Raw genomic sequence first — 288,358 nt, 5'->3', positions numbered from 1 at the left:
ATATATATATATATATATATATAATGTCACCGAAGTTCGCTAAGGTATGCTTCGCATTTAAAAAATTCAAGAGGTACTGGCGAAATTCGAACTTACGATCTCCTGTTTACTACACAGGCGCTTCAACCAACTAAGCCAAGGCGTCGAGGGCACTTCATAATAACAGCCCCGTCTTTGCTCGACTATATCTTAGCTGCCTACCACAAAGATCACAGAAACGCCAGAGGACGACGTGTGGTGTTCGAACTAGCTGTTGTGGCTTTGCAAGGGCATGAACTCCGATATGCGAGTATCACCATGAGACATTTAGTTCAAGAAGTAGGGTCACATCCAGAATATTTTTTAGGAGCGAAGCTCCTTGAAGGGGTACTGACACAAAATTTCGTGGCCGAGATAGCCTGTGGGATCAATTATCGTGAACATCCGAATATCATCTGCAAGATATCAACAGCGAATGTAGCTTGGAAAGTATTTAAAATTAATTTTGAAGTTTGCGTGAGCGACCGACTCCATAGCGCTAAAGACACCCTAGGAGGTGACGCCGAGGTGATCCGCTACTTCGTTCACATCACCACGCTGCGGTCAACAAAACAAGTTATGATGACGTCATAGCCGCCATTTTTGTTTTGTCGCATTAGTTCCCGAAGTCTATATTTTTCGGCGGCCGGTTGCGAGAACGTGGCCGTGGCACACGCTTGAAAGTTTTGTTTGGCGACACTCCAGCGCCATTTTCCATTCGAAAGTAATACTTGATGAAGATCGTGCGGAAGTGCTTCACAGTCCTGTGTACTGATGTGGCCAATAGTTGCACACGCTAAGTGGTGACAGTTGCAGCCAGTTTTTGAAACTCTCTCAAACCGAAACTGAAACTGATCGATAATGAGGGGCCAGTATTTAATTATCTATTGCGTGCTGCAGCAAAAAAAAGTGTCGTGTCATGACTAACAGCCCTACAGCAACGCATTGCAGCAGAAAAACGCGAGGCCAAATTTTTTGTGTCAGTACCCCTTTAAGGCTAGAGTTACTGTATATGCTACCAGCATATACAGTAACTCTGTATGATGCGTGGGTTAGGCGTCCTCCGTGTATGAAGTAGGTAACCACCTCTCGTTTAGTTCTTTAAATGTCCACTAAATGGCGGTACTTGCGTATGTTGAATATATGATGAAAAGATGCGAGATGACAGTACTTGGAGTGTTCACTTGATCAATTGGCAAACAGACAGACACACGGATGGACAGACAGGCAGATGGACGGCTGAACAGACAGCCAGAAGGACGGATGGACATAGGGACGGACCAACAGAACAACAGGCAGAGATACAGAGATACAGAGAGACGGACACATGGACAGACATACAAACAGACTGACAGACATACGGAGAGATGGACAGACGGACAGGCATACATACAGACAGACGGGCAGCAGACGGGCACATAGACGGACGGGAAGACAGATAGATATGCGGAGAGACAGAAAGACGGAAGGACGGACGGTCAGACAGACAGACAGACAGACAGACAGACAGACAGACAGACAGACAGACAGACAGACAGACAGACAGACAGACAGACAGACAGACAGACAGACAGACGTATTGAAGGACGTGCAGGTGGACGGATGCACGCAAGGATTGGCGGACCAATGGATAGACGGATGGACGTTCCGCTTCACTCATCATCAATCTCTCTGTAGATATGGTGCGATTTTTTTCATACTGACAGCATTCAAATGCAACCGTCGACACAGGCATAGAACCCGCGAATCGCAGCTCAGCAGCGTAGCGACATAAGCAGCATGCAGACGAGAGGGTAACATTATAAGGGCGAAGCTCCTGAGGCCGGGGGAGTCATTCCCTCCTCCGTGTGTAGCCACCTCTAGTTAATGAGTTGCTGGATAGATTGCGCTGTGTGTATATGTCCTTGGCTGTGTGTATATGTCTTCGAAGAACGTCGATACAAAATGGAGGAAGCGAAACAGAAAATTGACTAGTAAATACTTAGAAAACAGCAAGGGGCCAAACCAAAAAGAATTATCGGTTAAGAAGAAGGTGAAGGAAGCTGAGACCAATATGTAGAGAATTGGCATGATTAAGAAGTCTGCACTACAGATCTATCGAACTGTTAAGCAGGAAATTTCGAAGAAAAGGATCTATGATAATACTCGGGGTAGTTCTCTACTGTTTGAGGCTAGGATAGGAGTATTGCGAACCAAGACATATCGGGCCAAATACAAAGTGGTAGACACGGTATGCAGTGCGTGTGAAGAGGAAGAAGAAACTGCCGAACACTTGATAATGTTCTGTAAAGGGCTTCACCCTATAGTTCAGGATGATGGTGCAGAGTTTTTCAAAGCACTGGGGTTTAGGGACAGGGAGGGCAAAAAAGACCTTAAGTGGGTACACTCTAAAAAAATATCGAGTAAAAAGGGTGCCTTTTTGTCCCACAACAATAATCGTCATCAGGCTTGCGTGCGCTTCCTTTCTTGAAAACTCGGCGCTGGCCACTTTCCTACCGAGAATGCGATGTAACCCTGATAATGGCATGTCCATCGTGACCGGAATGTACCGGGCGCGGGGCGATAGCGCAAGGATGGAACGCAATATAGATGACGATTATTGTTGTGGGACAAAAAGAAACCCTTTCAACTCGCTCTTTTTTTAGAGTGTAGAATTAACTAGAAGGAGGTTATGTGATTGGTGGCTAAAGTCAAGGCACGAGTGAAAATTAAACCCTTCACTGCAAAGTACGAATACTCAACCTCACTATTTAAATGGAAAAAATAAATCTAGTTTTTTTGGTTCATTAGGTATTATGGCTTGGTGGTGCTACGAATGGCAGCAGCGATACACAGACGGACAGACAGAAGCACTACGCATGGATGAATTGAAGCACGGACGGACGCACTCATGAACGGAAGCACGACAGAGGGACAGACGGATGGACGGATACAACTGCAACGGACCAGTGAAAGCATGGACAGACAGACAGATGAACGCACCTAAGCACGGACGAACGAACAGACGGATGGAATCATGCACAGACAGACAGACGGGCGGACGCACGGACAGACGCATGGACAGATGGACGGGCTGACGCTTCGCTCCACTAATCGTCATTCACTCTGTGGACAAGCAGTAACGTTTTTTTTAAATCCAAGCATGTACTACTTACAAGCTTCGCATAGTTTAGAAAGCTAGTGACAAGTCAGACTGCAAAACCTTGCCTAAAATTTAAAAAGTGGGGTCACACATAATATTGAAAGGCTACTTGGATACTCTGTATGTTGCACATCCTTTCTCTATGTCTTCAATCCTGCCGAAACAGCGGCGTAACAGATAGGATGGCACCCATGTCGAATATATTTCCACGCCTTCATGTGGTGATGAGAGGGACTACTTTTATTATTATATTGTTATTATTGCTAATATTAAAATCATTATTAATATTTATGTGCTAAGAATTACACCATCTCCCGCTAAAGACAAGCATGTCTGGATGCGAAGCAGTGCCGGTGTGGACATAACGGGAAGGATGAAGGGCTAATATCTGGGCATGCGAATGAGCGACCTGTTGATTGGTTGTCCACTACCGTGAACTATAGGCGTCTTGCACGTCCACATATCGTACGACACACCAGAAGACCACAAAGTAAAAAAAAACATGTTAAAGAAAGATCTCTGTGAAAGAAAGAACATGTGAAATAAAGAAAGAAACACGTGAAAAATAGATTTTTGTGGTCACTTGTCTCGTTACCACGACATCAACGAAGTTTGGAAATTACATGGAACCACGCAAAACAGAACGATGAAGTCGGCATGTAAACGCGTTTCTTAATATTTTTGGCGACATCTCCATGAAAAGCATTGTTCCAACTTATTCATGGCGTTCAATAAACCTGGCGCAGGGAATGCACAAAACACAGGCAGTGCACAAAACACCCAAAAGTTTTAAGGGGTGGGGGTGAGGCAGCCGTTTCCTCTTGCACTCTTTTCCGGACGCCTACAACTTTCGCAAATGGCACCTAGGTGTGACGGTGACTTTAACTGCCGAGTGACAACACCTCCTATGTGAAATAATGTCTATATTTATCTTTTGTCCACAGAGACCTCAATTATCATCCGTCACCAGTTTTGCTGCAGTGCTCTTTCGTCAGAATGTTCAGCTTCCGGCTGGTTAATAAATGGGAATTTCGTCATCCAGAAAATGAAAATTGTTGACCACAAATCTACATTGTCGTTTCCAAAAACGACTACTATGGCAGGAATATGAATCGACTCCTTTCTTCTTCGCATGTAAGAGGTCGTATTTATATAACGTGCCATTTTTGTAGACACCAACAAAAAATAAAATCAGGACACTTCATAAAAAGTGGTCATCCATTTACCAGCTTTCCTCAAGGAACACATTAGTCAAAAACTAGACCATGACAAAAGGAAGAAACTTCAGACGCGAAAAAAAAATCACAGCATATCCACTTACTGAATGATGATGAGTGGGGCGAAGCATCCGTTCGTCCGTCCAACCATGGGTTGATCTGTCCGTCCTCACGTCTGTCCGTCTGTCTGTATGTCCATTCGTCCAGTCATCACTCCAAGTACGAGAATCTTGCATCTTTTCATCACATATTTATTATGTACAAGTACCGCCGCCTAGTGGACCTTCCAAGAACTAAACTACCCTGTGCATGGCCGGGCTATACTGCACCTGTGCGCTACCTTCTTACGGCCTTCGCAATGGGTGTTTTATATGCCTCTCACCACTCCTTTGAGGGGGGGGGGGGTGCTGCAACCCTGCCATCATCCGCCACTCCGTACAGCGCGCGAACACGTGACTTCGACCGTGCTTCTCCACTCACCAGGCGTTGAAAACAAGTTGTCTAATTGTTAAAGGCACAGAAACGGTTCGTTTTGACTTTTTATTTGCGCTAGGTGCATCGAGCTTAAGTTTATTGAAAAACGTGTAAATATAAGAGCACGAAGTACAGCTGTCCGTCATCAAACGTGTAGACATTCTCAGGTCTGAAAATAAATATTTATTGGTCATAAGAACTGGCAACAGTTGAACATTTTCAAGTGATAAACTTTGCCGGACTTCACAAATGTCTTTTTCACAGCCTGAAATGCTTCTTAGACGGCTTGTGTATTAGGTGGAAGGCTTGTCGTTTGTGTCAGTCAGTTGGTTTGTGTGGTTGACGAGGAGAATTCTTAGAAATTTTTCGGCTATGAGATCTGCAGATCGTCGAAAGTGGCTGTCGCCAACGCTTTCAGGGCAGCTTAAGATGGGAGTGCGTTGCAAGTAGGGCTGAACTGCTGTTTGCAAAACTTCTAGCGTGTTTCTGCGTGGCAGGTGTTCAGAGGCCCTATCGAAAAAACTATTATCTTGTCCAAAAGAGGTAGAAACTGAGGCCTCGGATAGTGTAGTTCTCCCCTCTATATTGCTCGCAGCAGCTTGTGCAGCTGATGCTGCTTGTTGTTGGTCGTCAGCAGCGCAGCGCAAGAGTCACATCCGAGGTCTGTAATAAGCTTGGCGATGTAACCGCCAAGGTATGCTAAGCCGGAGAAGGTGACAGATAGATACGGACAAGCTTCGTACTCCAACAAAGACCTGAGGTCCTTATCAAGTATATTCGATATCATCGCAGCGTCTTCCTCAACTTTCACATTTGATGACTTGATTTATTTCGGTATTAACGACCCAGAGCAGCGGTGACGGCTCTAGCATCTAGCATGTCATTCACGCCGCTTATTGACTGCACCCTTCTGAAGCTTGCTTTGATAGGGTCATGGTTCAATTTTTTTTGTCAGGACATAACTTACACCTTGCTCCAGAAGGAATTCTGTTGTTTCTACCGTCAACCTTGCCGAAAAAAGCAATTCTTCGTCGTCTCGTTGGCGAAGCCAGCACTCACTGATCCGATCGAACTCTTCTGCATTTTTTTCCACATATAAGATAAACTCATCCTTCAGCCACAGTAGGCGATTTTCATCACTCCATAAAATGGGAGCTTTGTGGCCGCTTCCATTGAATGAAGTGAAATTGATGTAAACCATTTATTCGTGGACTCCATGAAGAAAACGGTTGAACTTGCTGCCTTGAAATGTCTGCCAGCACCCGCAGAATTTTGCTGAAGGTGCTCTACGGTGGCAGACACTTTAGGGACGAAAACTTTAACTGCTCGCAGCACATTCATTTTTGCCTAACTAAAAGGGTAGATACGTTTCCTCGTCAAATTTTGGGTCAGTTTCTCAATCTTGAGTTTTTGATGATCGTATAATTTCTGCACAAACGCACTACTAATCACTCCTGTGCCATCTGCAAGTTCACGATCGAGGAACTTGTTTTTGACGTTTTTAAGCGCGTGGCACGGGTAAAAACTGAGAAAGATAACGTTGTCGGCGTCGTGTGGATGAAGTACAACTGTGTTGAGGTTGCTGTTACCACTGTGCTTAGACATCGTCACGTATGCTGAATAAATATCCGCGACAATGCGAATGAATAAAGCCACATAATACCACAAAAGCAATGGCCTCCTTTGTCCATACAAAGAGGTCTCTACCGCTCAGTTGCTTCGTGAAGTAGTACAAACATGAAATATTGTACCGACTAGTAGTACCATGCAACACACTACGCTGAAATGCCCCAAATTCCATGCTGCTCACAGTGCCTCCTTCAAGGACTGTTCTCAGATTGAAGTGATTTTTATTCTAAGGCAAATGATGCGAGACAACTCAACTCTCAGAGAAGCTGCACAAAAATTAAGGCGAAGGCTCCATCATCCTCGAATGTCCTCACGAAGGACAATGCTAAATCTAACCATCCAGAAGTCAGAATCTCAAGTAAAATTGACAGGCGCGGCTTCTAGCACGCCAAACATCTGCGCCGGAAGAGAAGAGACTGGGAGAGCTCTCTCCCCAAAGGAACGGCCACCCCTTCAGCCTACACGACCTTTGAGCCTCAACAGAAGCCGCCTCAAGAACAAGCACAAGATGCTGCAACGGCGGGGAAGCCAGACGAACGCGTGATGGTGATGCTGCGATCATTAGTGGACACCACTCCCGTGTTGTTAAGCAATATGAATATACCGTTAGCCAAAAGTGCCCTTCAAATACTGGGGGCACTGAGTCCAGTGCTAGCAGCCCTAGAGTAGATCATGGCTAATCCACCACCGTCTTTCAGAGATGAGGTTCGTAAGGCAGCAATATTTCAGTGGAATGCCAGGGGACTAAGATTGCGCATTGCTGATTTTCGTCGATTTGTGTACGTCAATATGTTTCCCGTAATCGTCATCTGTGAGCCGAACATATCGAGTGCAATAAGACTCTCGAGATACGAACCTTTTATGTCGTCTACTGTTACTGAAAGCAGCAATATTCTGGCGTCCATTCGCCGAGACCTCACTTACATCCTTCAACCTGTACCACCTCATGACGAAAATCAATACTTATACTTAACTGTGAAAAAGAGGAGGCTCAACATCACTGTGGTTAGCGCATACCTGTCCCCATCAAGTCGGTTCGATCACAAAAAACTACGAGACATCATAACATTAACTCGTAACCCGTGTGTCATAATCGGGGATTTTAACGCTCATCATAGACCATGGGGAAGTCAGAAGACCAACATGAAAGGCAGACACTTGGTGCCCTTTGCCTCCAACAACAAACTCTGGTTACTGAACGATGACAGTAGTACATTTTTATGTGCCTCCACATACAGCAGTTGTCTCGACTTGGGCTTTTTTCGCGATGCCTAGTGAAGCATACTGAATGATTTACGAATATACAAATGTATGGCAGTAATTATATTTCAACATACGTCAAGATTAGAGCATTTTCGCCTCCTTAAGTTCGCGACACGGTTAAAAGTGAGATCAAGATTGGAAAAAATTTAAGTCTTGTATATAATAGCAATGCCGAGAACACATATCTGATTTACAAGAGGCCATTAAGAGCACTGTACAAGAGACTGTGTGTACAATCCCATGTTCTGTAAAAGTCATCGACATCAACATAGAGCTGGAGTGGCTTCGAGCCTTACGACGACGTGCTGAAAGAAGCTAACGGCACATGAAGGACATAGAAGATTTACGGACTGCTAGACGTGTGCAGAAGAAGATCCAACGTCGGTTGGACAAGCCAGCATTCCAACGCTGGATTACTTTGTGCGAGTCACTCGACCCTCGTAAGCCTTTAGCGCAGTTATAGAAGACGGCACGAGGTTTGTGGTCATCCCCCATTTAGAGGTCACTATTCAAAGCCTTAGCCTTTTACCATAGTCGACCAGAGGTTGACGTTGCTGAAGAATTCTGCACCGGATTATAAGGGCAAACTACCGAACATAACAGCTCACCACTTTCAAGCAGTTGTACGCCACCACGTGATTTATGTATGGACCTCCTGTTGACCATTCAGGAGCTTAAGGCAGCACTCGCTTCGTGCAAACGTACCTCCACACTAGGACCTGACGGAATCTCCTACAGAGCCCTGTGTCATCTGCGTGAGCGCGCGAGAACATCTCTGCTTGAACTATATAATGATTCTTGACTAGAGGGCACTGTCCTCTTAAGTTGGAATACGAGTCATCTAGTACCGCTGATGAAACCTCTAATAAAGTTCTCAGCGCAAAAACTTCCGAAAACTAACACAAGAGAGGAGGACCAGCGCAGACTTGCAAATAATTTATTACTACTACGACGCGCGTGTATATGTTAAAGAAGACGATAGGATCACTTGGTTAAGCAGAAACCAGAAATACAAAAATAAAAAAACAAAAAAAACATACAGCCAAAAAGTCAAAAGAGACTGCAAGAAACCACGTGTTCAGCCCGGACCCTCAAGTGCCTAATTTGCAAAAAACGCCAATTCCTTTTCAGGTAACGCTATTGATGGTTCGCTGATGCAGCTGCCTCGAGCGATTGCTGCAGCTTCGATAACAATTCTTGTGCCTTCGTTAAGGTTGGACGTGCGAACCCTTGTCTTTTCGAACAATGGCTAGCACCCACATTCGGAATAATGAGCGGCCAAAAAACCGTCCCATCCTGCACTTCTTACTTTCTGGCAATGTTACTGAAGTCTTAAATTAAGGCATTTACATTCCATTTGTTCTAATAACTTACCCTATACATTCCTTGGCATTATTGTCTGTTAGATCTCATATATGTTACCTTTCATGCTCTAATTGATGCTCTAAGGGTCAACACCGACATTTGTCTTGATGTTGTCATGTTAAAATTACCAATAATATTTCTTGCCATTCTTGGGTAGACGAACTGTCAAACACCTGTGGCACATAACCGCATACCGGCAATATTTACGTGTGCCACACATGTAGAAGAAAGGGTTCGACGACATACGCGATGGGATCGCACAAATGTTTATGACTTGGCGGGCAATCATATTCGTCAAACTATCTTACCCTCCCATACTAATTTGGTTTACCCAAACCCAAGGGAGGGATCACGAGAGCAACCAGACGTAGGCGGCTTGAAAGATAGATAGACAGACCATTCAGGTCAATTTTTCCTTCTTAGTGATTGGAATGTTTAGTCAGTTGAATTGTTTATAACATTATCTACTCACTGTCCAGTCCTGCTAAGCTATAGATGTACATATAAATAATAAAACGGCAGTCATAATTTAGGCGCTGAAATGTGCATGCAACGCAAAATATCTCCTAATTCAAATTCAAAATAAACTTTCCTTATCGAGATAGAAAACGGAGCTGGAGCTACATATATTATCACAATCATAGAATAACACCGTGGTCATTACACACATAGATATCCACACATGAGGAAGGATCTATCGTATAAACGTTCGAAGACAACGTAGCATTTGTTTGGCTTCACTGCAGCACAAAAATGTCACACAGTAAAGCATTATTACTGTGAACATACCGAAATCGGCACTTCTTGACGTATGCAACTTGTAGGAGCTTCTTGCGCAAGCTCCCAATAAGTTTGAACAGCGCGATTGAATGCGGACAGAAGCGATCAAGCACATACACTCAGACAGAATAAACATCCTTGCTGCTCGATCATTGATCGAAGGTGTGCCTGTCAAAAATCTAGCTATATATGTAACGAAAGGTATTGGACTTCTCGGGTTGTTCATGGTAAGCAGACTAATAAGAGTTAACATCTCTTGCGCATCAAACTGATATCTCCATGCGCTTTTATATTTGTGAATGCGCACACAAATGCACGAATTGTAACATGACAATTCAGGGCTAAGTAACGCACATGTTTTAGTTAGCACCTTTTTCAACTCTAGTCACAACGGCGGAATTTTGACTCGAACGAGTAGATCAAAGTCAACATTATCTCTAGAGACCAGATAAGGGATGACATGCCGTGAATATCTCAAGCTATCACGCATACAAGTATGATAAAGAAACTAGCTCACCAACGCACTTTCGCTAGTTCACATGCTTTATATATAGTTTGATGTACATGTACATCATTCGTCAGACATTCAGAACCGCTTCTCATCTGACGATCTAATTCGTGCAGTATCGATTGTCATGTGTGTTTATGGCGATATGCCATTTTATGAGAAAGGTGGCCATATCAGCTGTAGAAAGAAGAAACGAGCGTTATCGCTGAGGCTCACATTGGGAGCACATTTATGAAAGCTGTGTTAGTAACCTGACTCCTGGTACGTGTTATACACGCAATTAGTCTAAAACAATCTGGAAGTTTCTCAATCATTTTGGCGCTGCCTGCACCGATCAATTTTTCATGGGTATATTAATCATATAAAAAGAAATGAGCAAGCGTGGAATATCACCACTACTGTATACATACAACCAAATCTCTTTCAACGACTCACTCACAATTTTCTACACGTAGTCACCGAGATATAAACCATGAAAATTAACTCATACAGTAAACTCGGCTGTTATAACTAATACAGTTGTGATAGTCACATTGGTTTTACAACATCATGCTGTTAATTATCGCCTGTACGTATTTCTTGCACAACTTGTGTCATTTGCAGTAGAAGTTCGTTTTGCAGCAGTATGTCCGGGTACAAAGTGCATCTTGGGTTCTCTCGAGAAAACCCAATATGTACTAAGCATGCAGTTTATGTAGCTGCCATTAATATAAAAAAAAACTTGGTTCCTTGATTCATCAAGTGCAATAACTTTTTTGTGCAGTAACGATGCACATGTATGTGCACAGTACACGTCAAGAGATATGTGACCATACTTGAAGTCATCTGCAGTATTACCTAAACAGTACTACTGCAGTTCTTTGCAAATCTGATTCTTTCTGAAAAGAACATTGAAAGTTTTTTACCAACAAAATACCTAGCATATAAAAGACTTTTACTTTCGGTCCAGTTTTATGTATATATATATATATATATATATATATATATATATATATATATATATATATATATATATATATGTGACGTATGAACCGATGGTTGGTAGAGGTAGATGAGGAAGAAGTGCAGAATGGAAAAAACATGAAGTATGAGCCAGGCCACGTGTCCGATTCATCATAGCGTCACACAAGTCGACAGGATGGAGACCTGCCTGCCCCTTCATCAGTCGCTCAGCATCGACGCAGTTCTACAGAAGACACCCTGTCCATACATTGACTACTGAATCATCGCCTAGAAGGACAACGACCAGCACCATGACAGAACCATCGGCTGACCTCGACATCCCCAAGTACACCGGATCAGCGGACGACGGACCCGTACAGGACTGGTTCAACCTATTCGAGGTCCACGCCGCCGCTGCATCCTGGTCGGAACGGGAGATGGTTACGAACTTCAGCGACTACGTCACTGGTGAGGCATTCAAATTTTACCTGATTCACATTTTCGTGAAGGACGAGTCATGGCAAAAAATCAAAGAGGAGATGATTACCCGTTTTAATGATTATGACCAAGACTTACTCATTGGCAACCATCTACAGACAACTGCACACTATCGTCAATTTCCTAAGCAGTCCTCATGCATTCGAAAGTCCAGCGCGAATCGACAAGTGCCTCAAGACGAAGTGGCACATGCGTTTACTTACAGAAGGCCATGCGTATATTCGGAAAAACCTAACCGTCAAGCGCGCATCCCTTCTGCGCGAAAGTCAGCATTTCCGAAGTCATCGCTTCAACATACGACACGAGACGTCGCTCACCCTACTGATGCCTTTCATGCTTCGTCTGGCATACATGGTCCACCACCTGGTTTTCTACGACGCAGCTCTTCAAAGGCTCCTAACGGTCACTATTCGTGTCATAAGGACGCGAAGGACGCCTTGTTCATGGTAGACCAGCTGACACATGAGGAAAATGCCGAACAACGCCATGACGACTCAAAGAGTGAAAATCAGTCTTCACACATTGGATCAGCTTATTTTTCATCCAGCACAATTGGGCTACCTCCTGGTTTTCCGCCACTTGGCTCTTTCGTCGCTCACAACGCCCACCTCACATCTAGCACGCTCACAATGGTCGGGATAGAGCTGTGGAGCTCGGAGAATACTCAGCCAAGCCCTGAACCTACCATCCAGATTCATACGCAAGAACCACTCGCAGCGAACAGTGAAGAAGCCGCTGATGATGTATCTATCAACTCTGAAGCATTACCTTCATTACCCGAAATGCAGCACAACAGCCTAGAGACTACTACCTGCCCACTCGACACCACATTCAATTGCCCAGAAAGTCAGTGTCATGGTAAAAAAGGGCTGCCACCTCAAGTCTTTTCGCAGCAACATCATCAATTCCAGCAAGTCCAAGAACAACAGAGATTCCAAGGGCTATACCAACAAGGACGACGACGAATGGAATCATCTTCGGAAGAACACACGCGGTTATCTTCTCCAGAACGCCACAGTCAGCCTCGACCACCATAACTCCTGCGTAAACCGGACTGCTGCACTATCTCCTGAAGTCTTTGAAAGTTTACGGAACTCCCCTGAAGCATAGAACCAATTGTGACTTTTGACATTCGTGACTTTTCAACCTCTCCTTGTTTAATTTTTCTTGTTCATAATTCATGCCTTCTTTCGGGGGAGGGGGAATCGTGTGATGTATGAACCGATGGTTGGTAGAGGTAGATGAGGAGGAAGTGCAGAATGGAAAAAACATGAAGTATGAGCCAGGCCACGTCTCCGATTCATCATAGCGTCACATATATATATTTAATTGCAGGCATATGGTTTCATAACAGTTTGGTAAAACTGGCATACTTCTTACATACCAGATGTATTTAGCTTTGAAAGGAATGACTTCCATTCCAGAGTTTTTGTGAAGTACTTGTTTGTTTGGAATATTCTTGGTGGCACATGCACAGTGCATGCAGGTGTAGTATTGAATAATACTTTTTTAGGAGGGAATAACAGCGCTGTTGATAAAATAAAGAGAAGAAAATAAGACACACATGCTGTGTCTGTAGTATTCACCACATCTTTTCTTTATATAGTGCTGATCAGAAATTCATGGCTAAATTAGGTCTATGTAAATGCAGCCTTATAATTGAGACACTTGAATAATGTGACTCAGCAAACATTGCTCTAACTTGATGCACCATATTTTGGCTCTATTATGAGCCATAGGAATGCTTGGCATAGACACACGCTAAATAATAACTGGTATATAGATAATAACAAAAAAATAGCTACATTGAGGACAGCATAGGTGCAACATTGCTTGTAACTTTGGTCGCAGGTTTTATCTCTTTCTCTGTTGAAAGAACGACATATGTATACTCTGTTCTTTGTCCAAATAACTCAATTAGCAATTAGTCACTAAATCCATACTCATTCTTAGGACGTGCTTATACTCTAGAGAAGAAAGTATTTCTTTGCTGTGTTTTATAGATGGCTATAGCAGTACAGGGGCAACGCATACACCCCTGGCATCAACAAAGCCATAAAGGAAGCCAGAGTATGAATATTGGTTTATTATAAATGCAGAAGATTGTGAGATTCTATTACATATGAGTGCTACATCTTTGGAATGAATTGTCCTTTATTCTTCAGCTTTAGAATTTTGACATCTTTTTTAACTTCCTGCAAGAGTGTTATACTCATTTTCTGTTTTTTTTGTTACAGAACCTAAGCATACCAAAGTCGAGCTCCTGCTCCTATACTAGACTCTGAAATGAATAACTCCCTCATTTATTGTGTGAAGCACTTTTCACAATGTGCTTAGTAGCACACACTGAGGGTGTACTACTGAATACATCTATATTAGGGGAAAACCGTGCAGCACGGTGGATAAATCAGAGAGAAGGCAACAGACACACCAAGGGTCTGCCATTTTCACCTTATCTTTAAATTATGTTGCTGTTTGATTTCTTTCTCATAAACAAACTGCATGGCATACTTCAGTCTTGGCGAATGCAGCACAGTCCCATCCTAAAGCAGGCTACTGTACAAAAGTTTTGTAGAGCGGGCAGTGCTGTAAAAAAAGAGCTAGATTGAAGCTGAAGACGCAGGATGTTTTTGCCCCAGTGTGTATCAGAAGATGCTCAGCATAGCCATAATAAATATGACCGGAAAAATTAGTTATACCAATAGAAAATAATTATACTCAGCAGGACAATAATGCAGTATTGTGTTACTTTGGAACTGGTTTTTATCTGTTTCTTCGTTGATGCAACCACATAATTCTGTATAACGTGGAAAAAGCACCGCTAGCAGTTTGTCACCTGTGTTGTAATTCGCACAGAGATTGCTTCATGGAACATTGACCGTACAGCAGAAATCTTATTTTTATTTGCTGCATTGCATAAAACATGGCTAGAACTGTACATGGACTATGCATGCATGTGTGGCATACATAAAAACCACACAGGAGACAGAATTAAGAACATAAGTTTATTTTAAGGCACACAAAAATGTCACATTCTACTTTGACACTAACAGGTAAGAGATCAACGAATCCAACTTTTTTTCACACATGCTGTGAACAAATTACAAAATTCTTCGTTGCTGCAAACTCGTTCAGCAAGAAGGCAAGAGCCAGTGATTTGTGCAACATCGTAATCATATGAAATAAGTCACACTGATTAGAGGCTCGTTACAAGCCACTTCATGGTTGTTTTCCAGGAACACGTGCTTTCTTAGCCCCTTTGCCATAGCAAGAATGCAGTTCTAGACAAGGCACCCAAAATGTGAGGCTTTAAATGTATGAGTGTTTTTTGGGTGCATTGGAGACAACTTCATAGACAAGAGAACAATAAATCCATCTGCGGTAAAATACAGTGTATACCTAGTATAAATGACAATGCACCTTCTCCTGCTCCCTGCAGCAATGTGAAGCACGATAAAAATAAGGCACATCTATCTTTTAAAGGGTTAAGGATATCATAGCTGAAATCAAGAAGAAGAAATGGACATGGGCAGGGCATGTAGCGCGTAGACAGGATAACCGCTGGTCATTAAGGGTAACTGACTGGGTTCCCAGAGAAGGGAAGCGGGTTAGGGGGAGACAGAAGGTTAGGTGGGCAGATGAGATTAAGAAGTTTGCGGGTATAAATTGGCAGCAGCAAGCACAGGACCGGGTTAACTGGCGGAACATGGGAGAGGCCTTTGTCCTGCAGTGGACGTAGTCAGGCTGATGATGATCTTTTAAAAGTGAATACACGTGGTTATCAAGCTTTCAGAATTGAGACGTTGTGAGACACTGATTTAATAAATTAAGCACTCTCTTGCAAAGCAAATAGTATGAACTGGAGCAAAGTGGTGCCAGCTATGTGCCAGCGTGAAAGAAGACGATGTTTATGTGGTTCGTGCTTGCCGGGATTCCGCCTGAACCAGCTCGTTGTGGCTAACACTTTGTCAATAATAACAACTCTTCGTAGGCGTACTCGCTTGTTGCATTGTAACAAGTTGTAGAGATGTGACTGCCGTGAGCGGGAGCAAATTCCCGAACTTCGCGTTGGCAAGTGAGCACCTCAGCCGCTGATCCACCGTGATGCATGCAACTTAGGCAGTCGTGTGGCTCTGGTAGTTGGTACACTGTCCACGTGTCTGTCATGAACGCTGACCTTAAAACACAACTCAAGAAAGTCCTTACTCCTGGCCCAACTACTGTGGTCTGAACTGCCGATGGTGTAATAGTCGCAGTGATTGGTGTGTGCTCAGCTCGCATCAGCGTTGCCGCACGCATACATCAGTTCTGTTTTATGATTTAGAACACAGCCCTCATGACAAAAATTTGGGCTATGACTGTTTGTCGTAACATTCGGCCTTGATAGATTGTTCTGATGGTATAGTGTAACTCATTCTACCTATTGTTGTTGATCCTCTCAGTTGCCCACCAAGTCTGCTCTGTTTCACAGAACACCTGCATCTCCCTCAACGAACAGTTGCTTGCATAGGTGTCTCCCCTGTTCCACCTGTCCCAGACGCTGTTTATACTGTGTCACCTAATGTTGACATCCTGCTTTCGCACAACGTTGCGTTTCCTCATAGGATCGTCACTAAAACGGCTAACACATCCTGCCTACCACTAGTGAATTTCGGCTTATGTACACAAGTCTTCCCTCGTGCTGTATCTCTCGCTTAAACATGCCGGCGAGAGACTGCCATATTGCACACCAAGTTACGACAGCATCTCGAGTGCAGAAAAAACTTCGCCCACTCCTCCATCAGACCAACGCGTGATAACAAAGATGATTGCACCTGACTACCGACCGAACACTCCTTGCATCTTTTTGCGACATCTTCGACCTTGGCGACAATCCCCTCGGCCAGACGTCCGTTGTTAAGCATAGGATTGATACAGACGATACGAGTTCCATTCATCGGTGACCTTACCGCGTTTCTCATGCTGAGTGGTGCATCATCCAACAGGAGGTCGACAAAACGCTTTCTTGAAATATCATCGAGCCTTCATATGGGCGGCTCCTGTTGTACTTGTCAAGAAGAAGGACAACAGCTGGAGCTTTTGCGCTGATTATCGGCATTTAAACAAGATCACGAAGAAGGGCGTCAAACCTTTGCCACGCATACAGGATACCCTGAATTGCCTTCACAGCGCAAGATATTTTTACTCCATTGACCTACGCTCCGGCTACTGGCAAATTGCTGTTGATGACACGGACCGTGAAAAGACATCGTTTATTACTCCCGACGCCCTTTACCAGTTTAAAGCGATGCCATTTGGTTTATGCAATGCCCGCGCCGCGCTCGAACGTATGATGGATGCCCTCTTAAATGCCTTAAAGTGGTTCATATTCATGTGCTACGTAGACGATGTCATCGTTTTTTCTCCTTTGTTTTCTACACACCTTGAAAGACTATCAGAAATCTCATCTCTCGTTTGTGTGGCCGCACTGCAACTTAATTCGGCAAAGTGCCACTTCAGCCGTCGTCCAATTTCTCTGCTCATACATATCTTTTTGCAGTCATTTTCAGCAATAACCTAGTTCATAAATTTGCTATACCTAAAATTGTTTGATTGTGTGTTCTTATAATGGCAATGTATAATCTATGATTTTTATGCCATTTTGTAAGTCCGGCAGCTTTTTCTTGTGTGTTCAATCATTCTGTCTGTGTAAATAAATATTCGCTTTCATATGCTCTCCCTGCTATAATCTCTGATGAGAGTGGCAGTATTCTTGAATAAACAAATAATACTGATTCTGTAGGGGTTCACCCGGATCAAGATAAAATACGAGCAGTAAAAGATTTCCTTGTGCCAACCAGTGACAAAGACGTTCGCAGTTTTTTCAGTCTCTGTCCTTACCTTCGTCGTTTTGTTAAAAACTTCGCCGCCAACGCACGCCCTCTCACTCAACTCCTCAAAAAAGGCGCTGGCTTTATCTGGGGGCCTGAAAAAGCAGATGCGTTCTGAAATATAATGTGGCTGCTTAATTCCCTTCCTATCCTTGCTGACTTTGACATCTCAGCTTCAACAGAAGTTCGTACCGACGCAAGTGGCTATGGCATCGGTGCATTTCTAGCCAAGAAAAAAGGACGCAACGGTGTTGTTACCTATGCCAGCTGCCTTATTTTGCCTGCTGAGAGAAAATATTCAACTACTGAATGCGAAAGTTTTGCACTTGTTTGGGCAGTCAGGAAATTTTGTTCCTATTTGTATGGTCGGACATTCACAGTCATCACTCATCACCACGCCTTGTGCTGGCTTTCGTCCCTGAAAAACCCTTCAGGCCGTCTTGGCCGTTGGGTGCTGCGCCTTCAAGGACTTGACTACTCAGTCCTGTACAAAACCGGCCGCTTGCATCAAGATACCGACTACTTGTCGCGATATTAGCTTATCTATTAAAGAAATATCTTTTATAGATACGCTAAAGCAATTAAAAGATATTGCTACGTGCCATTCTTCAAGCTTTGTAATCGCCCCAATACACTACACAATTCTCAGCGCAAACCGCGCCTGCAGTTTTCGAGAAGCTTCAGGACTGTAGTAGATCATTTCGAAAAGATCATGCCCACTCCGCGAACTGTACAGATTATTCTGGAACACTCGTCACCACCAGCGATAACGCTAGGGCAAGAGTATAAATGCCGACGCATTTTGCCGCTTGTCAGTAGTTGATCTACGGCCGACGCTCCGTTCGCCGCCTACCTGGTGCCGGGATTCCCGCGACCAGGCATGCTGCCAGTCGTTGACCCCATCTCATCGAGCATCTAGCAAACCCCTGCACAACCCCCGGCTCTGTCCAGGCCTTCATCGTGAGCCAACGCCCGGGCACCACAGCGCAAGCCGTGGGAGCCAGGACCAGGACGGAAGTGTGATTGCTTTCGCAGCGCCACCGCCGAAAGCTCATTGCTTTAACTTCAGCGCTCCAGAGGGGAGAACCGTCGACGACATCATAGATGCCCTCGAAGCAGTGACCGAGCAAGCCGGTAGCAAATCCCTCCAGCACATGGCAGGTGCAAAGTTCGGCGCCGCAGCCGCAAACGTCCATGCAGCCACCAAGCTGAAGAGCCGGGGCGCCATTCTCTTCAACGGCGAATCAGTTCCACTAGCCAGCATAGGTCCTGAAATAGTCCATGTCACAGTCTTCCGGGTACCACTGTGGGTAGGCGACGCAGCCCTAGTGACTGCTCTCTCCACCTACGGCAACGTGCAACATATCCACGAGCCAGTGTTCAAGCACCGCCCTAGGGTTGGCACAGGTGTCCGTGTGGCGCGAGTGGACATGAAAAGCCAAATACCGAACTTTCTTACAGTTCAAGGCTACAATGTCATGTGTGACTACCGGGGTGTCAAGAAAGTGTGTTCTTAGTGCAGGAATGCTAGCCACATCGCCAAAGATTGTGCCACGCCCCGTTGCACGCGCTGCAACGTGTTTGGACATGCCACAGAAGGATGCGCACAACCGGGCCTCAAGTGCTCAGGCAGCCATGCAACAGCTGACTGCGTACGTCCGAAGTCCTTCGCAGCGGCTGCAGCTGCGACAACCGAAGAACAAGCGTGCACCGACCTCAAGCCCGCATTGCAAGATGATTATCCGGCGCTCGAGCCTGCGAGCGACGCTGACACAAGCGACACTGACGCCCATGCTGAACCACAAGACGCAGGAGACCTGCCTCCCCTGTCTGAGAAAGCCTCGTCAACCCTTCACACCCCGTCCGAGACCAGCGACTTCTCGCCGGACGCCTATGAAGAACACAGCTCATCCAAAGCCGAAGCCCGAGTGTCCGTACTTAGCAGAGACCACGAGAGCTACAGCTCTGACACGGTTGGCACCACCAGTAGCTCCGAGGCGCCGAGAGCTTCGATGGGACGCGGCACCCGAACAACGGAACGTGCAGACGCTCCGGTCATTGGCCCAGACAAGACCACAACGGTGATTATGCCACTGACAACGACGAGCGCCCGCGCCAGCAAGTACTCGGCTCAGACCCGCAAACTGAGCCTGTCAAACCCCATTTACCAGATTACAGGTGCGGCCGCCGGTGCGAGTGTCGGTGCCAGTGCCATGAAAATAGACCGTCCAGCCACCAAACGAGCCCACCCACCGACCACGCACTCTGATAGCTCTACGGACAGTAGTAAGCCCCAAAAATTCGCTAATGCTCTGACGACGTCAGAGCATTTCTCTCTTTAGTCATGTTCACTCATTGAGCTCTCGCCCCACCCTCTGCAAGGGGTTTTTCTGAAGTTTGCGCGCACCCTCCCTTGTTCAAAATGGCTACAGTAAATTTTCTCTCCTTAATCGTTAGGGGTTTCAGACGCCAAGGTAAGCAGAGAGAAGTCATGCACTTCGCAAGGTCACGTCACGTCGACATCCTCTTCTTACAGGAATGTAATTTTAGAACCCCTTTTGATGTGCAATCCTTTTGTTCACATTTTGGAGTAGAAGCCTTTTTTTCGCTGACTGATTCAAAGATGTGCAGAGTCGGAGTTGTTTTCTTGACACCAGCGTTACGTCGAAGAGCACACTGTGTTTATGGTTTTGACGACCGCACACTAGCAGTAGACTTTGACCTCCACGACAGACGAGTAAGGGCGCTCGTAATATATGCCCCAGCTCAACGTGGGGGCACGGTCGATTTTTTCAATTCACTCGACTCATTTATGTTTGACAGCTACCCTACTTTCTTAGTAGGGGATTTTAACAGTGTTGAGGACACCGACATAGATGCGCGCAGACGCAGAGATAGCAGACAATATAGCGGAGTTAGTGCATTGAATCTTCAATGCACTAACAATTTCAATTGTTAGTGCATTGAATTTCAAGCTCAGGGATGCAATTTCAAGCTCAGGGATGCGTGGGTCGACACTCACGGAAATGACTTCGTTGCAACATGGCAACGGGGTCCCAACATGACCCGGCTAGACAGCTTCTATTTTCCAGAAGTGCTAGCCACACATGTCCTTAGTTGCGAGGTCTTGCATTTCCCACCGGACATTCCATGCATTACAGACCACTTTCTAGTGTCTGTAAAACTTTTCTTTGAACAATCCACTGCATTTAGAAACCATTGGAAAATGGGCACCACACTCGTGCACGACCCGGAAAGCGTAGCATTACTGCGCAATGCACTAGAGCAAGCATGCAAAAGGCCACCTGAACCCCGTAACTGGGACGCATTGAAACACAGTTGGCGCACCGAGCTTATCAAAGCGGGGCGCGAAAGGAAAGTGCGCCTGACGACAGAGATAAACGACCCGCTACGAAAAGCGCGCATTGTACGCAGAGTCGAGACGCCGACGTTCGCAATGCACGACTATCTCGATCAGTTAAAGGCGCGGTACGAACTTTTGCTACGTCTTAGTTCGCGCACGGCTGCGCAGTCTTTTATCAACGGACGACCGGTTTCAGATCCAGCTGTTCTTCGAAGTGTTCGCAACGGCTTCTTAGGTGAACAAGTGCATGTCCCTTTCGTTCAGTTGCCGAACAACGGCGAACAGTCTACACGAGCAGAAGCCATAATGAGGGTCTTTGAAACACATTTTTCGAATCTTTTCAGGGCAGAGAACGCAAACGACGTGAACTATACCACCATAGTTAATGAGTTTTGCGAGGGAATTTTCCGCGTACCAGAGGAGCTCCGCGATGGTCTGTGCAGCCCAGTGACGCTGTATGAATCACGCATTGTGCTTCAGCGCATGAACACAACCGCCGCCGCAGGCTTTGACAGGATACCTTTGAGTTTCTACAAAACCTTCCTTGAAACAATACAAGACCACCTTTTGACATTGCTAAATGGGCTTCTTGCTGACAGAATCAGACCGAATACGTTTCGTGAAAGCAGAGTTATACTTTTGCTTAAAAGCGAGGGAGAGTCGTCCGATCCAAGGGCGCGTAGGCCCATTTCCCTACTTAACTCGGACTATAAGATATTGACAGCCATCCTTGCAAACCGCATAACAACCATTCTACCGGAAATAGTAAGCGACATACAAACATGCTGTGTCCCAGGTCGTACGATCTATTCATCGCTTGCGCTGACTCGCGATTTATTCACGTACGCTACAAGAACACAAATATCTGGCATTTTTGTTTCCTTGGATCGGAAAAAGCTTTTGATCGCATAGAATGGAACTATCTCTTCGCTGTGCTTGAGTGTTATGGCTTCCCAGCACATTTAACCGACACCATCCGCTTACTCTACACAGACTTAGAAGCGTCATTAGTAGTGAATGGCTATACATCGGAACCTATTGCAGTAAGTAGGGTGTGGAGACTCCGGGTCCCGCTGGTCTCAGTTTGGTAGCGGGCCCTCGTCCTAAGACCCATCGTCGAACAAGTCAGATGAGGCGCTCGTAGAAACGACAACAATTTATTTATATGATTAGTAACTTAGAGTTAGAAAAGAGGTAGTCAAGTGATCAAGTAGAAGTCAAGAACTGTACATGACAACTGTTGAACGGTAGAACTTGAAAATACACAAGAGTCTTCCGTTTATATAGCGCCGCGTTGCCAACGCTGGGCGCACTGTCCGCGGCTTGAGCCAATACGACACTCCATGGTCTAGGTGCTCCATCCACGAAGGACAGACACCACAAAATTCATGTGGAAAGGGCACAGTCCGCACGATGCCCAAAATATGGTCACCAAAGCACTGCACCGACGTTTTCGCACACGTCACCAAGTTTCGCACATGTTCGATGATTTTGGTTTCCAAGATTTTTCTGGCAGCTGGGTGAGGTTCGAAAAACCGGCTGCCAGTACACGTGTCGAATTTGCCTGACTGTTTGGGTAGGACAATGTAGTGGTGGGCCCGCATATCGTCAAAATATGCCACGCCATTCTGCCGATCCTATGGAGAAAGGGGAAAGGAGGAGTGGTCATCGTGCCTGATCGTCGAGGCGGGCTCCCGCAAGGGCTGCAGCACATAGTGCAGTATCCTTTTTTTCACCCCCACATTCCATTCCTGGTTGTTTGCTAGAAGCTGTGGCTTAAGTGCACATATCCCGGGGCTCCACTTGACCTCGCAAGATGCAGCCACAACCAATTTGGCTTTAGCTTGCAGCCTGAACTGCGAATACCATGCTGGTGCCGAGATTTCCAGATCCTCGGCGACCTCAAAAATGGTCCAGCTGCCTCCTTGTCTGCATCGAAAGCCTTGCTCGCCGCAAACACAATGGCCTTTTTTGAGTCGAGCTCACAATGACCTCTCTTGGCTCGTGCGTTTTTTCTGCGCGAACCAGTCCCGAACCCCTCGTTCAGGTCTTGCCGGGAGGAAATTAATCCGTCTTGACGGCACACCCTTGCTTGGAATGAGTCTAAATATTTTCGGCCCGTTCACAAAGGCCGAAACACTTTAATAATGATGACGGTCGTAACAGTCTCTCGCACGGTGGGTTAAGATCTCGATGGGCTGAGGTTTGCAGCCACAGTTCAGAGAGATCAGCGCTGACGTCTGGTCTGGTGAAGGCAGTCCTTGATGAAGTAGTAACCACCTGCTTCATTTTGGCTCAACAGACATCCCATACACATATGAAACACAACCACTCATCTCGTGAGCGCCAGACAATTCCGTCAAACCCCACCAGGCATATTTACCCTTTTACAACTAATTAAAAGAAGCACACTAGTTGTTCTAAATTCCTCTCCTACGTTTGAGTGAAATAGAATAACAGCACTGGAAGCACACCCAACCTGAAACCTTGAATAGTGGTGTCTTCAATGTACTCAGCATAAGTTTAACGAACTCAAAAACACAACAAAACAACAACAAAGCCTAATCAATGGTTCTCGTCTCGGTCAGGAAAAAAATATTTTGGAACTCTCGAGAATGCTGTTCGCTCCAGGGACAGCGTCTTAAACACTCAGGGTTGCCATGGGGTATCCCTCTCTTTGAAACATATGTCAAACGTATACTGTTGCAAAACGAGGCTTGAACGCAGCAGCGGCCAATCTTAGAGGACAAAGGCCGAAGCTTCGAGAGAGGACAATGCTCCACCTCGATAAACTCAACTCGTAATCTAGTAAGCTAGTTTTCCGTGCTGCCTTCACTAGGCTTTTCCACCACCTAAACAAGACACTTTCAAAACAACGAAAAGCTCAAAATAAAGAATTCTTGCATGAGTTCCGTTTATGCACAAAGAACAACTTAAGCCTTTGTGCAGTTGTCTGCGGACGCTATAACCCAAGCTCAAACGTTACCGTTATTCACGTTTTTAGTAGGACACACCTTGGCAGACTCAAATGTTTCAGATTAGATTCATCTGCATCCTATAACTGTCCGAAATGTTGCTCTAACATCGACTTTCGGTAACGCGTAACGCTCCGCTTAAACTATAGCACAATACCAAAGCATTCTATCAAAAACAAATAGACGGAACTAAACCTTGCGTAATAGTCTTGTTTGGTTAATGTTACATTATCCTTTCCAGCCACTTGGATAAAGAGCGCGCTGTGTTCTTTTGGGTGCTTTAGCTCTATTCGCACTTATAGAGCGCTGTAACATCTCCCGACCAAACGTACGCTTCCGTACCATCTAAAAATCTTCTAACTGCGCGTTTGTTTGTGAATGTTTACAAAAACAACACACCGCGTTTGGCACGAACCTTTGGACACCAGTTTTTGTTTTCTCATCAAACCTTACATACAAACGAAATCTTTACTTCAAAGGTTTAAAACAGGATGAAGATTCAAATGATTTCCTTCCAGAAACTCTGGGTCACATTCTGCGAAAAGCATGCAGCTGACCAGCATGCTTTTAGCCTTGCACGTGGCGGTCGTGTCCTCTGCGGCTATCGCGATCGCCACAGACCACAATGAGCGCGAGCTCCTAGCCCAACTTTGCTATCTCGCCTTAATCGTGATTTTGAGCGGCTTTCTTCTTAACACCGAAGATTCTTGAAGTGCAGTTGAAAGACTTGCCATTGTCCTTTGTCGATTGGTTCCACCCTGAATTTAGGACCAACAACCTTTCTTTTAGGAACCTTTCGACATAGTTGTCGATGCAAACCTGTTCCTTTCAACCGTGCCTTCCTTCTTGGGGACACGTGTCCCTTTCCGCTACTTTTCTCTTGCCAATTTCGCCTAACAGGACGCGTCAAAGGACCTTTTATTGAATTGCCCGGAGGCCAACCTTTCCGTTTTCGCTGCGGCGTGCTTTCTGCCTCCACCTTTTTTGGTACCGCATGTCCCCGCTTCCTTCTTTTGCGGTGACGCTTACGTACAACCTTTCTTTGGTTGTTACAAACTTTCTTGGTTGCGTCATCGGCAACCGTACAGTTAAGGTGTGGTTGCGCATCACCCTTTCTGCAGCCTTTGCCTTTCGGTTTTCCCGCTCCATTGCTCTGACGGGCTAATTTATCTGCCCCACCCTTCACAAAAGCAGACTCTGGGCCCTCCACAGATCTGAACTCTTGGAAAGTAGCGTCCTGCTCGATTCCCGGGTAGTTTTTACCGTCCGGTCGATCGTTTACGTGCCGCTGCACGAGGCATGTCTCTCACAACCCACAATCTCTGTTCATGCTGCTGGGATTGGACTTTTCCTCGAAACAATCCTCCACCGAACTTCTGCCTGTTCGTGCGCCTACGACGGCTTCGCAATGTACCTTCTCACCCTCTGAATAATTTCCCACGCTATCTGTAGGAAATACTTTCAACAGTCGCTCGCCCTCGCTGGCAGTACTGTCGGGTTTCAGTAGCGTTATGTCTTCGCTACATTTAGGACTACCTTCGTTGTCCTCTCTTTCAACATCCGAAAAGTCATTCCCTTGCTGAGGCTCAAGCGTGGTCTCCAGCTCATCCTTCAGTTCAATGACGCCACCAGGGCGACTGGAGCAGCGTCGGTCTCACATGGAACACCTTTTGGACTTGCTACAGTTTGCATGCCAGCCACCGTCCCGCTCTCTACATGCACTACGTTCGCACAACCGGAGAGTCGCGTACCTTCGCTAGGCGCAATTTCACTAACAACGACCTGTTGCTCTTTTCTCTCCACTGAAGGGTCACTTTCCATGTCGCACTCATAGAGACGCGTACCTTTCTTGGGTGGTACCTCGCTAACAGCGGCTTTCTCGGTGACTTCACACTGCACCGTACTCGCCACTTCACCGCACCTTTCAGGCTCTACACATACTGAACATATACACGGCCAAAACCGCTTTTGATACTGTGCCCTAGTTATAAGATTAATCCTTGCAATGTCTCCATGTAATGCTCGCATTTTAGCCTCGTGTATACGTATCCCTTCGGCTTCTTTTGCCTCTTCTCTCTCAGCCTCTGCCTCTTTTCTCTGGGCTTCTGCTTCTTTTCTCTGGGCTTCTGCCTTTTCTTCCTCAATGTTCATGACATAGCCTGAGAGTTCCTCATCATCCAACCCTGTCCTGATGATCCGCTCGATCAGTCCTGTTCTTGTTGGGGAGTCTGACACATCTAGGTTCATCTCCCTTGCGATCGCTAGTAACATAGCTTTTTGCAGTGCTTTAAGACTCATGACTGCTTTCTCTTTTCTCTGAGCTTCTGCCTCTGCCTCTTTTTTCTGCGCTTCTGCATTTGCTTCCTCAATGTCCATGACATAGCCTGAGAGTTCCTCATCGTCTAACCCTGTCCCGACAATCCGCTCGATCACTCCTGTTCTTGTTGGGGAGTCTGACACATCTAGGTTCATCTCCCTTGCGATCGCTAGCAACATAGGTTTTTGCAGGGCTTTCAGATTCATGACTGCTTCCGGTACCGTTCTCTGTTCCACAAATGATTCCCGTCTTGCAGCTAATTAACCCTGACAACAACGACAGCCCTAGTTTTCTGCCTTGCCTCAAGTTACCTGTTAACTTAGTCTGCAAAAGCTTCCTTAAGCTCTTACACGGAATCCTGTTTTGTCACTGTTAACCTTGCCGTCACCCACAGACTATAGCTTAAAAAAGCTATCTCATAATTATCTGCCTGACGCAAGTTATCTGTTAACCCAATGACTAAAACAGCCCTGTCACCGTTAACCTTGCCGTCACCCACAGACTATGGCTTAAACAAGCTATCTCACAATTGTCTGCCTGACACAAGCTATTTGTTAACCTGATGACTGAAATAGCTCTGCCACTGTTAACCTTGCCATCACCCAAAGACTAGGGCTTAATCAAGCTATCTCACAATCTGCCTGACGCCAGTTACACAATGATCAAAAAAAAGCTATGCTCCCTACCAGCTTTTACTCGCACATTAGTAAATGCCTGGTAAAGTTTAACAGGGAAAGTCGGCACTCACCCGGCTCGCAGTCATGCCTCCAGCGTCGTGCATCTCAGCAGTGCCTTCCGGTTGCCTCTCGCAGTCGATGACCTCGTGTCATCCCAGAAGTGCCATTCGGCTGCCTCTCAAGTCGATGAGCTCGGAGCATCCGACCGTTGTCGTCCAACCTCCTCTTGAAGTCGACGGGGTCGTAGCATCTGACTGCTGTCGTCGAGTCGTTGCTACCTGGGTTGACGACATCTCTCTGCTGAATTCAGTGGTTGCACCCTGGGTTGACGCAATCGCACCGCTGCCATCCACTTGTTGCGACTCCAGGTCCCGCGGGTCTCCGTTTGGTAGCGGGCCCCCGTCCTAAGACCCATCGTCGAACAAGTCAGATGAGGCGCTCGTAAAAACGACAATTTATTTACATGGTTAGTAACTTAGAGTTAGAAAAGAGGTGATCAAGTGATCAAGTAGAAGTCAAGAACTGTACATGGCAACTGCTGAACGGTAGAACTTGAAAATACACAAGAGTCTTGCGTTCATATAGCGCCGCGTTGCCAACGCTGGGAGCACTGTCCGCGGCTTCAGCCAATACGGCGCTCCATGGTCTAGGTGCTCCACCCACGAAGGAGAGGAAAGACACCACACAATTCATGTGCAGAGGGCACAGTCCACACGATGCCCAAAATATGGTCACTAAAGCACTTCACCGACGTTTTCGCACACGTCACCAAGTTTCGCACACGTCCGATGATTTTGGTTTCCAAGATTCTTCTAGCAGCTGGGTGAGGTTCGAAAAACCGGCTGCCAGTACACGTGTGAAATTTGCCTGACTGTTTGGGCAGGACAATGTAGTGGTGGGCCCGCATATCGTCAAAATATGCCACCCCATTCAGCCGATCCTATGGAGAAAGGGGAAAGGAGGAGTGGTCGACTAATTCATCGTCGTCGAGGCGGGCTTCCGCAACGGCTGCAGCACATAGTGCATTATCCTTTTTTTCACCCCCACATTCCATTCCTGGTTGTTTGCTAGAAGCTGTGGCTTAGCTGCACATATCCCGGGGCTCCGCTTGACCTCGCAAGATGCAGCCACAACCAATTTGGCTTTAGCTTGCAGCCTGAACTGTGAATACCATGCTGGTTCCGAGATTTCCAGATCCTCGGCGACTTCAAAAATGGTCCAGCTGCCTCCTTGTCTGCATCGAAAGCCTTGCTCGCAGCAAACACAATGGCCTTTCTTGAGTCGAGCTCACAATGAGCTCTCTTAGCTCGTGCGTTTTTTCTGCACGAAGCAGTCCCGAACCCCTCGTTCAGGTCTTGCCGAGAGGAAATTAATCCGTCTTGACGGCACACCCTTGCTTGGAATGCGTCGAAATATTTTCGTCTCGTTCACAAAGGCCGAAAAACTTTAATAATGATGACGGTCATAACAAGGGGCATTCGACAAGGCTGTCCACTCTCCGCAATTCTCTTTGTATTATGCATAGATCCATTATTGAAACAAATTCAGAAATGCACGTTGATACGCGGTTTCCCTCTTCCAGGCTTGGGCGAAGTGAAAGTACAGGCATACGCCGATGACATCTCGTTGTTTATTCGGAACATGAATAGCTACAGAGCCTTTCTGCGAATATTCCACACGTATAGTTACCTGTCAGGAGCACGTCTTAATCCCGGAAAAAGCAAGGCATTGTGCTTCGGGATGCGCATTGAAGAGTTCCCTGATGGCGTCCAAATCGTCCAAGGCGTTAAAGTGTTAGGTGTAACTTTCCTTTGGACTGGTGAGGTAGCCCACCACACATGGAAAGAAATCCAACACAAAGTGGACAGACGCATTGAAGTCGCCAGAACCTTTCAACTACCTTTTACTGAAAGAGCGTATCTAATTAATTCCAGCATAACAGCGCCACTGCTCAATGTAGCCAGAATTGCCCAACCACCTCGACGGGTTTTGCTGAAAGTCGCTAGTGCGTGCGGCTCCTTTCTTTGGGATGGCCACGCCGAAGCTGTTGCCAGAGCCTTGGTCCACCTACCAGTAAAATGGGGAGGGCTCAGTGTACCCAACCTTGATGTAATGTGCCGCATGTTGGCTCTCAAAAACACCTGGACACACTTAAAGAACTCATCGTATCGAGGCAGGCAACTTGTTGTGTATCTGCTAGGAACCTCTAGAAGACTTTTTGTTTTAGCAAACGACACGGGACCAGCTGCTGAGCAGCCACCAGTGTATTACACACATGTTATAAAATCTTTGCAACAATGGCGAAACGATTTTCCAGTTCAAGAACTTGTGGAAATGTCCTCACCGACATGAGCGAATTAATGGCATTTAAAAGCCTATCTGAAGAACAACGCCGTAAATGCCGGGCAGAAGTCATTTAATTCAATTAGTTATATCCTGTTTTATCACTTACATGTATATATTTTGAACTACCATAAGTTTCAATAATAATTTTTATTACGTTCATCTTGTTTTATTCGCTTGCTGTTTTTTGCTTAGTTGCCAATCTCTGTTCAATATTTTTATACATAAATTGACAGGAGGTCCCCTGACAGTTTTTACTATGGGACCTACTTCTCTATTATATCAACTTTTTACTTGCACTGTATTGTACTGAATAAAGAGCTTTATCTATTATTTATCTAAAAGACGCTGGACTCTTACAAACACGCCTCTCCCCTCCGAGGTCCGTGACCTAAACTGGCTCAGGGAATGGGGGGCTTTACCAACGGCTGACCACCTTGCGGCGTGGGACGTGGCGCCCTCCGCCACATGCCCGCAATGCGGTCGCGCCGAAACACTGAACCATGTCTTTCACGAATGTACAGTAGCGCACACCTTTTGGCGCATGGTTACCAGGATGTTCCAAACAAATATGCAGTGGAGGTCTAGCCACAGGGATAACTTTGTCGTACTCTTATTGGCTATCGGAGCCTTCGTTTTATGGAAACGGAGGGGACTGGCCTGCCTGAGGGGACGCCCCCAGAGAGCCATGTTTGCCCTACTACATCGGCTAAGAAATATAATGCTTATGCATCTTAACGCAGAACTAGTCGTGCTGGGAGAGGAGGGTTTCTCCGACGATGGCCTACGCGATTTATTATCGTAAAAAACAACAGTGTCCATGCCTTTCCTCCCCTATTGAGGAGGTGGGCTAAAGCTTGTACCACTGTGACATTACAGTGTGCATTTTTCTTTTCTTGTTTAGAAACATGTCCTTTTGTGCAATATTGTTCTTGAGCGCGAGAGCAAATCGTCCTCACAGGTGAATGCAAAATATCACGCTACACTGTGAATGACCTCCCCTTGTTTGTTCTTAAAGCCTTACTGTTTATTTAAGTTTCATCATCTCGATGTCATGAAGGTCCTGTCTTTGTTGTACAATGTTTGCATTGTACGCCATTCCATACGCTATAAGTTCTTTCGCTGTATATAACAGCTTGCATTGTACATACGCATTGTTCACCATTGTCAATTTTTATGTGTGCACATAAGCTGTGTAATATATACCCGGAAATAAAATTCTCTTAAACGCTATCTGTGCAAGACTGCTACTGTAATCGTACTTTCCGTTTACAGGGCACAGGTTCACCCAAATAAACAGTTCAATCCCAACATAAAGTCTTCTGTCTTCGGCCACGTCACGACCCCGTGAGATCTGGCGGAGGTGTTTTCTTCCATGTACCGCATGCCTCCGCCAAGCCGTGAATGCCCCACCACGGTGGTCAAGTGGCTAAGGTACTCGGCTGCTGACCCGCAGGTCGCGGGATCAAATCCCGACTGTGGTGGCTGCATTTCCGATGAAGGCGGAAATGTTGTAGGCCCGTGTACTCAGATTTGGGTGCACGTTAAAGAACCCCAGGTGGTCAAAATTTCCGGAGTCCTCCACTACGGCGTCTCTCATAATCAAATAATGGTTTTGGGACGTTAAACCCTACAAATCAATCAATCAAATCAAGCCGTGAACCCAGCCCACACCGTGAAGAAACTGACGCCAGCAACGAGCAGCAAGTTAGCTGCAGGCAACAAGGTCTGCCACCAGAGTACGGGCTTTTACTGGACAAGGCTAGACCATGGTGACGATGTCAACGCCGGTTCCACCGAATCCACTCCTGCTCCGGCAACCCAAAGAGCCGCCAACTTTCTGCGGTTCGCCACTAGAAGACCCGTAAAGGTGGATCGAAAGGTTTGACTGCGTCGCCGCCTTTAATGACTAGACAGACGATGACAAGCTCCGGCATGTGTATTTCGCCTCAGAAGATGCTGCTCGGACCTGGTTCGAGAATCAAGAGCGAAGCCATACAACGTTGGACGTCTTTCGCGCCAGGTTCCTCACCACTTTCGAAAGTATGGTGCACAAGGAGAAGGCCGCAGCTCTTCACAAAACCCGCATGCAGATGCCAAATGAAAACGTGGCACTATTCACGGAAGATATGATTAAACTCTTCCGCCACGCTGACTCCGACATGTCCGAGGAGAAGAAGGTCCGTCTGCTCATGCGAGGAGTAAAGCGGGAATTCTTCGCCGGCCAAATCAGAAACCCGCCAAAGACGGTCGCCGAATTCATTTCAGAAGCGTCTACGATAGAAAAGACGCCCAAGATGCGCACGCGGCATTATAACCGTAGCTTCTCGTCTACAAGCTACGCCAGCATTCAAGTGCTAGGAACCACAGACTTGCGTGAGACGGTCCGAGCGATCATGCAAAAGGAGCTGCGAAAATTACTTCCTTCCGCGCAGCCTCACTTGGAATTCATCACAGACGTCGTACGCCAGGAGATCCAGCAATCGCTGGGCGTTCCTCAGCCTCGAAAGCCGCAGCTGCAAGTCATGAGCTATGCTGCTGCAGCCCGCCGCCACGCCCCTCCTCCACGCGCACGCCAAAACGCCGCCCCATCGCCCTTCCGTCGCCAGACACCACCGCCTCCTCCACCCCCACTGACGACCTACTGTTAACCAGCAGACCAGCGCAGTGCGCCGCGGAAAACCGACGTTTGGAGCACCCCTGACCACCGCCTACTCTGCTACCACTGCGGCGAGGCCGCGCACACATACCGCCGTTGCCAGTACCGACAGATAAGACTGCGTGGCTTCGCCGTCAATGCACCACGTCCACAACCAGAGGAACGGCCACGCGACATCGCCAACTACCTGACAGAAACTAACTGGACACCAAGAAGTCCTTTCCCTTCGCCGTCGCCCAGCCGCTCCATGTCACCGCGCCACCGGCAGTACTCTGGCCCAACGCGGGGCCGGTATCCTAGCCCGTATCCGGGAAACTAAGGGCAGCAACTGATGGAGGTCCGGTTGCAATGCGACGGTCTACCGAAGATCCCCCGACGACGCCGACGACGCGATGGAGCTTTCCGAACACCACGCCAACCAGCCAAAGTCTTGACGACAAAACCTCACTCACCGAAGGTGACCTGACGACGCAACATAGAAGCAGCGGAACAAGCCGACGAAGCCGTGACCCGACGCCACGGCCTAACTGCAACGCGAGACGGCGAACTAGCAACCTCGACGTTCTTATCGATGGCCACAGTGTGACCGCTCTTGTCGATACTGGAGCCGACTATTCCGGCATTAGTGGGTCGTTCGCTGCGAAGTTGAAGAAAGTTAGGACAGCTGGAGAATTAAGGCCCCAAAACCCGCACAGCCGGAGGTCATGTAACGCTAGCAGGAATCGGCACAGCGAGAGTCACCATTAACGGCCGTATTTATCCTGCAGACTTCGTAGTCCTACAGCGTTGCTCGAGAGATGTCATCCTTAGCATGGACTTCTTATGCCTCCATGGTGCTGTCATCAACCTAAGAACAAAGTCAATAACGTTATCCACAGAAGAAGCACTACCGCCGCGCATGCCGTCAGGAAACCATGCCTTGAATGTGCTGGAAGAACAAGTTACCATTCCGCCTCGCTCCACCGTCATTACTTCAGTCGGCGTCCCTAAATCACCCGACTTGGAAGGCGTCGTTAAAGGCAGTCAGCATCTGTTGGTCACCCGCAATATTTGCGTCGCAAGAGGAATTGCATAGCTACGGGGAGGAGGGGGGGCAATGCAACGGTTATGCTCACAAATTTCAGCAATGAATGCAAACATGTGAACAAAGGAACGACAGTCGAATACATCGAAGAAATCGTGGAAGCCAGCAGTGCTTTCGCTTTCGCCGATTCTGCGGAACCTGCTCAGAGAAACCAAGCTTGATTTCTGGGGTTTAACGTCCCAAAACCACCATATGGTTATGAGAGACGCAATCAGAGAAACCAAGCCCCTTCCTCAGCTTTCGACGTCAATCCCAGCCTTCTGAACCATAAGCGCGAACAGCTCAAGACCCTGCTGCTGCAATACGAAGATTGCTTTTCATCGTCGTCAAAAATTCGGCAGACGCGAATCGCGAAACATCGCATCATAACCGAGGAAAATGCCAGACCACTCCGTCAGGGTCCGTACAGGGTTACGAGAACAGAACGCGAGGCCGTAAAGACAAAAGTTAATGGAATGCCATGGAACGACATCATCCAGCCGTCCAAGAGTCCATGGGCGTCCCACGTGGTGTAAGTGGAGAAAAAGGATGGGACCCTACGTTTCTGCATAGGTTATCGCCGCTTGAACAAAATCACAAAAAAAGGACGTTTATTCTCTCCCAAGAATAAACGACGCACTGGATCGGCTTCATAACACCAAGTATTTTTTGTCAATGGACCTCAAGACTGGCTATCGGCAAATCGAAGTCGACAAAAGAGACCGAGAGAAGACGGCGTTTATAACACCGGACGGCCTCTTTGAGTTTAAGGTGATGCCCTTCTGTCTTTGCTCAGCGCCTGCAACTTTTCAACGCGTTATGGATACGGTACTGGCAGGATATAAGTGGCAGACTTGCCTTGTGTACTTGGATGACCTCGTCGTGTTTTTCTCGGGTTTAGACAAGCATCTTCGGCGCCTTGAAGCTGTACTTCAAGTCATCGAGACGTCTGGACTATCACTGAAGCCAGAAAAGTGCAGATTTGCGTACGAGGAGCTCGTGTTCCTGGGGCACGTGATTAACAAGTCTGGAGTTCGTCCCAATCTACGGAAAACAGCCGCCATCGCTGACTTCCCGCCGCCCTCTGACAATAAGGCGGTGCGCCGATTTCTGGGCCTGTGCGCCTCCTATAGGCAGTTCGTGAAGTACTTCGCCCGCATCGCCGATCAACTCACTAACCTTACCAAGGCCGACGTAGAGCTCAAGTGGGAAATGCCACAGGAACACGCTTTCCAGGAGCTTAAACATCGCCTTCAGACATCGCCTCCGTTACTTGCCCATTTCGACGAATTTGCCGAGACAGAAATACACACTGACGCAAGCAGCGTAGGTCTCGGCGCCGCTCTTGTGCAGAGGGCTGACGGACTTGAAAGGGTTATTAGTTACGGCAGCCGATTGCTATGCAAAGCAGAAGCCAATTATTCCACAACATAAAAAGAGTGCCTCGCCATCATCTGGGCTACATCAAAATTTCGCCCCTACCTCTAAGGCTGGCCCTTTAAAGTTGTGAGCGACCATCACGCCTTGTGTTGGCTAGCTACCTTGAAGGACCCTTCTGGTCGTCTCGCACGATGGAGCCTGAGACTTCAAGAATATGATATTACCGTCGTTTACAAGTCCGGCAAGAAATACTCCAACGCCGACTGTCTCTCTCGTGCGCCTGTCGACCAACCACTGCTTGACGACCCGGATGACGACTACTTCTTGGGAACTTTAACTGCCGACGACTTCGCTGAACGACAGCGGGCCGACCCGGAACTTAAGGCCCTTATAGAATACCTCGAAGGCAGGACTGCCGAAGTCCCGAAGGTATTCAAGCGCACACTGGGGTCGGTCTTTCTACGAGACGGTCTTCTCCAAAAGAAAAACTTCTCTCCACTCCGAGCCAAGTACCTCCTTGTGGTGCCTTTAGCTCTGCGGCCAGAACTCCTGCAGACCCTGCACGACGATCCTATGGGAGGGCACCTTGGTGTTTCCGGCACGCTCGCGAGGATACAAGAAAGGTACAACTGGCCATGTCTTACCACCGACGTCACTCGTTATGTGAGGACATGCCGGGACTGTCAGCGACGCAAGACACCAGCGACAAAGCCAGAAGGACTTCTGCAGCCAATTGAACCACCTCGCCAACAATTCCAACAGATTGGTATGAACCTACTGGGGCCGTTCCCGACGTCGGCTTTCGGAAACAAGTGGATCGTGGTAGCTAGCGACTACCTCACCCGCTACGCCGAGACAAAAGCCCTGCCCAAAGGCAGTGCATCCGAGGTAGCTAAGTTCTTCGTCGAAAATATCGTCCTATGTCACGGCGCCCCGGAGGTCCTCATCACCGATATAGGAACGGCATTTACTGCTGACCTAACTCAAGCAATCTTTGCATACAACCAGACAAACCACCGCCGGACGACAGCGTACCACCCATAGACCAATGGCCTCACCGAGCGGCTAAACAAGACGATCGCAGACATGCTGTCAATGTACGTCGATGTCGAACACAAGACGTGGGACGCCATTCTTCCGTACGTGACCTTCGCATACAACACAGCGGTGCAGGAGACGACGCAGATATTTCCACACAAATCGGTCTACGGAAGGAGCCCGGCAACGACTCTCGATGCCATGTTACCCATCGTCATCGACGAAGAAAATTTCATGACGTAAATAGACTGCTCTGAAAATAGACTGCAGCGATCTAACCTTCTTTTCTTTGGATTGGACGACGAACCTAAAAAAGACTGCGCGAAATACGAATGAAAAATAAGAAACTTCTGCTCAGAAAAATTAGGCGTCACTCAGTCAGAAGGGCAATTTGAACTTGTGCACCGAAGAAGGAAATATACAAAAGGTAGGCGGAGGCCTAAAGTAGCAAAAATATAATTTTTAAATATATAGAACAAATCCTTTCGTCTGCTCACAATCTAAAAGGTTCCTCATTTTTCATGCAAGAAAATTTTTCACTGGAAATTCAGCTCGCCCGAAAAAAAGTTGGTCTAATTTGTGAAAACACAGAAGAATGCATATAAGCTCTCAGTGGTCAAGCTACGCATTGCTTCCAAGATATACATATGTGACTTTGCGAGGAACGCAGTTTTCGAATCTGTCATATAGCTACAGCGCGTTGACCGCGCATGCAAAATAAACGGCCAAAGCATCATAATACCTCATTATCACTGTCAATAGCAAACACACGCAGCATTGTGTCAAAGCAGCATTTGATATATACTTTTTTTTAGTTGACACTAGTTCTGATATTGTCGCCTTCACAGAAACTTGGCTAAATCCTGTTATCAGTGATGATGAAATCTTCACCTCAGCTACCATGTATCATATCTACAGGTGTGATCGCACTGGTGAAAGAGAAGGCGGCGTTTCGGTGGGCATAAGAAAAACAAAAACTTCATTTTTCGTGAACGCTAATTGACATCAAAATAGTTTCGGTAACCTGTACTGTCCCTTCCTCCGAAATTCTGGTAGGTTGCTGCTATCGAGCGCCAGACATCGTTTCTTCCTTCAATAATATGCTACATAACAATATCAACAAGTCATCTGAAATTTTAAAGCAAACATAATTTACTTATTAGGCGACTTTACCTTTCCGCTCATTGACTGGGCTGCGCTGTCATCACCCTGTCACACGTCAAAGTATTTTCTTAACTCTCGATTTCAACCTCTTTCAAACTGTTCAGAAGCCTACACGCAGTGCGAACATTCTAGACCTTATACTCACTACTGCTCCGGACACAATACGTAAAATGGATTACTCGGACGGATTGAGTGATTATAAGTTGCTCCAAGTAGATATAAACATACCCCGTCTTGTAGCTGGCGTGCACATACAAAAAATTCGGGAATATATTGAAGGCAATAGTTAGGCGATAAATTGTCAACTAGCATTGTTTTTAAATACTCTCTTACCATGTTTTTACAATAAATCTGTCGATGAGAACTGGCTGCTCTTGAAAAAAAGTTTGTGTACGTTTGTTGACAAATATTGACCACTGGTTAAAATTAGCATTGATTAGTCAAATTCGTGGTTCTCTATAATATTCAAAAAATTCAGACTAAGAAAAAGCCGCTATATATTAATGGAAAGAGCTGAGGCAGTTGTTCTTGGCTCCATTATAAAACCTGCATAAAAGCATATGGCACTGCTTTAAGTAAGGGTAAGGAAAAGCATTAATCCATTGATTTTACTCATACTACTGAAAAACAACTCAGCTAAATTTCGGAAGGTCATAAATTCTACCAGCGCAAACCAAGGCACCTCAATACGCGATTGTAACAAAGTCCCTCATCTTGCAAGCCAATGTCCAACCACACTTAAATCGTATTTCACATCTGTTTTCACGAAAAAGAACAGTAGAAACACACCCGTAACTAGCCGAGCTTGACTCTCAATTCATAGAACCAATAGACGTTAAACTAAACGGAATAGTTACGTAGCCATAAAGAATCTTAGGTTATCTTCATCATTCGGTGTGGACGGAAGCAATTCAAAGGTGCTAAAAATACAGTAATGGTCTTATGCAAAATTTTACTTGATATATTCCGGCAGGCTTTCAAAGCTGGCATGATAGCGTCTGACTGGAACTTGGTGAAAATAATACCATTGTTTAAAAGTGCGAATAATTCCTCATGCGAAAATACCGTTTTATTTCGCTTACATGCTTATGTTGTAAAAGGCTAGAACACATCATCGCTGCACATACTTACAGACATCTGGAATTCAGTAATTTCTTTTTCATAGATCAACACGCTTTTTGGAAGGGAATTCCGTGCGAGACTCAGCTGTTTGAATTACCCACAGATATTCATGCAAATATTGACAATATTTCTCAAACTGACTGCGTGTTCCTGGATTATTCGAAGGCTATTGACTGAGTTGCGCACTGTCGCTTGATATTGAAACTTTCCGCCTTGACATTATATTCCCGTACACTATCATGGCTACGCAATGTTCTATATAATCGTCAGCAGTACACAGCAGTTAACAATTTTTCTTCTTACATAACTGATGTTTTTTCAGGTGTACCACAAGGCATCGTACACACACCATTACTTTTCCTCATCTTCATAAATGATCGTTCGAAACATGTCCGTTCTTGCATCAGGGTATTCGCCGACGACTGCATTATTTATTTACGTTCAATCAAGAACCTTAACGATCGCCTGTCGCTCCAGAATGACCTCGACGCAATGAATCGTTGGTGTAGTACATGACTCATGACTCAACATGCCTCAAAATGCAAAGTAATGTCCTTCACACGTAAATCCAGCAGATTCAACTTTCCCTACAGCATAATTCAGTCTATTCTCTTGACTGCAACGCAATATTGGTACTTGAATGTTATACTTACACCTACTCTTCATGGTTCGACCACATTAAAGCAATCTTTGCCAACGCTTCAAAATCACTAGGTTTCCTGAGACGTAACTCGAAAATGGCACCTTCAAGAATTCACTAAATATATTACTTGACTGTGGTTCGCCCTCAACTAGGATGCGCCTGTTCGCTTTGGCCTGCCCATCAAAAATACTTCATTTATACATTGAAGAAAATTCAGAGTAGGGCAAGCCCCTTCATCGCAAATAACTACAGTCCCCATTCCAGTATACTACATATAAAACAGGAAATTTCACTTAAACTCTTGAACATCCGTCACGACATTCCCTTCCTTTCATTCTTTCATAAAATCACCCACCCCTCCCGAATCACCGCTACTGGTATTCACAAACTGTATCTCAGCTCACGTGAATTTTACAACTATCTTAGCTATTCCCGTATATACATACGGCTTCACAAACATGCTCAACAAGTCCGGGTTCCCCCGCGCAAATATTCTCTGGAAGAGTTTGGCAGACCCCATTGCTGCCGAAACAAACCATGATACATTTAGTCTTATGTTATCGAGTTACTTCGCAAACATCAGCGAGTAGATACCTCATCCTAGCGCAAGGTTGAATTTCCAAAACCTTTCACCCTACACTATCATCCTAGTAAATTTGTAAAATGTTACGTCAGAAAGCTGGTTCTCAGTGACAGTTATGCCGCTTCTTGTCTCTTTTTATTCGCGCAGGAAATTCACCCCACTCTATTGCCACTATGAAATGTGTCGTCTTTTTATTTTTAGCTTGCACAGTGTTCGTTTTCATTTTTTGAACATGAACTTGTTTTAAAGTTATCACAGCTAATTATGCGACCTGTGCCTTTTAACCGCTCCGTTTGTTGTGTCCAAGAAACGCATTCTTTCGTTCACTGTTGGCATGCGTGCGTCTTCTTTACATGTGCATATTTAGCTGCAATGCTATCTGTTTATTATATTGCAATTGTATCTTTTCTTATGTTTGTTTGCCTACTCAATATGTATATGCACATATGACTTGTGTATCGCCCCTTTACTCAGTGCCTCCTCCCCCTCCTGAGGCCTATAAGGCACCTTGGAATACCCTGTCGACCCTCTAGACGGCGTATCCTCTACAACCACCCTTCCTGTCGACGTTCTCTCTCTATCCGCTTTTGACGACGTTGGAATCAAGCTACCTTCTTGCAGAGTGTTTTCTGAAGGCTAACATCGGTGACCCCCGACCCTTCTCTTTGAATGTTCAGTTATAAGATGGTGTATTGTACCGTTGAGTATGCGTCCTGACGACCCCGAAAGACTACTCATCGTTCCCCTTCAATTGCGTCTGACTGATCTCGCCCAGCTTCTTGATGCACCGTGTTACGAAAGACGGCGATGCCAAGATGGTTCCGAAGGCGCCACTGCTTCAAACTCCGCCGGGAAGGTCACCAGCCGTTTGGTAGCGTAGGTTTCTCAGCTCGCAACTGCTTCTGCTCAGAGCTGATAGACGAGCGGACGAGACGACGGTGAGTTAAACAAGGTTTATGTACAGCATATATACAGAGGCGTTACAAATTCGGCACTGGCGCCGACAGCTTAGAGGCTCGGACAGCCGAGCTCTCTCCTCTGACACATAGGTCTACTGCTCGCGACGCGCCGCAGGGCCTTTTTTATATGCACTGGGTGGATTCTTTGAGTAACCAAATGTCCAACCAGAAGCGCCGCTGGCCGTGAGGTCAGAATCCTCCAATGGGGTCACCGCTGGGCCGCGTCATTCTCATCGAATCCGGAGCCACTGCGCTGCACGTGGCTGCACAAAGGACGAGTGACGTCGTCACGCATTGCGTCAAACCCGCCAGACAGGAAGGCGCCGATTGCTTCAACAGGCTCGCTGTGCGTGCGCGACAGAGATGCACCGCCGCGTGATGACGCTGTTGAGTTGTACGCGTCAGGCGGGCTCGCGTGCTGGCCTTGACACAGATTGCCTTTTTCAGAGGCATGGACGTTCGGTGTGGACTTGCAGGCATAACAGCACCCCCGCCGCCAGACAATGCGCCGGAAAGACGAGCTGCTTCAACGTGGCTTGGATGTCAGGCGCGCTCGTTCGCAAGGTCCCTCCAGGTTCGCCTCCAGGGCCATGGGGAGAATGCAGCTCCAGATTCTGTTCCGGGAACACATCCCATTCTTGAGGACGGATCTCAGCTCCACTGGCTTGTCGTCACAACTTGCCGACCAGCTTCGCTCGTCTCTTTTGACGATCTTTGGTCTCAGCACTTGTCGATGGTTCTGCAACTTGTCAAGAAGGGTTCGACAACGGACAACACATGACGCAAGCAAGTGCCCTTGGTCACCCGACAGAACACCAGACAAAGGATATTACAATATATACCTAGCTACGTGTCTATCGGAATTTTGTTCCTTCTACATCAAAAGGCAAATGTGGGACGCAAGACTCTTAAAATGAGAACTCAATTTTTACACGTACAACAACGTAACGAAATAGAATAGAACACAAAGTTGGCTCCTTGAGCTCAATCTGGACGAGAGCGCTCAGCTAAGGCCGTGATAAGGACAAAATTTTGCCCCTAATCGCCAGCGTAAACCAAAAGGTGGAGAAGGTACTAACTGAACGCATGGCTCAATGCGTCTGCATTAGCGTTTAGCTTTCCTTTTTTGTAGCGAACGTCAAAGTTGTGCTGTTAGACTATCATACTCCCCCTCAGTAACCGGCCACTTTGAGGCGACATGTTGTTTAACCAGGTTAAAGGACAGTGGTCCGTTTCGACCACTAACCTCGAACCGGAGACATAACAGGCTAGCTTTTAAACTGCCCACACGAGGCAAGCGCATTCTTTTTCAGATGTACTGTATGCCTATTCCCTGCCTCCGAGTTTTCGACTTAAATACAAAACTGGCCTTTCGTTACCAGCACTGTTTTCTGGCACAATACTGCTCCCATGCCGCGATCACTCGCGTCGCATTGAATCCCAAATCTCTTAGAGAAATCAGGTGCCTTGAGAACGGGCTTTTTGCTTAGGGCCTGTTTTAGCTGGCAAAACGCAATCTCCTTTACAGAGTCCCATACTACTTTAACTGTCTCGGATTTTCGAAGTGCGTCAGTTAGAGGGATGGCAATGCTAGAGTAATTTTGCACGTAATGCTGATAGTATCCAGCCAGGCCCAAGAATGCCCTTATCTCAGATTTTTTGGTTGGTCGTGGATAGTTCACGACGGCGGCTACCTTAATTTCTGAAGGTCTACACCGGCCCCGCCCCACAACGTGCCCCAGTTAAGACACCTCGCAGCACCCTAGGTGACATTTAGCAGGTTTCACGGTAAGACCAGCTTCTTTCAACCTGTTCAGCATGACGCGTAAATGCTCGACATGTTCTTCCCAGTTGTTGGAGAAGATGGCGACATCGTCAAGATACGGCAGAGTGAGCTCAGAGAGGCCTCTAAGAACGTGGTTCATTTAGCCTGAAAAACAAAAGGGCGCATTTTTCAATCCAAAGCTCAGCTTAAGTGGACGATACGTTCCAAATGGAGAAACCAATGCGGCATAGCGGCTAGCATGCTCTGTAAGGGGGACTTGCCAATACCCTCGCACGAGGTCTAACGTGGAAATATAGCTAGAGAGTGACACAATTTTCACCCTCTTTTCTAGGTTTGGCATCGGGTAAGTTTGGTCTCGAGTTATGGCGTTAAGACGCCGGTAATCGATGCATGGCCTCGGATCTTTTTCTGGCCCCTGAACCAATATTAGAGGGTATATACAGTCACTCCCGCCCGGTACTATGACTCCCAACTCCAGCATATTATCGATCTCCTCTTTCATGAACTTCTTTTGCACAGGGGAACAACGATACGGCTTGATACGGATTGGCTCCCCACAAGTTAGCTCGATATCGTGTTCGATCACCGTCGTGTTTCCGGGACGGTCCGAAAACACGTCTTCAAACTCGGAAACAATCCTTCTCAGGTCCTCCTTTTGGACTTCACTTAAGCGGTTGAACATAGGCTCTAGGTTCAACTGCTACAAGATTACCTCTGATCTCCTTTCGATTACATCACTAGAACTTAAAATTTCTCCTTCTTCTTCCTCTGAAGCATTCAACAGCAGAGTTACGACCGCTTGACGTTGAACGTATGGTTTCATCAAGTTAATGTGGTAAATTTTGTTTGGCCGCCTTCCTAATTTCACTTTATAATTGGTATCAAAAAGCTTCGATATTACTTTGGCGGGCCCTTCCCAATGAACATCAAGATTGTTCTTTTTGGACGGCCGCAGCAACATTACCTGACTACCAACTTCAAAAGCGCGCTTCTTCGCTGATTTGTCGTAGTACTCCTTCGACAACACTTCTGCAGCTTTCATGAGGCTTTCCACTAGAGCTTTTTTGAGAGGTTCTCACGCTGCTCTTGAATGGGCGTCTCTCGATCAACCCTCGACAGTTCACTCCAACTTCCCGCTACAGGTGAGAGCGTTGCACCCCTCTCGCTCTGACTCATTGGCGCCATGTCGTCTCCTCCTGCTACGGAAACCGCGCCAGTCGCTTCGGCGACGGGCTGCTCGAGTGACTGCTCAGATGTGTCACATGAAGAATTTTCTCTCTGAGGTTTCCTCGACTGGCCGCCAAGGTCACTTGATGGTTCGCCTTATTGAACAAGATCAAGCTCCAGCGAAAGCTTCCGCACTAGCGATCGCGTGAGGGCCATGTACGCTAAGTTGGAGAAGAACGATTTACCCTGCTCTTTGAGAAGCTGCTCTGAGTTGTTAGAGTAAAGATAAGGAAAATGATCGGGAAGCGCGGCAGACACAGCCGCTTCGGTGCGAAGCTTACCGAACGGGCCTTCAAGGACAACCGTAGCGATTGGTAAGCCAGCACTCTGCTCCTCGGCGAGTTGCCTGATCCACGCGCATTCTCCTGTAAAGTCATCCGGAGACACCAATGAAGGATGGACAACGTCCATGGTTGCCGCTGAGTCTCGAAGTGCTCGACACGTTTTCCCATTCACAATAATTTCTTGGAGATACGGCTCCAACAACCGCATGTTTTTTTCCGATTCTCGGATTGTTGCAAAAGCAAACTTTTGCTTACAGTTTATCGCGATGTGCCCTTCCTTTTTGCAGTTGTAATAGATTAGTGGCTTCCGTGATTCAAACGCCCGTGTGGTATCAGTGCGTTGTTCAGGAACCTCACTCGATTTCTCCGCTTCTGTTTGCCCATCCCCTACAGCGTCCTTCGTAAAAGACGGGTCCTTCTTGAAATTACGGTGCGGAGCGGGTTTCCGTTGATCAGGTTTCTTTGAAAAGCCCTCTTTCCTTTCATCCTTTTCAACGCGCACTGCCCTGCTATGCAACTTTCGGCCAGTATAATACTCCTTAGCTAACTCTGCTGCCTTGTTTCGCTGTACTTCACCAAGTTTGTCCTGCAGCCAAAGCTTGACATCCTCCTCGATACAGCGGTAGAATTGCTCCAATGGAATGCATTCTTCCACTTTATCGCGATCGTCATGAACACCTTCACCCTTGAGCCATTCAAATAAATCGGCTTTAAGCCGAAACTTGAAGTCAACGTGTGACTCGTTCCCCTTTATAGCATACCGGAATCTTTGCCTGAGAGCCTCGGGTGACAACTTATAACGTCTCAAGAGCACTTCCTTAACCACGTCATAGCTCTCAAACGCTTCTCTCGACAAACACGTTATCGCGTCGGACACTTCGCCGGGAAGAAGAGCTAACAGTTTCTGCGCCGAAGGAGACCGCTCTAAAGTATTTCGCTCACTGACGTGTTCAAACTTGACGAGATATTTCGCCATGTCCTCGCCTACTACGAACGGTGGCAGTTGGTCCCGAAATCTATAACCGCTGACCTGAAATGTTGGGGAAGCTACGCTAGGTGCCTGCGAACACTGTAGGATTGCCAATTCGATTCGTTTCAACTCGAGGCGCTCCTGTCTCTCGGCCTCCTCACGCTCGCGACGTTCGCGCCTTTCAGCTTCTTCACGTTCGCGAACTTCTCGCCGTTCGGCCTCTTCGCAGCGTGCTTTGATATCCGCCCAGGTGTCATCGACTTTCTCAGCTGACACTCCTTCATCCTTCATGATCTCAAGGATCGCTTGCTTTCATTTCGCACGGCCCAAAATAATGCCGAGTTCCTCACAAATTTCAATGAGTTCCTTCACTATAAGGTTCTCCGTCGTTCCCACTAGCCTCTTGCTGTTTGCCCCTGTTAAGGATGTACTGGCCGTACCCACTATAAGTCTACGAGCAAGACGCGCAAGCAATTTTTAACACTCCCGTGTTTACCCCCTCCGCATTAACGTTGGTTTCGAAGCACTTAGACTTTGCTTGAAATGACCAAAGCTCATTCTAATGCTTCACACAGCCATTCTCTAAACTACTATAACCTGACCTAGAGTAGTCTGGTGAACTGAGGGGAAAACATCAGGCACTCACCGCATCGATGTCGCTGACGCCGGCCGATACCGCAGCTGCCAACCACTGTTACGAAAGATGGCGACGCCAACACGGTCCGAAGGCGCCACTGCTTCAAACTTCGCCGGGAAGGTCACCAGCCATTTGGAAGCGTAGGTTTCTCAGCTCGCGACTGCTTCTGCGCAGAGCTGATAGACGAGCGGACGAGACGACGGTGAGTTAAACAAGGTTTATGTACAGCATATATACAGAGGCGTTACAAATTCGGCACTGGCGCCGACAGCCTAGAGACTCCGACAGCCGAGCTCTCTCCTCTGACACACAGGTCTACTGCTCGCGACGCGCCGCAGGGCTTTTTTTATACGCACCGGGTGGATTCTTTGAGTAACCAAATGTTCAACCAGAAGCGCCGCTGGCCGTGGGGTCAGAATCCTCCAATGGGGTCGCCGCTGGGCCGCGTCATTCTCATAGAATTCGGAGCCGCTACGCTGCACGTGGCTGCACGCAAGGACGAGTGACGTCGCCACGCATTGCGTCAGACTCGCCAGACAGGAAGGCGCCGATTGCTTCGACAGGCTCGCTGTGCGTGCGCGACAGAAAGGCACCGCCGCGTGATGACGCCATTGAGTTGTTCGCATCAGGTGGGCTCGCGTGCTGGCCTTGACACAGATTGCCTTTTTCAGAGGCATGAACGTTCGATGTGGACTTGCAGGCATAACAACCGATAGCTGGTCACCTCGGCGTATCACAGACCTACGACAAAGTTCGCCAGCGCTTCTTCTGGCCTGGCATGTACCGCGACGTCTGCCATTATGTTGCAGCCTGCGACCCTTCTGAACAATGGAAAAAACCAAATACCCTTGCCGCTGGACGCTTTAACCACTGGACATTCCAAGACCCTCATTCTACCATGTTGGCATGTACCTGCTTGGCCCTTTTCCTACGTCAGTGGTGGGTAATCGGTGGATTGCAGTAGCCACCAAATATACTACCCGATACATCATCACACTGGCTCTTCCAACCAGCTGTGCAACTGATGGGGCCAATTTCCTTTTGAAGGAAGTCATTCTACACCACGGCGTCCCTCGGCAACTCCTTACTGACCGAGGCAGCTACTTTTTTTCCTAAGTGGTTGATGACCTCCTACGCCCCTGCGCCACTAAACACACGCTTTTGACTGCATACCATTCACAAACAAATGGTCTAATGGAACGCTTCAATCGCACTCTCACCGACATGCTCTCCATGGATGTCTCCACCGACCACCACGACTGGGGCACTGCATTACCGTTTTTTACATTATAGTACGATTACTATAGACAGCGTTTTCGATGGACGCACAAATTCTGGTGCTCAGATTTGTGTGCACGTTAAAGAACCCCAGGTGGTCATAGGTTCCGGAGCCCTCCACTATGGCGTCCTCATAATTATATGGTTGTTTTGGGACGTTAATCCCCACATATCTATCACTGAATCCGCTAGACACGACACAACTGGGTTCTCTTCTTTTTTCTATTGTTTGGCCGTGACATTGTGCTATGTTCTGACACGCTTCTGCTGACTGTACTAAAAGACACGTCTGAGTACGCTCAGGATGCAATAACAAAGGCCAAAGCGGCGCGCCAAGTGGCTCGACGGTGACTACTGGACTCCCGGGACAATCAGAAGAGCGTATACGACGCCCGCCATGGGGACGTCCACTTCGCACCCGGCAATATCGTTCTGCTTTGGTCCCCCTCACGCCGCGTTGGAATTTTGGAGAAGTTACTTTTACGCTATTCAGGTCCCTACCGCATCTTACGCCAAGTAATTGACGTCACCTATAAAATCACCCCTACGGGCCTCGCCATCATTCACCCTCACATTGACGTAGTACATGTTAAGCAACTCAAGCCATACAAATCTGGTGCCTCTTAAATAGCACCGCGTCGGTGCTCGAGCTGCCAGGAAAATCGTGTAACTGGTGGACGAGAACGACGAAGAGGACAGGGAGGAAGATGAGGTAGACAAACTTTCTGAGCTTGCTGAGCGCCTTCTTCTCCGCCACCTAGTTTATTCTGTTTGTTCGTCCAGTAAATTTATTCGCCACGTAACAATATGTCTTTCGGAATAATATAACTAGATGGCGTTAGTGCTTTTCATGGAATATTCACTGAAGAAGCAATGATAAGTGGGGTGAAGCCTCCGTCCATTTATCCATTCATATATTAGCCCGTCTGCCCATCCATCCATGCTTCCGTCTTTCCGTTTGTCCACCCGTCCGCTCGTGCGTCCATCCGTCCGTCTGCCCATCCGTGCGTCTTCACCTATGTTCATCTGTCCACCTATCCAAACGCATGAATGCACGGGTGGACTGACGAATGCATGCAAGAACACACGGACCAACAGAATCAGAGATGGACAGATTGACGGACAGGAACAAGCCCCGTGGCAGTTCTGAGCAAGCCAATGAGCGACTTCTTGTTCGATTGGCCACTACCGTGAAATAAAGGCGTCTTGCACGTCCACAAATCATACGACACACCAAACTTTCACAAGGTTAAAAAACTGTGAAAGAGAAGTAAAACCTTGGTGGTTTTACGTGGTTTCACGCTCACGCGATCCGCTTGCCTTTCGTGCAGGTAACATGTTCATATTCTCTCTTCACCCGCCGTACCCGATACATGGCATTAGTCATGCTGCCAAGCCCACGGTGTTGCATTGCCATGACTTGTGAGTGTACTCATGTTATTCTTAACCTCTTGCTTCTAGCAGGCGATATTGAGGAAAACCCCGGTCCCAACACTCGATCCGCTTCATCAGAGCCATCTGATGACATAATGTCAGTGCTGAGCGCAATTCGGAGCGGACAAGCAACACTCTTAGATGAAATGAAATCAATCCACTTAAAAATATCAGAAAATGACAAAGCTCTCGACGATATAAAGAAAAGACTAGGGGAAATAGAGGGTGTTTGTTCTCCGATCGCCTTAGTCAAAGAACAAATCCATGAAGTTCGAGGCATGGCAGAGCAGAGCACCAAGATGTTTGCAAATTTGGCTACCAGACTAGACGACTCCGAAGATAGGGCTAGACGCTCAAATCTAGTGTTCTTTGGGCTAAAAGACAATGAACATGAATCATGGGAGCGATCAGAGAAGTTAATATTCGATTTCTGCAGCGCGAGCCTTGAATCTTCTCTGCAACCAAGAGACATAGAGCGCGCTCATAGAATCGGCCGCTTTCGACCAAATAACAATAGACCCATTATTGTCCGATTTTCCCATGTCAAAGATAAGGAGGGCGTATTATCAAGAAGCGCGCGACTCAAGGGCACCAACTACAGGATTACAGCAGATTTCTCGCCAGCTACTCGCCTTGCCCGCAAAAAGCTAGTTGAATTCGGTAGAACTCAACGCAAGCCTTTCAAGCTCCATTATAATAAGCTTATACTCAATAACACTACTTACCTTTTTGATTCTACTGAGCAGAAGGTCATTCGACAGCCACGGTAGCAATCACATGACTCTTCTCAGCGAGAATTTCCACGCACAGCTCTGTCTTTTGTATATACGAACATAAGAAGTATCCTGCCCAAACGCGACTCACGTTCACACATAACAGATACCACTGACTGCAATTTTATAGTTCTAACGGAAACTTGGCTAAATTCATCCATTTCAACACCGAACTACAGTGCTGTTTCCCTGATTTTGTAACTTTTCGGCGCGACCGAGAAAATAAACGTGGTGGTGGTGTCATGATGGCCGCCCATAACAGTGTTCAGTGCTCCATAGTTGATGTACCCTCTCCCTTAGATCGCTTTTTTGTGCATTGCCAAGCGTCTAATCCACCTGTTGTAATCGGAGTGTGTTACCGCCCACCTGAAGCCGATACGTCTTTCACAAAACATTTCCATGATGCCATTTATTCTGTCACAACTGCATTTCCTAACGCCCCACTTATTTTATTTGGTGACTTCAATTTCCCCGGAATAACGTGGTCAAATGTAGCACTAACTGCATCAAAACACAGCGCTGAAAGTGACTTCTTAAACTATTGTTTAACATTCGGCTTATCACAACTTATCTCTAAACCTACTCGACAAACAGAACACTCCTCCAACATTCTAGACCTATTGCTTACGTCTCACCCTGATAATTTTAGTACAGTGTCATATTTATCTGCCATTAGTGATCACTCTGTTCTTCAGACAACCTTTCAGTGCTACTTACCTAATCCCAAGAAAATTAAGAGAACAATCACATTATACGATAAGGGCAACTACAGAGCTATAAACGATGAACTAACAGCTTTCTCTGAATCCTTTTGAACCGATTTTTTATGCGCACTGTCGAAACAAACTGGCACCTATTTAAAACCAAACTACAGCACCTGATAAAAGTTCACGTTCCCACCGTCACCTTAACCATAAGGTCAACATCCCCATGGTTCAACGCCTCACTAAAACGTCTTGAAAATAAAAAGAAGCGCCTGTTCCGCTCCGCTAAGCATTCAGACACCCAGTACGCGTGGGACAAATACAAGGCAACCAAAAAGCTTTTTGATTCTCTCGCAGCTAAAGCCAAGTGTTCTTTCTATTCTTCTACCTTACCTGATATGCTCCGAAAAAATCCTAAGCAATTTTGGAAAACAATTAACCCATCATCTATTACCCCTTCATCGAACATTACACTACGCGACGAACAAGATGTTTCGATTCCTGAACATTACACTTCGCATGTATTAAATGAAACCTTCTGCTCTGTATTCACCATAGAACCTGACGGTGACATTTCCCCATGCCCTTCCTGTATGCCACCCGATCATATCGAAAATCGTATTTCATGCTAATGGTATTTTCAAGATAATCGACTCGTTAAAGCTTACTTCATCATTGGGTATAGATGGCATTAACACAAAAATATTGAAAAACACTAAAATTGTAACAAGTGTGATTTTATCTGACATTTTTCAGCAATCACTCTCATCTGGAGTGGTGCCCCAAAAGTGGAAGGTAGGCAAGGTCATTCCGATCCCAAAGAAAGGTAACTCGTATTCACCCAAAAACTATCGTCCCATTTCGCTCACAAGTGTATGCTCTAAAATAATAGAACACGTAATCTATTCCCACATAGTCAACTTTCTCGCACCTCTTCATTTCTTTGATAAAAACCAACATGGCTTTCAGAAAGGTGTTTCGTGTGACACTCAACTAGCTCTGTTTACTAATGACATTAGCTCTAGCATTGATGTAAATATACCAGTAGACGCGCTCTTTTTAGACTTCGAAAAAGCTTTTGACAAAGTTCCTCATAAACGCTTGTTCTTAAAACTTTCTTGTCTCAACCTTGACCCCTTAGTTTTCAATTGGATTTGCGACTTTTTAAGCAGTTCGCCAGCAGTTCGTTTACGCAAATAATCTTTTTTCGTCTTTACGCCCTGTCATTTCAGGCGTGCCTCAAGGCACGGTTCTAGGACCTTTGCTTTTTCTCATGTATATTAACGACTTGCCGAATAATATTTCTTCTAACATCAGACTTTTCGCCGATGATTGTGTCATTTATCGCCCAATTAACAACACATCAGATGTTCATGAACTTGAATCTGACCTTCATAAAATTGAAATCAGGTGTACAACGTGATTAATGTCCATTAACGCAAACAAAACGTCACTAGTCTCTTTCCATCACTGACAGTGCTACCCATCTCCAGCATACTTCATTAACAACACTCAAATTTCATGCGTAACTACATACAAGTATCTAGGTGTCCATTTTTCTTCAGATTTTTTCTTCTGAACAATACTAAAACACTTGAAACAGTGCAAAGCCGGGCAGCAAGATTCATCTTTTCAGATTATTCATATCAGTCAAGCGTAACCGAACTTAAATCTCGTGCTAACCTCGCTACCCTTTCGTCACGCCGCTGTATAGCTTGTCTGTGCCTGTTTTTCAAGTTTTATCATGGATCGCCTCGTACTCCCAACATCAAGCCAGCCCATCGTCATTCAGACCGCATCAATCACAGGAAAGCTGTTTACCCGCCAAGAGCTCACACAACTGCGCACCTTTCATCCTCCTTTGTCAAGACCGCACAAGATTGCAATGGCCTTCCTCCTCACGTTGCGCACCACTCCAGTATCATCAACTTCAAAGCAGCGATCGAGCATCTACTCCTTTAACCGATTGTAATTGCCCACCCCTCATGTAAAACCCCTTCATTGGGGCCTTTGAGGTACTGTAAATAAATAAATAAATAACGTTTCTTGTCTCGTTTCTACGAAATATACAAAGTTCTCAAGTTACAATAACCACACAAAAGAGAACGACGAACTTGGCATGTAAACGCGTTTCTTATTATTTTCGCTACATCACCATGAAAAATATTGTTCTAACCTATTTATAGCATTCGTAAGATCTCTCCTTTCAGATCTGCTATAGCAGTGCACGAAACACGCAAACTATCTTGAGGAGGGGCCGTTGTTTCTCTCAACCCACCTCTGGACTCCCATGACCTTGGCCAATTGCATCGAGTTATGGCATGATGTGATCGGTACTTCAACCGACAGTGGTGAATACCTCCATGTAAAAATATCTTTATATATAGCTTTTGTCCACTGAGGGTTACTTTATTATCTCCCACCAGTTTTGCTCCGGTGCTGTTTCTTAAGAATACACTACTGTTGGGTGTTAGATAAAAAGGAATTAGCTGTCCAGAAGACGAAAAATAATGATTCGAAAACGACTACTATGGTGGGAATATGTATCGCTTCGTTGTTCTCCGCATATAAGTTGTCGTTTTTATATGAAGCCCTATTTTTGTTGACACATGCATGAAAACAAAAGAAGCCACTTCATAAAAGGTGTGAAAATACTTATTATTTTCTTTCAAGAAACACATTAGTCAAAAGCGAGACTATGACCAAAAAGAAATGTACACATGCAAAATGAATAGAAGACGCGCCGCTGAGACTCAAACAGGCGATCTCCGGTTTACTAGACTGGCGCTTTAACTGGCTCAGCCACGGCGCCACAGGAACTTGTCTCAAAAAGCACCATATTTGCCTTTACTATTCCTTAGGAGCCTACCGCAATGTTCATAGAAACACCAGCGAATGACATGTGCTATTGGGAACAGCTAGCTCTTGTGGTTTCGCAAATGCACGAACAGCCATATACGACTATCCTTACCAGCCATTTATTTCAAGGAGTAGGGTAGCTTACAAAATATTTTTTAGCGGCGAAGTTTGTTCAGTCGTGCGTCATGCGTCCTCGACGTAATAGGTAGCCAACTATCGTTTAGTTCTTGGAATGTCTGTTAGATCTCGTTACTTGCATAAGATGAAAAGATGGGAGATGGCTGTACTTGGAGTGTTCACTAGATGGACTGTCGGATTGATAGACATACATACAGACAGACGTACGGATGACCAGACAGACAGATAGACAGGCGGGCGAACGGACAAACAGACACACGGGTGGACAGATGGACCGACAGACAGAGTGGAAGAGAGATGCACGAACGGACGTGCAGACAGACGTACGGATGAACAGAGAGACAGACAGATTAAAACGAATGGACGGATGGACAAAAATACAGAGGAATTCACAGATGGACGGACGGATAGATGTACGCATAGATGGCTAGACTGACCCACGCAAGGACAGCCGGACGGATGCACGAACAGATGGATGAACGCTTCGCTTCACTGATCACCGTTTACTCGGTGGTTATGTTGTCATCTTTTTCGTATTGCCAGCAGTTGAATTTGACTGCCATCACCGGGATGGAATCCGCGAATCAGAACTCAGCAGTGCAGTGAAAAAGGAATTCTGTTGACAAGAGGGTAACATTTGAAGGGTCAAACTTCTTAAGCCGTGGGTCGTTCCCTCCTCTGTAGGTTTGTAGCCACCTCTAGTTTACGATTTGCTGAATAGATGGCGTTGTGTGTATATGTCCTTGGGAACCATCATCATCATCATCATCATCATCATCATCATCAGCCTGACTACGTCCACTGCAGGACAAAGGCCTCTCCCATGTTCCGCCAGTTAACCCGGTCCTGTGCTTGCTGCTGCCAATTTATACCCGCAAACTTCTTAATCTCATCTGCCCACCTAACCTTCTGTCTCCCCCTAACCCGCTTCCCTTCTCTGGGAATCCAGTCAGTTACCCTTAATGACCAGCGGTTATCCTGTCTACGCGCTACATGCCCTGCCCATGTCCATTTCTTCATCTTGATTTCAGCTATGATATCCTTAACCCCCGTTTGTTCCCTAATCCACTCTGCTCTCTTCTTGTCTCTTAAGGTTACACCTACCATTTTTCTTTCCATTGCTCGCTGCGTCGTCCTCAATTTAAGCTGAACCCTCTTTGTAAGTCTCCAGGTTTCTGCTCCGTAGCTAAGTACCGGCAAGATAGAGCTGTTATATACCTTCCTCTTGAGGGATAGTGGCAATCTACCTGTCATAATTTGAGAGTGCTTGCCGAATGTGCTCCACCCCATTCTTATTCTTCTAGTTACTTCAATCTCGTGGTTCGGCTCTGCGGTTATTACCTGCCCTAAGTAGACATAGTATTTTACAACTTCAAGTGCACTATTACCTATCTCGAAGCGCTGCTCCTTGCCGAGGTTGTTGTACATTACTTTCGTTTTCTGCAGATTAATTTTAAGACCCACCTTTCTGCTCTCCTTGTCTAACTCCGTAATCATGAGTTGCAATTCGTCCCCCGAGTTACTCAGCAATGCAATGTCATCGGCGAAGCGCAGGTTACTAAGGTATTCTCCATTGACTCTTATCCCTAACTGCTCCCATTCTAGGCTTCTGAAAACCTCGTGTAAGCACGCGGTAAATAGCATTGGGGAAATTGTGTCCCCCTGCCTTACACCCTTCTTGATTGGTATTCTGTTGCTTTCTTTATGAAGCACTATGGTAGCAGTTGATCCCCTGTAGATTTCTTCCAGAATGTTTATATATACTTCATCTACGCCCTGATTCCGCAGTGTTTGCATGACGGCTGATATTTCTACTGAATCAAACGCCTTCTCGTAATCTATGAAGGCTATGTATAGTGGTTGGTTATACTCTGAGCATTTCTCTATTACCTGATTGATAGTATGAATGTGGTCAATTGTTGAGTAGCCTGTTCGAAATCCTGCTTGTTCCTTTGGTTGATTGAATTCTAATGTTTTCTTTACTCTGTTAGCAATTACCTTTGTAAATAGCTTGTATACTACAGAGAGCAAGCTGATCGGCCTGTAATTCTTCAAGTCCTTGTCATCTCCTTTCTTATGTATTAAGATGGTGTTAGCGTTCTTCCAAGACTCTGGTACTCTTCCCGTCAGGAGACACCTCGTAAACAGGGTGGCTAGTTTTTCTAACACAATCTGTCCTCCATCTTTCAGCAAATCTGATGTTACCTGATCCTCACCAGCAGCTTTGCCCCTTTGCATGCTCTCCAAAGCTTTTCTGACTTCTTCTATCATTACTGGTGGGGTGTAATCTGGGTTACTGCTTGTTCTTGTAGTATTAAGGTCGTGGTTGTCTCGGCTACTGTACAGATCTCTGTATAACTCCTCCGCTATTTTAACTATCCTATCCATATTGGTAGTTATTTTGCCTTCTTTGTCCCTTAGTGCATACATCCGACTTTTGCCTATCCCAAGTTTCCTCTTCAATGCTTTGACACTTCCTCCGTTTTTCAGAGCGTGTTCAATTCTCTCCATGTTATACCTTCTTACATCGCATACCTTACGTCTATTAATCAACTTCGAAAGCTCTGCCAGTTCTATTTTGTCTGTTGTACTTGACACTTTCATGATTTGACGCTTCTTAATTAGGTTCTTCGTTTCTTGGGAAAACTTGCCAGTGTCCTGTCTAACTACCCGGCCTCCAACTTCCACTGCACACTCCGTAATGATACTCGTCAGATTATCATTCATTGTATCTACGCTAAGGTTGGTTTCCTCACTAAGAGCCGAATACCTGTTCTGCAGCGACACTCAGAATTCCTGTACTTTCCCTCTCAGTGCTAGCTGATTGATTGGCTTCTTGCGTATCAGTTTCTGTCGTTCCTTCTTCAAGTCTAGGCGAATTCGAGACCGTACCATTCTATGGTCACTGCATCGTACCTTGCCAATCACTTCCACATCCTTAACGATTCCAGCGTGTGCACTCATTATAAAGTCTATTTCGTTCTTATTTTCGCCATTAGGGCTCCTCCATGTCCACTTGCGGTTTTCTCGTTTTCGGTAGAAGGTATTCAAAATCCGTAAATTATTGCGTTCTGCGAATTCTACTAGTAGCTCTCCTCTGGCGTTTCTAGTGCCGATGCCATAATCTCCTACTGCCTGGTCTCCAGCCTGCTTCTTCCCTACCTTTGCATTAAAGTCGCCCATCACCATAGTATACTGTGTTTTTACCTTACTCATTGCCGATTCCACGTCTTCATAGAAGCTTTCAACTGAAGCGTCATCATGGCTGGATGTAGGCGCGTAAGCCTGTACTACCTTCATTTTGTATCTTTTATTCAGTTTAATTACGATACCTGCCACCCTTTCATTAATGCTATAGTATTCCTCTATGTTGCCAGCTATGTTTCTGTGAATTAGGAACCCCACTCCCAGTTCTCTTCTGTCTGCCAAGCCCCTGTAGCAAAGGATGTGCACATTCTGTAGCACCGTATAGGCCTCATCTGTCCTCCTAACCTCACTGAGCCCTATTATATCCCATTTAACACCCTCTAGCTCCTCGAATAGTACAGCTAGGCTTCCCTCACTAGATAAGGTTCTAGCGTTAAACGTTGCCAAGTTCAGGTTCCAATGGCGGCCTGTCCGGATCCAGAGATTCTTAGCACCCTCTGCTGCGTTGCAGATCTGACCGCCGCCGTGGTCAGTTGCTTCGCAGCTGCTGGGGACTGAGGGCCGTGAGTTATTTGACGTAAGCATGTGGGAGGTAGTGGCCAGATACTGCACCAGGGTGGCCAATCCTTCTCTGGTGAGGGAGTGCGTTCTCGGCGGTGTTTGCCGGTGAGGCCGCACCCCAGGCCTCCTAATGCAGTTCCATCAACACGCGGATTTTTTTTGTTTTTTTTAATCCGGTAGGGAACTGCGCGGTACCGGGATTTGAACCACGGACCTCTTGCATGCGAGGCGGATGCTCTAACCACTACGCCATCGCTGCTCTCCATAACGGGAGAGCAGCGTTGGGAACCATAGTGTTATGCAGATCAAGGTGTGGTGACCTCGCTACTTACCGTAGCGGAAGGTCACCACGAGTCCAGGCTTAGTGAGCCGCAGGGCTACGTGTCCGTAACCTACTCACGTGTGGCATACCGCTCCGCGCGCGCTCAACTTGCAAAGCGTTAAGCGCTGTGTGGCACAACAGAACGTGTTTGGTTAACAGCAATACACAAACACTTTATTGTCTTTGGCAGCACCCCCAAACAACAGTCTAACGTCCAGTTCGGGGACGAGGGGAGCAAAGGCTCCTACAGGTGGATGTTCACGATAAAAGGGAGAACGCGAGCACGTCGCAGCTGGCGATGGCAAGCTTTGACCCAGCGGTCCGGTAAAGGTCCCTCGCGGCTATGCTGCGCACTCTCACGATGGCCACTGGGCATGGTTACGGGAGTTAGGGCAAACCTCGTATGCGTAGCCCTACGGCAAGTGCGGCTTGACGTGGTGCGACCACTTAAAGCACTCGGCACCACTGTTGGCTTAGCGTATGGTACCAAAGCTCACACTCAGGTAAAATGCTCGTCTCCTTCTTGCCTCTTTGTCGTCGTTCTATTCTTGCGCTATAACTATCGTGATGTCATACTAACTATCCCAAACTGCCACACGAGCGTCGGGGATGCCTAGGCACACAGGCGGGCTGCAGTCCGGTGATTACCAAAGGGGATGCAGACAGAGGAAAACCACGTGCTTACCAGGCACCGGCCAACGAAGGAGAGTTCCTTTCTGGCGCGCACGTGACTTGGCCTCGCTGATTTTTGCAGCCCCGAAGAATACGCGCCGCACCCACGCGTGGCGCCATATATTGCCACGCGCCGTTATAAGAGCACGGGAAAGGAAAAAGAGCGGTTGTACGAGAGAGTGCCCGCGAAATGGTAGTGGGCGCGCCTCAGATCTTCACATCCTCCTCTGTTTAATCCATCCTATATACCGGTCTGCAAAGGCAGCCAGTCATCGCCCATGCATCCAAAGACGTCATGCAATCGGCAACAGCTAGCATCAGCCTAGCCCTACAACTGCTGCTAAAGAAGAAATGAAATAACAAACAATACGCTTGAGAAATACAATGGCGCCGCGGAAGGGGGCAAACGATAGTTCATGATGCTCACGCGGGGGAGCGTCCACGCGTGGTGGGGAAGGGTCACATAATGTTTGGGTTGGGTGACCGGGTGGATCTGAGAGTGCAAAGCGAGAAGACTGATCGAGGCCCTCATGCGAGGAACGGGCTCACCTTCGTCTCGTCGATGTCAATGACAGGCATGCGAGTCTGATGAATGCCGCCTAGGTGGTGGTTTGAATGAACCTCGCTGCGACGGCCAGCCTTTTTACTGGAATCACGGTCGCCAAATAAACTGGCTGCGAGGCGTCCTGACGTGGGTAGAGAGCCGTGCACAGCGTCTGCTACAGCTGGCCTTGGGTAGGAACCGTGATGGAAAGGGCAGCTGAGCTTCTTAACGATGGCCGATAGCAGGCCACAGCCAGGCTGCCTGACGACCAAGGATCTCTGAACACTTCCAGAATTCAAGGCGGTGTAAGGGTCGGTGACTTCCTAAGTTGTCGTCACACCCACGTAAAGAAGCACCACGCGCGTACACAGGCACACACATCTCCGATGATCGGGTCCTTCCAAACGCGCCACGCGAAGGAAGGCACAGTGCGTCCTTTGTCCCTCTTTCTATGCTAAAGCACCAATTCACGGCCCCCTCCGCCAGCTAAGAGAAAAAAGACACACAAAAAAATCAACATCTGGTAAACATGAACATTCAAAGGAAAATCAACAGCAGAAACTCTGCACGATCAACTTCCTTGCAGGCACTGGTTATAAAAAGGTTAGCTAACTGAGACTAGACAGTAATAATAAGGGCATTTGGTTGCGGAAATAAGCCTGCCGTCTGGCGCGAAATCACTAAGTGACGGCTTTCTCGGAGTATACCGGTGCGTGGTCTGAATGCTGTCCGCCGAGCCGGTTGTGCGCCGTTGCATGCGCGAAGTGTCACTGGGCGCTGGCGCATTCTCGTCAGAACTGCAGTCTTGTGATCTAGACACGGCTGAGTTTTCCTGAAAGCGAATGTTTAAAACGTACGCGAGCGGAATCCAAGCTTTCTCCACTTGGTGCAGGCCAAGCTACTTCAGAGCGAGCGAAGCCGAGAAACTTTTCTTCAAGTATCTAATAGTGTTGTTGCGCTTCAGGACAAGATCACCTACCTTAAAAGAAAGGTGGCGATGTTTCCGGTCGTACTGGGTCTTCTGCTCGGTCCTGGCTAATACCAAACTCTGCCTTGCTGTACTGAGAGCTCGACAACACCTTTCCCGAAGTGCTGAAGAGTAAGCAGAACAGTCTGCCGGTTCTTCCTCGTCTCCGAGCTGGCATTGCATTACACTGGTCACCGGATTTGCCAACCTCTTTCCGAAATTAAGGAAGGCGGGAGAGAAACCAGTACAGCGACTCTCGGAGGTTCGGATTGCAAACGCGAGTTTACTCAAATGGTCTGCCCAATCCTTTTGACTTTCGGCAAAGGCCGCTGACATCGGTTCGAGCGTACGATTGGTTCGCTCCATCAAATTGAACCGGGGATGGTAGGGCGAAGTGGTGCAGTGGTCTATTTCTAGGGAATGGCACGTATCACCAAACACCCGAGCGATGAACTATGACGCGTTGTCCGTGATCAATCTTTTCGGAAAGCCGAACCGACAAAACACTTCCTGTAGCCTCTCTAGCACCGCTCGCGCTGTCACTTTCCGCAGCGAAAACAACTCCACCCATTTGGAAAAATGCTCAACGACTACAATCAGATGTATGAACCCCTGCTTACTCCTGGGGAACAGCCCCATTAGATCGCAGGTGGCTACTTGCCACGGACGCTCACTGACAATCGGTTTCATCAAGCCGGGCGGCTTGCCACCCCTTGATTTCACCGCTTGACAGACGTGGCAGGAACGGCAATTGCGAAAACTGTCACGCTTCATGCCAAGCCAAGTCATAACCTTGCTCAGTTTTGCAAAAAAACTTTAGAGCCGCTCAGGTGACAAGCCGTGGGCTCGTCACGAGAGACTCCCAACAAAGTGCCTCTCAGACATTTGGGCATAACCAGCCTAAACGGGTTCATAGACTCTTCATCGGTGGCTATGTATTTCAGCAGGAGTCCATCAGGGCCCAGCAAATGTGTATCCGTAGGGGGGCCTGTGCCCCTGCGCCCGCCGCTCTACCAGCAGCGTTTCGGCGCTCCGTCGCGTTGAGACCATCGCTACACTCACGACAAGACGGATCATCTTGCTGGGTCTTCAGTAAATCTTGTCTGTTAAAAGCCATTCCCGTTCTCCCAAAGGGGACAACCATCGCATCCGCTATCGTCGGCGTCATGGGTTCGCTTCCCGTTCGCTGTCGCTCTCGCCCGCTTCGCGGTGTGCTGCTTGCCAGGCCCGCGGTAAGGGTGTGCTCGTCAGCGTAGTCACCTAACCGATAGTGCTTGTCGCACCGGGGCCCAGGTTCCCCGTAGACACTGGGCCAGGAGATAGCGTGTCAGCTACTAAGGTAGTGCTTCCCTTCTGATACAGCACTCAAAAGCCATAATGCTGTATTATGAAAGCCCAACACGCTAGTCTGCCTGCAGGCTCAAGAAGTCGCATCAGTCAGCTAAGCACACTGTGATCTCTTTGCACCACAAACATCGTCCCATCAAGGTAGACATGAAACTTCCGCAGTGCCAACACGATGGGAATACACTCCCTCTCGATAATGCAATAATTCTTTTCCGCGGGTATCAACGAGTGGCTGGTAAAGGGTAGCGGCTGCCACACACCATCGTATTCTTGCAGGAGAACTGCTCCTAATCCCAGATCGCTTGTGTCAGTCTCGACAACAAACGGTCTGGTCAGGTCGGGGAGCTTGAGCTGCGCTGTCTCCGCAATGGCAGTAGACAGACGGCAAACTGCATCTTGCTGCTCAGGTCCCCATCGCCCCTCAGCTAACTTACTCTAGAGCTTGGTTAAGGGCACCTGCACTCTGGCACAGGACGGAACGAACGATCGGTGAAAATTGGCCATTCCGAGAAAGCGTCGTAGGTGGCGTGCATCCTTGGACGTGGAGAAATCGAGGATTGCTGGAAGTTTCTCCCAGTCTGGCTCAATGGAGCCTTCGCCCAGCGTAAAGACGAGTAACAGAACTCGGGTTAGGCAAGTTGGGTCTTCGCGGGATATAACGTCATTCCGGTCGCTCTCACCCTCTCGAGCTCATCGGCAATGTGAGCCAAGTGTTATTGAAAGGTTCGTGAATAAATCACAATGCCGTCGAGGTAGCGCATGCAGTAAGACAACTTTGCTCTCCCGAGGATGTGATCCATCAGCATCTGAAAAGCCGCAGAAACATCAAGGACCAAGTGGCATACGAGTGAACTCAGATAAGCTTCTATGGGAGGTGAACCCTCAACTCGGGTGTTAAGCTTTGCTAAACACAAACAAACCAATAAATCTTAATGTCTGCTGTTATAATGAGGAGGACAAAGAAGTTACAAAAATCACCACATTCCTTGCTTATCCGCACACATAGAAACATTAGAAAGTTGAACAATCAAAAACTGGTTACAAGAGATATTACTACTATCCTTACCCTGTCTGAAACATTAAGCGGTAGTTTATCAGATCGGCTCTGGGGGGACGATCATACCACAGTCAACTATAGGCCAGATCGAGACTGGGGGACAATGGGCTGATTGGTCCGACGCACTCAGGAGCACTGACCTTTGTTCCGTGGCTCCCACACTTAGACAACCAGGCATACTGACAGTTGCTCTTCCTCTTTGTATGCTTCCCAGCCCAGCGGAATCCCCCTTCGCGAAGCAGGGGGACAGCTTTTGTCATTCCCGAGAACGTGAATCGTTGCTCTGCTCCGCTGTCTATTCTGCACCGAAGGCGATGAGACCAGGCTGCCACTTCGACGTCTCAATTTCTTTGCCTTTGCGACACGCCTCACGCCTAATATAAATTTCAGAGGGACCATCAACTTTTTATTTTCATCCCACTTTTTCGGGACTTCTGACCACTGCTCAAGGCATTTTAACCCTTGGCGTTTCCTCTACGTGTTCGCTGGTGCCTTTTTTTTTCGGAATGGCACCAAATACTCAAAACCTCGGTTTCAATACTAGGATGTACGTTGCTCTTGGTATTACTGCCAAAACAGCCGGACAGCTCAACTACATTCTCTTCGCTGTCATTTTTCGGTGTCTGCGCTTCTTACCCAATGGGGCACTTGACCCGTTATAAGCTAGCCGGCTCACCTTCTGATGTCTCTCCTCGATTAAATTTATCACCTCATGCTAATCTAAGCGCTTCAGCATCTCGCGCTATGCTGAGCACTTCTCCCTCACGTGCTAAGCTAAGCGCTTCATGATCTACACCTTTGCAGTCTACTTGCCTTTCATTATCGCTTTCTGCTTCTGGAAACTTATGAGCAGACTCACAGGCCATTGGATGTGTTAGAGCTGTCGCCGATTCGTCATCAAACTAAAGGCCTTTCAAAAGCATATTCACGTCATTCTGAGAGAGGTAATGCTCGGGCAGGTTTTGGGACACACACAGGTATTGTGGCGAGAAGTCCCAGACGGTCCCTGACTCTCAACGCGGGCTAACGGCAAAGACACACTTATTTTCAGCTCCTTGACGTGCACGCGCACGTTCTCCTGTGGCCACATCATTTTCCCAGGAGTAGGGATGTACAAAATCAAACGTTGCTGCTGGGCGCTGCAGTACGTTATCCTTGATTGACTCCTGAACGAGCAGTTTCAATTGCGCCTGATTACTGCGCTGTTGTCTACCAAAAACAGAACACATTTAGGCTTACGTGCAGCCGATCACTATGTGATCTGGCTCATTTCAATGGCTGCATACGACCAGCTTGCTAGCATTAATCATCATTTGTTTCACTCTATCTGCTGAGCACTCTTCTGTGGATGTGGTTTCCACAGGACAATCTTTAGCTTTCTTATCGGAGGGTGCTTTCCCGTTATATGGGTTGCTTGAGGCCTCATATATTCCTAAAGCCAATTGTCTTCGCTCAATTATCCTGTCTTCCTCAGCCCATCTTAGCTTTCTTTCGGCCTCCTTTTTCTGTTTTTCCACTTCATCCTAACATTTTTCAATTTCGCCGTCTTCTGCACAGTACTCATTAAAGGGGTACGCACACAAAATTTCGGGGCCGAGATAGCCTGTGGGGTCAATTCTTGTGAACATTCGTATATCATCTGCAAGATTGCAACAGCGAATATAGCTAAGAAGGTATTTTAAAATAATTTTGAAGTTTGCGTGAGCGACCGACTCTATAGCGCGATAGACGCCCCCGGAGGTGTCCCCGAAGTGACCCCCTACTTCCCTCACGTCACCACGCTGCGCATAACAAAACAAGCTATGATGACGTCATAGCCGCCATTTTTTGTTGCATTAGTTATCGAAGTCCATTTTTCTCGGTGGCTGGCTGCGAGTGCGTGACCGTGGCGCACGCTTAGAAAATTTTGTGTTTGACGACATCCCAGTGCCGTTTCATATTCGAAAGTAATTCTTGGTGCGGATTGTGCGGAAGTGCGTCACAGTTCTGCGTGCTGACGTGGTCAAGAGTTGCACACGCTAGGTGGCGACAGTTGCACCCACCTTTCGGAGCTCTCTCAAACCGAAACTGAAACTGATTGGTAATGAGCGACCTGTGTATTAATCATCTATCGCGTGCTGCTGCAAACAATGTGTCGTCTCATGACTATCAGTCCTACAGCAACGCATTGCACTACAAAAACCTGAGCCCAAATTTTTTTGTTCACTACCCCTTCAATCGCCCTAATCACCTGTGACTTTCTCTCATTTTTCCCCACCTTAGTTTCCAGCTATTTACACAGTAGTAAGAAGTCTGGTCTTTCTAGATTCTTTACTAACTCCATGGTATTTCAAGAGTGAGGACTTTTCTGCCATAATGTTTGGTAGCGAACCAGCAAAGCCTACACGTACGTTAACATTACTGCCGGTTGAGAATATCAAACTCAAAAATTGGTGAATAGCTGTGACGTATGGTAGTGGTACAACAAAGCCTATATACACAGAACACAGAGTTTTAGAAAACTTCAAAAGCTAAAGCCTAATAAAACTCAAAGACAGTCAAGCACTCACCTTATTGTTGAGGCCCGAGTCAAGCATAGGTCATCCGATTGTCAACTGCGTCACACCGCTACCATCCAGTTGATGTAGGCGAGAGTCTGCCCAGAAGACCGGAGCCAGCCCGAGTCTCGGGGAGATGTCAAGGACAGGAGGCCGGAGCTGTTAACAGTAACATTTCTTTACAATATTTATAGGTAGCGTGTTGTTACATGATGGGGGTTAGCATTATGGAAGCTCTCGATCTTCTGTGAGCTTCTCGGAGCTTGTCGGGAGCGTCTCAGCGCTCGCGTTTTATGTCTTGGCCTTTCCAGAATTTTCTGCACAGGAAAACATTAAAGGCCAGGACAGTCCAGTGAAATCGCCATCTTCACCTCCACACTGCAAAGGGAAGGTGAAACACCGACTTTTTCCCGATCCATGAAAGAGGGAAGGGGAACGACCAGTTCATCCGATGGCGAGGAAAAAAACGCTGCACACCATGCGAGAAACGGCCCAGCACGAAGGCATTGACTCCTACATGGAAATGAACTCTGTAGTCCGTTGCAGTGATGGGTATGTGGTGCCAGACACACCATGCAAAAAGTAGGAAATGCTTCCGCAGATGGTTCTCAGACACTGGGCCCTTTTTCCCGGGGCACCTTGACAAAAAATCAAGCTGCCTCGACTGCCAACAACTCGTCCTAATCTGTCGGTTGGTCAGGCGTGTGCAAATGGATTTACGAGGGGCGCTGATGACCTGGGATAATTAGACGAAAGACTTTTGTGTTGTCGTCGCTCTTGGTGCATCTCTGGAAGCAATGATTTGAAAAAAAAATCAGGATAGGCTCAGCCGCAACGTTTCATCCGTTAAAACGGTGCCAAGCCAGGCAGGCCGATCATAAAAATTGTCTAGGCACAGGTGATGAATGCTATCTTTTTTGGGCACCAACACAATTGGAGACGCCCAGGTGCTGAACGAACGGCGAACACTGCCAGCTGAGAGCATCTGGTTTAGTGAGCCGTCCATTACCTTCGTCTTGGCCAGGCTCACGGGCTTAGGGTTACACTTCAAAGAAAGCGCGTCGCCAGTTTCGATCGAATGGCTCACCAAATCAGTACAGCCTGGGTGATCGGTGAAGAGCTCATCGTATTCGCGTAACAGTGCTGACAGACGAGCCTTCTGTATACCGCCCAGTTGAGTTGCACAGGCAATGAAAGGATGCGGAGCCTCTACGAGTTGTGCCATTCAATCCCGATAGGGATTTTAAGCCGACGAGTGCATAGCGCTGGGGTCTGTCCCCGAAGTTTGCACGTGACACGATTTCCACGCCTCTACTTCACAGGCAACAGAAAACGTCGGTGGGCTGAGGACTGGCTTTAGCTTGAAAAAAGGTCCGTCACGATAGCCTCCATTCCCAATGTGCACTATGATATCAGTTTTTACGAGAAAGTCCCAACCGAAAATCAGAGGAACACTGAGCCCTGCAAGATAAACGAAACGCGTGCGTCTCATTTGGCCTCACCATCTGACAGTCAATTGCTTGGCGCCCGCTGACTGGGCCATGCGTTTCACGAGGGTGAATGTAGTTCGGCTGTCCCGCAAGCGCACCCAATGCTTCTTCTGCAACTGGGAGAACACCTGTTCGCCAAATACCGAAGCGTTTGCGCCCATGTTCAGCAACGCTGAGAATTCGTGACTGGCATTGGTGACTGAAAAAAACGACACCTGCGCACCATCAAGACTGCTTGTCCAGTACGCAGAGAAAAGAAGCAAGGGTTCGGCTTCACGAGGGCCTTCACGAATGGCCCGCGCTGCTGTTTCCCTGCTTCGAAGGAGGCACGAACGTGATACCGTGCTTCGCTATGTGCCCTCGTTTACGGCAGCGGAAGCAGCGCACTCCATTGCGGTCCCTTTCCTGAGACGGAGAAGCTCCGAGCTGCTGGGGTCTGTTCGCCCCATGATCAAACGAACCGCTCTGATGAACGTCACCACCGGTGATGCACTGGGTCGGATTTCGTCCCTTCTCGCGTGTGTCGAGTTGCGATGCAGCATAGGCTGCGCGCCCCACGTACGTATGAGGATCTAAAGCCCAATCGCTTATCTTCCAAGTGCGCCCGCCTGTAACGGTAGCAGCAAAGGCAGCTCCGGCGGGCGTTTGCGGTTGGGGAGGGTCATGACGCCTCCCCACCTACAGCACAGTTCAGGGGCCTCGCTTCCTGGCGGTTGCGGGCGATAGGCACGCGCGGCGATAATTTCGCCTTGCATGCCCTTTGCTTCGACGGCCAACTCCTCCAAATCACAAAGGAGGGACGCTGCTTCGGAACATTTTGCCAAGAACCGCGGAAATTTCAATGTCACCTTTCGGAAAGCGTCGAGAACCATCTCATAACCTCACGAGGAACCTGCTGACGCCGATCCGACGCAGGTGGACCAAAATTTAACCATATTTTGCCCGATTTGTTTTTCGGCCACACCGAGAGGAGCTGACCTCCGCTGAGGTTAGCGTCTGCTCAAGCGGTCCGGGGCCTTCCTTGAAGACTCCGTACGATGGCGACCACTACCGATCGTGGCTACGACCCAGCTTTCATGGCCTGGACTCAAATTTATGTGCAACAGGCTGTTGCCACCGAACATGAACCCACCAAAACTGAAGATGAAGGACTGTTCCACCTCGTGACGCTACGATGAAAAGCTGTTCAGCAGAAGATAATGTTCACACCGACTGCCGAGAAACCCAGTGGTTCCGTCACCAACGGCTGTGCTCGCACCGCACAGCTGAAGAGTAACCTGATTAAGTGGCATCCTCGTGACACTCCCAAGATGAGCGCAGATGATATTGTCACGATGAGTCACAAGTACTGGGGGATTTATTAAACCACCAGGTAGCAATCTCTAAGACGATGAGTCAGTCATGGCTGGCTCTCGAGCAGAGAAGAAGCACGCGATCTTCTTTTTCCTCAAGATTGAGGGCCGCTCTTGCTGTCGACCCACTACGTGCTGGTGGCATTATAACCCCTTCCGAAAAGAAAAAAAAAACAAGTCCTAAAGAGAGGAAAGAAAAGTGCATAGCATCACCGCGATGCTACTACATAGGCACGTGAAAAAGAAATTGGAAATTCGGATAAAGTGAAAGTAAAAATTGAAGAGCGTGCCAATATAAGAAATTTCAATGAACGAGAAAGCAAGTTCACACAAATAAACAAAAAAACACAAAAAATGCTGTACAGTAAAGGAAAAGTTACGAGCAACGCGCAATAAATGGTTTCATGCGCAACACATGAACGACGTCCGGCCTCAGTCGTGTCTTGCTCCGTGCATGGGGTGTTGAGTCCGGAACGACTTCGTAGTTCACGTCACTGACGCGGCGTAACACTTTATATGGGCCAAAGTACCGGCTCAATAACTTTTAACTGAGGCCACGGTGGCGGACGGGCGTCCACACCCAAACTTGATCTCCGGGGTTGTAAAACACTTCTCTGTGGCGGGTGTTATAGCGTCGTGCGTCTGCCTGCTGTTGCTGGCCGATGTGCAGTCGCGCGAGTTGCCGGGCTTCCTCAGCACGCTCTGCGAATTCTTCGGCGTCAGTTGCCAACTCGCCTTCGTCTTGACATGGTAGCATAGAGTCTAGCATGGTCTGCACTTCGCGGCTGTAGAGAAGCCGAAATGGCGTGAATCGCGTGGTCTCTTGCACGGCGGTATTATACGCGAAGGTCACGTAAGGTAAGATCCGGTCCCATGTTTTGTGTTGTACGTCGATGTACATTGAGATCATGTCTGCGAGGGTCTTATTCAGTCGCTCGGTAAGTCCGTTGGTTTGCGGGCGGTACGCAGTTGTCCTTCGGTGTCTGGTGTTGCTCAGTTTGAAAACTTCGTCCGTAAGCTGCGCCGTGAATGCCGTCCCTCTGTCCGTTATTACACTGGAAGGAGCACCATGTCGTAACACGATGTGGCGCATGAAAAATTGTGCTACCTCAGAAGCCGTGGCTCGTGGGATTGCCTGCGTCTCAGCGTAGCGTGCCAAATAGTCGGTCGCGACGATCACCCATTTGTTGCTGTCCGCAGAAAGGGGAATCGGCCCGAGAATGTCCATGCCGACTTGGTCGAACGGCGTGCAGGGTGCTTCGATGGGCTGAAGCAAACCGGCTGGTTTAACAGATGGTTGCTTTCGGCGCTGACATTCTCGACAGCTCTTGACGTACTTCTTGATGCTTGCTGAAAGTCCTGGCTAATAGTACCTTTCGTTCACTCTGGCAAGTGTCCTTAAGTAGCCCAGATGACCGGATGTGGGTTCGTCATGGCAAGCGAAGAGGACGTCGTCTCGCATGTCTCGAGGAACCACCAGGAGGTAAGCACGGCTGTTCGAACGAGCGTTCTTCTTGTACAGCACACCGTCTCGCAGGCAGAACGACGTCAACGAGTGGGATAAATGACGTGGTATGATAGCGCCCTGGCCCTCTAAATGATCAATGATTGGACGAATCTCTGCGTCATCTCGCTGCCGTTTGCTTAAGTCTGATGCGCTAACGGCGCCCAGGAAGCCTTCGTCTTCCTCTGCTTCCTGACTGATGACATGAAGGGGTGCGCGTGACAGTGGGTCAGCGTCTTCATGCTTACGGCCGGACTTATGGACGATGGTGACATCAAACTCCTGCAGCAGCAAGCTCCACCGTTCTAGCCGTCCTGAAGGGCCACGCAGGCTTGCCAACCAACAGAGCGCGTGATGGTTCGTCACTATCTTGAAGGGACGACCATAAAGGTACGGGCGAAAATTTGTGATTGCCCACACGACTGCGAGGCACTCTTTCTCTGTAGTGGAATAATTCACCTCGGCACGGGATAGAGAGCGGCTGGCGTAGGCTATAACTCTTTCGACGTCCTCTTGACGCTGAACGAGCACTGCACCGAGCCCAATGTTACTAGCGTCGGTATGAACCTCCGTGTCAGCATCATCATCGAAATGAGCGAGAATGGGCGCTGATTGCATGCGCTGTCGCAGCTCATCAAAAGCTGCTTGTTGCTCGTTTTCCCAGCCAAACGGCGTGTCGTCCCTTGTGAGACGAGTCAGAGGTTCTGCTATCTGTGAAAAGCCATGAATGAACCGGCGATAGTAGGTGCACAAACCAAGAAAGCGCCGGACGACTTTCTTATCGACAGGAGCTGGTAATTCGGCAATAGCGGCAAGCTTGTCCGGATCGGGCCGGATTCCTTCGGCGCTAACTACATGTCCAAGAACTTTTAGTTCTTCATAGCCGAAGTGGCACTTCTGTGGCTTTAGTGTGAGGTCCGCTGATCGGATAGCCTCCAGCACGCTGCGCAGGCGGTGAACGTGCTGCTCGAACGTGGTAGAGAAGACCACCACATCATCAAGGTAGACAAAACCTGTCTGCCACTTGAGCCTTGTGAGGACAGTGTCCATCATTCGCTGGAAAGCTGCCGGCGCTGAACACAAGCCAAAAGGGAGCACTCGAAATTGGTATAGACCGTCTGGAGTCACGAAGGCTGTTTTCTCACGGTCTCGCTCATCTACCTCGATTTGTCAATACCCACTTTTGAGATCAAGAGAAGTGAAATAGTGGGCACGACGAAGTCTATCCAGCGAATCGTCGATACGTGGCAGCGGATACACATCCTTTTTGGTCACGTTGTTAAGCTTTCGGTAGTCGACACAGAAGCGTAGCGACCCGTCCTTCTTTCTGACAAGTACGACTGGAGATGACCACGGGCTGTTAGATGGTTCAATAACGCCATTGCCAAGCATCTCGCTGACTTGCGTACGTATCGCTTCACGTTCTTTAGCCGACACGCGGTAGGGGTTCTGGTGTATCGGGCGTGCGTCCTCGTACGTGATGATCCTGTGTTGAGTGATAGACGTCTGGCGGATCTTTGAGCAACTTGCGAAGCAAGACCTGAACTCAAACAAGAGCGCTCGTAGCGCAGTCTGGTTATCGGTGGACAGATCAGGATTGATGTCAATATTACTCCTTGACGTGTCGGTGGTATCCACTAGTTCTGACGTGCGACAGTTGGTGACGTTTGCTACTTCGTGGGCAAACGCTATCGAAGTGCCATGGAACCGATGTCGATGCTCGTTGCTAAAGTTGGTTACGAGCAATTGAGATCGACCATCACGAAGGTGTATTACACTTCTAGCTACACAAATGCCTTGCTGCAGGAGGTGTTCTAAATTTGTCTCGGCCACGACATCGCCATCGCCCAAACCAGAGCATGTTACGTTGACTAGAACACCTGCTCGTGGAGGAAGCGTCACGCTCTGTTCAGAAATACGGAGTACGTCGACACGATTTCCGTCATCCTGCACGTTGATTGCTCGGTGGGCTGAGAACGTGACGCGGTGCTCTTGCAGATCAATGATAGCTCCATTTTCCTGTAGAAAGTCAACTCCCAGGATGAAGTCACGGGAACATTCGCGTAGAACGAGGCAGCTTGCTACGAATGTATACCCTTGGATCTGTACTCTAGTTGGGCAGGCACCCAGTGGTAACGACGTGGCCACCAGCTGTCCGAATCTGCGAGTTGTGCCACGACGTGATGACTTTCTTCAGCTGCGTTGTCAGTTTCCCGCTCAGTATGGAATAGTCGGCACCGGTGTCCACTAACGCATTAACTGCACAACCATCAATTGTCACTGCTACGTCGAATGAAAGTCGGCCATCTTTTGCAGCAGTATGTGATGTCGGACTGGTTTCTGTACGGTTCTGCGTTAATAGGAGGTCTTCAGCGCTTCGACGTTCAGCGACCCCGCCCCCAGAGGTCGCTTGGGCTAGTTTTTCCGGCAGGGGCTGGGAAATCGTGTGGTAGAATACCGCTGGGGCATTGATGAAAATCGCCTCGGTGATGGCGAGCACGACTGGCGCCCGGCAGACGGTGGTGCATGCTGCTGGGCGAGGTAGTTTTCGATTTCGCGCGGTCTCTGGCCGTAACGGGGTGGCGGTGAGTACGCAGAGAAGCCGCGAAGCCCAAGACGGCAATATGGGCACTGGCGGTACAAGTGATCACCTTCTCCACAGTAAAAGCACAGAGGCCAGCGATCAGGTGTGCGCCAAATATCAGATTCCGAGGAGACGTGCGCCGATCGTCGATGTACTGAACTGGTGGCACCGAACGATGGGCGACAGGAGCGCCAGGGACAAAGGGCAAAGGCGGTGGCGTGTACGTGCCTTCGTAGTGCGGTATGTGCTGTGCTGACTGGAGTGCAACAGCAGGAACAGGATGGACGAGTAATGGCGGCGATGCAGCAGGGCGTTTCAAGGCTTCCGCGTAGGTTGTCTCACGGCGGTATTCAGCAGGAGCTGGTACAGCTGTATCAGGAGGCAAGGTGTTCCGGAGGGCCTGGTGCAGCTCATCCTTGATCACAGTTGCAATTGAGCTAACCGTAGGATGAGGTGTTACACCAGCCTTTTGCAACTCTTCACGTACTATATCACGGATGAGTTCACGTAGACGGTCGTTGCTGGTTCTAGTGGCGGTGAAAATGTCGGCAGTAGACATGCCACTGACTTGCCTGTCGTATTGGTTGGATCGCTGCTGCAGCATTTTTTTTTTTCATTTTCACAGCCTCGGACAAGTACTCCGCGACCGTCTTCTGAGGGCTGCGCACGAGGCCGGCAAAAAGCTGGTTCTTGACACCGCGCATCAAGTGACGCAACTTCTTGTCCTCCGTCATTCTGGAATCGGCCCGTCGGAAAAGGCGCGTCATGTCTTCGACGTACGTGGTCACAGTTTCTTTTGGCAACTGGACGCGGGCCAGAATAGCTCGTTCAGCTCGTTCTTGGCGATCAGCACTGGCATAGGTCTGCAAAAGTCTACGAGAGAATTCGGGCCACGTCGTCAGCTGCTCCTCTCGGTTTTGATACAACGTACGTGCCCCGTCTTCGAGATAGAATAGACACGACCCAGTTTCGCCACGTCGTCCCACTGATTCAAGGTGGCTACACGCTCGAAGTCCGCCAACCAGTCCTCAACGTCCTCGTGCTCCGTGCCATGGAATGTCGCCGGTGCCCGTGGGCTTTCCAACGTATAGCGGTTCGACGTCGTGCTTCCCGTGCCTGTTGACGAGGTTTGCACCGAAGCGCTGGTCATGTTTGTCGACGTGGTTGGAGCTGTATCGTCGATTTCCGGAGGCAATCCCCTGATTCGGCGGCTGGACCAATGCACGGGAGTATTGATTGGCACTGGACTCGTATCGCGGCTTCCTGGGGGGGGGGGGGGGTCTGCAGCATCCGTGAGACTACCCAGCACCTCCACCAGTTTGTCAAGATGAGTCAAAAGTACTGGGAGATTTATTAAAACACCGGGTAGCAATCTCTAGGACGATGCATCAGTCGTGGCTGGCTCTCGAGCAGAGAAGAAGCACGCGATCTTCTTTTTCCTCCAGATTGATAGCCGCTCTTGCGGTCGACCCACTACGTGCTGGTGGCAATATCATCGTGGTGTTGAAGCCCCGTGAAACTCTGCACCGGAAGATGGCCTTTGAGACTGGAGGTCTGGGCACTGCCATGGCCCAGTAGGTAGTGTTGCGCCTTTGGGTAGCGTGGTGCGGACTCGGGCCATCCGAGTCCCCGGAGAGGACGAGTAGAGAAGCCGGAGAAGGAGAAAAAAATGTTTATATACAGTATTTACATGGTAGCGTGGTACAACATGAAAAGAGAATCACACACGAGCGCCTCTGCGCTAGCGTTTTTATACATCGTCCGCCTTCCCAAGATCCCTTGCAAAGAAAATTTATGCGCAGGATACTCCAATGAGATCGTCGTCTTCCTCTCCGTCCCCGAAGAGGGAAAGCCAAACACCGCCTCCCTCTGAACCTAGGAAAGGGGCAAGACATGCCCAGTTCGCTGTTTGGTGAGGGAGACCCCACGCGCCAGCGTGGCACCACAGTGAGATGACGTGGAATCCCATGCGCAAAGTCGCTCCCTGATGCAGCCAGGTTGACTCAAGCAAGGCAGAATACCCCGTACAGCTGCTGGGTCGACGCTGCTTCGGAGTGTTGCTCTCGGCGGCTGACAAAAGCTTGGCCAACGACTTTTGTGTCAAGAGGAGCCGGCGACGTGGTTTTTCCAGATTGTCCGCGTCCGTCGCCGTCCCGGTGCAGGGTTGACTCATCAACAGCTGCCAGGTGCCAGCAGGCCGCGAAGACCACGTGGAACTTGGGCGAGGCACAACAGCACCCCCGCCGCCAGATGATACATCGGGAGGTCGAGTTGTTCCATGCAGCTCGGCCGGGTCGATGTCGGCGACGTTCCGGCAAGGCTCTTGCTTTCTCGAAGGGCCTGGTCAAACTGGAATGCTCCAAGAGCTGGCCTCTGCGCCCCGCTTCGGTGAAAAGTGGGTGACAAGCTCCAAGAAACGACCTTTGTCAGCCACACACAATGCGACAAGCACCGCGTGCACGCCACTCTCATCGCCAGGCCTCCGATTTTACAAAGCAAACATCTTATCTTAATAACTTAAGCTCAAGGAAACAATGTGCATACCAATCGGGACAAGTGTCCAGTAACTCTTTCATACGTAACTCCATTTGGAATCGAGATAACATTATAATCAAGCTAAACAAGCAAACTGTAGAGCTCGGGACAACGAGGGAGTCAGTGAAAAATTTCTCTACGCCCTCACTGTAACACATTGAAAAAAAAAGTACACATAAACTAGGTAAAGGTAAACAAAAAAATCAAACAAACCTTCCGCGTCTTTTGACGAGTCAAAACGCTCGACTTAGGGCGTCTGCATTTGTATGAAGGCCACCTCTCTTGTAGCGCACCTCGAAATTGTGCTGCTGCAGTGCTATGCTCCATCTGAGCAAACGACCATTCTTAGGTGACATTTGGTGTAACCAGGTTAGTGGAGAGTGATCAGTTTCTATAATAAACTTAGAGCCAGCAACATAGCAGCCTAGTTTTCGTACGGCCCAAACAATGCAAGCACATTCTTTTTCCGAAGTGCTATAAGCCTCTTCCCTGCTGCTCAATTTGCGACTCAAATACAAAACCGGCCGCTCCTCTCCACTCTGGTCCGTCTGACATAGCACTGCTCCTAAACCGCGTTCGCTTGCATCACACTGAATAGTGAAAGGTTTTGCAAAATCCGGTGCCCTCAAGACGGGTTTCTCACTCAATGCGTGCTTCAGCTTCTGAAAAGCGTCTTCCTTTTTAGAGTCCCATTGAATGTTCACAGGTTCGGTCTTGCGTAAACTATCTGTCAAAGGGCTGGCAATCTCGGAGTAATTCGGGACGTAATGCTGATAGTAACCTGTGAGGCCGAGGAATGCTCTCATCTCGGTCTTAGTGCTGGGACGACGATAACCGACCACCGCGGCTACCTTGAGTTCGGACGGTCGACGACGCCCATTTCCTACAATGTGCCCTAAATAGCTTACTTCAGCACAGCCCAAATGACATTTCTCTCTCTTTACCGTAAGACCTGCATTTTTGACCCGTTCCAAAACCATCCGAAGGTGTTCAACATGGTCTTCCCATTTGTCCGAAAATATCGCCACATCGTCTAGGTAAGGCAGCGCAAATTTCTCGAGCCCGTGGAGAACCTTATCCATCAGGCGGCTGAAACAATACGGCGCGTTCTTGAGCCCAAAGCTCATCATCAAAGGACGAAAAGTGCCCAGGGGTGAGATAAAAGCAGCGTATCGACTCGCGCGCTCTGTCAAAGGGACCTGCCAATACCCCCTAACAAGGTCTAACGTAGAAATGTATTTCGCCTTAGACACTGTCTCTACCCTCTCTTCAATGTTAGGAATAGGGTAAGTCTGGTCGACTGTTACAGAGTTCAGGCGGCGATAGTCCACGCATGGCCTTGGATCACGGCCCGGAATCTCAACCAAAATCAAAGGCGAGGTGAAATCACTGTCTGCTTCGATGATAACACCTAGGTCGATCATGCGGCGAATTTCGGCCTCTAGTATCTCTCTCTGTCTAGGTGACACCCGATACGGCTTACAGCTGATCGGCTTGTTAACCGTCAGCTCAATGTCGTGCTTAATCACATCCGTTTTGCCTGGCTTCTCGGAGAAAACGGTAGCGAATTCCTGTACTAAAAGCTCTAAATCTTCCTCTTGAGCCTTACTTAGGGTGTTCCCTGTGTCTACCCTATCGGACAATGTGCTGCTGACCGTGCCATCGGAAAGACAAAGGATTTCCGCGCCCTCATCCTCAGGAACATTGAGTGCAAGGTTTACTACTGCTTTTCGTCGCATGTAGGGTTTCATTAGGTTACTGTGATACACTTTGGGGCATTTCCGGCCCCACTTTACCTCGTAGTTGGTGTCTGAAAGCACTGACAACACTGTCGCTGGTCCCTCCCATTGTACGTCCAGCTTGTTTTTTCTTGAAGGGCACAACAGCATCACCTCATCGCCCACTCTAAAGACTCGCTTTCGAGCTGACTTATCGTAACGGGCCTTGGAAAGCGCCTGTGCTGCGCGCATGTTGCTCTCCACCACTTCGCGTGTAGTCCCCAGTCGCCCCAATAAATCCAGTACATAGGAAACCACATTAGGGTCCTCCCCATATCCAGTCCATGACTCTCGTATTAAGTGCAGCGGACCTCTCAAGTTCCTGCCGTAGACAAGTTCAGCCGGACTAAAACCCGTACTCTCGTGTGGGGCCGACCTCAGAGAAAACATCGCAGCTGGTATACACCCCTCCCAGTCACTTTTATGCTCAAAGCACAAAGCTCGCAAAACGCGTTTCATGACCGAGTGCATGCGTTCCACAGGGTTCGACTGTGGATGGTGAATAGAGCTATGCGCGATTTTTATCCCGCAGCGTTCTAGGAATGTAGTCGTAAGGCAGCTTGTGAACACACTTCCGTTGTCACACTGTATCTCCGAGGGAAAACCCACCCGAGAAAAAATAGACAACAATGCGTCCACCACGCATACTGAACTCAACTCTTTCAGTGCGATTGCCTCCGGGAACTTGGTGGCAACGCACAGCGCGGTCAGGACGTACCGATATCCTGATTTAGATGGAGGCAGAGGCCCCACGATGTCAATCACGAGCCGACGGAAGGGTTCTGTGACTATTGGCACTAGTTTCATTGGTGCCTTCCATTTGTCTGTTGATTTTCCTATCCGCTGACAAGTGTCGCATCCACGGACAAACATCTCTACATCCTTCCAGCACCCGGGCCAGTAGAACTCCTGAGCCAGCTTAGCTTTCGTTTTCTTTATACCTAAGTGGCCCGCCCAGGCGTTGCTGTGGGCCAGGTCGAGAATGTTCCGCCGGTATTTTAGTGGAACTACCACTTGGTTGTAGACCCGCCCTTTAGCGTTCTCATACCTGCGATGCAACACCTCGTTTTGGGTGTAGAACGAAACGTTCTTCCTAGAGTTACCTTCCTTATGTATGGCATCTAGCAGCATAGAGAGTGCGAGATCCGCCTTTTGATCGACCACTAGCGTTGCACGGTCGGTTCTGGCTAGCTGACACCAACTGGTGGACGCGGGTGTTAACACCGAGCCTGTCACCAAGTCCTCGTTTTCGGGCGTTAAAGATATTTCCTCGCTGTTGTCGACCATAGCCCCAGTTTCCGTCTCGACAACTCGCATGGCAGACTCATTTTCCGTCGCAACTACCTCAGGTTTTCCTACACTGCCCTCGGACGTCTGTTCCCCAGAGGGTGAGCTGCTCAGCTGTTGCGTCAGCTCGCGCGCCTTCGAACGGGTAAGGGCCATGCAAGCTATTTCGGTGGCAAATGATTCTCCACGTGTTTTTAACATTTCCTCAGACTTATTTGAAAATAGGTAAGGGAAGTGCTCCGGGAGGTTGGCTGAAATTGCTGCTTCCGTACACAATTGGCCGAAAGGGCCCTCGATTACAACCCTCGCTATCGGTAGGCAGACGCTTTGCTTTTCTGCCACTTGCCGAATCCAGGCACACTCTCCTATATAGTCTTCGGAAGATACGCAACTTGGATGCGCTACATCCATTGTGGCCGCCGAGTCCCTCAATACCCTACACATTCGGCCGTTCACTGAGAGTGTCCTCATGTAAGGCTTCAACAGCTTTAAGCTATCCTCTGACTCCTGAATTGTGGCAAATGCCATGTGCCTCTTACAGCTCCTGGCCATGTGGCCCTTTTCTCCGCAGCTGTAGCAAACAACTGGCTTCCGCGCTTCTAACGCATGCGCTATGTCACCAGGCGCCTTTGAACCTGATGAAGGTGCCGCCTTAGTCCCCTCACTGTCCTTTCCCTGCTGATTGTCTAATAACTTGGAATTTTCGGGTTTCCAGTTATTTCTTGCAAACCTCTTGCGTCCCTGGTTTCCCGACCAGCTTTCTACCTTTTCATTTTTTTCCGAAGTTCGTGGTGTATTGCGGAGACTACGGCGTGAGCAGTAATCTTCGGCGAGTTCTGCTGCCCTGTTCATGTCTACGTCTTTCATCCTATCCTGCACCCAAAGCCTTACCTCCTCGGGAATTCCCCGGTAAAACTGCTCAAGTACCATCAACTCAATGACCTTGTCATGGTTGCCATAGACTTGCGCGCTTTTGAGCCACTCTTCAAAGTTGGCTCTAATTTGGTAGGCATAGTCTGAATGAGATTCGTTGCCCCTCTTAGAGTGCCTGAACCGCAGGCGGAAAGCCTCTGTCGATAGGCGACATTTTCGTAGCAATGCAGCCTTTACCCTGTCATACACCTCGGAGTCCTCTTTATTCATTCTTGCGATAACATCGGACACTTCGCCTGGTAGTACGCATATCAGTTTTTGTGGCCAAGTCTCCCTACTAAACCCTGCATTTTCGCATGCTCGCTCAAAATGCACGAGGTATAATGCAATGTCGTCACCCGCCTTGAAGGTGTGGATTAGATCCTTTATCTTTGATTCTCCACCCCCTGAATTTTGATTTCCCACGGACATACGAAGCTCCAGTTCTTTCAGACGGATTTCATGTTCTTTATCCTCGCGATCCCTCCTTATTTCCTCCTCTCTTTGTTCACGGGCTAAGCGCTCACGCTCCTCTTTCTTTGCCAAAATGGTTTCTCTGGCCTCAATGGCCTCTTCTAAACTCACTTCCTCTTTTCCCAAGTGCTCCAAAATTTGTTGTTTTCTTTTAACCGAGCCGACCGAAATATTCAGCTCCTGACAAATTTCGAGGAGTTCTTGGACCTTAAACTTCTCAATCTTAGATATGCACACCGTTTCTCTTCTAAGGTAATTTTGCCCACGAGCCACCCAATTCTTGGTCTGCGAATCAAAATTTACCAAAATCACCCTACCACGTTACCGACCATCTGCGCTAACGAGTCTGGCGAAAAGAAGAGCAAACACGCGGCACTCACCACTTCGATGCAGCCGACGCAGGCGAATCCCATAAGCTGCCAGCCACTGTTGCGCCTTTGGGTAGCGTGGTGCGGACTCGGGCCATCCGAGTCCCCGGAGAGGACGAGTAGAGAAGCCGGAGAAGGAGAAAAAAATGTTTATATACAGTATTTACATGGTAGCGTGGTACAACATGAAAAGAGAATCACACACGAGCGCCTCTGCGCTAGCGTTTTTATACATCGTCCGCCTTCCCAAGATCCCTTGCAAAGAAAATTTATGCGCAGGATACTCCAATGAGATCGTCGTCTTCCTCTCCGTCCCCGAAGAGGGAAAGCCAAACACCGCCTCCCTCTGAACCTAGGAAAGGGGCAAGACATGCCCAGTTCGCTGTTTGGTGAGGGAGACCCCACGCGCCAGCGTGGCACCACAGTGAGATGACGTGGAATCCCATGCGCAAAGTCGCTCCCTGATGCAGCCAGGTTGACTCAAGCAAGGCAGAATACCCCGTACAGCTGCTGGGTCGACGCTGCTTCGGAGTGTTGCTCTCGGCGGCTGACAAAAGCTTGGCCAACGACTTTTGTGTCAAGAGGAGCCGGCGACGTGGTTTTTCCAGATTGTCCGCGTCCGTCGCCGTCCCGGTGCAGGGTTGACTCATCAACAGCTGCCAGGTGCCAGCAGGCCGCGAAGACCACGTGGAACTTGGGCGAGGCACAACAGTAGGTGGCCGAGCTGCCGCTACCTTCAATGTTTGGCCTGTGTGGACACAAAACCTGATTGTCAGCGGGACGCAACATGTGGAGGCCGCAAACACATTGGCCCGTGATTGGGACCTCAACGTGGGATCGGCCTCCGTTCCTCTGCAGAGATATGTAAAACTCAACGGTGAAGTGTGTCGAGGCGTCATCACTCTGCGGGCCCACGAGACAACTGCATCAATTAAAGGCAAAGTGGTTTGGCGCGAGGACGAGCTGGCGTTCATGCAAAATTCGGAACATCTAACGTGGTGGTGCTCACTTTCATGGGCCGGAGAGTTGATACGTTTGGCCCGGCAGTTTGTCTCAGCAGACGCCATTGTGCGTAAGCCGAACCGCCAGATTGTTTTCAACCCCATCGGTGCCCAGTCGGCTAGACGCTGTACTGTAGAAGTTCCAGGTAGTGGTCGGGTCACAACGAAAGCTTCGCGAGACAACCCTTTTGTTCAACGAATTTGAACACTGTTGAAGTTCTCATAAAGCCAACCTCTTGACTCGGCTGTCGTAGCCGACGTGAAATCGTCACAAAAGCACCGTTAGTCCGGAAGCGTGGGAAGATGTCGAAGAAGCCATTCTCAGGGATCGAGCGTTTGGACTGTCATGATCAAGAGAGTTCTGGAAGCCTGTAGCTGAAAGCAGCCATGGACCGCTGCTGACGTTCGTGCCAACGGCCATCTCCCTAGAGGAGCTCAATTTTCTCTTTCGGGACTCTACCTCCACACCCTGCGGTGCCTACAAGGTGTGGGCCGGGTGTGTCATTGAGTGGTGCGCTTGTGCTACCATTGGATCTTTTCGCCCAGCCGAGTGGTGCAATATCTGCACCTTTTTTGTGGGGTAGACCTCTGAAACTTCGTCACCTGATTTGTGGCAAGAGTGGTCACCGCCTTCTTCGGACCTCTGTGTAAGGGGACTGCGGGCTATAAAGCCGAAGACTTTTTGTTAATAATCGCTGAATCATGAGCTGCACCTCTGTACATAGCGAAACCTGCTGAATTTATGTATACTTCCTATCTTTCAACTATCATGTAAATAAACCTCCGTCCTATCTCTTACAAACGCGTAATCTCAGTGGCGAAGACGGGCTATCTGGACGACAGCGGATCGCCAGTTACCCTAAAGAGAACCCGCCGTAGCTGATATTGACCTCGAGCCTTTTATAGAGTGACCCGCTGCGTTTACTACAACTTTGAATGCACACTTCTTAGGAATATAAGAAGGCCGTTCCAGCCTGCCACCTCTCTGAAACAAAATGGTCACTGAATAAAGAATTGCCCACATCCAGATGTCGCAAGATGAGGCTATTGTAGCCAGCGAGTATTGTGGCCTCCGAGCAGGGACTAGCTGAACACGAGTGCATCCCTTCGTGTATGGTTTGTGGAGAGACCCATCTCACTGGATCCGTAAACACAAGGGAAAATTCCGCCGGCTTCAACGCCCAGGAAAGTAACAAGGGGCTTCAAAAGAAATACGAGCAAGGCTTCCGGCAACAGAGGTGCACCGAAGGGCAAGTCCAGAGAAGCCACTGGGCCTGCTCCCGCAAAAAAGGCATCTGAGGTGGCCAAGAACGGGAACAAATCTGGACAAAGTGTCAAGACGTCATTTTCTCAAGAAGGGGACTTCTCGCCCCTTGATAACAGTAAAGCGGCCACAAACAAGGTAAGCAACAGTGTAGGGGTCACCACCGCCACCTCTCTCTCCCCATGAACTTTAAAATTGGAGCTTAAAAAAAGTTAGCATCTCTACGAACTAAAAATTAGCAACTAGAGCAGAAAATTAATACAGTCCAAAGCGAAAAGGCAAAATCACTTTCACCAGGCACTCAAGATAGCGGTGATAAATAGGCCTCACCGTGCTCGGGCATGGGACCAGTGACGTTGGGCCCTCTCATTAGCACCTTGGGAAGTCGCATGCCGGCTCTCGAAAAAAGTGTCACCGACCAAATGGCACCGCTTCCGACAATAATTGCGCAATTTATAGAAGCCCAAATGCAACAGCTGGTGACTACACTCAGTCAGCAAATCACCGCTATGACCCAAAATGTCAAGGCCTCGATTCAGGCTAGTCCTAAATTGTTTAATCGGGCTAGTCCCGCAAAAAAAGATGGATTGGCCTTCCAAAGTTTACCGCAATATTGAGGAGGAAGGTACTGAAGACGTCTCGCTTGTTCCCGCCCTTTAGGCAGTGGAGAGCCAGCCAGCTTCTTATAGTGGTAATCATGGCACCGTGATTTAGGCAGAAGAGTACTAACTCAAGACAGGAATCACTGGCAGTCGTACAGTGGAATTGTAGGGGCTTCAGTGGTCGCGCTAAGCGCACCCGTTTTCGCCTCTACTTAGAAACGTTCCAATATGTAGCAGCTATCGTGGCTTTACAGAAACCAGGGGCTTCAGCCCAAATTGCCGGGTACAATACATTTCAGCGAGATTCATCTACATGAATACTTGCACAAAAAGCATACACGGCACAAGAGGTGGACCTCGACCTGCAGGCAACATAATCCTACATCATGGTCACAGTGCTACTGCGACGCTTTGACCCATAACTACATATACTTAACATCTATTGTCCCCCTAAGCTAAAACACATCACTTTTGGGGACATCTTCAGCTGGGCCATGAAGATAGGTGGCCGGGATTCCTTACTCATTGTTGGAAACTTCAATGCTCCCAGCAGGGTGTGGGGTTACAATAAAGAGGACGTTCGTGGTAGAAATCTAGTGGAGCTCATTTTCACATTAGGCATAACGCTCCAGGCTGACCCAGCACAACCAACACGTATAGAAAACTCTATGACTTGAGCCACTTGTGCCAATCTCACGCTTTCCAAACACATACAACACATTGAGTAGTACAACGCGTAAGAAACGTTAGGCAGTGATCACTGCATTCTTAACACCAGTATTCGCACCCGGCCCCTTAAACGGCCATCGAATCAAGCTAAACTACCCGACGGCACTGGTTTCCGTAAGTCCCTGCGACGGACCAGTCTTATTGATGACGGATATATTTCATGGGCTCCAAATGTTATGACAACCCTCAAGAAAGAAGAGAAACGCATAGATTTTACAGAGGACCTCCCAGTGGTAGATAATTGTGCACTCCTTCTCTGGGAAGCTCGTCACAGTCTCACAAAAAGATGGAAACGACAAAAGCACAAAATAACGGTAAAAATACATATAAGAAATCTGACCCAACAGGCTGTCGATTATGCCTCCGAGTTAGCTGATTTCATTCGGATCTATCGTTGTGACAAGCGGCCTAACAGAAGTCGGGAAAGAACACATGGAAGCTTTTCCGCAGCCTAATAGATCCCGCTCAATCGCGGGGAGAAGCCCAGAAACACTTTCAACGTGATCTACACAATTTTCAGAGCACAACACAACTGGCTGTGGCGTTAAGGGACAAGTATCTCTGCATAAAACAGGTCCCTCGAGTTCAGGAACATCTCTATGCAGGCAGAGATAACGAAGAGATGGATAAGCCTTTCCACTTCTATGACCTCAAGGCGGCGTTAGCGAAAATGAAGAGAGGCTGCTGTGAAGCTGCTGGCGAAACTCTCTGAACGCGAGTATGAGGCCCTTCTTACCTACATTAATGCGATATTGAAAGAGGAGATGCATTGCCGCTCAATTAGAAAACATCACTTGTCACTTTCATTCCGAAAACAGGAAAGGAAATCAATACGGACAACTTGAGACCTATCTCATTCATATCGTGCGTGGACAAACTAATGGAGACCATTGTGCGAGATAGACTTTCCGATTGTTTGGAAGACTGCAACACATTTGCAGACACGACGTTCGGCTTCCGTCCATCGGCACAAGACTTATTATTACAACTCAGTCACGGCATATTACAACCAACAGAGCACCCTCACAACGACAAGGTTGTCCTAGCATTAAATCTAAAGGGAGCCTTCGACATTATAAAATACAGCCTTACATTAGCACATCTCAGTGAGACTCATTGTGGCACAAACACATTCAATTATATCAAAGATTTCTTGACGGATACAGTCGCACTCATCAGAATCAAAGACAATGAATATGGACCTTACGAAGTGGGTGCTATGGGGACGCCACAAGGTGCTGTGCTTTCTCCTTTACTGTTGAACCTAGCGACGATACACCTTCCGGTCCAGCTAAAAGGGTGTGCAGGTGTGCAGCACGTGCTCTACGCCGACGAAATCAACATATGGGCCACGGAAGGAAACATTGGGCCTACGGAGGAAGGCCTGCAAGCAGCCGCTCACGTATTGTATCGGTAGGCAGAGCGCTGCAGACTCCAGTGTGCACCAAACTAATCAGAATTTGTGCATCTTAGGCCATTGCCTAAGGACGCTACAAAACCGCGTATCTCTTTGACTAGTCGCCCCATACGTGAGATTAAGGAGACTCGAATCCTTGGACTCTTCATCCACAAAGAAGAGTCGACAGCACACTACAAAAGCTTCGCAAGGTTGGGGACCAAGCGGGCCGAACGACCCGACGTGTCTCCAACAAGAGAGGGGGATTACAAAGCAAGCATGCTTTGCAGCTAGCTCATGCCTTCATAATTAGCCGTATTTTAAACGTGGTCCCCTTACTCTACATGTGCAAGCATGATACATAAAAATTGGAGGAAATCATCGACAAAGTGATTAAGAGGGCCCCTGGCCTACCTGTCACAACTTCTAACGCACGAATTCTCGCGCTGGGAGGCAGTGAACACCTTTCAGGAGCTTAGGGAAGCACACGTCACGAACCAATACATACGTCTAACACAGACAAAGTCGGGATGGCACCTGCTGAACCGGCCTCACATGAAACACGACTTTCACACTCAGGAGCGGGTCCGACTGCCCGAACTCTGGAGACGCGCCATTAGAGTTCGACGCCTTCCCACAAAGATGGGTACACAAGACATTAGTGGTCGTCGCTAGACAAGGGCAGACGCCTTGCAACGTTACTATGGCAATAAACAACATGTATTTTACGTAGATGTGGCTGGTCCTGAATGTGGGAGGCGTTAAACGGCAGCGGTAATTCACGAGGAAAAGTGAGTAGATGAAATCAATTTCACAGCTCCTGGCACAACACAAGTGGAAGAGGTAGCTATTGCCCTAGCTGCCTCCGACCATCGATCTCAATGTAACATATGAAATTCTTGTGGTGCATGTCGAAATTATGAATCTGGTTGAATCTCACCACTATCGGAAAAAGTTTTGCATAACTATAGCAACCGCGCAATTGACCCTACCCCTCGTTGCCTATTCTGGACTCCAGGTCACCAGGGCCTAATGGGGAATGAAGCCGCAAACACGGCAGCCCGAGCGCTCGCTCACCGGGAATCTCTCTTAGATCCTGAGTGTCTGCAACCCGAAGGTGGATATCTGCTGACATTTAAAGATATTAAGACCTATTGCAGGGATCAGCATCGTCAATACCCACCTACTGCCAAGGGGCTGGGGAAGGCTAATGAACGCATCTTCCTGAGACTTTTCCCCAATACTTTATTTTGCCTGGCAATCCTGCAACATTTTGATTTACCCTTCACTGGCAAGTGCTAATACTGTGGTCAGGTGGCTGACACCTACCACAACATTTGGACTTGCCAGCTCAATTCAGTTCTTCCCCCTACCCTAACCCAACCAGAAAGGAGTTGGAGGTGACCCTGGTGGGTTTCCCGGTCCTTCAAGCCCAAAGAGCCCTGGTCCAGAGGGATAGGTCAGCAAGTGTGACCAATGAGTGGGTAGATCTGTGACTGGCCTAGCGATGTCAGCGACGTTGTCCATAAAACGACGAAAGTGACAATAAACTGATGAAGTTTTAGATGTCAGAGGTTGAGCGGGCACCGGAAAGCTGCGGGCGGGGCGGATTTTTTCGGGATCTGGATGTAGACAGCTTGCCATCAGCTTGAACATGTATTTCAAGGATGCGGGCATGAGGGACATGTGGTATGGGTATGCCATCCACGTGCACAAAAATTGGGGGAGGAGGGTTACTGCTTCGGGAGCGAATGACGATGAGGTCTGATTTTTAAGGAGCTCATTGCAAGCCTCCTCTTTTAGCGTACTCAAGGACAGTATCCACTGCTTTTTGCAGTCAGTCCTGGATGGCTCCATCAGAGCCCCGTGTCGACCAGATAGTGATGTCATCCGTGTCGACCAGATAGTGATAATAAAAAATGTAGGGGTAAGAACGAAGCCCTGTGGCATCCCACGTCGTGTAAGATGGATAGCACCAGACCGATGCGGTCCCATTAACACAGTGGCCATACGATTCCGAAGAAATTAGCGGATTTAGTTATACATTCGAGTTCCACAATGCGGCTTGGCTAGATTGCGAAAGATGAGGTCGTGTTCAACATGATGGAAGGCCCCCTTCAAATCTAAAGCAATGAGTGCTCTCGTTCGGGCGCGAGATGGAGGCCGTAGGACTTCTTCACGTAGCTCTAACAGTGCATCTTTGGCCGATAGATGAGCTCGTTATCCGAATTGAGAATGCGCGAAGAAGGATGGCTGTTCTAAGATGGGCTACAGATGTCGCGAGAGTACGTGCGCAACAACCTTGCCAATGCAGGAGGTTAGGAATATCGGACGTAGGTTTTGAACCTGAACTGGTTTGCCCAGCTTGGGAATCAACGAAATATCGGCGTGTCGCTACGCTTGAGGAAGCGTACCTTGGCGCCAGTATTGATTGAATATACCGGTGAGGTGGGCGGTATCAGCATCACTTAGGTTGCGGGGTGTGGTGAACCGAATGTGGTCTGCTCCCGGTGCCGTGTTGCGGTGCAGATCTTGTAACACTACCAGTACTTCCTCCAGCGTGATATCTGCACCCAACAATTCATTTGTCTCGTCTACGTGTGGATATTCAGGGTAATGCGGTGTTGGGCCTGTCGGAATGAAATGTTTTTCGAGCTCACTGAGAAGTCTCGAGGGGTCTTCTCGATACTCGTGTATTAGGATGTGTAATTGTTGAAATGTTTTTGTTTTCGTGGTGGTGGGGTCTGTGAGGGATCGAAGAATCGACTATGTTTTTGCGGTGCCTAATATTCCTGAAAGCCGGTTACAGAATCCTCGAAGAAAGACGTCCCGTTTTAATGGGGCTCCGAAGAGGCTTCTGCGTTCTCGACCCTCATCGCTCTTCTCACTACTCCTCCGATTCTGGCACACTTCAACCCTGCTGCTCATACGAAAATCTCTACAGATGCAAGAGGACATGACATTGGCGCAGTGCTGGCTCAGACACATGGCCATGATTGCGTTATTGCACATGCCAGCCGCCTCCTATCTGCACCTTAACGTAACTATTCGATCACAGAGCGTGAGTGCTTGGCTCTTGTATGGGTGGTGGCGAAATTTCAACCTTATCTATACGCCCATTTTCGGTAGTTACCGACAACCACGCGCTCTGCTGACTCTACCCTCTGAAAGATCCATCAGGCCACCTTGGTCGCTGGGCTTTGCGCCTGCAAGAGTTTTCATATTCGGTGGTCTACAAATCGGGCCATCTACACCATGATGCCAATTGCCTCTCCCGGTACCATGTCGACGATCCTGAGTACACTGATGAGCCCGCAGAGAACTCTATCTTGTCAGTGTCTGACTTCCTTAACATTGGGAAAGAACAGAAGCGCGATCCAGTGCTGATTGACATCATCAGCCGCACGGAATCCTCCCCAAATGATGCTTCTGTTCGCTACTTTATCATTCAAAAAGGTGTGCTATATCACCGGAATTTCCGACCAGACAGGCCTGACCTTCTCATTGTTGTGCCTAAGCATTTGCGCCGCTGTGTTCTCACCGTACTTCATGACGCTCCCACGGCAGGACACCTTGGCGTATCCCGCACGTACGAGCGCGTCCGGCGCCGTTTCTTCTGGCCAGGCCTTGCTCGCTCAGTACGCCTATGCGTCGCCACGTGCGACCTGAGTGAGTGAGTTAGAACAACTCTATTATGGTCCAGTGCAGACGCTGAGGTGCCACCCGTCACCCAGCTACTCCCATGTGGGGACCGGCAGGTCTATCCTGACGGCCCTGCCCCGGGCACACTGGACGGCCAGGATTTGGTCCTGAAGTTCTGGGATGTGCAGAAGCGCATCCCACTCGGGTTTGCTATAAGTCAGTCCAAGCGACCTGCACTCCTAGAGCATGTGTGCTTATGTAGCGGTCTGCCCGCAAGCGGCGCAGGCGGCATCGGAAAATTTGTGAGGAAAAATTGCGTTTACGTATGCCAACGACGGGTACGAATGGGTTTGAAGTAAGCGCAACGAGACGGCCTGTGCTCTATTGAGTTTTGAATGTGGCGTTAGGAATGCCCGCCTCGCCATGTAGTAATACTTCGTAATCCCGTTGTGTGTAGTAGGTGTGTCTTTATGTCACACGTCGTCGGTACTGGAGCCGTCGCCCAGGTCGAGAGCAGCGTGGTCAGTGAGCACGCTCGCTGCTGTGTGGGCCGATTCATTCGGGTTCAGTGCAACGCTGTTTACGAAGCCGACATGCGCGGGGAACCAACACATGATGTGAGGGACAATTCTATCGCTGGTGGAGCTGTTCAAGATCCTGGCTGCCTGTGTTGATATGCAGCCCTTTTGAAAGGCTCTGACTGCGGCTTTGGAGTCGCTGTACACCTCTTCACACCGACCATTTAGCAGAGCGAGTGTGATGGCCACATGTTCATCTACCTTGGGGTTCGTGGTGCGTATCGTGGTACAGTTCGTAGTCGAGCCCATTTGGTCCACGACCACCGCAGCGAACTTTTTGCCATCTCGACATGCTGCAGCGTCAACGAAACTTGCATTTACGCCACCTTTTCCCAGTTGCTTCAGCAGAGCCGTCGCCTTTGCCCGACGACGTCCCTCATCGTGTACAGGGTGAGTGTTGCATATTCTGAGCTGACGCCCCCATTGCGCGGCGCGCATGATTACGTGCGCATCTTTCGTTCTGTTCGGCTGCAGCTATTGTTCGGCGGCAGCTATCGCCGCTTCTCTCCCTCGTTTACCTTCCTCTCTTGCGTTCATACTAAATATAAGCGAGCCTGGCTTGACAATAAAGGAAGTTCTGCTCTCTTGCTGACCGGCGTAAGCTCTGTTTGTCGGCGCGCCTTTGCGCGGCCCGTGGGATGCAACAGTGGCGACGAGGATTGGCGACGTATTAGTCGCGAAGAAGGAACCCGAAGACCGCAGCACGCCGTGGGACGACATGGCCCATCTCAAGCTACCAGACTTCAACGAAAGCAACGATAAGTGGAAACCGTACCCTATCAAGGTGGAAGCTTTCCTCGAAGCGAACGCCATTGAGAATTCAGCAACAAAGAGAGCCTTACTTGTGGTGGCATTGAGCAGGCACACGGTAGAGACTTTGGCAGGAAAAATAGCACCACGGACGCCAAATTTATTGACTTACGAAGAAGCAGTGGCGACGTTCAGCGAGTATTATGACCAAAAAAGGAACAAAATTTTTGAAAGATACAAATTTTACAACCGGTGCCAAGCTGAAGGGGAGCCTATGCATACCTTTATGGTGAAAATTCCGCGGATAGCTGATAACTGCAACTTCAGAGGCGCACTGGACTGGATGCTACGGGACCGCATTGTTTGCGGCGTACGTTCTAGTGCGTTGCAGAAAGAGCTATTGTAAAAAAAGGACTTAATGCTTGAAGAAGCAGAAGCTATAGCAATAGCGGCCGAAGTTGCAGAAACAGATCTAAAAAAGATGAATGCGGAGGACACACCACTACTACAAGTATACGCACCTGGAAAAATTTTCCGACAACGGGAGCGGAAGACTTCTCAAGTCGAAAGCTGTGGCAGATGCGGTAGTGGAAAACACGAGGACGATGACTGTTCCTGTGCCAGGTCACGGTGTTATCATTGTAAACGTAAAGGGCTCCTTGCACGAAAGTGCCGCAGCCGTGCGCCACATGCAAACGACTCTAGAACGGGGCGAACCAACACTTTGACGGTCTCAAAAGGCTCGTCTAACGAGGAAATGGAAACGGCTCATGTCTGGACACTGGCGTCTAAAAGGAAGAACGTTCTGGAACCCCCAATCCAGCGAGTAATCACGTGGGGGGCATCGAATTGCCAATGAAGGTAGACACCGGGCCACCGATCTGAGTCATTTCTCGCGACCTTTCTGAGAAGCACCGCAGGCAGTGGCCAAGTCTGAGAGCCTCTGGTATGAAGCTTTCCTGCTACGTAGGCCGCCTACCTGTCCTCGGAGAACATCAGTTACGCGTCCGCTACGAAGGGGTGTCCGTGGAGTGTTTGTTGACTGTGTTGGACTGTGCGGGGCCAAGCCCGTGCGGCGGTGATTTGCTTCGTTTACTCGACAACGCAGGAGCTCCACTATTGCAGGTAGCAGCACGGGACGTCCCTCCGGAAGACAAAGACGGCAACTACCGCATCAACAGCATCTTCGAGGACTATCAGAACGTCTTTTCTGCCAACCTGGGTCTGATCGAGGGAACCCCCGCCAGTCTGCACTTAAAAGAAGGCGCCATTCCAAAATTCTGTAAGGCACGGCCCCTTCCCTACGCTTTGCGCGATAAGGTTACGCAAGAGCTGGACGGGCTGGTTTCAATAGGAGTGTTGTCGCCAGTGAAGCATGCCGATTGGGCAACACCATTTGTAGTGGTCTTAAAGAAAGTTGGCACTGTCAGAATTTGCGGGGATTTTAAAGCCACCCTGAACCCGGCTTGTGCCACCGAGCGATGCCTGTTGTCCGTGATTGAGGACATCTTTGCTCGCTTAAGCGATGGTGAATGCTTTAGCACTCTTGAACTGCGCGATGCGTACAACCAAGTACCACTCGACAAAGCTGCAAGAAAATTCTGCGTCATTAACACTCACAGAGGCCTGTTTTGCTTTAATAGGCTGCCGTTCGGAATAGCATCTGCACCGGCAATCTTTCAAAGAAAGATGGATGAGGTATTGGCAGGTCTGCCGGGCGTGCAAGCTTATCTAGACGACATACTTGTGTCGCAGAGAAAGAATGATAATGGAGAGCGACTAAGGCCCGTATTCACAAACGCTCCTTCACTCAAGGGCTCCCCTCGACTTGACGAAGTCAAGGTGGAGCGTGCTCCTGCACTCAAGGGGCCGCTGCGTTTCATGAACGCTCCTTCACACTTCCTTCGCCAAGGGAGGCCTTGGAAAAACTCCCTTCACTTGAGTGAACTGCACGCGCCGAGAAAAACGCCTGATAACGAGATTATTTGCAATTGTGGTTAAGAATTGCCTATCTCTGTACATTAAAAGTACGCTTTTCTAGTTATTTTTTATGAATTGACATTACAGCAAAATATGTGCATTTAGAGTGGTAGTGTTGTTTCCCTAAGCCTTGTGCTGATAGAGTTAGCGAAACTCTGCTTCAAGTCTGGCAGCAGTCGCACCCAGGCAGCTGAACGAACAGCTGATGGCATTTCGTCTGCTGCTGAACGTGTCTACCTGCTTAGTTTATTTTGTCTTGTATGCGTCTATTAATTGCAGTTTATATTTACGGTAGTGTTTGCGTGTGTGTCGTTTGAGAGCCTACTTTCGCCGGGGTGACTAACGAACTACGTGAGTGATGACAGGAAGCACAATAGATGATTTGTTGCTTTGTTTACTTTCGCTTTACTAGGCATGTTATACTCGTGGCTGAGCGTTCGAATTAGACTGCTACGCAAGTTAAGAAAAGCGATCGTGTGCCTTTCTTTCACTATTGGCGAAAAATACATTTTAAAGTTGTTTTTTTCATTTAGCAACATATATAGTCGGTTAACAGGGACTGGTGTGTGTGTGTGTGTCAACTTTAACATTTTAAACTTCAAAGGAATAAGGTATTGTTTTTGCATTGTTTTCCTATTTATCCTGCATTTGTGGATGCGTATAATTTGACAGATTCGCATAGACGTAACCTTTAAGTTTGTGTAGCTTCCGTCTGCAAGTTCACACAGCGGCAACGTCTTAAATTTTTTTTCCCGTCTCCTTCATCTGCATGCTCAGAAGCACATTCGTTAGTGCATGAATGACCTTCGCACTAATGTTTTGGATTTTATTTGCAATACAACTACTGGAAATACCTGTTGAAAAGGATCGTGGTGTCTGTGCTGCATTTCAAAGCCCCGGCACAACATAAATTATAGGGGATGTTTTATTTTTTTGGAAATCATAAAATTGAAGCCGCGTCTGACTTTTGGCACTGTTATGTTTTAAAAACTATTTTGTGGGTTCTCTCAACCTTCGAGAAATTGTCGTCAAGAGCAGCGTATATTATTCTGCTGATTTATTGAAGACCAGTGCAACAAAGCGGTGAAAAATGCTCAAGAGTATTGCAGTCATTGCGGATACATCTGGTCAGAACCCTGTAAATAAAATATCCGCTATTGCTGCATCATTAGCAAGTCTACCAGTTAGAACCACGCCATCTCAGTTCCGTGGAAGAGGAGTGGTGCTGCTTCATATAAAACAAGTTCAATTTTCCTAGAACTGCTTTCCTGTAGAATCGGAGAAGTGGTTTTTGCAGCCCTGTCTCATCATGAAAAGACAAACACGACGATAATTATGTATTGATAAATGAACAAAACGGAAGTTGTGAATGGCAAGTGGACCTTTAATACATGTGGCTGATGAGGAACAACGAGGCAAACATAAGAATGCAAATGAAAAGTGTTCATCAATCAATCATATGTAACCTACACACTGTAAAGATAAAGTACGAGCTCGGAGGACATCATAAATAAGATTAAGGAAGTAGACACCATAGGGCGCCTATTGCAGTGTAGCTGCACGCAATCACTGCTGTTTTTGTGCTTTTGTATACAATCGTGCAAACTCTGCAATGCATTGATACTACGGCAGATTTTAGGAGGCCTTTTTTCTGTGTTCTTCTGTCGGCAGCTGGTCCCCTGCACAAAAGAGGCAAGAAATAATATTAGAAAAACGTAATAGCTTGAATACAAAAGCCGCATTTTTCTGTAATTCTAGCGGTGCACACATTCATTAGTATGTCTCGCGTTCAAGAACAGACATGGTTGAAGTATTGAGCTTTGACTATTTTGACACATGTTTGGCTCAGGCACTTGGGCAGCTGACCAGGCATATGGGTATATGATTTCAATATCTAATTGCACGAATCAGTGCCATAGCCAGCAATTCTTTTTCGGGGGGGTAGGAATGGGGTTAAATTTAAAAAAAAACAATCTCATTATGTATCTGCTGTATTTATATTTCATATCTTTGCGTTTTCATACGACACTCGACGCACGTTTGCGTACATGCAGGTTTCACAGAGCATGATCATCTGCTTGATCCCCTAAATGTGTACTTGGTTGTTCATTGGTATTGTGAGCTGCATAGACACTGTATAAAAAAGCTATGTTTCACGCGTAGTAGCTACAGCAGCACACTCATTGCGCCCAGTGTATTGTGTTGTGCTTTTCTTAAACTGTCTTTAATAGTAATCTCACCGAAGCAGAAAAAAAAAATAAAAAAACAGAGGAGAACTTAACTTCTCATTGGCACAGATGGTCGTCTAACGAAGGTGTGCTTCGTCGTAAATTTCGGCTAGGGCAGCAAAGGTTCACCGGAGAGGAAGCCACTTTTAAGTACGGTGAGCCCAGTGCATCAAAAGTTTGCTATGCCACTTGCTTGCCAAGCTTTCGCACCACGCTTGAACTGATGCGGTGTGCGAGCTTCATCAAAACACTTCAAAGCACTTGAATCCGCAGTAAGTCATGGAGCACTCGCACGAGAAGTATACGCACACCCGAAGGCAGGTAATCCACTGGCTCATGCACGGAACGCAACACATCACGGCACTGGTGAGTGCTCCTCTTGACACCACGCCCGCTTGTCCCGGCACCACAGTAGCCGTTGCTGAACCATTCGAAGACAGCTCCGTAGTAAACGCGCGCCGTCATTGTCGAAAGAACGCGGCGGTGGCAGCCAAATTAATCGATCAACGCCGTTAAAGCGAGACCGGCTCCGCCATGGACGCAATGCTGGCGCAAATATTTCACTCGAGGGACGATTCAAGGTAGCTCGATCGCTTCCTTGACAATCTCGAAGAAACGCTCAAGATTTCCTCAAGCGAAGGAAGCGTTTCAAGTGAAGGGCGGTTTGTGAATGAGAAAACGCCACTTAAGGAGCGTTTCGAGAGAAGGGTCGAGTGGAGGAGCGTTTGTGAATACGGGCCTAAAAAACATTCTCCAGCGCTTCCGCGAACGGGGAGTAAAGCTCAGATTTGATAAGTGCGAACTGCGCAGACCGTCTGTGACGTATCGTGGGCACCGAATCGACCGAGATCGTCTTCACCCGACAGAAAAGAACGTGGACGCTATTGTTGAGGCACCAAGTTCTCGCAATGTTACCGAGCTGTGTTCGTTTCTTGGAATGCTGACGTTTTACGCGAAGTTTCTGCCTAGCATGTCCACTACGCTTTTCCTTTATATCAGCTGCTAGAAACAATTGCGCACTGGAACTGGAAGGAACAACACGAAGCTGCTTTTGCAGCTGCGAAGTAAAGGCTCAAAGATGCACAAGTGCTAGTGCCTTTCGATCTAAACAAAGAGTTGAAGTAGGAATGTGACGCATCCCCCCACGGTGTCGGAGCAGCTCTGTTTCACACAGTAGGCAATGCTTATGAACCCATTGGGTTCCGTTCCAGAACATCGACACAAGCAGAGCGGAAATATTCTCAACTAAAACGAGAGGCGCTGGCGCTCATTTTTGGAGTAACAAAATTTCGTGACTATCTTCTAGGGCGAGAGTTCACGCTGGTGACCGACCACCAACCACTGCTGGGCCTGCTGAGACCGGACCGCCAGATACTAACGATGGCTGCCGCCCGAATTCAACGGTGGGTGCTTTGCCTCGGGGCCTACCAAAACAAGCTTCCGTACACTCCAGGGAGGCAGATGTTCAACTCCGACGCCCTGAGCCGTCTACCCCGGCGAGCTGCGGAACCTGTCCCGGGTGAAGAACCAGCCGAATACGTTCTGTCCCTGCAAACGCTCGAAGAAGGGGGAGTGACCACGCGTGAGCTGAAGGTTTCGACTGTCACTGACCCTGTCCTGCCCGAGATTAAACATTATACTCTGAACGGGTGGCCTAAAATAAAAAGCTCCTTACACCATTTGGTCCTGCTATACTTCGACCAGAGGTTGGAGTTGTCAGTGGCTCATGAGCTACTCTACTGGGGCAACCGTATAGTGGTACCGGAAGAGGTTCGTACCCGAGTGTTGCGTCTACTGCATGACATGCACCAGGGATCATTGGCTATGAAAGGTGTTGCACGTTCGCTGTTTTGGTGGCCAGGACTGGATAGAGATATCGAGAAAATATTGGCTTCGTGTCAAAGATGCATCCAGAACCTACCGATGCCTACAGCAGCCCCACAAGTCAGCTGGACAGCGACGAATGAGAAGTGGTCTCGCGTTCACGTAGATTTTGGGGGTCCGATCGCAGGAAAAATAAATCTGGTGGTAGTGGACACGCATACAAAATGGATCGAAGCCATACCGCTGGTGCACGCAACCAGTGAAACCACGGTAAACTGCCTGCGTGCTATTTTTAGCAGGTTTGGTGTCCCACGAACCTTAGTTTCTGATAATGGTCCGCAATTTATCAGCCAAGAATTCGAGACATGTGTAAAGAACAACAACATAATACATATAAGGTGCGCCCCCTACCACCCCCAGTCAAACGGAGCGGCCGAAAGAGTAGTGCGAACCATAAAGGAGGGGCTTTGAAAAATGAAAGGAGGCAAGATGGAGGATAATCTAGTGCGACCCTTGTGCAACTACCAGAGAACTCCACAGAAAAATGGAAAGTCACCAGCAAAGATGCTTCTCGGTTATCAAATCCGGTCCCGGCTGAACTAGTGTTTTCCTTCTACTCTTGCAAAGCCGTCACAGGGTCAAGACGACTGGCCCTTACTACCCGAGACCAGTGTTTACGTGTGGAACTATGGTAGCGGTGACAAGTGGATACCGGTACGGGTCAAGACTACGTCCGGATCAAGGATGGCTACCGTGGAAACTTCGGGAGAACTGGCCCAGCTACACGCGGATCAAGTGCACTTGCAACGCAACAGTTCAGTGGAGCACCAGCAGCAGCATGACGGTGTTATCGAGCAACGCCTGGCATCCAGCCCGCCAACAACAGTAAGGGAAGGTGATCTGGCGACCAACACGCCTCGGTGCGCAAACTCTCCGGTACGAGTCCCCGGCGTCGCCTCCCCACCTCAACTTACGACAAGATCAGCCCCCACGAATAACACTGCAAGAAGCCCCCAACAAATCCTGAGGCGTTCTACGAGAACACGCCGACCGGTGGAGCGGTTCCACTTTTAAGGAGAAAGAAGTGCTGCATATTTTGCGCCGATGCTACCATTGCGTGGTGCGCACGATTACGTGCACATCTTACGTTGTGTCGCGGCAGCAGCTATCGCCGCTCCTCTCCCTCGTTTCCCTTCCTCTCTTACGTTCACACTAAATATTAGCGAGCCTGGCTTGACAATAAAGGATCTTCTGCTCTCTTGCTGACCAGCGTAAGCTCCGTTCTTCAACGCGCCTTTGCGCGGCCCGCGGGATGCAACATGCTGGGTATTGGGGCAACAATGACGTTTTCCTGTATATGTTTTGATATACGCACGCTATTTGTTTCCAGCTCCGCAGGGTTAAAACCTAGCTCGCCAAGTATGCGCCCACCAGCCATCGTAGTAGACAAGCGAGCCAGCTGCGAGCGTTACTGCACTTCCGTTATCTCGGCAGCAGGGTTGTGCACACCGAGCGCGAGCAAGTTCTCGGTGTGTGCGTACGGGAAGCCCCAGTGCTTTCTTGACGATCTTTCTAATAATCACGTCGAGCTTGTTCCACTACGACCTAAGCCAGTTGTGCATAGCAACGGTGTAGGTAAAGTGGCAGAGCACAAACGCATTGATGAGCCTTAACAAATTGTCTTCCTTAAGGACTCTATGTCTCCCGGAGACTCTTTTGACGAGCTGAAAAGCGTTGTCAGTCTTGGCGACAATCTTCCGCAGAGCGGTGCCATTGCCACCCTTCGCTTCAATAAACATGCCAAGGATCCAGATGGTGTCTACCCTCAGGATTTCCTCCCCGTCACTCGTGTAAATGTGTATATCGCTTTCTTCGACGGGTTTCCATCCCTTGGGTCGGCCACCTCGTTCTTTTCTATAGAGCAGGAGCTCCGACTTGGCGGGTGAGCATCTGAGTCCCGTTTGGCGCAAGTACGATCCCACCTCGGCGACTGCTTCTTGAAGGGAATCTTGCACCCGGCCTTCGCTGCCGCCAACGCACCGGATTGTGATGTCCTCGGCGTAGATGGTACGCTTGATGCCGTCCAAGCTAGCCAGTCTTTTCGACAGTCCGATCATGCAGAGATCGAACAACACCGGTCAAATCACAGACCCCTGGGGGGTGCCTCGATGTCCGAGTTGTACGTCTTCCGAAAATAGGTTTCCATGCCAACGTCGTAAAACACCGTCGCTGCTACCCGCTGGCCATCTTCAACCAATCGATATAGCCGCGGAACCACTTTGCCGTGTTGGGTTAGACCTGCTTGCTCCTTTGACACCAACATTGACACCAACATTGGGTAACAAATGTATAGCCGTGATTACAGACTACAGTACACGCTACGCTATTACGTGAGCTCTACCGACCAGCTGTGCAACCGATGTCGCTGACTTGTTACGGGACGTTATATTGATTCACGGTGCTCCGAGAAAACTCCTCACAGACCGTGGCCATACATTTTTATGCCAAGTCCTCGCCGCCATTCTGCGTTCTTGTTCCACGCAAAACACACCGACAACCGCTTACCAACCTCAAACAAAGGGCCTCACGGAACGATTTAACCGTACTCTAAGAAATATGCTTGCTATGTACGTGTCGCCCGACCACCGAGACTCGGACCTTGCCTTACCCTACGCAACTTTCGCGTATAATTCATCCCGTCATTACACAGCAGGCTTTTCGCCATTCTACTTATTCTACGGAAGAGAGCCGACTTTACCACTGGACACAGTCATCTCAGCTAACACCTCGTCCACCAGCGAGTATGCCCCCGAAGCGATTGCGCGAGCCGATCATGCCCGTCATCTCGCTCGCGCTCGGTTGATGGCGTCGCAAACCAACCAATGCCGTCGCTACGATGCGGAACATGGAGACGTACATTTCACTCCCGGTACCCTCATTTTACTCTGGTCCCCTCATCGTCGGCTGGGTCTATCAGAAAAACGTTTGTCTCATTATACGGGAACGTACCGTATATTGTGTCAAGTAACACCTGTCTCCTACGAGATCAGCCCCATCGATCCATCATCATCTGCTGTGTGGTCCAGTGATATTGTACCCGTATCGCGCATCAAGCCCTACAAGAATGCGTCAGATAACGACCTTTAAAGCACAGGGACGGTGCCTCCGCCGCCGGGGGTCATGCTACGTGCCAGTGCATGGAGACGAAAAAGACAGGCGTGACAACCTCTGTGGCTGGCGTTGCTCGCTTAACCGGCTGTAAATACATCTCTGACTACCCCCTCCGAGTCGGTCTCCTTCTCGTACCATTATTATTATTATTATTATTATTATTATTATTATTATTATTATGTTCTAAAGTTTTACACCATCATCTGCTAAAGGCAGTTATGTGTGGATGCGAAGCATAGTGGTGTGCATGCAACGGGATAACGGAAGGGAAAATACCTACGGCATCAGCTCTTTCGCATCAGACACCCTCTGCCTGTTTCGGAAAAGCGAATGAGTGACTTCTTGACTGATATTCAGCTACCGTGACATAAAGGTGTCTTACATGTCTAGATATCGAAAGACACACCAGAAGCCCAAAACGATGGCAAGAAATGTGAAAAAGAAGTGAAACGATGGTGGTCACTTCTTTTGTTTTCATCAGATGTAAAAAGTTCGTAAATTGCATTTAACCATACAAAGAGAAAAAAGAAGCCGGCTTATAAGCGCGTTTATGATTTTTTTTCTCTACATCACAAAGGAAAGTATTTTTGTGACCTATTTATGGCGTTTACTAAATCTGCCCTAAGGTATCTCCTAAGGCAATGCACGAAACACCCAAAATATTCAGGAGAAGGGCAGCCGTTCAACCTTGCACCACCTCCTGACACCCATGACCTTGGAAATTTGCAGCGAGTTATGGCGGGGTGTTTTGAAGACTTCCACTGACCAGTCTCAATACCCCCCTTTTAAAAATATCTCTATATTTATCGTTTGTACACTGAGAGCTCCTTTGTCATCTCCCGTCAGGTTTGCTGCAGCACTGTTTTTCAGAACGTCCTGCTGCTGGCTGTTAATAAAGGATACTTTTGACGTCCAGATGATGACAATTGTTGACCCCAGTTTTACATTGCCCTCTAAAAAAGAATACTATTGTGGGAATATGGATAGTCTCTCTTGTTGTTCGCATGTAAGTAGTCGTTGTTATATGAGGCGATAGCTTTGTTGAAAAAAGTATAGAAAATAATCGAAATGGTAGTAAAACCTAGGTGTACTATTATTCTTCATCAAGAAACAGATTAGTCGAAAGAGAGACCATGACCAGAAACAGAAAATTTACACGCGAAAAAAAAAATACACGAGGCACCGGCGAGACTCGAACTCGCGATCTCCTGTTTAAAAGACAGGCGCTTTAACCACCTAAGCCACAGTGCTTTCTTTTCTTTGTTACCGGTGTCGCACTAGGTACACACTTCAATATAAGTCACTGTAAAGAATAACATACACAACAGAAGCGATGACAAAACAGTCGCGGAACTATTAGTAGTTACAGTGCTAAAATTCCTTCAGATTCACCAAGGGTTCAACTCTGGAGAGCCATTCAGAAACAAAATCTTGTTGTTTGAGTATATCAATCTACCGAGCAATGCTCTCACGGAAAAGCACGTGCGCCGGACGCCTGTCAGGGTCACAGTAATAACCGGTCATTCTTGCCCGCCATAGACAATGGAGGCCAAGCAGCATTATAAGATCAAAAGGCAGTCCCTCCTCTTTCCGACCCTTTACCCCACCCCCATACAGGGTAGCAAACCAGTTCGTCTTGGTTAACCTCCCTGTCTCTTCCTTTTATTTATTTCTCTCTCTCTCCCTCCTCTTTTTCTACTGTTAAAAACCTGATACCCAGTGAATGTAAGGGAAGTTCCTTTTTTAGAGTTCTCTGTAAAACATCCCAGAAGTAAACCCCTTCCCAACAATGCAAAAAAACGTGATCTATTGTCTCCGGCTTTCGGCAGATCAAACAGTTCTAACGCCATGGTATACAAACTCCTCTATCTTCTGAAAAAGTCTTAACCGGTAGCTTTCAGGAGTGTAATTTAAAGAAAAAGCTTTTTGCACTAGGCTGAATTTGTATTTTCTTAACACGTTTAAGAACGTCATTGCCTTCTCCCCCGCTATTGATTAACCTATACACAGGAACTGGAAAAATGATGTCGCATATGGCTTTATGCAATTTCTCTCGCCCGACCGAAAAAAGGCATTCATTGGAAAATCGAATTGACTAGAACCGGACACTGTCCGCAACTTCCTTAAAGAAACCTCGGGTAGCCCCGGACATGCTTGCGGTGCTAACTACAAAGTTAGGCAGAACACGACAAAGGCGTAAATGGCATACCGTTCTTAAGAAGTTGTTTTGAACATCTCGAAAGAAAATAAAACGATTAGCTAGTTGTCGCACGAACAGATGCGACAGGCATAATCCTCCTGTTTTACTCTTCGGAACAGATTCGTCCTACTACATTTTTCCCAAGTAGACCCCCATATAAACACAGCAAATATCCTATGCAGCTTTTGCACATGCACCTGTGAGCAACACAAAACCTGCATCACATACCATAATTTGCTCATTAAAAATATGTTGCATACAGTGGCTCTGGCAAACATTGAGAGTCAGTTGCCGTTCCACTGCACTGTGTTTTCGCGCGTTTCTTTTATTTGTTCAGTCCAGTAGTCATTAGTGTCATTGTAGTGCTGGAAAGGCATGCCTAGATATTTTCCTGGAGTATTAAACCAGTGAACGTTAGCTTAGGTATCTGGGGTTGATGCCCAGTCTCCGTGCCACAACCCCAGACACCTTCCCCAATTCACCCGACTTCCTGTAATTTCTCCAAAATTTTTGACAACGGCAACTGTCTCTTGTACACTTTCATTGGTGGTACAACACACTGCTGCATCTGAGCGTATGCCAAAACCTTTACCTCGGCGTCAAGCAGTTTGCAACCACGGATTGTCTCGTTTTCTATTGTGGCCAAGCACAAGCTCTCTATGTACAATGCAAACAAGAGTGGACTTGCCTGACAGCCCTGGCGTACAGACCGTTCCAGCCTAATGGGAGACCCCGGGATCTTGTTAATAATTAGTCGTGTAGTAGAGTTCTTATACGTCAAAACTATGCCCTCTGTAATCACCTATCCGACATTGACATGTTTAAGTAGGGAGAATAGCACTTATTGTGGGACGCAGTCAAAAACCTTTTCTAAATCAAGCCGGAGGATCGCAACATAAGAATTAAAAGCATCGAAACTCTCAAAGACACATCGCATTGTGTATGTGTTCATCAATAATGAGTGCCCCTTAAGGCCACACGTTTGGTGCTCCCCCACTATTCCGGTGATTAAGGACTACAATCTACCTGTCAATACTTTCATGAGTATTTTGTAGTCACTGTTGGTTAGCGAAATGGGCCTTTATGACGAAACTAGTTTTAGTTTGCTTTGTCATCCGTCTTAGGTATTAGAAGAGTGTGCGTCTCGGCTAATGAAGGTGGTAATGCTTTGATTGCGTAGGCTTCCTTGAAGACAGCTTGTAACACTAATGAAACTTCTGTTTTAAAAGCTTTATACCACATTGCACCAAGACCATCAGGCCCCGGTGACTTCCCAACGGCGAGCATATATATTGTATATCCAATTTCAGAAACAGTTATTGGCCTCTCTAACGCTTCTTTCGTTTCGAGGTATAACTGCGGCATCCGGCTCAAGGAAGTGTCCTTGAACTTCGTGACATCTACTAATGCGGCTGCGAAGAGACCCTTTTAATACTGAAAGAAAGCGTCAGCGATAGTGCTGTTAGTATTTAGCAGAGTTTCATTTTCCTCTATTTCGTCGATGTGATTATGATGCGCTCGTGATTTCTCGATTCCAAGCGCGCGTTTGGTAGTAGTCTCCCCATAGCACACGCCTCTGCTCTCGCTCGAATAAGGGTTCCTCTGTAGCGTTTTTGCTCTACTAGCTCAATTTGTCGTTTCACCATTCGAATATCTTCTTTTTATGCACCGGGCTCCTTGGTTTCTAATGCTATCAATTTCTTAAGCGTTATTCTGGGTTCATTTTCTTTCATTATTTCTTGATGTTTTAAAGTACTAGATCTCGATATGGCTTTCATTTTAAAGATTTGCTTCAAAAGCTCCCATTCCTCGCCAACATTATGGGCTCGGATCACTTTATTGTTCTTAATTCTCTCAATCACAAAATTATAAAAAAATGTCATCCCGAAGTAGTTTAGCGTTAAACTTCCATAAATTCCAACTAAATTTGTTTTCTTTTTGTTTAAGTCCCACGTTACATTGAACAAAACAATGGTCAGAGAAAAAGACAGGTAAGACTGTGGAACTATAGCTTTTAGCCAACGTCTCCCCTGCCATGTATACCCTATCAAGACGTGCGTGACTGGTTCCCTGAAAATGCGCAAATCGAACTTCGCGACCTGCTTCGAGGCACTCCGCAACATCATCTAGGTCAGATTCATTCAGCAAGTCATAGAGCACTTCAACATTTCCGTCTCGCACATGGCGGTTTTAGTTCTATCCTTCGCGCTCAATACACAATTGAAATCCCCCAATAAAACAAGCTGTTTTGGTTTCCGTAAATGTTGCTTAATTAACCAGAAGAAAGTGTCTCGGTCTGCCTCCACGTTCGGCGCACAGACATAAATGACGAGCCATTCAATTTCGCTAGTACTAAAATCCCAAGTCACTGTTCCACCAGAGTCACAAGAAAAGTGACTTTCAACAATCATTCCCGGAATCTTTTTAACAAAAAGCACACAACCGGCCGAAGTTCCATTTGCGTGACTTACTATGGCATAATATTTAGACGTAAACCGCAGCATCATGCTTCGGGTCTCTTCCTCACCTTCCAGTTTTGTCTCCTGCACAGCTAAAACGTTAATATCTTGGTCAATTAACAAGCGATACACTTGAGTCTGCTTTTTCCTGGAGGCCAAACCTCGGACATTTAAAAATGCAAAGCTCAGTGCCCAGTGACTAGCCATCGTTACTCACTAAAAAAAGAGGGGGTAGGCCCGGAGCATGGTGCTTACCGTTTACGTCTAGCTCCCTGATAGACGTCTCCGGGGCCATCCGGTGGTCCGGCATCAGTTAGCAGCTGGTCCCTTGGAGTGCCAACCGGTCGGTCCACAGGTAGATTGGACCTCGCTCTAAGGCCCGAGCGCCACGCTGGTGTCGTCTTCACATGTGGTCCCTCAACTTTGCTCTCGTGAGAGTGCCCGCAGATTGCTCCAGCGAACGCTTGACCGCTGAGCTCATGTTGATCCCGCGGGTTATTCCATGCGCTGGCATGTCGCGTCTTGTCGACGCTTGCGTCGACATGTCCACCAGGTGGCTTTGTGCGTCTTCAGTGGAATTCTCTTGGCTGGTGTCCGCCTTAGCCGTTTCTTTCTCCTCGGTTTCCGACGCTGTATCGTAATCTTCAGGCGAAACCGGCCCGCGTTCAACCAGAGAAGTAGCCGCGTCTCCTGCCCCCTTAGCCGCGTCTTCCGCCTCAACGGAGTCCATTGTCTGCTCTTTGATCTCATCGCACGTTGCAGCGCTCATAACTGCTGTGTATGACCGGACGCACTTAGCGTCTCGATGTCCAAATCGCCGACAAATTGAACACCGTGGCACCCTGCAGTCCCGGCCTACATGACCAGTCCCTTTGCACCACAAACATTGCATAGGCCTTCCCAGCGCAAAAAACTAGGGCCGATTCCCCTGCAACGCGCAATTGGTGCGGGAGGTCCTCCACCGTAACTCCAGTTTTTAACTTGAGTAGCATGGTTCTCGTCATCGTCGCTTTGTCGCTGACGCCGTCGACTCTCCAGCACTCTCGATTCACTTCGACAACATTGCCGAAGGCCGCCAACGCCGTCCGCACATCCTCATTGGCGACTCCGTAAAGCAGCCAATCAAGCCGAGATCTGCTGGTCCTGGGGATCAACGATGACACACCGGTGTCCCTTCACCTGAAGTTCCTTGAAGGCCAGCAGTTTCTTCGTCGCGTCTTTTCCGTTCACTGTAACAGCCCAGATGTGATTAATCTGGTACGCTCCGAGTGCTATGACGTCTGTTAGCACTCCAGGGAGGTCTAACACGTCTCTGAAGTCTTCAAACCTGTAGGGTCTCGCTCGAACATCTCCAGGCAAAAACACAGTATGTAAGGCAACGCGTCCTGTTGGAAAATGAGGCAGAATCACTTGGTACTCTTCAGTTTACCTGTTACCACGGTCCTCAATGGCCGCTGAAGCCGCTCCGACGGAGCCCTACATCCTGCGTTCGTTCACTACCATGGCAGAAAGCCAAATGACCTAAGCCACGGTGCCGCTGGCGTTTGGCTTGAAGAACACCATCTTTGGCCAGACTACTTTTTCGACGCCTACCGGAATGTTCACAGAAACGCCAGTAAATGACATGTCCTATTCGAAATTACTAGGTCATGTCGTTTTGCGAATGCACGAACACCGGCATAGGAGTATCACTACCAGGCATTGAACTCAAGAATTTGTGTACCTTACAAAATCATTTAGAGGGGAAGCTCCTAATCCGTGGGTCATGCGTCCTTCAAGTTTGTTGTAGGTCGCCACCTCTCGTTCAGTTATTGGAATGTCCGCTAAATGTCGGTACTTGTGTATGATCAATACATCATGAAAAGATCCGAGATGCTGGTACTTGCAGTGTTCACTAGATGGAGAGGTAAATGGACGGACAGACGGACATATAGACAAAAGACAGATGTACGGACAGCCGGACAGCCACACGGACCAACAGACAGTATAGACACATGGTCACGACCGACAGACAGACATTTAGACAGGCAAATGTACGTGCGTACGGACGTACAGAAAAGACGGACACACGGAGGGACAGATACATAAGGGTACATACGAACAAATGAACGGACAAATAGCCAGACCTACAGACGGACGGATGGACTGACTGGCAGAAGAAATATGCACGAACGGATGCGCATATAGACAGAGACACAGACAGACAGAGAGACGGACGGATTGATGAACAGACGGAGTGATCGAGACAGACGGATGGACAGACAGGCGAATTCATGGATGGACGAACGGATGGAGGCACGCACGGGCAGTTGCAAAGACCCAAGAAAGACGGACTGCCGGGTTGACCGAAAAACAGATGGACGCTTCACTTCACTCATAACTACTCACCCCATGGATATGCAATGAGTTTTCATATTGCCAGCATTTAAATATCACTGCCACAACAGGGATGGAATCCACGAAACAGAACTTAGCAGTGCAGCGACAAAAGGTCTCGTGTTAACGAGGGGGGCAACTGTTTAGAAGTGAAGCTTCTTGGGTCGTGGGTCATTCCCTCCTCCATACGTCCGTAGCCACATCTAGTTTATTACTTGCTGAATAGATGGCGTTTTATGTATATGTCCTTGGGAACAATACAACTAGATAGTATTAGGGGTTTTCACGGCATCACAACAAAGTGAGCATGATAAGTGCAGTCAAGCGTGTATGTGTCCATCCTTGTATCGTTACATCTGTTCGCCTGCCCATCCATTCGTCCATGCATCAGTTCGTCCTCGTCTGTCCATCCCTGCTTCCATGCTTCAATTTGTTTTTTCGGGTGCCAGTTTGTCTGTCCATGAGTTTTGCCTCTGTTCACACATCTGTACGTCCAGACTCACGGACGTACACATGGACAGACGTACGGAGGCAGGAACAGACGGACGGAAAGAAACGCAGACGCACGTAGGATGGCTGGACGGCAGATGGACAAAAGCACGTGCGGATGCACGGACGCAGGAATGGGTGAAATCATGTACGGACAGAAAGGGCTGAGAGAAGCACCGAAGCTTGGGCGGACGAATCAAAGCACGGACAGATGAACTCATTGGCGTACGAACAAACTGATGGTTTGAAGCATGCATGAACAGACGGGCGCACGAACAAACTTACGGATGGATGGAAGGACGTTCGCATAGACGGAAGGACAGAATAATGAACGGATGGACGGATAGACGCTTCAGCTCATTCATCATCATTCAAAAGGTGGATATATTGCGATATTTTGTTTTTGTTTTTGAGCTTATATAAATATATTATATGCTTTGCATAGTTTAGACAAAAAGTGATAATTAAAACTACAAAACCCATTTTAAAATGCAAAATTTTGATCGCACATAAGCTTTAGAGGGACCTGCATACTTTGTATGTTACATGGAATTTTTAGCTAAATATGTTCAATTCGGATCAAGCAGAGGCGTAACCAGATTCAACGGCGCCCTTGCCAAAATATTTCCTTTCCCCTCATGTGGTGACGAGTGTGATTATTGTAACACTATTATTATTATTATTATTATTATTATTATTATTATTATTATTATTATTATTATTATTATTATTATTATTATTATTACACAAGTTTACACCATCTTTTGCTAAAGGCAACCATGTGTGGATGCGAAGCATGGTAGTGTGCATGCAGCGGAATGAAGGAAGAGATAATAACTGCGGCATCAGGTCTTTCGCATCAGGAACTCCCTGGCTGTTCCGGAAAAGCGAATGAGCGACCTCTTGACTGGTATTCCACTACCGTGACATAAAGTTGTCTTACATGTCCAGACATCAAAAGATGCACCAGAAGCCCAAAATGTTGGAAAGAATTGTGAAAAAGAAGTGAAACAGTGGTGGTCACTTTTGTTTCCACAAGATGTATAAAGTTTGTATATTACATTTAACCACACAAAAGAGAAAGACGAAGCCGGCTTATAAACGCGTTTCTCATGATTTTTGTCTACATCACAAAGAAAAGTATTTTGCAACTTATTTATGGCCTTTATTGAATCTGCCCTAAGGTATATCTTAAAGCAATGCACGAAGCACCCAAAATATTTAGGGGAAAGGCAGCCGTTCCCTCTTGCACCATCTTCTTAAACCCATGACCTTAGCAATTTGCAGCAAGTTATGGCGTGGTGTTATGCAGACTTACACTGACCAGTCTCAATACCTCAATTAAAAATATCTCTATATTTAGCGTTTGTCCACTGAGAGCTCCTTTGTCATCTCCCGTTCGGTTTGCTGCAGCGCTGTTTTTCAGAATATCCTGCTGCCGGCTGTCCATAAAGGAGAATTTTACGTCCATTTGATGACAAATATTGACCCCAGTTTTACATTGCCCTTTTCAAAAAAGACTACTATTGTGGGAATATGGATAGACTCTTTTGTTCTTCACATGTAAGTAGTTATTATATGAGGCGCCAGTTTTTGTTGAAAAAAGTATTGAAAAATAATCGACTAGATCATAAAACCTAGGCGTACTGTTATTCTTCATCACGGAGGAAGGAAAGGTAAGGAGAGGGCATGCCCAGCCGGCGCAGGGTGTAAAAAATGTGGCGAAAATGACATCATGGCGGCTATATTCACTAGCCACAATGGCGGCGTTGCTATGGTTACGTGTTGTGCAGTGGAGCTGGTCTAGCAGTCAGCAGCCGCGGCTGGCGGCGGAATGTGTGGCTCCCCAGGTCTCGTGCTGAGCCGTGGCGGACAATATCTGTGCTCTGCGCCGCGTTATTGGTTACGCAGTGTTCTCCTGGCTGTTACATTACTCTTAGCAACGTTTACAAATCCCTTTGTCCATCACGGAGTTTCAACAGTGCGTAGAACAAGTGCATATTCATGTGTCGTGCGGCGGATGACGCGGATGAAGCAGTTAGTGTTCAGCGAAATTGCGTTGGGCACAATGACGAAGCTGAATGACGATGAACGCCTTGCAGGTCAGTGGATGGATGGATGGATGGATGTGGCTGTACCCTTTAGATCGGGCGGCGGCTAACGCCACCTAGCCATAATACTTAGTGAACTAACCATTACATTTATCTTTTTTTTCCTTTAAATAATGAAGTTGAGGATTCATACTTCACAGTGAAGGGTTTAATTTTCACTCGTGCCTTGATTTTAGCCACCAATCAGATCACCTCCTTCTAGTTAAGTCTACCCGCTTAAAGTCTAATTTGCCCTCGCTGTCCCTAAATCCCAGTGCTTTGAAAAACTCTGCGCCATCATCCTGAACTATAGGGTGAAGCCCTTTACAGAACAGTATCAAGTGTTCGGCAGTTTCTTCTTCCTCTCCACACGCACTGCATACTGTGTCGACCCCTTCGTATTTGGCCCGATATGTCTTGGTTCGCAGTACTCCCGTCCTGGCCTCAAACAGTAGAGAACTACCCCGAGTATTATTGTAGATCCTTTCCTTGGCAATTTCCTGCTTAAAAGTTCGATAGATCTCTAGTGCGGACTTCTTAATCATGCCTATTCTCCACATGTCAGTCTCCGTTTCCTTCACTTGTTTCTTAACCGATAGTTCTTTTTGGTTTGGCCACCTGCTGTTTTCTAAGTATTTACCAGTCAACTTCCTGGTTCGCTTCCTCCATTTTGTATCGACATTCTTCATGTACAAGTAGCTGAAAACCTTCCTAGCCCAACGCTCTTCCCCCATTTCTCTCAATCGCTTCTCAAATTTTATCTTGCTGCTAGCTTCCCTGCCCTCAAATGATGTCCATCCCATATCACCTTGTACTCCCTGATTTGGTGTATTCCCGTGAGCTCCTAAAGCAAGCCTACCTATTCCACGTTGCTTGATTTCTAATCTTGCTTGAACTTCTAATCTCATGCACAAGACCGCATTGCTGAACGTCAGCCCAGGAACCATGACCCCTTTCCATATTCCTCTCACAACATCATACCTATTGTAATTCCACAGTGCCCTATTTTTCATGACTGCTGCATTCCTGTTACCTTTAGTCGTCACGTATATTTCGTGTTCCCTCAGATACTCGGTCCCATTGCTTATCCATACGCCCAGATATCAGTGACGGTTGAGCAGTGCTCCTCCTTGTGACAACGGACGGCGCTGTTGAGCCCAGAAAGACACCGTGAGGACCATGTGCACATACGTAGTTTCGTGTTGTGTGTGTACAGTAACAACTTGCATGTGCGTAGTAAAACACCTTTTCTGTTCTGCTTGGTACACTCTCCACCAGCATTGCATGTAATCTCAACGTAACAGCAACCACGTTCATATGTCACTAGCACCATGCTCAAAGTCCCCACGGTCGCAGAATGCTGACGCCGGTGAATTTCACGCGGAACACGGACACAGTGGCAGAACGCTGCGTCGGCCGCGTGGCGGAATGCAACCTTAGAAGGCGCACGACCGATCGTGTTGTCTGTACAGTTGCTGAATTAATGACGTGAAAGCACTCACCGTTGTCAGTGCATCTAGCGCGCGTTCTCTCGTATTTGCTTCGTTGTAGGCGAGCTGTTACTCCCTGTTTTTACTCGGACGAAGTGATTTCGGTGAAGGTGTCCCGCTGGCTCAGAGTGATGAGCCCAGTTCCATTAGTTTCAGATCGTCACGACACACGCGCAGCGCAGCCCACGTGCTTTCCGAGCCAGAGAGGGAGTCGCGCCTTCTGCTTCGCATTCATATGTAAACAAGAGAGGAGAATTTGCCTAGTCAATATGGCCGACTTCCGGCTTCATCGCGGCTTCACAACGAGTGACGTCAGGGCCTCTCCTTACCTTTCCTTCCTCCGTGTTCTTCATCAAGAAACACATCAGTCCAAAGTGAGACCATGACCAGAAAGAGAACATCCACACGCGAAAAAAAAAGTACACGAAGCACCGGTGAGACTCGAACTCGCGATCTCCTGTTTACAAGAAAGGCGCTTTAACCACCTTAGCCACGGCGCCGCTGGCGTTTGGCTTGAAGAACACCATCTTTGGCCTAACTACTTTTTCGCAGCCTACCGTAATGTTCAAAGAAACGCTAGTAAATGACATATCCTATTCGAAATAACAAGCTCTTGTCGTTTTCCAAACGCACGAACACTGGCATGCGAGTATCACTACCAGGCAATAAATTCAAGGGTTTGGGTCACTTACATAATAGTTTTAGGGGTGACGGTCCTAGTCCGTAGGTCATGCGTCCTCCAAGTATGTAGTGGGTAGCCACCTCACGTTCAGTTATTGGAATGTCCGCTAGCTTTTGCTACTTGTATATGATGTATATATCATGAAAAGTTCCGAGATGCTGGTACTTGGAGTGTTCACTAGATGGAGGTGTAAATGAACGGACGGACGGACAGACATACAGACAAAAGACAGACGTACCGACAGCTGGACTGCCGTACGGACCGACAGACAGTGTGGACACATGGTCGCGACAGACAGTCAGACAGACATTCAGACAAGCGGAGGTACGGGCGTACGGACGGACAGAAAGGACGGACGCATGGATGGACAGATACACAGGTGTACATACGAACGAGTAGTCGGACAAATAGGCAGACCTACACACGCGCGGATGGACTCACTGGCAGAAAGAGAGATGCACGAACGGATGGACATACGGACAGACACACAGGCAGACAGAGAGACGGATGGATTGACCGACAGACAGAGCAATCCAGACAGACGGATGGACAGACAGACGAATTCATGGATGGACGGGCGGATGGATGCACACACGGACAGTTGCACAGACCCACAGATGCACGGATGGCTGGGTGCACCTACAAACGGATGGACGTTTCACTTCACTCATCACCACTCACTCCATAGATATGTGATGAGTTTTCTTTTCGTATTGCCAGAATTTAAATATGACTGCCGCCACAAGGATGGAATCCAGGAATCAGAACTTAGCAGTGTAGCGACCAAGGTATTGAGTTGACGAGGGGGGCAACATTTTAGGGGTGAACTTTCTTAGGTCGTGGGTCATTCCCTCCTCCATAAGTCAGTAGCCACCTCTAGTTTATTACTTGCTGAATAGATGGCGTTGTATGTATATGAACTTGGGAACAATACAACTAGATAGCATTAGTGGTTTTCACAGCCTAACCACAAAGTGAGCATGATGTGTAGAGTCAAGCATTCATGTGTCCATCCTTGTATCCATACATCTATTCGCCTGTCCAATCATCCGTCCACGCATCCGTCCGTCCTCGTCTGTCCGTCCCTGCTTCCGTGCTTCAAATTGTTTGTTCGGTTGTCAGTCCGTCTGTACATTCGATCATGCCTCTGTTCACACATCTGTTCGTCCGGACTCATGGACATATGCACGGACACACGTACGGAGACAGGAACAGACGGACGCAATAAAATGCAGATGCACGTAGGACGGCTGGACGGACAGATGGATAAAAGCACGTGCGGATGCATGGAAGGACGGACGGAATCATGTGCGGACCGACAAGGCAGAGAGGACAACGAAGCATGGACAGACGAATGAAAGCATAGACAGATGGACGCGTTAGCGTACGAACACACTGATGGTTTGAAGCATGCATGAACAGACGGACTCACGAACAGACTTACGGATGAATGGAGGACGGTCGCATGGACGGAAGGACAGAATATTGGACGGATAAACAGATAGACGCTTCGGCTCATTCATCATCATTCTATAGGTGGATATATTGCGATATTTTGCTTTTGAGCTCATACAAATATATTATATGCTTTGCATAGTTTACACAAATAGGGATAAATCAAACTACAAAACCCATATTAAAATGCAAAATTTTGATCGCACATAAGCTTTAGAGGGACCTCCATACTTTAAATGTTACATGGCATTTTTTACCAAGTATGTTCAATTCTGATCAACCAGTCGTAACTAGAACGGACGGCGCCCATGCAAAATATTTCCCTGCCCCTCATGTGGTGACGAGAGTGAATATTGTAACCCTACTAAATTATATTATTATTAATATTAATATTATTATTACTATATTAGTATTATTATTGTTATTATTATTATTATTATTATTATTATTATTATTATTATTATTCATGTTCTAAAGTTTTACACCTTCTTCTGCTAAAGACAGCCATGTGGGGATGCGAAGCATGGTAGTGTGCATGCAGCGGGATGAAGGCAGGGATAATAACTATGGCATCAGCTCTTTAGCATCAGAAACCGTCTGGCTGTTCCGGAAAAGCGAATGAGTGACCTCTTGACTGGTATTCCACTACCGTCACATGAAGGTGTCTTACATGTCCAGACATCGAAAGACACACCAGAAGCCTAAATTTTTGGCAAGAATTGTGAAAAAGAAGTGAAACAATGGTGATGACTTCTTTTGTTTCCACAAGATGTATAAAGTTCGTAAATTACTTTTAACCACACAAAAGAGAAAGACGAAGCTGGCTTATAAACGCGTTTCTCATTATTTTTTTTCTACATCACAAAGAAAAGTATTTTGCGACTTATTTATGGCGTTTAATAAATCTGCCCTAAGGTATATCCTAAGGCAATGCACGAAACACTCAATATATTTTGAAGGGCAGTGGTTCCCTCTTGCACCATCTTCTTAAACCCATAACCTTAGCAATTCGCAGCGAGTTATGGCGTGGTGTTATGTAGACTTCCACTGACCAGTCTCAATACCTCCATTTAAAGATATCTCTATATTTAGCGTTTGTCCACTGGGAGCTCCTTTGTCATCTCCCACCAGGTTCGCTGCAGCGCTGTTTTTCAGAATGTCCAGTTGCCGGCTGTTAATAAAAGAGAATTTTGACGTCCAGATGATGACAAAAGTTGACCCCTGTTTTACATTGCCCTCTCAAAAAAGACGACTATTGTAGGAATATGGATAGACTTCTTTGTTCTTCGCATGTAAGTAGTCGTTGTTATATTAGGCGATAGCATTGTTGAAAAAAGTATAGAAAAATAATCGGAATGATCGTAAAACTTAGGCTTACTATTATTCTTCATCAAGAAACAGATTATTCCAAAGTGAGACCATTACCAGAAACAGAAAATCCACACGCGAAAAAAAAGTAGACGAGGTACCGGCGAGACTCGAACTCGTGATCACATGTTTACAAGACAGGCGCTTTAACCACCTAAGCCACGGTGCCGCTGGTATTTGGCTTGAAGAACACCATCTTTGTCTTAACTACTTTTTCGACGCCTTCCGGAATGTTCACAGAAACGCCAGGAAATGACATGTCCTATTCGAAATTACTGGCTCTTGTCATTTAGCAAATGTTCGAACAACGGCGTACGAGTATCACTACCAGGCATTCAACTCAAGAATTTCGGTCTCTTATAAAATAATTTTTGGGGGGAAGCTCCTAGTCCGTGGGTCATTGGTCTTTGAAGTATGTAGCAGGTAGCCACCTCTCGTTCAGTTATTTGAATGTTCGTAAAATTTCGGTATTTTTGTATGATGAATATATACAGAAAACATCCAAGATACTGATACTTGGAATGTTCACTATATGGAGGGGTAAATAGACGGACGGACAGACATACAGAAAAAAACAGACGTACGGACAGCTGGAGAGCCATACGGACCGACAGAGAGTGTGGACACATAGTCGCGACAGACAGACAGACAGACAGACATTTAGACAGGCGGAGGTACGGGTGTATGGACGGACAGAAAGGACGGACCCATGGAGGGACAGATACACAGGAGTACACACGAACTAAAGGTCGGAAATAGGCAGACCTACACACGCACGGATGGACTGACTGGCAGAAAGAGAAATCCACCAACGGATGGACAAATGGACAGACACAAAGATAGACTGAGAGATGGACGGATCGACAGACAGACAGAGCGATCCAGACAGATGGATGGACAGACAGACAAGTTTAAGGACGGAAGGGTGGATGGATGCGTGAACGGACAGTTGCACTGACCCACAGATGGACGGATGACTGGGTGCACAGACAAACGGGTGGACACTTCACTTCACTCATCACCACTCACTCCGTAAATATGCAATGAGTTTTCTTTTCGTATTGCCGGCATTTAAATATGACTGCCGCCACAAGGATGGAATCCAGGACTCAGAACTTAGCAGTGTAGCGACAAACGTATTGTTTTGGCGAGGGGGGCAACATTTTAGGTGTGATGTTTCTTAGGTCGTGTGTCGTTCCCTCCTCCATAAGTCAGTAGCCACCTCTAGTTTATTACTTGCTGAACAGATGGCGTTGTATGTATATCTCCTTGGGAACAATACAACTAGATAGCATTAGTGGTTTTCACAGCATAACCACAGAGTGAGCATGATGAGTGGAGTCAAGCGTCCATGTGTCCATCCTTGTATCCATACATCCATTCGCCTGTCCATTCATTCGTCCACGCATCCGTCCGTCTTCGTCTGTCCGTCCCTTCTTCAGTGCTTCAAATTGTTTGTTCGGGTATATGTCCGTCTGTCCATCGTTCGTGCCTATGTTTATGCATCTGTTCGTCTGGACTCACGGACGTACGCTTGGATAGATGTACGGAGGCAGGAACAGACGGACGGAAAGCAACGCAGACACACGTAGGACAGCTGGACGGACAGATGGATTTAAACCACGTGCGGATGCACGGAAGGACGGACGGAAATTTTTACGGACAGACAGGGCAGAGAGAAGCACCAAAGCATGGGCCGTCGAATCATAGCCCGGATTGATAAACGCCTTGGCGTACAAACAAACTGATGGTTTCAAAGATGTATGAACAGACGGACGCACGAACAGACTTACGGATAGATGGAAGGCCTGTCGCATGGACGGAGGTCAGAATAATGGATGAATGGACGGATATACGCTTCGGCTCATTCGTCATTATTCAATCGGTGGATATAATGCGATATTTTGTTTTTGAGTGCATACAAATATATTATATTCTTTGCATAGTTTAGACAAATAATGATAAATCAAACTGCAAAACCTATTTTAGTATGCAAATATTTGATCGCACATAAGCTTTCGAGGGACCTGCATACTTTATATGTTACATGGCATTTTTAACTAAATATGTTCCATTCTGAACAAGCAGTGGCGTAACTAGATCAGACGGCGCCCGTGACAAAATATTTCCCTGCCCCTGCTGTGGTGACGAGTGTGATTATTGTAACACTATTATTATATTATTATTATTATTATTATTATTATTATTATTATTATTATTATTATTATTATTATTATTATTATTATTATTATTATTATTATTATTATTATTATTATTATTATTATTATTATTATTATTATTATTATTATTATTATTATACAATTTATACACCATCTTCCGCTAAAGGCAGCCATGTGTGGATGCGAAGCATGGTAGTGTGCATGCAGCGGGGTGCAGGTAGGGAGAATACCTACGGCATCAACTCTTTCGCATCAGAAACCCTCTGGCTGTTCCGGAAAAGCGAATGAGCGACCTCTTGAATTATATTCTATGCCATGACATAAAGGCGTCTTACATGTCCAGACATCGTAAGACACATCACAAGCCCAAAAGGTTGGAAACAAATGCGAAAGGAAAGTGAAACAATGGTGGTCACTTCTTTTGTTTCCACGAGATGTACAAAGTTCGTAAATTACATGTAACCACACAAAAGGGAAAGAAGAAGCCGGTCTATAAACGCGTTTCCCATTATGTTTCTCTACGTCACAAAAAAAAGTATTTTTCCGACTTATTTACAGCGTTTAATAAATCAGCCCTAAGGTATCTCCTAAGGCAATGCACGAAACACCCAAAATATTTAGAAGGGCAGCTGTTCCCTCTTGCACCATCTCCTGACACCCATCACCTTGGCAATTCAGCGAGTTAAGGCGGGTGTTTATGAAGACTTCCACTGACAAGTCTCAATACCTCCATTTCAAAATATCTCTATATTTAGTGTTTGTCTACTGAGAGCTCCTCTGTTATCTCCCGTCAGGTTTGCTACAGCGCTGTTTTTAGAATGTCCTGCTGCCGGCATTTAATAAGGGAGAATTTTGTCATCCAGATGATGACTTGTTGACCCAAGTTTTACATTTCCCTCTCCAAAAAAGACTACCATTGTGGAAATAGGGATAGACTCTTTTGTTCTTCGCATAGTCGTTGTTATATGAGGCGCCAAGTTTTGTTGAAAAATGATGAGAAAAATAATTCAATTTATCGTAAAACCAAGGCGTAATATTATTCTTATTATGAAACACACTAGTCTAAATTGAGATCATGACCAAAAAAAAGAAAGCTCGCACGCGAAAAAAAAATGCACGAGACACTGGCGACACTCGAACTCACGATCTCCTGCTTACAACAGAGACGCTTTAACCACCTAAGTCACGGTGCCACTAGCCCTTGGCTTGAAGAACACCATCTTTGGTTGTTCGAGGTATAACGCATCCAGGACGGGACCGAGAAGAAGACACAGAACACATACACGGCGCTAACTTTCACGCTAACAATGTGAGCATGCGTGGTCTTGACACCTGTCAGCAGCTAGTTGAATATTAGAGAGTGGCAGTCAAAACTTAACAGTTGACCTTGAAGGTCAGCTTGCACTTTTCGGAACTGGCAATCCAACTTCTGATTATAATACCGGGATGCCTGTCAAAAAAGATACGGTGCTCAGACGCAACAGATTGAGCCTCCTGGACTTTCGTCTTGCTGTCGCTTAGGCACTTTGTGCGTCAACCAAACGCATTAGAGCTAAAAAAATGAAAACGCGCAACCAAATCATTCTCTCGAGAGATCCCCTGTGGGTGCGAAGATGCCTGGCCTGGACAAACGTTTGGAGTCGTACGACCATTGGTCATCAGGTGACTGCTTGTCGTCTGCTCAATGCTTCAGGCTTCCAGTATGCATTTCTCGCACTCGGACGCGTTGTGAGAAATGCAATGTTTACACATGCCTGTCAGGTGAAAACTGGTTTTCTAGAACTGGTGGCAGCCAGTTCTAGAAAAATGCTTCAGTGCTTTCGCTGACCACGGCGATTTCACGGGTTGAGGATCGCTTCTTCCCTCGATATGCAGTTTGGCTCGAACGGCAATCTGTAGTGAAACAAGTAGCGCAATTTTGTTTAGCGTCGAGCAGCATAGTCCCCACTGCCATGTGAAAGAACAGGTGGCCAGTAGCCTGATTTTATAGCGAGGTTGTACTACAAGATGCCGAGTGATTTCCGAGTGCTGACGAGAGGCCACACATCTCCTGGTGGCGGCCAGTTCTAGAAAGCTCCTTCAGTGCTCTCTCTGGCCCTGGTGATTAACCGTGTTGAGGATCGCTACTTCCGGTTGATATGCAGCTCTGGTTTCAACAGCAATTTGTATTCTGTAGTGAAACAAATTACAAACTTTAGCTGAGCGTCGAGCAGCGCAGTCACCAATGTTTGTGAAATGTCAATTGTGTCCGTGAAACGTTCATTATGGCTGTAGTACTAGTGATCCAACTTTATAAACACTACATACGTACTTCTATGACCCAGCCGTCACGGCGCGGTAATGTCATTTGTAGTTCAGCACCAACCGCTGAACTTGATTCATGTAGTGGTGTCCAGGGCTGCCATCCTCGCGAGTTCCAGCGCTTAATGCAAATGTTGATTTGATTGATTGATATGTGGGGTTTAACGTCCCAAAACCACTATATGATTATGAGAGACGCCGTAGTGGAGGGCTCCGGAAATTTCGACCACCTGGGGTTCTTTAACGTGCACCCAAATCTGAGCATACGGGCCTACAACATTTCCACCTCCATCGGAAATGCAGCCGCCGCAGCCGGGATTCGAACCCGCGACCTCCGGGTCAGCAGCCGAGTACCTTAGCCACTAGACCACCGCGGCGGGGCGCTTAATGCAACTGTAAACAACTGGGTATATGAATCATGTGCGGCTCTTTAGCGTATGTCTGTGCGTGCATTTGTACATAATAGTAGCGCCACTTCGTAACGTTTCGCTTAACAAATAAATAAATTACAACACCGTTATGTTTCATCCACATGCTTGGCGTACCATGCATTCCTAAGATATGCGGACTCTGCCGACGTTTTTGTGCGCGTCTCGCTCCGTATAAACGCAATTCGTTAAAAACTACATGAGCGTGCCGAGCACGTGGCGTCCACTCTTTCTGTACGCGGAAGTCTCAATAATTGTCATTTGCGGCTGCGAACCCCTCCCACTTGCCGTTACTAACGGCAGTGTGACGTTTGAGACGAACTATCACTTAAACACTGTGCACTCGCCTTTGGATTGACTGCATTCGATCTTATTTTGTGCACGTTTTTGTCGCACCCTTTCCTTAAACAACTCTTACATGAGCATTCTCCAGCAAACTTTTTATCTTTACTAAACGATGGTCATTCAGGTAGGTAGGTTGGGTTGACCCCTTAAAGTGACGTCACATGTGCTGTACTGCGATTTTTGCCACACCACGGAGCTGCTCGCATAGGTGTTCATCACTTGCCAGTGTTTTTTTTTTTCTTTTATTACATTCATATCCGCACGGTGAAGCAGATGTTTCGCCTTGCACCTGTGAGTGAAAAAGCGACAGAAGGACACGCCGGATTTGACAGAACCCTCGCTACGTGTAGCCAGACTGAGCACAGGTGTCTCGTGCGAAAGGTACGTGCGCTTTTTAAATGCGAAACATTCCCTTGTTTACTGCCGATACTTTGAACATTTCTATATATCTATCTAGCTGCCTACTTCTGGGTGCTCTTGACATCTCCTTATCAGCTTGTGGGGGATCCAAAATATTATGGAAGGGTAAGAGGGTTTTACGAGCATGACTATCTGGTCATGCCATAATTATTGGGAAAGTCCCGTCGCGCATGGCGTCAAACTCTTTCCTCCAGACACACGTGGCATATACCCGTATACCACGGGTCACCGTATACAAGTATGTGGAACAGTTATTTGACAGTTTGTATGCAGCAATTTGCGGTGAGAACAGCTATTGTTAATTTAAATGGGAAAGCGTTAAGAAAAACTGACATCAGCGACGTTTAACCCATGAACGCAAAGAATATATGCTATTGTTTCAGCACAAATCGAACCCAAGAATACTGCGTACTAATCAAGTATTCTACCACAGAGAAACGCCAGATATCGAAATTGTTTTAGAAAAAGACCCTATGATGAGGTGATGTTGTTGAAACGTCAGTTGTGGTTGCAGTGCTGCCATCTAAGTGTATAAACATTACATATGTACTCCAATGATACAGACCAAATTAGCCTGAATAGTAGTTAAGCGCAATCCAGGGTTACCATCCTCGCAAGCACAAGCGCTACATTTGAGCTAATCGCTTCTAGTGTAGAAAATATCCATGGGGCTCTTGACGTTCGTTAACCAAATGTAAACACTTGGTTATTTAAAAAATGTGTGACTGCTCCATATCCTCCTGGCTTTCAGGTTGGATTTTGGTCCACGGAATTTCCTGAAAATTTCACAACTGGGTGTGTAGGTGACGAAGATAAAAAGTGAAGCTTATTATTTCCGTTATGCCTGTGCTTTTGGTATGGCGTGATGTCCAACTAATTGGACGCTGAAACTTAATTAAAGCGTTAAGTAGTGGGCCTGAAGCAACACAAAGCAAGGCTACTGAAGAAAATTGTGACAAATTCCGGAATAACTGCAAGCTATTATTCAAAATGTAACAAATAATAAAAAACCAACAGAAAAGTGGACCTTAACTTTCGCCGTTTAACTTCTAGAAGTTGCCCTGTTGAACGCCACCATGTTTTCTTCTTTGTTTCGCGATCTCCTGGCGCAATTTTGACAAAACTTCATGGAGGGCGCCAGTAGATGTCCAAAATATTGGACAAGTGGTTTTTGAGGAAGAAAACATGCTGAGATCTTTGTAGTGATGGGGTATCTCATGTCCAATATTTTGGACAAATCCCCATAGCTGGAACTCAGGAGGATATACACGTCTGTGTGTATAACGTTTGTACATATGTATAGCATAATTTCCTAACGTATTGCTCAACAAAAAAGTTACACCACATTGCTCTTCCCTCTACATGCTTCGCATGACATTGATTTTCGTGGTACGTAGGATCTGCCGAGTTTTCGCTATATGCTTGCCCCAGCAACACGCGACTCACTTGAGTGAAGGCAAGTATACACATGTCAATGTCTAGTCGATGCTGAAGAGAAAGTCTTTTGACGCACGCTTGAGCGAGTTACCATCGCAATGCGCACCAGTTGTGGTATTAGCTTACAGTTTTCTGCTGTTGAGGTGGATGACGTGGGTTCACTTCCCGGCAACGGCGCCCGCATTTCGATGGGGGCGAAATGGAAACACTTCCGCGTGCTTAGTTGCAGGCACGCGTTAGAGAGAATGACTGGTGGACAAAATTATTCCGTAGACACCCCCTTGGCGTGCCTGATGATCGTGCAATGGTACTGGCTCGTAAAACCCCAGATACTATTCATCGCTGAGCACATGCGAATCCCGGGGACCTGTTCCTTGCACAAACAAAAAAGATGAACATTTTCCTCCATTGTGAACGCGTGACAACTGAAACAATAAGACATACGTCAGCTCAAGGTTAAGAATACGAATTACCTTACGCACAAAAATTATTTAAAACCCTCCCCAATCTTGTTTCTGTACCCGCAGCTGATATGACCGACAGGCATCTCCTCCTCATAAGGTATTTAACTGCCGCTCTTTCACGTGTGATCTTGTATGCGCAGCTTTGATTAATTATCTAGCTCCACTGATAGCGTCACTTCAATTGACGCGCACACACGTCAAACAGCCTGCCATCAGAATGTCATAAAAGGGTGTCATCCGTCTCTCTCACCTGCGAATGGGTTGGCGCTGTGATTTCTTTCGGTATATAGAAGCCATGCAGTATGACAGGACATGTTTTCTACTTTCCTACTATACGCGGTATTGTCGAATACATTGTGCACTGCACCGACACTTGATTCTACTTATCTGAATGTTTTGTGGGGCCTCGGTGGCATACGCATTTCGTGCTTCAATAACTTTTTCGCCTAAATGAAGGAACTATGTTACACTATTCGATAATATTGTCCCGAATAGGTCTCAAATAGGCAATGGTCTGAAACATCGCTCCGAGCGTGTACGTTGCATACGAATGCATTTCAACTGATTTCCGGCGATGTCTCCTTCTTTCTCCCCACCCGGCAACTTTCAGTTTTATCCCTCCTACTATGCGCGTACTTATTTCTGGGTTGTTGATTGTTCACGCAGCTTCTCGTATACACTGTAGCTACATTATAGAACAAAGAAGAGTGCATCCGTTCAGGTGTGTGGCTCAAACGGACAACAGGCGACGAACAAGTGGCCTTAAATTTAGCAGACGGTAGAAATGGATAAACTGATACAATCGGCTATCTCCACTGTATCCAAGTAGTACGCAACAGCCGGCCCGTACAGTGCTAACGGAACGAAACGTGCCATATTAGTGCAGAGTAAGCCTTGAAATTTCTATTGCGTAGACATTTTAGTTCGTGTCACATCGGCGTTGTAATCACTCGTATACGGCAATGTTGGCTCTTGTAGGCTGGCACCAGAGCCAACATTGCCGTATGAGGTCTATAGCCGTATGAAGCTATAGTGTCATGACGCGATAACATCCACCAAGTGCGCATAGAACTTGCTAGAATAAATATTTCGATGTTTTCATTTCATGTCTGCTGTAAGAACATATGTGTACCTGTAACGGGAAATATAAGCCGTCACGCCTTAAAGGCGAAGTGTTCACAGCGGTAGAAAGGTTTAGCATTGCACTTGGGTTTCTCAGTAGTAATACAACATTACGCGGGGCATTACGCATCATGCCAGATAACTGCTGCTCCCCGGCAGAAACAATGCCGTGGCTGCTACTATGCCCCTCGCAGATCTGTCCGGATGAAACCCAGGGGTTTATAACCCACCACGTGTGGGCAGCACATTCATAACATTAGTCCTGGATTGTAGTACAATGGCGCCTCGATGACGACCCGCGAACAAGCTTCAAATATCTGGGTACAATAGTTATAATAATAAAAACAAGCAGCAGTTGGGCACACGGTCTCGTCTAAACGAGAATAAAAGGTACTTCAATTTCAGAGAATACAAACATTTATACAGATGCTCCATAACGCACCTCACGTCTTCGCGGACGAAACACCTAGCTACTCTGCCGCTGCCTTAATTACGTTAAAAAATCAAATGAACAACATCTCAATTACCTGACTTTTAAGGACGAAGCTCCTTAAGGTGTGCGTGGTGCATCTCCTGTATGTAGTAGACACCTCTCGTTTTAGTCTTTGGAATGTCCACTGGATGGCTGTAGTTGTATATGCTGAATGTATGATGAAAAGATGCGAGATGGTGGTACTTGGAGTGTTCACTAGATGGATGGACGGACCGACATACAGAGGGACATGCGGACAGGTGGACAGACAGACGGACGTACAGATCGATGGGCATGCATGCATACATACATACATACATACATACATACATACATACATACATACATACATACATACATACATACATACATACATACATACATACATACATACATACATACATACATACACACATACATACATACATACATACATACATACATACATACATACATACATACATACATACATACATACATACATACATACATACATACATACATACATACATACATACATACATACATACATACATACATACATACATACATACATACATACATACATACATACATACATACAGACGGATGTACGCGGCCAGTGGATGATTCGAGGTTTTCTGATAAAACCCTTCGATGCTTAGCTCCGCTCGTCATCATTCACTCCATGGATATGCAGCAATTTTATGCAAAATTTTCAGAATAGATCACATTTGAAAATTGTAAGCTGTCACAACCTATGGCACACATTTCTTAATCTATTAAATTGTATTTCGTTGAATATATTGATCAGCAATCTTTGAAGCCTTGAACCAGGCGATACCAAAATTGAGCACACTGGCAGCGCAGAACAGGCAGCGCCGATCTGTTAAACCAGCCGCGTAGACGCCCTGTGACGAAGAAGTGTTGAAGCTTGAATGTAGGCTGTTATGCCATAGATTTCGACCTAAACTTCATTGCTTCAAAAATTATTCAAGCTGGTAGAAAGTTTGATGAAAGTGCATCAATATTAATACATGGCTCATGCAACCGGCGTCAATACCAGTGAGGTGCCTGATGCAATGGGCGCCAACCAAGACGGCAGTCTCATGCGATGCACGGCAACTCATGCGATTGATTTATTGATATGTGGGGTTTAACGTCCTAAAACCACCATATGATTATGACAGACGCCGTAGTGAAGGGCTCCGGAAATTTCGACCACCTGGGGTTCCTTAACATGCACCTAAATCTGAGCACACAGGCCTACAACATTTCCGCCTCCATCGGAAATGCAGCCGCCGCAGCCGGGATTTGATCCCGCGACCTGCGGGTCAGCAGCCGAGTACCTTAGCCACTAGACCACCGCGGCTGGGCACAGCAACTCATGCGGTCTATCTGACGTAACGAACTTCAATTCGTCACGCAACTAGCGGCAAGCCCTCTCATCCACGGGTCCGATTCCAGCCAGCCATCAACGCCGGTTCGTAATAGGAGGCTCCGAAGTACTGGCTGATGCAAGGGGTCACAGGGGCTACAAAAAGAACTAAGATACGCGAAGACGGAGACAGTGACTGAAAAAATCGCGGGTCATCGTCACAGCTCAGTGCGAGCCCAGTCAACGCCTTTTTTCTTTCAGCCATCGGTCCACCTTAATTCAGGGAGTGGTCGCGATGCAGCGCAATATGAGGGGACGTGCAGCTCGCGTCATACGTGCGCCCGAGTGTTTTCCACCGAAGATACGATGAACGTGTTTCCTACATGAATATCATATGTCTCACAGATTCACTCCTTCATGCTTCTTCTTTCACCCTCCAGACAATGCCGCGGCCACGTCACAGAGGATCGCAGGCACAAACGTTGCAGTGACGCTTCCCCATTGGTTGCCCGCATAGCACCACTAACGACGATACGCTATCTCAAAACACAGCATATTTCACAGAGTCAGCGCGACTGCCAATATTGTGTACACGAGTAATGCAAGACGCCACCCCACGGATCTGTACACAACTGAACAAAAGTTATTTCATGTGATTTCCGTCATGAGGCACTGCATGTGGGGCTACTCTCCCAAATGACCGCGAAGCACACTCGAAGGCTAGACGATCGGAGAGAGCAAGAAAGGGCTAGAGGGGAGGGTGGTGAACAGCTGGATCGGGTGCATCTGGCCGGCCTTCACAAAATAGAGGAGGCGTTGGCCCCATAACATGTCGGCCAAGTGCCGAATATGTAACGCCTCTGTTTATGCTGCATATAAATGTTGTCTTAACTCGCCATCACCTGTAGCCGCAAAATTGCAGCCGCAAGATTAGACACGTTGTACCCAACAAGGCGCGTGATACTAGAATCACGTTAGGCAAAACGGCAAGTCATCTCAAATACACAAGTTCTCTGCTTATTAAATGGCCCTGGATCACTTTTGATTGATTGATATGTGGGGTTTAACGTTCCAAAACCACCACATGATTATGAGAGACAACGTAGTGGAGGGCTCTACAAATTTCGACCACCTGGGGTTGTTTAACGTGCACTTAATTCTGAGCACAAAGGAATCCACAACATTTCCGCTTTCATCAAAAATGCAGCCGCTGCAGCCGGAATTCGACCCCGCGGCCTGCGGGTCAGCAGCCGAGTACCTTAGCCACTAGACCACCACGGTGGGGTGAAATGATACAAGAAACCCAAAGTCCACGGGCAATGGCTGATTTGAGCATCATGAATCGGATTGGTACTGAGCATGGCGTGGAAACCCTCCATGTGCACCGCGAGTGTGGTGGTGATCACACTTCATGAAAGCTGTGCGCTCGAAGGAAACAAAAAAGAGCTGAAGGTCACGACACGCGCTGACGAAAGGACGCACCGTCTTGTCCCCTCCCGCTTTTGTGATCCCACTCCTTGCGTAGCTTTCAGCGAGCTCGCTAGTACGAAAGGAGAGAGAAACCACTTGAAGTGTGCAACAAACCCCTGTAACAAGAAAATTTTCTAAACTTCACTAGAGTAGACTCTGGCACTGCGATTGTTCATCGAGCATGGGAATGATGGATAGTAGACGAATTCGCCTAGTCTTTTTGCTTACGGGCCTCGAACGCACCTGTGCCATTCTTTATTGCTGTGTTTTGTTTCTGTTTCAAATGAACGAACGGACCATTTTGAACTTCGTGGCCTGATTCAAACTGGTGACCCTAAAAGGTTAAAGTGCTGAAGTGCCACTGCTGAACATTTGCTGATTGTTGTTTCGTGAAAACGCGGCTACAAGTCACGCGAAGCTAAACGGAGCCGCAAGTACGAAGAATAAACAAATACATATTCTACTCATCATTCTTATGCTCACTAAAGCGCCATGACTTACAGCTGTCATAGACACAAGCGCCAGAGTTCCCTCTATTGTACTTATGGAAAACTCTATGTCTGTAACTACGCTCGTACACGTGACGGATTCCCAAACTTTTTTGCGGCAGTCGACTTCTGAGGTAATAAACTCTTTTATTGGAACCATTCAATGATTACTCGTAAAAGTGTTGTAGGGCGCTTTTACAGTGAAAGCCTTAGGGGTCTTGAAGAACGCTGTGTGCGTTACAAAAACCCATCTGCCTTCGTGAAATTAGATAAAATTCTGTTTTAGAGCCGAAATCTAACCAGGTATTCTGCGTCGTGTCTGTCTATCTATCTATCTATCTATCTGCTTGTGTGTTGGTGTGTGTGTGGGTGTGCCCAAGCGTGCGCGCGCATTGTGTTTTATTTTACTCGATGTGACCGAATCTTGATTGATTTGTGGGGTTTAACGTCCCAAAACCACCATATGATTATGAGAGACGCCGTAGTGGAGGGCTCCGGAAATTTCGACCACCTGGGGTTCTTTAACGTGCACCCAAATCTGAGTACACGGGCCTACAACATTTTCGCCTCCATCGAAAATGCAGCCGCCACAGCCGGGATTCGAACCCGCGACCTGCGGGTCAGCAGCCGAGTACCGTAGCCACTAGACCACCGTGGCGGGGCGATGTGACCGAATCTTACCGACTAAATTTACTCTCATAATATTTGACGGCGAAGGCCACGCTTGAATGTACTGGAACCTTCCTATGTGTTTTCTAGTGACCTATACAGATTGCATGCACGACGCCATTAGTTGAAACAATTCTGGAGCGTACGCGAGCATCTGTGACAGCAGTGGAATGTACGATGACGCAGAAACAAAAACACGTGCATTTCACTGAATTATCAGCCTCCCGACGGCAGCGGTCACTGATGTCATATATTGCGTATTGGTTTTCTTCACGCAAGTTCGCCAAATAAAAAGCTCATTGCTTACCAGCTCGAGTGCTGCGCTTTTCATTGTCATAACGACAGAACTTAAATACTTGGCAAAGTCAAGCGAATGCAACCCAAAACGCAACTACTCAGAATTTTACTTTGTAGTTTATATTTAATTTTAAAAGCTGCATGAGCTATACCTGCTGAAAAAGTTGTGTAAAAATTTATCTGACATAGCTTTATGGCGTAAAACAGGACCCAACACATGTCTAAAACGAGAAAACGACGCGTGAGAGGAAGACGACAAAGGACGAAGACGACGGGACTTATCTCCGCTTGGAAAACCTCTGTGATCACTGTGAATACACCGACTCTGCCACCGTGGGTCTGGTTTCTTCTCGTAACATTTGGTGGAACTAGGGGTACTAGGACGGAACTTCGCAGCGGACGTCATCTGACTGACGCCACAAGGGCAAAGCAACAGCCAATGTCTGAACCAGCAACGATGGAAAACCAAGCGTCAACGGCCGTGACAGTGGTCTTCCTGTCTCATCCGCCGGACTCTGGGCCCTTTTGTTGCACGGATAAGAAAGACGTCGAGGAGTGGCTCAAACTGTACGAGAGAGTAAGCGAAAGCTACAGGTGGGACCCGACCTCATGCTAGTGAACGTGCTCTTTTATCTTAAAGGAACTGCGCGGCAATGGTACGAGACACACGAAGCTGACATCACGAGCTGGGACGTCTGTAAACAGAAAATGCAAGATCTGTTTGCCAGACTGGTCGGTCGTCAGCTGGCCGCAAAGACAGAAATTGCGGGCCGCGCTCAGACATCAACAGAGTCATATGTCGTCTACATACAAGATGTACACTGTAAAAAATGTATATACTGTATACATTAGGCTGGTATTCGGGTACTGGAACAAGAAAGATCACCCACGCCTCAAATATCGTGACTACTCAACACGCTGCGCTGAGCTAAGCCCGCTTTCCTGCAACGTTCGTGGTTTCTCGAGTGCTTTAGGTTTGCTTCACGGCAAAACATATACGGCGCACTCCCGCGCTTTTACTCGAAATGAAGCCCCAACTCTACGCTCTAGTGCGCTTGTGTCGATAATCTTCGATGCGCGGCCGCACCTCTAGCGTTGGCGCCCCGTGGAGCGAAGCCACGCGGTGCCGTGTTCGTACTAGGAGTAAACAGCCTTGTATACGTTTCCGACAATCACCATGACTGGGACGCCGCTTTACCATACATAACTTGCTACCATCTGGTGTCAAATTCTGAACGACTGATCACGCCCGCGATGCAATTACTTTGGCCGCCCATGCCCAAGAGGTTGCTCATCAACGCCTTACAACATTGAAAGCTTCTCAAAAGCAACGCTACGATCGCCAAAACCGAGACAAACAATTTCCTTCACAATCTCTTGTCCTCCTTTGGACGCCCTGAAGCTGTGTTGGCTTGGCTGAAAAACTCCTCTGTCGCCACTCTGGTGCTTACAAGATCTTACGACGTACGACATTGCACCAGCCGACGTGTCTTTGCTACCCCACGTCAAAAGCGACGTTGTTCACGTCACCAGGCTCACCGTAAATTCCCACCTCAACTGGTGCTCCATGATGCGCGCCGGGACGGAGCTACGCCAGCCGGATGGGTAATGTTGCGATAAAGAGAACTAGGAAGCTCTCTCAGGTTGGAGGAAGACGATGGGTTTTTTCTCCGCCTAGGAAGCCTCTGCGATCATCACTGTGAATACACCAACTCTGCAACAGTGGGTCTGGTTTCTTCTCGTAACAATATTGTTACGTGATTTTGTCTAACTGAAAGAGGGCATAGTGGGGCTTACCCAAGTAAGGTGCCTCAGACTGAGAGTGAAGAAGTGAACGTTGTCGGTGAGCTGCGTTGTGGCTGCGGACTGACAACTGTTATTTTTCACGTAACATTTTGGTGGAAGTGCTGGGTGCTCTTCTGACAACGGAGCTACGCAGTGGACGCCTCCTTAAGTCTGCTACCAAGGCTCCGGGTGAGAATACGGCTTCGCCACCTACCTCAGCAACGACAGGAACCCGGTACGTCGCCCTAACGCAACCCCGTGATCCCGGTACCTTTACTGGAGATGACAACGCGAATGTGGACAAGTGGCTTAGCATGTACGAGCGCATCAGCAAGCAATATGGCTGGGACCCAACCGTTATGCTTGCGAATGTCATTTTCTATCTTGACAAGACCCCTCGCATCTGGTTGGAGAACCACGAGCACGAAATCACAAGCTGGGAAATGTTTAAACAACAGCTCCGCGACCTTTTTGGCAACCCGTTTGGTCAACAGCTTGATGCCCGAAAGCAATTGGCTGTACGTACACAGACGTCCACTGAGCCCTACTTGACTTATATTCAAGACGTCTTAGCGTTGTGTCAAAGGGCCGATCCCAACATGACTGAGGCCGACAAGATTTCGCACGTTTTAAAAGGAATCGCCGACGATGCGTTCAACCTGCTTGTATTTACCAACGTAACGACCATCGACGCCGTGATCAAAGAGTGCCGCCGTCTCGAGCAGGCGAAGAGTCGACGCATTTTGCAGCAGTTTCAGCGCCTACCCAACACCGCGGCAACGTCGTCTTGCGAAGCCACTCCTTGTCATCCGTCTACAAACGAAGACGTGACGCGCATCGTCCGACGTGAACTCGAGGCCGCTTACCCGGCTGCCAACAAACCGACGTTGCCGGACGCCTCAACGCCAGCTGTCGCCTTGATCCAGGCTGTTGTCCGCCAGGAATTCGCTAACCTTGGTATCCTGTCCACTGCATCCACACTGGATAATACTGGCCCCTCGATAGCTTCTGTGGACATGAGACGTCGCCGTCCGTACTCTATTTGAACCAGGAACCCGTCTGAATGGCGAACAGCTGATGATAAGCCAATTTGCTTCCGCTGTGGTCGCGCAGGACACATCGCTCGTTACTGCCGCAGCCAATGACCATCTATGTCTTCTGGCTCGTACTCCGCTTACAGTAACCCATTCTGTCCACCAAACCACCGTTATTCCACCCGCACTGAGTCTACAGCATTTACTGCCCCTGAGGATTACGGCCACCGTGCCCCGTCGTCGCCACCGCCTCAAAACCGCCCTTCTCGTTCAAACACGCGTCGCCGCTCTCCCTCGCCATCGTTCAACCGCCGCATGTCCCCGGAAAACTAGGCTGCGCAGCTTCTGGAGGTGAAGCTGCCCTGTCGACCTTACCCAAAAATCCTCTGTTGCCCTTACGTTTGAACCGGAACACCCTAGAAGTATATGTTGATATCACACCTGTTGAAGCTTTGATAGATACGTGCGCTCACGTCTGTATTATGAGTTCGCGTTTTCGTCGTCGCATGAAGAAGGTCCTCACGCCCCCCTTGATCAGTGTCGTCCAAGTTGCAGATGGTGCAAAAGTCCCTGTCGTCGGTATGTGCACAGCTCAACTTACCGTAGCCGGTCATCAAGTGGTCGTCCTTTTTACCGTGCTTGCAACATGTCCCCACGACCTCATGCTAGGCCTCTATTTTCTCGCCACCAATTCTGCTCTGATTGATCGCTCCGCTGGTGTGCTCCGCCTTGAACTGCCACAAATCAGTGCCGCCCCGTACCAGCCTACATGCCGATTACAATGCAGCGACTTTGTTCGCCTGCCCTCCAAAACTGTGACGTACGTCGATTTTCTGTGCTCACCAGCTGTGCCCGACAGTGACTATTACGCTACGCCTCTCACCGCCGTACTCCTTGCGCACAATGTTGCAGTGCCCTATACGGTGCTCAGCATAACAGATAACAAAACTTGTCTACCTCTTGTCAATTTCGGCTACATGAATTATGTGCTTCCACAAGGCATTTCTGTGGCCCACCTGTGTCCGTTGCTCGATTCACAAATTGAAGTGCTTGCCTTAGACACACTTGTTTCACCGCAGCGCACATCACTCGCAACACATTCGGGCAGCCGTCAAATTGTAGACATGATTGCCACTGATCTTCCGCCTCCGCAAGTTGAAGCCCTACAACATCTTCTGGAGGCCTACCAGGATATTTTCGATTTTGGTGACCGACCTCTTGGGCAGACGTCCTTTGTCCAGCATCGCATACACACAGGTGATGCCAACCCTGTTCACCGCCGTCCCTACAGAGTGTCTGCTTTTGAGCGGAGCATAATTCAGAAGGAGGTGAACAAGTTGCTAGCGAAGGACATTATTGAACCATCCTCCAGTCCCTGGGCATCCTCGTTGGTATTAGTTAAAAAGAAGGACGGATCGTGGCGATTTTGTGTGGACTATTGCCACCTTAACAACATCACCAAGAAAGACGCATACCCTCGGCCCCGCATTGATGACGCCCTTGATTGCCTCCATGGTGCCGCCTACTTTTCTTCCATCGATCTTCGTTCTGGTTATTGGCAGATTGCCGTGGACCCCATGGACCGAGAGAAGACGGCTTTTGTAACACCCGATGGCCTCTACCAATTCAAAGTCATGCCTTTCGGCTTATGTAATGCCCCCGCCACCTTCGAACGAATGATGGACTCCCTGCTCCATGGATTCAATTGGTCTACGTGTCTTTGTTATCTGGATGATGTCATTGTGTTTGCTCCCACTTTTGAAGTGCACCTTGACAGACTGTCGAAAATTCTTGATGTATTCCGTCTCGCCGGCCTTCAGCTGAATTCATCCAAGTGCCGGTTTGGTCGCCGTCGCATTACAATACTTGGACATATTGTTGACGCTTACGGCGTACAGCCTCACCCAGAAAATGTTCGAGCTGTGAAAGACTTTCCTGTGCTCAAAACCGCCAAAGATGTCCGCAGCTTTGTGGGGCTCTGCTCCTATTTTCGGCGGTTCATCAAGAACTTCGCGGAAATCGCTCGGCCCCTAACAGATTTACTCAAACCAGATGAGACGTTTACCTGGGGTCCCTCGCAAGCAGCAGCATTTTCCGACCTGACCACTTTGCTCACTTCTTCTCCTGTGCTGGCTCACTTCGACCCTACGGCTCCGACCAAAGTGCACACCGATGCCAGCGGTTACGGAATAGGCGCTGTGTTGGCTCAGCGACAACGGGGGCAGCATCGCGTGATAGCTTATGCCAGCAGGCTGCTGTCCACCTCGGAGCGTAATTATTCCATCACAGAGCGCGAATGCCTAGCGCTGGTGTGGGCAGTCGCGAAATTTCGCCCTTACTTATACGGCCGACCATTTATAGTTCTTACCGACCACCACGCTCTCTGCTGGTTCGCCTCCCTCAAAGATCCCACAGGTCGTCTCGCCCGCTGGGCATTCCGCCTCCAGGAGTATTCTTACACCGTAGTGTACAAATCAGGAAAACTGCACAAAGATGTGGATTGTCTGTCACGCTACCCTGTGGCCGACTGCGATCCTATGAGCACTGATTCTGTGGGTTGCGTCCTTTCCATCTCCCAGCTGCTTCATCTCGGGGACAAGCAGCGTCGCGATCCGGATATCAGCCGCCTAATACAACAGCTCGAATCTTCACCGCAAGACGCTTCTGTTCGCATGTTTACCTTAAAGGACCACACCTTATCTCGGCGTAATTTATCACCCAATGGTCACGACCTACTTCTGATCATACCAAAGCACCTGCGTTCCACAGTCCTACGCGAGCTCCATGACGCGTCAACCGCGGGTCACCTTGGTGTCTCTCGCACATATGACCGTGTGCGCCGCCGCTGCTACTGGCCTGGCCTTTCACGCTCTGTACGTCGCTATGTCAATGCTTGTGAAATTTGCCAGCGTCGCAAAAAGCCGTCCGGACTACCTTCCGGATATCTTTAGCCCATCGACATCCCATCGGAGCCATTCTTTCGTGTTGGTTTGGACCTTCTCGGTCCCTTCCCAACATCTGCCTCCGGAAACAAGTGGGTCGCGGTGGCTACGGATTACGCGACCCGTTATGCACTTACGCGAGCCATGCCAACAAGCTGCGCTACAGACGTCGCTGATTTTCTACTACGCGATCTCATTTTAGTGCATGGAGCCCCTCGTCAACTGCTGACAGACCGAGGCCGTACGTTCCTTTCGAAAGTGGTTGACGATATCCTGTGTTCCTGCTCTGCCCAACATAAGCTCACGACATCGTACCACCCCCAGACAAACGGGCTTACAGAACGTTTAAACCGCACCCTGACAGACATGCTATCGAAATACGTCTCGGCCGACCATCGTGATTGGGACCTTGCACTACCCTACCTGACGTTCGCATACAATTCCTCCCGGCATGACACTGCCGGGTACTCGCCATTTTACCTTCTGTTTGGACGCGAACCAACATTGCCGTTGGATACCTTCCTGCCAACCGCTGCGCAGTCTACTTCTGAATATGCACGCGACGCTATTACCCGAGCTGACCACGCTCGTCAGCTTGCCCGCAGCAGATTAATGGCGTCCCAAGACTCGCAGAAGCATCGTTACGACGAGCGGCATCGTGACGAACATTTTCCGACAGGTTCCCTCGTTCTTCTTTGGTCCCTTACGCGACATGCAGGCTTTTCAGAAAAACTTCTCTCTCGTTTCACGGGCCTATACCGCGTGCTTAGACGAGTGACCGACACTACATATAAAATTGTCCCTGATAATCCATCAACCTCTTCCGCTCTGCTGTCAAGGGACATCGTCCACTTATCAAGGCTCAAGCGTTACCACACTGCTCCTGCTGTGGCCCCGTAAACTTGCCGGGTCGGCGCTTTTGCCGCCGGGGGTCATGTTACGTGATTTTGTCTGACTGAAAGAGGGCATAGTGGGGCATTCCCAAGTAAGGTGCCTCAGACTGAGAGTGAAGAAGTGGACGTTGTCGGTGAGCTGCGTTGTGGCTGCGGACTGACAACTGTTATTTTCCACGTAACAATATATATATATATATATATATATATATATATATATATATATATATATATATATATATATATATATATATATATATATATATATAACGTCTTGTGATCACTGATCACCCCCTTCTTTTTGGGTAAACCAAAATTGGTATGAAAGGGTACGACCAAATACACTGCGAGAAATGTTCCAAACAGCTGTGCGTTGAGCCTTGGAGGTATGCATTATGCATTGCGAAAAAAGTTTAGGTGTGCTGCTGTAAATATTTCAGATTGCATTATTCTGTATCAAAATGATGGTTGGACGAATATGAATCACTGGTCATGACTTGAATATTGTCAGAATTCCATCGCGTACGTCGTAAAGCTTTTTTCCGTCAGACGTGTTGCACAGACCCGCGGGCGGGTATGTGCCACAGATGATTTACAGCTTATATCTAACCAGGAATGGTGAGAATAGACATGGGTTAGCTCAATGTGTGACCGTTAGGAAAAAGCTGGCATCGGCAGCGTTGACCCTACGAATGCAATGTCAGAGTCCCAACAGGCATCGAACCCGCGCATTCTGCGTGTCAATCAAATGTTCTACCACAGTGCCACGCCACGAGTTGTAACAACTTTTTGAATAGGCAATGATTGTTGTGAAACGCCAATTTCGGCTGCAGTGATGGGTGTTCAATATTACAAATATTACCTATGTATTCCTAGGATACAGCCGACACGTCGGGTTAAAGTGAACTGTAGTCAAGCGCCATCCACTGAAATTGATTTATATAGCAGTGTCCAGGGCTCTCGTATATAGCAGTGTTCTCGTGAGCTCGCCGCTTCTGGTGTTGCGAATACGCATTTTTCTGTTGGCATCACTAGACAACTGTAAACAATTCGTTATATAAAACATATACGGATATATGTACTTGAATGTGTGCATATTCTTTAGCGCCACTTTGTAATGCTTCACTCAATAAAAATTACAATGCAGTAACCTTCCATCCACATCTTTCCCATAACATCAATTCAAAAGGTATGTTGAATCTGTCGATTTTTTTCCTTATTTCTCACCGCAATTGAAAAAACCGTGTTGGCCTTCCGTAGAGCTCTGAATGGTTTAGCGAGAAGAAAAAAGTTGGTGAATTCCACGTACAGTGGGAATATTTGCTATGCGGAGCATAAATTAAGAAGGTTGATATGTTAATTTAAAATCAACCCAGCTTCACGAGGTGGACGTAAATTATGCCGTACATGATTTCCATGTGATTATTATTTTGTTGGGACGTGTAATTTACCTTCGTCGTCTATTCATGTCCAGTGATACCAAATTTGGTATATGTTGAGCTAGCAAAACGGCTCGCGAGCATGCTTTGAGCGTAGCATGTAGTCAAGTTTTAAATGGCACGCATAATATGATTACCATGTTTGTACGTGTAATTTACCTTCGTCGTCCATTGATGTCATGTAATACCGAATTTTTTATATGTCAAGCTAGTGAAACAGCCACGAGCGCATCGTAAGAGTAGCATGTAGAGATGTTGTTACATGACACGCATCTCATGTTTATCATGTTTGCACCCGTGTCATACCTTCGTCATCTATTCACGTCCCGTAATACTAAAGTTGATATATGTGAAGCTAGCGAAACTGCCGTGAGCGCATCATGAGTGTGGAATGTAGTCATGTTGTTACATGACACGCATGCCATGATTATCATGTTTTGACGTGTCATTTACCTTCATCGTCCGTTCGCATCATGTAACACCGAATTCGGTATATGTAAACCTAGCGAAACGGCCGTGAGCACATCATGAGGTTGGCATGTAGTCCTGTTTCTACATGACACGCATCTAAATGATTATCATGTTTGCACCAGTCATATACTCTCGTTATCTATGCTCGTTCCGTAATGCGAAATTTGGTATGTGCGAAACTAGCGAAACGACTACGAGCGCACCATGAGCGTGGAGGGTAGTCATGACTTACATGACATGCATGTCATAATTTCCACGTTATGGTCTGTCAATTGTGTTCGTCATGCAGTCATGTCATACCATACCTGTTTTGCAATATGCCATGCGAACGAAACCACCGAAGGGCAACAAGACCATGACATGTAAATCATGACATCCGTGACACACATGTGATGATTTTCATGTTATGACTAGTCAACTATGCTCGTCATGCAGTCATGTCATGCCATGCCTATTTCGGTATCGATACTATTATCGAAACGGCCAGCAGAGCTTAAAGTTGTTGGCTGATAGATAGATAGATAGATAGATAGATAGATAGATAGATAGATAGATAGATAGATAGATAGATAGATAGATAGATAGATAGATAGATAGATAGATAGATAGATAGATAGATAGATAGATAGATAGATAGATAGATAGATAGATAGATAGATAGATAGATAGATAGATAGATAGATAGATAGATAGATAGATAGATAGATAGATAGATAGATAGATAGATAGATAGATAGATAGATAGATAGATAGATAGATAGATAGATAGATAGATAGATAGATAGATAGATAGATAGATAGATACTAATTCTATTTATTTAGAAAATACTGCAGTCACTGAAGACTAGGCAGGTGGGAAACATTACAATAAACAATGTATGCAAACATTGAGAATAAATTACCATACACAAATATGCAAGAATGCAAAATGGGTCATATCAGAAATGTAACAAAAGTAGAACAACTTCTATATGAGAATAAATCATGGCAGAAACGAAGTGATGCCTTAAAGCACGAAGAAAAATATTATACACACACGAACAGCCAAATTTATACATATAGAAACGCCTGAAGTATTACAAGTACTGAAGACTAAAAATCTAAAGGAGTAATATTGCATGAGAACAAAGCACAGACATTATAAAGAGCACTAGAAATATGGAGGAGGTGCGCCTATGTCACGGTTTGGATGCTCCGAGCAATGCTTTCTCGAAGTCATCACATGAAACGATGTCAGATGGTAAGCTATTCCACTGAATATTTGTTCGAAGAAAGAAGGATTTTTTTAAGATGTTAGTACGAGTAGAGTATTGTAGCAGGTTATGCATATGGCGATGCCTATATGCGCAAGGATAAAATAGTTGTATGTATTTGTGGACAGGAATATTCAGCTTATCATTATAAATGGAATGCAAACACTTCAGGCGTGCGATACTACGGCGTTCTTGAAGCACAGAGATGTCGTTTTCTTTCACTAATTTTGTGAGAGAATCAGTTGATTTAAACTTAGAGAAAATAAAACGTACAGCGCGTCTTTGAACCATTTCAAATTTTTGAATATCCTTTTTGTAAAAGAGGTCCCAAACCACTGATGCGTATTCTAGTTAAGTCAAGATATACGCTTTGTATGCGAGCATTTTTAATTTTGGAGGGGCTCTTTTCAATGTGTGCCTCAGAAAACCAAGCTTACGAGAAGCTGATGCGCGGACATTTGTTATATGTGAGGACCAAGAAAGTGTGCTTGTAAGGGTAACTCCTAGGTATTCATATTCATGCATTTACTTCCCGTATTGGCGTTTCGTGGACGTGGTAGGTAAACGTGAATGACTGTTTCTTGTTTGTCACACATAGGAGTATTGTTTTGTCAGGGTTTAATGTCATTGACGACCGAGTACACCACTCACTAACATGTGTTAATGCAAGACTTAGATCAACCTGATCTTGTTGGCATGTCACTTTTTTATACGTTCAAAGTCGCCGAAGTTCACTGAGAAAAAAATGCTTCCTCTTTAAAAAGCGGAAGAACGAATGTAACCTTTTTCTGTATGATATGACAACGCAAACCGAGAATAAAATCGTACCATAAAATACGCCGATACCGGCGAGTGCGTTGCTTTGTTCAGTGCAATACTGGGCAAAGTGCTTCTGACGGCCAAAACAGCTGTCGCGGGAGCGGCGATAAAGAAGGACGGGAACTGTAAGCCAGGAACGTCAGTGGCGCCACGCATGCTGAGATGAGGCTGTTTCGCACTGATGAGGTCATTTCGCGTTACGCATGCATGTTTACCAACGTACAAAATAAAAAATTATTTTCGGGCGTAAATTTTATTCCACTTCGAACCTGAATGTTTTTCTATCCTAATATTGTCTGCCTGGTTTCCGGCTCGCCAGCAAGTTATATTTTAAGTATTTGTACGAGTATTTCTCTTCTGACATGTCTTCGAATGATTGTGTATGTCACACAAGCGAAGCTGTCCATATGCGTTTTATTAAATTATCGGTAGATATTTTCAATACTTTCCGACTAATTTGGGTCCCACACTGTATACAGAATTAAGCCCATAAGGCAGTTTTGAGCAGGTTATGTGCGCTTTTTTCACCCATCTTGAAATACGAACTCTCTTGAAAGGGAGCTGAAATAGGCTGAAACCGCTGTTTAACCATAATCATCGAAAATCGATAAATATGGGAGTTAAACCAGTCTAAATGGGAGTGACCGGAAAAATTTTTAAAATTGGTATAAGTCACAAGGGTGTATCTAAATACGCCCATTTGAACAAGAACAAACAAGCGAGAAGGATCGTTTTAGGCCTCAGCGTCAAGAACAAACAAATGAGAAGGATCGTTCTAAGCCTCAGCGTCAACGCCGCAAAAGTTATTTCAGTAGGCAAGTTTGAAATAGCCCGTGCCCCGCCAACGCTCTTCGAAAAGTTCATAAACCGTGCCTTACAATCAGGTGTATCAAGAATGACACGCAAGTGCGGCGGAGAAAACGGTCTGGGCTAGGCCATCTTGTGTACTTCGGAGAGATATAAATGTGGTGCTTCTGTACTACCTTCTGTTCGTCGAGGCAGCCAGCGTTCCTGGACGAAGGCGCCGATGTTATCCGATTTTCAAGCGGAGGACACATGATAAGTAAATCCAAATTAACTTTGTGTGTTATTTTTTCGTGTGTGTGCGCGCTATTGAAACATAATCAGTTGTTAAAAGGCTCGCGCTGGGTTCAGATTCGACATTTGTTCTCCCTGGGGCGAAAGCGGCAAACCTCATCGGAAATTCACTCGCTTCGCCGTCTCATTCACCGGAAAACCACGCCGCGAGGCTGGAACGAAGAAATCAGTCCGATTTACCCTTCACGTGAAGGCGGATCCTCTTTATCCTTGAATAGCTTACCTTGAATAGCTTACCGCAGATGCAACATGGTGGCAAAAGCGTCGGTGGTGGCTCGCATCGGCTCTAAGTGCGGACTACTCGTGTAGCCCGACGAAGCTTGACGGCCTCAACGACGACGCATTCATCAAGAGCCTGGTTGGAATTACGATAGCCGAGAACACTGGAAGTACACGGTGTGGCAGAAGCGAGTCGGCATGCCCCAACGTGTAGTTTTTGTGCACAGCTGGTTGAATCTGGCGCCGATGCTACCGATGTGTTCGCTCGTGCCGTTTCTGCTGGCTTATCTCCCCAAACAAAGTTTCAAAAAGTGCGAGCTTTGTTTTTACAATACTTTGCGTGAAAACTGGAATTCGGCACAGAACTTGGCGCTCAGAAAGCAGGCAAACTCGAATTATTTCGCCAAAGCAGCGGCGGCTGCTGCATTCCTTAGGCGCATAACAAATGTGAACATTTCCGACGCGCGCGTACGTGTTTTTTTGGCCGCTCTGGTATTTTCGTTTCACTTCTGAACAGGTGCTTATCCAGGGAGTGGTACATCAGGACCATGCCCCCCCCCCTCCTCGAATTTTTGGTCATGGCATAGAGTGTACAAAATCGCAATTTTAGGGGGGTGCCCTCTCCTAAATCAATCAGATAACCCCCCCCCCCCTACGAAAAAAATTTTTGGCTAGGCACTCATTTCTCACGTGTGCATGCGGCATGTATATTCCAAGCACGTACTCTAGCCTCGCTCGAGGGGAAGGAAAATAAGGAATGACCATAGATGCAAAGAGAGTGCTGTGTGTGACGCAAATGTGCAATTCTGTTGTAAAGGCAACCGTGTGGTAATCTTAACGCCACTTGAGATCATCAAGGACCTCATATTGCTTTGGTATGCTTTCATTTGGTGCTGGTAATGTTTGGCGTTTCGTGCGACGGCGTGTAGTATTCGGCCAGAAAGTTCTTCCATGAAGAGTGAACTTACTGAGTTGCTGCGGCGTGTGATCGCTCAGAATGCGTGCGTTTAATATTATTATTCTGCATGATATGAACCATAAACAATATGTTTTTTTACTATTCACGTTTAGTTTTTTTTTTTCTAAAAGCGATGTGGTAAGAAAGGCTGATTTTTAGCTACAATTTGAAACATCCGTTGTAGGAGCATAGCGACCAAAAGGTTGAGACGTCGCTTCATCCATTTTTCTGTTACGTGTGCGTGCATGGATGTAAAACGATAAAATGATCAAGAATCAGTGACTTTTGGTTCAATGCGATGGCTGCATGTTGCATGTTGAATACTATAGGTTGAAGTGATACTATGATCAATTATGCGTAGTTAGATTTGGATATTCTTAACTTCAGTTAACTTGGCTTATTTTAGTGTTACATGGCTCACCACGAAAACAGCAAACGACTATGCTTATTAAATTAGCTTAATGTAATCTGCTGATGCTTGCTTTTATAGTTCATACCATGATACAGTATGCTTGAGTAGTTTTCACTACAGTTTGGCTTAACAAGGTAAGTTTAACTTGGTTTAATGTGACAAGGGCAAGCTGGTCTGAGGTAACTTAATTTTTTATGTTTTGCTTCCTTTGGTTATATGATGCTAGCTATGCCTATTAGGCTAACTGGTAAAAAAAAAACTTCGCGCTCGGCACCTCAATCGACCCTGCCTAAGCTGCTATGTGAAACAGCGGTATATATTTGATGGAGCAAAGAAAGCAAGACTCAGTTGTCGTTTTGGCTATGAGCGCCTTGACTCCGTCAAACAAAGCACTGTGCGAGGCCACCTGAATACGACAGGACAAGTACGCACACTGCAGCAGGCAGTGTGTAGAGATTACAAGTCAATGCCTTCTGTCACGTGACATCGTGGTGTGCAGACTTTTGCTTATGCTGCGTTCAAAAACGTCTTTATAAACTTGTCAGCTCATCATAGCAGCCTAGGCAGTGCAATAAGCACTTGCAGCTGAATGCTGCATGTCCTGTGTTTGTTACAGTCATAATTCATAATTTTGTCATGTTTTTTCAAGTCACAATCATTTATTACTAGTTGGCATGCAACTGAATTACTGGAACAAAATCTATTTTACGCTGAACTCTGGGATCATTCAGAAAGAAGATGCAGGCTCATAGCCATATATCAGTTGGCCTATGGCGCTTCCCTTATTTGGTAATGTATGCATTAGTTGGTCTGTGTCTACTGATGTTTCTTTTAATTTCTATCAAGCTGTGGCCATTATGAAGCGTGACTGCTTTTTTATGCGTGCAGAAGTGATAAAAAAATCCGGGAACTCAGGAGTATTTGTGCATAAGTTAGTCCATCGTACTGTGTGACGATGAAGTACGCACAGAGAATTTCGAGCAGAGACACAGACATAGCTTGAATGAAATCCTTACAGAATATCTGTGTGGAGAAAAAAATATTGGAACCAGATTGTACCTACAGTGGATGTAAAATTAGTGATTGACATCTAATGTACCTGCTGTATTGTGACTGTATGTCCACGTCCCAAAAGCCATTGAATACTTCACGCAGCTTTGCAATGATGAAAAGGATTTTCTGTACCCAAGTCTCACATAGAACCGTGTCACAGTGTATACAAAATAAACCTAATAAAAATTTCTCCAACTGAGCTAACCTATTCGCTTAATAAAGCATAATTGAATCAAACTTAGCATAAGTAAACAAAATAGGAATATCAAATATTTATAAGCTAAGTTAAAGGGACGTTAGCGTCGTGGTGCAAGCTTTCTTATGACATTTTATTGCCAAGCAGTATAGGAATGTTGATAGCTGCCCATGGTGCTATGTGTGTCACAATATTGCCTATAAAAGGAGGAACATTTCTTGTCAGTATGTTATTTCCCTTTTTACTGCATAGCTATTTCTGCTAGTGTGCAACAGTTAATCTGGCAATCAGGATGGGACCTGTGTCGGAAGGCCTGCTGGACAATATCCACAAGGATGGTGGTTTTATGTGGACACCGCATGTGCTCTAACCACAAGGTGAACTAGGAATCCGAAAGTTCGGCAAGTAGCGTTTGTGTTTCTCCGGCCAAGTAAAGGTCCTGCCTGATTGATTTATTTGTGGGGTTTAACGTCCCAAAACCACTATATGATTATGAGAGACGCCGTAGTAGAGGGCTCCGGAAATTTCGACCACCTGGGGTTCTTTAACGTGCACCCAAATTTGAGTACACGGGCCTACAACATTTTTGCCTCCATCGGAAATGCAGCCGCCACAGCTGGGGTTTGATCCCGCGACCTGCGGGTCAGCAGCCGAGTACCTTAGCCACTAGACCAGCGTGGCGGGGCAAGGTCCTGCCTCAAATCAGATGAATTGAATTCTTAAGTTCAGAACTTTCAATCCTATGTTGAGCATTTGGAGCTTTAGGGCAAATGACATAACTGAATAGAAAAAGCTGTGTCTATTTTTACCAATAATTGGCACTGAAACACATGAAATTTAGAATGATTTGATTTTGTTATTGCCAGGTAAAAGCTTTTCGCGAAAATGAGAGAGCTAATACAATTTCACTGTTGCTCGAAGATGTCTGTGATTGTGGAAAGGTGCAAACTCAGTCATAAATTACAGCTTCACATTGCAAGTGATGAAGACTTTGTAGTAGATTTGAAGGTCCTAACCCGGAAATGTAACTGTTCTGGTGGTTGATCTGCACAGCAGAATGGTAACTTGAATTCAACTCACGTTTGAAATCATCTGCTTTTGACAAGAAATCAACCACATTACAAACTGCTAAAGTAAAAGACGGAAACCTGATTGATTGATTGATTTGTGGGGTTTAACGTCTCAAAACCACTATATGATTATGAGAGACGCCGTAGTGGAGGGCTCCGGAAATTTTGACCACCTGGGGTTCTTTAACGTGCACCCAAATCTGAGTACACGGGCCTACAACATTTCCGCCTCCATCGGAAATGCAGCCGCCGCAGCCGGGAATCGAACCCGCGACCAGCAGGTCAGCAGCCGAGTACCTTAGCCACTAGACCACCGCGGCGGGGCAAAAAGTCGGAAACCTGGAAAAGTGCTTCAGTGCAGTGAATATGAAAAAAAAGTATTGCCAAAGGTGGTGTCCCCCCCCCCCAAAAAAAAAAAGAACTGAAGCAAGAAGTTTAAAGTGAGTAAGGGCAAGAAATGGAACTGGCAAAGTTGTCGCAAGGCGGAAGTGCCAGAAAATATCTGTTAAAAAGGCGCTCACACTAGCTATTCTCGTCAACAAAACATGTGCTAAGCAAGGTAATTAAAGGCTTAACGCATACAGTAATAAAACCATCAGAGGAACGCCAATACACTCTAAACAACTGTGCAGACGCATCAGTAAAAAAAATATGGGGTGCCTCTTACTAGAAAGCGCCGTGGTTCTTAAATTCAGGTGAACACGTGGCCACAGCAGCCATTATACATTGAAGTATGCTTCATAATTTTGAATTGTTGGGCTAGTTAGTTTACATTTGGCCTAGAACAGCGAAGGCTTGGAATCAAATACAGACTGCTTGAAAGACGCTCAACTTGCAACCGAGTTTATTTGGAAAGGTATCTTAGTGCGAAATCAAATGCGCAGGCACAGTCACACCTGATTTTCACAGAACCAACAACAAATATCTCGGTAAAAAACGTGTTAACAGTGTACGATATCACAAGTTAGGCATGCTTAATCAGTTATTATACTTAACTACGTTCAAGGTAGTTTATTTCCTTTATTGCCAGATTCACTGATGATTGACTAATGCATGCATCTGCGCCAATTTTAATCTTTCCTGCTTGTAAGATTTTGCGCTGACACCTGCCCTTAGCCCTGCTCTTGACATTCGCCTCCTCGAAAAGCGAATTGCAGCAACATGTACAGCAAAGCGCAGGAAGGTGTGCCTAATTGTTCCGGGCATTCACTGTAGTCGCGTGCTCTGTTTGGGCGATGTAAGCTTCACTACAACTGAATCGTATCTTGTATGCCACTTCCATACCACTTTATGACAGACAATTTTAAATACATGTACACAGAGTGTGCATGAAAAGTATAAAAAAGCTTTTTTTCTTTATAGATTATAGCGCAGACACACTTACAACGCGCACGCACTCCGGTGACAGATGTAAGCTCGTTGACGTGCCAAGTGCCCGTCATCTGAGTGTTTTGTCAGGCCAGATTAAGTTTTAGTGGACTCGTGTGGAGGGACATTGCTAGTACATAAAGCAGCAACCGATTAAACAGCAACATTACTGAGCATCAACATTTGAGTTCGCCTGCCAATACATGACCACCTGACCTAAATGAAGTCTCAACGATTACCCGATTCTCTTACTGCACTTACTTAGCACCAGTAGACTCTTTCCTGTTCCCCAAATTGAAATCTACCTGCAATGCCCCTTCAGAGAAACTTGTGCGCGTGCCCTTTAAGGACTCCTGCCAGCGAAAGATTTGTTTTCAACTTTTTTACAAGAATTTGTAGCTTTGCTTGTGGTAATACCGACATTGAAACATAACTGCTCTAACGCAATGTACAATCAATACTAGTGCAATATTTACGATATTGTGTCGATTGAAAACGCCCAGCTAAGTATCCTAAAATAAAGCACCACACAACGTGAAATTTCCTGAGACAGCATGCACTCCCGACCGATGCTTCAGCGCATGCAGTCTCAAAATTGGGGCGACCTGCTGGTGGTGAAGATTGATACAATGTGAGGCCTTTGATCATATCCCCCTGAGATGTAAAAAGGACAACTACTGACGTAAGCAGCCAAAACCCCGGTGAGAGCAGCCGGGCAACCAAGTGAGAGGGGAGAGGGGTGAGGTGGCACTGCTCACTGGGTGCCAGTTCGGGTATGGTGCGCACCCCACAAATATTCTCTGGTAATAAAAATACTCGCCTGACACATAGAACGTCACTCGTGACCTCTGTTTGCGTCAAATCAGAGATGTCGATTCGTGCTAATTACTCGGATAAGCACTCACCTTTACTTTAAAAGTAAATTAAAATATTCTATAGACAGCGCTCTTCAATGATAATTGGTCATAGGTGCCTCCGCATGCTGGACTGCCAAACGACATAAGCATTTCGAGTTTCCAAGCTTGGTGCTAAGGGTCGTTTAAAAACGTTTCAGAATTATTCTACATGGATACATTTTAGTAATGAAAAAGTCATTGGCAAAACTTTGTCGGTGCTCAATACTTCAAAAGTTTTATAATGACTAAGAAGCATCTTGAATAAACTTTTTCTCTAAAACCTTTTCATATACAAAGGGCTTATCAAGGTAAGCTCAAATTATCAGGGAAAGAATACACAGATACACAGTAGTACAGGTTGCAAAAAATATACGGCTGCACGACCCATGTATGTGCTGGGAGGGTTAACATTGCTAGTAGCCATGACAGTGAGTATGGAATACTTTTCCTGCCGGCTGGAATGGTAAAGCACGTACTAATTTATGAGTTGGAAGCTGACTAATAATCTTTGCATACTACCTAAAGGCAACCAGTCTAGCAAAACGAGGCCTTTACTATGAATGAAGAGAATAAGGGGAACTTTAAGGGCTTGTGCACCTGCGTTAGGTACGTTATTTAGATCAAGTAAAAGGGTTGTTGGAGTATCGGGTGTATTCCAAGTTGGAAGGTTTGGTATCTGCCAAAGGAAAACTATCTTTTCGTCTACCTTTCTCACAATTACACAATAATTATTTGAAATAACACCCCTTAAGTTCTCATTAGTTTTCTTACTAATATTAACATTTTAAGGTTTGAAAACTAGCTCTTGAAAATCCCCGTTTTTTCGTTCATTCCATACTGGAAAGATATTTAATAATTATGAGCACTTTGCACGAAAGAAACGTTTAGCATGCATCTGCTCACAGGCACTCAGGTTTCACCTCCCAAATTAAGGCATAAATATTAGGAGCAGTTTAGGAAACAGTGAGTCCATTGACCTCTGTCTACCCGATTTTGCAATTCTGCGATGTTATGGTAATGCAATACTTCCAACTTTCTTGTTGGGTGCTTTGGCAACAATCTTCGATTTTTTTTAACTTGTTTCCATTCTCAAAACTTGCCTTTTGCCTTATCTTACATCACCACAGTCTTTTGAATTAGCACCCATAGTTAGTAATGAAACATTTGAAAACATTCATTCAGTACAATCCCCCTTTTGAATGCCGGTTCATTTAAAACTCTGCTATGCCCTATTCTATGCAATTTCAGCTCACCAACCACTTGACATGTTCTTCTTGCAAAATAGATATAAGTGTCTATGACTCCACCAAAATAAGACATGGTTGTGAAACATGCATTCACAACCTTTATTGGACAAACCATGCTTGCGTAAAGAATAGTTTTTTATTGGTTCAATCACATCAGCACTGACTCTTACAAGTTTGCTCAGTTTTGTTTAGTGTTGCAATAGTGTTGCACCTGTACATGTCCGTTCCTATCTGATATCAATCCCATCTAGTTGCGCTACTCGCTATGGCTTTTATGTCCAAACACAAACTATTCCAATCATCAACTCTCTTTTAAAGCGTTGCTTTCTTTCTTCTATCACAGGAACGAGTGCTGTTTCGTCCTTACCTGGTGCAGAAAGACATATTGTCCCTGCGCTGCTTTATGACGGACAGCTTGTTTTTCAAGTGTAATCACTATTTTCTGGAATGGCCTACCTTCTTGTGCCTCGTGTGGAATAAACATGAAACACACACAGAGATCTGTTCACAGAGCATGCACTATTTAACTATTAAATCCCCGCCGCGGTGGTCTAGTGGCTACGGTACTCAGCTGCTGACCCGCAGGACGCAGGTTCGAATCCCGGCTGCGGCGGCTGCATTTCCGATGGAGGCGGAAATGTTGTAGGCCCGTGTGCTCAGATTTGGGTGCACATTAAAGAACCCCAGGTGGTCAAAATTTCCGGAGCCCTCCACTACGGCGTCTCTCATAATCATATGGTGGTTTTGGGACATTAAACCCCACAAATCTATCAATATTTAACTATTAAACAAATTGCTGCATTTTGAAGCTTTTGACGTGAGTTTAAAAAAATAGTGGTGAATATTTTGCCCTGCTCCTCTTTTTTTACAAAAGTGCTTCTCTCCTGGTCCTATCTTGATAAGTTTGGTTGCAGTTAATGGTAACGTTTTCATTGACATTACCTTTGCCTTAAAATGGTGGCAGGGTATTTAAACCACCACATATGTGTTGTATAAATGTTGACCCAATATGCTTTTTTATGGAGTCATGGTTCCTGAACACTCTACTGGTTTTGTGACTGGACACAGATAGGTCATCGACCCATGCATACATGTTTAGTATATTGTGCCTTGTAAACCAGTGAAGGGAAGCTCAATGGAAAATTTCGGTAATTGTAACAGGTTGGTTGTTACATTGAGTGCAGCATTGATTTTTCACCTTCCATGACCTCTTTGGTTGGCACCTTAAAAATACACCTTAGTTTTTTCTTGGCCAAATTGTCAATTGAATTACTGTTGTTTTGTCTAACAAAATATGCTCCACAAAAACGCTGTCCTTTTTTGGTTATTTTCATTCAGTTAGCACGTTATATCTGGGTCATGACATTCCGAACCAACCAGCGTTTTTCAGAGCATCTAACTATGGCCGAAAAGCTTTCACATTTTTCAAAAAACTCGTCCTCATTGTTTATTTTGGTTGCCAAAAGTTTTAGTGCCTATTTTAGGTCTGTAGTTCTGTGCCAACTGAACTAAAAGGCGTCAAAACATTTTTTTCATACAGTATTTTGTTATTCACTTAATAAAATGGTATTTGTGGCAAGGTAATGAAACAATGTAACCGTAGAAATAATGACTCATTTATGTATAATAATTCTTCGAGGGCTTCTCACACCAGGAATACTGAATAGCTGCCAAATCCGTTTTTTTTTTTCAGAAAACATGGCAAATTAAAGAGCACAAATAGATTATGTGCAGCTGGCCTGTTTGACAAGTTAAAAATGTTTTTAAAATTTAGGCGCTAAAAGTATAGCAGAAAAAAGAAATTGCGATTTTCACTTTTTTTGGGGAAAAGCTCTGTATTCAGAGTCAAAAGCTAGCCTTGGTGCTCGGACAAAAAAAAATTAATGATATCTCACTTGAAAGCGTTATGTATTAGCTATACACAAGCGAAGTTACTAGAGCATTATTTTTCAAACTAAAAAAAGTTTGTTTTAAATTTAATGTTTCTTTTACAGCTTTTTATCTACGTAACTCTGCAGCATGATGCACTTGCAAAGGCAATTTTCAGCCCCAACCCACTGATAGAAATGTAGACGGCAATATTGGTGCCATTTATGAAGCAATCGCAGAAAAATGGAGATATCATCTGTATTCTTCTCCCAACACAGGTGCACTACAAGGAATATGGCTAGAGTGTGGTGACAGGCAGCGTGGCCGAAAAAACATTTTAGTGGGGTTGTGTGAATGGAAAAAGTGATGTCTGCCACACTTTGTGTACATTCGGGTGTATGCTTATGTATAACTGAAACTGAAAAATATCTGAACAGCAAGGCGGGGGAGTGGGGGAGTCAAGAACTTCACTCTCCTTTCCTGGTGATGATTCCGAGATTAGCTACGAAGCAGTTAGAAAAGTATATTATACGCAATAACACTCCATTACTCACAACATAAATGAGAAAATACAGTAGGCTAGCCTCTGAGTTCTTAATATAAAGCTCTTCGTTTGTGTGTAGTCATAAGACAGGGTTTGGATCTCAAGGAACAAAGTAGTCTCCAGCAAGCTGGATAAAATGAAAAATTTGTATTAATACTGCGTTCATCAGTGTATTTCGTAAATGGTACTTACGTACTGAACATGTATAAACTTTTTTGATTAGGACTGTAAAACACGCCTTCTGCATTTGCAGAATTACATAGGAAAGTAGCATTTGTGACTGTAAATCTCTAAAGCTGGATGGTTCATCTGATGTCACCACACTGACCACATTGATTGTTATGCATTTGTGTTAGCAATGGCAGATGATAAATCCATTTCCTTGTGGATAGCACGATGTTTACCATCTGCATCCTAGGCCAGCCGGCTTGAGTGGAGGATTGCCTTTGCGAATGTATCATGGTGCTTGAGTTCCATAGGTAAAAAGCTGTAAGGAATACTTAGTTTCAAAAAAAATATTTCTGAAGTTGAAAAAATATTACTGTCTAGTAACTGCATCTAGGTTTAGCTCATATTAAACCCTTTCAAATGAGCTATCGTGCATATTTTTAGTCCTACACCAAGGTAAGTTTTTTGCTGCTGTATACAGAGTTTTCCGAAAAAAAAAGTGAAATTTACATTTTTTAGATGATCTGCTACACCTTGAGCACTTTAATTACTTTTAAGCTGTAGCATGTCAAACAGGCTGGTTGCACATATTCTATGTGTGCTCTTTGAGCAAGCCAAATTCCTGGAAAAAAATACGCTTCAACAAAATCATGCATTTTGCTCATGTGAAAAGCCCTCAAAGAATTATTATACATAAATAAGCCATTATTTTTGCAGTTTCGTCAATTCATTATCTTGCTGTAAATACCATTTTATTGAGTGCATTCCAAAAACCACTTCTGAAAAAGTTGTTTTTAGCGCCCTCTAGCTCAGTCGGCGAAAGACTACGGACTCCTATAAATATGCAGGAAAGTTTTTGGCAACGGAAATAAACGAGGCGGACAAGTTTCGAACTTCGCGAAATACGTGGAAATTATTTCAACTATATTCGTTGTGGTCAGAAAAACGCTGGATGTTTTGAAACGGCATGACCAAACTGCGTACAAGTATGCTAGCTGACGTCAGTGACGATTTAATAATCTGTAGTGTATGTTCTGGTGTTGTAATGCTGCATTTTTAAAATTTGTTGTGTGTGTGTGTCTGCTGGTTCGCACCATTGTCATTTTAAATGCAATATGATAGAAAAGCTGAAGCTTACACAATTTAGACTGTATTCATTAGAAAGCATTAGCAGAGCGTACATCAGAAAATAACACAGAAAAAGCTGTCTGCTTGTTCTGACCAGGTTTCCCATGTTGTAAGTTTTGTTAGTACTTTTAATACATTACCCAGCTCTGTGTAATGTGCGTTTCTTCATATTTTCATGGATGCCTTCTTTGAGCTTGATCGATATAGTCGCCAATAGTACTGAAGCAACAAATTTATTGCAGTACACTTTTCAACCTTTCTTGTACTGTTGTGATTTCGAGCTGATTTGGGATAGTCTGGTGAAGGTGGCTTTGCTTTAACTTGAAAGCTGATCTAATGGTGCCTTCAGGGATTTATTTTCTTAGAAAAGAATATAGGTGCATCCCTTTAATGCATTTGAGGATTGCCCGTTTATCCTGTATGTTAGATGTGTGCTATGAAAAAATGTCCAGAAATCTCTAATTAAACTTTAGTCACTGGTATTTTATTTATTTCAAAAACGTGCCGTAAGCTCATCTCTTGACACATTATAATTAGTTTTTTCATACATGATATTGGACATAGTCATCTACAGCACCATAGCTGCAGAAACGTACTTTCTACTAAAATTAGGTGGTCTTCTAATAGAATTTTTGCAGAGTTCTAGTACTCTAATGTGATTGGCAAAGTGTGTATGAATGTGTGTATTTCATTTGATTTTTACTTTTCAACTGTATTGTACAAATATGTTAAAATTTGTGTTTGTAGTGTTGTAGGCAGTTGTATCTACCTTTGCGCGTGGCTATATATATATATATATATATATATATATATATATATATATATATATATATATATATATATATATATATCTTGCGGCGTAGTGCTTCACGCGCCGCCTTTATTATAGGCCTAGAAGCCGTGCTGAAACCAGTCACTTCTGAAGGACAAAACAGACTCAAGAGATGTCCCTGCTACACAATGAAGATGAACACCATGTGAGGATGGTTATGTACAAGTGATGAAAAGCGTCTTATAAATGCCCACAATAATCCCCCCCCCCCCCCATGACAGCGGCCATACTGGCCGCCACGTAGGTGCGGAGAATGCCTTGTGAAAGGCTTCCCGCGCGAGGCATGCACTATCTTAGTACCGCTGCGGCGCTGGTCAGTTGGAGCACTCACAGGTCTGACGCAATAATTAACAGGAGAGGTCTGCCCTAACATAGTGTATGGGTCGAGGAACCAAAACTGAAATTTGTCGCACAAATCAGGATTGCGAACTGGTGTCCGAAGTAGCCCCTCATCGCCGGGGCGGAAGAACACAGTCGTGTGGAATGCGTCATTAAGATTGTTACGGTCTTGTTGTCTTGCCTCGGTGTTGAGCTTGGCGAGCTCGTGACAGTGGTGGAGGCGAGATAGAAGGATATAGATGGGGTAAAAGGACCGGATAAGAACGAGACGTCAAGAATACAAGATGGCGATTGGCCATAGAAAAGGTATAGAATGGCGAGTAGCCAGTGTTGCGCTGTACGGCGATATTGTACGCAAATGTTATGAACGGCAATATCGCGTCCCAGTTTCTGTGGTATGGCTTAATGTATACATGACTATCATGCATATCGGAGAGTGTACTATGAAATTACTCTGTCAGCCCATTGGTATGAGGGTGATAGCGGAAAGTTGTCTTGTAGCTGGTGCCAGAGGCTCTGAGCAATTCCTGCACAACTTTTGAAAAAAAAATTTCATGGTTACTCAGGATGACGCGAGGAGCACCGTGCCGCAATATTCAAGCCTGAAGCATAAATGTAGCCACATCAGAAGCGGAGGATTAAGTCACGCAGGACGTTTCAGAGTAATGTGTCAAGTGATCGACAGCTGTCACTATTCATCGGTGGTGGGAGTCTTGGAAGAGGACCGTACAGATGAATACGAAGTTCTTAGAATGGTGACAATGGACATGGAATTTGTTGCAGCTCTCCACTTCGATTTCATCTCCGGAGCTTACAGCGCTGAGAAAGGTTGCAGGAGGCGACATACTTTGCTACGCTGGCAAACAAACCATGGAGGCCAGTAGAAGTTACCTTAAGTGATTTCGTACGTTTTTCTGAAAACTGAAGTCACCAGCAGTGATGTCGTTGTGATAAGCCTTCAGAACATAGGCTTGAAAAGAGCGACACAGAACGGGCACCCAGTGTCGATCATCCGGGTGATAAACATGACGGTAAAGAACGCGGTGATTGTTCTTGAACTGCATCAGCTGTCAGTGAAGGCGGGAATTAGATGGTCGTGAATTCACCTGAAGGTGATCCATGATGAGTCCACAGTAAGCGTCAGCGAGTTGGTGCATTATGATGGAGCCAAGGTCTTCAGAAGGGATCTTGTCAATGGCGGAATCTTGTAAAAGGACCAAAGAGATGTGGAAGGACTATCCAAGCGTTCATCGCTGAAGTTCTTAGCGGGTCCAGTGGAACATGTTGTAGGAAGTAGGTAGCAAGAAAGCGCATCTGCGTCCTGGTGCTTCTTACCGCACTTGTAGGTAATGGTGAAGTCGTAATCTTGGTGACGTATAATTCATCTACCAAGGCGTCCGAATAGACTTTTGGTGTGTGAATCCAACATAAGGCATGGTGGTCTCTAATGATGGTAAAATGCGCGTGGACAAAAATGGCACTCTCTCCACTACCAACGAGAAATTCAAACGTCCCTAAAACTCTGCGTCGTTAAGGTCAAAACTTCTGCACCGACAATACGACAGATAAACATTTAGTGATGGTGTAATTTTTCTCGGTGTTGGTCAGGACGCGGCTTGCATACGCAACGATCCTTTCACGTTATTACTCATCGCGCTGCAGCTGAATACCATCAATGTCATGACCACTAGCCTCAGTATGCAGGAGTATGGGTGCTGCTTTACTGAAATGGCAAAGTACTGGTACTGATGTGAGGGCGTTTTTCAGACAGCTAAACGCTGATTCGCAGTTGGGAGACCAGACATAGCAAACACCGCGACCGAATAATTTGTGAAAAGGTGCCGCTATCCAGGCAAAGTCTCGTATGGATCGGCGGAAGTGTGAAGCCCGGCCAAGGAAACTGCGTAAGTCTTCAGGCCTTTTGGGACGAGAAAAGTGAAGAGCGGCCAAAATCTTATTGGGATCAGGACGAATGCCCTCCATACTCACAGTTTGGCTTAAGGCCTTCATTGTCTTGCATACAAAAAGACACTTTTTTGTGTTGAGCTGAAGGCGAGCGTGAGGACTTCGTTTAAGTGGTGTAGGTGTTGAGATAAGGTTGAAAAAAAAAACAATGTCGTCCAGATAGCACAGGCAAGTCTTCCACTTCACGACACGCAGAACGGTGTCAATCATGCGCCCGATTGTTGCGGGCAAAGGGCAGAGGTCAAAAGGCATTACATTGAACGTAAAATTCATAGTGCGTTTTAACCAGATATAACTATATATAAAGGCATTAAGAGTCCAGTGTAATAGTTTTCGGCCTCTGCAATCATGCGCCCGCAACATTCGGGAGCATGACTGACACCATTCTACATGGCACAGAACCACCATAACCGTCTTTATCGTCCCCATGCATCGGTATCTGCCACTATCCCGAACGTAGATCGAGACACTATATGTACTGGGCCTCCTATAGCGAATCCAATACATCATCGATACGTGGCATAGAGGCGAGATTGGGCTATAGTTGCCACCACCGTCCCCACGCAAGTGTGGATAGGCAGTCGGCAGCTCGTATACAATTACACGTAGCGGCTGTGGTTCGGCTCGATTGACGGCGGATAAAATGCGTTGACTACAGTTTACTGTTAATATCTACGCTCTTCTCTACTGAATCCGTCTACGACGCCTATGCAACGTTAACATTGCCCATGACTAAAGCGCATTCTGCCTTTCAAGGAAATGGTAGCCTTGGGTGACTCTCTTCACGCTTTCGCACTAAATCACGCCTTTGTTGGGTTGTTTGTACGTGGTTAGCTTGTGTTCCGCCTGCTATGCACTGCTGTAGCGTGACTGAACTACTTATTCACATCTTTGTCATCTGCATACTACAAAAAAGAGAAAGAGAAAGTTCCTAGACAGCCCGCATATTTGTGCGATTTGTTTAGTATCACCGCTCGCACCTTATTCGAATACACCTTAGCCGAAACGTTAGTAAAACTTGTGCTTTCGCACGTTTGTCGACCTCTTTTTCTACCGCATTTTTCACCGGATTCATTGAACTTCATCCCACCATTATATATATATATATATATATATATATATATATATATATATATATATATATATATATATATATATATATAGCCATGCCATCTGGAGTCTGGGCTCTCTAACGCGTTTTTCAATCTAAGCAGAAGGTGGCGCACGGTAACTCTGTTTTAAGTACGTGTAAGTACCGATGTCTCATATTTTATGTAATAGTAATATTTCTATGTAGTTGTACCACGTTCATATAAACACAACTAAGGCTCCTCACTTGTTCAATAAACTTCAGTGCTGTAGTTTTACACTTCCCAATAGAGCACATTTGCATGGCCTACAGCCTGTTTTTTTTTTTTAGATGCGGAAGCATCTTATACTCGCGCCTTGTAGTGCGCCGTCCGCACCGCTTCTCGAACATTCGACAGCTGACGCGCGCGCATGCGCCGTCGCGCCGTCGCCCACTCTTCCACCATCTGTGCATCCCTTCCTCCTCTACACACCGCGCGTGCTTCACTCCTCCACCATCTGTGCACCCTTCCTCCTCTACACACCGCGTTCGACATCTACAATTCTCCTGATTCTCCAGTGGACGCGCATGTGGCGTCGCGCTTCGAGAACATTCAACAGCTGACAGTGCATGCGCCGTCGAGCTGTATATATACTCAAGGTCGGCGCTCGCTCGCTCAGTTGCCGCTCGTCGGTTGGTTTGTACGGCGCGTCGACGTCCAAGATCACGGTGAAATGAATTCCAACGAATCCACAAACACAATGATCGACGTCCCTTCGACCAGCGCCGCCCTTTCGCATACGTGTGTACGTGTTCACTCATTTAACACCCCCTCCTACAACCACGTTAACCAATTTAGCCATCGACCCAAGTAAGTCGCAATTTAACACCCCATTTCACAACCACGTTAACCAATTTAGCCATCGACCCAAGTAAGTCGCACTTTAACACCCCGTCAACCAATTATATGCTCCGCATCCTCCTCAGTGTTCCCCCGAGGGAAGCTGCGGGCAATTTTTTTTTACAACCGAGTCTCTATAACACGCAGCAATCACACAGCCTTTATTATTCCTCATGTTTGGGAGGATGCCAAGAGCATTTTGCGATGTGCTTGAAAGAGAAAGCGGCACCCACTCTGAAATTATTCTGGTGAAAGGAGGCTACCATGACAATAAACAGCACTCTGTAAAGTTGCACTCACCAATCTTATTACAATTCATGAGCAGCCAAAAAAGACCAAACGCTTTCGTACGTTTGTTCAGGCATACGTAGAAACAGTTACACTCGCGCTGACATGACCAGACAAGCCACGCTTTAAGAACGTGCATGACGTACGCGCACTCTGAAACACGACGTGGCAAACAGACAGCGCAAAAAAATGGCAGCATATCCACGGGGTGAATGATAGAGAGTGGGGCGAAGCATCCATCTGTCCATTTCTTCTTGCTTCCACGTCCATGCGTGCGTCTCTGTGCGTCCGCACGTCCATCCATGCGTCCATCCCTGCGTTTGTCCATGCAGCCGCTCCTGCGTCCGTCCATGCGTCCATCCGTCCGTGCAGCCATCCGTGCGTCCATCCATGCATCTATCTGTGTGTTCGTTCGTCCATCTATAGTCAACACTCCAAGTACCACGATCTCACTTCTTTTCATCATATATTCCGCATATAGAAGTACCACCAACCAGCGGACATTCCAAGGACTAAACGAGAGCTGGAACACGCACACTTTCTTACGGCTTGCGCTTCGTGTCTACTTCGCACCTTTAACCACCTCGAGTTCACTAACATTCTAGTTCACTGTACTCACGGCACTGCGGCCCAACGCTCGCTAAACCTTTCTAAAACCAATGAGGTTACGCCCAGCGAGTATAACGTAGCAACCCTTTCTTGTCAGATAGTGCTCAATGTACATGCCGATGGCTGCTAATGGGGAATGAGAGACAGGAAAATTCGACTTTTAGGTAACGCGTACGCTGCAAATATTTTATTGTTCAGCAACGCACAGGAGAAATCTCCCACGGGCACCACCTTGCAGGTCAAAGCGTAAGACATGTTACGCACTACTACGAGAGACGAACGGGTGCCGCTTTAAGGAGCTTCGTCCCTAAAAGCAATCCACGCTTCACCGTTTCGGCCGGTTGCCGCCAGTTGCCGGTTTCGGCCGGTTGCTCGATCTCGCGGCCAATACATCCTTGCGCGTGGTCTTGTTAAGCGCCTGGTAATCTCCGTCGAACCGCATAGAACCACCTTTTTTTTTAACTAGGACGACAGGTGATAACCGGGGACAAGCAGAGGGGCATATTATCTTCCGTCTTTACATGTCGACAACATTTCCTTTGATAACCTTCCACTCGGCTACAGATACGCCATATTGTCGATGACGTGCGATGGACGTACTGTCGGTCTCCATCCGATGTGCGGTGACGCACGTCTGTCCCAATACAGGAGAATGGACGTCAAACAAAGCTTCGTGCTTGGTCAGCAGGGCAACCAGCTTTTGTGTCTGTGAAGGGGTTAGGTCGGAGCTGTTGGAAGCTTTGAAGGCGGAGATGGATGCGGAATGTTAAACAGAGGAATATTCAGAGGAAGCCTCTTGAAGAGTAATCACAAAGAGAGGCTTCGCTGTAGTGACGCAAGCCAACGTTAAGCCCTTTGGAACCAGAATTTTTTCGGGTGTCTGGTTTGTTCATTAAATGAATGCGAAGCCATCGTCGAAACGGATGAGTCCTGATGCGAAGTCTATTCCTCTGCTGACACAGCGTGCAGATGGTTGTACGTGCACACTCCCGCGGTCAACGACATCAGACATAATTGAAAAGCATTGCCAGCAGCAGATGGAGGTGCACGCCCTTGAAAAAAAATCCCACTCTAATATGAGCTGTTGACCACACGAACTGAGCACTGCGAATCGCATATAATGCAAAATTCTGTAAATGTAGAAACGAACAATGCACTTGGTGGAAAGTCGAATGTCGTCCTCTTAAGCAGCGAGCAATGTAGGTCCTTCATAAGGTGTAGTAATTTTGCGAACATTTGCACACAAATCACGGCAAATAACTCACAAACCAGCACCAGTGTCTGTTAATGCCTCCACTGATATGCCCTATAACAAAAGATATATTATGTCATGAGGATGTCCAGGAGAAAATTTACTAACTTCGCAAAATGTAGCTTTTCGTCCAAACCTGCATAATTGAGTTTTCCGGCCGACGGTCAGTTATCTGAGAGGCTGGTCCAAGTGGCGACGTGGAGCGATGAAGAGCAGACGGCGAGTGATGTCGAGCACCCCGGTAGTCAGGGGCCATTTCGGGCGTTGCTCGTGGAGAGGAAGACCGGCCGTGAAGCGTAACGTAAGGACGGCGCTGTAAAGTGGCCCCAGTGGCAAAGTCGTCCCATTCGTAAGCGTCAAACCCACGGCGCTCGTCATGATGACGCTTGCGAGATACACGTGCAATGTGTGGACGATATCCACAATGGTAGCATGTAGGTCTCCTCGGGCGCCATGGTGGATAGTATGGTTGGTTGTGCGCGTTAGCAGCCATGGAAGCTAGATGTGCTGGTGCCGGTGGTGCATATTAGGGCTGTTTGTGTGGGCTGGGAGCTATAGAGACGCCAGGTGGGCTAACGTGAGCGTCGGTGGCATTGATGGAAAATGAAAATTATGTCAGAAGTATCTGCCACCGACGTCAGTAAATCTGCTATTAATTAAGCGGGCACCCATTATTTTTAGTGGAATGCTTACCCTCTTCCCACCTTAATGATGTGATATTTATGATGAAAGAAGTATTCGCATTTCCAATGAGAACCCACACGTACCTAGCCAGCTGGATCTAATAATTTTCATACCAGTTGTTCTCGATAGCTTTTTTTTCAATATCTCTTTTTTTACTCTTTTTGTCGTGAATTTAAGTGTTGTGTAGGTCTGATTCTATTCCAGTTCAGAGTTGCTTCTTTGCGTCTCCTCCCCCATCAGTACTTAAAACGTATCTCGCCTACCATAGCTACGGACCAGTAAATACCTCTGTTACCTTCAAAAGACCCCTAAACTATCCCCTGTTCAAAGACGAGACAGCAGCCCCGTCGCGGTGATCTAGTGACTAAGGTACTCAGCTGCTGATCCGCAGGTCACGGGAGCAAACCTCGGCTGCGGTGACTGCATTTTCGATGGAGGCAAAAATGCTGTCACCCGTGTTGTCAAATTTGGGTGCACGTTGAAGAACCCCAGGTGGTCGAAATTTCCGGAGCCCTCAACTATGGCGTCTCTCATAATTATATGGTAGTTATGGGATGTTAAACTACACACATCAATCAAAGACGAGACGGCAGTTTCCCGCCTTCACTACACTTCCTACGGGTGCTACCTCGTCTTCGTCACTTATTTCTTGAAACGACACGTACAATGTCAGCACTAGGCCGAAAAATTCGCGCTTTCTGGTTTCGCGCTGCCATCTTCGCTCGCGCAGTCGCAAACGTAGAAAACAATAGTAAATAAGTTAATCGTGCTCAATAGTCACGCGAGTCAAGGCAGACGGGCATGCGATTGCATGGCAAAGCAGGGTAAGCCAAAAATCACAACAGATATCTCTCGTCTATTGGCCACTCAAAGGCTTATTCCGTCCTGACATCATGTGAACGAACAGCTAATGTCACGAATTGTGTCGCCAAGACGCGAAACACTGAGATACAATAACGCGCTTGTTCATTGTAGTTCCAGAGGTGGTTTAGGGAACCTTCCAAAACCCAGTTTCGGGAAGATAGACGCACGTTACTGGGTGAATACAGTTAAATTCTAGTGCGGTGTAGCCCGTCCTTACAGGACTTTTACTGCAGCAGACATATGCCTCACACCGTTGTATTTGCTAAGACATCTTTTTTTCCTGGCAGATGGCTCGTTGACTGAATTTACAGAAAGTACCTCACGCTAAAATATCCTCGTAAACAAAACCGTCAGCCAATGGGAATGCCTGGTGTACTAATAACGACGCTTGCTGGCCGGTCGCAAAAAAGACTTAGAACTCCACACTGTTCATATTCGGGCTTGTTGCGGCATACTGATGAGTAAAATAGCTCTGAAAGAACGGAGACACTACAAGAAGACACCGTAGCGTCTGAGCAGTGTGTCTTCTTTTTGTGTCCCGGTTCACTCAGTGCTATTTTAACCTACTTATGAACTAAAACCTTCGTAAATTTGGCCCCAGATCTACAATAACAAGTCATTGTCTATTGTGTCTTAGTGCAGTTTTTCTCCTCTAGTTAGTTGGCGTATCCATATTCTCCGGTTCTGATTTCTTTTCTTAGTCTTCGTTATTTTTTGCGTAAAATTTGCCACCTCTGCTTCTGTCACAACCTTTTATTGTGATAGCAATTATATGGACACTCTCCGCTTGATTTTTCCACTAGTGTTAGCGTCACTCATACTATATGTATACGTATCTATACATAGGAAAATGCAAAGAAAACGCAGAAGAAGACTCCAGCGTGTGGAATCGAACTTGAGTCCTCTCAATCGTCAGTGTGAGGCGTTCGTAACCCACTGAGCCAGTGAGAAGCACGTCCTATGCCGTTCAAACGGCAAGCTAGTTATATCTACACTTACCACTGCTCACGGGCATCTCGGGAGGAATCATCGTGTTTTCAGCATTATCAGCAAGATGGCGGAATGAGCGCGCGTCGCCACATCGCGTGGCGGCGTGCGTTCTTATCTCCCACGCGTACTTTTCCCCATTTAGAGAAGAGCGACGCTTCCTCGCAAGTCTTTATCTCCGGTGAGGAGTAGGGGAGGATGGTACTTCTTGGCTGGCCTCGAGCTTTACCTGGAACGATTTTGATTGATATGGGGGGTTTAACGTCCCAAAACCACCATACGATTATGAGAGACTCCATAGCAGAGGGCTACGGGAATTTCGAACACTTGGGGTTATTTAACATGCAGAAATCTGAGCACACAGGCGTACAACAATTCCGCCTTCATCAGAAATGCAGCCGCCGCCGCCAAGATTCTATCCCGCGATTTGCGCGTCAGCAGCCGAGTACCTTAGCCACTAGACCACCGCGGCGGGGCTTGAACAATTTTAAAGACGATAATATTTCTTGGGGACCTTCGACGCAAAATTTGTGGTCTGTCTGTACATTTCCATGTTTTTCCGCTCTTAATGGTACCCTAAGAGGCACCAGGCGATACCTCAAACGGCTGACCTCATCCGCAGTACCCACCAATATTGCTCGGTGTTCATACTTGTGTGATTGTCAATTAAAAAGCAATTATCGCGCATATCTGAGGCACCGTAACAACATTTACATATTCTGTATTTGTGTCTTTTACTAGAAAAGGCATACATAGGTAATTCTAAGGACCGTAACGTTTATCACGTGGCTCTGACCAAGCTACACTTGCACGAATAGGCAAGTGTTTCCAATGCTTTGCTACGACGACACGGTGGTGGTACCTACACGTCACCTTGCGTTTTACACCTTATCACCTCTGAGACGGGCGTGCACGCCGCGCGCTTTGTTTTCCAAGATAACTGCCAGATAGCGCTCATGTCTCACGTGAGACGTCACTTGATGCGCTCGTTCGCCTCCGCTGCACGCTCGAGGCACTCTAACGCAGCGCCTCCAGAATTCCATTCACCTATTTTCTTTGGCAGAACATCAAATAAACGTTTCGTTCACTCTCTCCTGACGCAGGACTATCATCTTTCGATGTCATTTGCAGTGTGAGATGCAGATATAGCGCCAATTTTTTTTCTGTAGTTACCAGGTGCACAAAGGTCACTGCAATCATTGCAGCCTTCTTTTGTGATTTGATTTGATTTGTGTACACAGATACACGAGGTAACAGAGGAAACTGGGAGAGAGCAAACTGGCAACTGCCACCTGGAGGGGCACAACGCCTGCTCACTCTTTTGGGATGAGGGAAGAAACAGAGGAAACAAAAATTAGAGGGGAGAAAGAGAAAAAAAGACGAGGAAGGGAAAAAATTGACGAAGACTTCGACGAGTATGCGTAGAAAAACATAAAAAAGACCGTCTATATACGAGTGACCAGGTCCGTTTGGTTCATAAATGTAAGGAAAGCTCGGTGGGCCGAGCGAAAAGCGCGCGCTTTTCAGACGCAACGAAGTACCCACTGAGACGCTTATTCGCATGTATCGGCACCTGTGAGTACGTTTCGTGCATTATTTGTGCATCAGAAACGCGAGACAAGTTTCGATTTGCTTACCATTCTGCGCATGACCTTCAATTTGTTGCTATCACGTTCCTTGCTTCGCCTTTGCGGCAAGGCTGAGACTTTTTTTAAATGACTCCAGGTTGCCTACTCCAATTTTCAAATATTTTGCTCTTTGGTGTTATAACCTTCTTGAAATCTCCCACCATCTCGTGTTGAGATACGTTTATTGAGATAGGCATATTTGTGCACTTTATAGTTGTCTATTTTCGTTCATCCATGTTCTGTAGTCTAGTCTCAAAACCCATGTTGCTTTGTACTTTCTCAGACATATGCAAATACCTAACCCGCACCCATCAATGCCTAATTTGCGGTTTTACTACAAGAAACCAATGCTACGTAGCACACCAATATTTGATCAACTTGCAATCATCCTACTAAATGTGCTATACCGTACAAACCCTACACTACTTCTCAATTCAGGTACAAAATTCCACTTGTTGGCTTTTGTGGGGAAACAATTAGTCATGTACAAATCTTTCACATCACTCCAAAATACTCCCAAAGTATTTCATGTCTCAAAAAATCTTTATTTCACTTTACCTACATCCTAAGATTATCACGGTGGATGCTTTAGCGGGTATTTTTTTCGTTTATGCACACACCCGTGTATTTGTATTGCTTGAGCATCGCTATTAACTCACTGTTGAATCCAATATAATTTCATTGCTTGTCTACATCACGGCTACGCATGACCAGTGTGTTGCAGTTATCGGAATGTACTGTCAACAGCAAAAGTTTGTGGGATGCGCAGCGCATGGTGAAACGGCGAAAATCAGGATTTTTGAATGCGCACGCTCGCCTTCATTGCCTCGGAGGGTGGAGACAACAGCGTCGTCTGCTACGGCGTCCGCCATTACGATGCCCTCTCCACAGGCCGCCTATAGTCGTAATGGGCAGCCAACGGGTGTCGCACGGTGGCATACAGAGTTTGTTTTGTCAAAACGTGGGGTACTCAAACAACAAGGGAGAAATGCAAACTTTTCGCATCGGGAGAGTGAATGTCTCGGATTTATATTCTCTAATCGTTATTTTCCAAGCAACATTAGCAGCTGGAGTTGCTTGCAGCAGAAAACTACCGTCCACGCCAGCCGCGCTAACACCTTGAATTAGCATTTTTATAAACTAGTCAGTAACGATTCATATCGTTGAAAGATATGAAACACTTGCACCCAAGTCCCATTACCTTTCATTGTGTCTGTCTGTTGTGTGCCTTCCACAAAAGTGTAAGAACAGTTTGCCAGCAGCCTGAAAAAAAAAGAATAAAAATCCGCGTGCTATAGAAAAACTGTGATTACGCTCTATATTTTACTATCTTATTTTCTAATTATTCATTAGCTACCACATTTACAGACCGCACACTGTAACGCACAGTATTTTGAATTTTGTTTTCATATCTTTTACACTACTGCAAACAACAAATTGGATAAAAATTATTGAAAACATTGTACACTATTTGGTGCCCTACAAGTGGTTCTCATGACATTAAATCAAGACTGGAACGCAAACATCGACTATTAAACCAGGTATATCATGTTTTCTACGGCAATATATCGTAAATTATTAATGGTTACAAAGCGTTTATTGATATTGTTAAAATGAAGCGACCACACGACTTCACAGCAATGACAAAGCACATTGTATTCAAATACGGTAATTTCAAATGACACAGCTTTATTCGGATGATGACTTTAATATACTTAAAAACAATGAATAGAACTCACTTCAAGTTAACCGCAGCGCATGTCTTTTCTAGGCAGTCTGTGACTCGCCGGTCAAAGCGCCGTTGGCCTCGGCAACCCGGCAGGCGAGTTCCTGCACGCGAAGCCATGTTAATCAGAAAGAAGTGAAAGAGGGCCACTTTCTTTCTAAAAAAACAGGCACAGTGAGAAAAAGCAATGAGCTGACGATCGCAAGACGGCATTCACCTCTTCAAAGAGTGACTCGACCCTTCAAGGGGGCGCGCACATCGAGGAACCCAAGCGAAAACTAGTGAAAACTGCGTTGCTGCGCCGCCTAACTTGCACCATGGTATGGAAGTTATCAGCCACAGTTTCTGAGATCAGATCCAGCAGCAGCGCGCTGTCTGGTCTAAACATGCCGTTCCTAATCACTGAGGCCGCGTAGAGTAGCCTCTAGACCACGCCATGGCCCAATAGGCGGCGCAGCAATGCAAATTTCCGCCGCTACGCACGGCAAATCCCGCAAACGTTTGCTGTTGACGGTACGCCGTGTGCTTCGTAATTTTTCATGCGTGACATCAGAAACTCCTGCTGGCTAAAACTAACATGCAACCTACGTGGGTTTGGCCACCATCGACGATCGTTCGTGCTTCTGTCCCTGCAATTGAATGTGCAAACCGTTTCTTCCGGATAGTCAAAGACTCATGCTTTCATCGCAGCCGACATGGGGGAGCTCAACGTGGCCGGCTTGGCCACTATGCTGGTGTTGTACGTGGTCATATTTTTTGTCGGCCTGCTGGGCGCCCGCAAGAAAAGGCAGCAATCCAAGGAGGTCACCGACGCTTCCAACAGCCGACTGCTCATGAATGGGGGCCGCAGATTAGGGCTCGTCATCAGCACCTTCACAATCGTTGGTAAGCACCCGTGAGCACCGCATTTCTTTTACTACTATGCATATTTATAAGGCAGCAAAACTAATTTGTTAGGTCGTGCTTCATGCTAACAAATACAAAGAGGAAGAATTAACGAAAACACAACAGGTGTGCGATTGGCTGCGTGGCACAACAGAGGAGAATAGTTACGTTTACTGAACTACCTCTAGGAATGCGCTAGTTGCTGACACTGTTCACAGTGCAACTATGCAGAAACAATAAAAAAACGGTAGTTCGACATCTTCAGTGGATGAATAACCATGCGTCCATAAGAGCACAATTCATTGAACTAAAATACACAGAGACGGCCGCACCACGTGGTGCACGAGCCACTCCGACGCAGAAAGGTCGTCATGCATTTTCCGGTTAGGTTCACCGTTTTCATATGCAACGAGTTTGCCGAATCAGCACGTGACTTTCAGTGTGCTTCCCCATTGGCCTACCGTTAGCCGGACTTGCTGCTGCGCTTCTCTTTTTGCCAATTTATGTTTGATGACCCTCGCAGAATTGGTTCAATTTATTGAGATACGGTCGTATCAAAAATCAAGATACAGGTAGGTTCACTGCTAGGGGGAACACGCGAGCGTGTGGCCTGCAATATGCGGCAACTTTATGCAGCACCATCACTGATTCATATGTGGTGTTTTCGTCCCAAAACCACTATATAATTATGAAAGACGCCGTAGTGAAGGGCTGCGGAAATTTCGACCACCTTGGGCTCTTTAACGTGCACCCAAATCTGTGCACACGGGCCTACAACATTTCCGCCTCCATCGGAAATGCTGCCGCCACAGCCGGGATTTGATCCTTCGGCCTGCGAGTCAGCAGCCGAGTACCTTAGTCACTAGACCACCGCGGCGGAGCACAGTACCATCAAGCAACAGTTGAATAAAATACGTTACTTTTCGGCGTCATCTATTGCAAAACACGATAATGAGTCATGGCCGGTAGGCAAGCGCTGCCAGATTACACTCCCTCTCCATTCGCAGAAAGGGCGATGCCTGCAGTGCATAGTCTGCTGCCAACAAATCGAACGTGATGCGCGAGCACGGCGCAAGCTTCAGGCATCGCCCAACATCGTTAGTTGCTCGAGCGCTTGTCATGTTTTCATGTTTTCCTTAGCTGTCGGCTGATGGTGTTCTAGGCAGCACTGCAGAGCACAGGCCCCGCACTCGCTTGTTCCCTCTAACAGTGGACCCACCTGTACTTTCTCGGCAAGATGCAGGAGCAACCAATGAAGCTGATTGCATCGGCTGCTCAGGTATGCCCATCATTCACGCTATAGAAATTCGCTCCAACTGGCGCTATCACATTGCACGTGCGTTCCTAGTGTAAGGCTTGACTGGCAGATGATAACCATAACAAATAACGCTGGACAAGTTCCTATCCATCATTTTTAGCCACAAGCAGTCTCTTTTTTTTCTCTTCGTCTCTTTTAGACACGCCTCATATGCAACATGAAACCTTGTCATGTAACTCAATTTACCATCAGCACCTCAAGAAGTAATCGGCAGACTAAAGCACTTTAAATAAACTGTCGTGTCACCGTGATGCTTTAGGCGATCAACACTGAACGAACGAAGCCAAATAAACTGCGTTAGCCCACCTAACCATAAAACAGTGCCGAGCAGTTTGTCCTTGTTGAATAACACGGCATGTGAGAGCCAATGATGAGAACGACCCATAGGATTAACACTTTGCGAAAAAGTCTGCAGCGCAGAGATATTGCCTAACGGGAATCACAGGTTTAGTAAAAACACTTCGCAGCCGCACTAGAACTTCATGTGCGTCAAGTAAGCAAAATGAGCAACAACGACCCTTCGCGACAAGCAAAATGAAATGCTCGGCAGCAAGGACACTTTCGCTTTCTACAACACTACCTTTTGACATCGTAATCTAGAAAAAGTAGTACTTCCAACAGCAAAAAGCCGCAGATCATAGTGAGAATCTCCATGCCGCACATGAATTTTCTCGCAGCTGCTATCTTTGCCACTGTTACCATTCGGAGTGCTTCCTGTATTTAAGGTGCTAGAGATATGACAATAATTAGCAAATGAACATCAATTACCTCGTCAAACACGTTTTTGGAATAATTTTGTAGGTTTCACACATTAAAAAGTAGTAATTTTGCCATTTGAGTTGTTTTGGATGGGTGCGAAAATTTACTTTAAGCCCTGAGGTGCACGGCTCAACGCGCAGTGGACTGCTCAAACACATTTTATTAAGGTGACGTCACTTCAATTCAGTGCAGGAGCCAGTTTTGTGTGGGATTGTCTCGTGCCCCACACGGTGCACGAGACGCTGCCACTTAAATAGGCATCCACAGCACTATCTCGAGAGTCTGCTGACTTTAGTAGGTGCACCGATCTTGCAGATAGTGTCTTAGTTAAACGTACTGACACAAGTCACAGTATTTATGTAGAACTGCCAGAAGCGAGGTGCCCAAGAAATCATGCTTTAGACGTGTTTCAATATCACCGCGTGCGCACGGGCCCCACCAGCTTAACATGCGTCAGCGCCTCATGTGGCAAAGATTCAAGAAACGAAATGTTCCACGACAGTTGAGTCAACAAAGCAGAAAGTTGTATCTAAACTTTGAGGGTATATATATATATATATATATATATATATATATATTGTAATGACGAAAACCGAAACTGGAACTCTCTCTGGCACAGACTCGCATGCTAGGAGGAAGAGGACGAAGACGAAGCAGAATAAGAACAGCCGGCCTGCAGCAAAGGCGTTGTGTCTTATTTCTCTCGTCGTTACAATGGCGCAGTCGACGAAGAAGACGTCATACGTCCCGGCTTCGTCATCCAGGACGCCCGCCGACATGCAGATGCGGTAAGCGTCGCTTGGGGACGGCGTCAAGGCCTCCTCAGCAGCTGTTCACCTGCCGCCACTGCCACCACCGTTCGGGGATGGCGCCAAGGCCTCCTCGGCGGCTTTAGTATACCCATCACCGGTATTTCTTCATGAAAGGGGACACCGTCTACGCGTCCTTCGCCACGGATTGTGCCGTGAGCACAGGTCGACAAGTGAACCCTGCGGCACAAGCCACCTGTCCGTACCCTCGTGGATCATCGGCAGCGTGGTTCTCTCATCGTAAAAACGCTGTTCACGCTTCCTCGATCATGGAGCCGACAGCCCTCCTGCAGCCGGGAGCACCTGTGCCGCCATTCGGGGACGGCGTCCAGGCCTTCTCGATGGCTCCTGGGCAGGCTTGCCCCGGCCCCACCACGACAGTACATGGCCTGTCGTTGACCGGGAATGCCGTTCACGCTTCCCACTGCGACAACGTCCTGCTCAGTGCTTCATCGGCACCTCAGCCGCTCAGGGGTGCTGTTCAAGCTCCCTCGGCCGAGGGTACCACAGCAGTGAGTACGCTGATCGGGGAACACGTCCCCACTGGCTCCGCATGTGGGCCGCCCGAGAGTGCCACCGAGCTTTCGCGCACCATTGCGCGACTCCGCCTCGAGGTCGGCGCCCTGACAGCGTCGAGTTCTGCGATATTCCCTGCTGCCTTGCCGGGACTTCACATTATCGATGAGGCGTTGGCCGCGGCCGCCTCGCAAGACCATTCAACAACTTCCCCCGAGAGCCGCAGCAAGCTCCAGTATACTCTCGCGGCTCTTTCACACCAACTTGGCTGTGTGGCGTCGCTATTTTCTGGAGCTTCGCCTGCCGTGACACCACCACCGGCTGCCTCCGAGCTACCCGAGTTTCGCGGCTTCCAGGACGATGCCGTCGATTGGGTGGCTACCATCAATGCTCTCGGAGCTCGCAAGGGATGGAGCGACAATCAGAAGTGGTGCGTGGCCTTAGACCGCCTTCAAAATCCTGCTGCTGCGTGGCACAGGTACGAAGGCGTGCGGCAGCAGTCCTGGGCGGACTGGAGCGCCAAGCTCATTGCTGCGTTTGGAAGAAATGAGTCTGACCTCACTGCTACCTCTCATTCTACCCTCGCCACTACCGAGCAAGGGGCTATTGAGAAGCACAACGACGAGGCAGCTGCACCCTCTGCCAACCTGCCCTACCTCGGAGATCAACCTCACGAGGCGCCGCGCCCCCCTACAGCTGTGCCGCGTGCCCCCTCCCCGGACAGCTTCCCAGAGTACCCTGCGGCAATCATCGAGACAAGCTGGACGGTGTACTCCTCCGGGCAAATCTCTGACTCCGCGTCGACACCTGACACACAATTACCCTTGACCCAACTTAGGACCGCCTATAAAGCACAGAAGCCAGTGAGCCAGCCTCCAAGCTGGTCAGCCCCAAATGGCCTGGATCCATTGACCTGCTGCGTGACGACGGCGGCTCTTTCACAACCAGCCGGAGACCAAGCACACGTCACAACGGCCAGTTTGACCCATAGTAAGGAGCCGCACCATCCCCTGCCACCTTTGCCGTCATTGGCCGAGTGCGTGGACGCTCGTAACTTGCCAAATGCCGTCTCCCCTAACGAGCCACAAGTGCCTACTCCACCTGAGGAGGATGCCATCGAAGTCATTCCGGTGCAGTTCACGGTTGCTCCGGATGGCGAGGCAACTGGCCATGTCGACATGAACGCACGTGACGGATTGGCAAAAACCTCCACTTCGACCAGCAGTGCATCAGCGAAGACGCTAGAGCACGACTTGCGTCGCAAGTCTACGCGCAAAGTCTACACAGCGATGTCGCTGATATCTATCGATATAGCCCATCGTACCTTCCCTCGCTCTGAACAACGCAGGCGTCCCCGCTCAGTGTGGGCCGCAGTACTGCATACTGGTGTCCCTGCAATGTCATCCAAGCAGCGAAGGGGTAGTCATCGCGATGGTCCGCCACCAATGCGATCACTCCGCACCAGCCAGTATCACCTGCTGGGTTTACATTCTCCAGGTGACTACATTAACTTGCCGCGCGGACGCGACCTGCAACGACCACCTCGACACAGCCAGGGTCGTCCACCAGAGTACAGGACAGTTCCACAGGACAGCTCGAGGCGTGCACATGACAGACTACCACGGCACTCCCAGTGCCGCCCTCCAGAGAAAATTGCCCTTTGCGCGCTAGCAGTCATGGCCGAGTGTAATGACGAAAACCGAAACTGGAACTCTCTCTGGCACAGACTCGCATGCTAGGAGGAAGAGGACGAAGACGAAGCAGAATAAGAACAGCCGGCCTGCAGCAAAGGCGTTGTGTCTTATTTCTCTCGTCGTTACAATATATATATATATATATAATGAGATCTAACAGACAATAATGCCAAGGAATGTATAAGGGAAGTTATTGGAACCAATGCAATGTAAATAAGAAGAAAGAAAAGTGGGTGAAAAAATAAGTTGCCGTGATATATATATATATATATATATATATATATATATATATATATATATATATATATATATATATATATATATATATATATATATATATATATATATATATGCCTAGTACTTTCTCTTATACTTTCCTTGGCATTATTGTCCGTTAGATCTCATTAATATTGTGTCTCAACAAAAAAACGAGCCCTTAAGTATACACTGGTTTCCTCTCTCTCTCTCTCTCTCTCTCTCTCTCTCTCTCTCTCTATATATATATATATATATATATATATATATATATATATATATATATATATATATATATATATATATATATATATATATATATATATATATATATATATATATATATATATATATATATCTACCCAAGGGGGCTCCTCGATGAATACAGCTCTCTGGTCATGACACAAATGACATAAAAAAAATTCGGCAGATTCAGTGAACGGTCCATGGGAATCGATCTTATGCGAATAATGTGGGGTGAAGGGGATTCATGTAGGCCTACTATTTTTTTATTCAGCGCAAGATTACAAAATGGTGTCACAGATATGCTCAAATGTCCTACGCAGAGACACATGTTTAGAAGGCGCATATGTTTTATATAACCAGTCGCTCATAGTTGCGTAATGAAGCTAACAAGAACATTTGTAGTACGAACAGCCGAAGTGGTAAGTTCATATTTATTGCTTATGTTTGCGAGAGTGGTAGCCCTGAATAGTGCTACGTAGACCAACTACAATGGATGGTGCTCAACTACAATTGAGGACGCGACACCTCTACCATAGGAGTACATCTGCAATGTCTATAAAGTTAAATGGGTGACATTAGTATACCAGGGGTGCTATGCAGAATCGGCCAACCTTAGCCAGAGTTTCGCCAAATCCCGAATATTTCCGAGCTCTGGGGACACCCTCTTTTGAATGAGACAACTGTACGAAAAAGTCAAATCTACATCTCAGCGCACTGTGTTTCATTGGTTACGATTAAACCCGTCATCACGTCAAGGACGGTCGACTAAGTTGGGCGGTGTTTTCAAACCAGCCAAATTTTCTTTCATTTGTTTGTCGTTCCACTTAGTTTAGAAGTACACTCATGCAATAAATGTGCCAGAAACTTGAAGTTAAAGAACCTCCAAAAAACCTCACCGCTTGAAGTTAAAGAACCTAAGCGCAGCACAGAAGTGTGGAGCGGACGCTCATGAAGAAAAAAGGAAACACATAGGCGAAAACTGAATATAACCGGATAAACGGTGTCATTCGTCACCACACAAAAAGACTACAAAGAATTTAATGGGCAGCTTTCTGTGAACGTTCATCTCCGTTTACACCCTTGAGAAGAATAATGAGAGTCATAAATAGTCTTTCTAGAAAGATGCGCTCACACAGAACGTTCGAAGCGCTCACTTTGAAGCAAGGAAAAGATTTGCGAACCCTTGCAAAAGACTGCGTAGACAAATACACATCTGGCAGATGAACAGGATTGGCGATAGCTCTGCCACCTAAATTATTTAATACATTGAATACGGCGTTTAGATTTCGAGAGCTGGATATGGTGCTTAGCAAATTAAGAAGACGTTGCAAAATTAAGTTCCCATATGATCAGCAACCATCTGCTGACAAATCTGCCATGTAATTAAAGGCGTGCGCCTTTTGACATATTTAATCATGTCTGGAGCACAGGAGAGATCCCATTTGTATGGGTTGATTGATGATTGATATGTGGGGTTTAACGTCCCAAAACCACTATATGATTATGAGAGACGCCGTAGTGGAGGGCTCCAGAAATTTAGACCACCTGGGGTTCTTTAACGTGCACCCAAATCTGAGCACACGGGCCTACAACATTTCCGCCTCCATCGGAAATGCAGCCGCCGCAGCCGGGATTCGAACCCGCGCCCTGTGGGTCAGCAGCCGAGTACCTTAGCCACTAGACCACCGCGGCGGGCCATTTGTATGGGTCATAGCATGGGTGGTTCTAGTGCCCTCAAAAGGTCCTGGGAGCCTCGCTTCATATCGAACGGTATCGCTAACATCATGCGCATCTAAGTTGATTGAAAGACTCACATGTACACTACAAAGCTAGTACCTTGAACAATAAGGGATATGAACCGCGTGTATGACGGTATTTCGCCCACGTCTGAGCTCCCAAGACAGTGTTTTAGACCTACTGGGCCACATCGAGCACCACCGTGTCAGTGCCCTCTCGACACTCACCCCCTTCGTAGACGTTGCCAAAGCATATGACTGTGTGCTTCAAACAGGCATCGTCAACGGACTCTAAGCGATGACTATTTTGGGAAATGCTCTTCCTTTCATACATGAATCTATCGGAGACTGGCGTGTCCGGGTTAAGCTTGGAAATGTCACGAGCGAAAAGCGAAGCGTTTCTTTCGGCGACCCACAAGGAAGTGTTCTATCTCTCTTGCTTTTGTAACGCTGAAATGACCAGCTTTCCCGGCACTCTAAAAGTAGCTCTGAAAGCAATCAAAACATTCATCTATACAAATCATATCTGCATCTATATCTCAGGGTACCAACAAAAACGTCTGGCCCGGATAGCACAGGGCACTATTTCAATCATTGAACGCCATTTGTCGATACTTGGCCTCTCTCTATCACCAAAGAAATCTGCCTTACTGTTCTTCTCGAGGGTGTGGTGGAATCCAACGCGCCTGTCGCTGAATATAAGAGGCCATTTCATTCGTCATGCGACGAGTGTTCGCTTCCTGGGCGTTACCATCGATGATAAGTTACTAGGCGACGAGCGGTTGATGGTATTTTGGCCACATCCATGCAGACTTAACGCGCTTCGTCACATGGCAGGTGTACGCTGAACAACAATCCTATGTCGATGCTTAAGTGAAATGTTGCGCTCAAAACAGGACGCATTCTTTACCAGCTGCCGCTCATATTGCCATCACCGAGCGAGTTTGAACGCTTGGCGGCAGTGCACAGAAAGGGTCTTCGATTGGCGATAGGAGTCCCTCAAGGGGCGTCAAACAACGTCAGCGATGAATCCGAGTCTTTACCACTCCACCTTCTGGCGTCTCGGGCTTTGTTGACGCAGCTGTGAAGACTGGGCGAGTCCTTCACCGGCACGGCCTTTCTCTGGCAGCTAAGCGCAAGAACTGATTCACATTTACATGCGGCACTGAACACATATCGACATTTAGGCTTGAAATTGCCTCAACGGAGCCCTATCGACCCGACATGGTCCTTTGTGAACGTTGCCTGTAACTCTAGGGTTCCTAAACTGTTCCAGCTGAGGAAACTATGTTTTTGGTGATATTCAACAATATGAGCGCCGTGTACAGTGCTCACCTACAAGTTTACACTGAGGGATTGGTGTGCACACAGATGGAAAGCTGCGCAGCGGCTTTCTGCATACCCTCCCTGGACGTGTCATGGTAGGACCACCTGGATCGTGTTGTGTCGTCCACAGCAGTAGAAAGCGCAGCAATCACCACGGCTTTGCACAAATTACAAAAGCTTCCTGCGCGAGATGTGGAAGTGGTGACGGATACAAAGTTGGCGTTACAGCGGCTGCATCGAGAGCTACCTCAAAAAAATCCACAAGACAATTTCCGGCGCTCATCGAACACCTGATAGGCAAGAGCTTTCATGTAAAGTTTCAGGGGATCCCATCTCACGTTGGAATTGAAGGCAATGAAAAAGCTGTGGCCCTTGCACGCGAAGTGCGAACTGGCGTTCCAAAAAATAACTACTAAAGCTTACCAGAACTACAAAAATATAATACGCAATCCCTTCAGGGCGATGAACACGTTTCCGCGTCAGCCATGCGTAATGCACAGAATTCCTAGAAGACAAGCGACGCCACTTTACCAGGTAAGAACTCACTCCGCATACAGGCCGGCTCGATCATTCAAGTCTGAGCGAGGCGCTTCACCGTATTGTGCCGTTTGTGGTGACATCGGTGACATCGAACATTTGATTTGGCTGTGCCCGCAGTTTCACAGAGAAAAAACAGATGTCATGCAACTTGCAAAAAGGTTGTCACAAGCACGGGACATTTGAAGATGTAATTTCTCCTGACAGACCCATGCCGACGAGAAAGAGCGTGCAACGAATCCTAATGGCTTTCTTGCAAATCACTTGGCTGAGTGACAATTGGTGACGCACCCCTATAATTCAATAGATGCTCAAGCGGAACGATTGCCGGCCATTTAGGCCAGGCTAGTCCCGCCTTTGTAACATCACAGCCACCACCACCACCGCCATGCTACCATCAAGCTAAATATGCTAAGCCATGGTAAGGCCGAGGCAGTGGCGTAGCCAGGGGATGGCGTACCGGGCCCTTGCTCCCCCCCCCTCCCATTTGTTTTTCGCCGTGGTCAAAATTTCCGGAGCCCTCCACTACGGCGTCTCTCATAATCATATGGTGGTTTTGGGACGTTAAACCCCACATATCAATCAAATCATGGCATAGAGGGCAAAAAATGACCATTTAAAGAGGGTGCCCTTTTTAAAATGAAGGAGGTGACCCCCCCCCCCCCGAAAACATTTTTGGCTACGCGTCAGCGCCAAGGTAATTATGTCACACATGTTAAGAAGACCATGATAATTAAGCCATATGAAGCTAGGACCAGGTTAAATAAAGCATGCCAGTTAATGGGCTAACTAAAGCTTGCTAAGTCACGTGACGTTAAATATGAGCATGCTAAGAAAAGGTATGCTAATTGGCCCTCACTAATATGATGACAATTAGTATCGTACTAATAGGGATTTCATTTAATAGCTTCAGACTAATCATGGCCTTGCTAACTACGCCCGAGATAATTGCTCCTTAATGGAAACTCTATCAATGAAGACAAAACAGGTCAGTGTAATGACCGTTAAGCCGTAGTAAGCTAGTATAATCAAAATTACAACAGATCTGATGTAGTATTCACTTTGAAGCCGATCAAGCAGATCAGTAGACGATCAACTTAAGAAGCTTTAAGAATAATCCTATGTTATACCAAGCTCCACTATGGCTCCCACTTGCATAAGTAGTGCAAGTTCACCAAATTATTTTACATGCAAAGAAGATGCCACTTAGCGCTCACCACATCAAACGTTTGCAAGACGCATCGGCACCATGACAGTCACGAGTTGAACTCGTGCCTTCTCAGAATCAACGAGTTGCCCCACCGTGGCGTTGTTGTGGCTGAAGTACTCGCTGCTGACCCGCAGGTCACGGGATCAAATCCCGGCTCCAGCGGCTGCATTTTTGATGGAGGCGAAAATACTGTTAGCCCGGTTGCTCAGATTTGGGTGCACAATAAAGACACTCAGGTGGTCTGAATTTCTGGGGCCCTCCAGTACGGCGTCTTTCATAATAATATGGTGGTTTAGGGACGTTAAACGCCCCATATCAATCAATCAGAATCAAATAGTTTGTATTCGAGTTCACGCATCAAGCCGTTTGATTGACAGAAACCCTTGGCACAGATTGGGTATGCTTACCACGTTTGCTATTGTCGAGGATGCGCACGTCGAGCGGCCCGATCAATCTATGAGCTTTATCGCACAGACTATGTACACACCCATGCAGTAGTAAAAGTGATATTATCAGCCACGTCAATATCATCACGCGGCTATGATGTCTCACATTCAATTTCACCGCGTTCACGACGTGTCCAATCACAACTGCGTTTCCGTCATGATGCTAGCGATGTTGCTTTACTGGATAAGAACTGACTCCGCATACAGGCCGGCTTGATCATTCAAGTCTGGGCGAGGCACTTCGCCGTTTTGTGCCGTTTGTGGTGACATCAGTGACATCGAACATTTCATTTGGCTGTGCTCGCAGTTTGACAAAAAAAGAACAAAGATGGCATGAAGCTTACAGAAACGTTGTCTGACAAGCACGGAACATTTGAAGATGTCATTTTTCCTGATGGACCTACCTGTCCTTATATTTATCTGCAATATTTGATGAAGCGAAACGAGCATGACGAGACTGCTGCGCGTGCACGCTTGATGCCTTCGAAAGAGTAAATTTCTATGCGGCACGTAGAACGAAAGACCTACCCGAAAGAGGACATACGCCCACAGACACGCCTGTTGGTACCACGTGTTCAGTTGGCAAAAAGACAGCACGACAGTCAATTCTGACGTCACTGTACTGTTAAAATGTTGACTAAGTGGCAGCGCTAACGTATTCGCGCACGGTGTTTCTTTCCTAACCACCGCAAATGTACCACATGCGTTTCTAACGCCACGCTCGTTCCTGTAGTCATAATAGCGGAAAAGCTCATTGAGGCATCACCCGATCTCTGTAGTAATCACCTCTCCTTAGTTCTTGAGCCTGTCAAAGAATGTGATACTTGTACCATATGACGAATACATATACGCTGAAAATGCAAATGACCCTAAACTAGAGGGCATTACTTGTAGAAAAGATAATAAATGTGAGTTTTAAGAAAACAGGATTCACGTCACACGCAGGGAAGAAGAGAGAGCGGAGGACAACCGTGCGACTGCGATCGCGTGTTCTTCGGCAGGGCCATAAGCCAGATGGCGCTCTATAGTAAAATAGAAGCGCTGTTTTGGCGCGCGTGCGTTCAAAGGGTTGGGGGATGGACGAGGCAGCTGAGTGGCATGCACGCAGGGTGGCGTCGGCTCGCACTCGAAGAAGGAACCCCGATCTGCGGGCGCGTGAGGCAAAAGCGTGCCGTGAAGCCGCGTGGCGGCACCGACAAGATCCCAATGTACGAGCGCGGGAGGCCGATGCGGCGTGGCAGCGGTGCCAGCTAGGCCGCACGAGAAGCTGTACCCAGCGCCCAATCTTCCAATCGAAGACGTAAAAAGGTTCATCGACTAGGACATGCGTATACACGAAAGGTCGAGGCTGTTCCTTCTCGTCGGTGACTTCAACGTTGACGTATTGTACCCGAACAAACATTTGTTGATGCAATACATTACGAGAAGGTACGGACTCAGGTGCATCTCCTTCGACTACCCCGACCGCAAGATGACCATCAGGGAAACGTGCATCAACGTCGTGTTTGCAAACTTTCACGTGCAGTCAGTGCAAGGACCGCTTTCGGTGCTTTCGGTGCAGGACCGCTTTCGGTGCTTTCAGGCAAAACAGAAACCGCAAAAAATAAACGACGTTATTTAATTAACATTGCTTAATGACATTTAACTGACAAGTTTCATTTTGAGGTGTGGGGCCAGGTATTTTAAATAGCAAACGCTTCACCCCACTCTTCATCTTTCACCCCGTAGATATGCCGTCATTTTTTATCAACGCTATTATCACGTGCTTCGCATTATATTCAGGCTGAAGCCGCCACAGAGCGAACTCGGAGTAAATTCGTCGGTCCGTGAAGCTCGGATTATCCTGTATAGCACCCCAGAACTGACGTTAGACCAACAATATGCCAGCATGATGTTTTTGTTTTGTTTTTTCGAAGCAGTTCTTATACTTCGGTTGGTTTAGTTTGTGGGGTTTAACGTCCCAAAACCACCATTTGATAATGAGAGACGCCGTAGTGGAGGGCTCCGGAAATTTTGACCACCTGGGGTTCTTTAACGTGCACCCAAATCTGAGTACACGGGCCTACAACATTTCCGCCTCCATCGGAAATGCAGCCGCCGCAGCCGGGAATCGAACCCGCGACCTGCGGGTCAGCAGCCGAGTACCTTAGCCACTAGACCACCGCGGCGGCGCCAGTTCTCATACTTCGCGTGGCTTTGTGGTGGAATACTAGATTTCCACGCAAAAGGCATGGTTTTGATTCCTGCTAGAACCCTAGTTTTTATTCTTGTATTCATTGGATCAACGCTGCTGATGGCAGTTTTTCTTGACGCTCTCGAATTTAAATAACTATTGTCTGTTCAAGCCATTCCTGGGTTTAAATATAAACTTTCAAACAGCAGTGGCACATACGGTGGCGCGTGGTTTGCGGGTATGTGCCAGACCTGTCTGGAGGCAAAGGTTTGACGACGTACGTGACAGAATTTTCACAATATTAGTATCACGACCAGACCGTCATATTAGTCAAAACCTGTTACTCTCCCATGCCATTTATAGTCTACACCAAGTTAAGGGAACGATCTCCAGAGCAACCAGACATAGATAGATAGATATGTAGATTGATTGATTGATTGATTGATTGATTGGTTGGTTGATTCAGAAGCTCGGTAAAGTTTAACCATGCAGTATTACGGCGAAGGCAGCCACATTTCTATCATGCATATTTTGGTGCACTTTCAGGGAATGCTTTTAAGGTGGTGAGTGACATTGTTATCCTTGCCCCCTCGATGGCATCGCTTTTCAACTCCAGAATCGCTCGGATACTTTCAATCAATCAATTAATCAAGCAAGCAAGTAAGCAATCAAGCAACAGTACTATTTTTGATAAATCGACAAAACTTCCCTTTAATGAGAACGGAGAAAAAAACATCGCTATAGCACCGCTGTCATTAACGGGGCAAATGTTGCATTTATGCACCGTCGAGGACACACAAATGTGTTTAGGTACTTTCATTATGTATTCTATGGTAGTGATAGTACTTAACGCAGACAGGACCGCTTTTTGTTCGTAGGCAAGAGTTCGCACGACCTGAACCCATCCGCTGCTTCTTGAGAATCATTCGTTGTTGTCCTTTGTGCCTTAAAAAGAACGTTTTTGCTTTCTTCCACTCACAATATATTTCAGCGTGGAATGTGCTGATGGCCAGCAGATCACTAGTGAAATACTTTGCCTTTCAGTAGAAACATTTTTTCTTTCTTCTTTGATCTGCAAGTTTTGTGGCAGACTTTGTTGAAAGTGTGCCAAGTACGGTGTAATGAATTGTCTTCCTTTTTGATTGCAGCCACGTGGGTAGACGGCGGCTTTTTGAACGGTACCGTGGAGGTAATCACATCACGGGGCCTGGTGTGGTGCCAAGCGGTGTTCGGCTACTCGCTCAGTTTACTTATGGGTCAGTACTTGCCCTGCTCTTTTACGGGCCATAGCGGCAGTGTCATTCCATTCAACCAGATTTATGGTCAGTACAAGACAAAGCACAACCAGAAAGTAAAGAATTTCGACTCATTAGCGCTCATTTCTTACCGTGATGCTATAGAACCCACATTGAGTTAATAATGTGGTACTGGATCTTCCTATAAAATTTTGGGTTGGTTTCACGGTGATAACAGGTTCGCCATTTGATCATCCTTGGTCACGCATCACATTTAAAATCCCCGAAAGCAGCCTGCGCATCCCGGAACAACGATCGTTGGCTTCACTCTCCTAAAATTTTACCAGCAGGACTGAAACAACATGTAATACTTGAACGTATAATCTAACAGTATTTACCTGCAAAGTAGAACCATTGTTAGCGATCGCGAGCGGTGCTCGGCGGAACGTACTCTGGATGGCCGAAGTATTCTGCGGTCATAACGCAGCCCGTAATAAAGGAAATAGAGTCATAAACAGCATATAAAAAGAGGCGATAACGAAAGGATGAATCTCTGGAAATCGAGAATACACAAGGTGTGACAAGTACCCTCCAAAGAATGGAGCTTCGACCAGCCAAGTAACTTGCGGACGGCGACATAGACAGAGGACAACCGCTACAGAGGCTAACACTTACGCCTAAGGTATAGAGCGAAAAACATAGCAGTTTTTGGTGAGGAAGGAAGCTTATATTTAGCAACAAGGAATTGAACTGATCAAGTTCACTCATTCCAAAATGGATAAAACACCCGTGAACACCAGGATAAAACACCCGAAAGAATGGAGAAGAAAACGATGTGGTTATGTCTGGCCCTAGAAAACTGTGGGTTAAAAAAGACACAATTTAAGAGTACTGCTTTATATATCTCTCCATTACCATCAATCTTTATGGTACTATGTAGATGACTTTGGCAGAGTTGCTGAATTTCGAAAAACAAGTTGATGACTCAGAGTGGTATGAGAAAGAAAGTGTATCTTCGTGTGTCTCCCATCGGTTGTTGAAATGCTGGCACTCCACCAACGCCAGTGCCAAGAGCAATTACGGGCGGGGGCCTAGCTAAAGTAATGATGGCAGCGCTTACGTTGCTTACGTTGTCATGAATCCAACAGACGATTTGGGCCGGGAAAGCAGAAGGGTCATTAATCGTTGTCTTTTTAGTTGTAGTGTAGTAAAAATGACGTCAGTCCAAGTGAGTTAAAGCGGACGAAAAAACACTTTTTCCATCGAGTAAATGCGCACCCTTACCCTACGAATTATTCATATTAGTTATTCATAAATACTGCGAAACCTCTGTTGAAGGTCATTACGATGCGAATCCCACCAAAGAAAAAGGGCACTTTTCGTCCACTTTAATTACTTGGATTTGCGTCATTATTACTTCATGACAATTAAAAAAACTAAGCCAGCCTTGCCCTAATGATTGCCTGGTGTCGCAGCTTTTTTCAGAACGTGTAACTGTATAGTCTTCGTGTGAGTATAAAGTGTTTCAGCCTAATTAAATGTGCCCGCCAAAAATGTTGATTAATTAGCCAACCGATGAAACTTCCTCATTGATAGGACTTTTTTCCTTAATGGCTGAAGTGGTGAGTTGTTAGTGAAATAAAATATTCATCGACCATTCGTAGCGTCGCACGACAATCTAACCTTTAGGTGCCAGCGCATTCAATGATCTGGGTAAGCCAACGATAAGCGCCCACTCACTCAATATACAATACGACGTCGAATCACCTCATAACGCTTGAGTCAAAGGAGAGAAAAAATGCGGCATACGCTACTCGCTAACCAGCTGCAGGTAGATTTTTTTTTTTGTGGGGGGGGGGGGGGAGGGCTTCAGTTTTTTTCTTTACTGCTTACTGTCACCACCCCTGATTATAACACAGTGTGTGTGGTTTTAAAATGTTAAAACTAATAATATGATGTGGACTTAGTTGTTCTGTACGTACGGGACGAGTTTATTTAACTTTGGAGTTTTCGACGCAGCATACTCAAAGATATTTGTATGTGTTGTAGGTTTCACTATTTTAGCATCACTATTAAGCAGGACGCCAGTCAACATCGAAATCGGGAGGTTCCTTAGTACAGTGAAAAACACGAACATCCTGCGGCCTTTGTCGCAGTTCTGATATTCACATTACGAAGTCATCAATTCCTTTTGACTGACCTGCACTTGTACTTAACCCCTGTAACACTAACAATAGGTACTCCTGATGGTTTCTTTCGCTTTCAAACCACATTGTGCAATACAAGTACTTCTGTGGTGCGTCACGGGTATTATACGATGCCACAAGAAAACAACTTCAACATGCACCGTACATACTAATCCTTCGTTGAAAGCAGCACGAGACCTACAATTTTCACTCGCACGCATGCAATAAAAATTTTACCTGGTGCTTCACGTCCCAAAACCACGATGTTATTATGAGAGATGCCTCAGTGTAGAGTTCTGGAAATGTTAACCATTTGATGTTTTTTAACGTGCACTGACATTGATAGTACACTGACCTGTATCATTTCGCCTTCATTGAAATGCGACCGCCGCAGCCGCTATCGAACCCGCGACCTTCGGGTCAACAGCCGAGCATTGCAATCAATTTTTAACCAAGGCGGACCACGTGTATTATGTCGGAATTGCTTGACAAGGGCAGAAACAACGCAATATAATTGCGGGATTGTTTTCCGAGGTGTTGCACCAGATGCGGGGCCATTATACTATAAATAGCATTTTGCATATTTAAGCCACGAGCACAGGTACCGTCCTCGTTTTATTCTTCCTCTTTCTTTTTTTTTCGCTTTCTCTACATTACCATAATTGTCAAAGTTTTAAGAAAATAAAACTTTTCAAAAGTTGAGCTAGGGATCTGATGGCTCCAGGGTATAACAGCAGGCGCGACCGTTCGCTAAATGCCTCTGGGACTGAAATATCTTCTCTTGGTGTTGCGAAAGAATGAAATGTCTCATTGAGTGCTAAATTCGGAATCTGTAGCAATGAAGTGGCACCTATTCTTCTAGGTCGGCAAATACACTAGAGCTCAACCAGACTCACTCAAGAAATATTGTTTTCTCTGGTGGCTCACTCGGACTCCGACTCACTAAAATTTGCCTTAAGCGGACTCACCCGGATTCAATCTCACCAAAGTATAACTCACCCGGACTCACTCAAACTCACGGCCTGGTATGATTCGACTCATGAGTGAGTCTGCCGCCCTATGTTCATATACGGTTGCCCCGCCGCGGTAGTCTAGTGGCTAAGGTACTCGGCTGCTGACCCGCAAGGCGCGGGTTCGAATCCCGGCTGCGGCGGCTGCATTTCCGATGGAGGCGGAAATGTTGTAGGCCCGTGTGCTCAGATTTGAGTGCACGTTAAAGAACCCCAGGTGGTCTAAATTTCCGGAGCCCTCCACTACGGCGTCTCTCATAATCATACAGTGGTTTTGGGACGTTAAACCCCACATATTAATCAATTATGTTCATATACGGTTACAACGTACGATATAAGCTCGGAGTGAACATAGCGCATAAACGGCAGGGACAAAGAAGGGCGACGCATGCACACCACAGAATTCATTCACGCTTATCTGTTCGTTCTAAAGATACAAAACTTACAGCGTTATCCGTGCAGTGCCTCCCAGATAGTAAGTCTGCGCTTTTACATCATGCTATACTTGTACCGAATTTTTTTAATTGCCGGTTTTGACACAGCGGGCTCGTAAACGTAACTTCCGGGCCCCGCAGCGGTGGTCTAGGGGCTAAGGTACTCGGCTGCTGACCCGCAGGTCGCGGGTTCGAATCCCGGCTGCGGCGGCTGCATTTCCGATGGAGGCGGAAATGTTGTAGGCCCGTGTGCTCAGATTTGGGTGCACGTTAAAGAACCCCAGGTGGTCGAAATTTCTGGAGCCCTCCACTACGGCGTCTTTCATAATCATATGTGGTTTTGGGACGTTAAACCCCACATATCAATCAATCAAAACGTAACTTTCGGTCCAGGTGGAGCGACTTGATGAGGCAGAGTGTATACACACCTGTTATCCTGGAAGCGTTGTGCGCTGTTCGTCTATCTCTTAAATTTTGCTCACACCAACAGCTCACACCAACGGAGCATAGCTGTTGCGTGCAACTTCCGGTCGTGTTATAGCTGCTGCTGCGGCCTGGTCGGTCTCTTCCTGCGAGCGAAATCGGTGAAATAGCTTGTATAGGTGACCAGTAAGAGAGCGAGGGATTGCGGGATGCACCGTCTGCTACCGGCTTCCGGTTCAAAAAGACTAGACGACGGTGAACCGCTTCGCCGCAAGCCTCAGATTATTCGGGGTTCGCGCGCGCGGTTACCCGTTTATCTTCGTCCTGATAAACCATGGTCGTTTGTTGATCTGTTGGCTGCTCCAACTCGAGCGTGAAAGGCAAACGCAAGAATCGACTGCCACGAAACGAAGAAAGAAAAATGAGGTGGGCCACGGCTGTGAAGAGAGCCACGGCGACAGGTAGCCTTTGAGTATACACGGAATGTTAAATCCAGAATGTGCAAAAGAATTTTATCACAGATACATGTGTATTCCTCACTAAAAAATAATACGTACGAATTTGCTGTGAACAATATATTGAGAAATAAATTGTCGCGCAGGCGCACCCAGCAAAGATAGTATGGCAACGCGTGGGGGAAACCTACCGGCCATACGAAATGAGCGCCTGCCTTTGCACCCATATATATGACAAAAAAGGCAAAAGCTTCACTCAAAAGTAAGTTTACACGAAGCGCTGGACGAGTGTATTTGTGTTTATCATGATCAAACTGTGTGCCAGGATGGCAATCAAAGGAAGAAGTGCGTTAAACAAGCACAGAGTTTAGATTATTTGGCGCCGCCTATGTTTGACTGTATTGTTTATGTGCCGCCGTGCCGCGCACCTTAATCAAGATCAGCGTTTATATAATCATCTGGCTTCGACTAAGAAATGCATTTTATAGCGTGCAGAAGGCGAGAAAAAAAAAGATATCTCAATTCGCTCAATGGGTTGTTATGCCAGCGAGTCCTCGTCAAACGTCCGTGCCTCGGAAAAAGGCAATCTGGGTCAAGGCCAGCCCGCAGTCTGCCTGGCGCGATCACCTCGACGGCGTGAACACGCGCGGCGCCCCTCTGGCCCAGGTGCAGTGAGTCAGCGGCGCACGTGACAGCGAGCCGGCGGCCGCGTGTCGGGTGGTCTGACGCATGGCGCGGCGACCCCCATTGGCGGAATCTGCCCGGACGACCAGCGGCGCTTCTGATTGGACATTTTGGTTGGACCCGGTGTAAATAAAAGAAGCCCTGCGGCGCGTCGCGATCGGCGGTCCTATGTGAGAGGCGTCCCCGTGTCGGAGTGCCGACATGTGTGTGAGTCAGCGGTCTTAGGCGAAAGGCTGACCTATGTGTTAGAGAGGAGAGTTCGGCTCTTCGAGTCTCTGTCGGCCCCAGTGCCGAAATTGTAACGCCTCTGTAAATATGCTGTACATAAACCTTGTTTAACTCACCGTCGTCTCGTCCGCTCGTCTTATCAGCTCTGCGCAGAAGCAGTCGCGAGCTGATAAACATACGCTACCAAACGGCTGGTGACCTTCCCGGCGGAGTTGAAAGCAGTGGCGCCTCCGGGGCCGTGTTGGCGTCGCCGTCTTTCGCAACAGTGGTGGCTTCGGTGGGATCGGTCCGCCGTTTCTCAACAGTGGTGGCAGCGGTGGGATCGGCCGGCGTCAGCGACATCGATGCGGTGAGTGCCTGATGTTTTCCCCTCAGTTCACCAGACTACTCTAGCTCAGGTTGTAGTAGTTTAGAGAAGGGCTGTGTGAAGCATTGAAGTGAGCTTTGATAGTTTCAAGCCAAGTCGAAGCGCTTTGAAACCAAAGTTAATGCGGAGGGGGTAAACACGGGAGTGTGAAAAATTGCTTGCGCGTCTTGCTAGTAGGCTTATAGTGGGTACGGCAAGTAGATTCTTAACAGGGGCAAACAGCAAGAGGCTAGTGTGAACGATGGAGAACCTTAAAGTGAAGGAACTCATCGAAATTTGTGAGGAACTCGGCATTACTTTGGGCCGTGCGAAACGAAAGCAAGCGATCCTTGAGATCATGAAGGATGAGGGAGTGTCGGCTGAGGAAGTCGATGAGGCCTGGGTGGATATCAAAGCACGCCGTGAGGAGGCTGAAAGGCGAGAAGTAGAAGCTCGCGAACGTGAGGAGGCTGAAAGGCGCGAAGCTCGCGAACGTGAAGAAAGGCGCGAAGCTCGCGAACGTGAAGAGGCTGAAAGGCGAGAAGCTCGCGAACGTGAAGAAGCTGAAAGGCGCGAACGTCGCGAGCGCGAGGAGGCCGAGAGACAGGAGCGCCTCGAGATGAAACGAATAGAATTGGCAATCCTACAGTGTTCGCAGGCGCCTAGCGCAGCTTCTCCGACGATTCAGGTCAGCAGTATTAGAATTCGGGATCAACTGCCACCGTTCGTAGTAGGCGAGGACATGGCGAAGTATCTCGTCAAGTTTGAACACGTCTGTGAGCGAAATGCTTTGGAGCGGTCTCTTTGGGCGCAGAACCTGTTAGCTCTTCTTCCCGGCGAAGTGTCCGACGCGATAACTTGCTTGTCTAGGGAAGCGTTTGAGAGCTATGACGAGGTTAAGGAAGTGCTCTTGAGACGTTATAAGTTGTCACCTGAGGCTTTCAGGCAAAGGTTCCGGTATGCTGAAAAGGGGAATGAGTCACACGTTGACTTCGCGTTTCGTCTTAAAGCCGATTTGATTGAATGGCTTAAGGGCGAAGGTGTTTATGACGACCGCGATAAAGTGGTGGAATGCGTTGCATTGGAGCAATTCTACCGCTGCATCGAGGAGGATGTCAAGCTTTGGCTGCAGGACAGACTTGGGGACGTACAGTTAAACAAGGCAGCTGAGTTAGCTGAGGAGTATTATACTCGCCGAAAGTTGCATAGCAGGGCAGCGCGCGTTGAAAAGGATGAAAGGAAAGAGGGCTTTTCAAGGAAACCTGATCAACGGAAACCCGCTCCGCACCGTAATTTCAAGAAGGACCCGTCTCTTACGAAGGACAGTGTAGGGGAAGGGCAAACAGAAGCGGAGAAATCGAGTGAGGTTTCTACCACACAGGCATTAGAACCGGAAAACAAACGGAAGCCGCTAATCTGCTACAACTGTAAAAAGGAAGGGCACATCGCGAGAAACTGTCAGGAAAAGTTTGCCTTCGCAACGATCCGAGAATCAGAAAAAAACATGCGGTTGTTGGAGCCGTATCTCACAGAAATTAGGGTCAATGAGAAAACGTGCCGAGCACTTAGAGACTCAGCGGCAACCATGGACGTTGTCCATCCTTCATTGGTGTCTCCGGATGACTTCACAGGAGAATGCGCGTGGATTAGGCAAGTCGCCGAGGTGCAGAGTGTTCGCTTACCAATCGCCACGGTGGTCATTGAAGGCCCGTTCGGTAAGCTTCGCACCGAAGCAGCTGTGTCTGCCGCGCTGAATGGTCGTTTTTCTTATCTTTTCTCCAACAACTCGGAGCAGCTTCTCAAAGAGCAGGGCAAATCGTTCTTCCCCAACTTAGCGTGCATGGCTCCCACGCGATCGCAAGCGCGAAAGCTTTCGCGGAAGCTTGACTTGGTTCCATGCGGTGAACTCTCAAGTGACCTTGTCGGCGGGTCGACGGAACCCCAGAAAGGAAATTTTCCGCATGAGTCATGTGAGCAGTCACGCGAGCGGCCCATCGCGGGAGCGGCCGGCGCGGTATGCGCTGGGGGAGACGACGTGGCGCCATTGAGTCAGAGCGAGAGGGTTGCAACGCTCTCGCCTGTAGCGGAAAGTTGGAGCGAGCTGCCGAGAGTTGATCGAGAGACGCTCATTCGAGGGCAGAGTGAGGATCTCTCGATTGAAGCGCTAGTGGAAAGCCAAATTGAAGCGCTCGTGGAAAGCCAGAAAAACGCGGCAAAAGTGCTGTCGAAGGAGCACTACGAGAAATCGGGGAAGAAGCGCGCTTTTGAAGTTGATAATCAGGTAATGCGGCTGCAGCCACCAAAAAGGAACAAGCTTGAGGTTGATTGGGAAGGGCCCGCCAAAGTATTATCGAAGCCTTGCGATACAACTTATGAGGTGCAAGTAGGAAGGCGGCAGAACAAAATTTACAACTTGATAAAACCCAATGTTCAACATCAAGCGGTCGTAAATCAGCTGTTGAAGGCTTCAGAGGAAGAGGAAGCAGAAAATTTGAGTTCTAGTGAGGTGATCGAAGGGGGATCGAAAGTAATCCGGGAGCAGATAAACCTAGAGCCTATCTTAAGTGAAGGAGGACCTGAGAAAGAGGACCTGAGAAAGATTGTTTCCGAGTTTGGGTATGTGTTGTCGGACCGTCCCGGAGACACGACGGTGATCGAACACGATATCGAGCTAAGCGGTGAGGAGTCAATCAGTAGCAAGCCGTATCGTTGTTCCCCTGTGCAACGTCGAAAGTGTGAGCCGCTCTTGGTGCCGCATAGGTATCGTCGCCTAAAAGTGGCCGGTTACTGAAGTGGAGCATGTTGCTCCACAGCGCAACTTTGACGTTCGCTATCAAAAAAAAAAAATAAAGGAAAGGTAAACGCTAAGGCAGGTGCATTGAGCAGTGAGTTCCAGCTAGTAACTTCTCAACCTTTCGGTTTCTCGCTGGCGATTCGGGGCAAAAGTTTTACCTCATCACGACCTGGGCTGAGCGCTCTCGTTCAGAGTGATCTCAAGGGGCCAACTTTGTGGTATTCTAATTCGTTACGTTGTTGCACGTGGGAAAAAAAATTGAGTTGTCATTTTAAGAGTCTTTTGTCCCACATGTGCCTCTTGATGTAGAGGGAACAAAATTCCGATAAACACGTAGATAGGTATATGTTGTATTATACTTTGTCTGGTGTTCTGTCGGGTGACCGAAGGCACTTGCGTGTGTCGTGTGTTGTCTGTTGTCGAACCGTTCTTAGCAAGTTGCAGAACCATCGACAAGTTGTGGCGACAAGCCAGTGGAGCTGGGATCCGTCGTCAAAATTGGGATGTGTTCCCGGAACAGTCTGGAGCTGTATTCTCCCCATGGCCCTGGAGGCGAACCTGGAGGGACCTGGCGAACGAGCGCACCTGACATCCGAGCCCCGTGGAAGCAGCTCGTCTTTCCGGTGCATTGTCTGGCAGCGGGGGTGCTGTTATGCCAGCGAGTCCTCGTCAAACGTCCGTGCCTCGGAAAAAGGCAATCTGGGTCAAGGCCAGCCCGCAGTCTGCCTGGCGCGATCACCTCGACGGCGTGAACACGCGCGGCGCCCCTCTGGCCCAGGTGCAGTGAGTCAGCGGCGCACGTGACAGCGAGCCGGCGGCCGCGTGTCGGGTGGTCTGACGCATGGCGCGGCGACCCCCATTGGCGGAATCTGCCCGGACGACCAGCGGCGCTTCTGATTGGACATTTTGGTTGGACCCGGTGTAAATAAAAGAAGCCCTGCGGCGCGTCGCGATCGGCGGTCCTATGTGAGAGGCGTCCCCGTGTGGGAGTGCCGACATGTGTGTGAGTCAGCGGTCTTAGGCGAAAGGCTGACCTATGTGTTAGAGAGGAGAGTTCGGCTCTTCGAGTCTCTGTCGGCCCCAGTGCCGAAATTGTAACGCCTCTGTAAATATGCTGTACATAAACCTTGTTTAACTCACCGTCGTCTCGTCCGCTCGTCTTATCAGCTCTGCGCAGAAGCAGTCGCGAGCTGATAAACATACGCTACCAAACGGCTGGTGACCTTCCCGGCGGAGTTGAAAGCAGTGGCGCCTCCGGGGCCGTGTTGGCGTCGCCGTCTTTCGCAACAGTGGTGGCTTCGGTGGGATCGGTCCGCCGTTTCTCAACAGGGTGCTGCGCTTCATGCCGATCGACCGACGATGTCGGCCGAAGCAGCGATCCCGAAATTAACTCTTAGCACACTGCTACAGTCATCCCCATCCCCTGAGATGTTTAAAATAGTGATTTTTTATCTGTAGTAATGTATCAGACAATGAAAACTGTTTTCTGTATCGACTGATCCGCTAGCCAAACTGAAAGCACCCCCGAGCAGCATAAATGCATTGCAGATCATCTTAGTGCGATAAAAACGTTTGCTTACCGTGTATGGCTTTCGCAGCTTGTCATTGTCACAATCACAGTTAGCAAAAACAAAAAAACAACTTCTAAAGCACTGACATCGCACGGAGAGGTGTTTTTTTTTTTTCAACGGAGCGGTGCGAAAATGTCCGCGGGTGCGTCGAACCGGAAGCCGTCGTATCCCACAGTTCTCTGCGATTGCCCATATTACCGGTCACCTATTGCATAATGCTTTTGCATGTACAACTAATAGAAGTACTTAGATGTTGTCGAGTTGATTTTTGAGTTTCTTGAGTTTTTAGCCTCTACTCTTGACTCACGCTTGTGTATGGACATTCAATAACTTTTTCTCTGGAACATGGTGCATACACGTGATAGGAACATGCATGTGTCTTCTGTAAAATTAAACCCTATATTATGCGACAGCGTCATTTGGACGCGGTGCCGAATAAACTATCATGAAATAAACTAATATTACAAGTTCCAGGACTGTGCATTGGCTGCAGAGCTCGTAAAAATCAAATTTGTGCGCATTTTTTGGACGCTTTTTTTACTTTTATTTTTATTAGCTTAGTATTCAATGGCGAATTCATAATTTTGGTTTAGCCGGTTATCTGACACAGCGTAACTTCCGAGGTTTGTTATTTTTTCTTCATCTAAGCACAGAAGGGGGAGGTGTTTGACGCTCTGGCAAAAACAATATTTATACGCTATTAAGTCTGCCCCTCACCATCTCTCAAGGCTGCATAATAAAAAAAGTCAAGGCGTGCAAACGTGGGCACTAGAGAATATGGGAACGCAAGCGATTGGTTTCTGTGGTCGTTGTTTATCAACCGCGCTAACAAATAAATGACAAATAAATATGGAAGCACTGGGAGGTGGCAGGGGTGGCACGAAGATGAACTGATGTAATGCTTTGCTACACATATTAAAAAATTGACAGATCACACGTACACTGGGAATTTATATGTGAAGCACGAATGAGGAAGGTTGTTATGTCATTTTAACATCAGCACAACGTTACGAGTGCACGTAAATCATTCCGTACGTGACTTCCAAGTCGTAGTTATCATCTTTAGATGTGTCATTTACTTTCATTGTCTATTACGTTACGTGATACCAAATTTAGTACATGGGAAGCTAGCAAAACTACCGCGAGCTCACTATGAGCGTAGCCTGTTGTCATGTTCTACATGACACGCATGTCATGATTACAATGTTTGAACGTGTCATTTACCTTTATTGTCCGTTTGTGTCACGTAACACCAAATTTGATATATGTGAAGTTACCAAAAGGGCCGCGAGCCCATCATGAGCGTGGCATATAGTCATGTGCTTACAAGACACGTATCTCATGATTATCATATTTGCACCTGTCATATACCTTCGTCATTCATTCACGTCCCGAAATACCAAACATGGTATATGTGAAGCTAGCAAAACGATCGCGAGCGCACGATGAGTGTGGCGTGTAGTCATGACTTACATGACAAGCATGTCATGATTTCCACGTTAGGGCCTGTCACTTGTGTTCGCCATGCAGTCATGTCATACCATACCAGATATGCAATATGCCATGTGAACGAAACCACCACAAGAGCAGCAAAACCATGACATGTGAAATATAGCATCCATGACATACATGTCATGATTTTCATGTTATGACTAGTCAACTATGCTCGTCATACAATCATGTTATGTTGTACCAACTTTGGTATCGATACCATTATCGAAACGGCCAGGAGAGCGAAAAGTTGTAGGTGGCTAGATAGATAGATAGATAGATAGATAGATAGATAGATAGATAGATAGATAGATAGATAGATAGATAGATAGATAGATAGATAGATAGATAGATAGATAGATAGATAGATAGATAGATAGATAGATAGATAGATAGATAGATAGATAGATAGATAGATAGATAGATAGATAGATAGATAGATAGATAGATAGATAGATAGATAGATAGATAGATAGATAGATAGATAGATAGATAGATAGATAGATAGATAGATAGATAGATAGATAGATAGATAGATAGATAGATAGATAGATAGATAGATAGATACGCTCAGAGTCGCCGAAGTGCGCTAATAAATGCTTCACATTGAATAGGAGTGTGAGGGATACCCGCCTTCCGTTTAAACGGGATCAATCAAGTTAGTCATTTCGCTTTAATGCTGTCATCGTTTTTGGCTTTGTACAATCCAATTTAATACTGGACGACGCAATCTACTTTCCTGCATCACTAAATGTACACGTATACATCACATATACTTCAAAGTACATCCACACTTCTAGGGTAAATGTACCAGGCCAGTAAGAACTGTTCTACAGAGCTACACGGCAGTGCAGGTGGCCTGATCATCGCCGGCCCCATGTGGCGGGCGGGCTACGTGACCATGATGGACCCCCTGCAGGAGACGTTCGGTGTCACCATGGCCAGTCTACTGTTCCTGCCTGCGCTCATTGGAGAAGTCTGCTGGTGCGGGTCCATCCTAGGTGCACTTGGTGCGTACGGCAAGCATTAGACTCCTTGTCATCCTTTATACTGCTGGCATTGTCCTACTACAAGCCGCAGTAGTTGGATGCCTATGTCATTCGACTAGTGACATTTGTCGGTAGCTGTCGCTGAGGCCTCGCAGCGCGAGCAGCATCCTCGTAGCTGTACGTGGCAGCACCTACTGATGGACTAATGGCCCATACATGAATATTGCATTGTGAATTAGTTCGGCGACAACGAGCAAGAAAATGGAGACAGGTTAGGCGTTTGAAGCTAAAACACACTTGAAGCCCTTTTGAACGCACATAGGCCATAAGGCAACCACAGAGCATGTTACGATAAAGTAACAACGGGGGCAGCAAAGTACACAATAAAAAAAACGTTTGTTTATAGAGGGTTTCAAAAACAGGAAAGCTAAACAGGGGGGTTGCTTGTTAGAATTCCGGTAACGTGGCCTCATTTTCACGGGAAGGAAATTCAAAACGACTTGTGTAACCATTCATTCCACCGGGTGTTCATAATAAATCCAAAGTCTCCCACCACCGTGCGTAGAAGAATCGATTCGGGGTTTCACATGGAAAGTCTGAGCGTTTTTTTTTCTTTTCAATTAGATGAGCACTTTAAGACGTCGGCAAGATTGAAAGACTTTCCACAAAAGCCAAGAAAAGTCGATTTAACCCCCTAGGCTACTTACACTGTAGATATCAGCTATAGATGAAGTCATTTCGTGCTAACCTAGTGACAATTTACTTCCACTATAGTACATTAATACTTAAGAACACGTTATATTATTAGATCCGTCTAGGCTATAACCCTGTTTTAAATATACTTATCAAGTTTTTCGCGTGTGCAAGCGTAAAGGAAAGCCCAAGTGTCATGTTTTCTTAGCAAAGTTGCATAATACGCAACTGCCTCAAAATGTATCACAGTGATTCTACGTAAACTTAGAGTATATTTGAATTTTACTGCCGGGCCTCAAAGCTCTTACCTTTTTTTAACTCTCCTTGGGGGCTTTTAGCTAACAAACAATGAACAAGAATAGTGCAAACGAACGCAAGAACTCAGAGTCGCGGTGGAGAGAGGTAACCTACAATAAAACTCTCTATGAGAGAAGTTTTGTATATTGTACCCCAAGTGGCATGCGTACGCACGCTCTATCGTTGCTTTGGTATGTATACCGGTTCCTCCTGAAATGGTTTTCACGCATGCATGATGTTGGCGTTGCGGCCAGATGCTTTTGCAACTAAACAAGAAACACATATCGATTGCATCTTCGTTTCGGCCTAATGTAGTCTTTCATTGTAATTACATACGAATGATTTTATGACCGTGTTTCGCAGGCACCACAGTGAGTGTGGTTACAGGGCTAGATACCCGTGTGTCCGTGGGCGTGTCAGCAGCCGTGGCCGTGCTGTACACTGTCACTGGCGGCGTCTACTCGATCGCCTACACCGACGTTGTGCAGCTGTCATTCATGTTCATCGGACTCGTAAGTATAGTACGCCTGATAGCGCAGCAGTGAGTATTTTGTCGATAGTAGCAGGAAATGCGGTTCTTATTCCTCCATGCAAACAGCGACCCATTTATTCATAGCTGATAAGTTCTCGAGCACGGGTGAACAGTTCCTGATGCCCAACACACCGCAAATGAATCATCTTTCTTAGTGCAAACATTTTTCTCTATAAGATGGCTTATTGTATATGTAATAATTGTCGCCCTCCAAGGGCAGCTCGGATTCAACTCTGTACGGGATGGCCTCACTTTTCAAATTCTTAAACGAGGACTACACTCGTGCAGTACGCGATTAATAAACAGACATGCATGCAGTAATAGGTCCTTTTTCGTGAAAAAATATCTTTTTGTTATAACTACATTACCAACTTCATCAGAAAGATTAACACTTTAAAAATTAACTCATTGCGTCATTTGCTAGCTCAGCATTTTGTGTTGCACATGTTGCAGGCGACTGGCGTCAGCTTTACTTGAATATAGCATGCTCACTTGCTGTATGGAAGGTTTTGTTTGTTTCCGTACAAGGTACCATTTTGTTATGCGGCGAGCTATTATAAAAACATCAATTTAGTCATTTACAACATGTCTTCAGCAATTGTGAAGTACAGGAAAGAGAAGTTGGTAATGAACGAAACACTATTTTATGTGATGTCTGTTATTCGAGTGCAACAAAAAATTGTGTTAAGGCACCTGTATGATACAAATGCTTTCTTAAAGTATAATGAATGCTGAGTATTGGAGACAATATCAGCTTAAGGTCTCGTTCAAGAATAAACTTCCGCATGCTTTCATTAGCGAACGATGATAGGTCATACAATGAAAACAATTAAGAAATGCACCGTCGAAATAACGGCGAAGAGGATGTCCTGAGCGTTATCGCGCAACATTCTGTACTCAGACAGACAGACAGACAGACAGACAGAGGGATAGATAGATAGATAGATAGATAGATAGATAGATAGATAGATAGATAGATAGATAGATAGATAGATAGATAGATAGATAGATAGATAGATAGATAGATAGATAGATAGATAGATAGATAGATAGATAGATAGATAGATAGATAGATAGATAGATAGATAGATAGATAGATAGATAGATAGATAGATAGATAGATAGATAGATAGATAGATAGATAGATAGATAGATAGATAGATAGATAGATAGATAGATAGATAGATAGATAGATAGATAGATAGATAGATAGATAGATAGATAGATAGATAGATAGATAGATAGATAGATAGATAGATAGATAGATAGATAGATAGATAGATAGATAGATAGATAGATAGACGCCAAAAATGCTAGCAATACGCGGAAAATGTTTCGCATTCGAAATCGATAGAAAGAAAGAGTGAAATAGAGAGAAATGAGGGAATAAAGTAAAGAAATAAAAGATCAAAATGCGAAAACATAGGGAGACCAAAATACAGAGAGAGAATGAGCGCAAAATGAAGAAAGAGCGAGAAAAATAGAAAGAGGAAGCGATAAATATAGATACATAAATAAAGAAAGGTAACAAAGACAAAGTGAGAAAAAATAAACGATGAAAATACCGAGCAACAAGGAAGGAAACCGAGATCCGCTCTTCTTTCAAGCTTGGCACCACTAATGTGAAGATGAAATCTGAAATAACTTCAAATTCTTAGCGAAAAAAAATACGGAGACAAAAGGAACAGACGTAGACACCATAAGCGAAATACCTTTTGTCTCCGTATTTTTCGTGTGAAGAATTCAAAGTTATGCTTTTTTACCAACCCGCCCAACTCACCGCACTCATCAGTCTGAAATAACTGTTTAGGTGCGTTTTTCCTGTTTTTATACGAGCAGAGAACAGGGCAGAAAAATCCTGCATTCAATCCCATGGAATGAATACATGAATATATGCCGGCTATGCCACATGTCAATTCGCCTCTAAACTTTCGCAAACGGTGTGCGTATACGTACACAAAGATGGATCGGCTGCAGCCGCATTACCGAAGCCGCATTACCGCATTACTGAAACGCAAGTTGCTCACTTGATACGATGGGTGTCAAACAAAAAAAACGGCTTGGAAGAAAAACACCATCAAATCGATCTAAACACTCATCATCAGCAGAATTACTTATGGACCCCTTACTAATCTTGAGATCCTTTACTTGGATCTCAAGATATCTGAAATTCAAAAACTGAGTACCTTTATACGAAAGGGAAGCTGAACAAACGCACTATCAACACAGCTAAATGCTTTTTTATATACCCAGATTTTCTCCATTTTACTGAGATATTCATTGAGACCTAATTAAACACAATTCACAATTGCCTCCTGAGAAAGAGGGAATAAACTTTTATTTGAGCAAATGCATTGTGCACCCAAGGTGGGCGGTCTCCTTATTCCAGGTAGGCGCGGGCCTTCGCCATCTCTCGCGCCCGTTGAACCACGCTGCGCTGATTTTTTGGTCTGATAACTTGGCCTCCCACTGTTCTTCGGTTAGTGTAGCGGCTACCGGGCTTTGTCTGCATCCCTATACCATATGGAATACGGCTTCCGGGACATCACAGTGCTTGTAGTTGTACGAGTATTTGGTTGGTGAGTTGTGATAAAGCAGCGTACCGTGAACGTAGGAGTTAGTTTGCAGCTTCCTAAGCTCTACTGCCTCTTCCTGAGTCAGGCAGTGTGAGCTGGCGGATAAATTCTTCTGCTTAGTCTGTAGTGCTGCAATGTGTCGTTGTACTTTTTAGGTACATCTTCTTTCATCATTACTGCGTCCTGTGGGATGGCCCGGTGAACATGAGCTCGGGTTAAAGCATTGGCTGCCTCAATTTCCATCAGGGACTCGTGACCTGGAGTCCGAACGTTGTACGTGTCAGGTAGATTCGTCTTCGCTGCAATGGCGAGAATTTCTAAGGCTTGCTTTGAAATTCTATCTTACCGAAAAATTCGACAAGCTGCTTGCGAATCGATTAGTATTACTGCTGTCAGTACAGGTTGAGACTGCTAGCGCTATCGCTGTTTCTTCTGCCGTGTCGATTTCTGTAGTGAATATGCCAGCTTCACTTCTCTTTTTCCCATCGCTATCGACTACGCTGCCAGCATGAGCTGAGATTCCTGGATGCTTCTCTGCGTCAGTGTATTATATTGTGGGCGGATTGTAACTGTAATCTTGTCGGAGCTTCTTTATTCAGCATTTTCTTTTTTCAAAATCATAGGTGGGATGCGTATCCCGTGGGATGCGGGCTACTGAGATGTACTGTCTAATTATTTCTGAATTATTTTTTTTTCTCATCACATTGTTGCATTGCTTCAAAATAACCCAATTTTTGAAGTGTTGCTCACCTAGTTTCAGTTAGTCTAAGCGGTTAGAGTTGATTTACTTTGTGTGCTTCGACGAGGTCCTCCCAGGTGTTGTGAAGGCCTAAGCGTAGTAGTCGCTGCGTGGAAGCACGTTCAAAGAATCCTATGGCTGTTTAGATGGCCTTTCGTATAAGGGTATTCAGTTTTGAATTTCAGAATTCTTGAGATCCAAGTAAGGTGTTCCATAAGTAATTCTCCTCATGATGAGTGCTTAGATCAATTTGATGGTACCGTGTTCTTTCAAGCTGCTTCTTTTGCTTGACACCCGTAGTATGAAGTGTGCAACTTGCTTTACGGTTGCTTAAAGCTTCGGTAATGCGGCTGCACCCGATCCATCTTTGTGGATGGCTAGACCCAGGACTGTAAACGATTCCACTTTAGGAATTCGCACTTCATTCAACCAAAGCTTTGGTTCTGAGATTTCACCTCTTGGCGGCCTCCCCCTAGTTCAGGCTTTCAATAGAATAAGCTCCTATTTTTATGGCGCACATGTGAGCCCACAAGCATTTGATTAATTTTCAATGTGGCCCATTGCCTTTTGGAGTGCATCCCGCAGTGCTCCTGAAGAGTCACCGGTAGTCCGAATGGTTCGATCAACTGCCTAGATGGCGTGGCTTATCCCCTGTATTCCTTTCAATATATTCGGCAGTTTCATCATGGCAATTTTAAGAAAGAGTGGCGAGATGACGGAGGCTTGAGGGGTTTTTTCGCTATGCCATTTCAAACTAATCTGATTTCAGAGTGCCAAGGCGCACTGTTGCTGTTCTGCCGGTAAGAAAGTTTTGTACGTAGCGGTACGTTCTTCGCTACAGTGCGTGTCCTGGAGATTCCTCAGTACTGCGCTGTGAGAAACACTATAAAACGCTCTTCTCACGTCCAATGCCAAGACAGCGCTTTTATTGTGCTTGCTTAGGTGATCGATGACGTCCTCCTTCAGTTGCAACAGGATGCCTTGCACTGACAAATGGTGGAGGAATCTATACATCGTCTCTGGCAAGTATCGGTTTCTTTTAAGTATGGAGTTCGTCTTTTTAGGACCATATGTTCATACAGCTCACCGGTGCAGGCTGTCAGGAATGTTGGCCGCATATTTTCTATTCCCAGTGGTTTCTTTGGCTTAGAAAACATGATGATCTCAGCATGTTTCTAGATTGCTGGAACGATCCCACTTTCTCAGCTGCTATTTATAGCTTTTAAGAGGTAATCTTCCTCATTTTTTGCTGTGGGGTTACTTGTTGTTGATGCGGTGTTTAATTGGGGTTGTCTTTCGAGTTAGTTTTGCCATTTCCCTTGCATTTATTCCAGTGAGAATGGCCGAAAGGGTTCTTCATTTTGCTTTCCTATATATTCGAGGTCCAAAACAGGAACTACTGCAGCTTGTGTACCTACTGTGCGCTTTTTCTGCTATTCTGACAGAATTTCATCTTCCAAGCTCCCGCAGTTGTGCATAAATTTTGTCAGATTCTTTGTAGAGTTCTTTTTTATTCTGTGGTGCTCAAGACCGACTTGATGATGTTCCTGGTTTCGTGGGTACCTAAAGTTCCGTGGAGGTTGTCACACATCTGGATCCAGTTTTACCGTGCGGACTCATCAGCGTATTTGTCGGCTTGCCTGGTCAGTTCCGCAATCCTTTTTTTAAGACCCTGTTCTGCTTCTGTTTTTTCCATCGACGGATAAGGCTTCTATGGGCTTTTCACTGGTGGATAAGGTGGGGGTCAACTGCTGGTTTGCTTATTGTCAGTTGAATTTCTTTCGTGTACTTTTCGGTTTTTTCTCTTATAAGTCTCGTCCACTTGTCAGTGTATTCAATACTTTGTGTGAGATCTTTATGGAAAGTGGTCTAGCCAGTGATCATCACCTTGCCAATCTTAAGGGGTGCCTTTTCGTGGGTTATTTCCGTTTGTACCAAGTCGTGGTCACTTCACAGAGTTTCTTCTAGTCTAGTTCATTCGACTTGGGACATTTCCGCTGTGAACGTTATACCCAGGTTTGTGTCTCTTGATATACTGTTCCCTATTCCCGTAGGGGAGTGCGGATCCGTCCACTAAGTTAACTGATGGGGTTGCACAGTGTCATAGACAGTAGTTCCTTTCCTGTCTGTTTTGTAATAACCCCAAGCAGTATGGTGGCGTTAAATCACCTACCACCACGAGCTTGTGTCCTTTTGCATACTTTCTCTCAGAAGTACATCGAACCTTGAAAGATATTCTCTAGGTGGACTATCAATGTTTAAGATGAAATGCTCCAATCCGTTTTCTTGGCAGGAAGATTTTCCACAATGGTGTGTTAGATTAGATTGACAATGTGATGCGGTTTTTCGATAAGTGGTTTCTGTACTGGGACCGCCGTGTGGGTCCTTCCCTCCGCTATATATATTTTGTATTATCTGATCTTGATGTATTGTCTGATTGGGCTTCTTGCAGGGCAGTGACGTCGGGACTTTCTTGAATAGCTAGATGTAATAGGCTTTCCCCCTTTGGATTACATAGATCCACAATTCCATTGCCATATCATGAGTAATGCTTGCTTGTCGCGTGTACTATCCTTGGATGTGCTATTCATCTTGATCATCCATCGTGTCGAATATGCATGCTTCTCTGATTGGGTACTTTGGCTTCTTTCTGTTTGGCTCGGATGCCTTCTCCAGTACAAGTGTTCATGTTTCATTTTTGGCAAAGATTTTGTCTAAAGGGGAAATAAGATCGTCAAGTGTTACTTTAAGTTGGTTCACAGTAGTCGTGGCTTGCTGTTCCCGCTGCTACAGGATATTTGTGACGTATGCTGGGAGCTTGGCTTCCTGTTCTTCATCGAATCGTTCTTCTATATTTTCGAGTTGCTTTGTGAGAGTCAGTTGATCATTTCATCTTCTCAGTAATTCATGGCTCACTTGCTTCAAGTTTTAAAGTTTGTTGCGGAGCCTTTCAATCTCGTGTTCCTCGGACACTTGTGTTACAGGTCTCTCGAATGAAGAGCTAGAACTGTGTTTAACAGTTCCTGCATAACCCACTGCTTTCCTTGACGTTGACCTCTATCTTGACTTAGATTGAGAGTGGAACCTCTTTTTCGATGGTGACCTTTTTTTTATTTGCAAGATACATTATCACTCGCAGATCCCGAAAGAACGTGTGGGAAGTCTGTGTTTAAGTCGGCGGACCGAATAAGCCTTGGCTTCTGTTGCTGCTGCTGTTGCAAACGATGATTCCGCATATAGAAAGGTGGTGGAGCTGGTTTGAGCTTTTCCTTGCAGTCTTTTCTAGCAGCTTTGTGAGGGAGATTGTAGATCTTGCATGTAATATTGCATTGGTGTCCAGGTGATTGGTTCGCCTGGCAGCACTTGTAGCGGACGTTGGATTTTGGTGGCGGACAGATGTCCTGCTGGTGTCCCAGGTCTCCACATTTCTACAATACTGTACTGACTTTTGGTATGGTCGACATCTGATTTGGGCTCCCTCCACTTTTACACAGAACGGAACATGCGGTCCATAAAAATAGATGATGACGGAGGTTGATTTTCCCAACATTCTTGCGCCGAGGATTTTATAAACATCTGTCTTTACCATATTCATGAGTAGTTCCTCTGTCGTTCCTTGCATTAGTCTATGTATGACACCCACTGACACTCTGCCAGGATTTTGATGTGTGATATCAGGCTGTAGCGGGTTTCGTCCAGCTGTATGGTTTTAATGTTTGGTAGGACTTCAAAGGCAACATCGTTGTCCGGAGTGCTTGCTAGGATGAGATTTTGGCTCCATTGCACTTGAGTTGTGACTTTTGTCCGGAATTCTTCCGGGTCCTTCTTGCTAGCTCTTGCTCATGCTTACGTGATTGCTACTGTTGACCATTTTGAAGGTTGCAAACCTGGCTGTGGTAGATAGATAACCTTTCGGTCATCTTCCACTAGGGATGGTGGCCTCTACTTCTTCTTGGATGCTTCGGTAGCATTTTGTCGTGAGTATTGCTCGTCGTGTTTTTCTGACTGGCTTCCAGGTTGTTCAGTGTCTATGTGACTCAGTAGTACCCCGGTTCGCGCCACCTGATTCGATTTTTTTTTTCCTCCTTCCTACCTGCTGCCAAACACTCGAAGTTTCAATTGTTTGTCCAATGTTTCTGTCGAACGCTGTTTCAACAGTCATTTCGCCTCTCTCCAGCTCGTTTACTGGTGTTTTCATTTGCTTCGGTTGTTGACTACATACGCCCATTCATATCAGCACGTGAATAGGTCAAGCAAGGGGATCATGAATTGCAGAAATTTGTTTCAAAGCGCGGGCGCGAGCGCGAGGTGCAAGGCCCGAGGCGTGTGGCCTCGGGAAAACACGAAGTTTCGTGAACCACGGTAAGTCTAACTCTACAAGCGTGGCTTGCTGTTTCAAAGAAAGTAGAAGCGTGACAAATCTACTGACAAAGTTGCGGGTGGTCTCTGTCGATGCCACTCTCCAAGCTGAATCGATTGATGCAGGCGCCACTCTGGTGCTTCTTCTTGGCTGTCCTGTGGAATTTCGCGTTAAAACGGGACCACATCTAGGTCACGTCAAAACGGCTGGCCCCCCTTATGGTCGAAAATTGCCGGAGACACAAAAAAAACCTAAAAGGTGCCTGACTTGACTACGTCAGCCAGACAGCAACTGCAGCAGTGTAATGTCTCTCATTTACAAATTACACTAATGCAAAAACAAATCTATGAACCCTATACAAATAATAAATATGAAAACAACTCTTTCCGCTTTAAAAGAAAGAAATTACAGAACATGGAAAGCAACCAACAGCGCTATACACATGTGACATAATCTGTGTTTTAAAAAAATGGCACAATATATATTATACAGCATTCGAAATCACAGCAATGCATAACTTAGCACAAAAACCTAAAACTCGGAAAAAACGATTTATTTTACTAATTTTTTCATTGAGTTTAAAAGATTCTATTAGCAGTAAGTTTATATACTTACATATTTGTTTAAGATATCTGGTATTAATCTTGCCAATTTGGTAAGCCGTAGTTTGTTCATAACCGAAATTTTACTATCATGTAGTCTTCGTCTGATATACTTTTTTGGAAAAAACGTTCCATTACTTTTATACTAGTGATGTACTTCCAGCGTCAACTCAAGTTTATATACGTGCTTTATTGGCAATATATCATATTAGCTGAAATAAGGGGTTGTGCTCGCAGTGTGTGAGATATTTCCAAGTGCTCGTATTTCCCACTTATGCAACTATAAGAAGTTAATTTAAATTCGTCTCGGCAGCTGTAGACCAGACTAGAGAGTAGTATGTTAAACATGACTGAATAAGGGCATAGTAAACCTCGCGCTTATTGTTACGGTAGAAATGGCCTTAGTTTATTACTAATGCAGTCGCTTTAGGTACATTAGTCTTTAGTGAGTCGACATGTGGTTTCCTCGAGAGGTTCTCGGGAAATATTACCCTATAGGAACCTGGTGGTTGATGTCTGCTGTAGCAGTGTTCTTTGAAATGGCAGTGGTATATGGTTTCTTGATAAGTCGTTCATTAGCTTTCAATAAGACGTACTGTGCTTTCTTGTATTGAATTGAAGTTCGTTAGCATCCAACCAAAAGTCAAGTTTTTTAACCACGTATTTAACCACGTATTTTAACCACGAAAATGTCGTTCAAATTATAGCCAGAAAAAAACACGTTTATGTCATCCGCATACAGCTTTGTACTTTTTACATCTTTCTGTATCGACAATATAAATATAATGAGGTAAAACCAGTTCTGGTCCAAGAATAAAGCCTTGAGTTACTCCATATCCTGTAAAGCTAGCTTCAGATTCACAGTTATTGGCGATTGTTTGTTGTGACTGTCAGTTAACGTATTTTACAGGGAAAGTTGTTTTGAGATCACAAGGGTCATGTGTGCAGTAGTTGTCTACCTCCGCCAGCGTCGGTAACCACTATCGCACGAAACAAAGAAAACATAATGTATACAAAACACCAAAGACACAATAAGATCAAACCCGGGTCTCCTGCATGCCGGCACAGTATTCTAGCCCGGAGCCACGCCAGTGCTTGAAACTACGTTTAAACCTGACCTTAAGCAAGATAAATTTCGGTAACGGAATCGTGTTAATAAGAATAATAAAACGTTTTAGAACAGCAAAGAAACAACCAGGCATCAGAGAATGCGAATTGTATAATGAGTGAGTCGTTCAATTCTTCAACCCCTTAAAAAAGCTTCGAAGGAATTTCGAAGATTTATTGCGTAGTGGGTATTTTGTAAGTGTCATTGTAGCAGTTACCTAAAGAATGTTCAAAGAAGGCTCCAGAAAGTACCCTCTTCCAGCATTAGCTCTGACTGTGCTGCGTCGGTAGTAGTAGGATGTATGCTGTTCTGGCAAAATGGTTACCGCTTTCTGGTGTGGGACTCGCTCGCTGGATTCTGTGCCGACCGGTTGTGCCCTCGCGATCTCCGACGACAGTGCAGCTCTGGCCGACTGGGTTGGTCCTACGCCACCTCCTGACGCGGTTCCCCTACGACGACGCCAGCGTAGCTCTAGCCGACTGGATTAGCCTTACGTCATCTCCTGTCGCTGACAAGAGCTCTCACCAGTGGCGCCCCGTCCTCGGACTCCTGTAACCGTGTCCATCTTTCCTGTCTTCTCTTTACTTCCGTCGCTCCCTGTCCCTGCGCCTCGCTCTATCCTTCCTCTCTCTCTATCTCTCCACATTTTAATCATACTGTAAAGAAGAGGAAGTACTCCGGCGTAGAGGCAGCAGCATCGAGCGTGCAGCAGCGGCTCAAGCTCGGATATTGCGGCTGGTGCATCGCCTTCCAAGCCTTCCAAGCATCAACCTTTCTGCTCAATAAATCTCCTTTATAATTGGTGGAGGTGCTGGGTACCGTCCCCTATGCCTTCCCGCTACCATCCTGGAACTCCGTTCTCGACGGCTACCTTCTGCTATGCCGGACGCCGATCAGCAGACGCTTCCACCTCTTCCGGCCACCTGTCCAGGCAGTGTCCCTCAGTGGGAGCCTCCAATCTTCAGCGGAACAGACGACAACGACGTTGAAAGTTGGCTCTCGACATTCGAACGGCTGAGCGCTTTAAACAGATGGACGGACGCGGACAAGTTGACACTCGTGTCGTTCTACCTCACGGGTGTAGCCAGCCTTTGGCTTAGAAACCAAGAGGCAGACGTCCGAACTTGGCCGCAATTTAAAACGTCGATTGTAGCAGTCTTCGATCGACCTGCTGTCCGCAAACTTCGTGCCGAGCAATGTTTACGCACACGCGCACAAGAAACGGGTGAAGCCTTCACTAGTTACATAGAAGATGTCGTCGATTTGTGCAGACGCGTGAACGCCACAATGACGGAAGCTGAAAAATGTAAGCACACCCTCAAAGGGATTGACGGCGACGCTTTTCAAATGATCTTGGTGAAAAGCCCGACCACTGTTAACGTCGTAATTAGCCTCTGCCAAAGCTACGATGAATTGTGGAAGCAGCGAGCTCTGACAAGACGTTCTCCAGCGCACGATTTAGCATCACTGTCTAGTGAGATCAATGTTCATGACCAAGCGTCACCAATAGCCGAAATAAAAGAATTTGTCCGCGAAAAAGTCGCACGACAGCTTTCCTTGGTGCCCTTCACACCAGAACCTACCACAACTTTACCGTCGTCTCTTCGTGGCGTTATTCAAGGAGGGGTCGCCGAGGCCTTACCAGCTACTCGCGAGCATAATGTTGTGGCTGCTCTTCTCACCTACGCCGCGGCTGCAGCCATGCCAACTCGCAAGGCGCCTGTGCCTCCGTTCCAGCCTCGCGCGAGCTATCCCCCAGCTCCAGTTCACTGGACCAGCACTAACACCGCCAACCCGTGGCGTACCCTCGACAATCGCCCGATATGTTACGCTTGTCGATACCCCGGACACGTCGCAAGGTATTGCCGCCGCCGGACGCATATCGCCAATGAAAACCGCCGTGAGCCTTTCTTCCCGCTTGAGTCCAACGCGCAATACGGTGCCTCCACTCCAATGCTAGCCCGCCACCAGGACGACCACCGCCCTCGGTCGGGACGTCTTCGCTCACCCTCTCCCCGCCGCCGCTCGCCTTCTCCTATGCGTCGACGGCCCGCGCCTAACGAGGAGGAAAACTAGACGACGCAGTTCCTGAGGCGAGAACTGCGCAAGTTTCGGTTTGCCCAAGTCCTCATTTGTCACCTACCAATGTTATTGATGTGTTCGTCGAAAATATCTCTACTGTTGCTCTTGTAGATACCGGTGCAGCTGTTTCTGTTATAGATGCTGGATTTTGCCACTCAATTCGTAAGGTTACGACGCCTTTCTCCGGATTATTGCTTCGCACAGCCAGTGCTCAACCTGTTCAACCGTCCGCAGTATGTACAGCCCACGTGACAATTCAGGACGTTCTGTATACGATAAAGTTCATGGTACTTTCATCGTGCTCCCATACTATTATCTTGGGATGGGACTTCTTGTCGCGTCATAACGCTGTGATCGACTGTGCTAGGGCTGAGGTTGGATTTTGCTCACTGGATGACCAAGCGTCTGTCGACACCCAGTCTGCCGCTAAACTTGTCGTTAACGATGACACCTACATCCCTCCATGCTGTTTTGCGTTCGTGCCAGTTTCATGCAGCGCCATATTCGACGGCACGGTCTTCTTCACACCATCTCCAATATTCGTCGCCCGAAGAGCCCTCCCCCTGCCTTTTGCTGCTCTCGACCTTGTAGTAGGCTCAATCACAATGCCAATTTATAATCATGAGTCGTCGTCTTTATCCCTACTTTGTCACGAGTGCCTTGGCCACGTCGAGACAACCAGTTCTACCAAAATTATATCCGTCCCCGATGAGGGGCCTTCTATCTCCATCTGTGAACTGGCTGTCGTCTCAGCAGCTGACTCAACGTCGGCAAACATATTTCAACCATTCATCGCTGCAGATATGACATCTTCCCAGCGTTCACAACTCCTCACCATTCTTGAGTGCTACCGCCATTCTTTCGACGTTGAACAAACATCTCTTGGCAGTGCCTTGGCAGTAGAACACCACATCGACACTGGGTCCCACTCACCGCTGCGACAACGATCATATTGTGTGTCCGCTACAAAAATCCGCGTCATTGCCGACCAAGTAGACGACATGCTTCGCAGAGGCGTCATTCGACCTTCACAGAGCCCATGGGCGTCTCCGGTGGTCCTCGTCAAAAAGAAAGACGGTTCTATTCGTTTCTGTGTAGATTTCCGGCGATTGAACAAGATCACGCTGAAGGATGTCTATCCACTACCACGCATTGACGATGCTTTGGACAGTTTGCAGGGTGCTGAGTTCTTTTCTTCGTTAGACTTGCGGTCAGGCTACTGGCAGGTGCCTATGGCGGAGGCCGATCGCCCCAAAACCGCTTTTGTCACGCCAGACGGCTTATATTAATTCACCGTCATGCCTTTCGGACTTTGCAATGCACCTGCAACGTTCGAACGAATGATGGACAACATTCTACGTGGACTAAAATGGAAAATGTGCTTGTGTTACCTCGATGATATCGTGGTCTTCGCCCCTAACTTTGACACCCACTTACGTCGCCCTCAGCATGTCCTTACTTGCTTGACTAACGTCGGTTTGCAATTAAACCTAAAAAATGTCGATTTGCCATGCGTCAACTGAACATTTTCGGCCACAATGTTTTCAAGGAAGGCATCCTCCCGGATCCCGAGAAATTGCGAGCTGTTACGGCGTTTCCTAAACCTGCCACCATCCAAGAACTTCGAAGTTTCATCGGCTTGTGTTCGTATTTCTGGCGATTCGTCCAAAATTTCGCGTCTATTATATCAAATCTCACGCAACTTCTCAGCAAATGTAAAGACGTCTTATCGTGGTCCCCTGCCTGCGACGAGGCTTTCACCACCTTGCGACGGCTTCTCACGACGCCACCCATTCTACGCCATTTCGATCCTGAAGCTCCAACTGAAATCCACACCGACGCTAGTGGTGTAGGCCTGGGTGCTGTGCTCGCACAGCGTAAACCGGAGCATCAGGAATACGTCGTGGCATACGCTAGTCGCACACTTACCAAGGCTGAGAGCAACTATAGCGTCACAGAAAAGGAGTGCTTGGCCATTGTGTGGGCCCTTGGAAAGTTTCGCCCATACCTATATGGTCGTTCTTTTGACGTCGTGACCGACTACCGCACGCGGTGCTGGCTTTCGACGTTAAAAGACCCACCTGGCCGCCTCGCTCGCTGGGCGTTGAAAATTCAAGATTATGACATACGCGTGGTTTATCGTCAGGACGGAAGCATGCTGACGCCGACGCCCTTTCCCGTTCCCCCTGTCCCAGAATGCCACAGCTGACTCCACTTGCGATTCCACATTGTCATCTCTTGACTTTGACACCATTGCTATCGAACAACGCAATGACCCGTGGACTGCGTCTCTTCTCAATCATCTCTCCGACACTTCTGAACTCCCAAAGACGCGAACGCTCCGGCGCCAAGTTCCACACTTCTCGATACGTGACACGCTTTTCTATCGACGCAACTATGCACCAGAAAGACGCAAGTGGCTGCTCGTGGTTCCACGAACCCTGAGGTCGCAGATTTGTTCCTCTTTCCATGGTGACCCACAATGTGGCCACGCAGGAGTCTTCAAGACCTACTAAAGGCTTCGACATCGTTACTGCTGGCGTGGTATGTATAACTTCGTCCGCAACTTCGTCCGCTCTTGTGCCAAATGTCAGCGCCGAAAATCTCCACCACATGCCTCCGCCGGTGAACTGCAGCCTTTACCATGCCCTTCCCGACCCTTCGAACGGGTCGGAATAGATATTTATGGGCCTCTTCCATTGACTCTGACTGGCAACAGGTGAATAATAGTTGCTGTCGACCACCTAATGCGCTATGCTGAGACCGCTGCTCTTCAAACGGCTACAGCACAGGAGGTTGCCACTTTCCTACTGCGTCATTTTGTGTTGCGTCATGGAGTCCCTCAAGAACTCCTCAGTGACCGTGGCCGCGCCTTCTTGTCCGAGGTCATTGAAAAATTGCTCGCTTAGTGTGCTATTGTATATCGCACATGTACCGCTTACAACCCTCAAACCAATGGGGCTACCGAGCGCTTTAATTGTACTCTCGGTGACATGCTATCTATGTATGTGACGCCTGATCACTCTAACTGGGACTTAGTTCTCCCATTCATTACATACGCCTATAATACGGCAACGCAAGCGACAAAGGCTTCTCCCCTTTTTACCTCCTCTACGGCCGTCACCCCTCCCACACCATTAACACCATTCTGCCCTATCTACCGGATGCGTCCGTATGCCTACTGATCTTGGGCGCCGCCAGACACGCAGAAGAATGTCGCCAGTTAGCTCGTCGCTTTACCTGCGATGACCAAAACAGGCAAAAAGCAATTCATGATGCCCAGACCTCAACTCCCGTTTTTCTTCCGGGTGCTCTTGTGTGGCTGTCAGTGCCGCATCACACACGTGGGCTCTCTTCCAAACTTCTGTCAAAGTACGACGGGCCATATCGTATTCTCGAACAAGCTTCGCCAGTAAATTACCTCATTGAGCCTCTTACGCCACCGTCAGACTTGCGACGTCGCAGCCGTGAGGTTGTACACGTCCTGAGGCTCAAGCAGTACCACGGTTCAACGCCGCCTGCACAGGACTAAGTCGCCAGGATGGCTCCTGTTTTTCTCCGCGGGGCCATTGTAAAGAAGAGCAAGTACTCCTGCGCAGAGGCAGCAGCATCGAGCGTGCAGCAGCGGCTCGAGCTCGGAAATTGCGGCTGGTGCATCGCCTTCCAAGTCTTCCAAGCGTCAACCTTTCTGCTCAATAAATCTCCTTTATAATATTCTTTTATTTTCTTCTCTACCCCCATCCCTCGTGAACTGTTGTTGAGGTGTCCTCCCCCTGAGAGACAGTTACGGGGCTCACTTTTCTCTTATTTTCATTTATAATCACTTCGCCCACGGTGCAGAGCAAGAGGTCACTCGTTCATTCCCTTGCATAGTATTTTTTTCCTCGTGGCTTTTATTTTTATATAGGCATATATATGGGCAAGGAAGAAAGTTTAAGCGGAAAGACAGGGAGGTTAGCCAGTTCTTAGACCGGCTGGCTACCCTGTGCTGGGGAAAAAGGTGAGGGGAATGAAAGATGTTAAAAAGAAATGTTGCGAAGAGAGTGAAATTACAAAAAAATTGCGACAGAGAAAAGGCAACATCAAGGAGTACACGACACTAAAGTCTGTCTCTGAGGTCAGTTGTCCACACAAAGCGCAGCAAAGCTTTCAAAGCCTTCTGGGCTGAGGATGGGCTCAGCCAATGACCCAGAATTATTTGTTCCGACAAAGGCCGATCGTCCAGTCTATCTAGAGCTGCAGTGAGTTCTTGTCTTTGCGCGTTGAAATTGATGCACTCACACAGAAGGTGCGCGATGGTTTCTTCGCAGCTGCAGTAAGTGCATGTAGGAAAGCTGGTCATTCCATTGAGATAAGAGTATGCGTGTGTTCGTGAAGGCCACTCCAAGCCACAGGCTTCATAGAAGAGTCTCCTCAGCTGGAGATATCCTTGGGGGAAGACGAAGCTGCAGATCGGGATCCAAGTTATGCAGGCGCGCGTTTGTGAAGTCTGTTGAGTTCCACTGTACCAGTGTGAGGTCACGTGCAAGCGAACGTAGTCTTGAAGCTGCGTCGGTTCTTGAGAACGGGATGGCTGTGTATTGGGTACCATCGTGTGCAAATCTAGCGGCCTCATCTGCGTGGTCATTGTTATATATACCGCAATGACCTGGTATCCACTGATACACTATGCTTTTCTGTTTCTCGACTGCTTGGTGATGAAGAAGCCTTATTTCAGCTACTAACTATCCATTAGGTCCATGGCGAAAGGGCGACATAAGACATTGACGAGCTGCCTTCGAGTCCGAGAAGATAGACCAAATTCCCGAAAGTTCTTCCACTATAAACTCCAGAGCTGCACGTATGGCGGCGACTTCTGCAGCTGTCGACGACGTCAAATGCGATGTCATGAATTTAATTGTGGTGTGCCTCGCGGGAATAACCACCACCCCTGCAGAGCTTACTGAAGACACTGATGCATCCGTGTAAATGTGAAAGCGTCCGTTGTGCTTCTCTTGCAGGAAGAGTAATGTGGCCTGTTTCAGGGCTAGATGCGAAGACTTTTTCTTATTTTGGATGCCAGGAATTGTAAGAAGGGCTTTGAGTGGGTGTAAGCATCGTAATGGTATCGGTGGCCGTTCTGAATGCGTGAATATATGGGCAAGATGGCAATGGCCATTTTATTGCGATAACTGCAAGGGTTTTTTCAGCTACTTTGTATATGGGCAAGATGGCAATGGCACAAAGCAGCTGAGAAAACCCTTGCAGTTGCAATCACAATAAAATAAATAAACCAGTTATTGCGCCAAAAATTAAGCGCTCTCTTATAAAAAAATTTGCCGCGACAGGCGTTGACTACAAAACCGACACTTTTTCAAAAAGTGCGCTCCCTTGAGCTGCATATTCGCCCAGCTGACGGTAAAGAAGCAGCTTCAGGTGGGAGCAACATCCTGTAGCCGCGCGTGCTGGGGCTTCATTATTGTGAGTGCTTATATCAAGAGAGCCAAGTCTACATTTTCCGTGTCATAGCCCGAGAAAACTACCCTTGAATGTACTATTCGCAGAAGTAACTACAGTGGTGAAAAGTTGCACTAACTGCGTGCCGGAAAGGTACTTTTTCGATTTTAAAACGGGTCTACTTCGCTATCATGTGGGAATCCCTACGTTCGGCATACTGGACGTAACGTGAACTATTGTGCAAGGGAACATTAGCTCTCAACTAGAAATAAAGGGAACACGCATCGGCCTGCATATGGTCAGGCTCGCATAGGCGAAGAATTACTACTTTGCAGAAGTGCAACGATACCACCAATCGTGACCCAATAAAAGCTTTTTTATTCATATTTAAGAGGCAATGCTTATTAAATAACATTTATAATTCTTTAGTCGTTAGAAAGACGAGCTTTTTTTTTGGGGGGGGGGGGGGGGTTGATTGCTATGACTTGTTAATTTTGACAACGTGACCACTTTTGTTCTTGTATGTTGGTTTATGCATTCATATTTATCATATAACAATAGTTGTTGAGGTTTTACGTCCCAAAACCACGAAGTGATATGAGTGACACCGTAGTCGAGGAGGGCCTCGGAAATTTTGAACGTGTACGCACTAGAGTTCCTTTGCGTTTCCACAAATGCTCCGGCATTTGGCCTCCATCTAAATACGCCGCGGTGCCAGGGATTTGATCCTGCGACCTTCGGGTCAGCAGTTAAGCGCTATAACCACTAAACCACTGTGGAAGGTGTGTGCACATATTTTGAAGAGTGGTGAAAAAAATAGAGTGAGTAGAAAGTTTGCCCTTGTCCATGGTTCTTTCATACTGCATCCTTGTGTACAATCTATGTATACCAATTTACCTTTCAAATGATCAAGTACGCAGCTCATGTATAATCCGTACAGTTATGTTGCTTTTCGTTTTTTTAATATTGATGGCGATATTTAGGCCCATTCCTATGAGGGCTAACTAAGAGATTTTACGTCGCAGTGGATCTGCGTGCCGTTTATGTTTATAAACAAGCACATGGACCCTATCTTGTCCCTGCCTAAGGATGAGCTGCTGGGCTCTGTGGCCACGAACGAGATACCCAGCTACGTGGACACTATGCTTCTGCTCACCTTCGGTGGCATACCGTGGCAGGTAAGACACCAAATGCCTACATCCCCAAGCGGTATTTTAGTAGTTGCGCGCATATGCATGGTAAAAAACTTGGGGGGCACCTAGCATAGGACCTAGGTCTTGCATTATTTTATTGCGATAACAATCATATGGACACTCTAGACGGCATTCTGCCATTTTCGCACAGAAACTCTACGTCGAGGAGGTAATACTTTGCTACAGCTAAATTGACATTGATGTCACTTATTACCATTCTAGCTACATAAAAATTATGAAACATTCGCTTGTACTTTTCGCACGTTCTTTTTATGTCAAAAACAAAAGAGAGTCTTTCCTTGCCCTTAAAAAGAACTTAGAAACGTGCTTTCAGTTTCGACGTTGAGAGCTGGTAAATCATGTGGCTGGGATTTTTTGGGGGGTACAATGCTTGCAACCTTGAAACCGTGGATATATTCCAGTTACAACGAGGAGTTTCATACAGGGCTTTCTATTTTTTTCATTATTTATGTAAACGATATTATCCACGTAAGAAAAACTTCCTCTGTGTCCAGGCATGCAAGCGATACGAGCTTGTTTTATCCTGGCCGCCATTTGGAGATCTAGAGAAGAAGCCAAACAAGTGCCTGACTTCTCTTTTATGGTTAGATTGAGCCAACTACAATTACTCATTTTTATACAAAATTCATTCTATGTAAGAACAAAAATAAGTGTGAAATGATAACATCTCTGTTTGCTTTATGTATAATGAGATTGAACATGGCCCTTTGTTTAAATTTTTTGGTATTCTTTTTATGAGAACATTATTTGGACAGCGCTAATAAAGAAAGTTCATGGCAGTAACTGAAGGTCGATTTCTGTTCCATACAAACAAAGGTCTCTAGTTTCACACTGGTTGAAGCTCCAGATAGAACTCGCTTGCTCACTCAAATCTAAAAATTAAAGAACCTGTCTAAAAAAACAATCTTAAAAACCAACCAAAAACTTAAAACTTACCTAGATAGGCTATCAGGTGTGCAAAAAAAGATATCAGCTCCGCAGACAAACCGCAACCAATAGAACACACACAATTCTGCATTTTTTAAGAAGCTTTTACTGTCCTCTAACTATACAACTTTTAAATCACGATATATATATATATATATATATATATATATATATATATATATATATATATATATATATATATATGTGTGTGTGTGTGTGTGTGTGTGTGTGTGTGTGTGTGTGTGTGTGTGTGTGTGTGTGTGTGTGTGTGTGTGTGTGTGTGTGTGTGTGTGTGTGTGTGTGTGTGTGTGTGTGTGTGTGTGTGTGTGTGTGTGTGTGTGTGTGTGTGTGTGTGTGTGTGTGTGTGTGTGTGTGTGTGTGTGTGTGTGTGTGTGTGTGTGTGACGCTAGATGCGGGAGACGTGGCCTGGCTCATACGCTATGTTTATTCCATTCTCACTTCTTCCTCATCTACTTCTCCTAACCATCGCTTCATACCTGACATGATTCCCCCTCCCCCCGAAAGATGGCACTGGTTACAAACTATAACAAAATAAGGAAATGAATGAACAAAACAATGCCCAAATTCACAGTTTCACGTCCAGACGGAGTTCCACAATCTCACGAAATCTTCAAGGCCGATTGAGCAGTCCGATGAATTTTATGACAACTCTGGTGGGCGAGGTTGACTGTTGCGTTCTGGCCAACTGAAGCACGCCTTGAACGTAGAAATTACTAATGGCACAGCGATTCTCGTCATCAATGAACAAGGGTCGAAGTACTTGTAAAATTTGAGAGTCGGATGTCGTAGGCACGGAGTTCTCCGTCGTAGACGCTGCTTTCTGTGTCGTGACTGAGACAGAACGAGTGCTTGCAGCCTGCATGTGCGAGAACCGAAGCTGCTGGTATGATGCCTTTGTTCCTTCATTCTACACATGGTAACTGCACGTCTTTTTCGTAGCTTTCTGTGGTCTTCCCTCAGTTTGTTGAATCGTAGACACGGCGTTGAGAACTGGTGCAGAAAACTTTGTCGACATTGCTTTCTGCGAAGATGGCTTAGGCATCGACTTCGTCTTTGCTTCTTTAATTGATGCTGTCTCTGATGATCTTTCAGCCACAAGTGTACTCGTGAGGAGGTTTCACTTGATCGTTGTTCGTGTTCGAGTAGCCGTTGCAGTTCTTGGAGTTCGTGGAGTTGCCTTTGTTGAAATTGCTCGTCTTCTTGTGAAAGTTCGTCAGATGGGCCTCTTTCAGGAACATGAGTCTGCTTTTCTTTAGTTGGTGATGTGATCAGTAGATTGTCGGTAGTCGACACTGTACTGCTAGGCTTGTCCTGCGATGAAAGCAGCGTGACAGGTTGATGAGAACGCTCCCAAGATGGTTGTGAGTCATCCTTGATTGTAAGTGCTTCTGTCAGTTGACAATGCGCCGGCGTTGGTGGATTCGAAATTCCTGCAGTGCTTTGACTCACATGTGTGTTGTCACTTGACGATGAGAGCACAACAGACATGGCTTCAGGTGGTTCTGATGGCGTATGTTTTTCTTTTTGCAGCGTAGTTTGGCTGACAATGTCTGTCGAACGACCCTGGTCCGGAACGTCAGGGTAGGTGCTGATATTGTGAGGATTCACTAGCTTGTCACGCGTGAATTCCGTCGCACGCTCGAAACCGTCTGGGCCTTGTGTGCGACACGAAGCATCAAGGAATTCAGGTGGTTCAGTAAAATGTGAAGTGTTGCGGTGCAGTGAACACGTTGAAAATGCCGATTTCATTGTTCTTGGGAAAGCCGGCTTTAGGTTTAGTCTTTTGCCGAAATGGTCTAAATTCCTTTCGGTATATGGAGGCTTTACCTTTTCTGTTGCGACGTGCAAGTTACCAGTCGGTGTTCGAATGCGTGACGTTTTTTCGGAAGAGTGATATGATGCTACAATGGTGGTATATTTTCTCTGAGGTCTCGTTTGGAAAATAGGCTTACTGCGGGAAGACTTCGCGTAACTCTGATGGGCGAGTTGAAAAGCTTTCCGCTGATGAAGTATGGACAGGTCTTCATCGTATTTCTTGAAACGACTGATCATTTTTTCTTTGATCTTTTTCCAAGACTCATCGTTCTCGAAGATGTGGGTGAGGTGAAACTTGAATGCCTCACCTGAGATGTAGTCAGTAAAGTTGATGACTATCTCCCGTTCCGACCATGATGCAGCGGTAGCGTGGAGCTCGAACAGGTCGAACCAGTCTTGTACGGGTCCATCGTCCGCTGCTCCGGTGTACTTGGGGATGGAAAGGTCAGTAGATGCTTCTGACATGATGCTGGTCGATGCGTAATGCTAGGCGCTTGCACGGTTGTCCATGTGTGGTCAGGGTGTCTTGCGTAGAACTGCGTCGATGCTGAGCGACTGATGAAGGGGCAGGCAGGTCTCCATCCTGTCGACTAGTGTGACGCTATGATGACTGGGTGACGTGGCCTGGCTCATACGCTATGTTTATTCCATTCTCACTTCTTCCTCATCTACTTCTCCTAACCATCGCTTCATACCTGACATGCTCATACGCTATGTTTATTCCATTCTCACTTCTTCCTCATCTACTTCTCCTAACCATCGCTTCATACCTGACATGACATGTCAGGTATGAAGCGATGGTTAGGAGAAGTAGATGAGGAAGAAGTGAGAATGGAATAAACATAGCGTATGAGCCAGGCCACGTCTCCCGCATCTAGCGTCATATATATATATATATATATATATATATATATATATATATATATATATATATATATATATATATATATATATATATATATATATATATATATATATATATATATATATATATATATATATATATATATATATATATATATGTATATATATATATATATATATAATGAGATCTAACAGACAATAATGCCAAGGAATGTATTGGGGCAAGTTATTGTTCTAATAATAACTTCCCCTATACATTCCTTGGCATTATTGTCCGTTTGTCCGTTAGATCTCATATATATATATATATGAGAGACAGAGAGAGAGAGGAATTGGTGACTACGTGAGCAGTTACATGGGACAATCCTACCAAAACAAGGCTGCCTTCGATCTATGATTCGATGAATTCATGCTATACAATTATTTCGGGCAACTTACGGGAAGCAAACTTTGTCACTTGAAATACCTAATTTACTCCACAACAAGGCTACAGCTTTGCCCATGCAATCTAAACACAATTTTAAGAAAAATGGCAATGTGTGCTCATAACTCTCTTATACAGTGCCTTATACATGCTAAAACGTTCAATTTTTCGGTATTTTGTTATGTTTTTATTGTGCAGAAGTCACTCGTTTCTTTTATAGTGTTGCGTATTTTGACTCAATATGTTCCTGCCTTAAGTTTTTTTTTTACATTCTTTTGTTATCTTACTAGTGTGATTTTTGTTGATCACATACCACTGTATTTTACAGTGTGTTTTCCCGATCTGTTTTCCGCTCTTTCAATTTCGTTTTTATGATCCTAAAAAGACATCACTGTGGTTTTATGTTCCCCTGAATCTGCGAAACTATATGGGTTGAGGTTGAAGTCAGGCAGAAGGCGTCGCCCTTCTGCCTGACTTCAACCCAGGAATTTTTTGTCTGAATAAATTGAAAGTTGAATTCCACATTGAGGCATGGAAAGTGGTAAAAGAGTAAAGCTGGCAGAAATATGCTCAAGCTCATAGGATAGCTGCTACCTGCATCAACAGTGTGTGTAGTTATCAATATTCTTCCTAAGGCTTAAAAGCAACACACTTCAAGCCTTTGCGAAAGATTTTGCGTTTTCACCTAGATTAGCGGTCTATGTAGACGTTATAATACCTCGTGTTGCTCTAGTATACGCGTCTTTAACAATAGAGACTCAAAATAAGCGCCAATGAAAAGCTTATGGTGGCGCTAATTTACGTGCCTTGGCCTGTTGAAAAATCAAACCTGCTGAAGCAACGAAGGCGTCCTTCTCTTCGGTAATTTGCGAAGAACCGCCAACACAACAAAGCTGTGATAAGTGAGCTGGGTTATCTTCTTTCTGTCGTTTTTTTAACTTCCTCTCTGTCACCACTCCGTGATCTAAATATTCTTCATGTGTCCATTGTATGTCTGGACAACAGTGAAAACTTTTGCCATGTTCTCTTATGAACCCCAGCACTCCCCCCCCCCCTCCAATTCCTTTTTTGTGAAATAAGCAAGGTTTTGTTGAGTTATTAAGAATACACCATGCCGTAATACTTCCTCATCACACGCTCGTCATTTGTCCACAGGACTACTTCCAGAGGATATTGTCGACCAAGAGTGAATTCCGCGCCAAGGCTCTGTCGTTTGTGGGCTTCGTGGGCACATTACTCATGGCAGTTCCGCCTGTGCTTATAGGTGTTGCATCCAAAGCAACAAGTGAGTAAACTAGTTTTAAATGCGAAGCATTTCTTTGCGTACTGCAGGCACATTGAGCATCTATCTATCTGCCTGTCTATCTATCTATTTATAGGTTTGCACAGGGTTCTCCATCAGACGGGGCGAAGGTTCGTTGCAGCACCCCCCCTTATCTTATACGTCAATATGTGGGACAAACTCCCCCTCCCTAATAAATGAATGTATGAGGCAGATTTTGCGCCCCCTTCTGAAGTGATTAGAGAGCCCCCCCCCCCTGCCCTCTAGTGCGCACGTCTATCTATCTATCTATCTATCTATCTATCTATCTATCTATCTATCTATCTATCTATCTATCTATCTAGCCGCCTACGTTCGGGTGCTCTCGCGATCACCCCCTTATCTTGGGGTGAACCAAAATTAGTATGGGAAAGTACAATGGTTTGACGAATACGACTCACAGGTCATGACATGAATAATGTCACAATTCCGTCGTGTACATCATCAAACACTTTCTGCCAAACAATAAATGGCACATACCCGGGGGTGTGTATGCGCCACAGGTGATTGACGTTTTATGCCTACCCATGGGAACTGCGAGAACACACATAGGTATTTTTATCGTGTTAGCGTTAAGCAAAAGCTGACATCGGTAGTGTTGACCTAATGAATGCAAATATAAATAGGGTAGGTCCAAGCAGAAATCAAACCCAAGAATTCTTCATGGCAATCAAGTATTCTACCAGAGAGCCACGCCAGGTCTCGGAAGTACTTTTCAAATAGACCCTAAGATTCGTGAAACGTCAATTCTGATTGCAGTTCTTGCTATCCAATTATATAAGCAATTTATATGTACTCTTATGATACATCCATCATGTCGGGTTAATGTCCACCGTAGTTGGGTACCATCCGCTAAAGTTGATTTATGTAGGGCTACCAGGGCTACCATACTCGCGAACACCAGCGCTTCATGTGGGGTTACCGTTTCTGGTGTTGCCAATATCCATCTTTCTATTGGCATTGTTACACAACTGTGAGCAACTGGATATATAAAACATTTGGGACTGCTCAACGTATGTTTGTGCTTGCGTACATACCTTTAGGGCTACTTCGTGACGTTTCGCTCAATAAAAAACTACACAGTCACCTTCCATGCGCAAGCTTCGCATAACATCGATTCCCATGGTACGTGCGATCTGCCGAATTTTTATTAAACTTTACATTAATTTGTACTACCCAGATGGCCTGCTCTTTCATATATGTTGTTGTTATTTTATCATTGTTGATTGTATACTGTGTTGGCAAGGTTGTGTCAACCACACTGAAGTGCAGCCAGGCAGCGCTCGAGGAGTGACCACTTGAGCCGAAATAATAAACCGCTTCGTTCTTGCTTTTGAATACGCTAACATTAAAATTTACTATGCAAAACTGCTGACGCACAACATAATATACACAGTGATGCATCTATACTTTGTTCAGGGTAAATAAATGCCAAATACAGTGGAATAGCGCTTATATTGACATATTAAATTAAGTCACGCACTCCACATGCATATTGTCGTCCCTGCAAGAAGACATTGAAATTTCTGAATGGGCAGAATTTTTGAAGTCGCTGTAATAGGCTTCCGTCGCTGGAGTTTTTGTTGACACGTAGCGCCGCCCGGGTGGCCTTGGTGAAATACGAGTATAGTAGGACGGCGATGGCTACCGCGGTCGAATGCGAGGAAAGGCGTCCTAAGAAAACACTGGAAATTATAGTACTCTTGCGTGTTAAGTGTCACACGGGAGAGGGGTACCACCCAAACATCATCTTTTACTCATTTCTGTCAAGGTCATACGGGAAAATGCAGCGGAAACGCTGGATATGTAAAACACAACAAAACGTTTACTTAGCAAGTGCGTTACAGCTTACGTGTGTAAAATTACGCAAACAATTGCGCATCTATTTTCAATAAATTGCCACGCACACAGTTCTAGATATTACACAAGGTGACTTCAAATTACGCGCGCTAGCAAATACTTGTGCCTTCTAGACAATTTGCGATGCACGAGCCTGCGGGACCCAGCTGCGCGCGAACCGTGTTGAAAGAAAAGAAGAACGTAGAAGAAGAGGCAGAAGGGAATGCTCGAGACAATCTAGCAGTGCTATAATTCTCGGGCGCAAGTTCGCCCAGCCTACGTTAGCTTATTAAAAGAGCTTATTGAAAAGTGCGTTACAAATCTGGTGGAAGTGCTGGGTGTGATGCCAAGCCCCTCTCGAGTGACGGAGCACAGTCCAGAACCACAGCGATTTCGACCCAATGAGCTGACGCCTGTTCATCAGCGCTGCAGTCGACGCCTACGTGGTGAGGGTCCTGAATTTTCACCTTTATCGACTTCGCTTGGAACATCAACGGCTGTGAACGGGTACGCAACCGACATGACAGCTCAGGTCACTCCAGCCGACATTGTCGGAAACCAGCCAATGCTACCAAAGCCGTTCCAAGGCGAAAGCTACGAGGACGCAGAGGACTGGCTTGAGCACTTTGAACGCGTCGCAAAGGCTAACGGATATGGGGAAGAGCGCAAACTTGGAAGTGTTTACTTCGCACTGGAAGATAGCGCACGAACGTGGCATGAAAACCACGAAGCCACCTTCCGGTCATGGAATGATTTTCGACGGGAGCTGCTCGCTGCTTTCCCGAACACAGACCACAAAGAGAGAGCTGAAGCTGCGCTCCAGACAAGAAATCAGCGCAATAACGAAACTGTCGCCATGTATTTGGAAGACATGTCTCGCTTATTCCGCCGAGCGGATTCAAATATGAGCGAAGACAGGAAGCTGCACCATCTGATGCGAGGCGTGAAGCAAGAACTCTTTGCCGGACTAATTCGAAGCCCGCCGCGCACCGTCGCCGAGTTTCGTTCCGAGGCGACTACAATGGAAAAGACGCTACAACAGCGAGCAAGGTTATAAAACCGGGATGCGATTGTCACTTCCTTGGACATGTTGCCACCAGCCTTCGGTAACGGCATGGAAGCACTACGCGAGCTGGTGCGGTCTGTTGTGCGAGAAGAGCTGCAGCGGCAGCGTCTTGACCAGAACGCTCCAATGCTTTCGTCTCTGGCCGATGTGATCCGTGAGGAGGTCAGGCAAGTGGTACGCGAACCTTCGAGCAACGCACAGCCAGGGCCGCCACTACAACAGAAGACGAGAATGACGTATGCTGATGTGCTACTACGAGGACCTCCAGGACGTGCGGACGTCGCGGCGGCTACACCTATGCAGTACCCGATGCCGCCGAGCACCCTGCAGCCAACGGCAGAGAGGACACTAAGGAAGAGCGATGTCTGGCGCACTCCCGACAGGATACCGCGGTGTTACCACTGTGGGGAGCCTGGTCATCTCTACCGAACGTGCCACTACCGCCAGGCAGGACTACGTGGTTTTCCTGTTAATGCACCTCGACCACGAAATGGTGAACGTCCCTTCGAAATTGAAGAATACCTGTCAGGTCGTCAAACCTCAAGTGGCTTCCAACGACACCAACCTCGGGCAACGACAACGGGGAGGTATAGATCGCCTAGCCCCCGACCTTCAGCAAGCTCCCCAAGGTCTCGTTCCCCAAGCCCGCGTCGGGAAAACTAGTCAGCGACCTGTGGAGGCAAGGCCGCTGTTGACGCTAATGCAGAAAAACCTCCATTGCTGACTCTGAACGACGACCGATTCAGAAACCGGTGCTTCGATAGTGACGTTGCTTCCGATTTACGTGTGTTCGTTGACGGCTACGAAGTCATCGGACTGGTAGATACCGGCGCAGATTATGCAGTGATGAGTAGCGGACTTTCTAAAGTAATAAAGAAAGTGCTGACTCCTTGGAAGGGACCACAAGTTCGCACAGCAGGAGGGCACCTCATCGACCCTACTGGAATATGCACAGCAAGAATCGGAATACGGGGTTTCGCGTACGTCGCCAGTTTTATTGTGCGGCCGGAATGCTTAAGAGACTTGATTATCGGCATGGATTTCTTACGAGCTAATGGCGCTGTAATTAACTTGCGAGAATCTTCCGTCTCATTCTCGACTAGGCACGCGATTGCTACCTTTGAAACGGAATAAAACGTATATGACCTTTGTATTGCAGATGATGGCGTCATGGTTCCGCCAAGATCGAGCATATCTGTCGCAGTAAACAACAAAGCATTCAGTGAATTCGAAGGATTTGCTGACAACAACACTAACTTACTACTCCAAAAAGGGATCTGCATGGCACGAGGCCTTGTTAAGTTACGTGACGGATGTGCAAATGTTCTACTCACAAACATTGGAAATGAGGTGCAGCACGTTGCAAAAGGAACCGTCATCGCCAGTCTGAATGATTTCATCCAGGTTACGGAGCTGCGAACTTTTGAAACCAATGATTCTGATTTCGAAGACGTGGAGTCTGTCCTTGCAGCCATCGACATCGATCCAGGCCTACTACCAAGCGAAAAAGAGCAAATAGAGGGTCTTTTAAGAGAATTCGCCGAATGTTTCTCGTTGTAATCTAAGGTTCAACGCACTCCTGTCGCCAAACATCGCATCATTGTCGACGAGTCAGTGAGGCCACTACACTAGCATCCCTACCGAGTGTCACCAAAAGAAAGAGAAGCTATTGGTAATCAGGTTAAAGAAATGATCAAAGACTAGGTAGTTCGGCCTTCATCAAGTCCATGGGCGTCACCTGTTGTTCTTGTGAAGAAAAAAGACCAAACCTTACGTTTCTGCGTTGATTATCGGAAGCTGAATGCCGTCACCAAACGGGATGTTTATCCTCTGCCAAGAGTTGATGACACTCTGGATAGGCTGCGAAATGCCAGGTATTTTTTCTCATTGGATCTTAAAAGTGGGTATTGGCAGATAGAAGTTGACGAAAAAGATCGCGAAAAGACAGCGTTTGTGACACCGGATAGTTTATACGAGTTCAAGGTACTCCCTTTTGGCCTTTGTTCAGCACCCGCCACATTCCAACGGATGATGGACACAGTGCTTTGCGGTCTTAAATGGCAGTCATGTCTGGTTTATCTCGACGATGTTGTAGTTCTCTCTGCTACCTTTGAGCAACATTTGGAAAAGGTCCGGGCCGTGCTCACTGCGATCAAATCAGCGGACTTGACGATAAAACCGCAGAAATGTCATTTCGGCTTCCGTGAGCTCCTTTTTCTCGGCCATGTCATCAGGGCAGAAGGCGCCCGCTCAGACCCTGCAAAAACTGAGGCCGTAGCAAGATTTCCGAAGCCAACAGACAAAAAGGATGTTGGGCGATTTTTAGGTCCCTGCGCCTATTATTGACGGTTCGTTAAAAATTTTTCACGAATTGCTGAACCTCTGACACGGCTGACAAAAGAGGAAATGCCTTTCGTATGGCTTGCCGAACAAGAGGATGCTTTCAATGAACTACGAAAGTGCCTTCAAAGCCATCCTATTCTGGCGCATTTTGATGAGGAAGCGGAAACCGATATCCACACGGATGCAAGCAATTTAGGTCTTGGGGCCGTGCTCATCCAATGGCAAAACGGACAAGAACGAGTCATTGCGTATGCCAGTCGCACTCTTTCGAAAGCTAAGGTGAACTACTCAGCGACCGAGAAAGAATGCCTTGCCGTGGTATGAGCTATCAGTAAGTTTCGACCATATTTATATGGTAGGCCTTTTCGAGCTATAAGCGACCATCATTCGCTATGCTGGCTGGCTAATCTCAAGGACCCATGTGGACGGCTTGCACGATAGCGCTTGTGATTACAGGAGTATGATATCACGCTTGTGTACAAGTCAGGTCGCAATCACAGTGATGCGGACTGCTTGTCACGTGCTCCGATTCAACCTGCTGCTTCTGCTTCCACCGAGGTGGTGAAGATTTTATTTTCGTGGGAGCTGTGACACCATCAGAGATGGCCTATCAGCAGCGATCCGACCCTGAGATACTCCTCTTGATCGAGTACCTACAAGGACAGTCTGTCGATGTTCCACGACCTTTTGTCCGCGGCTTGTCAGCGTTTGTCCTTCGAAACAACATCCTGTATAAAAGTAACTTTGACAACAATACAGCGACATTCCTGCTTGTCGTCCCTTCACCTCTGCGACCAGAGATTTTGGAGGCTTGCCACGACGATCCATCAGCTGGACACTTAGGAGTAAGCAGAACGTTAGCACGCATCCGCACTAAACACTACTGGCCGAAGTTGCTTAGCTCTGTACGACACTATGTCAGAACCTGCCGGGACTGCCAAAGACGTAAAACGCCACCGCTAAAACCAGCTGGTCTCCTTCAACCTGTAGAACCACCAGAAGCCCCATTCACACAAGTGGGAATGGACTTACTGGGCTCATTTCCTACGTCGTCATCGGGAAAACGGTGGATAATAGTTGCGACCGACTATTTAACCAGATATTCCGAGACAGCGACTCTAGTTAAAGGATCAGCCGTTGAAGTAGCCGAATTCTTCGTCTCCAACATAGTACTGCGGCACGGAGCTCCAAAAGCGTTGATCACGGACCAAGGGACTGCATTTACGGCCGACCTGATGAAATGTATCATGAAATTGACGTACACCAGTCATAGAAAAACGACGGCATATCATCCTCAAGCAAATGGTCTTACGGAACGACTGAACAGAACGCTGGCTGATATGTTGTCAATGTACGTTGATATAAAACACCGCACTTGGGATGAAATATTACCCTATGCAACATTCGCCTATAACACTGCGATGCAAGAGACAACACGGATGACGCCATTCCAACTTGTTTTTGGCCGGATGGTAACGACACATTTAGATGCAATGTTACCTATTGGCGAGACGCCCTAGAATTACTATGACGTTCACGACTACACACAAAGATCAGAAGAAGCCAGACAGCCGCGGCACGATATCGCATTCTCCAACAGCAGAAAACCGACACGCATCGATACAATCTGCGAAGAAGAGACGTCCAGTAAGCACCAGGAGACAGAGTATGGGTGTGGATTCCTGTATGAATACGTGGCCTGTCAGAAAAACTGCTTCGCCGCAATTTCGGTCCGTACAGAGTGCTCCGCCGCGTCGGCTCGCTCAACTACGAAGTTATGCCAGAGGGACAGGATATTTCATCCCGACGGCGGCATCGCACGGAAACTGTGCATGTCGTCAGGATGAAACCATATCACGACAGGCAATGAAACGCTGAAGATACAACGTTCTTTGACGTTAACGACATCTCCGACGAGGGTTTGTGAATGACTGCCATGCAAACAGTTTGACACAAGCATCGGGACGATGCACTCTGGAAAAGGGGGCAATGACACAATGTGACTTCAAATTACGCGCGCTAGCAAATACTTGTGCCTTCTAGATAATTTGCGATGCACGAGCCTGTGGGACCCAGCTGCGCGCGAACCATGTTGAAAGAAAAGAAGAACGTAGAAGAAGAGGCAGAAGGGAATCCTCGAGACAATCTAGCTGTGCTATAATTCTCGGGCACAAGTTCGCCCAGCCTACGTTAGCTTATTAAAAGAGTTTATTGAAAAGTGCGTTACAATATGCTAGCTAGAAGGAAACGCTGAACTGAACAAATTCCCCGCTGTGGTGGTCTAGTGGCTAAGGTACTCGGCTGCTAAACGATACGTCGTGATATCAAATTTCGGCCGCGGTGGTGTATTTTAGATGGAGGCGAAAATACTGTAGGCCCGTATTCTCAGATTACGGTTCACGTCAAAGAACGAACGCCAGGTGGAATAAATTTCCAGAGGCCTTCACTACCGCGTCTTTCACAATCATATGGTAGTTTTAGAGTGCTAAATTTCACATATCAGTAAATCAATCAGTATATTAACTGAAAAATGGCGTAGGCGAGGCGATTCCCCGTCTTTGCGCACACAGTATCGTCTCGGCGGCACGGATACCTTTATGCCTACCCCAAAAACGTTTCTCAACGAGCTCCTTTACTGACGTGTCAGGTTTAGATTACAGCTGACCCCATGTTTGTAATCGGTCTCTTTACAACGGTGAGTCGGCATTGTTTACTAAAAGTGCTACCGCTGCAACGTATTTGGAATTTCCCCTCACGCTGTACTGCAAGTGCAGGTTAACGCGGACACTTCGCGCTTCTCTGTCAGCTACGAGGAAAGTTAAACGAAGATTGAGTGGGTCTATACTGTTCACAACACCACAAATAAAATCTCAAATGAAAACCACTTCTCACCTGCGTGTTAATATAGTACGGTACGAGAGCGTGTAAGAGTTATCTTTTTTTGGTACTCATACACTGTTCATAAGACCACGACAGAAAGCGCGAGACGAAAGAGATTCTCACCAGTGAGTTCATGAACTACTAAGTCTTTAACTAATGATTATGCATGAGTCTTTTGCTCTTGGCATGGTTCAAAACATCCAAAACAGAAGCGCGAAATGAAACGGCATTTCAGCTGCGCGTTAACACGCCACGGAACTGTCAATTACGTAAGTAAACTCGAAACTGCTCAAATGAGCTGCCACTTGCCCGAACGCATCCTCAGTTATGTTGAGATAATAGTTATCATTGAAAGTGACAAAATAACGTGGAGGCAGTACAGACTCAGGCGAACTCTTTCATAAGCGATTTCAACACTCACTTACCTGTACTTTCACGTCGTACGATGCTCCTTCGACTTGCGAGTGACATTTGGCTGCAATCTCGGCATGTGAGTTGCTGTCGCAGAGTTTTCTTCACACCGTAACTCAGAATATTCCGCAAAAAGATTGTGTCATTTTGACAGTGCACTGTCGCGAAAGTATACCCCTCCACGAACATGACACTGCTGAAGCCGTACGAAAAGACGGTGGCACCACTGCTCATTTGCTACACCAGCCTGCTCTCTAGTCGCAGTTTCTGATCTGTTGCCTTCGACAATGTGCGCAAGGCTCTATGTTCTGTGCTGTAAATTTTGGAGAAAAAGAAAACAGGGTACAAAAGCAGATACAGCCGATAACATGTCGTGCAATGTCCCGTATGCGTTTCAACGTGGTCCCGTGGCTCTGTCCTACTAGGACTTATTCACGCAATTGCTAGAGTGAAGCCATGTGTGCACTATCAATGTTTCACCGTGGCAGGATGAATGAATGTATGAAAGAACTTTAGTAAGGTCCAATAGGTCGTGCCAGTGTCCTAGCCCGAAGCGGGCCACTCTCACGTTAGGACCGAAAGACGTAGCCTTTCAGCCGCTTCACGGGCCCGTTCGACTGCGAAGCCGCCGTGCATTTGCCAATGGAGATTACTCCTCTGGCAAATGCTCGCATGGCTGCCTTGGAGTCGCTGTGGATCCTCGATCTACCTGGGCCTAAAAGTGCCAATGCAATGGCAACTTGCTCGGCAATGTCCGACTCTGTGGTGTAAATAGAAGCAGAGTTCACTAGTGCACTTTTACCGTTCACGAGTGCTACTGTGAAAGCTCGTTTTAAGACGCCAAAGCCACGTCAACAAACGAGCATTCCTCAGCCTCACTTTTAGCTTTCCTAATCAGAGCTTTAGCCCTGAGTTGTCTTCTGCTCACGTTATGAATTGCGTAAGCATTCCTCGGAACAAGCATAACTGTGATATTGTATTTCATTTCGCTGGAGATTTCTCGGTGATTATCATCTATCGCTGTAATAGGTGTACCAATTAGTTTGAGGATGTGCCTTCCTGCTTACGTTGTTTTGATTCTAATGAAATGGGGTTTCTCTTGCGTTTCTCCGATTTCCTCTAATGTATTGTGCATCCCAAGCTGCATTAGTTTTTCAGTTTCGGTGTACATAGGTAGCCCAAGAGCTACCTTGATACTCTTTCTTAGTAACGCATTAAGTTTGTCTGTTTCGGATCTCTGCCACTCGTGCATAGCTGCTATTACAGTGTACTATAATGGGGCAGTGTGCTCACTGAAGGGCGGAGAGTGACGCAGTTCATGTCGTCGCCGACAGGCGGCACGGCTCGCAGCGTCACCTGAAGCTTTCCGGCGAGTTGAAAGGCGCACCTATTGCGCGTGGCTGCTTTGCGTGTTGGCACGTGGGTAACTGTGTTGTGAAATATATTACTGCCATCGTGACTGGTTTACAAAGGGTGGGTGATATTTTAAGCGGCTACTGAATGAATGAATGCTCCTCCACACAGCCGATGCACTAACAGGGCGTGTACTGGCCAGAATTCAAGTTATTTTTTAATCTGCTAATCAATACGCCGTTCAGTGCTATTTCGCCACTGTTGTGATAGCAGCAACTTCACTCCCGCCTTTCGAGCCCCATAGTGCAATTAAAACGCCTCATTTTCCTATTCCTTTCTTCTCGCATATATGAGTGGAGCTGATTGGAAGTAAATAAAAGATCATTTCGCAAATCACTCATGAGTGGAATCACTTGGCTTTGTGATAAATGTTTCCGCATCGTAATCTTAAGCACTTTGATTACACCTGTAGATCATACGAGGTTATCGAGGCCGGTTGGACTCATAGGCGAATGTGGTACAAACGAATCTAATGAAAAAATATCTATGCGCATAGTTATATTGAGTACATAAAAACTAAAATACATATCATGTGCGTCCACATATTTTTACTACACCATATAAATAATTTCCGCCAGTTATTCAGCAGCGTGAAAAGAACAGAGCACAAAAAAACACGCGACAGCATCTCGTACTGACAAATTGATTTGATTTGCCCTATACCGTGTCTGTGTATTGAGTGCACGTTAAAGAAACCCCAGGTGGTCGAAATTTCCGTAGGCGAAATTTTCCTTGGTGTGTTCAGCAGCGCTTCGAGATAGGTAATAGTGAACTTCAAGTTGTAAAAGACTATGTCTATTTAGGGCAGGTAATAACCACGGAGCCGAACCACGAGATTGAAGTAACTAGAAGAATAAGAATGGGGTGGAGCACATTTGGCAAGCACTCTCAGATTATGACAGGCAGATTGCCACTATCCCTCAAGAGGAAGGTATATAACAGCTGTATCTTGCCGGTCTTTAGCTACGGAGCAGAAACCTGGAGACTCACAAAGAGGGTTCAGCTTAAATTCGGGATGACGCAGCGAGCAACGGAAAGAAAAATGGTAGGTGTAACCTTAAGAGACAAGAAAAGAGCAGAGTGGATTAGGGAACAAACGGGGGTTAAGAATATCATAGCTGAAATCAAGAAGAGGAAATGGACATGGGCCAGGCATGTAGCACGTAGACTGGATAACTGCTGGTCATTAAGGGTAACTGACTGGATTCCCATAGAAGGCAAGCGGGTTCGGGGGAGACAGAAGGTTAGGTGGGCAGATGAGATTAAGAAGTTTGCGGGTATAAATTGGCAGCAGCAAGCACAGGACCGGGTTAACTGGCGGAACATGGGAGAGGCCTTTGTCCTGCAGTGGACGTAGTCAGGCTGATGATGATGATGATGATGATGATGATGATGATGATGATGATGATGATGATGATGATGATGATGATGATGATGATGGTGATGATGATGTATCTGTGTATGCGCAAATGCTTGCTATATCACAATCCAAATTAAACATGCAAGAAATTTATCACTCCTGGTCAAAGAATAAACAGATGCAACAAACGTGAATAAGCATCTGCTACTCGGCTGAAGAAAAAAAAAGAACTGCAAATAATACTTAATGTTGTTCCGAAGCCTATCAGTACAGCCAAAGGGCGAAGACATAAATATCGTTACTGGGACCCCGATAAAAAACGATCAATGCACGCGCAATAAGGAATCTATGCATATATGGTTCAAAGCGAGCATAAAATTTTTAAAAAGCAATGAAAACAAAAATAGGGCGAAACAGTGAGACAACCCACACAAAACCACCCAGAAAACAAATTTTGCGACATCTAATACGACTGGTTGGCGTAGTTATCAGGCAAAAGTTGAAAATTGATTAATTGATATGTGGGGTTTAACGTCCCAAAACCACCATATAATTATGAGGGACGCCATAGCGGAGGGCTCCGGAAATTTCAACCACCTGGGGTTCTTTAACGTTCACTCAAATCTGAGCACACAGGCCTACAACATTTCCGCCTCCATTGGAAATGCAGCCGCCGCAGCCGAGATTCGATCCCGCAACCTGCGGGTCAGCAGCCGTGTACCTTAGCCACTAGACATGGCGGCAACGCCATGATACGGACTTCAAACCCGATCATGTTTTTCGTACAGGTTCTGCTTGGATTGCTGTTTGTCCCAGCGTGGCTATCACCGATGAACAACGCCCCTTCATCGCCAGCTATGTTCTCGGTAACCGATCAAGAAAAGCCGATGCCCGTGGTCTTTCATCGGCTAAACATCGTTCCCGGAGGAGCACAGATGACGTCATCGGATCCACCAGGGGCGTTAACGGATGCATTCGTCAACGGGACTACAAAACGGCTCTTCACCGCGGCACCTGACAGTGGGCATGGCGGCAACGCCATGATACGGACTTCAAACCCGATCATGTTTTTCGTACAGGTTCTGCTTGGATTGCTGTTTGTCCCAGCGTGGCTATCACCGATGAACAACGCCCCTTCATCGCCAGCTATGTTCTCGGTAACCGATTAAGAAAAGCCGATGCCCGTGGTCTTTCATCGGCTAAACATCGTTCCCGGAGGAGCACAGATGACGTCATCGGATCCACCAGGGGCGTTAACGGATGCATTCGTCAACGGGACTATAAAACGGCTCTTCACCGCGGCACCTGACAGTGGGCATGGCGGCAACGCCATGATACGGACTTCAAACCCGATCATGTTTTTCGTACAGGTGAGCAAACGATACGGAAAGTGTCACCGTAGCAATAACGTTTGCTTATTCTTGCTGCCATGCCCATGGTCAATGTGCGAAATACTTACTAACGTGACTGATTCTCTTCGCTACCTGTTGTTACTTAGTGGCGACGTAGAAACTAATCCAGGGCCTACAGAGGGCGATTGGTCAAAGCAACTAAAGGCAATCGCAGACGACATAAAGGAAATCAAGAAAGAAAAATCCGTCACAAATCAGAAACTAACTGCAATCGATAAGAAACTTGAAAAAATTAGTGGACTGGAAAAGCAGGTTTCTGATTGCGTAAAGCGAATAGTGGAACTAGAAAATAACATCAAAGGCATGAATAGGAAAATCGAAGAACTAGAGAACAGAAGTCGGAGGTCCAACCTGATTGTGTACGGAGTTGAGGAACAACAAAACGAGTCCTTTCAAGAGCTTCATAACCTCGTATCAAAGGAAATATTTGAAGATATACTAGACGTAAAGAGTGCAGGCATTGAACGTATCCACCGACTTGGTAGAACTAGAGAAGGCGATCCGAAAAACAGGCCAATAATTCTCAAGTTGCTCGATTATCGCGACAAAGTTAAAATACTCCAGTCCTGTTCCAAACTGAAAGGGAGCGGTTACTCAATAAGCGAGGATTACTCGTTTGGCGTGCGTGAAACTAGAAGAAAACTGTGGAAAATCACGAAAGAAAACCGCGATAGAGGGGAAAGGGTAAGGCTTATTTTTGACAAAGTTCAGATAAACGGTCGTCTTTTTACTTGGGACGAAGACAGTAAAAATATCGCACAAGTAAATAAAAAAAACGAAGAGCAACTACCAACGGCGCAGTCTTCTCGACGATAACGCCCATAACCCTTCTAAATGTAAACGCGCGAAGTCTTGTGAACAAGGCAGAACAATTTGAAGCTGTTTTATTGGCCCAAAAACCTGATATTGTTACTGTGAGTGAAACGTGGCTACATTCAAATATATATGACCATGAAATTGTGCCACCGAGCTACACAATTGTCCGCAAAGATAGGGACACTAGAGGCGGAGGAGTAGCAATTGTTTTACGGCAGGGAATCGCTTACACGGTCATGCCAGAGGTGAACAGTGTCGAAGCGGTTTGGTGTAAGCTTCTCCTGAAAGACGGCTACGTGTATGTTGGCGCCGTTTATAGGCCCCCGAACGCCGATGCGTCGTACCTAAACCCCCTTCTGGATTATATGAATTTACATATGCTCGGTGGCAGGATTATCATGGCAGGTGACTTCAACCTACCTGATGTAAATTGGTCCTCATTAAGTCCAGGTCCCCTGTCGAATAATATAGTCATCGACTTCTTATTTGCTTTTAACCTAACTCAGCTTGTTGTCGAAAATACACGAACACAAGGACAGTCGCACTCAGTGTTAGACCTTGTATTTGCAAGTGATCACTTTTCCACCGACAGTGCAAGTGTTGAAACAATAATGGCATATCGGATCATAAAATAGTTTTGTGTACTTTGCCTTTAGCAACTCCAATACGGCAATCTGGCCCAGTGCAATATGTGCCCTCCTTCAATAAAGCTAATGATGCGGCGATAATGAGTTACCTGTCGCACGAGTATCCCGAGTTTTCTGAGCTATGTGCAGATAACACGAGCATAGATGAAGTGTGGGCACAGTTTAAGCATCATATCATGCATTGTATTTCTAACTTTATTCCCAAACGAAAACTGGTTACAAGAAAGCACAACCCATGGGTTACCCGCGACATAATTCACCTTAAGCGCAAAATCAAGCGTCTAAGGAAGGCAAAAAAAACGCTAGGAAGTGCTAGCTCACAAATAGCAACGCTGACATCGACCTTAAAAGGAAAGATACGAGACGCAAAACGGCATTTTTATGGACACACCCTACAAAAGTTTATTAAAAGCGCACCCGATAAATTCTGGCGCTACATAAGCGTAAAACGGTCGACATTATCGGTGTTTCCAGCTGAAGAGGGCAAGAAAAAGGCGAATAATTTCAATTCTTACTTTCACTCTGTTTTTAGCACTGATAACCTCCGAAAGATTACACCGGGTTCCCGTCACGATGACCAAGGCAGATCACTTCCGTCGTTAAATATGACAGTACCTGGCATTCTTTCACTGCTATTAGACCTTGATGAAAAGAAAAGTAGTGGCCCAGACGAAATACCAAACACCTTCCTTAAACGCTATGCTGAACCCATTAGCAAGTACCTCCATCTCATATTTACAAAGTCAATTAGCGATTGCCGTCTTCCGGCGGAGTGGAAAATCGCGAAAGTTGTGCCAGTGCACAAATCTGGTGATACTTCTATCCCAACGAACTACCGGCCAATTTCTTTAACTTGCACTAGTTGCAAAATTCTCGAGCACATTATCTTAAAGTTATTAACCAAGCATGTAGAAGAAAACAACCTCATCTCTCTTTCTCAGCATGGGTTCAGAAGTGGGCTATCTACTGTCACTCAACTTGCAGAGGCTATACATGACTTCGGGCTGGCAATAAATGAACAATCACAAATCGATGTAATTTTTTTTAGATTTCTCTAAGGCCTTCGACCGCGTGTCCCACTCTAAACTCATCACTAAACTCATAGACAAACTAGGCAATGGTCCAATAGTTGAATGGATTAGTGATTACCTTTCAGACCGCTACCAGTTTGTGCACTATAATGGACAAAATTCTGACACTGTTAAAGTTCTTTCGGGCGTTCCGCAGGGATCCGTTCTCGCTCCGCTCTTGTTCCTGTTATTCATAGATGACATTGTTGAATCAGTAAACGTTAAAATTAGACTGTTTGCAGATGACTGCATGATTTACAGTGAAATCAAACACATTGACGATCAGGTTGCCCTTAACGATTCCCTAAACAACGTAGCCCAGTGGTGCCATGATTGGCAGATGGTTATTAATTCCGAAAAAACGGTCGTGATGAACATAAGCAGAAAGAAAAACAAACTATTATTTCCATACTCACTTAATGGTGTCACCCTTCGCACAGCAACTCAGTATAAATATTTAGGGCTTCTAATATCATCTGACCTCAAATGGACTGCGCATATACATCAGGTGACGAAAAAGGCAATAAACAAGTTGATTTTTCTAAAACGGACCCTACGCTACGCTACCACAGATACCAAGCGCTTATCTTACATTTCCTTTATAAGACCTATGCTAGAATATGCGAATATAGTGTGGTTTCCTTCAACAAATACTGACATAGCTTTGCTCGAGAGCGTACAGCGCAAGGCGGTAAGATTTATCTTTAACCGCTATAGGCGAACGGATTCCCCTTCCGAGCTTCTGCTCCGAGCAGAGCTACCTACGCTTCGCGATAGAGCAAAAATACATCGGTTGAAGTTCTTTTATCAACTGTTGCACGGCCACTTTAAAACTAATGCCTCCGTCTTCACTACTATAAAAGAAAAAGGGAAAGTGCGCCAAAAACACGACCTCATCTTCAAAGAATATTTCTGCAGTAACAATACCTTCAGGTTTTCATTTTTCCCTCGCGTAATAAGAGAATGGAATGCGCTTGATCCAGATACTGTAGCACAGCCAACACTTCAAAAATTTTTAGAAAGCGTTGAAAAACTCATGTCTGTGCTCCCAAGTTCCAGGTGTTAACCTAATTGCGTTCGGGAGAAAGCATCCACACTCTAACATTTTATTTTATTTTTCTTCATCATTTGGTTCAAGGCAACTATGCCTGTATGATGTATACATTACTTATTATCATGATCGAGCGTTTCTTATGTACTCTTCTTGTATTGCCACTATATTGCCTTGCTTGTATAATGTTTGTATCCTTTCCACTCCTGTAATAACCCTCAAGGAGGGTTGACAGTATTTTTTAAATAAATAAATAAAAATAAATAGACCACCACGGCGGGGCAAAAATTAAAATACAAAAAGGCCGATCTCGAAATGTCTTACTGATTGATATCTCTAGCTAAACCAAAGCATGATTATGCCTTTGCGGTCACTGCTTTCGTGCTTTCTTTTCTTGTTTTTCTTTGCTTTTTTATCATACTTGACACTGCGGTCACTCCCAAATGGTTTCAGCTCTTTTTGTCGTAAAACACTGCCCCGAAAATTTCTCTGTACGTATGTGGCACGCTTTGTTTGCGCGACCCCCGGAGGCTGTGAAAAGCGTACCCTGCCCTTCCAGATGCAGCGGCGGATCGTTTTTGAAAAAGTTGCAGATGCCGATTTTCCAGAGAAACATACACAAGTTCACCAAAGCGGCACGTGTGGTACCGACAAAGGTCTTTCAAACGAATGAATGGCGTGAACATGCACTTCATAGTCGGGCACTCTCGAATAAAAACAGTGGCTTAAACTACTTGGGCCAGTTTAAAAATAAAACATTTATAAAGTGTAAAACTCCTAACCATATAATTTTTACTTCTTGCGTCATTGCGGAGGCCGTCTCCCTGCATTCAACGCAGTGTTTTTACCTCCCGCCCCCGTGAACTGCCACGTAACCAACCAGCGACACCCCAGGGACGCGCGAACGCAGTTTTCATAAGAAATTGGTGGCAGCACCCATGGGGGCGCCCGATCTGTCGACGCGGGGAGGGCCATGGCGGCGCAGCGCAGGGATAGGGCAGTGAGCTCACTGCCTCTTTCTAGTACACTGTAGCTGCTATGCAGGCTAAGTGGCAGTAGAGTGTAGCACGCTGTAGTGGCTGTTCCGCAGCGGCGAACCGACGCTGCCACATTTGAACACGTGATCTAATGGTCTTCTTCTTTCCACTTCTTCACTGTCGTTGATGGCCGGCCGATTCACCGCCGCCGTGCCTGGTAGAAGGCTGTCAAAGCAGGCGCAGCGCATAGTGCGCGCTGCCCGTTTCTCTTGTTAGGGGCGAAGCTTAATGCCGAGCCATGTCCCCTGCTCATCGACGTGACACGCTAGTACTAGAAGTGCCCGGTAGAGAGCGGGGTTGTGCCCGCACTCCTAGTAACACATCAACAGGCCCAGATGGCATTCCACTTATGCTGATAAAGACATTAGGTCCGAAGTCTAAGCAAACCTTGAGAGAGGCAGTGAGCAAAATAATAATCCATGGTGAAGTCCTCGATGGATGGAAACTAAGCAGGATGAGCATGATCTATAAAAGAAAGGGGGCAAGGCTCATATAAACAGCTACCGTCCTATAACAGTGACCTCAGTTGTTTACAGGCTGGTGATGCGGATAGTAAAGACTACCGACATGGGTGGAGAATGAGGGGTTGCTGGGAGAACGACAAAATGCGTTCCGTAAACAAAGGAGATTAGAGGACATTCTCTTTTCATTGATGCAGTGTACTAAAATAGCGGAAAAAGAACACAGGCCTTTGTGGCTGGCATTTCTAGATAACAAGAGAGCTTGCGATAGTGTGATTCGAGAAGAAATCTATAAAATTAACAAATATTTATCAAATAGAGAGAACAGGTATCTGAACCTATAGAGATACAACACGGGCTTCGACAACAATGTCCCTTGTCACCTTTATTATTTATGCGTTATCTCCGGGGACTAGAGGGGTGTCGACTCGGCTTCAGCCTCTCTTTTGCCAAGCAAGGAAAACACATTGAACAGCCGTTACCATTATTGATGTATACAGTTGATATAGTATTAATAGTCGACAACAAGGAAGATCTCCAGGGATCGATAGACATCTGTAGTAATGAAGGAGATAGGTTAAATTTGAAGTTCAGCAGAAGAAAATCGGCAATCGTGATTTTTAATGATGATAAAGGCAGCGAGCATAAGATACAGGAAGTCACGCTAGAAATAGTGGATAAATACAAATATTTGGGCGTATGGATAAATAACGGGACTGGGTATCTAAGGGAGCACGAAAGATAGGTAATGGCTAAGGGCACCAGGAATGCAACTGTAAGGAAAAATAGGGCACTGTTGAACTACAGTAGGTAGGACGTTGTGAGAGGGATTTGAAAAATGTCATGGTCCCGGGTTTGACTTTCGGCAATGCGGTCTTGTGCATGAAATCAGGAGTTCAAGTAAGATGAAAAACTAAACAATGTGGCATAGGTAGACTTGCTAGGGAGCACACGGGAATACCCCAAATCAGGGGGTACAGGTAGACATGGAATGGACATCGTTTGAGTGCAGGGAAGCTAGCAGCACGACAAAATTTGGGGAGCGATTAAGAAAAATGGGAGAGGAGTGTTGGGCTAGGAAAGTTTTCAGCTACTTGTACATGAAGAATGTTGGTACAAAATGGATGAAGCGAACCAGAAAATTGACGGGTAAATACTTAAAAAACAGCAGGGGGCCCAACCAAAAAAAAACTATCGGTTAAAAAGAAGGTGAAGGAAACGGAGACAGATATGTGGATAATTGGCATGGTTAAGAAGTCCGCACTTGAGATCTATCGAACTTTTAGGCAGGAAATTGCCTAGGAAAGGATCTATGACAATACTCGTGGTAGTTCTCTACTGTTTGAGTCCAGGACGGGAGTATCGCAAACCAAGACATATCGGGTCAAATACGAAGAGTAAACACGGTATGTAGTGCGTGTGGAGAGGAGGAGAAAACTGCCGAACACTTGATAATGTTTTGTAAAGAGCTTCACCCTATAGTTCACGGTGATGGCGAAGAGTTTTTCAAAGCACTGGGGTTCACGGACAGGGAGGGCAAAATAGACTTTAAGCGGGTAGAATTAACTAGAAGGATGTTATCTGATTGGTGGCTAAAGTCATGGCACAAGTGAAGATGAAACTCTTCTCTGCAAAGTACCAGTCCTCTACTTTCCTATTTGAAGGGAAAAAAAGGTAAATCTTGTTTTTAGCTCAATAAGTATTACGGCTAGGTGGCGTTAGCCACCGCCCGATCTAAAGGGTCAGCCACATCAATTCATCCATCCATCGCTCTTGGCACGTACGTGCTGCGCTTTGAAATGAGACTGCTAGGGGCGCGGCTCTCTCTCTCTCTCTCTTTCGAGAGCGGCGGTCATGTAGCACTCGGTGGAGGGTGTGGCGATACCAGCGCTTGCTCTTGACGCATGCTTTGGTTTGAAAGGAGACTGCTAGGGGTACAGTGTCCTGAAAAATACTACCTAGTGTGCTGAACGCAGGCGAGCAGATGGCTCCGTCGCTGATGACTGCCGTTGGCGCCTACTTGGCGCGCTGCGTTGCGAGTGGGTGCATCTGCAATCAATCCGCGCGCTCCGAAAGCGCTGCGAAGCTTTCAGTAGGCCGAGGACTCACTCGCTGGATTGCGTGCCACCGGTTGTGCCCTCGCGATCTCCGACGTCCGCGTAGCTCTGGCCGACTGGGCTCGCCCTACGTCATCTCCTGACACCGACCTCCGACGACAGTGTAGCTATGACCGACTGGACTTGCTCTACGCCACCTCCTGACGCCGACAAGAGCTCTCGCAAGTGGTGCCCCGTCCTCGGACTCCTGTGACCGCGTTTCCATCTTTCCTATCTCTCCTATCCCCTCAATATGTCGTCGCTCTCTGGCTTACCTCCTCATGCCTTTTCTCTCTCTACACACATTAATTCCTATCCTTTTAATCCCTCCTCACCCCCATCCCCTGTGAGCTACTGTTGAGGTGTCGCTCGCTGAAGCAGACAGTTACGGAGCTCACTTTTCTCTTCCTTTCTCTCTTAGAACAACTTTGTGTGTAGGCCGAGTCGCGCGAGGCCAACTTTCAATTTTTCTGTATTTTCGGAGAGTTCTTTACAAAACGCTTTATTGCATAATACCTACGCGACTGCTTTCACAGTACTCGTATTTAGCAATATCAAATGCAGATAATGTCGGTAACAAACACCTCACCGTTGGCTGCCGCCAACAAAACACACACACACACACAGACACACACACACGCACACACACGCACACTCACACGCACACACACACGCACACTCACGCACACACGCACGCACGCACACACACGCACGCACACACACATACACACACGCACACACACACACGTGCGCGCACACACACACGCACACACACACACGCACACACACATACACGCATACACATACACGCATACACACACACACACGCTCACACACATGCGCACGCACGCACACACACACACACACTGCTGAGTACGATTTGAAGAACGTAAACTCGACATTTCGCTTCCATTTTTTAGGTGCCGGTCCTTGATCACAGAGGTTTCGAACTTTCCTTTTCACCACCTTCTTAGGTACAAGATGTGTTGGGTAATTTGCGAACACTGTAGGGACAGCATCGGACTTCAGGCGCGGCTTCTCTCGGGCGATTTCATTCACGACATCGTTCACTGTAATCTGAAAAGATTGTTCGATGCAGTCACTCTCAAAATGTCGTTCGCAAACGACAGCCTTCGGCGTCAGCCTTCTGTCTGCCCTCTTGATCCTGCTTTCCCATTCTTCAAGCCGTGCTGGGTCCGTCGGTGCGGTGAACAAAGATACCCTTTCCTCGTTCGACCGATAACCGCTTCGACACAGAGGTACAAAACATGTCCTGTCTTTGCATTGCCCCTTAGCCTTTAACATCTCAGTATGTTGCTGCTCACATCTGGCAAAATTGAACTTCACAATACGACAGATAACAGCTGTCAAACACTTATCTTACTCGTAGCGAGGCTCCGGCAGCAAATGGACGAGAAAACTCCGCACAATCAAGCACCCACTCGACTCGCAGCGCTGCTTGCGGCAACTGAGCGCAGTCATCACTTGTTCGACCACCCTCCCTCGTACAAAATGCGCGCGCTCAGCACACTAGGTAGCATTTTTCTAGACACTGTACTAGGAGCGTGGCCGTCTCTCTGTCTTTCGACAGCGGCGGTCATGGAGTGCGCAGCGCGGCTGTGCTGCAAGGCGAGGCACTGCGCCGTGCTCCCTACCGGGCTGCAGAAATTAGGTGCCTTTTTCCTCTTCCAACCACTACCACCACCACCAACGCAGTCCATAGTTTCGGGCTCACAGAGCGGCTGCAGCACGGCAGCGCAGACAAGCGGATCCAGACTTGCGCACTCGGGAAGCTGCAGCAAAACGGCAGCGCCGGGAAGCCGACCCGGAGCTGAGGGCTCGCGAAGCTGCAGCGGCACGGAAACGTCGGCAAGCTCATCCTGATGTGGCGAGGGCTCGCGCAGCAGCAGTGAAACGGAAGCGCCGGCAATGTATGGGAAAATTCATGGTTAATGATCCCCCGGAGCTTCGCCCACTCATCATTCACTTCGCGGATATGCAGTGATTTTTTTTCTCTTTGGGCACTGCTCCATGTCGACTTCTTATGGCTGACAGAAATCAGAGGCTTTTTTCCTTCTTCCAAAATCACTACTACCACCGTTTCTCACTGTAGGCGGCAGGGCAACGTCCGCCACACGCCACATTGTGACCGCGTCGCCGAGGAGAAGACCATGAAGCTTCGGTGCGGTTGTGCCATATAGTTTTTCATAGACAAACTAGATGCGGAAAACAGTCTATAGGCTAACGTTCTCTGGTATTATATTGAAAAATTAAGGACTTGCGCGCCTACTGGTAAAAGCCTGCGTGAACAAGACACAAGCGAAAAACGGGAAGAAAACACAAGAATATAAGAATGTTTACACGACGCAGTGCCTGTCTGTGTGTTTTTTTCTATCCTCCGTCTTGTTCGAGCTGGTCATTGCGAGTACATTCTAACTCGCCCAATTTGCTAGCTGAAAGATAGCATCTCAAAAACCCTTTCAGCATGCGCTCGGCTGGTGCGTTTTTGAGCTGTCATGTTAGCATATTAGGCATCTGAGCTTAAATTGAAGTTAATAAACTGAACTAATGCAGTGCAATGGCGTCCATCTGTTGACCCAAGCCGGTCATATTGCCACGACATAGTGACTGCATTCAAATAACGCGCCCATCACCACGCGCACAGAGACATACATGGGCGCCGTCTAGTGTTGCGCAGAGACGATGATGATAGCACGAGAACCCAGCTGGCCCCTGCTGATGTGTGCCACGCGCTTGGGACTCTTCTTGAAGAAGTAGAAGAGGAAGACATCTTGCCGTTCTGCTGTAACGTGCTACGACCATAGTCCCTTTGAGTTGTGGGCACAGGTTCGCCCTTTAATAAATGCGTTTTGTTATACCCCGAGTCCTTCAACATCGTTACATTTCTGGTGGAGGTGCTGGGTAATGAATCAAAGCCCTACGAACGCAAGACAGCGTAGCCCCGACCACCAGCCAGTTGATACTGCGGAGCCGACACCTGTGCATCAGAGGACCAGTCGCCGTCTTCGAGGTGATTCACCAGAATTCAGCCCACTCCACTTTGCGCCAAGGGGAACTCAGTCAATGGACGCCGCCACCATGACAAGTCATGAAACACCCGCCCAAGTGGTGATAAATCAGCCTCACCAGCCACCAGTATTTCATGGCGACTCGTATGAAGACGTAGAAGATTGGCTGAACCTCTTTGAGAGAGTGGCACGTTTGAACGGTTGGGACGAGAGAGAGAAGCTCCGCCGCGTATACTTTGCTTTGGAGGACTTCGCAAAGACGTGGTATGAAAACCATGAAACCTCCTTTACGACCTGGGATGAATTTCGGCGACAAGCTCTGGCGACTTATGCCAGCGCGGATCGCAAAGAAAAGGCGCAGGCTGCGCTCGAATCCAGGAACCAACTCACCAACGAAAGTGTCGCAATGTATATCGAGGACATGATCCGCCTGTTCAAGCGCGCAGATACCCATATGACCGAAGACAAGAAGCTACGCCACCTCACCCTATCGGAAAAAAACGAATGGTGGGCATGGTGGAAACCACCACCCACCATTATAGTGGATTAATGTAGTGGGTGAATGGTGGGAAACGCCCACCATGGCGCATGGTGGGTATGGTGGGTGCTGCAGTGCCGGCAACACTTGAGCGCGAAATGACGTCAGAATCACCGTGACGAGCTGCCAAAAAAAATAAAAAAGAATTCTATAAAAACGGTATAAAAAACACCCGTCCCGTAAAAAAAAAACAAGGCGCCACGGAGGATCGAACGTGCAACCTGCGGATTCCCATTCGAAGACGCTAACCACTGCGCCACACCAATATTTTTTTCTCTATTTCCGGTTCAACATCACAAACGGGTTGCTAAGATAAATATATTACAATTCACAACGAACAATACAATAAACTTAAAAATAACTAAGCCCGTCAAGCATTACTATAACACATCACGTCCTAGAATTCCGTCATGGTCAGTAGGGCTTCTACCCTTTCTACCCATGAAGGTACACATTCGTCTGTTCTTACTACCTCGAGTAATCTTGAGATGCTTTCTTTGAAATGCTCTCTTGCTGGTCTTCTGTCTGGGTCACAATGAAATCCAGCCATTCTAGAGCGCCATATACTGTGCAAGGCAGTCATCATGATAAAATCGAAAGGTAGTCCATCCTCATTCTCTATTGGCAAATCTCTGATCCCATGAGGGTCTAACGGGAACTCTTTTTTGATTGTCCTTTGTAATACGTCCCAAAACTAAGCTCCTTCCCAACAGTGCAGAAAAACATGGTCAATAGTTTCCGGTTTCTTACAGATTAGACAGTGAAATCCCCAAGGCATATCAAACCCCCGCTCCTTTAGGAAGGTTCTTACAGGAAGTGTTCCAGTGTGTAATTTGAAAAAGAACGTTTTCGCACTTGGAGCTGCTGGCATTTTTTTAACTCGTTTAAGTACATTCTGACCCTTGCGTGCTGTATATAGCGCTCTGTACAGTGGGATGGGGAGCATCGTGTCACATAAATCTTTGTACAGTTTTTTCTTTCCCACAGACCACACACTGCGCCACACCAACATGACGTTCATTGCGTGTTAAATACTTAGTTGGCATACAAACTTAAGGTTCAACTTGGTTATGTTTGTCGTGTACACAACATAGACAAGATGTACACCTGCTACTAAATATTGCACATTTATTAAACACAAGCAACTGCGGCCTGTAACGATTGCCACTATGTTAATGACACTAGTGCTATTTTTTGCAATTCACAACTTCAAGAAAAAAAAAACCAAGTGGACTGGGGAGCAGCAACAGTTTACCGGCGGGGTTTGCCAAGTTTAATATCCATTTCGCGCTCGTTCTAAAGGGCGACATCTGCTCACGCTTTATGACGCTTCTAGGCTCATTCCACAGATACGCCCGCCTAATTTATTTGATTGAGTATTGGGATGCTTTTCGCGCAATGTAGAGGGTGGTCGCGCCAGCGCAATGCTGTAGCTCTTTCGCTAAAGCAACAACTACATAACGGCTTGGCCAAAACGAATGCAGTGTGCCGGAAACATTACGCTATCATATTGGTTCACCAAGCACACGAATTGCCACGTCTGAGATCTCGTACAAAAGCTAGAGAAGTGCCGGCGAGTGTGACCGGCGGCTGTCGGTGAGAAGACACTTAATTACGTTCTCTGGGAGTGATTTAATCGCGTCGCATCAATGTTTGTTGCTTCTTGAGCGGACACCATACACAATGAAAAATGCTTCAATTAGGTTAATTGATGCCATATGGCTGCGCTGTATTGTCATACTTAATCGTCGTAATCATGTATTCTGAAACCCGGAAGCACGGATAACACAATTGTACGGGCTCGGTCAGTAGGCTTAACCTTTGGTGGAAATCATGGTGGTAGAACATGTAGTGTACAGATCCCAGCTTTGTACACTATATAAATTGCACGCCATTATAAGCCCACCCATCATCTGCTTACTGCTTCCCAGCATTATCGCGATGGTGGGCAGAGCTTCTCAGCTTGGTACACCATGTGGCCCACCATAACAAGCAGCACCCATCATATGCTTAGTGCTTCCCAGCATTATCGCAATGGTGGGAAGAGTTTCTCAACTTGGTACACCATGTAGCCCACCATAATAAGCACCACCCACCATATGCTTAGGGCTTCCCAGCATTATCGCAATGGTGGGCAGAGTGTCCCATTATTGCCCACTATATAGCCTCTGCTTTCCACCATCATTTCCACTTTACCCATCATTTGTACACCATACCACCCAGTATGTCCCAGTATAACCACCATATTTTCCACTAAGTCCCACCATAGTCATCATAATTTCCACCATGCCCACTATTATTTCCACCATGCCCACTATTATTTCCACTACTCCCACCATGTTTTCCAGTATCCACCATGGCAATTTTTCCGATAGGGCATGCGTGGGGTGAAGCAAGAGCTATTCGCTGTTCTCGTCCGCAACCCACCACGAACAGTTGCGGAGTTTCATGCGGAAGCGACAGCCATAGAGAAAACGCTAGAACAGCGGGCTCGACAGTACAATCGAGACATAAACTATGCACCTGCCAATGTCTTCTCTGGACGCCAGCGAAGTGACATGGACGCTCTGCGAGAACTCATCAGGTCGGTGATCAGGGAAGAGCTCAGCAAGCTGCAAGCGCCTCACACTACAGCAACACTGTCTGTAGTCGACGTAGTACGAGATGAACTGAGGCAGATGATACGTGAGCCGGAGCGTGCGCCACAGCCGATCCAACGCATCCCAACGTACTCTGAAGTACTCAGACAACCCGCGGCGCACACCAATGCAGCAGTTACGATGGCCTCTCCTTGCCCACAAACGGTACGCAGCGCACCTCGTCCACTGGAACCGACGGCTACCTACCTGCCACGAGCCCGTGGTGTAGCTCGCTACGTGGATCAAAGGCCCCGGAAAAGTGACATCTGGCGTGACCATGAGCGCAGGCCTTTGTGTTTCCATTGTGGGGAAGCAGGTCACCTGTATAGGTTCTGCCCTTACCGACAGGCAGGATTAAGGGGCTTTCCGTTGTACGCACCATGCCCTCGAAACGGTGAACGGCCAACCGAAATCGAAGAGTACTTGTCCGCGCGCCAGAGCCCACTCACTCCACGCCAACATCAGCCAAGATCGCCGTCGCCCAGGCGTTACCGATCACCCAGCCCACGTGCTTCTTCCGCACGGTCTGGGCACCGTTCTACAAGCCCACACCAGGAAAACTGAAGCAAGCGACCTGTGGAGGTGAGGCCACTGATAACGACAGTTGCGAAGATCCTCCATTGCGGTTTCAAGGTGACGATGCTATGTTTACAGAGGATAAGCGCAGCAGTGCGAAGATTACTTCAGATTTGCGGTTGAAAATAGACGGATATGAGCTGAATGCTTTAGTTGACACCGGCGCTGATTATTCGGTAATGAGTCACAAATTGGCAAGGAAACTGAAAAAGGTTGTAACAAAATGGAGTGGGGCACAGATACGCACGGCAGGTGGCCACACTATTACACCGCTCGGCAGATGCACCTCAAGGCTCGAAATAAGAGGCTTTACTGCCGTTGCTGACGTCATCGTGCTGCCGGACTTTTAAAGGGAGCTTATACTAGGAATGGATTTTCTGCAAGCCAATGGAGCCATAATTAATCTGCGCAGATCCAGTGTAACGTTTTCGACAGAACAAGCTATGTCGGTGGAGGAATCGGAAAAGCGACGGCTTACTGCTCTGCGCGTTGTTGATGATGACGTCACAGTGCCACCTCGCTGAAGTGTAATGGTGCTTGTTGAAAATAAGGCATTTTGTGACCACGAAGGAATAGCGGATGGAAACGTAGAGCTATTTTTAAACAAAGGAATTTGCGTGGCAAGGGGTGTTGTTCACTTAACGAATGGCCGCTCAGTTGTCCTCCTTACGAATTTTGGGAATGAATGTCAGCACATCGCGCAAGGTATGGCTATCGCCTATTTCCACGAGTTCTGCATGGCGACTGAACTATGCAGTTTAGCGACAACGCCAACCACTCCACAAGAGACCTGCAACGTCGACGCATCAGTTAACGTCAACCATAGGCTCCCAGAATATCAAAAGAAACGATTGTTTGCCCTTATAAAAGAGTTTTCGGACTGCTTTTCAACGTCCTCTAAGGTGCGACGAACGGCTATTGCAAAACACAGGATTATAACAGAAGAAGCCACGAGACCGATTTACCAACACCCATATCGAGTATCGCAAAAGGAAAGAGACGTCATCAAGAAACAAGTGGAGGAGATGCTTTCAGATGACGTGATCCAGCCTTCCAGCAGTCCATGGGTGTCTCCCGTAGTGCTTGTTAAAAAGAACGATTCTGCGTCGACTATCGGAAACTGAACAGCGAAACGAAACGGGATGTATACCCTCTGCCGCGTATCGATGATACACTGGATCGACTACGGAGTGCGAAATACTTCTCCTCCCTTGATCTCAATAGCGGATATTGGCAAATTGAGGTGGATGAGCGCGACCGTGAAAAGATGGCATTCATAACCCCAGACGGACTCTACGAATTTAAAGCGCTTCCATTCGGCCTGTGCACAGCGCCAGCTACGTTTCAGAGAATGATGGACGCTGTCCTCGCGGGACTGAAATGGCAGTCCTGCTTGGTGTACTTGGATGACGTTGTCGTATTTTCCGCTACATTCGACCAACATCTAGAGCGACTCCGCACAGTATTAGAAGCCATTCGTTTAGCAGACTTGACTATCAAGCCAGAAAAATGCCACTTCGCTTTTGAAGAGCTTCGATTCCTCAGACACGTCGTCAGCTCCGACGGCGTTCGGCCAGATCCCGAAAAGACAGCTGCCATCGCGAAGTTCCCGACACCCAAAGACAAGAAGTCAGTACGTCGCTTCCTGGGTTTATGCGCGTACTATCGGCGATTTGTGGAAAATTTTTCGAACATTGCTGAACCACTTACTAATCTGACAAAAGACGAGGTGCCCTTTAGGTGGGAAAGTGAACAACAGGAAGCATTTGATGAGTTAATAACACGCCTGCAAGCCTCTCCAATCCTCGCCCACTTCGATGATACTGCCGAAACTGAAGTTCACACCGATGCGAGTAACGTCGGCCTCGGAGCCATTCTAGTCCAGCGGCAAAACGGCCAAGAAAAAGTGCTAGCGTATGCCAGCCGCAAGCTTTCGAAAGCTGAGACAAATTACTCTGCAACCGAAAAAGAGTGTCTCGCGGTCATTTGGGCCATAAGTAAATTTCGGCCGTACCTCTACGGTAGACCATTCCGAGCAGTAAGTGACCACCATTGCCTGTGTTGGCTGGCGAATCTTAAGGATCCCTCTGGCCGACTAGCAAGATGGAGCCTTAGGCTACAAGAGTACGATGTTACTGTGGTATACAAATCTGGGAAAAAGCACAGCGATGCCGACTGCCTGTCACGCGCACCAGTGGAGACGAGTGAGCCGGAGGAAGAAGACTTCCCGTTTCTAGGCGTCGTCCAGGCATCAGAAATCGCTGAACAACAACAAAATGACCCCGATTTGCTGCCGCTTATACAGCGTCTCCAAGGACTCAACGTTAAAGTCCCGCGCACTTTATCCAGAGGGCTCCCTTCGTTCTGTCTTCGGGAAGGGGTCCTTTACAAGAGGAACTTCAAGCCTCATGGTGACAAGTTTTTACTCGTTGTACCTGCACCTTTACGAAACGAGATTCTGCACGCATGTCACGATGAGCCAACATCTGGGCACATGGGTGTCAGCCATACATTCGCCAGAATTCACCTAAAATACTACTGGCCAAAACTGTTATCATCAGTTCAGCGCTATGTGAAAACTTGCCGTGAGTGTCAAAGACGCAAAACTCCATCCGTGAAACCTGCAGGCCTCCTCCAGCCAATAGAACCACCGCATGCCCCATTCCAACAAGTTGGTATGGATCTCCTAGGCCCGTTTTCGACATCGACTGCACACAAGAAGTGGATAGTCGTAGCCACAGACTATCTCACTCGCTATGCTGAGACTGACTCGCTGTACACTGCAACATCTCTTGAAGTTGCCAAGTTCTTCATCAACAACATAGTCCTCAGACATGGTGCACCCAGCGTGGTAATTACAGATCGTGGCCCAGCTTTTACTGCAGACCTAATGAAATGTCTGATGCGAATGACCCACACAGACCAGAGAAGAACTACAGCATACCATCCTCAAACAAATGGCCTAACGGAGCGCTTGAACAGAACTCTGACTGATATGCTTTCAATGTATATCGACGTCGAACATAAACTGTGGGATGAAATATTGCCCTACATCACGTTCGCATATAATACAGCCGTTCAAGAAACAACGCGAGTGACACCATTTGAACTTGTATTCGGCCGAAGAGTCACCACTCCACTGGATGCCATGTTACCACTGAATGATGAAAGCAGCAATCCACCTGGCCTAGACGACTTCCTGCAAAGAGCTGAGGAAGCACGACAGATGGCGAGATACAGAATACGCCGCCAACAACGTATCGACTCCTATCGGTACAATCAGCGTCGTACCGAAGCGCATTTTCAACCAGGTGACAAAGTATGGATATGGACCCCAGTGCGTCGCCGCGGACTTTCTGAAAAACTTTTTAGCCACTACTTCGGGCCTTACGAAGTACTCCATCGTGTAAGCGATGTAGCTTACCAAGTCAGATCCGCTATACACGGGAGCTCAAAACGCCGCAACCCTACAGAGGTTGTACATGTAGTCCGGATGAAGCCGTACTATGAGAGATCACCGGAAGACCAGTGACGCCTACGCCTACCACGAATCTATTCATTGCCTGACGCATCGGGACGATGCGTGTGAGGAGGGGGATTATGCCACGACATAGTGACTGCATTCAAATAACGCGCCCATCACCACGCGCACAGAGACATACATGGGCGCCGTCTAGTGTTGCGCAGAGACGATGATGATAGCACGAGAACCCAGCTGGCCCCTGCTGATGTGTGCCACGCGCTTGGGACTCTTCTTGAAGAAGTAGAAGAGGAAGACATCTTGCCGTTCTGCTGTAACGTGCTACGACCATAGTCCCTTTGAGTTGTGGGCACAGGTTCGCCCTTTAATAAATACGTTTTGTTATACCCCGAGTCCTTCAACATCGTTACAATATATTTTGATTAAAAGACGGGCCTCGTCACTGGTGAATATATTGTGGTGAAAATATGGCTGCATTGGTTTTCAATGTTCAGGCAAGAAGCGCGACAATTACGACAAGGCATACGAGATCTACGCTAAGGACGCGCCCCTGCCAACAAATACAACGCAACTGCATTAGCTTGCGCCAACAATTTATCTTGCCTCAGTCAACAATCTCACCCCTGTGCTTCAACAAAGCTTGGCAAACTTTCGCGTTCACATACAGTCCTGACTCCTTAAAGAGAGATGCCAGTTGGCATGTACATACACGAGGCGTGACGGTGAAGACAAACGGCGACGCTGATGGCAAAAAAACGGTTGAGAGGGTCCATATAATTGCTATAAAAATAGAAACTTATGATACAGTTACTTTGCAGTCGCATTATTCGCATAACATTGATTCCTAAGGTACGGGGAATCTGCCGAATTTTCATGTAGGCCCAGCAGAAGTTTTGTTTAATGTTCCTGACTTTGTCGAGCTGCTTGCGCAGCCTGTCTTACAAGCATCGTTCTGTTCGACCCACGTATTTTCTATTACACTACAGATATATTTCATACACCACCCCTACATTACATGCGATAGTACCTGTTTACTCGTGGTTTCCTATGCCAACTGGTGCTTTGCAGAGACAAATGTTGGTCAAGCCTGTAGAAAGCTTCGAAGAGCTGAGAAATTAACCTTGCACGTTGTGAGACCTTCAAGGGTCCCTGAAACACTTTTTCTAGTAACCATGGAATTATTTCATTGAAAGAGCTTATTGCCTCACAGGTTAAACGCTGCAAAAAATTTGAGATCCCGTCTAGTGCGAGTGGAGTTACAAAGGTTTATCTCATGCTGCAATCGCATTCTCTCTTCTGTCGTCCCGACGAAAGTGTTAAAAGCTAAGCGTTAAAAGGGGTGGCAAAAGGGATGGAAGGAGGGATGGCAAGGCCACGGAAAAACATCACGCGTTCCTCGTGACCTTGAGCACTTTTTTTTTCTTCCAATACGAGGCTTTTTCAGTGTGATCGCGCGCGCACACGTGGACAATTAACGGCCTCCCGTGGCGATCTCTGTAACGAGTGAGCGCGCTATACTCAAATCAGCCAATGGCTGATAGCTGGTCTTACTACGTGTGATTTTTTGGGCATATTGCGTGGTTTATCGAGAAAAAAGAAAGCAATTTTTAGCTGACTTTGATAATTCATTGTGAATTCCAGGCCACATGCTGCGCTATAATATTTGGCTCGCGTGTTCTGGGGAGCCCCTACTACCGATTGGCAGCGTTTTCTGACCATGGTCAAAAAGTGTTGCAGGGCCCCTTTCTGTTTTTTGTGTGTTTGTGTGCGAAACAATGTGCACCTAAAACATCGCAAGTAACTTTTTTGTTTTTCGAGGCTATGCTTTATTAATTTGGTGGTCAACAGGCGACTTCTTCAGTTTTATTTCCTGCTACAGGAACAATCTGTCGTCACCGCGCTTTCACGCAGACACTATGAACGAGGCCTGATTTGCATTTCTTGTGCGCTGTTCTGTACAGGGTGGAACGAGACGACGTTCCCAAGCGGTGAAGATCCGACGGACGACGAACACGCGCCCATGATGCTGTCCCTGGCGCTGCAGTACCTCACCCCAACTGCGGTCTCGTGTTTGGGACTGGGTGTGGTGGCGGCAGCCATCATGTCTTCTGCCGACTCGTGCCTGCTCAGCTGCGGTTCCATTGCTGCCAGGAATATATACGTACCTCTAATTAGGCCACAGGCATGTTTTGCTCACAATCGTGCGCATTCTGTGAAGCCTTGACGTTTGGTCGATTGGCTCTGACGTATTGTGGTGGAACTTACTTAGTGCTATACTCCAGCTCAAGCACTAACTCCGGAATCAAATCAGCGCTCTGTCACTCTACTTGCGCCCCACGCATTTCTCTTATTTTTCCACTTAAGTACATGCACGTTGTGAACATGATCAGAATGCACTTTCATGTGTGGGATACAAGCATACACGTGAAACACGTAAAAGATTTGCCTAAGGTCACAGTAGTGCATGCACTAGCGTTTGTTTTGCTGGTCCGACGTTGTTTTGTTTATTTTTGTTCACTTTTGTAATAAGCTACTTTGACAATCGTTTTCCTTCTTTTCTTCCACCCCTTTTTGTTTTTAATCTTCAAGCCCGCTGCGGTAGTGTGGCGGTTACGGTGCTCGGCTCTTGACCCGAAGGTCGCGGGTTCGGTTCAACCACAGCCGTGGCGGTGGCATTTCGATGGAGGTGAAGTTCTAGAGGTTGTGAGATGTGCCTTGTCAGTGCAAGTGAAAGAACACCAGGCAGTCAAAATTTCCGCAGCCCTCCACTAAGGCATCCCCCCTAATCATATCATGGTTTCTGTACGTCCAATCTGAGACATTATTATATCATTTTTTTTAAACCAGCCGTAATCTTGATGCCCTCCTTTTTGGAAATGTTCCTTATTTATTTATCTACTTATTTATTTATTTATTTTGTTGTATTTGTTACATCGAGAGTAGACATTATTTGGGGAGGGGCAGGACATTTAGAGGACGATCAGAACGTTATCAAATACGAAGCATTTCTTTGCATACTGCAAACACTCTTGGCATCTATCTATCTATCTATCTATCTATCTATCTATTTATCTATCTATCTATCTATCTATCTATTTATCTATCTATCTATCTATGTATCGACTTACGACTTGGTGCTCTCGTGATCACCCCGCTTGAATTGGCGTCAATCAAAATTAGTATGGGAAGGTAAGACAGTTTGGCTAATATGACGCGCTAGTGAACGCTTGAATAGTGTCACAATCCCGTCGCGTACGTCGTCAAACACTTCCAGTTAAGCAGTAAAAATGCCCGCAGGCGGGTATGTGCCACTGGTATGCGGGTATGTGACAGCGATGATTTAAGCTTAGCATCTACCCAGGAACAGCAAGAACGCACATGGGTAATTTCAACGTTCGGAAAAATTGGACATCGCCAGCCACGCCAGGTTCGGAAGTACCTCTCGAATAGACCGTAATGTTTGTGAAACGTTAACTGTGGTTGCAGTGCTGGGCTATCTCATTTTAAGACATATCGTATTTACTGCTATCATACAGCCGTCACATCGGGCTAACGTCAATGGTAGTTAGGAAACATTCGCTGTAATTGATTTATATAGCAGTGTCCAGAGCATTCTTCTTGGCGAGCACTAGCGCTTCATATCAATTTATTGCTTCTGGTGTTGCTAATACTCATGCGCCTATTAACATCGTTGCGTAAGTGCAAACAACTGGTTATGTAAGCATCTGCAACTATTCAACATATTTTATGCGCGCATTATTTGTACAAATATTTAGCACCATTTCATGACGTGTCCCTCAATAAAAAAAACTTACAACACGGTCATCTTCTTTCCGCATGCTTTGCATAACCTCAATTCCCAAGGTATACGTGGGATCTGCTGAATTTGTTATACGTAACACGATTAAGGGGCTTGTTCAACGGCTCACAGCGGTTTTGTCGACATTGAAAAACTGCCATTCATCTAGTACATCATGCCTTTACCTTAGAAAGACCATATCAAACAGTGTTAATATGGAGTTGGGTAACTCCATCTTGCTACAAAACATGATCGTCGGCAAGACGGCGGATATTGCGAGGCTGTTATTTTACGCACTCTATCAAACCGCCGAACCCATTCAAGACTCCTAGAGCATTGATACAGGCATGACAACTTAAGTATTAAGTGTGGCTGTGAGAGCCCTTATCGAAGGCCACCTCGAAGTTAGAAAAAAGGAATGTCAAGGGGAATTTCTAAGTCGTCAGAATAATACCATGAAAGAGTGAAATAGTGTGAGCTCACGTCGTATGAACAGTTTTTCTGCAAGCCATTCTGATTGACAAAATATAGCAATTGGCAGAGAGCCCCTGACGTTTCAACATATATGTTTGTTTTTATATATGCTGTGTAACTTTAGAACATATACTTGTCACGGGGATGAATTAGTAACTGTGTGAATACGGATGAGCAAATTTCAACGATCCGCTTCATATCATGATTGATTTGAGAGAAGCAGCACACGTAAGGCTAACATCTTAAACACTGTATGGTTTTAACGCGACATCATTGAAGAGCTTGTTTCGCAGAAATTCTTGTTTCGGCATCAGCAGTTGTGAGCACAAAATAAGCCTTGTCAGTAAGCGAAAACTTCATATAGGAGCAAATAAATAAATAAATAATAAAAGTCTTTCGTTTGAGTTGGAAACAAACTCACACCTTCTTCTTGGCAAGCAGGCGTTCTATCACAGACCAACGCTAGTCCTTGGAGACTGTTTCAAAAAAAAAATAACCATATACTAATGACGTCTAGGGTGAGGAGTCTTTAAAGTGTGCGTGGAAGAAGTGGAGAATCGGGACAGACGTCGGAACATGTAAATTGTGCTGCGAGTTCGTGTTTTAGCTGATCACTCATTACAAGCACTCATGCATTAATAATCACAACTATCACCAACACCATCAACAAAGTGTTCATGTTGCCTAACGAACATGTGGTGGGTACTGTGCGGCCACTTAGCCAGTTTGCAAAAAAAAAAAGAATTGTGGCGCAGTATGCTCTTCGCAACTGTACAAGTGCATGGTAGGCATTCTTGAATTGCTTGAAACGTCTAATGTTGCGCGCACGAGGTTTCTTTTCCTTGCGACATGGTAGGGGTCTCTAAAGAGAAGGGAAGCATGGCTAGATTTGAGAAGGTGATGTGAATGGGGCTCGACTACGCGATAGTGTTCTATTCTTGAAGGCGATTCTCAAGCTTCTTCCAGGTTGTTTTCAAGAAATCAACTGTTATGCGCGAAATGTTTTTTTTTTCGTGGCTTCAAATGTCATATGTCGACAGAAGCTATAATCAAAAATGCCGATAATGATGATGATATGTGGAGTTCAACATCCCAAAACCACCATATGATTATGAGAGACGCTGTAGTGGAGGGCTCCGGAAATTTCGACCACCTGGGGTTCTTTAACGTGCACCCAAATCTGAGCACACAGGCCTACAACATTTCCGCCTCCATCGGAAATGCAGCCGCCGCAGCCGGCATTCGAACCCGCGCCCTGCGGGTCAGCAGCCGAGTACCTTAGCCACTAGACCACCACGGCGGGGCATCAGAAATGCCGAGGAAAGCACTGTCGCTGTAGCGAGCTTCACCTCATAATTACTCCTACTGAAGAGAAGTCAGCCACAACGAATGCTCACAACTAAAACAGCACGCCCGCAAGCAATCACCACCGCTTAGACTCATCAAGTTCAACGACTACAAAATGTGCCAGTTGGCACAGGCTACGTTATCCCGAAAATAGCAGACTAGGTTAGTTTTATATACTTTATGTACTCTAGCGAATCGGCGCAGGGCAACTAACGTACTTTATGCACGGACCGATACGCAGAGTACGGATTACTTGGGCTAGTTTTTAGAAGGAATGATTGGAATCGTAGGACTGGGGTGAAGAGGACCGAAAAGCAGACACAGACCAGCACCTTCCGAGAAGGACAGTGTCCTTTTTTTGTTTTTCCTATGTATATTATTTATGAGATCTTGGCGCTTTTGGATAGCACTGGCTACTTCTTTTAACAAATGTTAGGCAGGGGTGGCGCCAGTGGGTGGTATGGGATGATTGGCGGTCCCCCATTGTTTCCGCTTGCTACCTCCCATCCCTTTGCCCTCTCAAGAGCGAGAATAGTCAAAACAATACAGAGTAGAAAATCCTGGGGCTGCCCCTGGTGATTGGATATGGGAAAAACTTGCCAGCCAAAAAAAGAAATCATAAAGAAAAGCTATGGAGATTTTGTATCAGTTCATTCACGTAACGAAAAATAACGCGAAGTATAGTCCCTTCATATAACACTACAGTTCACATAAATAACTGCTCGCCCCACTCCAGCGCTATATGGCACCACTAAATACTCTTCGTGACATATCCGTGACAGAGCATGCTCTTAGCTTTTGACAACTCGCCTGACTGAGCTGCGTGTAATCTTTTCGGGCAGGCCTCGGACACCGAGGTGGTGTGGGTCCTGCGGCTGTGCGTGGTCGCCGTGGCCGCCGCATCGGCCGTCATGGCCATCGTGGTACGATCGGTGTATGACCTGTGGGCGCTGAGTGCTGACCTGGTGTACGTGGTTCTGCTGCCCCAACTTCTCGCCGCCGTGTTCTTGGGCCGGCGGTGGTGTAACGTGGTTGGATCGGTGACCGCCTTCTCCCTGGGCCTGGTGCTGCGTGTGCTGGGCGGAGAGCCTGTGCTAGGCATCCCGGCCATCATGCACTACCCTCTCTACGACGGAAGCCGGCAGCTGTTCCCTTTCAAGACGGTCACTATGCTCTTGTCCGGCATCACGCTACTCGCTGTGTCCCGAGTGACCGATTGGGTCACCGGATCCAAGCCCGCCGCTCGCCTCGAGACCCCGCCTTCACTGGCGTGCGAAGTGCCTAAACGCCCGCCGCTCACTTCTAACGACTTGTGGAAATAGCATAGCCATTTACTGTGGCGCATAGCCAGTTCAACATTCCTTCATTTCGTACTGACACTACCATAAACAGTACCACAGGCTTTTAGTGCTGAAAATTGACAAACTCCAGCAAAACGCGCGTTGCTTTCTACACTGGTGCCGCATATCTGACGATCCTTGCCTCTTGGAATTCCCGGAGAGGAAGGCGCTGGACGTCGTACCAAGAAAAACAGTAGCTGTTTACTGTGTCTTCTTCACACTGACACACGTCGCTTGTAATTGCGATGGGCACATCTTCAAGTACATGCATTCATTGATTGCTCTACTTTTATTATGTTTGTGTTTTCTGAGCCAAACAAAAGTGCGTGTAATTGGTGTGGTTGCCCTTGCTTTCTTCGCAGTCCCTCTCGGTGTACTGTGCACTGGTGAATAACTTCCCGCGTTGCCATATAGTAAGCGTTATGAACTGTTGTGTGGTTGCATCCAGCGCTTTGACGGATGCCCTTCTGGTCGGGGACAATCGCATATCCATCTTTCAGGAAGAGAGTTTTGTGAGAAACTCTATGACGGACGGACGGACGGATGAATGGATGGATGGATGGATGGATGGATGGATGGATGGATGGATGGATGGATGGATGGATGGATGGATGGATGGATGGATGGATGGACGGACGCACGGATGGATGGATGGATGGATGGATGGATGGATGGATGGATGGATGGATGGATGGATGGATGGATGGATGGATGGATGGATGGATGGATGGATGGATGGATGTATGTATGTTCCCGGCTGTGCCCTTTAGATTGGGCGGCGGCTCACGCCACCTATCCATAAATATATGTACTATCAATATAGCACATTAATCCGCTAGGGATGGATGGATGTGGTTGTGCCCTTTAGATCGGGTGGTGGCTTACACCACTTAGCCATAAAGTACTATCATTGTGTGTTTAAAGATTGAATTTCACTCGTGCCCCGATTGTAGCCACGAATCAGTTAGCCTCCTCCTGGTTATTTTGTTTAAAGTCTATTTTGCCTTCACTGTCCCTAAACCCGAATGCTTTGAAAAATTCGGTGTCATTATCTTCGACTATAGGGCGGAGCCCTTTACAGAACATTACCAAGTGTTCAGCCGTTTCCTCCTTCTCTCCACACGCACTACATACCGTGTCTGTGCCTTCGTAGTTTGCTTGCTATGTCTTGATCTACAATACTCCCGTTCTAGCCTCGAAGAGCAGAGAACTAGCCCGAGAATTATCGTAGATATTTTATTTCCTGCTTAAAAGTTCAGTAGCTCTCCAGTGATGATTTCGAAAGCATTGCCATCTTCCACGTGTCCCTCTCTGTTTCCTTCACCTTCTTCGTAACCGATGTTTCCTTGTGGCTTGGTGTTCTGCTGTTGTCTAAATACTTGCTCGGCAGTTTTCGAGTTCGCTTCCTCCATTCAGTATCAACATTCTTCATGTACTCAATGCTCTTCTCACATTTTTCTCAAGCGCTCCTCTAATTCCGCCTTGCTGCTATCTTGCCTGTACTCAAATGATGTCCATCCCATGTCACCCTGTACCCCCTAATTTGGGGTATTCCCGTGTGCTCCCAAAGCTAGTCTACCTATGCCACGTTGTTTAGTTTCCAATCTTGCTTGAACTTTTGATTTCATGCACAAGACCGCGTTGCCGAACTCCTAACCCAGGACCATGACATTTTTTTTTCAAATCCCTCTCACAACGTCATATCTTTTGTAGTTCCACAGTGCCGTATTTTTCATTACAGCTGCATTCCTGGTGCCCTTAGTCATTACGTATTTTTTGTGCTCCCTCAAATACTAATCCCGTTATTTATCCATACGCCTAAATAATTGTATTTATCCACTAATTCTAGCGTGACTTCCTGTATCTGTTGCTCACTGCCTTTGTTATTATTAAAAATCATCATTGCCGATCTTTCCCTGCTCAACTTAAAATTTAACCCATCTCCCTCATTACCATAGATGTCTAACAATTCCTGTAGATCTTCCTTGTTGTCGGCTATTAATACTATATCATCTGCATACATCCATCCTTGTAATGTCTGTTCAATGTGTTTTCTTTGCCTGGCAAAAGAAAGGCTGCAGCGGAGTCGACACCTCTCTAATTTGGCTGCTAGTCTCTGGAGATACAGCATAAATAACAAAGGTGACAAGGGACATCCCTGTCGAAGCCCGCGTTGTATCTCTATTGGTTCAGATACCTGTTCTTCTCATTTATAACCACCTTGTTACTTCTATAGATATCCTTTAAAAGATTAGTGACTCCATCTTCCACATCTAGTGTGTCCAGTATTTCACACAAGTCTTCTTGAATTACACTATCGTAAGCTCCCTCGATATCTAGAAATACCAGCCACAGGGGCCTGTATTCTTTTTCGGCTATTTCAGTGCACTGCATCAATGAAAACAGATTGTCCTCCAATCTCCTTCGTTTACCGAACGCATTTTGTAGTTCTCCGAGAAAGCTCTCATTCTCCACCCATGTCTGTAGTCTTTCCTTTGCTATTTGAATCACCAACCTGTAAACAACTGATGTCACTGTTATAGGACGGTAGTTCTTTATATCAGCTTTGTCCCTCTTTCCTTTCTAGATCATGCTCATCCTGCTTTGTTGCCACCCATTGGGGGCTTCACCATCCAGTATTGCTTTTCTCGCTGCCTCTCTTGGTGTTTGCTTAGAGTTTGGTCCTAGTTTCCTTATTAGCATGATTGGGATGCCGTCAGGGCCTGTTTATGCGCTATTAGGAACCCTTTTCTCTTCCCTTTCCCACTCTCGTTGTCCCAGTGGAGCTACTGGGCTAGTTGGTCCATCCTCATTTGGTACAGTGCATGCAGCGTTTTCTTGGTGTTTATATTTTTCTGTCATCATTGTTTTTATATATTCCATTGCCTCATTCCCTTCTAGTCTGACCCCTTGAACTGTAGTTATAAACCTCTGTTTCATGCTTGTCTTATTACTCAGAGAATTGAGATGGTACCAAAATTTTGTAGTTGCCTTTCTATCCTCTTTTTTTACTTCCGTCATCAGTTGGGCCCTCTTTCTTCTAATCTTGTCACTGATCAAATCGGACGCTTCCCTTCTGTAGCTCAAAAAGTTATTCCGTTTTCTTTTTGACATCATATTCCAGTTCACCCCTCTGTTTAGCATACCTGTGTTCCCTGGAGGCTTCCTGACGTCTTTCTGTGGCTCTCTTATCTTCGTCATCCCACCAGCTCTTGGGTGTGTGTCTGCTTTTCCAGGTTGATTTGACTCGTACATTAGCAAGCTCTAACTCAAACAGTCAAGTTAGATTTGTGTACGAGCACTCTGTTTTGGTATCCTGGTGATTATTTTCTCAATCTCATTATTTACTACTTCTATTTGCCTTTCTGAATAAATATTACCATGTGGTTGCTCATAATATTACCTTTCTCATTTCATTTCTCTTCCAAAACTCAGCTTGATGCGTTTGTGATCACTACCTAAGCTTGTGGACCCATATTCATCTATGTTCATCACACTTAGCCGATCATACATCTTATGTGACAATATGCGTAATCTATCATCGACTCCAGCCTTCCCACCTCCCATGTTATCTGCCCTTCGTATTTCTCGGTGCTGTTACGAATGATTAAATCATGCCTATCACACATATCTATTAGCATTCTGCCTGTCGGGTAAGTATATTCATCCATATCTTCTATGTGCGCATTCATATCTCCTAATATATTTACCTCGCACTCTTCTCCTAGTTCGTCAATGTCGTTTTCTATGCACTTCCCCATTTGTTGGTTTTCCTCTCTGGCTTTTTCTTCTGCCCACAAGTATACGAAACCCAGGAGGGTCATTTGCCCGGCCAGTTTGCCTTTTAGCCATAGATGTTCCTGGCACTCCTTCTCGACCCTTTGCCAGTCTGTTCTTTTATGAATGAATGCCCCAATACCACCCCCCTTTCTGCTGCTTTCTGTTCCATTACAATATTCTCATGCGTGGTCCGGATCGTTAGGTGGTTGTTCCATGTCCCTAAGATGTGTTTCTACAAAACCATATACCATCAGCCTCTCTTCCCTTAGCTGTTCGTCTATCTCTTCCCAGTTCAGCCTATTCCTGCCACCCTGCATATTATTATACCCTACGTCTGAATTGGCTCGGCTCTCGTGGCTACGTCAATTTCTGCCCTGGACTGTACGTGTCTTCGATATATGTACCACTTTGGAATCGTATCTGTCTATACCACGTGTCAAAGAGTCCCCCTTGTTTTTTTTTCTCGTTACTAGCTATCCTGGACCCCGAAGAGCCCGCTTGTCCCCCCAAAAAAAGCTACTGCGCGTCCGGCAAGTCGCCAACCCACCTCATGACCTAGCCTCCCATCGAAGTGAATTCTGTCTCCTTGACCCCCCCCCCCCCATCCCTATGCACCTCTCTGTTTATTTCCACCACCACAAAGCCTTTCTCTCAACTCATCCACCATATCTCTAGGTTTGCGTTGACAACCGCTCTTTGCAGGTGTTGTGATGCACTGGTACCTCAGGTATCGTGCATATTACTACCTGTACCTGGGGAGAACTGGCGCACATGCCGTCGACCCCTTTTGCCAGTGTAGGCACAAGTCCTGCCATATTTTTATTTAAGACATCGTTTAAACTGCCTGCAGTTATCACGAGGGTTCGTCCATCAGCTGTAGTTTTGAGTTTCGCGCTCGCTTGCCTGATGACTGCTTCCTGCTTGCGTCCTGGGAACGTCCCTACTGCAACCCTCTTGTCACCTCTTACCCTCTCTTTGATTGCTTTTGCACATCGATTTCAATTCGAGTCCCAGGCGATTATTACGTGCTGTCACTTTTCAGATGGAGCGTCCTGCACCGACTGATCAGCGCTCCTAGCAGCAAAGGCTGGAAGCTCTCACGTTTTCAGTGGGATGGGGTCATTTTTTCGACAATAAAAAATTGAAGAGGCCGAAATTTCAAAACTTCTTAAAAGGACAAGTACTAGGACCTGTACTGTACTTCACAAATGCAGTATCGTTAACATCGGGACTTCCGATTCTGTTCCCACGACGAAAAAACTTTCGACGGTGGGACCCTATGGAAGCTACCAAAATCACATTTTTTTTTCGGGACAAAAAATGGGGCCGTCTAGACAGACTAGACAGAAACCTTAAATTTCTCAAAAGTCTAAGTAGTTCGAAAACTAAGCTTTCATTTCAGCCCACAATCATGTTTCTGCGGGAGAAAATGAAGTAACAGCTTTGCCGCAAGGGCGAAAAAATGAACGCGATAGCAACAAATTGGAAGGTCACGTGCAGAATGGCAAGCAGATTGAAACGTGCCCCGCGTCTCTCACGCACAAATAACGCATCAAACGTACTCACATGTACAGATGAACGTGAATGAGCGTGTCAGTTGTTACTTCGCTGTGTCTGAAAACCATACTCTTTTCGCAAACGGAGACTGTGCAACTATTGCGGTAACCTTTGAGGATTGTTCTGGAGAAAGCCAAAGGCCAGCCAAGACGAACGACCCTCCCCACTGCGAGATAAGGGCGCGCGAGTGAGCCACCTTCTCTCTGCGAGGCGAAGTACGCGTGGAAGATGAGAGCGTGCGCGCCCGCGTCGTGACGATGTGGCGACGCATGCTCATTGCGTCATCCTGCTGGTAATGCTGAAAACACGATAGTCCCCCCCCCCCAAGATGCCAGTCACCAGTGGTAAGTGGTATATATAGAGAGCTTGCCGTTTGAACGTTGAAAGACGTGTTTATCAGTGGCTAACGACTCATACGTTTGAGAGCCCTCCGTTCGATTCGGCGTGCTGAAGTCTTTTTCTGCTTTATTTTTTTTCCGTTTATATATATATACATATATATTTATATATATATATATATATATATATATATATATAGTGACGGCAACGCCCACGTCGACGCCGGCGGCAAACTCCAGCCTAGAACGTCCATATAGTTGCTATCGCAATAAATTACATTCCAAAGTGAAGTTTTCTACAACTGTTCGACTTCAGTCCTAGGCCACATTACCTTGATAACACCAATCTTACCGCCGCGCACCGGGCTGGCATTATGGCCGAGTTCGTTCAACCACTGAGGCGGTAGCTCGCGCGTGGTCAGTGTGGCGCCACGCGGGATCTAATCCCAAGCAATTTTTTCGGAGAATTTTTTTTGGTGCTTACGGTTTTCGGCTGCCGATCGTGACCGCGGCTCTAGCTATTTCGAAGTAGGCGAGAATCTTAGAGCACCTGGATTTAGATGCATGTAACGTGGCGTAACTATAAATAGGTCTAAACTCACGTGAAAAAAGTAGGGCTAAATTCACGAGAAACCACCCCTTGATGATCGAAATTTCAGGCATCCTCCTTTGCCACAACAGAAAATGGAGGAGACGCCAGCCACGCTCTAAGCGCGTGTTATTATAGCCTGTAGGGCAAATAGTTTTCCCAGTCCTGTCCTCCTATAGGGCATGCTTCATTAACATAGGATAGTTTTGGCACGTAATTATTCAAAATGTATTATTACTTGTGCGGCATTGCTCAAGATTTAGTTGTTTGTTTTTTCGCTAAAGCGTTCCACCCAGAATCTTTGCTGCAGTGCCAATTTCATTTCTAGAAATGGAGCAAGCAAGTTTCTCTTGCTTTATTATTTTATTCTTATTATGATGCCTATTATTTAACAACAAAGAAAGAGGAACTAGAGGCTTATTTATTGAACTGCAGAATCAGTAAAGTAACAGGTATTGAAGAAAGCTCAGAGGTAGAGCACTTGCTTCGCATGTGAGGTATTGAAGAAAAGCATGAGGGAAGCAAATTTAATACAGTAAAGAGTACGCACTTTACTATTGCGGACGAACGATCAATGGCAGAACCAGCGCAAAGCTTGTGTTGCTCAATCGTCTCTCTCTCTCTCTTTCTCTCTCTTTGCATGAACAGCGTTCTCTGTTTCGGCAACGAGTGGCACTTTTCTCTTCTGAAACAGAGCCTTCCTGGAAAGTTACGGGCAGAATACAACGGCACAGTGCATGATAGTAAGGCTTTAGCAGTCCCATATGCACAATTTAATGTCTCGACATTACTGATTACCAAATTAAAATAAAGCCCAAGTGACTTGGCTATTAGGGCCATCTCAAGGAGTCCAGAGCCATATAACTCAGTCACGGGCGTACGACGCTAAAATTCTTCAAGACATCTTGATGGTCCATTTGACACTGCTCACCAATAGTGGCGTGACATCGGACTCTCTGGCGACCTTCTTCAACGCTAAGCAGCTTGAGAAACTGCCGTCGACTCGCCTAAATATGCGTGGAAAGTATTTATTGATTGATTTGTGAGACCCAACGTACCAAAACTATCATATGATTATGAGACACGCCGTAGTGGAGGGCTGCAGAAATTCTGGCCACCTGGGGTTCTTTAAAGTGCACACAAATCTGAGCACACGAGCCTACAGCATTTTTGCCTTCATCGAAAATGCAGCCGCTGCACCCAGAATTCGATCCCGTGACCTTCAGGTTAGCAGCCGAGTACTTCAGCCACTAGACCGCCACGGCGGGGTGAGTCAGCGTTGAAGGTACGCATAAGTCTTAATGTAGATGACGCGGAACAAGTGCCATTTACGTCAGTCACCAAGGTAGTATCGATGGTAGAGCCATTGTCGCGAAGATTGAAAGGGTGTCTTGGACGGCTTACTTCTTCAAGAAGGGTAGGTAACGTTGCTTCACGCAATAAATCCACAATAGAATCAGTGCGAGGATTTCTGCTTCACTCCACAGGCACTTCGGTGACAGCGAGTGAGAGCGCGTCAACAGAAAAGTTTGCGCGATTTGAAATGTTCGATAAAGCTGAATCAACACTTTGGCTGGGAATTTCAAAAGAAATGTTCCATATGGAACTTGGGATTCCTACCTGTACAGTCGCTCGATTACAAACATTAAGCAATGATATAGCGACAATTCGCATTTTTTGTGTATCCAACGTCCCAAAAAGTTTTGCTGTTCATAATGTCGGGCACCCTAGTTGGAACCTGCGCACAATCCAAAATATTCGAGCCCACGCACTTAGGATATGCCTTGGTTTACCCCGCTGCGTATCGACAGCTGAAACAATTGCCATTGCACAGGACTACTCGATCATGACGCACATCACCATTGAAACAATACGTACGTACCTCAGGCAACATGCTAGGAAGCCTTCCCACCACTTGGCAACCCTCGTTACTGAGAGGCCCCGCATGAAATTTAGTGCAATCGTCTGTGCTCATCGTGCGTCGTTTACGTCAGGTTTTACGCCTGCTGAGAAACTGGTGTATCCTCTGTGGCGCCTGACACTTCCACAAGTACGTGTTTCGATTCCAGGAATACAGAAAAAATCAAATTTGCCTTCATCAGCCCTAAAACAATTGAGCTTGAGCCATCTGCACGAAATGTACAACAACCACGTGCACATATACAGCGATAGTTCAACCACAACGTCTGGTTTTGGTGGTGCGGTGGTGATTCCAGCTAGAGGAATCACTCTGCGAATCAAACTGTCACATGTTACTAAGTCCACAGCGGCAGAACTTGCGGCTTCGCGTGGCGCCCTAGAGTACATCAAATCCCAAAGACCGAGTAAATGGGCTGTGTTTTCCGACTCAAAACCAGCCTTACAGAGCATGCAGTCAGTCCTTCGACGAAGTTGCCATGAACAATTAACTTACGAAGTTGTCAAGCTTCTTCACCACGTCACAGAAACAGGCCACGAGGTCAAGTTTCAGTGGCTTCCTAGCCATTGTGGGATCAGTGGCAATGATTCCGCAGACAACGCGGCTCGCATATTGCACCAAGAAGAACACACCCTTCCGATTTCTTTGTCAAGGACTGATGCTGCAAAGCCACTTCGTCACCTGGCACGTAATCTGAGTCTGCAGGAGTGGAACACCCCAAGCGTAAGACATACGAGACTATACCAAATAAACCCTCGACTGGAACTTCGACCTCCATCCGGACTTCGTCGACGTGAAGCTTCACTTCTTTGTCGCCTTTGGTTGGGGGTTGCCTTCACAAAAGCATATAGAACCCTCATCGGATTGACCGCAATGCGGAATGCGACGTCTGCTGCACCAAAGAAGACATCGACCATCTGATATACCATTGCCCTCGATTTGCCTCTGAAAGACAGAAGCTTTCGGACGCATTGCGACAATTGGATGATCGGCCACTCTCTGTGCAGATGCTACTGGAACACCGTCATCGCCTTTCGTCGGCTCAAAAAGCAGTCAAAGCTGTCTTGTGCTTTTTGAGGACTACAGGCCTATGTGACCACCTTTAACTTTTGTGTAGTGCCACCGCTGCATACGCGCCAGCCGATTGACTGACAATCCTCCTTTTTTCTCTCTCTCTCTCTTTCTCTTCTCTTTCCTCTCTCTCTCATCTTTATGCCCCCTCCCTATTCCCCCAGCGTAGGGTAGCAAACCGAGAATGTGCCTGGTTAACCTCCCTGCCTTCCCTCTTGTTGTTTATCCCCCCCCCCCCTCTAGTTGGAACTTTTTTTCGGTGGAGGTTGGGCGGGGGGGGGGGGGTAAGGTTCGGGGCTAAAACACAGTTATGTATTTTCACACGTGCTTTCATAGGTGCATATGTGGCATAAGGAACGACTAACTCATCAAACTCATGTTTCCACTGGGCAAGCACAGGGCCAAAGCCGACACCGTCAGAGTCCTCGTTTCATTTGGGGCCCTCTCAGCTTTCCTGTTATAATAAATTTCACTCTCTGTCTCTCTCTTAGGGCCAGCAGATCTAAATTTTGCTAGATTGGAGGAGATGTAAGAATACAGCGGAGTTTGCTAGATGCATCGCCCCATATGGTGACTGCGCTCGAAGATCGCGGCTGCTGTGGAGTTAAGTCAAAGGCACTTTACATTTGGGGAAATGGTAAATGAAACGTATAAAATAAAAAAGGCACAGAGAGCTGTGAATGCATTTCATTGTCAATTTAGGAAATGCATCAACAGCACGAAGTGTTGTGGGATCCCGAAGTATCACGGACAAAAACAGGGCTCACAATAAACAGCTTCTGTGCGACAAGACCATTTGAGCTGAGGCTGGTGGCGATAGCTTGAACATTTTGTGTATATACGGATGAAAAAGTCATCTGAAAAGATAAAAGTACCATCCAGGTAGCAGAAATTTGTCTGCCACTTGAAGTCGAGAAGATTATATCGATCATGCGCCCAAATGTTGCAAGCGCGTTGCACAGTCCGAATCACGTGTCAATAAAATCATTGGGTATAAGAAGGCTGCCATGTAGTGGTCACGTTCAGCCATCGGGACTGCGAGTAGTCGGAGTGCAGCTTCAACGAACAGACAAAAACTATTGATTGATTGATTTGTGGGGTTATACATCCCAAAACCATCATATGATTGAGACGCCGTAGTAGAGGGCTCCGGAAATTTCGACCACCTGGGGTTCTTCAACGTGCACCCAATTCTGAACACACGGGCCAACAACATTTCCGTCCCCATCGGAAATGCAGCCGCCACAGCCGGGATTTGATCCCGCGATGTGCGGGTCAGCAGCCGAGTACCTTATCCACTAGACCACTGAGGTGGGGCCAGACGAAAACTAGGACCCTTGATGCCAGCGGTCACAGCGTCGTCTGTACGAGGCTAGGGATATATGTCCCTACGTGTGATCTTGTTCAGCAAGCCGTAGACCACGCGAACATTTGGCAATAGCGCAATCCTCTTTCTTTCTTTCTTTCTTTCTTTCTTTCTTTCTTTCTTTCTTTCTTTCTTTCTTTCTTTCTTTCTTTCTTTCTTTCTTTCTTTTTTCTTTCTTTCTGTCTTTCTTCCTTTCTCTCTTTCTCTCTTTCTTTCATTTGTTCTTTCTTTCTTTCCTTTTTTCTTTCTTTCTTTCTTTATTCGACAGGTGAGGCCAATCGGCTGCTCGAGGTCTCTATGAAACAGTGTTGAACTATAACGTCACTTAATTTTGGGCTTCAATACATGAAACTGTGTTTTCTTAGGAAAAACTTCGAATGGCCCCGCCGTGGTGGTCTAGTGGCTGCTTACCCGCAGGTCACGGGATGAAATCCTGGCTGTAGCGGCCGCATTTTCGATGGAGGCGGAATCGCTGTAGGCCCGTGTGCTCACATTTTGGTGCACGTTGAAGAACCCCAGGTGTTCAAAATTTCCGGAGTCTTTCATTACGGCGTCACTCATAATCATATGGTTTTGGGACGTTAAACCTCACATATCGATTGAAAAAAAAAATTGAATGGTAATTCGTTTCCCTGTGATGTTCGAAAATTATTATTTCAGAGCTGGTGGCCTCATAACAGTTCGTTTCAGGTGGATCCGCCTTGCGAAATCCACGGCTAAACTTTGCAAATGAAAATAGTAGCAATAATTTAATAAGTTTGGAACAAAATCTAGTGAATTGTCATTAGTTAGTCAGCTATGCCTTTCAGTTTTTGTATTACTAGTAACTTCTACCTTTTCACGTAGACTAGCTCACGAGCCGAAATTGTACCACATCCAGCAGTCAAGGTTTAAATATTATTGAAATTGTTTGCAGAAACATTAGTATTCTTCTTACTGTCGCACATATGTACTCCGCTCCGATCTAGAATGCCAAGGAGCTTGAGCGCATTTGAGATGAATGAATGAATGAATGAATGAATGAATGAATGAATGAATGAATGAATGAATGAATGAATGAATGAATGAATGAATGAATGAATGAATGCTAAGCACATGTTACACTCACCGAAAACGCTGAGGCTAAACATGATTGGGCTCTTAACACATATTTTATGCTTTAAGGATAGGCTAATAAAAGAAGATTGGCAACTGTTTACCGGTCATGTAATCAAACTTGCGCATGTAATCAAACTTGGTCATGTAATCAAACTTGCGTGTACCGGTCATGTAATCAAACTTGCGCATTCTCGTTTCAATAGTGGGTGGTCGTCATCATATATACCATCACGCGCAACATCACGGTAGGGTACATGCCACACTCCATGTTTCTCCAATCGTCTGGTTCCTGTGCATATTGCGCCCACGTTAACCCCGGAAACTTCTGAAACTCATGTGCCAATTTTAACTTTTTTCTTCCGTTTTCGTGGTTGCCTTCTGTTAGAATCCATGCTGTCTCTTTTAATGACCATCAGCTGTCTGGACTTCTCGCTGCATTCTTAATTTTAACTTAAATATTCTTAACACGCTTCTGTTCTTTCACCCACTTTGCTGTCTTCTTGCCTGTGATAAGGTTACACCTATCATATATATTTTTGTGGCGCGCGGCCTCGTACTCACTTTAAGTTTACCGCTTTTAGTCTCTTCATAAACCTTCACATTTTTTTTTTCCGTATACGGTACCGATAAAATGCCACTGTCCCGGCCACGGCGGTCTACGGCTAAGTTACTCGGCTGCTGACCCGCAGGTCGTGGGATCGAATCCCGGCTGCGGCGGCTGCGTTTTACGATGGAGGCGAAAATGCTGTAGGCCCGTGTGGTCAGATTTGTGTGCACGTTAAAGAACCCCAGGTGGTCAAACTTCCGGATTCCTTCATTACGGCGTCTCTGGTAATCTTGTGGTGGTTTTGGGACATTAAACACCACGTATAGATCAATCAATCAATCAAAAATGCCACTGTTATAACTTTTTTCTTGACAGATAGCGGTAAACTGCCATTCATTATCTCAGAATAAGTTCCAAATCCACACAAGACATTCTTATTGGTCTAGTTACTTCGGTCTCATGGTTCGCGTCTGTGACCATAACCCTTCCTAAATAGACGTATTCTTTTACTACTTATAGTGTGTCCTTGGGTATCGCAAACCACTCCTTTCTTCGAAGGCTGCTCCACTATATTTTAGTATCCTGCATATTACTTTTCAGAACCATAGTCTCGCTTTCCCTGTCTAAGTCGGTAATTATGATTTGCAATAGTTTCTCCGAGTTACTCAATATGCTAAGTGCCATCAACGAATCGCAGTTCACTGAGATACTTTCCATTAACTGTTATCGCATGCTGTTCACAATTCAACGGTCGGAAAGACTCCTGTAAAAATTTGGTGAATCACATTGGCGAGAGCGTGTATGCATATCTCTGCCTTAAAATACACCGAATGAGAATGTTATTCCGGTTCCTTTTTTTTTTTCATGAAGCACTACGGTGGCTGTAAAGACATTGTAGATATACCACCGCGATGGTTCCATGGCGGGTGACCGTAAAGATGTAGGTTCGGTACCGGTCGCAGTGGTGGCATTTCGATGGAGGCAAAACGGTAGAGGACCGCGAACTGCGCGATGTCAGTGCACCTTAAAGAACATCAGAAGGTCGAAATTTTCAAAGTTGTCTCCGGTGGGCCTCATAATCGCATCGTCGACTGTAGCGTAAAACCCCAGATGTTTTTGTTAATAGCTCTAGTTTATTAAAGAAATTACGCACCAGCGAGCAATAAAATGACGTTATTTTAATAGTGTTTCTTCTTTCGTTGAGTACTCTTATGAACGAAGCGAAGTGACCGGCAGATAACGCATGCGTGATCATGTGTGCAATATGTGCTGATTAGTGTATACCGTGAGCCAACACCTCCTAGAACGATAACCTTGTACTTCAATAACGATAGCAATTTTGGGAGTTCAAGTTCCCAAAACTACCATATCATAATGAGAGACACCTTAGTGGAGGTTTCCGAAAACGTCGACCACCTGGCATGTTTAACGGGTCCTTAGGTTAAGCACACGGGCCCAAAATATTTTCACCTTCATCAAAAATGCAGCCACAGCAGTGGTACTTTTTACTTTGAGCCATATGTTTCGTAAGACCGTGTTAGTGCGTGGGACCGAGTTTGCAGCCACATTTTGATGGACGCAATCTGCGAGAAGCCCATGCGCTGAGAATTAGAAGTGCCTTAACCCCACGTCATCCAACTACCAGGCCCTCCACTGCAGCACCTCTGACATTCATATCGCCTTTTTTTACGCAAAACCACCAACAAGTATTACAAGAAGTATAGCCAATTTTGGGGCAGCCAGAGAAGGCTAAGTACATACAAAAAATCTTGAAAACGCAGGGATTACATGTTAACCTACACTGCAAGTTTAGTATACTAGAACTCATCATTGTCAAATGAAATCCTACCATTCGAGTGTTCAGTAATTAAATGTATACCGACCCCTTCAAGATCTGCCATTGGCCGAGGTTTTTGACACAGTAAAAAATTTGCTCGGCTCTCACTGAGTAGTAATAGGTCGGGCAGAGCAAAGCTAGTTGGCACAGACTGGTCCAGGTTCTGGTAGGCACACGTTAACTCACACGACCATGCACAAAATATTCACGCCATCCCATCGCGATTCACGAGTATTGGCTAGGTATAGATCGGGTTTCATTGAGGATTTCTTCGCAATCGTAGCACCAAGTACCTTATTTCTCTAAAAAATAAATGGGCATAATTTGCATATTCCAGGCTTGATCTCAATTAGGTTGCATTTTATGTTAAGCTAAGCTTAATATAGTTGCAATATTTGCAACTCAAATGAACATAAGAGGGCGCTGCGGAGTTGGAGCATGGCGGATTCACGGAGGTCACTGCGTCTGCTGTCGCTAAAACAAATATTGAGTTTTCTGCAGTGTGATTGCAGTTCGTGCTGCTTTGTGGAAGGGGTGCGGATTGTTGACGCTGAGCATCTTATTTTAGTTGGCACCAGTGGTCCCGCCAGAGCGAGCGGCGTTCTTGAAGTGGTCGCGTTGTGCGCGTAATGCACATGGCCCACCGCCTCTCTGCGAAATTTGTTTACATACTTCGGGCGCCGCAGTGACATGTAGTCACTGGATACAGTGGTCATTTAATAGTTTCGAGTTAACAAGTTAACACTGGTGCTGGGGCCTATGGCGTTGCTGCGTGCGTCATGGCATTGTTAGCGCAACTAGCGTCATTTCTCTTTCTCGGCTATATGCTGCATGAATTAATAAATGTTCTTTTGTTGTCAGCCGTCAACGCGTCCTGTGGTTTGCGTGCTGGCTCGCACAGCATCTCACGTGGTGTCAGAAGACCCGACGAAGTATATAGGCGTAGCTCTGTCGGCCTAACCAGAATCCTTCGCCGGACATCTAAGCACCAGCGGGCAGCCTTGCCATAGCTATAGAAACTGTTACGTCTTTGCTCCCCGCACCGAAGCCCCTCGATACGACGCAAGATCTTTGGATGGCGTGGAAACTTTGGGAAAGCGACTACAAGCTCTACGCTACTGCGACTGGACTCTCCGGTAAGCCGAAAGAAGTTCAAGCGACAACGTTTCTCGAAAAAATTGGAGAAGAGGAGTGGAGGATTTACCGCACGTTTAATTTTGAAGCCGAAGCATACCATAAAGAGGTAGGCAAGCTGTTAAAAAAAATTGAAGAACACTACAAGCCCATCGTCAACCTCGCGTACCATGACTTCGTTTTTGGCACGAGAGATCAAAAGCTGGGAGAGCGTTTCTATGAATGGCTCACAGAACTCCGAACGTTCGTTGGCAAATGCGAGTATGGGCTACTTGAAGAGAGAATGTTGAATAGTCACCTCATCTTAGGTCTACAAGCGTCTACAAAGCGAACGACAACCCAGATTTTCACAAGGTCGTCGAAAATTGTCGCACGAGAGAACGAAGCAAGGAGAAAATAGAAGAGATGTAGAGAACGACCCAAGAGAATAACGGCAACGCTGACAAACGCCCGAACTGCCTTGAAGAGGTCAACTTTGTCCAAAACGACAAAACATGCACGAAATGTGAATACGCGTTCCACAAGAATCAGTCTTGTCCCGCAGAAGGCAAGACGTGCAAGAAGTTTGGGAAACGCAACCACTTCGCGAGCGTCTGTCGGTCAAAGAAGCCCAGCAAGAGGACGAACGCAACCCAGATAAAGACCAGGAACGTTGATAGCCTCGAATGCGACGAAAACAACTTTCTTCATGCTGTCTCACAAACCCACATGCAGACGAGTGGAATTTAGAAGGCCGAGATCGAGATTGAGGGCGAGCCAGCGCTGTGCAACTTAGACACCGGAGCGAACTGTTAAGTGATTTCGCTCAAGAAACTGAAAGCAGTTACAAGCACGCAATTGGAAGCAAGCCACGTGTTGCTTAAGACGTTTTTCAGGCAGAAGAAAGAAGAAATGAAAAGAGTTACCCTACAAGCTACAAGCAAACTCGGATCTGCTCAAGTACATTTTTTTTGTTTTGCAAGAACGCGTGCCAGCAACTCTCAGCGGTGAACTGCATCAGAAGCTAGGACTCATCCAACTTGTGGCCACACTCACAACTACCCAGAACCAACTTTATGAAGTGGCAAAACCGTTTGCTGACACATTCAAAGGCCTCGGTGAGCTACGTGGTGTGGTTTACCACATGAACCTACACAAGGGATTTCAAGGCATAGTCAAGCCCGCCCGTAGCGTTGCACTAGCTCTCCGTGAAAAGGTCAAGGCCGAACTAGACAGAATGAAAACAAATGGAGTCCTCGCACCTGTCACAGAACCGACTTAATGGACAAGTCAAATGGCAGTTGTGGTAGAGAAACACAAGATAAGAATTTGCTTGTATCCTGTCGACCTTATCAAGGCAATCAAGCGAGAACACTACCACATGCTGACGCTTGAGGACGTCGTGACCAAGACAGACTCTGCCAAGTACTTCTCTACGTTGGACGCTGCCACTGGATTTCGGCAAATCCGACTTGTCCAGCCTAGTTCATACTTATCCACCATGAGCACGCCATACGGAAGATACCGATTTCTACGGATGCCATTTGTAATTTCCACAGCACCGGAAGTCTTCCAGAAAGCAATGCATCAAACACAGCAAGGTCTTGATGGCGTCGACGTAGTCATAGATGACATACTGGTATGGGGTTCAATTATGGAGGAGTATGACAGACGTCGGCGAAATATTTTGCAATGGTGCCAAGAAGTAAACCTCAAGCTGAACGAGGCCAAGTGTCACTTTTGCAAAACCAACGTACGCTATCTAGGGCTCAGGCTGACCGACCAAGGACTCTCGATTGACCCGAAAAGAGCAGAAGCGATTCTCGTGGTTCAAGTCCTAGAGAACACTAAGCAACTCAAGACATTCCTGGAAATGGCCAACTTTGTTGCCAGATTTGTCCCGAATATGTAGGAGATAAGTGCACCACTGCGTGACTCATTGAAGACAACGCATGCGTATGAACAGACGCGCAGCAACAAAGCTAGAGCCTGCGAAAAGCCTTGTCACAAGCACTGGTAATGGCATACTACGACAAGACACAGCCCATTGTGCTACAAGTAGATGCCAGCCAACATGGAGTAGGAGCAGTCATCCTGTAGAATGTACACCCCTTGGCTTACTCTTCTCGCTCACTAACAGAAGCACAAGAAAAGTATGCACAAATTGAAAAGGAAATGTTAGCCATTGTACAAGGATGCACCATATTTCACGAATACGTCTTTGCACAGCCAAGCATCTCGGTGGAAAGTGAGCACCACCCACACAAGGCGATGTTCAAGAAACCGCTTCACCAGTGTCCATTACGTCTGCAAAGGATGTGACTGACACTCCGAAAGAATTCACTTCGGATAATGTATAAACCAGGAACTGAGATGTTTATAGCAGATGCCTTGTCGTGGTTTCCGTCAAAAGAAAAGGTGCCGGAAGAAGAACACTTCCAAGTAACGGTCGTGCAAGAGTTGTCAGTCTCCACTGAAAAAACTGCAGCTAATCCAGCGTGAGACAAGCGAAGCCAACAACATATGTACCTTCAAAGAATACGCAAGTACCACATGGCCAGATGACAAAGTCAGTCTCTGAACAAACTCGAGCTTACTGGCCGTACCGTGACGAGATCCATGTCGAAGATGATATCCTCTTCCGATCCAACCGACTGATCATTCCTAGTAGCATGAGAAACCATGTCTTAGACTTTTTGCATGCAGCCCATGGAGGAGCAGAAAAGATGAAGCAACGCGCCAGAGATGTTATGTTTTGGCCCAGCATGTCACCAGACATTCAAGAGAAAGCAGATCGATGTGCACTCGGCAGGAAACTTAAGCCCAGAAACCAACGACTGCCGATGATGAGCCACGAAATACCCGAACTACCCTGGCAAGCAGATCACATAAATTTTTTCTGCCATGAGGGAGAGGAACATGGGGTCATTGTCGACTTCTACTCGTTCTACTTTGAGATTCGACGCTTGAAGCACACGACCCTTGAGGCCGTCATCATGTTTTGCCAAGTAGTCTTCGCTACTCATAATCTACCTCGTAAGCTTATCAGCGACAATGGACCACCATTTAACAGCCACAAATTTGTTGAATACATGGGTCAGTGTGACAGCGAGCACACCTTATCAAGTCCGCACTATCCACGGTCCAATGATATAGCGGAACGAGCCGTCCAAAAGGCGAAGAAACTTCTTAATGAGACCGCCTACGGGACCGTAGCATTTTACAACACCATACTTGAGTGAAGAAACACTCCAAGAGACAAGCTGTTGCTGTCACCAGTCCAGTTACTGATGGGAAGAAGAACAAGAACACAGCTGCCTTTCACACCAAGGTACTGGAGCCTAAGACAGTGCCTCCCAAGCAGGTGGCGGCAAGACTCAAGGAAATCCCACAGCATCAGAAGACGTACTACGACAAAGTCACAAGAGACCTAGCAGGTTTACATCCTGGATCCGAAATCACAGTGTTTAACAGCTGAATTTCCAAGTGGCATTCAGTGATTGTAGTCTCTGAAGATCCAACACCGAGATCATACATCGTGCCCAACAGGATGGGGAAGAGTTCCGTCGCAACCGAGAGCACATACGAGCCCAAAGCTCAACAGAAACGACAACGCCACAGCCCCCGGGACCACCACCCCAACCACTAAGGCGTAGCACTAGAAAACGCAATAAGCCACGACGCTTTGTTGAATAGTGCTGAGTCAAGTAATCTTCTTTCAAGAAAGAAAGGGAGATGTGGCCTATGGCGTCGCTGCGTGCGTTATGGCATCCTTAGCGCCACTAGCGCCATTTCTCCTTCTCGGCCATATGCTGATTTAATAAATATTCTTTTGTTGTCAGCCATCGACGCGTCCGGTGGTTTGCGACTGGTTCGCACAGCGTTTCACAGGTTCCTCACCTGGAAAGAAGAAATCTGCTTGGCCGTTCGTTTTTTTATTCACGAGTGGCGCCATCCTACGCACTCCTACCGTATAACACTGGCGCTTGGACTGTTTGGACCTCAGTACGCAGCTTCCCTATATTGCCGCTAGGTACCGCAGGAATTGCTGTAGTCGCGAGAGCTACGTCTAGCGACTACCAGAAGGGGCTCGACGTAGCACACGGCATACACAGGCGCAGCCACTGCATCAGGTAACGCGGCTCGCGTGGCCGACGGGCGCCGCGCAATATATCTGTCGTGGCCTTCCAATGAGCGTGGCCCCCCGCTTGGTTTTACCTTTGATAGTTGTCATGCCTATACAAACACAAATATACATAAATTCCGGGGCACGTTTGTCACCGAACTTAGTTGGGCCAGTTGGTTCTGCATGTCGACGATGTGGATGCGCTTTCAAGACGCGGACCGGGAATTGACAGCACGCACCTGTCTTTTCTCTGTCCACGTCTTCAAAGCGCACCCACATAGTCGTGGTGCGAGAGAAAAGAGAATATGTTCAATTCAGCTTTTCGACTATAACTGAAAACCTTTCTTTTGTTGAACCCCAAACATATTTGTATTTTCGTCTACGCACACAACCTCAGGATAAAACGCTTATTTCTGCGCCTGTGCCACACCGGGCCCTTTTAAATAGATCAGCGGCGATCAGAATCGCTCGCGATCCGAAGTGTTCGTATGAATGAGAAATTATAAAGTTTGCTGATGTGATGACGTAAACTGTGGCTGCAGGGTCACGCGAACTATTATGCTTTACCCACGAGTAAGCTATTCATGAACCAAACTTTCAAGTTGAACCTACCTAAGCCGGTACTTAATGTTCACACCGAAAAGATAAATGAGCTTGAATGCGGCGATTTTCATTGGCGGCAGAAAGGCAGACGATGAGTCCTTTGCTCGCACAGGTGAGAGCCCACTTGTCGAAGTTGCGTACACAAAAAAATCAAATGCAACGACAACGAAACGTGGACACCATGACGTACACTGTGTGGCGATTAATGTTAAGCACGACTACTTTGTGTCCCCTGTTATTTTGAACAGTACGTATCATCAATATAGCTCAAACTATGGAATAAACACCTTTGCGACGGATTTTCTGTGTTAGCTTCCACGTTTTGCTACCCCTTTCCCGCTTCAGTACACTTATCTGCCACGAGTGGAAGACGACAGTGATTGATATGTGGGGTTTAACGTCACAAAACCACCATTTGATTATGAGAGACGTCCAAGAGGAGGGCTCCGGAAATTTCGACCACTTGTGGTTCTTCAACATCCTCCAAAATCTGAGTACACGGGCCTACAGCATTTTCGCCTCCATTTAAAATGCAGCCACCGCAGCCGGGATTCGATACCACGACCTGCGGGTCAGCAGCCAAATACCTTAGCCACTAGACCACTGCGGCGGGGCGAGGACGACAGTGACTGATGTGTTCCCGGTAACCGGGGCCTTCAACTAGTCTAACGTCTGAGTATCGCTTCTGTGCCATTAGTCTGCGCTGAGCTTTAGATGACCTTTGATCAAATGGGCAGAACAAACCTATGCGCTCTTGGTGGGAATCCAGTTTTCTCGCGTGATCGCTGCAATGCAGGCACTCTTGCTACCACCATCGGTCAGGAAACAGAAAGTTTTGACTAGCATATAAAATTAATTCAGGCATGTATATGAATTATTTCAGGCATCCTGGCTTGACACAGCTGCATGCACTCGATTTGCTAGTGCTTCATCAAAATAATTTTATTCACATAAAACATCAGAACTCAAGCAGCTGTGGCCAGCAACAAACGCTAGAACCACGCAAAAACAAGCTAAAACGGAAGTTGCCAGAGACCGGCAGGCTCTGGGGAAACCGTCGATAACGCGGAATTGTCGTCTCGTATATAGCATTTTGTTTTGGCGGGCAGAGGAGCGTTGGCGGCATTTAGTGGGTCAAAGGCTGGCACCATCTTAAAAAAGGCGGTCATGTAGGGTCGCTAATCATGGATAAGGTCCCTAGATGAAACAAGTTTTAGGGACCTTAATCTTGGACTGCACGGCACGCCCTCTATAGCCCGAGGACATGCACCAACGCCTCCTTTAGAAAGATGCCTCACGAATGACTCGTGCTCCTACTGCATCCTAGCTGAGTCGCCTGCCTTCAGTTTTGAGCAGGCGCCGTGTGGTGGCGCTTGCGACCGACACTATAGTAAAACGGGAGCTCAGGCAGGAGTGTCCTCTGTCACCCTTGTTATTCATGCTATGCGCTTCGGCTCCTCCATCGCACTTTCTTGTGGAGATTTCTTCGTATCGGCCCACCATTCATGTCTAGCACATGATGACATGTCCCTTGAAGTATGACACGCCAATCTACTGAATCCTACAAAGATTAGAAGCCAAATTAGAGGGTAGTGGACTTGGCTTCAACCTCTCTTTTGTCAAACAAGGTAAACTCCTTGAACAGGCACTACCAGCATTGATGTACGCAGATGATATAGTGCTAATGGCCGGCAAGGAAGATTTTCAAAGATTGACGGACATCTGCGGTAATGAGGGAGATAGGTTAGATTTCAGATTCAGTAAGAAAAAATCAGCAGTCATAATTATTACTGATAATGAAGGTAGTGAGCTTAGGATACAGGAGGTCACACTAGAGATAACAGATAAATACAAATATGTCCACCAAGCCCGCGAGGCGGCTGAGGAGCTTGGCATCTCAGTCCCCACGTGGGAGCTGCCCGCAACACAGTGATCTGTGTTTTGGAGGACCAAATAAAAGTTTATCCAATCCAATCCAATCCAATCTGGGCGTATGGATAGGCAATGGGACCGAGTACCTAAGGGAACACGAAATATACGTAACGACTAAAGGTAACAGGAATGGAGCAGTAATGAAAAATAGGGCACTGTGGAATTACAATAGGTATGATGTTGTGAGAGGAACATGGAAAGGGGTCATGGTTCCTGGTCTGACGTTTGGCAATGCGGTCTTGTGCATGAGATCAGAAGTTCAAGCAAGATTAGAAATCAAACGTGGAATAGGTAGGCTTGCTCTAGGAGCTCACGGGAATACACCAAATCAGGGAGTACAAGGTGATATGGGATGGACATCATTTGAGGGCAGGGAAGCTAGCAGCAAGATAAAACTTGAGAAGCAATTGAGAGAAATGGGGGAGGATTGTTGGGCTACGAAGATTTTCAGCTACTTGTGCATGAAGAATGCCGATACAAAATGGAGGAAGCGAACCAGAAAATTGAGGGGTAAATACTTAGAAAACAGCAGGGGACCAAACCAAAAAGAACTATCGGTTAAGAAGAAGGTGAAGGAAACGGAGACTGACATGTAGAGAATTGGCATGATTAAGAAGTCCGCACGAGAGATCTATCGAACTTTTGAGCAGGAAATTGCCAAGAAAAGGATCTATGACAATACTCGGGGTAGTTATCTACTGTTGGAGGCCTGGACAGGAGTATTGCGAACCAAGACATATCGGGCCAGATACGAAGGGGTAGACACGGTATGCGGTGCATGAAGAGAGGAGGAGAAAACTGTCGAACACTTGATAATGTTCTGTAAAGGGCTTCACCCTATTGTGCAATATGGTGGCGCAGAGTTTTTCAAAGCACTGGGGTTTAGGGACAGGGAGGGCAAAATAGACTTTAAGCGGGTGGAATTAACTAGAAGGAGGTTATCTGATTGGTGGCTAAAGCCAAGGCAAGAGTGAAAATTAAACCCTTCACTGCAAAGTACGAATCCTCAACCTAACTATGTAAGGGGAAAAAATAAATCTAATTTTTGGTTCATTAGGTATTACGGCTTGGTGGCGGTAGCCACCACTCGCGATCTAAAGGATATAGCCATATCCATCAATCCATCCATCCATCCATCCATCTATAGTAGTTCTCTGCTGTTTGAGGCCAGAACGGAAGGACTGCGGACCAAGACGTACCGAGCCAAATAAAAAGGCACAGATAGAGTCTACTAGAAGTGTTGAGTGGCGACGCCTTGCAGCCTGATCCCTTCCGCGTTGCCCGCAGGGGCGGCGCTGCAGTTGAATAGTACTGAAAGAGCCCTGCAGCGCGTGCAGGAACTGCTTTGCGCTTCGGCTCCTCCGTCGCACTTCCTTGATGGATATTTCTTCGTATCTGCCCACCATTCATGCCTAGCACATGATGACATGTCCCTCGAAGTATCACATGCCCATCTACTGAATTTGAGCTCCGTAAAAGCCCTTGTGAGAGATCGAAAATAATTCAGAAAGGGTGTAACTTCTACTGATTTCTTCTCTTTTAACTCTTTTTTTTTCGTTGGTTAGGCGTCTACAGTTTTCAGAATAACTGAGCCAATTTATTGGAAGACAGCTGTGCTCAAAAAGGTCTGAGATTAAAAAAACAAATACTATGTCACACGCACACAGAACCAGAAGCTATAGCAGTAAAGAAGGGAGAGTAAGGGAATCGGAACCCCCTACACTACGAAATATTTTCCTAATTTAACTTTTCAGGGTATACTAAAATATTTACACGCATTCACAGCGACCCCCGATTGCCAAAGTTCGGCGTTCTGCAGCACACCCCACCCCCTTAAAAAATAATCTTCGGTAGCCCTGCGCCAATAGTTTACAGTTGTCGAAGCTGAATATAGCATGTCTCTACAAATGCGCACTGTAGATTTCACCTTTTCGACAGAATGAGGTCTCAAAATTAGTTCAAGAGTAACGTAGTCGGACGAGAATGGCACCGCCTAAAAATAGTAGCAGTGCTAGGAGGTCTTGCATGGATATATATAGAGATAGATATATAGTGTGTGTGTTTGTGTGCGTGTTTACTGTGTACATATACAAAGAAGGTAAATTTCTTAAAACAAGGTGCACCACTGCTTGCCTACACTTTTGACACTTAATAATAGGACTACACTTATAATACAAAACATTGTCAAAAATTTGCTCGCTTGCAATGGCGTTACGCCTATAGAATAATTGGAAAGCAGCGCAATTTAGGCTGTCGATACAAAATGAGAACTGGTTACAGTGAATTTACGCAGATTAACAGACGGACTATATATACAATTGACACTTTTTAATATGTTTGTGTAGTGTTTTTAATAAGTTTAACGTGTAATGAGCCTTGCGGAAAGCAATAATTGTTATCTTCCACAAAACTGGCATGATAAAACAGAGTCGTCACCAATTAATGTTGTGTCAACGTTACTTTTACTCGGGTTTCTTGTGAAACTATCGAGCTCATGTAGGCTCATATGAGGAACACTGTGCTCTAGATATTGTAGAGACTGCCAACAAAACGAGCGTATGATTTACTCACGGTTTTGATACTGCTTTTTTCTATGTAGTTCGCCAGTAGCCACTTATGATGTAACGCAGCTCAAAGCGCTGATTCAGTAAGAAGCTAGGGGGATCCGTGCAAATTCCGATTGACATTTTTTTCTGGGTCAGCAGGCTCTTGAAACAGTGAATGTATCGGCGCAATTTCGGCGTGCCTGTATATTCACTCATGCACCATGGCGCGTAGCATGTGAGTCCATTTATAAAGGCTCAGAAGCGCAAGAAATACGCAAGAAACGAGCAATTACACGCTTTCGCAGGCTCGTGTGCGTACGCTCCCAATGCAGACGCTCCCAAGATCTTCAGTACTATGCGACTACAGCGTCACCGCTACTGTCACCCGTCGGAGTATCAGACGGGATGCGGCGCAGCCACGTCGTTCACTCCACTGCCCCCTTCTAGTACACTGTAGCCCAGACACGATATGTAGTACAGTGTACTAGTCTCTAGCGATGACCGCTCCGCGCGCCACTGGAGAGCGTTGCTGGCTAAAGGAGTGCTACGCTTGCTGCCGTGATGGGTCTGTGAGCGGACTGTGTGGCCGATTTTTGCATTGTGCTGAGTTATCTTCGCGGCTTTTATTGCGATAAATGCCCCTTAAAGGCGAAATTCAGCCCTTCCGCATCGACACTAGTGGTTCTCTCGCTATAACGAGCGTACACAAAAGCACCCGACTACAATTCGGTGAGGTCGTTTACACCAGCCAAACCCTTTTCTTTTTGAAGTTACTAAGCTTTATATAGTAGTGATGTACTTTCAAATAGCATTGAGTGGATTTCAACGTGTCAAATTATAAAGCTTAAATATATATTTTTTGCATACAAGTGTTTGAGTTTTGTCCTGTGTGTTTTATATATTTTATATTGCTTCGCATACTAAATTTAACGGTCGGGAACGTCAATAAATGGCCTCTAAATCTTTAAGCTACTGCTTCTCCAAATAACTGCTGATTTTTTTCTATTTCATTCGACTGAAGTTCATTTTTGGTCTGCTAAGTTTGGCTTTCGTTCTCCGAAGGTTAGTTCGTATATTGCGAGGACTTTGTTTAGTAAACATCTTCTCACATCGTCTTCTGGGAAGCTGGTTGAGTATCAGCTTTCTCTCATATTTGCAGTGAACACAAGCACTGAAGTCATTTACTACAAGCGTGTAGTTCTTCGAAGAGAACATCCCATTTAACGATGAGCATTTACCAGCTAAATGCTCTATTTCAATGCTCGGACTTAGAGTCAATATGCTCACATTGATTATCAGCAACTCTGCCTCTTCTCGTGCTACGAGTTCCTCTTGGCGCCTTTTCTTTCCTCTTATGAGAATTTCGGTGGTTGCAGCCCTTTCAGCAGCTTGCTTTTTAATCCGAATAAGTTTTTTTATGCTGCCTTGCTATGTTCTACAGCGTCGGCTTTAAATTTGGCGTAAAGAAATGAGTCCCCAACACACGGCAGAAAAATTTCCGACCACTCATTTGGAATTGTGAGCTTTGAAAATCACAGCCCTTGAAATTCTCGGTCCCGAGCTTTATCAGCGGCACCGTCTCGGCCAACATCATTCGACATTCTTTGGCATTCCTGTTCAGGAACATCATTGACTGAACTGCCTTGATCAACGTCATTCGACTTAACTTCTGACAATGTGTTGCTCTCACGTCTTCGCATCGGTTTGAGAAGAATCTGATCGCTAAGGTTGCGATCCTTCTGTTTTTTTTTTTTCGGCAGCGATTTTAAAAGGTACTTGGGAGCGTCAGGGAAAATTGTAGGAATGGCATCTTTTGATAAGAGTGGCAGGTGTCTGGGGATCTCAATGACCGTGTCTGGGGATCTCAATAAGCGTTCCCCCTGGTTTAACAAGTCTTTAAAAGGCCTTAATAATAAAAAAGCGATTATTTCGAGTTGATAAACGAACTGGTTCATCCTCGGCCTGGCAAAAGCATAATGAGGTCGTTAAAGAGTACAACTCATTAAAAGCACCACCAAGCGTGACTACTATTTCACTACCATACTAAATATGCTGAAGTCTAACCCGCGGCGTTTTTGGAAAGTGATTAAGCCTGATAATAAAAGTGCCGTTTCACTATGTTATAACACGGGTACACCCATTGCTGATTCCGAAGTTCCCGACGCACTGAATCTAGCGTTTTGTTCAGTGTTCACAAAAGAAAGTACAGATGCATTACCATACTTTCCATATTTCAATTTTCCTCCAATGAAGGGTATTGAATTCAGGGCAGAGGGAATTGTCAAGGTCATTGACTCCCTGAAGTGCTCTTCATCCTGTGGTATTGACGGAATCAACGCGAAAGTACTAAAAAGCACAAAATATGCGTGCAGTGCGATTTTTTGTATTATCTTTCAGCACTCACTTGACACAGGTACAGTGCCAGATGATTGGAGGACAGGAAAGGTTATTCCAGTCTTCAAAAAAGGTGACCGGTCTTCCCCTGGAAACTACCGTCCCATTTTCCTCACCAGCATATGCTCCAAGATCATGGAACACGTCATCTACTCTCAAGTTGCTCATTTCCTAAGCTCGGTGAACTTATTTCATCCAAATCAACATGGTTTCAGGAAGGGTCACTCATGCGAATCTCAACTTGCTCTATTCACTCATGACATTCATTTAAACTTAGACAGTAACATTCCAATCGATGCTCTTTTCCTATATTTTGAAAAAGCCTTCGATAAGGTTCCTCATTCTCGTCTTCTGTTGAAATTGTCGTGCCTAAACATTCATCCGCTTGTTCACAATTGGGTTGAGTGTTTCTTAACGAACCGGAAACAGTTCGTATACGCTAACAACTACACATCATTCACTTCACCCGTTCTATCTGGCGTGGCTGAAGGCACTGTTCTAGGGCCGCTCCTCTTCCTAATCTACGTCAACTACCTGCCATCTACTGTAACCTCTGAAATACGTCTTTTTGCAGATGATTGCGTCGTGTACCGCCCTATCAATAACTCCTCAGACGTTTGTACTCTTCAGGAAGACCTACTTCGTAATCAAGACTGGTGTACCACATGGCTCATGTCACTTAACACCAGTAAGACCATGAACATTTCATTCCATCGTCGACCCAACTATGCACCCTCCGTGTATAAGATTAATAACAGCATTATAGCTAATGTGCATTCCTTCAAGTACCTAGGACTTCACCTGTCTCAAGACTTATCTTGGACGGGTCATATATCCCCCATTATCGATTCAGCGAACAAAATGCTTGGTTACCTTCGCCGAAACCTTTTCATAGCTCAGTCACATGTAAGATTACTTGCATACATAACGCTCATGCGACCTAAACTTGAATAAGCCTCTGCTATCTTTGACCCCACCAATCTAATCTCTCTAAAGCTCTCCAATCAGTCCAGAACCGTTCCGCCAGATTTATCCTTTCTGAGTACTCGTATCATACAAGCGTTTCGTCTCTAACGTCTAAGCTGGAGCTGGTGCCCCTTGCCTCTCGTCGCCGCATCTGACGCCTTTGCCTCTACCACAGATTCTTTCACACCATGCCTCGTGACAGTCGGTTGATTCAACTGACTCATCGTACATCCCGAAAAAGCCACCTGAATGCAGTAATTCCACCCCGTACCCGCACCACTACATTCCATCAGTCATTCTTCGTCAGAACTGCCCGAGACTGGAATGGCCTTCCAAAAGATGTTGCACTTGTCCGTGATGCAACACGCTTCCAGTATGCTATCGAACAAACATGAATTGATGCATTTGGGCTTGCCTTTGTGAAATGGATTGTCTTATTTTTATTGCCACCATTTGTATCTACATTTTGTATTTTAGTCTTATTGATGTTTATTGTTATATTGTTTATCGTTTTCTCTTTACTTATGATACCCACCCCTCATGTAATGTCCCTCGGGACCCTTGAGGTACAAATAAATAAAATAATTAAACCTTATTGTTGATAGTCGTCTTGAAAGTTCGCTGTGTGAACCTTGCTTTGAAGTGTCGCTCACAAACAGCGCTGCTCTTGTCGAGGACTCGATCACCTCTCTTGATGTTCCACGACCATTCCTCCCGGCGGCCAGCTTCAACGGCACCCGAAATAAGAAGTGCGCGTCTTTACATGAGCGAGAGCTGCTGTTACAATTTCGCACAAAGCAATTAAAAGCTGTCTCCCAGCCATTTCTTCTCATTCCAGTAGACAAGCGCAAACATCACCGCAATTTCTTCACTCACGTACAGCACAATCTGGCGAGGAGCATAGTTATTCAATGCGAGAAGTACCGGCAACGAGGAACTGGTCACGCGTTAACAGCCAAACTAACAGTGCAACATGTGTTGACACACGCGCTCCTCTAGAGTGCCTGAATGCTTTCCCTCGCCCGCCGCTCCGTACAGAGCGGCGGGCGAGGGAAAGCATTCAGGCACCCTACGCGATGGATGGATGGATGGATGAATGTGGCTGTACCCTTTAGATCGGGCGGTGGCTAACGCCACCTAACCGTAATACTTAGTGAACTAACCATTACATTTATCTTTTTTTTTTCTTTAAATAATGAAGTTGAGGATTCGTACTTCGCAGTGAAGGATTTAATTTTCACTCGTGCCTTGACTTTAGCCACCAATCAGATAACCTCCTTCTAGTTATGTCTACCCGCTTAAAGTCTATTTTGCCCTCGCTGTCCCTAAATCCCAGTGCTTTGAAAAACTCTGCGCCATCATCCTGAACTATAGGGTGAAGCCTTTTACAGAACATTATCAAGTGTTCGGCAGTTTCTTCTTCCTCTCCACACGCACTGCATACCGTGTCTACCCCTTCGTATTTGGCCCGATATGTCTTGGTTCGCAGTACTCCCGTCCTGGCCTCAAACAGTAGAGAACTACCCCGAGTATTATCGTAGATCCTTTCCTTGGCAATTTCCTGCTTAAAAGTTCGATAGATCTCCAGTGCGGACTTCTCAATCATTCCCATTCTCCACATGTCAGTCTCCGTTTCCTTCACTTTCTTCTTAACCGATAGTTCTTTTTGGTTTGGCCACCTGCTGTTTTCTAAGTATTTACCAGTCAACTTCCTGGTTCGCTTCCTCCATTTTGTATCGACATTCTTCATGTACAAGTAGCTGAAAACCTTCCTAGCCCAACGCTATTCCCCCATTTCTCTCAATCGCTTCTCAAATTTTATCTTGCTGCTAGCTTCCCTGCCCTCAAATGATGTCCATCCCATATCACCTTGTACTCCCTGATTTGGTGTATTCCCGTGAGCTCCTAAAGCAAGCCTACCTATTCCACGTTGCTTAATTTCTAATCTTGCTTGAACTTCTGATCTCATGCACAAGACCGCATTGCCGTACGTCAGCCCAGGAACCATGACCCCTTTCCATATTCCTCTCACAACATCATACCTACTGTAATTCCACAGTGCCCTATTTTTCATGACTGCTGCATTCCTGTTACCTTTAGTCGTCACGTATATTTCGTGTTCCCTCAGATACTCGGTCCCATTGCTTATCCATACGCCCAGATATTTGTATTTATCTGTTATCTCTAGCGTGACCTCCTGTATTCTAAGCTCACTACTTTCGTTGTCATTGAGAATCATGACTGCTGATTTTTTCTTACTGAATCTAAAATCTAACCTATCTCCCTCATTACCGCAGATGTCCATCAATCTCTGCAAATCTTCCTTGTTGTTGGCCATTAGCACTATATCATCTGCGTACATTAATGCTGGTAGTGCCTGATCAATAAGTTTTCCTTGTTTGACTAAAGAGAGGTTGAAGCCCAGTCCACTTCCCTCTAATTTTGCCTCTAATCCTTGTAGGTACATCATGAATAATAAGGGTGACAGGGGGCACCCCTGCCTAAGCCCCCGTTTTACCTCTGCAGGCTTGGATACCTGTTTTTCCCACTTTATAACTACCTTGTTACCTTTATAGATACCCTTTAAAAGATTAGTGACTACATGTTCCACGCCTAGTGTGTCCAGTATTCCCCACAATTCCTCTTGAACCACGCTATCGTACGCTCCCGTGATATCCAAAAATGCTAGCCACAGGGGCCTGTGTTCCTTTTCTGCTATCTCGATGCACTGCGTCAATGAGAACAGATTGTCTTCCAACCTCCTGTGTATCTGAAACCCATTCTGTAGTTCCCCCAACACCTTCTCATCCTCTATCCATGGCTGCAATCTTTTTTGTAACCTGCATAGCCAGCCTCTAGACCACTGATCTCACTGTTATAGAACGGTAGTTGTTTATGTCAGCTTTGTCCCCCTTTCTTTTATAGATCATGCTCATCCTGCTAAGCTTCCATTCATCGGGAACTTCACCATCGATTATTATTGTGCTCACTGCCTCTCTCAAAGCCTGCTTAGACTTCGGACCTAATGTCTTTATCAGCCTAATTGGAATGCCATCTGGGCCTGTTGATGTACTACTAGGAACCCTTTTCTCAGCCCTTTCCCACTCTTGTTGTGAAAATGGAGCCATTGCACCACTTGATTCGTCCTTGTCTATTGTGGTGCATAAAGTACTTCTTTGTTGAAATTTTTCTGTCACCCTTGTTCTTATATATTCAATAGCTTCGTCCCCTTCTAGCCTGGCACCTTGGGCTGTAGTTATAAAACTCTGCTCTAGGCTCGTCTCATTTCTTAGGGAGTTTAGATGGTTCCAAAATTTCACAGCTGCCTTTCTATCTTTTTTATGTACTTCTGCCAGCCACTGAGCTCCCTTCCTTCTAATCTTTTCATTGATCAGAAGGAATGCATCCCTTCTACAGCTTAGAAAGGTTGCCCATTTTCTTTCAACATCATCTGTCGGTTCACCCCGCTGCTTAGCATGTCTGTGTTCCCTAGAGGCTTCCTGACGTTTTGCTATGGCTCTCTTAACTTCCTCATCCCACCAACTTTTGGGTTTGTGTCTTCTTTTCCGGGGTGACTTGCCACGCGTCTTTGCAAGCTCTAGCTCAAAGAGTCTAATTAGATTCGTGTATGTCCACACTGTCTTATTATCCTCCGTGATTACTTTCTCAATTTGTTTAGTGGCTATTTCAATTTGCCTTTCTGGATAAAAATTTTTCCTGTAGTTGCTCATCATGTCTCCTTCCCACTTTCACTGCTCTTCCAAAACTTAGCTTGATACGTTTGTGATCGCTACCCAGACTTCTGGAGCCACCTTCATCTATGTGCATTCCCCTGAGCTTATCATACATCCTATGTGACATCAGTGCCTAATCTATCGTCGACTGAAGTCTTCCTACCTCCCATGTTATTTGCCCTTCACTCTTCTCGGTACTGTTGCAATTGATCAAATTAAGCCTTTCACACATATCGATGATCATTTTGCCTGTCGGATCGGTATACCCATCTATATCTTCTATGTGCGCATTCATGTCTCCTAGTATAATTATCTCGCACTCTCTTCCTAACTCCTGAATGTCCTTTGATATACACTCTACCATTACCTGGTTTTCCTCTCTGGCCTTTGCTCCCGTCCACAAGTACACGAAACCAAAAAGTGTCATTTGACCTGCCACTTTCCCTTTTAGCCATAAATGTTCCTTGCACTCCTGCTTGACCCTTTGCCAGTCTGTACTTTTATGAATGAATGCCCCAATACCACCTCCCTTTCTGCTGCCTTCTGTTCTATTACAATATTCCCACGCGTAGTCCGGATTGTTCGGAGGTTGTTCCATGTCCCTGAGATGTGTTTCTACAAAACCGTATACCCTCGGCCTCTCTTCCCTTAGCTGTTCTTCTATCTCTTCCCACTTCAGCCTGTTCCTACCACCCTGCATGTTAATATACCCTATGTCTGAATTGGCTCGGCGCTCGTGGCTACGTCTATTTATGCCCCGGACTCTACCTATCTTAGATATTGGTGCCACTTTGGAATCGTATCTGTCCAAACTACCTGTCGAAGAGTCTCCCTGGTTGTTTTCCCCGTTACTAGCTATCCTGCACCCCGAAGGGCTCGCTTGCCCCCCAAAAAAGCTACTGCGCGTCCTGCAAGTCGCCAACCCACCTCATGACCTAGCCGCCCATCGAAGTGAATTCTGTCTCGTTGAAAACCCCCCCACCTATGCACCTCTCTGTTTATTTCCACCACCTCAAAGCCTTTCTCTCGACTCATCCGCCATATCTCTTGGTTTGCGTTGACCACCGCTCTTTGCAGGCTGTTATCACGCACCGGTACCTCCGGTATCGTGCATATCGCTACCTGCACCTTAGGAGAAGTGGCGCGCATGTCATCGACGCCTTTCGCCAGTGTGGCTGCTAGTCCAGCTGCATCTTCATTTAGGACATCATTTAAACCACCTGAAATTATCACGAGGTTTCGTCTATCAGCTGTCGTTTTGAGCTTTGCGCTCGCTTGCTTCATGACTGCTTCCAGCTTGCGTCCTGGGAACGCCCCTACTGCAACCCTCTTGTCACCTCTTACCCTCTCTTTGATGGCTTCTGTGCATCGATTTAAAGTTGAGTCTCCGGCGATTATCACATGCTGTGACTTTTCCGGTGGAGCGTTCTGCACCTGGGGGCTACTTGCACCTGTGACGCCGGCTGCTTTGTTCCCTCCCTGCCCCACCACTACCTCGCTGAAGCTGGGCCTTGCGACAGTTGAACCGGCTAAACCTGTTTTTTCCAAGCTTGCTTGCTTTTCCTTCTCCACCGTTCTGGTTGCTGGTTCCCTACTGTTCTCTCGGTAGGTCGCTTCTTTGTTCAGCTTCGCTAGCGCTTCCTCGGCGGACTTCAGTCTTTCTCCCATTGCACTCGTTTTCTCTTGCTCTGTCGCCAACGCAGACTCGAGCTCGGCGATTCTCATCAGCAGTTCACTCTGGGCAACCATCATTTTCTCCATTTTTTCCTCGACCTCACATTGCCTACACTTCGCGTCAGCCTCTTCTCCATCCGCTTCTACGCTTGGGTCCACTTTCAAACCCACTCCACATCCTGAACACTTTACGGTCTTTTTAACCATGCTTTTCTGACACCAATTGTCCCTATACTCGATCGATAATTACTAAACTCGAGCCCTGCACTACGAGAAAAAAAAAGAAAGTCTAAGCTCTACTACAAAAATTTGCGTGTTCAATGTACGCGCACCTCCCCCACGGGGTGGCAAAAGAAAAAAAAACAGCAACAAAAAAATTCAAACATACACACCCACACTAACTAATAAATACCTGGTGACTGGCCCCCGAAAAAGCCGTACCATAAAATAAGTGCTACGAAGATTTCAACCGCTGCCTTATAATTATAAAGACAAGCTCAAAACATGCAAAAACACTTATCTGCGCAGTCGATCCGGAGCGCTCAAAAAACCACGTCCATCCACCTTGACAGCCCGAACTGAAGTCCTCTGGTTCGCAGAGGACTTCACGCTCCTCTGGTTCGCAGCGTCCCCTAGCGCTCGCAGGCTGTACTCATCCTGCTTCATCGCTGCGGGGGCCCCCTCGCCTCCGTTGAAACACGCCGCGCACGGCACGTTCCCCTTCTAGTTCACTGTATATGTAGTACAGTGCCTAGAAATCATAGAGTTTCTTAATATACACTAGACGGAACTCTGGCGCTAGTTTTTATGGGAACTGTAACACACGGCGCTTCAGCGAGCATGGGAATGATGAGTAGTACACACATTTGTCTAATTTTCGTACTTCTGGGCTGCTTCTGGCTCCGTGTGTGTTCATGTGGCTTGGAGCTGTTTTTTTTTTCATGAAAACATAAATTAGCAAATGTTCACCGTTTGCGCTTCACAACCTTATTCTTTTGGGCTTACCATTTCGAATCAAGTCACTCAGTTCAAAAGAGTTTGTTCTTTCTTTCAAAACAAAGCCGTAACCAGCAATAAACGAAGCCGCAAGTACGATTCGCCGCCCGCAAGTACGAAGACTAGGCAAATGTGTGTACTAGCCAACATTCCCACGGTCGCTTAAAGGGCCACTCACCAGGTTTGAGAATTTTGAGCTGACAAGCGCAATGTGTAGACGAGGCGTTCATGATCACGTCTGCCAAAATTTGCAACGCTAGGCGCCGCGGAAATGGGTCAAATTTCAAGATGAAAGCTGCTCCCATTCCCCTCTACCGGCGCACGCGCAGAGAATGAGGGCATGACGGAGGCGTAGGAATGGCCCTATGTACACAGCAATGTGGTGACGTTGGTCCTCTACGAAGACAACTCTGCTCTGCCGTTGCCACGTGACATGCAAAAATTATTTAACACAACATGCGTAGTTTATGTATTTGTTGCTTTAAGAGATGAATAAAACTTGAAATAAATAATAAGACGCAATAAAAAATTGTGCACGTATTTTTACATTTTTCCCGTGAAATGGTACGAGATGTGGTGCTAGTGTGCCAGCGTTTCGCATGCGTTCGGGTCCCCGTGGTCAGCCCATTGAGCAGACGACCGCCGTGGAACGCTCCTACGCATTCGCGCACTCATTGTGCTCATCTACTCTACTGCGTCTAAGCCAGCGTTTCGAAACAATTTCTCAGAAACAGGCAGAAGACCACAAAATAACGCTGGTCAACAAAGCAACTCCGCTCGCGTGCACGGGGGCTGGGCTTGTTCGGGCACGTCATGCGCACGTCAGCTCTTGGTCGGATGCCGGAGAGGGTGGGGAAGAGGTTTGCCTTGCGAAGGCTGTGCGGAGGAGCGGCAAGGGTTTCGAGCTCACCTCCTCTCACCCTTGTTTCGCGCCGCTTCAAAAAACCTGTTTTCTCCGCTGGTAATGAACCGATTCGAAAAATGTTTGTGGCAAAACGTTCCTCATCGGACACCCAACAACTTCCACTGTCTAACTAAAATTCGGTACGGGGCCTGGTGAGCGGCCCTTTAACGATCGCAGTGCCAGAGTGCCCTCTAGTTAATTTTGGGAAACTCTATGCTAGAAATATACTGCCTAGTGTGCTGAGCGCGAGCTACGAGATGGCCCCGCAGCTGATGACTGCCGGGCGGCACCCGCATGGTTCGCTACTGTGCGAGTGAGTGCATTTGCGTTCAATCCTTCCGCTCCGCAAGCGCTGTGAAGCTTTCAGGAGGCCGAGCCGCGCGAGGCCAACTATTATTTTCCTGCATTTTCGGAGTGCTTTTTACATAATGCTTTATTGAATAAGAACTACTCGATTGCTTTCAGAGTAGTGGCATTTTGCAACACCAAATGAAGATCATTTCGTGGCATACATTTCGCCATCCGCTACTGCCCGCAAAAAAAAAAAAGAGAGAGAGGCAGATTCCACGTAACTTGGGAATCAATGCCATTCAAGGTGACTCTGTAGTAATTTTTTATTAAGTGAATCATTATGAAGTGGCGCTAAATATATGCGAGAAATTGGATATATATATAGTCAACACTGGAACTAGCATTGGTGTATCCCGAACATTTGGCTCTTCTTGCAAAGTATTTCGGAGACCTGGCCTGGTTCTGCTGTAGAATACTTGATTTCCACGCAGATTGCTTGGCGTTGATTCCTCTGCTAAAAAACAAACGTTTATTATTTGAATTCGTAGGGTCAACGTTGCGAATGCTAGCTTAACGCTCACACGTTAAAAAGGAAGATGTGGCGAGAAGGGTTTGATGGCGTACGTGACGGGATTGGGAAATTATTCATGCCAGGACCAGCGAGTCATATACATCAAACCATCTTACCCACCCACGCTAATTTTGGTTTACCCTAATTAAGGGGGGCCCTGCCGCGGTGGTCTAGTGGCTAAAGTACTCGGCTGCTGACCTGCAGGTCGCGGGATCGAATCCCGGCTGCGGCGGCTGCATTACCCATGGAGGCGCAAATGTTGTATGCCCATGTGCTCCGATTTGGGTGCACGTTAAAGAACCCCAGGTGGTCGAATTTCCGGAGCCTTCCACTACGGTGTCTCTTATAATCATATGGTAGTTTTGGGACGTTAAACCCCACATATACGTCAAATCTAAGTTAAGGGGGTGGGGGTGATCGTGAGGACACCCAGACGTAGGTGATTCGATAGATAGATAGATAGATAGATAGATAGATAGATAGATAGATAGATAGATAGATAGATAGATAGATAGATAGATAGATAGATAGATAGATAGATAGATAGATAGATAGATAGATAGATAGATAGATAGATAGATAGATAGATAGATAGATGGATAGATAGATAGATAGATAGATAGATAGATAGATAGATAGATAGATAGATAGATAGATAGATAGATAGATAGATAGATAGATAGATAGATAGATAGATAGATAGATAGATAGATAGATAGATAGATAGATAGATAGATAGATAGATAGATAGATAGATAGATAGATAGATAGATGCTCAAAGTGTTTGCAGTACGCAAAGAAATTAATTTTTAAAAAGCATTGACAGTATAACCACCAGAGTTATTTTTTAAAATGTGCTTTTTTCTTGAGAGCAAGAATTATCCCAGAAGACCCAAAAACCTTTACCTCTTAGCCTGCATTCCATAAGATTCAAGTGAAAACAAAGAATGATAACATACCAATGAACAATCTTACACTCGCCGCATATGATACTCAAAACGTTGTTGGAAAGGGAGTCCGATGTTGAAATGGGAGAAAAACTGTGTGAATGAAATTCGAAAGGGTATTTTCCATTTTTTAGATAAATATCGATACTTGAAATTATGACTAAACGGTGATTTCGTTCCCGGCACCGTTCACTCTAATTCGAAAAAATAGTTCGATGGAGTCACTGTCAGAATGCTTTTCTCACACGACAGCCTCCAGATTCAGCCTTCTGTCTGCCCTCTTGATCCGACTTTTTCATTAAGTAAACTGTGCTGGATACGTTAGTGCGAGTAACAAGACACCTTTTCCTTGTCCGACCGATAACTTCTTTGACACAGCGGCACAATACCCGTCCTCTATTTGCATTTTCACTTAGCTTTTAACATATCAGGGTGTTGCAGTGTTCATATGGCACCGTCGAACTTCAAAGTACATAAGAAGGCAGCTGTCACACACTGGTTTTTAACGTGGCACGGCACAGCAGCAACAGGATGAGAGGAATTTCGCTCGTTCATGCACCCTCTCGACACGCAGCGCCACTTGTGGCATCTGTGTGCAGTCATCACATGCGGGGCCACCCTCTTTCGTATGGAATGCAGGTGCTTAGCACAATAGCTAGTATATTTCTAGAAACTGTATATGTAGTGCGTGTGGAGAGGAGGAGGAAACGGCTGAACATTTGACAATGTTCTGTAATGGGATCCACCCTACTCGCGGCGAGATCGGCTATACATAGAGGTGTGCGCCGAGGCGGTTTTGACCGGCGGCGGCGTGGGG

General features: G+C 46.5%; 1 protein-coding gene and 3 non-coding genes across 4 annotated transcripts; 1 reads left to right on the top strand and 3 right to left on the bottom strand.

Annotated features, from left to right (window-relative positions):
* Positions 1-97,863: 97,863 nt before the first annotated feature.
* Positions 97,864-97,937, bottom strand: TRNAK-UUU (transfer RNA lysine (anticodon UUU)). Its single transcript has one exon. It is a non-coding gene; the product is annotated as a tRNA-Lys (tRNA).
* A 13,453-nt stretch (positions 97,938-111,390) lies between these two features.
* TRNAT-UGU (transfer RNA threonine (anticodon UGU)) lies at positions 111,391-111,464 on the bottom strand. Its single transcript has one exon. It is a non-coding gene; the product is annotated as a tRNA-Thr (tRNA).
* A 2,178-nt stretch (positions 111,465-113,642) lies between these two features.
* LOC119161315 (high-affinity choline transporter 1) lies at positions 113,643-250,979 on the top strand. Its single transcript, XM_037413721.2, has 9 exons — positions 113,643-116,930; positions 161,442-161,636; positions 175,810-175,917; positions 188,373-188,528; positions 189,861-190,009; positions 207,958-208,110; positions 213,353-213,482; positions 245,645-245,865; positions 250,146-250,979. Exons 2-9 carry the CDS (start codon positions 161,447-161,449, stop codon positions 250,623-250,625), a joined length of 1,587 nt encoding a protein of 528 aa, XP_037269618.2. The 5' UTR covers positions 113,643-116,930; positions 161,442-161,446; the 3' UTR covers positions 250,626-250,979.
* Positions 116,081-116,153, bottom strand: TRNAS-GCU (transfer RNA serine (anticodon GCU)). The gene has a single exon. It is a non-coding gene; the product is annotated as a tRNA-Ser (tRNA).
* Positions 250,980-288,358: the final 37,379 nt, after the last annotated feature.

Source organism: Rhipicephalus microplus, chromosome X (assembly GCF_043290135.1).
Source record: "Rhipicephalus microplus isolate Deutch F79 chromosome X, USDA_Rmic, whole genome shotgun sequence".
Classification (NCBI taxonomy): Eukaryota; Metazoa; Arthropoda; class Arachnida; order Ixodida; family Ixodidae; genus Rhipicephalus; species Rhipicephalus microplus.
Note: the sequence above shows the minus strand (reverse complement) of the source record. Positions and strands in the feature narration are given on the sequence as shown.

Excerpts from the sequence above, each read along its gene's own strand:
- LOC119161315 (XM_037413721.2), top strand. The coding sequence starts at position 161,447 with ATGGGGGAGCTCAACGTGGCCGGCTTGGCCACTATGCTGGTGTTGTAC. Across the intron at positions 175,918-188,372 it reads CTCGCTCAGTTTACTTATGG|GTGGCCTGATCATCGCCGGC; the intron begins GTCAGTACTTGC and ends ACGGCAGTGCAG. Across the intron at positions 213,483-245,644 it reads TGTTGCATCCAAAGCAACAA|GGTGGAACGAGACGACGTTC; the intron begins GTGAGTAAACTA and ends TGTTCTGTACAG.